This window comes from Oryzias latipes, chromosome 4 (genome assembly GCF_053564925.1).
Source record: "Oryzias latipes strain Hd-rR chromosome 4, Olatipes_Hd-rR_3.1".
In the NCBI taxonomy this organism is placed as follows: Eukaryota; Metazoa; Chordata; class Actinopteri; order Beloniformes; family Adrianichthyidae; genus Oryzias; species Oryzias latipes.
This window is the reverse complement of record NC_136240.1, coordinates 16733237-17021594: the sequence shown is the minus strand read 5'-3', so window position 1 is coordinate 17021594 and position 288358 is coordinate 16733237. Positions and strand designations below refer to the sequence as shown.

General features: G+C 39.6%; 7 protein-coding genes and 2 long non-coding RNA genes across 30 annotated transcripts; 4 read left to right on the top strand and 5 right to left on the bottom strand.

Annotated features, from left to right (window-relative positions):
- Positions 1 to 19240: 19240 nt before the first annotated feature.
- On the bottom strand, positions 19241 to 87082 carry nek7 (NIMA-related kinase 7). 2 transcript variants are annotated; one of them, XM_078945895.1, is made up of 10 exons: positions 86925 to 87082; positions 67979 to 68066; positions 58371 to 58511; positions 57692 to 57754; positions 54320 to 54430; positions 49525 to 49633; positions 48720 to 48827; positions 44091 to 44185; positions 25165 to 25278; positions 19241 to 22389 (listed from the first exon to the last, which is right to left on the bottom strand). In XM_078945895.1, the coding sequence occupies exons 2-10, from the start codon at positions 68036 to 68038 to the stop codon at positions 22279 to 22281; spliced, it is 912 nt and encodes a 303-aa protein (XP_078802021.1). In that variant the 5' UTR covers positions 68039 to 68066; positions 86925 to 87082; the 3' UTR covers positions 19241 to 22278. The 2 variants fall into 2 exon arrangements, with proteins under 2 accessions (XP_078802021.1, XP_023810033.1); XM_023954265.2 differs by lacking the exon at positions 86925 to 87082 and adding an exon at positions 86060 to 86368.
- LOC111947363 (uncharacterized) lies at positions 25681 to 39656 on the top strand. Its single transcript, XR_002873182.2, has 2 exons — positions 25681 to 36969; positions 37173 to 39656. It is a non-coding gene; the product is annotated as an uncharacterized LOC111947363 (long non-coding RNA).
- Positions 87083 to 95158: 8076 nt separating the features above from the next.
- On the bottom strand, positions 95159 to 107341 carry lhx9 (LIM homeobox 9). Of its 9 annotated transcripts, none has more exons than XM_078945892.1 (6): positions 107083 to 107231; positions 103753 to 103994; positions 102955 to 103157; positions 101951 to 102309; positions 99159 to 99361; positions 95159 to 96094 (listed from the first exon to the last, which is right to left on the bottom strand). In XM_078945892.1, the coding sequence occupies exons 2-6, from the start codon at positions 103930 to 103932 to the stop codon at positions 96038 to 96040; spliced, it is 1002 nt and encodes a 333-aa protein (XP_078802018.1). In that variant the 5' UTR covers positions 103933 to 103994; positions 107083 to 107231; the 3' UTR covers positions 95159 to 96037. The 9 variants fall into 9 exon arrangements, with proteins under 9 accessions (XP_078802018.1, XP_011472348.2, XP_078802019.1 ...); XM_004067928.5 differs by lacking the exon at positions 95159 to 96094 and adding an exon at positions 96504 to 98591 and having other exon boundaries at positions 107083 to 107341; XM_078945890.1 differs by lacking the exon at positions 95159 to 96094 and adding an exon at positions 96504 to 98591 and having other exon boundaries at positions 101951 to 102306.
- Positions 107342 to 116752: 9411 nt separating this feature from the next.
- On the bottom strand, positions 116753 to 121106 carry LOC144991874 (uncharacterized). Its single transcript, XR_013655535.1, has 3 exons — positions 120973 to 121106; positions 120737 to 120861; positions 116753 to 116764 (listed from the first exon to the last, which is right to left on the bottom strand). It is a non-coding gene; the product is annotated as an uncharacterized LOC144991874 (long non-coding RNA).
- A 4106-nt stretch (positions 121107 to 125212) lies between these two features.
- Positions 125213 to 231018, top strand: dennd1b (DENN/MADD domain containing 1B). Of its 5 annotated transcripts, none has more exons than XM_078945883.1 (23): positions 125213 to 125566; positions 126058 to 126122; positions 149028 to 149071; positions 169837 to 169886; positions 171600 to 171719; positions 176402 to 176471; positions 178127 to 178207; positions 179458 to 179517; positions 183075 to 183128; positions 183666 to 183776; positions 192344 to 192444; positions 194249 to 194294; positions 195575 to 195676; positions 205470 to 205595; positions 209734 to 209835; positions 214955 to 215045; positions 215998 to 216038; positions 217865 to 217900; positions 218301 to 218357; positions 219329 to 219418; positions 226138 to 226217; positions 227013 to 227217; positions 227351 to 231018. In XM_078945883.1, the coding sequence occupies exons 1-23, from the start codon at positions 125550 to 125552 to the stop codon at positions 228188 to 228190; spliced, it is 2589 nt and encodes an 862-aa protein (XP_078802009.1). In that variant the 5' UTR covers positions 125213 to 125549; the 3' UTR covers positions 228191 to 231018. The 5 variants fall into 5 exon arrangements, with proteins under 5 accessions (XP_078802009.1, XP_011472344.1, XP_011472345.1 ...); XM_011474042.4 differs by having other exon boundaries at positions 226995 to 227217; XM_078945884.1 differs by having other exon boundaries at positions 125469 to 125760; positions 226995 to 227217.
- A 5-nt stretch (positions 231019 to 231023) lies between these two features.
- Positions 231024 to 250369, bottom strand: crb1 (crumbs cell polarity complex component 1). Of its 4 annotated transcripts, XM_078945878.1 has the most exons (14): positions 250159 to 250369; positions 247100 to 247336; positions 246091 to 246286; positions 245735 to 245874; positions 245465 to 245647; positions 243100 to 244062; positions 241729 to 242279; positions 241415 to 241580; positions 239685 to 240636; positions 239068 to 239112; positions 238374 to 238496; positions 236415 to 236541; positions 233372 to 233606; positions 231024 to 233272 (listed from the first exon to the last, which is right to left on the bottom strand). In XM_078945878.1, the coding sequence occupies exons 1-13, from the start codon at positions 250232 to 250234 to the stop codon at positions 233391 to 233393; spliced, it is 3975 nt and encodes a 1324-aa protein (XP_078802004.1). In that variant the 5' UTR covers positions 250235 to 250369; the 3' UTR covers positions 231024 to 233272; positions 233372 to 233390. The 4 variants fall into 4 exon arrangements, with proteins under 4 accessions (XP_078802004.1, XP_011472343.1, XP_078802005.1 ...); XM_011474041.4 differs by lacking the exon at positions 233372 to 233606 and having other exon boundaries at positions 232867 to 233272; XM_078945879.1 differs by lacking the exons at positions 233372 to 233606; positions 245465 to 245647 and having other exon boundaries at positions 232867 to 233272.
- Positions 250370 to 250904: 535 nt separating this feature from the next.
- On the top strand, positions 250905 to 259588 carry axdnd1 (axonemal dynein light chain domain containing 1). Of its 3 annotated transcripts, XM_023953859.2 has the most exons (21): positions 250905 to 251029; positions 251501 to 251655; positions 252263 to 252366; positions 252598 to 252688; positions 253070 to 253155; positions 253252 to 253308; positions 253492 to 253600; positions 253957 to 254078; positions 254168 to 254308; positions 254451 to 254555; positions 254772 to 254892; positions 255021 to 255122; positions 255205 to 255371; positions 255455 to 255524; positions 256262 to 256493; positions 256685 to 256898; positions 257634 to 257727; positions 257819 to 258009; positions 258127 to 258202; positions 258711 to 258839; positions 259352 to 259588. In XM_023953859.2, the coding sequence occupies exons 1-21, from the start codon at positions 250960 to 250962 to the stop codon at positions 259457 to 259459; spliced, it is 2544 nt and encodes an 847-aa protein (XP_023809627.2). In that variant the 5' UTR covers positions 250905 to 250959; the 3' UTR covers positions 259460 to 259588. The 3 variants fall into 3 exon arrangements, with proteins under 3 accessions (XP_023809627.2, XP_078802013.1, XP_078802014.1); XM_078945887.1 differs by lacking the exon at positions 259352 to 259588 and having other exon boundaries at positions 258711 to 259138; XM_078945888.1 differs by lacking the exon at positions 259352 to 259588 and having other exon boundaries at positions 250907 to 251029; positions 251504 to 251655; positions 258711 to 259138.
- Positions 259589 to 260136: 548 nt separating this feature from the next.
- Positions 260137 to 264310, bottom strand: nphs2 (NPHS2 stomatin family member, podocin). The gene is made up of 7 exons (XM_004067991.5): positions 263972 to 264310; positions 263729 to 263832; positions 263321 to 263393; positions 263014 to 263096; positions 262646 to 262905; positions 262418 to 262496; positions 260137 to 260969 (listed from the first exon to the last, which is right to left on the bottom strand). The coding sequence occupies exons 1-7, from the start codon at positions 264228 to 264230 to the stop codon at positions 260757 to 260759; spliced, it is 1071 nt and encodes a 356-aa protein (XP_004068039.1). The 5' UTR covers positions 264231 to 264310; the 3' UTR covers positions 260137 to 260756.
- A 765-nt stretch (positions 264311 to 265075) lies between these two features.
- tdrd5 (tudor domain containing 5) lies at positions 265076 to 280582 on the top strand. Of its 4 annotated transcripts, none has more exons than XM_011474040.4 (19): positions 265076 to 265316; positions 265584 to 265821; positions 266302 to 266507; positions 266753 to 267056; positions 267471 to 267628; positions 268631 to 268714; positions 269031 to 269087; positions 269864 to 270026; positions 270286 to 270368; positions 270523 to 270546; positions 270704 to 270891; positions 270981 to 271190; positions 271263 to 271329; positions 272521 to 272709; positions 272879 to 273013; positions 274315 to 274377; positions 276807 to 276995; positions 277085 to 277247; positions 280085 to 280582. In XM_011474040.4, the coding sequence occupies exons 2-19, from the start codon at positions 265593 to 265595 to the stop codon at positions 280156 to 280158; spliced, it is 2586 nt and encodes an 861-aa protein (XP_011472342.1). In that variant the 5' UTR covers positions 265076 to 265316; positions 265584 to 265592; the 3' UTR covers positions 280159 to 280582. The 4 variants fall into 4 exon arrangements, with proteins under 4 accessions (XP_011472342.1, XP_011472341.1, XP_078802007.1 ...); XM_011474039.4 differs by having other exon boundaries at positions 270680 to 270891; XM_078945881.1 differs by having other exon boundaries at positions 270523 to 270547; positions 270675 to 270891.
- The last annotated feature ends 7776 nt before the right edge of the window (positions 280583 to 288358 follow it).

The window sequence follows — 288358 nt, the reverse complement described above, 5'->3', positions numbered from 1 at the left end:
ACCTTGGTGTTACCCGTCTCTGTGATTTCTATAGAAAAAGACCCTTTCTTGTCAGTTTATGCATGCTAACACACACACGCCTACACACATACACAGTGCTCACCTGGAGGTGGGTGGGTGGGTGTGGGAGGATGGGGTCTGTGTTTAGCTGTGGGCCCTGCAGACAGGGCGATCAAAGGCTCCTCAGTCTTTGTCTGCTAACGTTGAATAGACAATGGTAAAGAGGGCTCGCTTTGATTTCAGCTCACTTTTATTGATCACAGAAGAGCAGGGATTGAAATATGAGAGACAACCCTGGACTGGATTCTTCTTTAGCTATTGATTATATCCAGAACAGAAGGCATTTCACAAGGATCCAAGATTTTTTTTTTATCTGGCCTTTTTTTGAAATAAATCATCTCCTTGCTGTCTTTCAGGTGCAGTTCTTAGCACTCCATCTACCTTTACTTTATTAGACAGTGATTGTGTCCAAAGATTCATTTTCTGACTCTTTCTTAAAGTTAAAACCCCAGACTTACGCAGGATATGCTAACATAAACCCCTGTCCCCTTTTGCAATCCTCCTCTGCCTCCACTCCCATTTTAAGTCAAACTTTTAGAGGAGCGTTTTCGCCACTTCAGAGGTGGAACGGTCAGTGAGCCCGAGGAGATGGAGGAGTCTTGGTTTGGAGGCTGGAGGGGTTAGCAGCAGCGCAATGAAGGACCGTGGGAACCCAAAAGCAGCACAGCAGAAAACAGCAACACGGAGCTCTTCTCTCCTCCGTGTAACACCTTGAATCATCTGACAGCGGTGGAGTTTAAATCCCTTTTGAGATACAAACAGCGTGGCCTTAATTTAAGACCAGAAACCAGTTTACTGTCTCAGAGTTCCTCTGTTATGAGGTGAGATGCAGGAATTGCGTGAGCTCAAGTGTGTGACAGTTAAACTTTGCCTGACATAAAAAGCATAATGAGCTTTATTGCATGACAACAAAGAGAAAAAAACGCAGAATTACATAATGTTGCATAAGAATTTAGTAAAAAAAACTGTTGGAAATTCATCTTGCAAAGAACCCCTCAAACTCTTTTTATTTTGTGTTATAGAATTTGAAAGTAACCTCATTCTGGTGTTTCTGTTTTCTTTTCATTTGGAAATGTGTCAATAACATTTCCATGCTGGAGCATAAACATTTCGAAAGAAATCTTTATTTAATCGAAGGGGTTTTCTCAAAGTGCAGCAGATAAAATCTCTTCATCTTTAAGAGCGCCTCTTTAGGGTGCGTTTGGGCTTGAGCTGACAGATGTGCTTATTTGGGGACAGCTCACTGGCAAGTTTATGGCCGCAGTGCTTATTTTACTGCTGCCCACCACATGTGCTCGTGACAGTGAGGCAAATCCTGTTGGAAGTCTGGCATGCGCCTGAAGGACAGAAGACCTGAGAGGACCTACAATCTACCAGATGTTTATCTGTGATATTTTGCAAAAAGCTGCCAAAGGTGTTTTGCTCCAATCTTGGAAGTGGGTTTTAGGATAGTGAGTTTTTGTTGTTGAATAGAAAATTACAAAATAAAAAAATTCTTTTTTTTTTTTTAGGTTTTCTGGTTGAATGGTTTTGTACACATGTGGCTTCTATGACAACCAGGACAATTTACATAGTTTCACACTTAATGTTGCATCATTTGTTCTCTACTAAGTTGCCACGACTGAATGCCAAAAAAAGAAATATTTGTATTAATTTTAGGCAGGGGAAGATGTTTTTACATGGATTGTTTTTAAAATGTGAATTTTTTAACCAAATGACGCTGGGAAAGAATTAATTAACAACAAAAAAGCGTTTGAAAAACAATAATACAAATATTGGAGGTAAGGCCTGAACCCTCTTGTGATGGTTTCATGAAATGTCATGAACTTCAGAGATAGCTCAAGCACTTGTGAGAACGGGAAATATTTCGCATGAAGGCAAAGATTTGCTGGGTTTTAAAACATCACTTCTTTATTTCTATTTTCAAGTTCCGAAGAGAATGCTCATAGTGTCTAATAATTATTTTTACTTTGCAAAGCATTCACCTATGAAAGCTCAGTCTTTGAGGCTCCAAACCAGAACATAGAACAGACCACTTCTTTAAACTGCCACTCTTTTTCAATTTTAGCATCTACTCACTAAATGCTAGTTGTGAATGCGGAGATACATTTAATATTTCTGTTTCCTAATCCCTGGTCTACTTCTCTCTCTTTCAGCACTGGCCAAAGCTGATCTATGGATACTGGAGATCTCAGAGATCTCTCCCTGACTGAGTCCACATCAGGGGCCTGCAGAGATCAACTGTCTCTTACAGAAACGCAGATGATTTATTGATTATTCTGGTTGATTTGTTGACTGTCAGGCTACAGAGGGAATCTGGGAATGTTCAAATACCTTCAAGATTGTAGTCAAGTCGATAACTATGAAAAGTCAGGTAAACTTTAGTTTTGTACTTAAACTCTACTTTGTCCATCGAAATGTAAACTGTTTGACAAAAGTAGACACATCCCATGCTGATCCCATTTTCTTCTTTTAAAATGTGAAAATAAATGTATACTGTATTTTTAGCACTATAGAGAGCACCAGGTTTTGAGGCGCAACGTCAATGAATGGTCTATTTTTGAATTGATGTCATGTATAAGGTGAACCGAACGGTAAGGTGCATCAAGTGAGACAAAAGAGTCAAAGATAAATTTGTCAGGCAGTCAGACTTAATTAACTATGAAAGAGTAAACTCTAGAACGTCTTTGTAATCCGCCACACTTTAGCCACAATAGCCGCATAAACCACGAGTGTTCACAATACCAGTAACTCCAAACCATGTTTGTAACCCATAACAGGAGTCGCAAAGGGGGACTGCAGAGTGGAAGGCCAATACAAAACACAGGATCAAAAATACATATTTCAGACAATTTTATTATTCCTATTATTATTGATATAAAAACATCAGTTCTTCTAGCAGATGTGTTATTACTAATGCTTAAAAGAGATTGTATTGATGATTTTATTTCTATCTTTGTCTAGAATTAAACTAATATTGACTCAAAAAGGGGGGGGGGGGGGGGGGCTTTCTGCTTGTGGGAGGGAGCTGCCCCCATCTGCCCCATTGCAGCTCCGCCCCTGTTTGTAAAATGTAAAAAACAGACCGATGCCGCTGAAAGTAGAATTGTCTGACACCGCTACATTTTAGTCCTGTTAGCGTGTTCACACTAACACCCAAACTTGTTTGGAACCCTCAAAAAACACAGACTGACATTTTGACAGAACACAGTGTACCTATTAATATCACTTCAACATCAGTAAACACAACCAGCATAAATCCTGGGCTCTTCAGATTACAAGGAGCACTGTGAAGAGTGTGTCTCATAGTGAAGAAAATACGGTAAATGTCAAGGCTCTGAGTCCAGAGTCATTAAGTGCTTTGTTTTGTTCATAGGCTGGAGAAAAGATGGAGTCTGTGGTAGTTTGTGTGTCTGTGGAGTGGGTGTGTCGAGGCAACTCCAGCCACCTGTAAAGCTTCCCTGTGAAGATCGGGTTTCTTTTGAACGTGTTTAAGGCAACGTTTGCTCCCAGTAGTTTACAGTTTGTGAAATCTCCTGCTCCGGAAGGCCGAGCTGACGCTTCCGACATCACTTTTTGTGGGACAGAGTTTTATAAACCTCCTGTAGGTCTGCTGGACGGACATGAGGAGAGGAGGCGCATGCATTTAAGAGGCCCTGACAGTTTAGTGAGCCACTTGGCTTTTTATTTTGGCTCTGCTCACGGCAGGGTGCTTGTTTTTTACTGTGCCCCCTCTGCGCTGGTCTTGTGGATGCAGATTGAGGACACGCTAAGCAAGAGTCACCCACTACATCTGTGCTTTTATGTGTGTATGTTTGCTGGTTATATGTGGTGTTTAGTGTATGTGCCTGCCTTCACATGTGTTGGCGCGTCAGCAGCATTACTGATGAGTGATGCCGCTTGTAGCGTGCTGGCTGTAGCTTCCAGCTGATAAATGACTACAGGGACCAATCTTTCTTTACCTGAACCTCACAACATTCTCCCCGGAGAGCAGCCGCTGACAAATATTCTAACCTGAAAACCGAGCGGGCCTACATGACAACCGTTTCATTCTAAATATGAGTTTAACCTGTTTAAAGTTACTGAAGTTCAAACAATGGCAGGCTTGAAGTGATGAACTGGATCGTGCTGCTGTTTCCGCCTCTGTTTGGAGACCGTCCCTGGTGGATCTTATCTCCCAGCAAACTAATATGTTTGAAGCCTGAGGCTGTCATTCCCACCAGCTATTTTAGATGTGCAAAAGATATTGATATTCCATGTTTCTAAAAACGAAACTGAAGGAGGAGGGGAAGTCTGTAGACGTCCCTGGAACGGCCCCATTCCGAGCCCTCAGAGATCTCTGGTTCTCGCCTAACAAAACAGCAACTGTTTGTTCAACCACTTGAAAATACAAACTTTTTCTGCTCATACCCAGAAAAATGACTATAGGTTTTTGTTTGTTAGCCAAAGATTGACAACGATGCAGCTTTTATCTTTCTGCAGGTATCTTTGCAGCAATATAATCAACACAAACAACGTTTTATGGATGTTTTTTTCAGAATTATGGCATCATGTCAGCTTTTCCTCAACAATTATTCCAAAAAATCATTTTCCAACCAGTGCAACACAAAAGCATACACTTAAGATACTTCATATTTAGGTTAGGGGTGAAAAAACAAAGTCAACACTTGTCTCAATGAAGTGGTGTTAGATAGAAAATCCGGATGGGCTTCACCTAGAGAAGTTTAAAAACCAGACATGGGATTTTTATCCATTTTTCATGCAACCACTCTGTGATCTCCTGTGACTGAAGAATTTTAACTGCTTCAGACTTTCCCTGGCTGGATAAAAGTCTTATCGAAATATATAGTCGCCCAGAATAAAATTGTAGTTTTTTTTTTAAATATATTTTTCTATGAGAGATCCAAAGCTATTCAACAAAATACCACTTAAAGCCTAAAACACTCACTGAATTTGTACCTCAAAAGTTAAAAAAGGTACGATAGTGAGTTTATAAGCTTGTTTTTCTTCTCACTCCCTTTTGAATTTTTGTTGTTTATATAATTTTGTCTTATTTTGCTGTACTACATATGTTTTCACTTCTCTGAAAATGAGTCAACACAGTTTATATCCTGCACAATTGTCTTTCTTATCACACATCTTTCTGCATTTAAAAGTCCCACTCCAATTATTTTAAACCTACTGTAAAAGCAGTCTTTTAAGTATGATTATGACTTTTGTTGTTGTTGTTTTTTAAAACATCGTTTCTGCAGAGCAGCAGTAGTTCACCAGAAATGTGTCTCTTAATTGTGGGCATGGAAGTAAGCCTCTACTCATTTCCCATTGTCCCTTTGTTCACTCTCTCCTGCTAGTTTACAGCCCCTCACAACATTACTATCCTAATATTACGGGTGCAAGAAAAGTGGTGAGGAATTTCGAAACTATCCAGACAGATAATTTTGTGCCAGATGACCACTGAGACACAGAAAACAAAGATGTACATGGATCTAAGTGTCTGCAAATGGATGTATCAGAATGGCTAATTGTAGTTTGTACATCACACCTACAAGCTTTTTTAAGCTGCTTTTATTTTGTCTGCTCCTGATTCACTATGATTTGAATAAAAAATACCTAAAAATTTTCTGTGTCCTCCGAAATGAAAAAAATAAAAATAAAATGCAACACATACATTTTAAAAACACCAAAAATACAATTATCGTTGGAGTTGTTCTTAAAAGCCTTAAAGCTTGATCACCTAACTTGCTCATCTGCTATTGTCTGATGTTCAGGCATGAAAATGTCAAATCTGTGACACCATGGACCAGTAATGTTAATGATGAAAACTTAATGGTACACTGACTATGTAGAGCAAAACATTGTGCATAACATACGTTTGGCTGAAAAAACTTGTACTCTTTGCCCTAATAATAAAAAAAACTCAACTATTTCCTTTCATTTTTATAAGCAACACATTTTAACAAATACCATAAAACTCAAAAGTAAACACTAATGGATCCTTTGGATCATTTGTTGCACGATGAATCGAAGCCTCCCCAGTTATTCAAACTCCTTCATTACTGTAGAACCTGCTTGGTTCACTGGGGTTCACTGCGACTGCAATGAAGAGCTTTCACCACAAGATGGTCTTACGGAGGCATGGATAAACAAAGTATAAAAAATAGCAGGAAAAAACAACCCTCTCAAACCACACACACACACACACACACAAGTCACACAAACATACATCCTTTATCTGATTTTACTGCTTTTTTTGTGTACTGTGAGGGCGGGGCCTCGGATGCAGAGAAAGCCCAAACAACTTGTGTTTTAATTCTAGATATTTACTTATGTTTGTTTTTACTGTCTTCGGAGCTCCATGGGAGCAATTTTTGCTGTGATGAATCTGAAAACAAAGTCTCTGTGGATTTCATTACAGGGAGAAAGCCAGTGCCCATCCCCACCACTCGTCAGCCAAGAGGGATTTAGTAGACCCAAAGGGACGGGTTAGTTTGGTAGGTGGGGTGGAAGCAACCTGCAGGATGGGGAGGGGGTGTGGGGGTGTCGGGGGGGCTACCCAAGGGAAGCGAGGAGAATGGAGACCATAAACATGCAGCTAATGACCTCAAACACACTAACACAGATGTAATTAAGAGTATGACATAAATGAAGAAACTACCTGCTGTGGAAATGGGCTCAACACCTTTTTTTATTTAAACAATCAGCTGAGACAAACGGAACTAGGTTGGCAGCGCAGAAAGAAGCAGGAATATGAGCTTTAACAAGTGCATTACTTTCTCAAAATGAGTGATTACTGTCAAATACACAGAATAATAATATATGATAAGTATTTTGCAAAGATTTAATGTGCTTAAAAGTCAAGTAAAACTGCAACAATTGTTGGTAAACATACACAGGCATAGACTTTCGTGTTACTAGTGACAAATGGGACACAAAATATTTCTAAAGATTAAATGAAACCTACAAAAAGGACTGGAAAACTGACACTGAATTTGGTGATTTATTTTTTTATTCTTATTTTTTTAGAAAAGCTATAGTATGCTCTGATTAAAAAAGAAAAAAATCAAACAATAAAACTAGTCCACCTGCTCCTGTGTATGGAAGCAATACGATTTCATGTAGGACAATCCGTTGTACATGGTGTGCATGTACCATGCTCACATTGTAACCTCTTAAGACTCGGGCTAATATTTGAGCAAATCCTCTACACACACAGTCACAGAGCCCCAGTTAAGCAGAATTAATTACTGTGGTAATGCAACTCAAAACGTGATGCCCACGCATGTAGACACCAGGTATTAGCAGGTTATATGCACACATGAGAAGACAACTATGAAGTCAAAACCAACTGTAAGCCATGATTAACACAGCAATGGAAATGTGTGGGGAACAGAAGCCACATCTTCTCCTCTGGCAACATTCAGACAAAAAGAAAGATGAGTAAGACTCTTGTAAAGAAGAAGTTAGACCAATGTCACATTCAGGAATGAGACCAAGGAGCAAACACACTATTGTAAGAATTCCCAGTGGTCTTTTATTCTTGATTGTGTTGTTTTTAGCCCCAATCAAAAAATCTGTGTAGTGTGGCAGGCAGAGGGCCACTTGATTGAGATCACCTGGCACACCAGCTGCTTCATTAGCAGAGGGCTGATAAAAGCCTGTCAGTAGAGCTTCAGGCAGAGACCTGCTGCTTCCAGGTGGAAGGTGCAGCAGCCTTTGGCTGTGTGTAGGGCCCTAACCATAGCCGGGTAGGTTTGTGCGTTGTTCACCTCCAAGTTGCTGCTGCACCATTCTTATTGTTATCACTGTGTAGATCGCAGGCAGTGTTTGGCCGCTCATGCAACTCCTGTGCAGAGTCCTCTTGAGCTGCGGGAGCAGGTATGTGTGTGTGTGTGTTATGTTATACTTGGTTATTTGTGTTAATTCACACTTATTTTGTAGGTGCCGCTGTTTTGGTTTCCATTGTTTGTTTCATCCCTGCTCTACCCAACCTGGTGCACCGTGGTCCAAGAGCGGTGCCACGGCCAGCATTTTTGGGGATCGTGTGTGTGTGTGCTCCATACAGAGTGTCAGTGACTGCTGTCCATCCACGCACTGGCGAGCGGTGTGACACAGCAGGATTAACAGCTATTGGAGCGAGTCCCCCCTTCTGGCCTTCCATCGCCCCAGGCACAACCAGGCCCAGTGTCCCACCACCTAGGACTGGCGTCGGCTACTGCCACTGGATGCAAGGGGTGTGGCATTGAGCCGGGTGCACTGCAACAGAGCGCACAGCTGGGTGCAGCTGACTTGTGGGCTGGTTTAGTGACTCTTTTGGGTATCTTTTAGAATAGGAATTTTAACAATTTCAAATAAAGGTTGTCTTTTTCTTTAAAAGCACAGTATCGGTTTCCTGTGTCGGAGAGTCCTGCGTTTTTGGTTTTAGATTTCTGCTGGCGGCATTCACTGGGGAAACCATAATGCCACAGAAATCTTGGCGCTGTGAGCAGGATCTCCGACTTTAACAGGAGACTGAGACGTGTATTCAGTTTTGTGTGAACTTGTTTTTTTTCTCTTTTTCAAAACAGCGGCACCTGTGTTCTTGCAGCCATGGAGGGTGAAATGCAGGAGTTGCGAAAGCTGGTGGCTCAGCTTCGTGCTGACAATGAGGACCTCCGCAAACGGCAGGATCCCGGTCCTAGTTCCGCGACAGCTTCTGGGCAAGGGGGGCCTTGTCCTTTAACGGAGAGGCTTGTTTTGGTCCCACGAGACCGGAAATGCCCTATGTTTAGTGGTAGGTCTGGAATGGTGTTGGAAGAGTGGCTGGAGGAGGTCCAAGCGTGCATGAGAGCCCGTCATTTAGCGGTAGCTGACCAGGCCTTCTTTCTGTATGATCACCTGGAGGGCGAGGCGCGAGACGAAGTTAAATATCGGTCGAGCCAAGAGCGTTCCGACCCCTCGAAAATTATTGCTGTGCTCACAGAATTGTATGGCTGTAACGAGTCATACGTGGTAGCACAGGAAGCCTTTTTTTCCCGGAAGCAGCGTGAGGATGAGTCTCTCCAACAGTTTTCTTTGGCTCTTCTTAGTTTAATGGACAGAGTGCAACAAAGTGCCCCTCCTGGAGTGGTGGATGCTAAAGCGCTTCTCCGAGCTCAGTTTACCGAGCATGTCACGGATGGTGCCTTGAGGCGACATTTAAAACAATTTATTCGCCACAAGCCAGATGCCATCTTACTCGACGTGAGAGCAGAAGCACTTAGGTGGGAGCGTGAAGGTCTGCCTGCAGGGCAACAGCATCAGGCTCTTCCTTCACTGGGATTTCAATATTCTGTGCGGGGGCACGTTAAAGAGTCCCCAGAGCCTCCCCAGAATTTGGAGATGAAGGATTTGAGGGAGCTCCTGCAGCATCAGCAGGAGCAAATCAACAAGCTTTCGGAAACGATCGCTCAGTTACATAATCAACCACAGACTCAGAGTGGTCCTTCTCCCCAGCCTGTAATTTGTAGACGCTGCCGGCAACCTGGGCATTATGCACGTGAGTGTGATGGAGCCCGCGCACCCCGACCCCTTCCGTGGCAGTCCAAAAAGCCAGGCATGCCGGGAAACTAGCACCCCCTGGACTGCCGAGCCAAAGGCCAGGTGGGGTTGACTCTGGCTCACATTCCGTTTTTGATGAAGCTCCATCTAACCTAATCGCCACTTGTCCTCATGTTGTTGTAGGAATGAGTGGAGTCCAAGTCCCATGTTTGTTGGACACGGGGGTCAATGGTGTCAACACTGACAGAAAGCTTTTTTCGTAAGCACTTTGAGCCGTGGGGCCACAAAAGCCTTCAAATGTGCCACTGGTTGCAGCTTAAAGCTGCTAACGGTTTAGCCATTCCATATATTGGCTACCTTGAGTTGAGCGTTGAGCTCTGTGGGAAGGTGATACCCGGTTGTGGGGTACTTGTCATTAAAGACTCCCCTGGTGCAACTAACTTGGCACCAGGGATTGTGGGGATGAACATTCTCCGCAAGTGCCGCGCAGAGCTGTTTGGGGAGCATGGATCGGCCTGGTTCCACGTGGACCCAGTGTCTCAGGCCCCAGCACCCCTTCAGCAGGCACTTCAGTTATGCCATTCTGCCACTGAAACAGCCTCAACTGTGGTGTCAGGGCGTGCCAAGGTCCGTGGATCTCATGCATGTTTTATTCCAGGGGGGCACATGAAACTGGTCGCTGTAACGTGCCCCGACCAGTTTAGTCATAAAACTGTTCTATTTCAGCCTGTCGGCCAGGGACTGCCTGCAGGTTTGATTGCATCATCCGCCTTGGTTCAGGTGAGGCGAAGTACAGCGTATGTACCACTCTTGAATGTTGGCACTGTTGATGTTTGGCTCAACCCCCGTACAATTGTGGGTCTGTTGTGCGATGTTAGTATTGTGAGCCTGCCAGCAGGGATTACTGAGGTGCCCAGGCCAGCGGCTACAGTTAACATTCAGGCTGCCTCTGATGTCATCTTGGAGCAGATCGATGCACTGCCGTTGGAGACGCTACCTGCAGAGGATCGAGGGAAAGCTCGGGCCCTCCTCCAGAAATATGCCAACGTCTTTGCCGCACATGAGGGTGACCTTGGTTGCACCACCCTCATGACTCATGAAATCCCCTTGTTGGATGATGCCCCTGTTAGGCAAAGGCACCGACGGATCCCACCATCTGAGTACGAGGCGGTTAAAGACCATATCAATCAGCTGCTAGCATCCGGGGTGATCCGGGAGAGCAACAGTCCTTATGCTTCGCCTATTGTCCTGGCCCGCAAAAAGGATGGCAGCTTGAGGATGTGTGTGGATTACCGCCAACTCAACAGTAAGACCCGAAGGGATGCTTTTCCTCTCCCTCGCACTGATGAATCCCTGGATGCATTATCTGGGGCTCGGTGGTTCACTACATTAGATCTAGCCAGCGGGTACAATCAGGTCCCAGTGACGGAAGGTGACCGGGCTAAGACGGCCTTCTGTACACCGTTTGGGTTGTTTGAGTGGAACCGGATGCCATTCGGTCTCTGTAATGCCCCAGGCACTTTCCAGCGGTTGATGCAGAGAATTTTCGGAGACCAGCAGTGCCAGTCTGTTTTGCTGTATCTAGATGACATTGTGGTCTTTTCATCAACCATAGATGAACATCTGGAACGGTTGGAGTTGGTGTTGGGCCGGTTGCAGCAGGAGAAGCTCCGGGTGAAGCTTCCAAAGTGTGCCTTTTTCCAGCAGGAAGTCCGGTATTTGGGACATGTCATCTCTGATCAGGGTGTTTCAACTGATCCCCATAAGATTGAAGCTGTTGCTGGTTGGCAACCTCCCAGTACAGTCTCAGAGCTAAGAACATTTCTGGGGTTTGCCAGCTACTACCGCCGGTTCGTAGAGGGGTTTGCCCGGTTGGCAGCGCCATTACATCGGCTTGTGGGCGAACTGGATGGAACCAAATCCAGAAGGCGCAAAGCATCTAGCCTGCAGGGTCATTGGACCACTGAGTGCCAGCAGAATTTTGATGCTCTGAAGCAGAAATTGACATCAGCGCCAGTCTTGGCCTATGCTGATTTCACACTACCCTTTATTTTGGAAGTGGATGCCAGTCATAATGGCCTTGGTGCAGTTTTGTCCCAGGAGCAGGGTGGCAGTGTGCGGCCCATTGCCTATGCCAGTAGGGGACTAAAAGCTACAGAGCGTAACATGCAAAACTACAGCTCTATGAAGCTGGAGTTCTTGGCTCTTAAATGGGCCATGACAGAGAAGTTCCGTGAATACCTATTGGGACATCATTGCGTGGTATTCACCGATAACAACCCGCTGAGTTATTTGTCTACAGCAAAGCTGGGAGCGATGGAGCAGCGTTGGGTGGCACAGTTGGCGGCGTTCGATTATGAGATAAAGTATCGCTCCGGTAGAGTCAACCGGAATGCGGACGCCCTGTCACGGCATCCCAATTATAGCTTAGCAGAGGTTGGCAACATGGCGCCTGGTTCTTCACTACCTAGAGACCTACAGCAGGTTCAGGTACAGCCAGTACTTGCCCACTGTGAGATGGAACAGTTGATGCCTGTGTTCCCACAGCGGACTACTGCAGAGGTTCAGGACCTGCAGGTTTCCGATCCCGTGTTGGCAAGCGTTCTCCCTTTCTGGCGAGACAAACGGTATCCCAACTACTCAGAGCGTGAGGGTCTGTCTAAGGTGGCCCTTACCCTGCTGCGGCAATGGAAAAATCTTGCAGAGGTTGATGGTTTGGTCTACCGCAGGGTTCTCATGCCAGATAGTGGGCAGGAGGTTTTCCAGTTGTTGCTGCCAGAAATATTGATCCCGGAGGTTTTGGAACAGGTTCACCAGCATCATGGTCACCAGGGCATTGAACGGACATTAGCATTATTAAGAGCTCGGTGCTACTGGCCAGGTATGTCAAAAGATGTAGCTCATTGGTGTCAGGCCTGTGAGAGGTGTCAGTTGGCCAAGGATAACAGCCGTTCACATTCTGCTCCCTTGGGACACCTTATAGCATCTAGGCCGAATGAGTTGGTGGCCATGGACTTTACCATCCTGGAGCCTTCACGGACCGGAGTTGAGAATGTGCTGGTTTTAACTGATGTCTTCAGCAAGTACACGGTTGCCATCCCTACCAGAGACCAGCGAGCAGCCACGGTTGCCAAGGTTCTTGTCGCAGAGTGGTTCTCAAAGTTTGGTGTTCCAGCACGGCTTCATTCTGATCAGGGGCGCAGCTTTGAGAGCCAGCTGATTCAGCAACTCTGTGGGCTCTATGATATCGAAGTCGAGGACCACCCCGTATCACCCTGCCGGTAATGGGCAATGTGAGCGGTTTAACAGAACGTTGCACAATCTCCTTAGAGCCTTGCCGGTAACACGCAAGAGAGATTGGCACTCCTGTCTGCCACAGGTGACATTCTGTTATAATACCACGCCGCATCAAACAACTGGTGAGTCTCCATTCTTTTTGATGTTTGGTCAGCAACCCAGGCTCCCCATTGACTTTATGTTGGGACAGGTTAAGGAACCTGTCAACGGGACCATCCATGAGTGGGTGGAAGAACATCAAGCGCGCCTGCGTGTGGCATTTGATGTGGCCAAAGACCGGTTGGCTGAAGCAGCTGCTCGTAGGAAGCGGAACCATGACAAGCATGTTCAGGAGGCTCCTCTGGACGAGGGTCAGTTAGTTCTCCTACGTGATTACAGTGTACGTGGTCGTAGGAAAATCCAAGATCTTTGGAGCTCCACCATTTACAAGGTCTTGAAAACTCCGGGTGCTGGGCAAGTGGTGTATACTATCGCCCCACAGCATGATCCTTCAAAGATCAAGAGAGTTCACCGTACTCTCTTGAAAGCATTTTTGGGGGCTCAGAGGCAAATTTTTTTGCCTAGGTCTCCACCCCCCCCTCAAGTGCTTGTTGACTCTGATGACTCGGCAGATGAGGACTTGTTTTTGCAGCTTGAGGATCCTGGCAGACCTGTTGGATTTGGCAACGGGCCGTCAGTTAGCCGAGAAGGTGCCACCAAATCACAGGCAGGTCCGTCCCGGGTGGAGTCGGTTTCCCCATGTCCCTCTGGTGCAGATGGTGTTCAGCAGGTGGTACGGAGGACGACTCGGTCTACAGCAGGGTACCACTCTAACATCCACCGTTTGCCAAGAGCTGCAGGTGGGCGGAATGCTGGGGATATGAAGCAAAACGCCAACGTGTCAGCTTTATTTCGGCCTTGGTCGTAATCGTCGGGGCGCCGATACAAAACGGGGGGGCTGGTGTGGCAGGCAGAGGGCCACTTGATTGAGATCACCTGGCACACCAGCTGCTTCATTAGCAGAGGGCTGATAAAAGCCTGTCAGTAGAGCTTCAGGCAGAGACCTGCTGCTTCCAGGTGGAAGGTGCAGCAGCCTTTGGCTGTGTGTAGGGCCCTAACCATAGCCGGGTAGGTTTGTGCGTTGTTCACCTCCAAGTTGCTGCCGCACCATTCTTATTGTTATCACTGTGTAGATCGCAGGCAGTGTTTGGCCGCTCATGCAACTCCTGTGCAGAGTCCTCTTGAGCTGCGGGAGCAGGTATGTGTGTGTGTGTGTTATGTTATACTTGGTTATTTGTGTTAATTCACACTTATTTTGTAGGTGCCGCTGTTTTGGTTTCCATTGTTTGTTTCATCCCTGCTCTACCCAACCTGGTGCACCGTGGTCCAAGAGCGGTGCCACGGCCAGCATTTTTGGGGATCGTGTGTGTGAGTGTCAGTGACTGCTGTCCATCCACGCACTGGCGAGCGGTGTGACACAGCAGGATTAACAGCTATTGGAGCGAGTCCCCCCTTCTGGCCTTCCATCGCCCCAGGCCCAGTGTCCCACCACCTAGGACTGGCGTCGGCTACGGCCACTGGATGCAAGGGGTGTGGCATTGAGCCGGGTGCACTGCAACAGAGCGCACAGCTGGGTGCAGCTGACTTGTGGGCTGGTTTAGTGACTCTTTTGGGTATCTTTTAGAATAGGAATTTTAACAATTTCAAATAAAGGTTGTCTTTTTCTTTAAAAGCACAGTATCGGTTTCCTGTGTTGGAGAGTCCTGCGTTTTTGGTTTTAGATTTCTGCTGGCGGCATTCACTGGGGAAACCATAATGCCACAGTAGTTTTCTAGAACATAGTTTCTGCAGAGCAGCAATAGCTCATTAGAAATTCACCTCTGAGTTGTGGGTGGGACTATTTGTGCGAACTAAGCCTCCGCTGACATCCCATCCTCTCTTTGTTTATATTTTCTTCTGCTAGCTTATAACCAAACACTCCTTTAGTAGTGCAACAAAACTAGCAAGCAATATTGGAGCAATCCAGCCGTACAGGTTTGAGTCAGGTGCCACCTCAGACAAAAACAAAGACGTACACGGATCTATTTGTCTGCAAGCAGATGCATCACAATGGAGCACAGCAGGGAGTGTAGCTCGCAGTAGCAGTGTCTTCGTCCCTGCTACAAGCTTTTTCCAACAGAATCTTTTTGTCTGCTCCTGATTTACAATGATTTAACTAAAGAAATAAAAATGTTCTCTAAAAATATCTAAGGGGAAAAGCTGCTAAAGTATCACCAGACTGACTAAAGTTCATACGCATCTGTCTGCCTTTCTGCACTCTTTGATTTGATTCGATTTCATTTCACACACACGCTCATTGTAAACTCAGAGAACGATCCTTTCCACCAATGTTTGAATAGTTTGTCCAAAAACTAAAGCAGATATAAAAGTTGAATGAATGTTTGGCTGCTGGGCAGTGGGCACTGGACTGGACTGGAAATGAACAAGTTGCTGGTATGAAAGCAGATTCAGTCACGGCCCAGTTGCGTCACAAAACAGCACTGAGCGGGAAACCATCCTCTGAATCTCTGCACATCACTGAACAGGAAGCAGGCAGAAGACAAAAAAACTATAAACAAACTATAAAACACGAAAAAAAACGATGATAAATCTGGGTATATTACCCCTTTTTGTTATGTCCTAACTGAGCACCTCTTTATGCCAAGTAGTCCCGATGTAGACTAAGTGTTGAATAAATAGAACAATAGAGGGAAAAAAGTGTAGGCTTCACAGAACAAAGAGACTACCACTAGCACATTCCCACTGGCAGGTTTGAATCATTCTGGTGTTTCTGTTTTCTCTGTCAAGTAAATAAATAGAACAACAAAATTGAAAATGATTGCTAACAATCGAAACAGTTCCTTTGACATGTAGGGCAGGAAAAAGTACAGACACTTAAATGTGATAATTAGAGGATGATTAGCAGACTCAGCCAGTTTTCTTCTTTGTTTTTTTCGCCTCATCTTGGTCACTGGTTATTGCCCACAAGTGAACAGCGTTTGGAGGCCCAATCATCATTCCTGAAACCTTCATTCCTTTCATTCTTTGGTTTGCTTCTGAGTGCCTTGTGTGAAAGCAAACCAGACAAAAGTGTGACATTGATCGACATTTCCTGCCCATCTGAATCGCCTTCATGGCACTCTATCCATGTGAAACCAACCAAGCAACTAAAGTGTCACAAAGTCAAAGGAAATAGGGAAAAATGTTTGACTTCACTTGCCAACTCAGAAAAAAGTGCAACTCACACAAAATGTGTGTCCAACGCAGAGTGTAACATCATGTTTTAGAGCAGAGCTAAAAAACATAAAGACCTGCTCCAAATAAAATTGTGTTTTTGTTGTTTTTAACATGATCTTGTAGCATTTATCTCATGATGGAGGACATATTGTGTATAAGGAAAATCCAAATTAAGATTGTGTTTCTGAGTATGTTTTTATTCAAGTTGTTGTGAATCAGGAGCGGACAAGAAAATGCAGTTTGAAACAGTTTGTACTTGTAATTGTTGTGTACAAATTACAATCACCAAGCCACAAGGCCACAAACTCCATTCTGATGCAACCACTTGCAGACAAATAGACCTATGAACGTCTTCATTTTCCTCATCTGAGCTGGTTTCTGGGTCTAAACTGCACAACCGGACAGCTCCAACATTGCTCGCCATTTTTGTTGGACCCCTAATGTTAGGTTGGGGTTGTGAGGGGCTGTAAGCTAGCAGGAGAAAGTGTAAACAAATGGAGGATGGGAAGTGCGGGTAGGCTTACTCAACGGTCCCACTTATAATTCAATTGTCAAGTTGAAAGAATTGTTGTTGCATGTGTTTTTCCATCACCCCATCTTCTGGACATGGTGATAAATATGCAGCAGATGCAAAAGACAAAAAAGAAAAGCATCAGGAAAAGAGACCAGTCAACCTCGTCTTAGATTTAAAAAATAGTGAAATAAAAAACATTTTTCTCACGTGTCCTGCAGCTGCAGCTCTAAGCCTTCAACAATGTGGTAACAGTTTAACACCTGATCTTTAATTAGACTGCAGTGAGCCTACTGAAAAAGAAATCCTGGTTTCAGCTCTTTGAGCAAAGTGTAAGGATTACCACAGACAATTTGAATAAGTACAAATACATTTACTGAACATGTTAATCATTATTTGAGTCTGTATTCCACACAGACACCATTTTTTCATCATTTAAGATCATGCAAATCTGTTCCCAGTCCAGCCTGCAGAGTCCATGGTTTCAGTGTTGGCCACATTGCTGCCCCAATAAATTATTATCTGCCTGTAACTCTGCAGTCTTTATGGATTATTCCTACCAGACCAAGAATGGTTTTTGGATTACGCTCTTGGATTGTCCTGGTGGAAAATTTATTACAGATCCTTCATCCCATTTCTAGAAAAAACCCAAAGTGCAAGTAAAAAAAATTTATTTTAAGAATCTTCTCCATTTACCCTCAGGACGAGAGATTCTTCTTCTCTTATTGATTCAATTACTCACTCTCGCCCCCTCCTATAGAAGACGCTTACCACCAATAGGGGGCGTAACAATTCATTTAAACAAGGATTCGATTCATATTGTATTTTGTGGTTGAATCATAATCGATATTGGTTCATTTTGAGCGTTCTGATCCACTGACCTCAAATTGATTCAGGACATGTTTAGCCAAACATTCAACCAGTGTGATTTAGAGATAAATACCTGGGTACTGAACAGTGAGGGTGAAGTCAGTGTGTGCGGCGCAGGTGAGGCGCTGACTCCTTGTGCCTCACCTGCCACTTTCTCATGTATTTGAATAGGAAATTCGCTAGTTTTTTTTTTTTTAAACCAAAGAAACATTGAAACACCCCCCCCCCCCACACACACACACACACAAAAAGTAATCACATAATAGACATGTTTAAAAAATATTTTATTTTTAATAAAAACAAACTTTATTTGTTTTATTTAAATAATAGATTTTTAAAGCTATATTTTGCCTCCCTTGACTGCACATCACTGTGTGTTCCCATGTCTTTGCTGAATTCAACTCAAACTCTTGACACAACCTCAGACCTCTCCGCCTTCATCAAATCTTCACACCTGCCTGCAATGGGACTTTTTCCAATTCTTCTTTTCAGACAACTAATTCAACCACCATCTCTGTAAAGGTATTCGGGTGCTGACAGAAAACATTTGGTTTAATGTAAGAAAATTCTTCTTAAAGATGAGCTGACCAATGTCACATCACATGATGGAAAAGAATAAATCGGATGTTGGATCATCTGTCTGTATTAACACTTATCCTTTGTCATAGCCCTGAGTTTGAATGTAAAATAATGATCCAATGTCACAAGTCAATTGAGCTTTTAACCTTCTAATGAGTCTACCTTGGTTTCATTAGGTGTATTTTCCTGTCATGTGACCTTTCATATAACAAATTCTTATTGAGTGTAAAGATGATACAAGACGTTGAGAAGTTTGCTTAAAGATGCAGTTCTAGGATTTGTCTCAATTCCTGTTTTCTTTAAATAGCTGATTACTAAGTGTCCATCTCACCTCCACCCATTGAGACACCAACTCTTGACACAACCTCAAACTCCTCCCCCTTCTTCACATCTTTAGTCTTTTCAAATTCCTCTTTTCAGACATTTAGGGGTGTTCCCAGAACATTTGGTCATCAAATAAAAAGGTTTAAGAAATTTTGCATCTGCTCAGTCCACACTCCAAAACATTAGGAGTATGGAACATTCCGAATCAACAGACTCCAGAAATTTTAAACTAGACTTCAGGTAATGAGGATTCTGTGTCTTGGCACTCTTCTCTCAGACTTTGGGACCTTGATTTCCAAATAAACAGCAAACATCTGAAGAGAAGAGGAGACAGTGGAGAAGAACTAACGGTTGGCCTCAGAAAAATCCTGCTAAACCATTCAACGCCTCACGAGGAGGAGGAAGCAGTTCTCTGCCAACACTCTCCATAGTTCATGTGATGAACTGTTGACCTCAACTAAGGACATTGTAGAGAGGAGGAAGGAATATTTTCAGGATCTCCTTTTTCTCCTTCTGTGGAGGAAGCAGGGGGTGGAGTCTATCAGCAGGCTGAAGTCACAGAGGTGATCAAAAAGCTCCTCGGTGGCGAGGATGGTGGTCAAAAAGATTAAATTCTTAGTTTTTCAATTAAACTTATGGATAATATTGTGTCTCGGGGCTGTTTGGAGCACTGACATCAATCTTAGACACCTGTGCTAATTAGTTTACCAGGTGAGTTCAATTAAAGTTATTAGCAATTAAGCTTTTCTCATTGTTCTACAAACACTTCTTTGTTTTCTTATTGACGGTAGAAGGTGCTCGTACACAAAAGCTTCAAATACGCCCATCTGAAAGAAATTTAAAAGCTTTATTAGATTTAGTTTGCATACAGGGAGTGTAATATTTCTATTTGACAAAAAACAGAGAAAAAAACTGAAGACACCAAGACAATAAATATTAAGTACTAATGTTTTTACTTTTGAACACCAAACTCCAAGGGCATGCAGAGAAGTAAAACAGCAAAGTTAAATGTTGGTACACAGACACTGTCACATATAACATACAGACCCACAAAATCATCAAGAAAAAAGTGACCCAATACTTAAAGTGACACAGCTCTGCGAGTATTAAAACATCCCATTTGTAAAGATTCAAATAATAATACAAATGTCCACTTTTTCATGTAAACAAACGTTCTGTCTAGCTTTTATTTTCTAACTAAATATGGTGCTTTGGTTCTGGAAATGCATTTTACACTTTATAAATCAATTAGGTGCTTTCTTTTCCCCCAAAATGTGCCAAAATACGAATAATAAAATTTGGTTTTCAATCTACTTTACTACGTTTTCACTCGTGTACCAAATCAAAACTACTTATAACATTATTTCTAAAATCTAAAAAGTGCTTTAAAGCAACGGTTCCCAGACATGTTCAACATGACACTGAAATCTTTGTTTTCTGATGCTCTTAAACATGACAGCACTGAGAGAACAGCGTCAGAACCATGACCTATATGACAGAAAACCAAAGAAACACTGAAGAAACAATATGATTTCAGTGATGTGGGGAAAAAAAAACATCCAGGCAAAAGTCAAGCAAATAAAAATATCAAAGCATTTTATTTGCTGTAAATCTGCAGACATATATTAAACACAATATTGTCTTGCACCTTTAGGGTATAATTGCATTTATTATACATATTAGTAAGAAAAAAACATCATATAAAGAGGATCTTGAAGGTTTAATAAAGATTTGCCAAGGTTTTCTGTGTTAAAAGACTTCTGGGCCAAAATAAAAACAAAACTTCAAAAAAAAAAAAAAAAGTCATATTTTCGTTTGACATACATGTTACATCTAACATGTCTGATTGGTAATCTCTGGTCATTCAAGGCACCAACAGTGTAATCAACTCCTTTTCTTAGAAACAACAGGTCACCATAACATCCATAGATGTTTATTTTTACTTTTTGTACAATACGTTTTTCTCAAAAATGGCTTATTTTCCCCTTTTTTCTTTTGGTTGCCCATTTTCATCCAACATACTTCTACACCATTAAAAAAAAGACTACCTTCCATTAATTTTGGTTTTAGAGGGGGTCTTTGGTTAGGCCTTTTGTGGTGCAACACCAGGCACAAATGTCAAAACACACAAAAAAGAAAAAATCCATCATCTCCTGACATAATTTAAAGCAAGATGGACTCCAAATGTCATATTATAAAATATCTTCCTAAATTATTTTCTGTTCTCCCATTATTTTTTCCCCCAAACATCCCAAGAAACTTTGTGCTTTGTATCAACAGTTTATGAAGAGGAAACATTGGTGACAGAAGGTAAACACTAAACATATCCAACTCCCTTTTTGCTGCAGCTTCTCCGTCTACAGGCTGTCAGACGTACATGTTCTCTCTCAAACATGTCTGCTCCCTGTCCTCCAAAGGCCCTTTCTTCTCAAATACATTCATTAGACCCGATCACCCTCCCATCCCACCAAAACCAGAGTGAAAAGTGAAACACTTATTTTTGGCTAAAATACTGCTACCCCCGTTGCAGCTTAAAGTTTTGACGTTTTTTTTTTGGTAATTTCTCTTTTGTTTTACAACATTAGTAAACAAGGCCACATTTAGTAGTAAAACGTCTACAGACTATTGGTCGTATTTTAACATTTGTCTGGTTAAATTCATCGAAGCATTTCTATAGGAAAAAAAGCTGCTGAATAATGGACGGTTAAAAGGACAAAACAAGCTATTATAGTTCAGCGTTTTCTTAAAGAAAAGAAAAAGGAGGCCGTTTTAGTTTTCATTCCGATGGGAATAAAATACCAAGTTCATTTCAAGATAACTCTGATAGGACTAATTATTTAACAGAAAAAATTACATTAAACAGTTAATTTACCTTCAACTGTAAACAAAACAAAGTTCTAAATTCTGGACTTTCAAAACAGGCACAATTTCTGAGCTGTTGGCAAAGAGAGGAATAGATCAATCTGTCAGTAAATGTTTTAAAACCCACACAAAAAAGAAGAGTGCTGACTAATCTCTAAGTGTCAATAATGGACGTAGAATAAACGACTTCCTCAATGAAAGTTCTGCTCGAGTTACTAAGTGCTCGACCTCATGACCTGGTCCTTCTATCAGACAAGTTCCGATGGAGCAGCAACTTCTGTGCCACATTTCACCTTTGGATTTATAACTAATTCCTAATATAATGTGACACTGTAGTTTAGGTTTACAAAATTCAATTCAAGCATTTTAGCATTGGGGAAAGCTTCATTTCTGTGATGAAAGAACAAAAGTTACCTATCGGAACACTAAAAAAAGAATTTACTCTAAAACTGGTACTTTCATGGGCACAAAAAATTAAACTTGTGTTTTCAGGGCTTTCTGCCACACGAGTAAGTAAATCCTATATTCAAGCAATGAATAGAAGCAGAAGGGAGATGCAAGAAAATAGCTTCCTATTTACACTATAGTGTTGATTAAGTGAAAAACTGTTTCCAAACTAAATGTTCCAAAGTTGTTTAAAACCTTTCCAAATCTCCGGACAGGTAAACGGACATGACCTGAGTCACATCTGTGAATGAATGGACGCCAGGCTGCATGAGCTCAGACTGTTTACATTTGCAAGAAAAAAAGAGGGATATTTCTGTAAAACCGACGAATATCTCAACAGATAAATTTTGAGGTGCAGCCCTTGTGTCAGTCTTTCTTTTTTTTTTTTTTACAGTCTGTTGCTTGACAATGAAATTCTAATACATGTACCAACTGTCACAAAGAGCCAAAGTGTAAACACTTATATAAAAGCTGACAGCTGTGTTACAAGTCCAGCATAGAAAGCAAGAAGGAAAAGAGAAGGAGTTCTGCAAGGCATAGTGTGTGTAACTCTGGGCTTATCTTCCCTGCGTCATGTTCCGCATTTTTTTGGCAATGTCGTACACGTAGGTGATGTCCGGCCTCTTCTCGGGATCCGGGTTGATGCACATGTCTACCAAGTCTCTGAGCTGGAGGGAGAGATGGAGGAGTTGTGGTTATGGAGGCGCAGAGAGAACATATACAGTTGATGACAAATTATAAAAACACTTCAAACTTTGAAGATTTTTAATACCCACTGATAAAAAAAATGTATGTTTTGGGTGTATTTAATGTGTTGTTGTGGCTGTCTTTACATTATGGAGGACATATATAAAGAAATGTAACCTTAAATTTGCATTGGTGATTTAGAAAATAAGTTGGGCGGGGCACAAGCTCCCTGCCCCACTCCATTCTGATGCCTCCACTTGCAGACAAAGGAACAATTTTACAATAAATTAAAAGATAATCAGAGTGGGGTTTTAAACAGTAGCTCATTTCAGGTGAGCTTGCTTCATTATGTAAATTACAAAGCAACAGGTAAGCAGGACCTTTCCTCCTGCTCTGCTGAATCTGCCTCTAAGCCATCTGCTCTGAAGCTCTTCCTTTGCTGCCCCTCTACTGCCATCCAGAGACGCCATTCACACTTGAAGCCAAGTGAATCAGCTGACTTGAACAGATAGACAGCCTTGCAGGCTTAACTGCCACTGCCATCATTAGAAAAAGGATAATAAAAGATGCAGAGACCAAAAAAACAAAAACATCTCCACGAAGTCGCTATGGTAACTGTCTGCCAACTTCCTGTCCGCTGTTGCGTGGCACCGGCTTCTCATCAGCCATTGTGCATCTAGGCGAGTATGTGTGTGCGTGGCTGAAACTGGGAAAAAGATGCAAATTCAGACGGTCTGAGAATTAGTCGCACGCAGAATGGAGGTGGGGGGAGCTCGGCGATGCAGATATGTAAAATATTCATGCACGTCTTTGCATGGCAAGTGGAGTTTGGGGGGGGGTGTCAGGTGGAGGAGAGGGGGTTGGAGGGTGGAAGACAGCAAAATAAGATTGAGAGGGGGGGGGGCATAAACTGAGATTGTTAAATGACACAACAAAGATGAGCAGCTGACAGTTTGCTGCCGATCCTTCAGGAGCATTGTTTACATCCAGACAGGCGCTGCAGGCACCCCCCTCATCTCCATCTCTCCATTGCCCTGTCTCTCGCTCTATCATTCCTGCTCTTCTTCGCTTTGTCTTCCTTTCTCCTCGATGGGGGTGACATGTCGGGTAACGCTTAAACTCAGCATGGTGTGTGTAGAACGAGAGCTCTTCTTACAAATACACACTAGTGCAGTTTTGGTTGAAAGTGCTTGAAATGTCTGCAAAGTTTGCCTTTATCAACCTAATGAACTAAACAGCAGTGTAATAAAATTGACTTTTATTTTGCAAGGTTTTCTATGGCATTAGAGGATCTTGTAAGATTACCTTTCACAATAAACTTTTTCATTGGTAAGTGAAAGCGAGCACCCCTTTTTGCTGCAACTATGGCTTTGGTGGCTGCTCATTTTAGAATAGCATTAAAGAATTAGTCAGTAAAACATTTACTCAATAATTAGGTTGGGTTTATGGAAATGCTGAGATTATTTAACCTGAATTCACCTGCTGTCTGCGACTCGGAAACTGTTTAGGTGTAAACGTTTTGAATTTTTATCACAATTTAGCCACATTTTTTTGTGGCCTGGAAACGACGGACACAACGAATTTACAAAGATTAACAGACATAACCTTCACTTGAAGGCATAAAAGAAAAAATGTTTCATTGATCAAAAAAATTTAATTCAAAAGGAAAAAGTGTCAGTTCGTTAAATATTAAAAGGCTGATGTTGACAGAAGATATCTTTTGATTGCTTTTTTTAAGCACAATATAACAAATATCTATTATTTTGGAATTACGAAAGCACGAAATGCAGCTTTAGGAGAGCAAATATGGCAAAATTGGCTTTTTTAACTAAATTCTCTAGTTATTTAGTCAGTAATATTAGTCCAAATCAATAGAAGAAGAGGTTATGTCTTAAAAACCTTCCTCCTTTTTATCACTGTATTTAGAGATTAAAAAAAAAGGCTGTTGGAAAATAGATGAAACATCATCTTTTTTACTTACTACTGTGATTGTGTGGTAAACAATTATTTTAAAAAATATATATGTTTAAGAAATTAAGTAATAAAGCAAAAGAACAATGACTCAAAAAATAAAAGCTTGATGCATGTGTAACTAGGTAAAAGACCTTAGAAGACGTCCTTCTGCAGAACATCTGTTCATGTATTTAGTCATCATCAGAGCTTTTGCATCTAAGAGGCATTAGTGAAGTTCATTTAGGAGAAACAAGCAAACAAAAATGGGCATCCCATGCAAAAAGTGAGATGAAAAGAGAAATCTGAACAGACTGAAAGACACGTCATTAGTAATCAGCAACAGGGCTCTACTTTACCGCAGTCTCACTGTATTACTGTGACTGGAAAAGTCCTCATCCAATCGCATGATTTCATGTTGATTTGTGGAAACATGACACTAGTCATTTTGTGTTAGGCTACTTTAAATCATGACCACATGCTTTAGATTACGCATTTGAAAAGTTCAAACGCAAAACAAAATAAATCCTAGCTGGTCTTTTAATCACAACAATCACAATCGCATTGTTTCTCTAGCACAGAACAGATAGGCTGAGTTCATAAAGATATCTAAAAATAGAATAAAACAAATAGGCAACAGGATTGAAAAAGAAGAAACTTAAAATAGAACTTCACTTAAGGGATTGTCAAATGTTTACAGTCTACAGGAGTCAGAACTATTAAGGCTTCTGCTGAATTCATAAACAGGTCTATGTTTGAAGGCATTGAAATATAAGGTGAACTATAACATTGTTGTTAATACTTACCTCTTGTGAGTAATGATCTGAGGGAAGAGGGGGGTAGTCGCACTGTTGAATCTTCGTGCAAAGGGAGTACAAGTTCATCTTATCCCCGTAGAAGGGACTCTGTAAGGCAGCCATCTGAAGCACAGACATGAGAAGAAACATTGAAGAGACAAGAAAAGGAGAAGTGGGTGTGAGACGAAGAGCAGACATAAAAAACAAAACGAGTCAAACTACCAATCTAACTCTCAACAGGTGGTACACAGAGGACACAGCAGTGGTCTGTTAAAAGCAGCGTCTGCGCAGTTCATTGCTATTAAGGTCTTCAACAGGTTTTTCTTTCTTTGGGGGGTAAATAAAGATGAGAAATCAGTGTATGTAAAGTTCTGCGTTCATGTCAAATCCATACTTTGTGCTTTCAAGACAAGGAAGTATGATTAAATAACCATTCTGAAGGTTTTTGAAGCTTATGGCTACCCCTTACTGACAATTTTCCAAAGGTGACAGAAAAAAACTTCAACAAAAAAGGAGTTGTTTTTTTTTTTTGGTTAGCTTAAGCAGAACAAATATAGTTTTCCAGAAAACAAATGCAAGAAGAGATAAAAGGATGGATAAACTGAGTGATGAGTCAAAAATCCTCTTCTACCATTTAAAAATGAAAATTAAGAAAGATGACAGATTCTATCACTATGATCTGAAAATCCCCCCCCCCCCTGCTAAAACAACCTAACCACCATATTTTTTCTCTAAATTAGATTACTATAAAAATAATTTACTTAGAAATTCCCTGAAAAGTGGATTTAAAGATATTTTTGCTTAGTGCAGTTTTCAAAGGACAAAAGAAGTAAAACTTTTTTTTTTTTTAAACGGGGCTTCATATTACAAATTAGCTTTAATAACACGACTTTTAATTAAAAAAATTGAATACAGTCTTTAGCAGAAGAAATTAGAGCTGGATTTAATTAACTCTAACATTTCACCTGAAAATACCCCAATAAAAATTGATCCCATCAATGAACATCTTCCCTCTTTAGGCCATTTCATTATTTGTTTTTTTAATACTTGTTTTTAATGTAAAAAAATTCTGTTTATTCATAAAAGTTCAACACTAACATCTACTATAAGAAACTGTTTTTATGACATAAAAATTGGGTGGAAGTTTGAATTGATATTTAACCAAGTTTTGTTGAATTATGAATCTAATCATTAACATGTCAAATAAAATCATATCAAATTAGTATCCTGTGGGGGGGGGGGGGGGGGGGGGGGCCTTCATTGCTTACAACTGGTTTTGTTTTCTTTACAGGTCACAGCAGCCATGCCTGACTGGTTTTTAGGTCCCACATTTAGCGATAAATTTAACAAATAGACTGATCTTCATGTAATTTTCTGAACTTTTGATAAGACTGAATAATATGGAATAATTTTTCTGACTTTTCTAAAGATGCATCTGCTGGGTTTTAAGATTTTTATCAAATTTGCTTAGAGTCTGCTAATTAAAAAAGAAAAAAACATATGAAAGAAAATCTACATTTAACTTAACTGAAATCTTTTTATATAAAATCTTAATGCTTTGTTGTCTTTGTGATGTAGAAGTGATAGTAGTTGTATAAAGACAGGTTTTACAAAAAATGTACTTTACCAAAGGGAGATTTTTGGGATGAGACCAATTTTTACAACACAGGACAACAATAGGAGGACTCCCGTCAAAATGAACCTTATATTAGCTAAATGCAATGACTTTACTATAAATAATCAAAACAAAAAAAAATCAGATTGAAGTATTTCTTTTTAATGTGTGAAGGAATCATAAGAATGAATAGTGGGAAGTTAAATTAATGGCAGTAGAGTTTCAACGGGTCAATTCTCTTCTGGACATTATTTACCATCATGCACTTTTTGATATTCTTAATCAAACTGACACCTTATCGCACGCCCCACAACACTGCAGAGTTGCATTAGGAGATAATATCTCCATCTATCTTTCTCCCATCTTTTACAAGCATTGTTGTTGAGGCTGGCACAGCGGGTGGTTGACAGTGATGAGAGGTGTTTGGAAATGCTGTGTTCCTGTGTGTGTCAGCAGCAGTGATACACTTATCTCAGAAACAAAGCTTCATATCTTTGGTTTTAGATTTCAAATTCAATTCTAGAGTATTTGGAGAAAATAGCATGTGGTAATCTTTGAAGTAAAGCTGGAAAACAGTTTCATATTGAGACAAATGCACCCGGGCTGCTTTTTGAAGGTTGGATTACAGGTGTGTAAAATTAACCTTAATTTTGAATTTTAAAAGGCATTAAACCATAAAAAATATTAATAATTTCAAACTCATCCGTTCATATTTGTTTTGCTAAAATCAATGACAGGTCTTCATTTATTCCAGCCAGATTTGCAGTTGGTCTTTTATCAGAAACAGATTTTAGATTAAATGCACCTCTTCCAAATAAACCACTCACTAATTCAGCCATTTTTTATAACATATGACAACATAACTTGCAGAGAAAAAATGTAGGCTTCAGATGAATGTGTGTGTTTTTTTTACAGATTTGGAATCTTATCACCACCCATGGATGGATGGACAGGAAATAAATATTTTTCTTCTTGATATCAAAGACTATTAAAGCATTTTGGAGAAAACCAAGTGGAAAGACTCCTTTCTGCAACCAAACGCCCACAATTTAATAAGCAGGAGAAAAAAAGGACTGAGACACAAACACAGCAAAAAAGAAGAAACCAGGCAACTACAGACACCAGGAGGCAAAGGGTTAAACAAGACCCCCTCGTATTTTCATGCATCTTCTGCTTTTGACAGATGAAAAATGTCAACTGTCCTGTTTGTATTTGGGAGTTTTTGCACTATTCATCTGCTTCATTAGTGCCTGCTGCTCCTAGCCCCTGACAGCTGCCGGCCCCCTGCTCACAGTGTATACACACACACACACAAACACACACGAACAAAAGCATAAAGATGCATCCACACACACACACAGAAGATATCCACACTTGCACTATTTTTTTAGATTGTGTTGTCGCAGCTGTTTAGATGATTGACTCCTTCCCTGACCTCAGAGGCCCTAGTGTGTTACAGTGTGTGTGTGTCACTGTGTGTGTGTGTGTGTGTGTCACTGTGTGTGCAAGTATATGGTTCATTGATATTCGAGAGACATATAATGCACACGCATGCCTGCTGTCTGTCTGTGTGAGCTGCTGGTGGCAAGAGATGTGCACATTCTTAAAACTACGTGCTCACAGGTTTTCAGCCCTGTTTTTGTGAGGACCCTCACCCACATGATTTCTACCATGTTCCCAGCTTCGTCCCAACAGTCACAACTAAAAACATCAACTCCATTACTTGATCCTGAAACACTGAGTTTTTTTAACCTTGAATATCCAATTGAAACGGCTGAAACTGATAAATACCACAATGTATTGTGTGTGTTCAAAAGCTCACAATTGGGCTTTTCCTTTCCTAGTTTACACCTGATCCTGTTTTTTTTGCATTACTGCTATGAGCTGAACAGTTAGAACAAAAAGGCTTAAAAAACATCAGACATTCTGTCATAGTAATAAAAAAGACAGTCTTTCATCAAATTTAAGAAAAAGGTTCTATCGTACACCACTAGAAAGAGTCAGACTTAAGTGAAGGTTCAGATTTCAGCTCCAGGTTCATAACTCTTAAGCCAGTTTTCTGTATAGTTTAACAGGAACGTGATGGACTGGTGACCTGTCCACAGTGTACTCCAACTTCCCCAACCATAGCTGGTATAGGCTCCAGCAACCTAGTGATCCCAAAAGGGATTAAGTGGGCTTGGACTACAGATGGATGGCTTAATATGATTTTTGGTCAAAACAGAACCCAAATTCACTACCCCGTCGTGAATAGATCAAGCTGGCAGCGCAAAAAGTCCAACAACAAACCTTTGCGAGAATGAGGGAATCGAAGCAAAAAAAAGTTTCATATTATGAAAGTCAAGGTTTAATTAAAAGATTATTTTAAACATGTTATGCAGTGCGATAATTTCTTGTCCAGCTGTTAGCACACTGTACTGTGTAGCCCAGTCGAAAATTTGAAAGAAAGAAAAAAGAAATAAATTTTAGACTAGGCCACTGAAAGATTAAAATTTATTTTTTGAAAAAAAAAAAAAAGTTCAATGGCCACTTGTTTGGGTTTGTTTAACAAGTTTTCTTATTCCATTGGGAATGAAGTTATTTTGGTTTTGTATGTTGTAAAAATTGATTTTGCCCCACAGCCTAACCTGTATGTATTTTTTGTTAAGTCTGAAATTTGATTTGTTATGTTACCTGTCCGTATAATGAGCCATCCATTCAGAGATAAGTGGGTGTGTCTAAGAGGTGCAATCGAAAACAAACGTTTCACTAACGGGCAGAGACAGTCAGACCTTGGTGAGGAGCGGAGCTGACGCTGAAGGCTACGATTTTTTCAAGTTCGACGCAGAGTCAACTTTCTGTTAAAATTGTGGACACTGTTTGTCATGTAAGTAATGAGTTTTTTGATGTGTTTAAACTGCTCGTTTGGCACCATGGCTACATATTACAAAATGCAGCCGAATGCTAATTGCGACTAGCTTTAGCATATTAAGTGTAACGTGGTGGGATAGTTTCTCACTGTGCTAGGTAAAAGTAACCCAAAATGAATTCTCAAAGTTCTAAATGGGACTTTTATGCAATTGACCATAGACGAGTCTTTTTTGGACCCTGTGGAAGACTGAGCACCTGTGGAGGACCGAGCACCCGTGGAAGATCGAGCACACCCTGCCGGTCGTCTGAGCGATTCCAACCCCCAGGCCTCAGAGATTCCCGCCTCCGCTGTCCTGCTGTGCAGCTGGATGACGCTGAGTTTGCCTGCAGAGCATTTTCGCCCGCCAACAGTTGCCCTAACCATCCGATAAGTGAGTACGTGCACGTTTTTTTTTTCTGCTTGCTTAGCAAGTGAAAGGGCCCTCTTCAGTTTTTGGCCACAACGCACCCGAGCATCGATCAGGCCTGCAACAAAAAAAAAAAAAAAGTAAAAAGGGGACTATACCAATATTTTGTTGCTGTGTTTTCAGTGTAAGGAACTGATTTTTTTCTTTTTTTTTTCCCACCTCTTCTTAATTAACGTAAACTGTATTTTTTATTTATTTTAACTGTGTGTGGGGGTTAATTTAAAATAAAGGAAAAAAATAATAAAATAAGGTTGTAATGTTTAAATTCAAATTATTCTTAGTAGGAAAATTCTAATGTTAAATTCCTGTTAAGTGGAGGCACCGCCGATTTCCAGTATTGTTTTTTGTATTAAATTAAGTGTTTTTTGTATTTCCTGTTACCCCTAACTAAATCAAATTAGACGAATCCAGGACACCGCCCTTAGTAATACGACTTAATAACAGAGGGTTATTCGTCTAGTTACATGGGATAGGTGTTACACAATTGGAGGCACCGCTGGGATTCAAATAATAAAATTTATATGTCATTGGCTCTTTTGAAAACAAAACAATGGCCTTTAAACAAAATCACAGTGTTCCAAATGTAAGCAACTGGTGTAGAGGTGAAGGTGTGGATACGTCACATGCTCTAATGGCAATGGGTATTTCTGAAGAAACTCCGGTTGACACTGTTGAACTTGCACTCGAAACCATAAAAGCTATTGGCAAAGTGAGAGTACGAGGCAAAATGTTTGATCCAGATAGCAACACAGTAACTGTGCTTTGCGAATGCCGAGAAGAAATAGATTCAACTAAGGTTCCTACCGAACTGGTTGTCGATGAAGGTGTTAAGTGGACTTTAGTTACTGTTGAACGAGAACAGAGTTCTGGTTTATTCTCAGAAAAACTGGTCAAGTTTCTCCAAGATGAAGGAAAATCTCTTGATGATGTAACTCAGCTATGTAGTCCCGTTCTTTCTGCGAACCAAAATGCTGAATCTGTCATTCGTGCATTGAATGATTTAGCACAGTCACCCAAAAACAATGAACATAGTTCCTACAGGCGTCTAAGAACATTTTCTGGAGTCCATCCTACTCCACCTGGAGAAGATAACTTGGATAACTGGATGGAACAAGCTAAGTTCATGGTGGATGAATATGAGTACACAGACAGGGAGAAAAAACGAAGAATCGTTGAAAGTCTCAAAGGACCAGCTTTGGAGATCATCCAAGCTGTGCGCATGTCAAATCCTGACGCAACTCATATGGATTACATTGAAGTCCTCGAGAGTACTTTTGGAACTGTAGAGTCAGGTGAAGAACTGTATTTTACATTCAAAGCTCTTCACCAAAAGCCGAATGAGTGCCTGTCAGATTTCTTGCTCAGATTAGAACGAACATTGAATAAGGTTGTGAAAAGGGGAGGCCTAAACGTCCATGAAGTCAATAAAGCTAGACTAGAGCAACTCATTAAGGGTGCCACTGAGTCTGATATAATGCTACTTAATCTAAATCTTAGAGAGAGGCGAAGTGCCCCCCCATCATTTCTCAGTTTACTCAAAGAGATTCGTGAAGAAGAGGAGCATGAATTAGCCAGACAAAAGCTCAAAAAGCCATCAAAACAGTATGTTCGCAGTGTACAAACCACTGAGTCGGAGCATAAAAAAAATGAGTCAGCTGATCTTCAAACAGAAGTTCAAGAACTTAAGGAAAAATTAAAAGCACTAAATAAACAGTCAACAGCAAGCAAACAAGGGTCCAAAAAAGAAAAAAAATGCAAAGCAGAATCCGATGAAGTGCAAAAACTGAAAAGGGAAGTTAAAGCTCTCCAAAATCAGATAAATGTAATGTCAGTAAAGCCAAAAACATATACAACAGACACGGGTTACTACCCCAGATACAAGACTGAGTGCAGTGCTAAACCTGCTCAGTCAAAACCAAATAATACAAAAGAGTCTGATTATTTTTGTTATCATTGCGGAGAAAACGGACACATTGCTCCAAAATGTACGGCTCCGGAAAACTCGCAAAAAGTGATACAAAAACTCATAAGACAAGCCCGACGTGGTACTGATGCCCCTAGAGAAAGAAAGAAGGATCAAAAAGAGCATATTGCTCATGTCAATAAAACCAGCGTACCCATTCATAACTCAGACATCCCTCCGGGTCTGATTGGTCCATCTTCTATTGCCGAAATCAAAGTCAACAACATTTCCTGCAAAGGTCTTATGGATTCCGGGTCCACAGTGACCATTATCTTTGAGGATTGGTATAAGAGAAATATCTCACACATACCTCTCCAACCAATTTCCAGTCTCGCGATCTGGGGTTTATCTGCAGAGTCATATCCCTACTGTGGCTGCGTAGTCGTGGAAATGGAATTTCCTGAAGATGTGACTGGTGTTAAAGGGCCAGTTACTGTTTTAGCCCTCATCTGTCCTGAACCTCGTCAAGGTCATGAAACTCCAGTTGTTGTGGGTACAAATGCTTTTCTTTTCCGCAGGCTCTTTCAGATTTGCAAGGAAAATAACAGTGAATGTAAAATCAGCTCTATGAGAGTTAAAGCTGTTTACGATCAAATAAAAGTTCAGCCACCGCAGTCAAATACAGAAGAAAAACCAATCGGACAAGTTAAATGGCCGGGACCAGGTCCACTTACTCTAGCTCCCGGTGAAAAGTTTAAGGCTACGTGCACCATCGAGCATAGAGCTACAAACTCGCAAGATGTAGTACTGGTTGAAGCTCCCGTTGTTTCTCAACTTCCCTCTGGTGTGTTAGTACAACCAGGTGTTCTTCTGGAGAGTGATATTGATGAGAACAGTTTCACTGTGCTTTTGCAAAATGAGTCAGAGAAGCCCACCTGCATTCAGGTTGGGACTGTTGTTGCAGAAATGCACACTGTTGACATTGTCACAAATCCACAAGCCCTGGAGTCAAAGCATACTGCTTTAGACGCCAACCTTTTTGATTTTGGTGATTCTCCTGTCTCGGAAGAATGGAAAAACAGACTAAGACAAAAGTTAATGGCACGACGCAATGTTTTTTCCCTTGATGAATGGGATGTGGGACTAGCAAAAGATGTTGAACACAAAATCCGATTAAGTGACTCAACCCCTTTCCGAGAAAGGTCGCGACGTTTAGCTCCAGCTGACATTGACGATGTGAGAAAACACTTGCAGCAGTTGATAAAGGCAGGTGTTATCAAAGAGTCTCGCAGCCAATACGCATCACCAATAGTAGTTGTGCGTAAAAAGAACGGTTCGATCAGAATTTGCATTGACTACAGAACCCTAAACAGTCGGACTATACCTGATCAATACACCATTCCGCGTGTAGATGACGCCTTGGATTGCCTTACTGGTAGTAAATGGTTCTCCGTTTTGGATCTCCGAAGTGGTTATTATCAAATAGCCATGTCGGAAGAAGACAAGGAAAAAACTGCATTTATCTGCCCCCTCGGATTTTACCAGTTTGAGCGCATGCCTCAAGGAATTACCGGAGCTCCAGCTACTTTTCAGCGGCTGATGGAGAAAGCTGTTGGTGATATGCACCTGCTCCAAGTCATCGTGTATCTGGATGACATCATCGTGTTTGGCAAAACGCTCGAAGAACACGAGCAACGTCTCCTAAAAGTATTAGATCGACTCGAAGAGTATGGTCTCAAAGTGTCCATTGACAAATGTCAGTTTTGTCAGTCTCAAGTAAAATATGTCGGACACATAGTGTCAGAAAAAGGCATTGCGACTGATCCCGAAAAAGTTGCGGTAGTTACAAACTGGCCTGAACCAACAGATCTCAAGACCCTAAGATCTTTTCTTGGTTTCTGCGGGTACTACCGCAGATTTATAGCCAACTACTCAAGCATAGTCCGTCCCCTAACTGAACTCACCAAAGGCTATCCACCTACGCAAAAAAATAAGAAAAACAAACCAAAAGATTCCTCCAAGAGTTATTTCAAACCATCTGAGCCATTCAAAGAACGCTGGGATGAGGCTTGTCACAAAGCGTTCGAAACAATAATCCACCATTTGACAAATGCCCCGGTGTTGGCCTTCACGGATCCCACCAAACCTTATATTTTGCACGTAGACGCGAGCATGAATGGTTTAGGTGCTGTCCTTAACCAAGAGCACCCTGAAGGTCTTAAACCAGTCGCATTTGCTAGCAGAAAACTAAGCGACTCTGAGCGAAACTACCCGGTACATCAACTTGAATTTTTGGCTTTGAAATGGTCCGTTGTCGATAAATTTCATGATTACCTCTATGGTGCAAAATTCACCGTCAGAACAGACAACAATCCGCTGACTTACGTACTGACAACGGCCAAACTAAATGCAGTTGGACATCGCTGGCTTGCAGCATTAGCCACGTATGATTTTAACATCCAATATCGGCCCGGTCGTCACAACATCGACGCCGACCTCTTATCACGTCAGTATAGTGATACAAACCAATGGACAGATGTGCCTAAATCAGCAATAAAAGCTATTTGTAAAAAAGAAACCTCAGCCAACTCATCCAGATTTGCTGATCAATTGGGTGTCCCCCCAGCAGCGATCCCAGAAGCTTATGCTTTTCCAGTTAGTTTGAGCGCACAGTTTATTGATCAACTGTCACCCAAAGAGCTCCAAGTTGCTCAAGATCTTGACTTAGTCATTGGTCCTGTCAAACAAGCCATTCATTCAGGCAAACAGGCTGTCGTAACCAAGACGGATTCCCCTGACATAACATTATTATCGCGTGAAAGACCCCGCCTCAAGTTAAACGAAGGACTGCTGTACCGATTGAGAAAAATACCAAACGGTACAGAAAACAAACAGTTGCTTTTGCCAGAACGATATCGAACTAGTGTTATGAAATCACTACATGATGATTGTGGACATCTTGGAGTAGAAAAAACCTCAGAACTGCTCAAAGATCGATTTTATTGGCCACGCATGAATGCCGATGTGGATCAATACATTAAGACATGTGGACGCTGTATTTCACGAAAAACTCTTCCACAACGTTCCTCACCTCTTAATCAAATCACGAGCAATGGTCCATTAGATCTTGTTTGTATTGATTTTCTCCAAATTGAGCCAGACAACAAAGGTATTCAAAATGTGCTTGTAGTAACTGATCATTTCACTCGTTACGCACAGGCATTTCCAACTAAAGACCAGAAGTCAGTTACTGTCGCAAAAGTACTGTGGGAAAAGTATTTTGTCCACTATGGATTGCCCGCCAGAATACATTCAGATCAAGGTAGAGATTTTGAGAGCCGACTCAATAAAGAGCTACTCTCTATGCTCGGCATTCGAAAATCCCGCACATCTCCTTATCATCCCCAAGGCGATGCGCAACCTGAACGGTTCAACAGAACACTTCTTTCAATGCTGGGAACACTGGAAAACATAAAGAAACATAACTGGAGTCAACATATTGGTCAGTTAGTACATGCGTACAACTGTTCAAAAAATGAATCAACCGGATATTCGCCATACTTTTTAATGTTCGGTCGAAACGCCAGATTGCCCATCGACATCTGTTTTGATGCAGCGTTTGAGAAAAACACAGAAAACTCCCATTTACAATACGTTGAAAAAATGAAAAAAGAACTGAAACATGCCTATCATCTAGCAACAGAGAGTGCAACTAAAAACCATCTTAGAAACAAATCTAGATATGATCAACGTGTGATAGACCAACCACTACAAGAAGGTGACAGAGTTCTTATTAGAAATGTTGGCCTTACTGGAAAACACAAGCTGCAAGACAGATGGAAGCCAATCCCGTACGTTGTAGTAAGAAAACTACCAAATCTACCCGTCTATAAAGTCGAACCTGAACAAGGACCAGGAAGTGTCAAAACTTTGCATAGAGATCATCTACTTCCTATTGGTTACCTTGTCAGGATTCCAGAAATTTCAAAAGCAACCAAAAGTGTCAACCCTCCGATCACAAGACAGAGACAAAAATATCGTCAAAGTGAAAGTTACTCCCACTCTGGGATGAGCAACTCTTCTTCAGACTCAGAGTATGCGTGCGAGTACCCCAAAAAGGACCAAGTTCAAAGATTAGTCCAAAGATCTCTAGGATCAGTGTCCGACAAATCAAACTGTGACAAGTCCTCCTCTGGGGGTGAACCAGAACATGAAACAAATGAAAATAATCATAATGAAAGTGAACATTCAGACTTTGAACCTGAAACGAATGAAGAAGAAACAGACACAGACACAAATGTTGAGAGTTCAAAACACAGGAAATCAACTCGAGAAGTGAAGCCAGTCATTCGATTGAGTTATGACAAACCTGGAAAACAAACTGAGGAACCTGTAACCATAGTTCATCATGGTATGGTTATTCAGTTGAACCTTAGTTCGCATGACAATCTTCCCAAACCTAAGAAACACCTTAAATCTTTGTATAGATATTGACATTAGATGAGGACATCTAAACCTTTTAGAACGGGGAGAGTGTAGCCCAGTCGAAAATTTGAAAGAAAGAAAAAAGAAATAAATTTTAGACTAGGCCACTGAAAGATTAAAATTTATTTTTTGAAAAAAAAAAAAAGTTCAATGGCCACTTGTTTGGGTTTGTTTAACAAGTTTTCTTATTCCATTGGGAATGAAGTTATTTTGGTTTTGTATGTTGTAAAAATTGATTTTGCCCCACAGCCTAACCTGTATGTATTTTTTGTTAAGTCTGAAATTTGATTTGTTATGTTACCTGTCCGTATAATGAGCCATCCATTCAGAGATAAGTGGGTGTGTCTAAGAGGTGCAATCGAAAACAAACGTTTCACTAACGGGCAGAGATAGTCAGACCTTGGTGAGGAGCGGAGCTGACGCTGAAGGCTACGATTTTTTCAAGTTCGACGCAGAGTCAACTTTCTGTTAAAATTGTGGACACTGTTTGTCATGTAAGTAATGAGTTTTTTGATGTGTTTAAACTGCTCGTTTGGCACCATGGCTACATATTACAAAATGCAGCCGAATGCTAATTGCGACTAGCTTTAGAATATTAAGTGTAACGTGGTGGGATAGTTTTTCACTGTGCTAGGTAAAAGTAACCCAAAATGAATTCTCAAAGTTCTAAATGGGACTTTTATGCAATTGACCATAGACGAGTCTTTTTTGGACCCTGTGGAAGACTGAGCACCTGTGGAGGACCGAGCACCCGTGGAAGATCGAGCACACCCTGCCGGTCGTCTGAGCGATTCCAACCCCCAGGCCTCAGAGATTCCCGCCTCCGCTGTCCTGCTGTGCAGCTGGATGACGCTGAGTTTGCCTGCAGAGCATTTTCGCCCGCCAACAGTTGCCCTAACCATCCGATAAGTGAGTACGTGCACGTTTTTTTTTTCTGCTTGCTTAGCAAGTGAAAGGGCCCTCTTCAGTTTTTGGCCACAACGCACCCGAGCATCGATCAGGCCTGCAACAAAAAAAAAAAAAAAGTAAAAAGGGGACTATACCAATATTTTGTTGCTGTGTTTTCAGTGTAAGGAACTGATTTTTTTCTTTTTTTTTTTCCCACCTCTTCTTAATTAACGTAAACTGTATTTTTTATTTATTTTAACTGTGTGTGGGGGTTAATTTAAAATAAAGGAAAAAAATAATAAAATAAGGTTGTAATGTTTAAATTCAAATTATTCTTAGTAGGAAAATTCTAATGTTAAATTCCTGTTAAGTGGAGGCACCGCCGATTTCCAGTATTGTTTTTTGTATTAAATTAAGTGTTTTTTGTATTTCTTGTTACCCCTAACTAAATCAAATTAGACGAATCCAGGACACCGCCCTTAGTAATACGACTTAATAACAGAGGGTTATTCGTGTAGTTACATGGGATAGGTGTTACAACTGTAATACTAAACTTGGCCATTAAAACACTATTAAGATATCTTAGTAACCCATTGGAAAGAAAGAAAAAGATGGGAGTTTAAATTAAAATAACAGATAACAAGAGTATAACGCTAGTGAATGAAGTGCCATTGTTCCTTTTAATACTTCTATTAGAAGTAAAATGAACATTCAGAGCAAATGGTCTGATGATTAACAGCATGGATGACCCATGAATAGGAAAAAATTGGGGTTTTATATGTATTTAAGTTTTTAAGTATCTGGTCTGAATATCAGCGAAAGTTTCACACACTAAAGCTCTACTTTGCAGTCAGGTGCTCCTCTTTGCCAGGTAGTGCCCTCCCCAGCCATGTCATGTAGCTAACATCCCTGTGCATCTTAAATGTCTGGCTTAGGCCTTCTATTTTAATTAGCACCGATCTGAGTCTCACTTTTACTCCAGATTCTCTCCCTGTACACCAATTAAAAGAAGCAAGAAGAAACAACCATCATTTCCCCTCTACCCTCCTTCTCTCTAGAGTCTTAACATTCTGGGACCAAATGGCTTTTTTCCCACTTCGAAATGTTAACATGCAAAGTTTTGAAACAAATATGCATTTTCTATGGTTCTATTAAAGATATTTCCTCAAATATAGTTCTACAGCGTATGCACTCCAAACTATTCAAGAGTAAAAATGATTACTTTTTAATTTACTCATTGGTCCTTCATGGGGTTTTATGATGATATATTAATCAAGGCAATAAGTCACAATGTAGGGATAGTCATTAGACCTATACCTACCCCCAATGGAGTCATCACTGCTCGACTTCAACACAGTCAAAAGAGAAGTGGGCAGGAAGGGAAAAGAAGTCAGTAATGGATGGGTGACTTGAAAGCGTTAGATTACAGTGGATTTAAGCTTTGAAGAATTTGTTAAATATAATCTCATGGGCCAATCTCCCTGTAGCTGCACTGAGTGGTGACAGTTCAACTCTGCAAATTAGAGAACTAGTTTTACATTTTTTGAATGCACACTTATCTCTTAGAAGCGAGATTGAGAGTATACCTGAAACTGTATCAGTTGAAATAATAACATTCTAAATAATTATGAATATTGTTTGTTTCTGCTACAGAAGTAAGACAAAGTAGGCATGTCGTGGAGTGATCTATTCCACTAAACTTTACATTCATCATGTTGGATTTTTGTCTTTCGCTGATAAAATTGATTCGGTCAAACTGATTCTGAAGTGTAAAGGTGACCTTTTACCAACCGTCTCAAACGAGTGACTGGTATTGTTTGCTAAATATGTTAGTACTGTTATTGAAGACGTGGAAGTAAGTCTAATGCAATTATAATGGAATTTTTGTGTGTTTTTTTTTATTTTACAGCAAATTGTGTTCTGCATCCTGATAGGCTGTTGACCTTGCCAATCAATCTCATCTGTTTTGCGTTTCCTGTACAGGACACTTTCAGCTTGCCACATTTACACAAATCTATGATTGTGATCAGATTTTTGTTTTTTTTCTATAATACTGGACTACTTTCTCTATGAAGGTTTGAACTTTGAGAGTTTAAACAAGAGAGAAATGTGTGAAAATAGTCAAGTCTGTCTGACAAAAGTGCATAAAATGTGTAGTGAGGGGTTTTACAGCCTTAAACATCATCTATATCTATGATCTATAATGCTTTTATAGATCATGATTTTTATAGATTTATAGATCTTATGGGTTATTTTTAGAAACACTGTACTAATAAACGGTATATAAAGAATATACATATTTTTCAAAGAGTTTGCATCTGTGTTTCCAATAAGCAAGCTCTATAGCCAACCTTCTGTTGCATTTTTATGATGGGATTACTGAATACCGTTTGGGGGGGATGTGCTTTTTTCGCCAAGGGATGCAGACAATTTTATACTAATGTAAGAAAAATGAAAACAGTTTTAAAAGACCTTCCACAAATTGAGTTTCCTTTTATTTAAACAAAGTGGTATTATCAAGGACTTTTAATTGTTAATGCAGACAGGGGAAAGAAAATCTCCTTTAGAAATATAGAGAAAAAAGGCCTTCGGTGAAGATCATCACATGCAAACAACAGCTGCTGGGAACCCAGCTTTTTGGGGTCTCGTAAAACCAGCAGCAAAACAGGAGGGGAGGGAATGAGGCAGCAAGCATGAGACATGGGCACAGTCAGAGGTATGGATGGCTGGCCTCCATACAGGAAGGAGACACATTCCAGTAAAGCTTTTCAAGACATTATTCTCCACTGACTTTTAACCAAATGCACAAACCGCAACATATCTGTGCAAGCAGGGGACCAGCAATGGGTGTGTAAAATGCATTTCCTTTACAGGAAGCACATTCAGTTGGTGAGTTGGTAATCAATGTAAGGGGTGATTCTGACTTTGAGTAAAGAGGGAGAGCCCCATGTGTCTGCAGTATCACTCGCTGGCATTAGACGCTGAGAAGAAGCTGTGATCTCTGTTCCTGGTTTCCATGGGACACAACCGGGGTGAGCATTTCTGTTTACCATGACATGGTGGAATGGGGTGAAGGACGCAGGGCAGAGTGGGGTGATGTAATGAGACGGGACATGAGAAAAAAGGGATCAAACAGAATGGGAGATAAAGAAAGACGCAGACGCAATGTCCAGGTATTGACAGGCAGACCCTTCAGACCTTAGCCCAACCCTCGGGCATAAGAATGAAAAATGCAGGCTCCTTCAATGGGAGCCGTTTCACAGATAAGGAGCAGAACTCCCAGCGATACAAACACACAGATTCATGGAAGTGAAAACACATCAAAACACCAGCACATTCCTCATCCCTGACTGTATTTTCAGAGTGAAATCAATGAGAACCAAAGGGATCAGACATGAATCTTCTGTGTGAATTCCATATGCCTGAAGGTTAAGTTAGGAAAAAGAAAGCATATAAAGGGGAGTGTTAGAGAGGGGAGCAGAGCAGAGCAAAAAGGAATGAAGAAGAGAGTTCTGAGAAAGACATAAGTTTCCTGACACTTTATACACTGTGGAGCCCTCTCACCAAGAAAAGAGGAAGCAGACACCTCATTTTCAAAGAGAATATGCATGGGATGGTGAAAGCGAGTAACAATAAGGTTGTAAAATCTTTGTCTCTGCAGGCTTCTTGCATCGCTAACCCTGGCCTGATGGTCAGAGTTCTGTCTCTGCTCTTGTGCCTCTAACTCTCCATCTCCCAGAAAGCCCCCCATCTTTGTCTTTGCTCCACCAATCCATAACCCCTCTCTTGCTATTTGTTATTTTTCTTTTCCACTTCTTTTCTTACTCCTCTCCAGCCTCCTAACTCATATTAATCTTCCTCGACTTGTGCGATGTAGAACTTTGCTATATTTTTCAAGCCACCTTTATATATTGGTAAACTTTTTCAGCAATTGTCTTTGTTTTTTTTGACATCCTTGAAGAACCCTGACCGTTTTAAATGCTTTTGCATACTAGACATATATTTCATATTACATATATACAAATTATTATTATTATTAAATATATACATATATACATATATTACATTTCATAAATACTATGTCAACGAATTGCACAGACTGAAAGATTGAAAGGACCAAAAACACCCCTACATTAAGCCAACCACACATGCACTGGTGCAAGGCATTGCTTGCAACTAATTAGCATGAAATCCTGTGATCTCTGAGCGAGCACAGCCTCCAACCAGAGCAAGCCTTCCACTGTGAAGCTGCTCCATCTCCATCCTCAAACTGGAGGAAAAGGTGTAGTTAGTGACAGGGCTCTAGAGCGTGACCAATTTGGTCGCACGTGCGACTGGATTTTTCAATGCTTCGCCTAAAAAAAAAAATCCATGGTCGCACCGGTGCACCCAGCCGCTCTGTGGGGAAAGAAAGCCTAATCTCCGCAACTCTGAAAGTCTGGGCTTATTCCTGTATGTGTGTGCAGGTGTGACACACCTCAAACAGGAATGGTTGTTTTTGTTTATGAGAATGTCCAGCTGAGTCATTCAGTTTCCGGCAGTTGGAGCAGATGAAAACCAAAAGTCTGTTGAAATCCTTTAACATCGCAGCTTCTGCGCCAGTGTCAACATTCTGTCAACTACCGTAACTTTCCAGCCGCTTTGCACCGCAGCTTTCTACGTTAGTTAGTAACGTGTTGCATTTAAATGAAAAGCCAGAAAGAAAAGCCGCTTTTCTCCGCGTCAGAACCAGCCGATTAACGAGGATCGTGTGAATGGTTGAAGATTTACAGTATGTCAAAAGTCCTGTGTTATTTAATTGTTGCTACAACATTATTGGTGTTAAAGGATCAACTACGGTGGCCCTGAAGCTCAAACCACATCAACAAATCAATCAACGCAAAAACATCAGAAAGATCCTAACATTTAAAAAAGCAAAAAAAATAATAAAAAGGAAACATTAAGTCTTACAAATCAAAGCAAAATTCCTGGAACTATAACTATTCCAAAAAAAGAAAGAAAAAGAACAAATAAAGTGAAAAAATAACAAAATGAAACGTTTCAGAAAACAAAAGTAATTTGTTAAAATGACACAAAAACAAACTGGAAAAAGTAGGCATTATGGGACATCACTGATTGGATGATGACGTTTGTCCATCATTTTAACAGAAAGCTATCTGACATGAAGTGCCTTAAACGACATACATTAAAAGTCACTGCTAACCCAAACCAAACTGCTGCTGTCCTGAATATTTAAATTCAAGACATACCAATGAAGAGTTTCTGGATATGCTTTGTCGTAATCATAAACGTTTATAAGTTTGTTTTTTTTCCCCTTAAATTTCAGCTCAGTGAAGCAATCTAGTGAAGCAACAATTTTTTTATCCAATTTAAAAAAAAAATGCAACAAGAGCATTTTAAAAAGACTTTTTAAAAAAGATTTTAAAAAGCATGAAATTCATTGGAGTGGGTCTTTAAAAGTCCAACTTTTCATGTCATTTATCATTATTATAGAACTTTGTTTTAAATAAAGGGCTTTTTGTTTACCATTTTGTAAATGAATCATTTTCAAGTCTGATACCGACTGACCGCAAATAAAAAGGAAAGTACCAATGTAAAAGTGCTGAGTTAAAGGCAATGTGATCAAGAAGGTGGGTGCACCAAACTTTCATGCTGGTGCAAATAAGAAAAAAAGCTAGCCGCATTTTTGCAACTGGTGCAAAAATGTACTCCAGAGCCCTGTAGTGATGTGTGGAAACGAAGCCCAAAAGATCTGGAACTCAGGGACAGTCAAGATCAGAAAAGGTGAGTGCTACCTAATCTGAAAATTGGCTTCTGAATTCAGTCTCGTCTGCGTGTGGTCAAGATGTGTGGACCTAAGAGTGACCAACGTCAGGCAGCCTGCTGCCACCCATCCGCAGCATTGTTCGGCTCGCCTCTTACCATTTTTCTCTTGCTTTGTATGGGATTGCCTGACGGCTTAAATTTGAAAAACAAAAAAGGGTTTTTCTTTTTTTTCAAGGTCAAGCAATCATAGATTTGACAGATTCACAGATTTCTATATTATGCCATAATGAAAATAAACACTATTCTTTAGAAGAAAAAAAACATATTTCAGTAAAGGTTACAGAGTTTGATGACCAGTGTTTTTAGAAGAAAGCTAATTCCAAATGACTGAAATTAGAAAGGGGATATAAAATAGATTAAAATACTGACAATTAGGAATGCCAAGCTATTGAGGTACAACTTGAGCTGAACTGCCAGTAAAATAAGTCAGAGTGCAAAGGAAAGAAAATAAACTTGTATTTTCTCTGAAAAATGGGATTCCCATAAGAAAGAGGTGCAACTCTCTGAATAACGTGCATTTAAAACGCCTATGAATGATAAATCTTATACTAAAGATTAGATATCATTTCTTCATTTTAATTTTGTCGTCCGTTACATCTTGTGTTTTGAGTACAACTAACAGAAACTGTTTTTCCTGGTCAAAAAAAAGGCACAAAACTAGATTGTATTGCGAGCAGTTAAAACACATTTAACATGACATAATTCTTCTAAATGTCATTAATATTTAGAAAAGTTGCTCCCGTGGTAATAAAACATATGAAGGTATATTTCACATCATGATTTATCTGCTGGATTGAGGGTGGTTTGTTTGTTTATGTGTGTCACTGCACCTGTGTGTTTTCATGTCACTCCTGCCTGGGAGTGTGAGGTGACAGTTTGTGCACAGAGTGCTACAGCTTACCTCGTAGAGAAGGCATCCGAGCGACCAGATGTCAGATTTGAAGTTGTAGCCATTTTCACGTAACCTCTCAGGTGACATGTAGTATGGGGTACCCACTGCAGCACAGAGGGAATGAAGGATAAGGGAAAGAAAAGGTAAGAAAAACAAAGTCAAATAAAAATAAAAGGGAGAAACAAAGCAGAAAATGAGAATTAACAATTTGCATTGCAAACAAATGCTTCCAACTTTTGCCCACAAAAGGATGTAGAAGACCTAAAACTATGCCTACAGATATGGAACTATTCTCCATAATTCAGCAGGAACACCACAGATGAAACATCTTTACAGTATCTTGTTCCTGTTAATTTTCTATTAGCTAAAAAAAAAAAAAAAGACGAGGCAAAAAAAACATGGTTGGATATCATTCATACCATAACTGCCAGCAGAGTTGCACATATATGTACAGGAAACAATCGTGGACATAAAATATGCATAATGCAGTCATGATTAGTGGAACTCGGTGATAACAAGCGCCTGAGAAGAAGCTTTAAAACCTATATCTTGGTTCCTGCTTCAAACTGGTTTCTAAACTGCCATAGCTCTAGAAAAGTCCCCAAAAAGAGAAACTCATCTCCCTCCTCGCATCTATTAAACGCTGCAAGAAGTTAGGGACATGTGCTGGTTTCTTTGCTGCTCGACAAGCTGCTTTTTCATCTGCTTTCTGTTTACGTTGATTTCCCATGTAAAACTCTTTCATGCAAATCCAGCAGAGGCTCTTTATTGATCACACATGGTTAAGGAATGACATTTTCAACCACAGACTAACCTGTGCTGAGAAACTCTTGAGCCACAGTTATTTAACATCCTATTCTGCAATCATCTGAATAAGGAACTCTGAAGAAGTATCAACTATGTTGGGCCTGATTTCAAAACAAAGTGCTGCAAAATGAGATGCAAGTGTAAATTTTGGCCAAAGTCTGTTTTTAATAAGAGAAAAAAACAAATTCTGTTGTGTTTTTATAGTTAATTACTTTAAAGACAAAGTCTTTATTTTCTAAAGATGTACAATGATCAGTCATCTTGTATTTACTCTGATTAAATCCTTGACTAATAACATGCGTAAAGATTCTTCTGTAATTTGGTTAACCAGTTTTTCTCAGTTATTTAAATTGTCTATAATCATAGTGGTCAAGAAAGAAAAGGGGTTTTCTGCTTTACATTTAGTACTCATTAAATTCAGAATTTAGAAAAAAAAGAGGCCTCTGTTACAGAGAAAAATTCTCTTCTGGGAAGTACTGCCAGCTTGCACAAAAATTGTATGTGAAAAAAAAAAACATTTCAACGCTCTCACATTTCTAATGTGTGCACACGCACACACATGCTGAAGAAACTCTCCAGAGCTCTACAGCATATTAACAGGTTCGAAAATACTTAAATAATATAATTGTAATTAATAAAAACTATAACAGACGGGGCATTATGCTACAAGTCTCGGGAAACTGAAATTACAGCTAGCGCTTTCAATTTTAGTGCTATTTTAATTGCATCGAGGAAAGATCCTTTTATGTTAAATGTGTGATTTTGTATAATGAAGCGTTACCTGTCAAAAATAACCAGCATCTGCACTGCTAGAGAAAAAGCAGGAGAGCAAATAGAAGAATATGTGTATAAAGTGTAGCTATTTTAATTGGTCATCAGCTTGGTATTGTGGTTTAGATGCTGTGTGTGGATGAGTGTGTGTGGTTGTGTGTGAGAGCTGTGAGGTCTCATGGTAGACTCTGAACTTGCTCCCCTAACATTCATTATTAGTTCATTAAAAGAATCAGACTTTCTTATGCTAATGGTTACGCAAAAAAGGCAGCAGTCCTGGTCCTGGGCTCCTGCTCCTTCACTGAGCTGAATTAAGGGAACATGACTTATTCATGCAAATAAATCGAAAGCCATGTTGGGATTGATATCCATTAATATAAATAGCAATGACAGTATTGCTTTTTTTCTTTTGCACACTTAAATAAGCTTTGTTGAAAAGGAGAGAAGATGTTGTACCATTAACAGCAGTCAATAATCCCAGACCCCTGATCTTTATGTCTTTATCAGATTGTTTTAAATCCCACAATTATATGTCTTTTTTAATTTCGAATTTTTTTTCTTTTACATTAATTCACACTTGTACACAACTAGTCCTTTCAGGTTGCTTTAAAAAACCAAAACTTTTAAAGTGAAGCACAATTTTGATATAGTTTACTTCTCCTAAAAATCGCATTAGACTAAAGGTGGTGTGGTTTCATATCATCAGGATCTCCATCTGAGCCTGCTTAAAGTATAGAGCCAGGCGCTCCATTTCCCAGAGCACCTGTAGACTCCATCTTTCTCATTAGTAGTGTTATTGCAGTTATTACTTCCTAAAGTCAACTGGTTGTAATGACTAGTAAACTCAGTCCTCTAATGACTGTAGAACCTTTACTCATGTGTATTCCATTTTCCTTTATCTCCTAACAATGTGCATGCACTCTTAACACTGCAGCTGTGAAAACTGTGTCTATCTCCAGAGTCCTTTGGGTTCGACTTCCTTTTTTAAACCGTAGTTTATTTTTTGTAACTTCTATAGTGTCATGCCTGGGAGGTTTTACGATTTAAAGTAACATTTTTGAAGTATCTGCCCATGCATGTGTTTGTGTGCATCAATTCTTGTGTGTAGACTTTTATGAACAAGTACATGTAAATATAGGTTGTATATCTTATCCACTAAATGGATTTCAATTTTTCATTAACAATCACCTTCACTAATTTTTGATGTCCTTTCCAGAAAGTTAATTACCAGAAAACAAATTCCAAATCCAAAATAATGTAAATATAATTTAGACTAGCCCATAAAAATATAGTTACATGGGTTTTTGCATTTGGGGCCCTTCTTACATTTTTCTAATATCTCCTTTTTCTTCTCCTGTATTTTGGTCAAACCGTTGTTCTTGCTAGCCCAACTTATTCCATCTTTCTTCTCTCTAAAAGCCCATTTTTTTTATTTTTGTCACATCCTTTCTTGTGGCATTCCTTCTGTTCTATTTGTTTTCTTAAAGCCTTTCATCTCTTATGCTCCATTTTTACCAATACATTGCTTTCATTTCACTCTCAGCATTCATCATCTTCTGGTTTACTATTCAAGCTTTTTTTTAAACTACTCTTTCTGTTCCTCGTCTACATCCTCTTTCCCTAAACAGTTTAGCAAAGTAATGACAAGTAGAGGCTAAAAAAAAATCAGGAGAGAAGGGAAGGTGACAGAAAAATGTGCTATGAAAAGCACACAGCCAGAAATGTCATGGAGGAAAGCCAAAGGGAGTCATGGGTAAGGGGGAAGATCCCAGATTACTATAATCTACATACATTAGCTACCTCACAGAGCAGGGTCACTGGGTTTGATTTAAGAAAGATGCTAATTTGTTTTGTTTTTTTGGCCGCTCTGAGATAGTCTGAGTCAGCAAAAAATGTGACGTATTCTCCAAGGGGCATTTAACAGTCTTCTCATAAAGAAAATAAAGGGGGGAAAAAAGTATGTGCTTATGTATTCTTAAAATATTTGCTGCTGTTTTGAGGTTAAATGGTTGTTTCACAAATGTCAATTTTTTTTTAAGGCTTTTATACCCTCCTTGTTGTATTGAAAAGCTAAAATAAATAAACAAATTGAGTTATCTTCATGATTACATGTGCCTGGTACAGTGAGTTATCTTATTTGTTTAATGAATCTGAAGCCACTTATAGATGGAAATTATTAGCATCCAACTTGATACTTGATGGAGAGTCTGTTTTGCCTTCCTCAGCCTAAGGAGGGCGCTGTGCACTCAGCTTTTAATGAGCCGTCTCAGATGCATTTACCTTGCTTTGCTGTTACTGCACCATGTAAAGTTGATTGGGCTCCTGTTGAGCTGATCATGTGATTAACACTTTCTGAAGTCTGTGCTGCTGAAACAGCACAGCGTTTGTGGTAAAGAACAGTTTGACATGGAGAAGTGAGACGGTGTGAATGGTGTGCTTATTTTCGCCTATGGAATTAGCTGTGCAAAATTTTCCAACCTAAGAAGGAGCAGAAACGGCCATGAGAATAATATTATATTATGTGTCTCAGCAGGCCCAGCTAAAAGTGGTGTTTAGTGGTCAGCAAAGTGATCTCCAATGATCTATCATAGCTTACTGGACATTCAAGTACCTTAATAAACCGTTTAATACAAAAAACATTAAATCAATAAGAAATGTTACAAGAAACTAGTATAAAAAAATAAAAAAAAGGATCCCATATCTGAAAAAAAAGACCAAACACTCTTTATAACACCAAAAGATGAATTTCTTTTTACTAGGTGAGAGGTCCGTTTACTATTTAATGCATTTAAGCACTGTGCCTTATTTTCTATAATCCCAGGCCAATCAAAAGGATATTCATCTTGAATCCAGAGCAAAGCAGCTTGCTTACTTCCCATGAATGCATTAAAACTGCAGCTTCAGGGTTAATCTGTGTTAGGGGCAAAGGTGGAAGCAGCAAAGTGGCCTGTGAGGAGGCAATGCACAGCACCGAGGAGCCACAATGACTGCATGATGCATGTAAACAAACTCACCAGGCCTGGTTAAACATATCTGTTCTAACCAAGTTGAACAAGTTACCTAAAGAGTGAGCAGCAGTTGTTTTAGAGCTGAAGAATCTTCCCAGTCCCAGGTCTCCTAGTTTCACCACACCAGTGGCTGTGACAAATACATTGGCTGGTTTGATGTCTGCAAGAAGAGAAAAATGGAAAAACAATCCACAAATAATTCTTTTATTAACTGTTTTTTTTAGATACAACTCAAAACACATGACTAGATTAAAGCCATTATGATGTTGTTTTCGTTAATGTGGGCGTCTGCAATCTGTTTTCAGGAGAAAGTTAATGTGTCCTTTGAAATTGACTGTTCTCGTATAATTGTAAAGTGTCGCTGATTTGGCCGCCTCGTTAAGTGGTTGTTAAAGTTCAGAGCTCGGGGTTCATTAGTGTCCCTGTACCTTAATCAAAGACAGTCTAAACGGAAGTTTATCACCTAGAACTGGGAACGTGCAGCAGCCTGTGAACATGAATCCAGGACTTCAGCTTTAAGTGGCAGCTGAACTGATATGTGTTTAATAGAACTTGTTCACAGTAAAAAATCCTCAAGTTCTCCTAATGTTAGTTCTTTTCTTGTAATGTAATTTACTTTAATTTGGGAATGCCAAACAACATTTTACAAAAAAATAAAGAAAATAATTAAATTTGTTACAAATATTTAGTGCTATTATGATAAAACTATGATTCTGTCCTTTATGGGTGATATTACATCAATCTTCTGTCGTTGTTATGAAAAACACACATTTCAGACTTTTCTTGTTGCATCAGGATTGAGAAATCATCAAAACATAGTTTGCTTGTTTTTTGAATTAAAGTACATGATGATTTACCTCTGTGCATGACTCTCCGAGAGTGCATATGTTCAAGCGCCCTGCAGACCTGGACAAAGTACTTCCACACCGCTTTCTCTGGGATAAGTCTCCTCTGATTCTTGAAGTGCTGCAATAAGGAAGCACTCATGTTCACAAACACACAAAATTACCACAAACCATAGACATAACTAAATGAAACTTTTTTTTTTAATAAATGGTAGATAGCACATTGAGGGGCACATTATAAAAGGGTAAAAATAATATATATATGCATATAGGTTGAAGTGGTAACCTTGCCTATATTGTTTGACTTCAGTCCTAATGCAACCCAGAACAACTTCTCATTTGTCCCTTGCTTAACCAAGCTGAGACCTATTTTCTCTACAGCCTACAATGGAAAGCACATGTGTTCTTAGGAACAGGGAAAAGAAATTTGTGGTACCTTGCAAACCTCCCCCATCTGGCATACAGGACTTCAGTTACAGTGGTTTTGTGCTTCCACTTGTTCTTAAAGCTCAAATAATATCTAAATGGAGTACCAACTGACTTTTCCCCATAATCAGGATAGTGGCTCTGCTCCACAAAGAAACCATTGCAATGACAGAGTTTCATGGATCCGCAGTGACTTAAACCAGCAACAAATGACTGGAGCTTGGGCTTCAAGCAGCAGGGCAACAGCAGCGCAGACTATGAAACAGTATTAAGTATTGCCATAATAACAATTTTATGGGCTGCTCTTGAGGTTTTAGTTCCCGGAAAGAAGTGCCTGGACTAAAGCCAACTTGGATAAAAGTTCTGCTCGAGAATTAAGATTTACCCATTTAGCTAGGCCTTTTGCAAGGGAAAAAAAAGGGGCAAATGTGCTGAATTTTAGAGGAATATACAAGTAAGTAAACATAGAAACAGACAAAAAAGAAACAGCAAAGACTAATTGTCACAATTTTACTTTTTTAAGGCATCAGGCACTTTCCTTTGATGCACAACTTGAACCTGAGATTGTCCCTCTAATCATGTTATCATCATGAAGGATCTCTCTCCATCCAAAGACATTTGGTTATCATGCAGGAGGGGTTTGTAAAATTCAATGTTTTGGCTTCATCATTGCTCGGAATCTTCTTTTTGACCACATGATAACATGTTCTGTGGGCCCTTGGTTCAAAAAGGTGAGTTGAGTGTGAATGTAAGTACCGGTACACTAAACTGTATTAAATGAATATCCAATTAGACATCTCCAAAGGTAAATTTCTATCAACTCAGTATGTTGGTGGTGACGCCCAGCCCTAAACAATACTTTTTATTTATGTCTTGATTTTTTGCAAAAGTGGCTAATGTAGAATGTCTCAATTTAAAGAGAGGAAACACAATCTACACTCAAAGTTACCCTTTTAAAAAACATGTATTGGAAAAAATGTTATTTTGCTAATTATTTTCCCTCTGTGAAATCTGAGGTTTATCTCAGGTTAGGATACAACTAGACAAGAGAAAATTTTATTTTTAGTTAACATGTGAAAGAATGAAAAAGAAAGATGACAGAACAGTTACACAACATAAAAAATAGTAAAGATTAGTGCTGAGGTGACAGTGAAAGACACATAAAGGGAAGAAGAAAGGTGTGGGAGAAAAGAGAGGGATAGGAATAGATGGAGAGATGAAGAAAGGATGGGATAGACTTTGGCCTACATCCAAACAAAGCCTCAGTGAGGAGCCATTCTTTCCCTGTCCTCCTATTTCCATATCAGAGGGCCGTTTGATGTCAATGGGGGAGCACATAGACACCCACCAACACCCTCTTTTTTATGCCTTTAACAGCAAACACGGCACATGCAATATTCTGTAAGTGCATGCAAATCAAGAACCATTTGCTTTTGCTAGAATCCTGGGATGGTCAGAGTGAGTGAAAAGAGAAGTGGAAAAGAAAGAAAGGAGGATACATTATGGGGGGAAAAAAATTAAAATAATTAAAGGGTTGTGTGGGTAGTTGGTGGTGGTGGTGATGCTACATGTGGCACAAAAACCAAAAAATGCTTTTATTACTATAGACTGAGACTGTCTGGGCCCTGGCCTACTACTGTTACACTGAAAAAACATATGCAAAGCAGTGCAGGAGACAAATGGTGCACTGCAGATGAATGTATGTGTGATTGCATGTTCCCAGCAGACATAGTGATACGACAGAGCCTGGATGCTCACAGCATTCTCAGTCGCCAAACCGAGGTAACAGCGACACGCTGCTTTGTTTTCAAATCTCCTCAGCTGCCATGTAACATCTTTGTAAAAAGTAACTGAGAACATTTGAGGAAATGCGTTTCTTTGGCCGCATCTGCACCTTTCCTGCTTACAAAGTACCTTATATGTATGCTTAATTGTGCGTGTGCATGTGTGTATGAGCGTGTGCATGTGTGCGCCAAGCCTGTCATGTTCGCTCTCGTGTACCACTAATCTTCGCCTATCTTAATTTGCTGTGTTGAACTGTGCAGATGTGGAGCTGCTGAGTATGACTGCAAACAGCTTGTCGAGCTGCACGGATACAATGCTGAAGCATCACTTATGCATGGGGAAAGACCAGGCATTTCACATGCACATCCCTAATTTGAAACACTGTCAGATTTTTATAATGACTGGCGGTTTCGGCACAGCAGACTGTTGAATCTAAGTGTGAAGCAAAGACAAAACTAATTATAATAATGAAATTACTATCACTGTTGACCGATCAAGTACATTGCCTTTTGCACAAGTTTTAAGAAAACCTCTTTGTAATCATCAACTGGACAGTTAACCCTTGTGCTATCTTAGATGACCCCACCCTTGCTTTGACGTGTTCTCCCTACCATGAAAAAGGTGGAAAGATTTCATGAAATCCATGGACACCAGTGAAGATCACAAATCATTGAAGAGAAAAGGTTCAGAGCACTGTCTAGTGGGTCTAGATGACCCAACTCCCAACGTTAAAGTGCCTAGGATAGCACAAAGGTTACAGATAATCTAATTAACAATCCAATACATTAGACTTTGTTTAATTTCATTTACTTCTGCACTACTTGTTTTTAATATAATTTACAGTACTACTTCACAAAAAACAAGTAGAATGTGTGAGCATTAGTGGCTTTCTGGTATCAACCAAGGCTTGTTTTTATAGTTTGGCAGATGCCAACACAATACTGGGATCAAAGAAAAGTGCATGAGGCCTTATATTAGGTGGTTTTACTTTGAGTTCGGAATGGATGAATCAGAATGACTCACTGACCAAGGAGTCAAAATCCTGTAAAGAACAGAAACCACATGCCTCCCACAGACACGACTTCAGTTACAAAGCGTCTTGTCAGCAATTTATGTCTTCTATTCAAACAGTTGTTCAGCAGCTGCAATTCAATCCTGGACAGATAACCTTTTTATTTTAAAATGGAAAACTTTTCAGGGGATTCCTACATCACCTTCACATTCATGCAGCACAATAGGTGTTGACGAATACAAAACAATTTAGGAGATCAGAACATGTGCGCTTTACTTGGACTGGAAATGCACCAATTACAAATGAATTAACAGGGCAATAAGAATTATTGTTTAGTTGTTTAGAAATTATCTATAAATAAACCAAAAGGACTTGACGAACAATGTGATCTTGACCTTACCCCTTTTAATCCCCTATTATTCTTGGATTTCCTTTGCTATGCAGAGTGTAATTCTATTTCATCTAAAGAAGTAACTACAGCCTTCCCCCGCATATTCGCGTTTCAATATTTACGGTTTCATGTTTCATATATTCGCAGATTTTTTTCAGTCACATGACTCTTGTGGTTCACCACAAAAGCTCAGACAACTCAAGACACTTGTATGAGATTTTGTGTCCGAAGAAGGTGCAGAGCAAATTTCTGAGGAATCGGGGCGGAGATGAAGCTCATGCTGGTGTAGGTACCATAATCATTCGGCCTGCAACAACCGTTCGGGGTCCTTCGACTAGTGCTGACGTAGCGTCATGTGATTGGCTGTCCGTTGGTCCGATGAGGAATCAAAGTGATTGGTCTGGACAAATTACGATATTACCATAGAATAAGATATTATGCGGTCCGTTGTAAACAAAGATAGCAAGATTATCTTCTGAACGTGCTTTTATTGTTCTGATTATTATTAAGTGCTTTTGCAGCCGAATGGACTGCGGTCCGAACCCTTTTCCGGACCGCAAACTATAACAAAGCATCTTCCCTGCCTGCAAACATGAAGCTACGAGAATACTGTATTGATATGAATAAATATCTGTCATCAAATAGTTGTTCATTTAAAGTCAAAATTTTACAAAACCGATTACTATTTTTAGATGTTGCAAATTAAAACAAAGAAAGAACCTGTCTTTAAAACCTGGGACACCAACCTTCATTGAGCTGATGCATTTTATTTAGCATTCTGCTTCACTTTGTGTTTTTGTCAAACTAATTCATGTATTAAATGCAGAATTTAATTTAAAAAAAAATCTGTTTCAGCTTTTGCGTATAAAACTGGCAATCCATCAAAGCAGACACTTTCCAAAATGACTTTCCGTTGGTTCAACTCATAACTGGTATGTCTGCAGTCTCTTAATTTGAAAAATGTTTTATTTCCAAACACTTTTTAAAATAAAAGCAGAGTAATTAGGGAAAAAAATCTAAAACCAATGCATTAAGACAAAAGTGTTATAGATTTGAGTTTGCATAATGGAATAACTTTTCTTTTCTGCATGCTTTGAGGGTTCTGTTGCCTGTTCTGAGTACTTCTGCATCTATCGCCTGTTCTTAATGCAAAAATGTGAGCCAAAGCAATGCAGTTGTGTAGAATGCCTTACATTAATCATTCGAGAGAGGTCCCCAGCATCCGCCAACTCCAGGACTATGTTCAGTTCATTGTCCTCGATGAAGGATGCGTGATACTTAATCACATTAGGGTGGTTCAGTTGCTGTTGGATGGGAAAAAAGTGACACAGAGAAATGGATAAAACAAACAAAACGAATTTTGGTTACACTTGTCAAATTCTGGGCACCAGTTTTAACAGGTCTGTGCTTCTGGCAAGCTTTAAAGCATTTTTAAATAAAAAAATGTAATATAACATTTTTAAGCCATTTATATTTAAATCACCAATTAATATGAAGAGGTTGAAACCACACATGCAATACATATTTGTATGTGTAGACCTAATGAGACAATTTTGTCCTCATGTGTGACAAAGCTGGGTGATATGTCACAACAAAACCCTGTCTATGATGACAACCGGCCTTGTATAAGACACACACGTGCGCACACACACAAGCGCCTGACAGGCTGACATGGTTGGCAGTCAGAAAAACAAGCATTCCAGACTCATCTCTAGCTGAGATTCCTTCCTGCTGGTTGGTCAATAAGGCAGAAACAAAATTCCCTGTAGTAAACCTAAAGTTTCTTTCCATCCAGAGAGAAATACAGAGCAGTGAGAGAAGTGGGGACAATGAAGGGAAAGAAAGAAACAAATGACAGTGACACAGACAAAGAAAAGGAGCTGAGCCAGGGCAGGGTGAAAATGTAGGAAAGGGGAACAAAAGCAGAAAAGTCAGCTGAGTTAGAAAAAGGTGGCGATGATGGTGGGGGTGCAGAGATGGTGATGTGTGGAGAGTTGAAGCTGTGATGTGAGCAGAAGGAGCGCTGTGACACGCTTCCTCCGCTCGGCTCTGCTATGCCTTCTCTGCTGTGATTAAAGAAATGTTCATGCTCTGGATGATGCCGAGAAGAGGGGAAAGGAGAGCACAGTAGAGTACACTACGCTACACTACACTCGCAACTCCATCTCTGAATCTATCCGCAATCTTCCTCCCCATTCGTCCTCCCTGTCCCTTCCTAATGTCTCCATCTTTCCTTCTCCCTCCCTTGTCCTTTCCTGCCAGATGTATTTTTGGCTCAGACTGGCAGTTCAGCACAGCTCCACACGGTAGCATAGCCGAGGAGTGATGACAAGCCCCCCCCTCCGCCTGCCACAACTCACGCCTCTTCCACAACTTGGACCTCAGGCGAAAGATACAGAGGACCGGAGAAATATGTTGAACATGCAGATGTTTATGTAAATGATAGATGGAAAACAACAATCATTCACTGGGAAATATCCCATACAGTCTTGCATGATTATGTAATTACACATGCTGGCTGAGCCCCAACAGTGTGTGTAATTACTTAATCATGCAAGACTATGATACATTTGTTGAGCTGGTGATGTGTTTCAAAGAACACAGAGATACGGAGTAATGCTATCTGATAGCACAAAATAAGCACAAAAGTAAACGGTTATAGCTTCATCAGGCACAGAAATGTGTTGCAGTAGGAAAAAAAAAAGCAGCTGCACATGCAACAATGAATAAAATCCTTTTTTTCTGAGTTAGTATAAAATAATAACTGCAAAGTTTCATTTTTAAAGAATTTCTAGTTCAGATTCCAAATTTCTTGTGGGTTAATTATATTAGATTAGATGAATCTAAATAATGCCAGTGCTCTCATTTTATTTTAGGCCACTAATAAGAAGTCGAATCCATGCACGCATGCCGCACATGTGCCACATTTTTCCATATACACATAATACACAACAGACTGAAAAGCAAATGGATATCATTACAGCTTTCTACTACTGATTAGAGCAGATCATTTGTCATAAAACATGCCAAAGTTGATAATGACCACAAACTAGAGAAATAACTGTTGTGGATTTTTTTTAAGTAACTGGAAGAAAGCTGACATTTCTGCAAGCAATACCCCTATCAATGAGAGTAAAAAAAAAAGAAAGAAAGCGAGTTCTAAGTTAAAATCATCATGCCAAGGCGATAAAATGCAGATGAATGAGCAGGGAGAGATCCAGACAGACAGACAAACAAATAAATAAATAGGCATACTTTTGAAAGACCGCAAAAGAGTCCGTGTGCGAAAGTGTGTGCATGATCATCGGTGACTATGTGTGTCATTCCAGTTGGCCCATGCCAGCGCTTCTCATTATTCTGATTTTGCTTTGTCTCCTGTTGGCCTGTCTAGTGGAGGATAAGACAGAAGGACCGTCTCCCTCACATTCAGCTCCTTTATCATCTGGCTGGGTAGGAAGCACAGAAATTCCACGTTCACAAGCAATCGGACTGCAGGATATAAATGTGGGAATCAAGAGCAATGAGTGCAGGAAATCAGACAAGAGGGAAGACACAAGGGAGATCTGCACATAAAACATAATACCTCACCAAACAAGCCGTAAACAGAGGTGACAGGAACAACAAGGGGGGAAATGTGAACAACAAGGGTGTGTAAAGAGGATCAACTACTTAAGTTCAAAAAATGTGTGTATAAATTAGCAGAAAAGTCATCAACTGACATAATGTGATACTTAACCCTACTCTCAGACTTGTTTTGGGGTCAGAAACTGTTGTCTCATGCTGTCACATCAATGATGTGCTTCACAAATGACAGCTTAATATGAATCTTAAGATCTTGGGTCCTTGATCGGTAACACAAAACAAAGATATTTTATGAGGCATTCTTTTTGCTATTTTTCCTATTTGATCCATAATGTTTTAGCATTCCCTGAATGCAAGTGAAAACAATGCAAATAAAGTAATAACAAAGATGAGCACCAACAACTGACAAACTCACAGCTCTCACACATGTAAGACCTTTTAGAGAATGTCAAAATTACATTTGCAAAGTATGTAAAGGTAGTTTTAATAAATAAAACCATATCGCCAAAAAATAGTAATCAAAGCAATGATAAATAGGGGAGACACATTAGAGAACCTTCTAAAAATATCTTGTTGGTGGTTGTCTGGCTCTAAGCTTTTCCTAATGATCTAAATAAATAAATAAACCAAAAATACTTATGGGATTTAAAAATGAGCCAATGGGGGCCTGGAGGGATGTAACACTACTGTATTCATGCACACATCGATGCACAAACACATATACCCAAGAGAGACAATGAGAAAGTAACACACATGGATTGCCACACATGCATATTTTCACACATTTTGATGTGTGAGCACACGTGCTCAAACATCCCGCTGTATCCGTAACCATCGAAGGAAATTCACGCACGCACAACACACAAATCCATGCCGTCTGGCACAGATCAATTGTTCTCCTGTGATGGTGGGTCTCAGCTGAGGCACCTTAAGAGAACACAGCGGTGCGCATGCCGCCGTCTCACTTTTCTCTGGTTCTTTACCTTAAGGAGATCTATCTCTTTGATGCAATCTTGCCGAGCTTTGGCATCCATCAAGTTGAATATCTATCAAGAGATCAAAAGGGGAAGTGAGAGAGGGAGGACAGAGAAGGGTGTATTGACAAATTCAAAAAATTGTAAGACGGAGAAATGTACAAATGCTAGAAGGAAATAAAAAAATAAAACAGAAAAAAACGAACACGGATTTCTGCTTTCTAGAAGGTGGCATACAGTGACTACAGGTGTTTTATATCAGAGGAGCATTCACTCAACTCTCTGTCAAGTCAATCTGGGCAGCGGCCATTTGTAAAAATGTTAAATCAGAGTAACAATCCTACTTGTGAGGTAACACAATTTGTATGCAACTAAAAGTACTTTATGGTATCTACATGTTGTATATCAAACAGTGAGATTAGTGGTAGTAGTAGCAGTAATAAAAGCTAAAAGATAAAATTATACTACTTGAATTTAAGTAAGAACTCCACATTAAACATTGATGAGAAACTGTGATTTATCTTTTTTTAATTTTTTTTTTTTTTTACAAATGATCAAACATATTTTTTAAGCTTTTTTTTTTTTTTTTTGACAGACTGGGATAATGCATAGTGCCCACATATCAAGTATGCATCTGATATTACTTATATCACAACCTGCATCTGGAAATGATATTTTCAAGCCTTACCTGGATTTTCTTCAGGGCCACTGGTGTGTTGTCTAGTATGTACCGAGCTCGGTACACCTCGCTAAACTGTCCTTTGCCAATCTTCTTCTCAATCTGGAAGTTTGCCAATGAGCTGTAGTCCATGTCCAGTTGAAGTGGTTTCTGAGGAAAACAAATTACATCCCGTTCACACAATCCATGTACACAAACAAAAATAGCTTCCATGGCACTTTCCCACTTTCCGCAATTTGAGACGAAAGAAGATGATAGGAGTTTATTTTCTTTTTACCAAATACGAAGGCATGTTTCTAATATTACGCTAGATATTTAATATATAATATCAGAAGATTTGATTGTGAAAACTTCCTACTTTCTGGACTTTTTGGACAAAAATACTTTATAACCATACGGTCCTTCCCGTTCTAAACAATCTCCAGCTCACAGCTCACAAACATGCTGCATATGTCGCACTAAGTTCAGACGGCAACAGTGTTAAGATGACACCATTGGCTTCTCATCTGCTCAGGTTCGGTTTTACGTTGCTTTGATTAGCTTTTAAACGCCTCAAGCTTCTTCTTTTGCAAACCTTCAATTAAAATATGTGTCCAGAGGTTTTCAACTGTTTCAGCAGAAAACAACCATTCATGATACTTTCAGTTTTATGCCTCAAAGTAGCAGAGGAGCCGGCTGGAGGACATGAATTTAAAGAACCACCCATTTAAAAAAGTTTTAAAATAATTTTAAAATGAGTTTTTATAATTACTTTTGAATGTGTATAGTGTATACTATAACTCCTAAATTTAATAAATGATTATGATCAATTGTAGCTTACTGGTTTAGGATAGTTATATTCTATTATATTCTTACAGGGTCATTCTGGGTGCTCTGCCAGGGTTGGGAGCGCCCCCTGAATCAGGAAGCAGGGCATTCAGCTTGGTTGATTTTTTATTTGTGCTTCCACTTATGTTTGATTAATTTGTTTCATTTTCTTTGTACAATTAAATACAAAGCTCTTTGTGTTACTTTTTTGCGTGACAAAGGTATCAATCAATCAACAAATGTATGATTTGTTGATTGATTGCTGCTAGTAAGTAGTAGGATAAAAAATAATAATTTGGCAGACTGCTCTAAAAATATTGCATGTATACAAATGATTTCATATTGTCCTTTTAAATCTGAGTTTTTAGAAATGTACCAGCCCAACACTCCATTTTCTGTTCTTGCCAACTAATCTCACTTACGCTCTGGCATTGGGCCGATGACTTAAGGACTCCTTCGCTCTGCTTCACCACATGAATCAATGTGCTAAAAAGACTTTCAGCTTGCACCATTAAAAAACAAAAACAGTCCAAAAAAGAAAAAGGGCTCCTTGGATATAATGTGTGAAATCAGGAGAGAAAAGTGTGTGACCTTTCCAGCCTTTTGGTTAGCATATAAAAGGCATCAGCAGAAGCAAACAGAAGGTGACAGATATCAGAATGCCACATGTCACTAGCACTTCTGCCAGGGTGACCGTGGGAGCAGCTCTGGGGCAGGAGACTTAGAACAGAGGTAAGGAGGATGAAGGGCAAGAACTAATTTCATAAGCAATAAAATATGCAAAAAGAATGTCACCACATTAAGTAACTTCCCTCCCATTTTAAAAAGGCTTCCATAAATACAGAATGGGAGAGATTCAGAAATAAGAACTATTTTAACTGCCTTACAATTGAGATATGCAATTACAAGAACATTTGTAGTAACATGATTCAAAGTTACCGTAATTTATTTTGGACCAGGAAATAGTTTATAGTCATCCTTTAAAAATTAAATAATTTTAATATCTTTAAGTTAATATTTAACCACAGGATCACACGATTTTTAAAAAATGTCTAACTGAAGAAGCTTGTATTTTTGAAATGTGAGACGCTATAACAGAGCATTTGATCATCATGATAAAAGGACAAAATTATTAGTTCAACAGATAAATTACCAGTTGTTATTTTAAATAATGTTGAAGTAGAAATAATACACTATAGCTTTTTTTTTTACCTTTTAATCTAAAATGCTTAGGCATCTATTTCAGCAGTTTCTTGTTCTTAGACATTGACAGCCAAAGGGAGAGGTGTTAACCAATCAGATGCCCTGTCCAATTAACACCACTGAGGTGTGCATTTTTCAACATGACAATCATTTTTCCAAGTTGTCTGAGAATCAATGACCGCCAGAACGGTTTAGCAGCAACACTGTCAGATCTACAAACAACTCTAATGTCTGCCTAATAGTCAACACAAACAACTGAAACAATATCCACATGCAGTTCACCTAAAGTTAAAACTTAAGTTGAACTGCGCTTTTTGGAAGACAAGGAAAGGAATAATCTATGAGAATGAATGATAAAGGCCATGCTCCATCTGCACTACTATAAAGTAAGTTTCCGTGATACAAAGGAGGTATTTTTGAAGGGTTGGCAGTGTGATTCAAAGATTAAAAATTACAAAAAGCAAGATTGAGAGAGAGTACAAGGGGGCATTGCTTTCATTCACTGTGTGGTAGCTTGACAAATGTTAGCATGAGCCTCTAAAGCGCTTTGACAACCGCCTGCTGAGAGCACACTCTCGCTAATGTGTCTTGGCATGCCAGCTTCGTAATCACACATTTACATATGCAATGACCTACATTTGCATGTCAGATCGCACACTGTCCAGCATGATTAACAGTGGGCACCTCCCTGTGTGGAGTCGCCCTAGGTAGCAGCAGAGGCCATGCGAGGGCGGAATAGAGGGCTTGAGGGAGGGTGGCTTTTCTGGCAGCCAAGGGGCCGGGCTGCCAGGCAGGATTATGTCAGCCAGCGGCCCCGACATTAGACACTTCATTAGAGCTAATCTGTTTAGCAGTGGGCAGTGTATGTAAACTTCACAGGCCATTTGCGGCACCTTTTCGCCCTCTGGCTTGGCCTTCAAAGGGCAGCTAGGCCAAAGCTGACTGACAGGCCATCTTATCTGCTGCACATTGGTGTCACACAATCAAAATGTCTCAACAGAAAGTCAGACTTCAGGAGAAAAAATGTAAACACTTGAAACCAACAACATATAAAAAGAAGACCAAGAAGAGTGACCCTGAATGCAGTAATGCACGAGAATTTGGGTAAAGGTGCAAAAAAGGAGGGTACAAAACGGCCTTTCCAAGAATTTATTTTTGCTATCTATGTTGTCAAAAGTTGTGCAGCCTGTTAATCGATAATAGAAACAGATATCATAAACCTTCTACTAGTGTTTTTACCAAATGTTTCATTTGGTTAAAGAATACTCCATGTGTAAAACAGACAAAACTGAGAAAATGATTTGTCTGTAAAAGTACCATTTGAAAGAAGCATTATTTGTGTACATGTAATATCTGTTCAAAACTACTTTATCAATCCACAGTCCAATACCAGTCCTGCTTTAAGTGGTAATTTTGCTGTGCTGTGTTTCTTCCAGTCTGTATAGTGACTTGTTCATGTGTGTGTTGCAGTAAATTCCTGTGCCGGTAACATGTAGGTCTGAGTTTAAATTTGTGATGTTACTGTCTGTGCTGCTATGTGTCTGATACTGCACCTTGCTAAGTTTAGGTTGATGCCAACAAAACAAGTTAACACAAATACTATATTCAGTTAAGAACTGTGTCTGTCAAATGAAGCTCCTCTTTGTACAGGCTTTTTAAAACTTTTTTTTTTTTTTACTTTTCTGTCCTGTTCCAATGTGGTGGACTTACTCTGTTCACATCTTTTTGGTCTGAGATGGTGACAAGTGGCGGAGGATGAAGATTAAGTGGCTGTTGAGCAATGCATTGTGGGTAACATTTGTGAAGGACAGTATATCTTGGATATAAAGGTGACACAGAACCGCCATGGGCAAGTCACAAGGGGGATAAAAAGAGAGGGAGAAAAGTGGAGGGAAAGAGAGAGGGAGCAGACAGACAACTCATGGGAGGAAGTGTGATATGGTCTGCCCAGTAATGACACCATTGCCAAACACAACTGACAAGACACATGGAGACTTGAATAAGAGAAGCTGAAGACAGGGAGAAGGAGATATGGTGGGGGTGGTGAGGGACAAAAACAGAGGGAAGAAGGTGTGATGTGACAGCCCAGTAGTGCCAATGGCTGCCATACAAAGGCCACAGGCTGTAGAGAGATGCTGTCTGGTATGGAAGGAACAAGAAACATGTAAAGTTTGAAAGGAGGAAACTCAGGGCACAGCCATGTGAATGAGGCTCAATACAAGAATGAACAATCAACAGTTAGCCAGCATGTTTAGGTCAAAAGGCTCACCTTAAGAAAAGCATTTTCTCAATAACTGCAATTCAAAGACACTAAGAATCTTAGGGTCAAAGTAAGGTTTTGGAGCGGGGCTCTTTGGCTACAAAAGTCAATTCTTCTTAGCAAGTGTAAATGATCACCTGAACTCTGAACCAACGTGGCAACCTTGGTCCCCCTGAGAGGGAGGGTCTTTATTTCACTTCGGGGAAAACCAAAGTGTGAGATTAAAGTACAGGAAGTAAAAAAACTAAGCTATCAAATGTCTAACCAAATGTCTGTGGTATGGTAAGGATGTACAAGCACTTAATAGTACAATGAAATAAGCATATAAGAGAGAATAGCCACTGTTCTTTTTAACTTGTCTTGTTCATCCAATATCACCCAAAAGTAAGAAATGTTTGGAACTGCACGATTATTTCAAGCAGTTTGGTCCATTTCTGCCATAGGTTCCCCTTCTGAGAAAGCAAACCAAACCAGATGAAGGTTTGAAATATAAGTGTTCTCGATCCATTTGAACTCAGTCCACAGGACTATCCTAATGTGAAAACAGCCTGAAGGCTATAAAAAGAAATACTACTAAATGTCAAAGAAATGCCAAGAAAAATATGCTAAAAGGGAAGATAATATAAAACCAAAGCACACTGCAGACCAAAAGATGTTTATTTCTGGTTTTTAAAAAATCTCACTATAAAAAAGTAAACCACTGTTCTAAAAACTTGTTATTGCTTAAGATGGGAAAAATACTGTGAAATCCTGGTATTCATTATTTTAAGCTACAGACTAAGTTTTAATTTTTTGTTGTTGTTACATAAATGTACTTGTGATATTAGCAGTGAATCTTGGAATGTAGGTATGGGACTAAAATAAAATTTGCACAGAAGTTAACAAAGTGAACCAGAAATTCAAAGTTAATACTGTAACGTTGTTGGTGAAAGGGAGTTACTGGCAAGATGGTACAAAATATTCTGGTCATTTCAAGATCCAAGGCTTTTAAAACATTGATGTCAAACATGAATTGTCTAGCCTGTTTACTGATTAAAAATAAACATCTGTCATGTCTTAACTTCGTTGTAATGAAGTGTTATCGCCATTATAACTCATTGTTATGACCAGCAGCTGTACAATCTTTGTCAAGCTTATTGAAAAATTTAAATAAATCTGTGAAGGTTATCCAGTTAGTTTTTTTAGCGGTCTGTATCTGTCACACATTAGGTGTTAGGAATTGTTAGTTTAATTTCTGGGTGACCACCTAACAGTAAGAAGAAATATTTTCTTCAAGTTGAAGCTCCAAAGGAGGATGTATTTTTTCCATACATGAGTAGTGTTTAAAATCTGCCAATTCCATGAAGAAGACAAGCCAGAGGTACAAGACTGAGTGGTGGGGGTGTAGAAGCCGTATGGTGCCAAGCAAGACCACACAATATTAATCCGGTGAGCCAGGCACTCAAACTAGCAGGAATTAGCCCAAAGGTGCTTTTCAGGCTTCTCCTCGCATTTGATTCCACAAGCAGACTGCCTTGTGTCAATGCTTCACGACAATTCTGTGTGTTGGCAGACGTCTGAAGTGATATTTATGTCACCACATTGCAAACAAAACTTTCTAAGTAGCAGATAAAAATATTAAATATTTGATTTCCAAAACTATTTTTATAAATTAAACACTTTTGTTTGCTCTCAAAAAATATTTTTGCGTTTGCAACAAAAAAAAATTCACACGCGTTGTGTCTCATCTCGCTTTCTCTCCATCTTTGATTTGTGTTCATACGTTTCAGTTTAGCGTGACACAGCATATGCAGGCAGTGTGATGGCAGATGTGTCACGCTAAACTGAAACTCAACATTTGTGTTGCAAACTCAAAAACGTTTTTGAAAGCAAATGTTTAATATTTTCATTTGCTACTTAGAAGGTTTTGTTTGCAATGTAGTGGCATAAATTTCACATCATTGTGATGATGTTTAAGATTTGATCTTAGAAGGTGCTCTTCTCTCAAACGCTAGCAAATATGAGATTAAACATTTATACCATGGTCTGGGTGAATATTCGATTCTAATTGGCTGTTGGGTGTGCATTAAAAGTGATAATCCACAGTGATGTACCACGCCTAAAAAAGTAGTTCCGGTCACATAGCATTAATGTTCTACATTACTGCGCTGGCTTCTCTAAAACAAACTTTAGCTTCATCATCTGGACAAAAACAAGCAGTAAGAGGTGACATTTCTCTCTGAACTGATGCTTTATTTAACCCATTGGGACAATCGGCATATATATATCGCCAAATCTTGACTGCAGCGGTGGTGCGGCGCCTTGTCATGTTACCGTGACAACGCGCCGCACCACGTGACAAATAGTCCGCTTTTCATGAATCCAAATCGGGGGAAATTAAGGACTAAAATCTAGCAAATATTTATTTCTTTTGTACGTGGTATGGTAACATGATATAAGCGTGTTAATGGCCTTCAAAGTGTGCAGTATCACTTTTTAACGCACTTCACAGAAGCAACGTCCGAAACGTCGGGCTTCCACGGCGTGCGTTAAAAAGTGATAATGCACACTTTGAAGGCCATTAACAAAAAAAAAAAAAAAAAAGTGATAATGCACACTTCATCGGCCATTAATTCTAACGTGTATCATATCAACCAATTTCATCTAATCAGTACTCACGTTCTTTGGACAAACATAATTTTTTTTCTTAAAGGATATGGAGAACCCTTCATCCTATATACAATTCTGATTTCGTCAGTAAGAAAAGATTTTTTTGTTTGCCAAGCAGAATTTGTGAAAAAGAAAAAGGACTTGTTGAAAGGCAACCACCTGGATGCCACTTGTAAAGTTATCTACATTTTCCAACTTACTCCCTCTCCAAGTCTCCCCATTAAATGTGATTTCAGTTTAAACAGGCTCAGTATGAGGTGGGAAAAACATGATGCAATCTAGAAAGTTCATTGTGTTTCCTGTACCCCAAGTAAAAAGGAAAAAAAACAAGCCTGAAATTAACACTGATGTAAACTGCTAGAAATAGATTGAAAATCCGGAAGAGAAATCATTAAGCCTCAACAATAACATCAGCTATGGGGAGCTCTGTAAAAAGTCTACTTTTGTGCATATTTGTGGGCATGTGTGGAGGTGTTTGCCCAAGTCAAATTAATTATTAGAGCTTTTTTCTGACTTTCTTCTCCATGCAGCCCAATTATACTTAATTTTACAATTACAAATCTTGGAAATAAATTAACCCCCTTGGCAATTCTAGTGTTAATCTTGCCATGCCCTTGAATAAACACAAAAACAACAATGAGTGTTGGCCTATTTTTAGAAGAACTTTTTTCTCTCTCTCTCTCTCCTAAAGAATCCACATTTACTCCAGGGCATGTGGGTGATTGGCTTTGTTTAAACTCCACTGAATAGTTTCAGAGGCAACAAAACCTTTCTGTCAAGAAATCAATGTCCCTGATGTTGGAGGGTGGGATTAAAAACTGATGACCACATGTGCACAAGACAAACTTGAGTTGCATCAAACAAAAAAAAAAAAGACATGCAGGGCAACCAAGCTGCACTAGTCTCCTGAGCTCTGATCAATAAGAACAACTCAACATTTATCTGCTACAGCTAATCTTTAAACATAGAGCATGGTGGTCAGTGGAATGACTAGACCAAAGAACATTTTTACAGACACAAGATTCATTAATAATAAACCATTTACAATAGTTTTGGATTAAAATATGAACAAGTTGCTATATTTTGACTTAAGTGATAATGATAATGTTGACAAAAAGGCTTGTATTCTTCAAAAACTGAAACCACAGAACTTCTGCCTTAATTGCTTTTAGAAAAGGTGCACATTTTTATTCAGCTTTAGCCTTGTAAAGATGACCACATATCCTTCCAGCGGCAATCCGAGTCATTTTTCTCATGTAGGGTAGGTCTTGTAAAAGATTGTACATTAATGCAACTCAGGCACTTTAAAGACCCACTCAGATAAAAACGCTTTTTTGTTTTTTTTAACCCGTACTTGTGGCATTATTCTGAGAACATATGTTAAAAATCTTTAGCTCAAAATGGCATTTCTGATTATCCCTTTATTCATTATTTGCATTATGTTGTAAATCAGGAGCTTAGGGAACGATTTACAATAGATCAGAGGATGGATCGGGGTGGGACTGGGGGCAGCCGTGGTACAGTGGTAGGGTGGTAGACCTCTGATTGGATGCAGGTTCGATTCCCGCCTTGCCCGCCCATATGCTGAAGTGTCCTTGGGCAAGACACTGTACCCCACCTTGCCTGAGGTTTGCCCCGGTGTTCAACAGTGGACCCACCATCAGTGTGTGAATGTGTGTGAATTTGACTGTGACTGACTGAAATATATGCCATTTCCCATTTAAAGGGCCTATATCATGCTAAATCAGTGCATTATAATGTTCATTCCTCACAAAAAGAAACCCCAAAGTGTTATTTTGAGCCATTCAGGCTTTTCAGAGTATTCCTCTAAAAACCTACGCTCTGAGCACCAGCCCCTCCCAACCCAAGAAAATGACCTGGGTCCTGCCAGCACCGCCCCCAGGCTAAAATAAAACCCACTTTTTGAAGCTAGTTGTATTTGTCAAAAATGCTTTCATTTTATATGCACATCCATCTTTACAAAAGTTTGAATGTTGTTTATTTCGTGGGCAAGACGCAGACATGCTGCCGAGGCCAGATGTGGGACTCAGAAAAATAACTAATGTTTAATTTTAAAAAAATTGTTCTTTTGTGTGCCAAAGGTAAAATGTTGTGTGCATTGATGTGGCTTACTACAAGAGGCTTAAGAATAGCATGGTATAGGCCCTTTAATCAACAATGAGGATAGAAACTGATGGATTTCCTAAGAATTTTGCATGTAAAATGTTGTTCCTGATGTACAGTTCTACTATCAGTGTGTGTAAACCAGGGCTGCTCATTCCTGGTCCTTGAGAGCTACAACCCTGACCTTTTCCCAGATCTGCAAGCTATGCTACATGCTAGTTAGCTCAATCAAAAGTCAGATGAGAAAATCAGAAGTCTCCACATTCAGATTCAATGAACACACCTGATCCATGTAATCAGCAGCAAGCAACGCAAGGGAGAGCTGGAAAACAGGCAGGGTGGTATATCTCCAGAACCAGGAATAAGCATGCCTGATGTAAACAATGTTCTTGGTAACACTGAACATTATTTATGCAATTCGAAATATTGTTATCATTACCAGTAAGCAGAAAGTGGAAAATAGCCAAAATACTTAGGAAAACTAATAATTTAACTTGTAATGTTGTGAAGTTTCTCAACCTATTCAGCACTTAGCTTGCGTCTTTGTGTGTGTGTGGGTATGTGTGAACATTACCTGGGGTTGAAACGGTGGCGTTTCTGCTTGCTGTCCTTGCGGCTGCATGTCCATGGACATAGTGTTAGGAGACTGATCCTGTGCACCCCTAAAGATCAAAAACAATGACAGTCAGACACCAATTCTTAAAATAAAAGCCTTAAATCTACCTGTTTAAAACCCCTTTAAGACACCAACCACCATTGTTCCCACAGCCATCCACAGTATTCAGTTTCAACAGCGCTGGAGTCCACACAACACCTGACACTGTCTCACTCAGTTTTAAGTTACAAAGAGGTAGGGCTACAAAATCTTAACAAAATCAAGATTGTGTTCCTGAGTATTTGACTTGCCCTTTGCCAAGACAAATTCTTGAGAATTACAATTTAACTGGTTTCATAATTCCTCTAAATGTTCCTCTTTTAAAGCACTACAGACAGGTGAGTTGAAAATGGGTGCATGCTTCAATTCTGCTCAACTGTGTGCTTTGGCATTAAGCCCAGATGAAGCCAGTTTCACAAGACATACATTACAGCCGGTTGTTTAACTCTGGAAGAGATCTGCGGCATGAAGAAAAACTGTTACCCAAATAAATAATTCATGCCTTTTTGTTAAAGAAAAGGAATAACGCAAAACACGATTTTACAAATGAAATTAACATAATTCCAGTTTCTTACATGGTTGACTCTACATGGGGGATATCTTATGCCGTAAGATACTATACTGTTAAGAAAATAACTTTTTAGCTTGTATATTACACAACATATGGAGGAGCAAGCAGTGAATAATGTTTTGTGAAAGCTGCAAAACTGCAAAACTTGCTAAACCTAAAAGCTGCACCAGTAACCATGTGTAATCCAGATACAAAGATGTGTACTGCACATTTTTAACATATTTAATTAAAAGAAAGAAGTATGTACAACCTCTCGTAAATTGGATATAAGGTCCAGGATTTTAAAATAAAAGATCAATACATAAAAATAGTTTTTCTGTCAAAGTAATGACATTTGAGGATCTTTACATCAACCAGTCATCTCTTAATTATTAAATGGTCTATTCAATAGTACCAGCGAATGTAATGAAAGGAGATATCAGACAGGCATTATTCATGTGGTAAAAAACAAACAATATCAAGTGTTGTACAATGAAGGAACACAGGATTTTCCAACCACAGCAGCGTGACAGGCAGAGAGACAGACTCAAGTGAACTTTTAGTTGTCAAGCACAAGATTTATTGAGATGTATGCAAATTTTAATAGTTTACAGCCAACTAAAGATAGATATTTTCAATAATAATGCTAAAAATGATAACAAGGACTCTGCAGATTCCACTTTCACACCAATTTTATTCATGAACATAAAACTGAAAACTGAGGAATCCGTCATAAGTCAGTTTAAAGTTAGCACTTGGGCTGCATTTTAAAGTGACACTCGCTTCTCAATGTAAGCAAGAAAGGCACCAGAGGTGTAATACACCCATAACAAACCAATAAAGATGCCAGAACATTGCAAACAGCAGATGAAGAACAGCATAATACTTTGTCAACATTTTTGTGTTCTGCCAGGGAAAAATAGTGGCTACAGAGACCCTCATTTGTATTTGTATGCAACAGAGTGAGTTTGAAATTATGCACTGAAAAAAGCTACTAAGACTGTTTATTCTGCAGAACATGTTTGGACACCAAACACGATGAGCATTCACCCACTGTATCATAAATGAGGTTTATTTCTTATTTTTACTGGCTGTTATTTTCTATCGGTAATAAATTCACAATTTGTTGATTATAAAGTGTTAAATACATTTAACACTTTATAAGGGCATAATTATATCACTACTATATTGATTCTTTTTTTTTCCAAATAGATTAGATAACAACTGCGTTGCACACTTGCCCTCAATGTAGACATCTCATCGTTGAATGTTGAGTACTTTTTCCACATCAAACTTTTTTTTAGTCAAAACAGATTTTAAACTCTCTTTTCTAGAATTAAAAAAATAAAGTTTATTAGGGTGAAATGACAAAATTTCTGTTTAAAGGGTAATATTTTAATCAAGTATGCAAATATTAAAAATAAGTGAGGATTGCAAAGAGACCAACTCTTTTACAATGAGTATTATGGTTTTTACAATAAAAATATGCACTAATAAACTGACTCTGCACCCTTGCAAAGGTACTGGATGCAGAAACAAAAGTTCCAGATGACAAGAAGAAAAAAAGCTTTTCGAACCTGATGCTCCAGAGGGAAACTTTATACCGCTTCTTTAATCCTCACTTCCTGTGTTTTAAATAATTTATTTGAAGACAGATTTAAAAAAAAGAGTTATTAAAGAGAATGGAGGTAAATTTCCTTTTCTGCATTAAGATAATAAATGTAAGCACATTAATATCAGGTATAAAAGAGTAAAGAGATGCGATAAGCTATAGAAAATAAGGTAAATATGAATATTGACCCATCTGACCTGTGTGTATGGTATATAAGAATCAAAGACACCTTTCAGAAGGCACAAGATGACAGAGAAAGAACTGTAAGAGTGGTGTCCATGATTACAAGAAATGGAAAAGCTTTGAGCATGTGCTGATAAAAGTCAACCCCAGGCTTCCTCTCAAACCCCTTCCTAACTAGCGGTGAAACCCAAAAAAGGGGAAAGAGGAAAGTAACATCTAATGATGGAGAGTTTCAGATTCGACAGAAGTGGCAAACTTTTCAATTTATTCTAATCACTATTCAAAATCATTACCCCAAATGCAGAAGTCCTTTTACGAATTGGGCTGAGAGAAAGAGTAAAGGGAGAGGACCAATTACACTTCCGCGTGTGAGCTATTTTTTTAGGTCTACAAGTAAGCTTGTTCAAGAATTAACAGAATAGAAAATGAAGAAAAGAAATTTTTTTTAGGAGGAAAGCTGCAATTAGGAAACATCTTTAAAATTAACTGTGCAAAACAAGACAGGCAAGCAGTTCAGTTCAACTAATCAGGATTGTAAAAGACTGGGTTCTTAATCAGGAATCAACTCAATGTCAGGATCTCATAAACACAGGATCTCAAACACAAAAGGATCCATAGAAAAAGAGGAAATAAAATATGAATGAAAAAGTAAATAGAAAATTGAGAAAATACCAATAAAAATAAGAGTGACACTCATCTCATTTAGGTTAATTTCCTTACAAGATACTATTTGGCACTCAAAATAAAAGATTTAGAGAGTAAAAATGAGATATAAAGGTGATGAAAGTATCTGAAAATAATAATAGAAATGATGAAAGAATGTACGTCCAAAAGAGATTAAAACATAAATAGAAGTAATTCTTTAAAAACAAGCAGTTATAAACAGTTTCTAAACAAAAGAATTGCAACCTTATGTTGAGAATGATGGCTGAGGAGAAAACCATGCTCATTTAACTCCAAAGAACAGTTTGGCAAAAAGCTTCTAAACAACAGAGGCTTTATATTTGTTTTTCAAAATTACAGAAAAACAGGAATTCTTTTTCTTAAAGTGGAAAAACTATTTATGATGATTTTTCCACATTTTACCCTGAGATTTCAAGAGTTAATGATAACTTTTCTTTATGTTGAAATCTGAAATTAGCTTGCTTGATGAACTTAACCAGGTTTATCACCTGTACATCCAAAGAACTTCAGCATGACTCTATTTTACCCTCTACAATATGGATCCTCTGCATACGGCTCATCCCATAGACACCAAGATCTCCTCTGTTTTTCTGTACAAGCACACCTGCACATTTGTCTCGTCTTGCACCTTAATATTTACTCCATCTTCAATAAATGTGCAAAGCAATAGTGTCCACTACTGAGACGAAACCTGAAGTACAAACAGGTGCCAGCCCTTTCCTCGCTCTTGTCATTCAGGCTATTGTCCTTCCTCTGTCCTTCATGTCGTCCCCCTGTTGCTGTGTGTTTGACACAAATCGGCACGTGGCTAAAAGCCCAGGCCACCTCTCAGCTCTATATTGTCCAAACCACTCAACTGCGGCACTGACAGCTCTCGTGGGGAGGGATCTCTTTGTTGCCAGTTTGTCAGTTAAGCAGGTGTCTCACAGTAAAAAGCCGGAGCCGGCCAGCCCACAGTACTTCGTTAGCGTAAAATGTTGTTTGATGTGCTCATTTCGTCGAGCAGAGATGGCAGCCAAGGAGGATGCTAATAATCACTTGAAAAACAAAAACATACCACTCCAACTTGTAAAAGATAAACTCTAATTTCAATGACAAAAGGAGAGTGACAAACAACCAAGGTACCAGTCAAAAAGGACTGCGAGCAAAACATCTGTTTTCTTTTCTTTTCACTCGTTACTAGCTACAATCAATTTATACTGTCAATCATAGGTATTTAAAAGGAAAAGGTACACAGACAAATTGCTGACTGTGTAGGTAAAAAGAATCATGTGGGCAGAGGGCCTAAAAATACAGCTGCATTAAAGACAGCTGTGTGATCCGTAGAAAAACTATTCGAGTGTGTCAATGAGCAAGCTGTGTGAAGGAGTGTACGACCCTGGAGTTCAGTACAGTTCTACTCCAACAGTAGAAAAGCACAGCATCCAATTCTACTGAAAGATCTTCGTCCTACTTTACAGGCACAATAACGTTATAAAAATTATATATAAAAAAAAAGGTTCAACTAAGACTGGACTACAAGGGAGGACGATGTTAACTGATTTATGTTGATTGCAAAACATGGTACCGGTACTTTATTTTTTTGAGTTTCTAATCCATGAAGAAGAAAAAAGTCCTAAAACAGAAACATCTGCTGAATGCAGTTAGCTCTCCCAAAACACAAACCAAGGTTTCTTGTACAGCCTTAAGCAGGTTTTCCCACGCTCCTTAAATAACTTTGTACAGTTACCTTATGTTAACGTAGAAATGTTTCTAAGAGGAAATGACAAGCACAAGATGTCCAAATCATTAGTAATATGAGAGGAGCTGTTTCCAGGCATGTGTCATTACATAGCTAACTGCTAATGTAAGGTCCAAGAGCTCCTGTTGAAAGTCTCATCTAATCGAGTCTTTTTATATGAAATGCACTGTTTTATGCTTTGTTGGTTAGTAGACGTTTAGTGTGTCATGCGACCAAACTATAAAAAATGGAATTCATGTAAGAGAAAAACATTATACATTTAGCAAACAGATGACTGAATACAGATAAAGGAATTAAAAAAAGGCCAACTTTGGGTAAACAAAAAACATGGCTTCCATAAAGTCCAGTTCTGCTCTGGATCTGGTTGGAATCCAGCCTCTGTAAATGGGCTCCTATAGAGATTCTGCTAGGTGTTGTGCACTTAAAAAAATACAATTAAAAAAATACAATTCTCCAAACAGATCAAGAGCAATGCAGCTCAATCAGAGCATTACAGCCTCTAAAATGTTGTTTTCTACAAAATTAAGTCTAAAAAGCTAAATAATTTAATGGCATGCTGTGCTGTGCTTTGAAATGACCATTAAATAATAACAACAATATGTAAGTTTGTAGAGAACTGAAAAGTGAAAAAAGTGATGCAAGGGATGCAAGTGTAAGCAAAAATTTTCTCAAATTTAAAAAACACAAATTAAACAGGAAGAAAACAAATACTAACGGCACATTTATTTGAAGCACCTATATAGGTATGCACATATGAAGCTTTTAATGTTAATTTTTATCCTTCAGTCCTTCATCCTTTTCTGGATGAGTGCATTATCTGACACACTGAACGAGCCTCCCAGGTTTCAAGTCTGTGTGTTTGTGCCCGTGTGTAGCTGGCGATGAGAGAATAACGTCACCCCTAAGGGGTTACACCGCTCTGAATTTCCTTCCTTCACCTTTATTCAATCCCCTCAGCTCAACGCCTACAGGGATTTCCTTTTTCAGTTCAGGAGAGATGTCAGACCTGTTCCACCACCCCAGCACAAAAACCGGACTCTGCCTTTAATTTACAACATTTTTGTGAAATTTTTATTTTTATTTTCAAGCCATTACATTTGAGGAAATCAACATGTTATTCACAATGCATGTGTAACATGGAGCTTTGGAGGGCAAAACAAAAATGCAGTTAATGGTTTGTCCAAACAATGAAATGTTTAATGTTTGATCTGTTTAATAACATTGGGTGTTTAATTAAGCCTCACTAAAGATAAATTACTCAGAAAAGTATTCATCAAAAGCTATAATTTAAGCAAAAAAAGAATTCATACAGAGTAAAAAGGGGGATTTGGATCACTCAAGTTTTGCATAGTTCCTAAAAAAGAACAAGGGCTCTAAATATATTTTAGTACCAGCTGACGTGTTGGAACTTCCCACAAAAACTATGAATGCACTGTAAAGCTGTTTGCACATTGCTGTTTTGAATAAAGACACCTATTTGAAATTAAAGGCCAATATATAAAAAAATATATATAATTAAATTTCACATTTTGTCAACTTAAGAACTACAGCAAAGCGTTAAAACTTTACACTTCAGAACTATTTTTAAAAAAAAGATTAAAAAAAGGGAATCCAAAAGAAAATCTGTTAATTTTACTTTTAAGGTAAAACACAATCCTGAGGAGATTGGCTGCTGGTTTTTGCTGAAACAACTAAAAACTCGTGTGAGAAGTGAGGTGAAAACAGAGACAAGATGGGTCAGCATTTTTAAACTCCTTTTTTGGTTTCTAATAAATACAGTTTTCTATGCTCTCACATTGAAAGACATTATTTAAAAATTGATGCCTATAACCCAGAGTTAAGGAAATTATTGTAGTAAGTATTCAAACTATGCGAAACAAACTAAAAAATAATTTTATAGCCAGGCGCCTCACTTAAAAAAACTATTTAAACCATTCTCTTTCAATCTGTTTTTTAAGCATGTTCAGAGCTATGATGTTTTATATATTGTGGAATATTGGAAATGTAAAAAATGTTCAGGAGAAAAAATAAAGATTAAGCAAAAATCAAACTGGTATTCTGAAAATAATTGTCTATTGCCAAAATTAGCGAAAAACAGACACATAAAGCAATAAGGAAAAACAAAACAGAAAAAATGACAGAAATTGCCCCATATAGGTTGAAAGCAAAAACCAGAGAGGCCTTCCCTACCCTTTTTACACATTTTAATATTAATATTTATGAGGTCTGAATCCCCCTTCACAACACTCATACCATTTTTCTCCTCTGACGATCTGAACATGAAAAACTTGAAAAGCACAAATTCCAGGAGTTGCGTATCACAGTTTGACCTGGAGCCACATAGCAGACTCCAACCACGACAGACTTACGGTTCAAAGCAAGTGGGAGATGCTTTCATCAGGGAATTCTGGTGTTTCTCCTTTTTTTCCTCTCTCTCTTCAGTGTGACACCAACCAGCCCATGCCATCTGCCTTCTTCTAAAATCAGAACTTCAAGGTGTGCTTCCTGCTTTTCAGTTGGTTTTAGATGGGCTTCATAACCCAGTCCCAGCACATGCAAGCCTTTACTGCAGTGCTTCTTGCTGACTGCTGTTAACAGCCCAGCCTCGCAGTGTGGCGCAATGTTAAATATTCACCATTAAACTGACAAGCCAGAACTGGTTGGGAACCCAGCCAGGCTTTCACAGTATGGGAGCATTGGATTACTTTGCTGTAAACACAGCAAAGCACCAAATCAGTCACCTTACCAACCAATTCAATATCAGACCAGCCCACTTCTCTGCTCAACTCATAAGTCCAGTTCCTGCACCATAAGACAAATAGAACTACTTTTTAACTGTATTTCTTTTTTCATTTAGAGTTTAACCACTTTTTATGTACTTCGCGTTGTAAAACAATGTGGTCATTCAGGCTCCATGCAAGGAATGCATGTCCAATGTATCTTAGTGTGTATTATCATACACCAGTAAAATATTTTTATTTGGTGCCCCAGTACCACACTGGCTGAGATCTCTCGTCCTTGGCTTGGCAGCACTTCTAACAGAACAAGCCAGGAGCGCCATACAGGCCCAACCCCTGCTGCTAAAGCTTCCTGCAGCTGCGAGGGAATCAGGCTGCCTGCCCTCCTGATAGTGGGCCAGGCGAAGCAGGAGGGACAAAGCTACAGGGAAAACTCACAGTAGACAAGACCCCCCAAAAGAGAAGAGACAAGCGAGTTATGGTGCTGCACCAAATCAAGAGTGTATTCTACGTAATCACTGGATCCTGCTTACCACAAAGGATGATTTATTTCCTCAAGAATTACAACACAATATTTTAACAAACTCCTATTGGAGTGTTGTGACTACCCTTCTTTGCATTTTTGTCCCCCTGTTTGTATTTATAACTGAATCAATACTTCAGGGCAGATTGATTAATCAATTTCCCCGTTGTGGGATGAATAAAGTTCTATTCTATTCCAAGTCTACAAATAAAACCTTTTTAGTTGCTGAACATATGGAGACCAAGCATGCTGTTCTAACACTATCTAAAATTAACCTTGTATTTTTCAGACAGCATTCATGTTTGCAGCGACTCAAAAAATATTGTAATTCAGTAATACTGTAAGATTACTGTAAGGTAGAAAGTACTCCTGTAATTCAGGAGTACTTTCATAACAAACATAATTTCTCAAAAAAAGATGCATAATTTTGTCATTCCAGTAGACTTAAAACCACCTAAAGCAATCTACAGTCCAAGAAGTTGTTTCATGGCAATTGCAGCTTTCATACTAGCTAACTTTTACAAAACTGTGCCCTGTAAAGAACTGCGAAAAAACCAAATCTGTACAGCTTCATGTTTGCTTGGTAAAAACCAGTTGCACCCACTGCCTTTTGATATATTTTTGGGCATCCATCACAATCCTAAAGACACTTCTAGAGTTCCGCAATAAATGACTTAACCTTATACTTAACAGGTACAAAATAAAAATTTTGCAGAATTTGCATGTTGGAAAACAGTTTAAGCACAGGTTTAGCTCCCATGATCGCATTTTATATTTACAGGGGTGCCAGAAGAGCAGGCTCTTTGAATCTCCTTGTGACTTTGAGTTCCTCCCAATCAGCACATCCAGTGACATAATAAATGTTGGAACAACCAACACTGGCACTTGGATTTCCTGATATCAGAGGTTCAGAGTGTGTTTTTAAAGAATATGCACTAAATCAAAGTCGTGCAGAGGAAAGAAACTGCATCACACTAAGAAATACAGCAAATTGTTACTTGATCTGACTGTAAATATATATTTAGTTCTTTAGATGAACACAAAAAACATACCGGTAAGTCTTTTTTTTAAATGATTACCGTAGATGTGGTTTTTTCAAACCAAACAATATAAATGCTTGGCTTAGAGTTAGGATGCTCCATTAGAATCACTTATGACTATAACAAGAGCACTAACCACCATTTGGTACTTCACTGAGTGATGAAAGCACTAACACACACTCATAAATACGAACACCTTACAAAGAACTCTATGTAGGCTCAACACAAAACCTTAAATTCAGTCTAAAAAAGTAAAGATGTTCTTAAACAAGATGAAAAAGATGGGGAGTCCATAGGGAAAAGACATAGAAACATATGAAAGTCTGACACATGAAGGTGTTCTTGTTTCGGCAGAAAAATGTGGTAGATAGAAAAAGACAGGAAAAAAATAGTCCAACAATGTAGAAACAGAGTGCGACCAAGACAACGGGACTTGGGGGCAAGTTGGGCAGCAGGAATTGAGGTGAGCTCTTATTATGACTCCTTTATGCCCTCAAGCCCTGACTACAACCTCAAAGCCCTAGGCCAAGTTGAGAGACCAGGGACCTTGGAAAAATTGTGAGTCAGAAAACAAATGGGGGGGGTGGAGTTATAATGTGTCTTCCATGCAAAAATTATGGAATATGTCAGAAAACAACAAAAGGTCTAAAAAAGTATCAGAGAAAAGAGGGAAACTCCCAAAAAAATCCTTTATGTAAAGAAAAATATTAGTGTAGCGATGCAATTTGATGTTCTTGTGCAATAGAAAAAACATAGAATCTATTTTTTCTTTGAAGTGATGAAATAATGTGCCTTTATAAAATGTTATATTGGGGCACACCTAAAACTGGAACATGTTCTGTGTTTATATAAATCTTGTAAATTTTAAAACGGTCACAGTTGTGCATAAAACAAACTGAAAAACAGTGACATCCAAAAATATTTAACTAAATTACATTTGTCGCAGTCCCCTGAGGAACTTACTTTCATAAAACACTTTTAAAAATTCATAAAACAAAACAATCTACATTAAAACCAGGAACAGATGTACTATTTAAGCCTTCAACAGTCTTTTCAAATGCACACTAAATATTTAACCATTATCTGATTACTTGACTTATCTGATTTTTCAAGTGATGTGTAGACAGGAGAATCAGCAGTCCTTTAAACCATTGCAGAAATGATCTAATGTTGAGATTTCATGTAATCCAATATATTTCATAGTTTTACATGTGTGTATGTCTACATGAAACGCAGAAGACAGAGGTCACATGACACCCTAGAGCAATGTTGCACATCCAAGATAATCACCATTTCTTAATAGAGTAGAAAAGAAGCACAGCAGCAATCTTTTTTGTTTTGTTTTTTGCAAACATTAGTTATAACTCACAACAATATTTACTAAAAACAGATCAGAAGTAATTTTTAAATTACGGTAACAGAAATTTAGAAAAGTTTTTTCACTTTATGAATAGCTGTAGTTCTCAAAAGTAAATCAGAAAATTGATTTGTGTGTAGGTCAGGACAATTGAAATATTGCAAAAGAGATATGTAGCAAGGAAAAACCTGTTTTCTATCTTTTGCAAAAAGATAGAAATGTTCAGAAAACCTTTGAAAATGTAAACCATCAAGCACCCTCTATTTTTTCACTTAGCCTTAGCTACCACTAAACTAATGGGAACCATCATAATAAAGGGCAAAAAACGTCCCATTTGACTACTGTCAAGTACAACACAAAAATCTCAAAAGCAGTTTCTTTGATCCTTTAGAAAGTCAGACAAAACTACTAATTTCAGGACAGAGCCAAACACAGTGACTGCAATACAGTTGATGACAGCCACAAAAAACAACATACTAGCTTGATTACACTTGTCTAAACTAGTAGTCTTTAAGAAGTAAGATGTCCTATTGCAGGCATGGCCGTGAGACAAAAGCTGACTTTTTTTTTTTAATTCTCTCAGAGCTCCATGTTTGGTTCTTTAACAGCTCCTAACAGCTCAGGAGCTGAACTCTGCCTTGCACTCATATGAAGTAATTGATCAATAACATAGAAGGGTTGGGGCAGTTGTGGAAAAGACCAATCTACCACCATCATGGATGCAATATGAACAACTGTGCAATATGAAGAACAGATGACAGAGATGGCAAAGAGATCTCAAGAGATGACTTTGAACTTCACCCCCTTAACAAAAAAAGTACAGGAGACTGTTTGTCAAACGAAATGTTTTCAGGCAAATTTGCTCTATTCAGCAGCAAACCCCACACGAGATATTAAAGCTTATTAGTGAGGAGCTAGGAAAAAATGCCCATAGCACACTTGGTAACCAACTCAAAAACTCTCCTCCTTTTGAGCTCAAAAGTGAAAACTCGTTCTGCTTTTGTCACATGTCATGAAAAATGTGTACCGTGACTGATGTGATGTTTACAATGGCATACAACATATTTTAATTATTCTGTGAGAGTTTGTTTATCCTAAGGCATTTGCACTGTTTGCGTGTGATTATTCTAAAGAGAGAAGGAGAGCATTTTGCTCTCTTTCCACTATTATACATTTCCTATCCCGATGCCAGGATAATCTTGGTGGTTTTCTTTAAATGGCAATATCGAATTGGAGCTTCCTCTTAGGTTTCCTATATCAGGGGTAAATACATTTTCAAAAATCGCAAAAAAATCTTTTATGGCTCATTGAACTTAGTGTGCATGTTGTCAAGGGCCACGGTGTCTCACCAGTCTGGTAGAGCCAGGACCGCTAAAAATGAGTTTGCTATAGACATAAACAAACACAAAACACCACTTACACTTCAGACCACAGTCCGCTGTGTGTATGTGTTTTTTGTCAACGTAAAATATTTGTGAGTATTGTGATTGTAATACCTCTAACATTATTGAAAATTCACAGGAGCACTGACAATCACTTGCTTCCAAAATGTAATGAACATTGACTTGCAATCGACTAACAGGACATGATAATTAGTCATAAATATAAATACAACAGTACTGATGACAAGGCAGATCACATGGTTATTCCATTAGCTAAAATCCACTAAATACCCCACTAGCATGACTTAAATGTGCAAAAAAAATGTTTCTAAGTATAAGATTATTTCGTTTTTCCTTTCCAAAGGCAAATTAAAAGATTTTCTATATCGCGATATCCATTTCTTCATACTAGGCAATAACGATATATATCACGAGATAAACCAAATATCCATATTTATCAATTTTAACACTGTTGCTTATGAGAGATATGTGGAATCATCAGCAGGTTGTTAAGATTTCAATATTTTATTCCTATTGTATTTTAAACATACATGCAACCGTTTTTGTTTTTTTCAGATAACTAAGAAAAGTCATTCATATTTCAAACTAAATTGAAAATTAAAGCAAAAGCCTTCAAGTTTCAAAAGAGAGCATAAATAAAAAAGAACACTAAACTGCTTGATCAATTCCATTTGAAAAAATTCAAGTTTTAAAGAACAAACATAAAATTGGCAGACATTTTTGTCAACATGCAGTGAATTAGCTAGGAACTAAAAGCAAATTCTCATAATTTCTTCTTGTAGGTTAAACTGTTGTTGTTGTTTTTGCTTAAGAATCATAGTTTATTTACAATTTACAATCCACATTACTTTGTTTTTAGTCAGATTTTAAATAAATGAAATACCTCCCCACAAGGTCCAAAATTTAATTTTTGAGTCACTGACCAACTAGATTTTAAAAAAATCTACCGCCCAAACTTGTTTTTACCGGCCAAATTATAACAGTAAAGATTATTTTTTAAGAAAATAAAATTGCATAAAGTAATTTATAAATGGTATGAACATGTGTTTATTGTCATTTAACTGTAAACTTAAATTCAAACGTGCTGAGAAAACAAGAACAGGTTTAATAGAGATTTCCTAATTCTGCTTCCAGGTAATTACGTTTTATATTAAATCATAAAAAGCAGCCAGAAAACTCTATAATGTTTATGATTATTGTTATCATACATCAATGAGATTAAAGCTGCAGCTCTAACAAAGGAAGGGGACGGGAGGATTCAGCACAACATCTGACAGGTCACAGTTTTTGGTGCAACACCGGCTCTATGCTCATTCTGAAACACAGATCTACGTCTTGGTCATGGTGTTCGGGCTCATACACTCTCCAAGGTAAGACGAAGATTTTGGATAACAAATGCTAACTCTGCGGTGAGGCGAGTACTTTCAGAGCGTATATTTTGTCAAAGGTTCCATGGGAGACCAGAAAAACAAAAAATGGTTGATCTTCCAAAGAAACGTATCCTTCCTGATTTGCCTCCATTCACCAACACAGGTGTTGATTACTTTGGTCCAGTGGAAGTGAAAAGAGGAAGAAGAACCTGTAAACGAAATGGTGCTATCTTCACTTTTATGGCTAGCTGAGCTGTGGATTTGGAGGTTGCAGCGTCTCTGGAAACAGATGCATGAATCAATGCTTTACGTCGCTTCATTAGCAGAAGAGGACAAGTGAAACACCTAAGATCAGATAATGGCACAAATTTCATCAGTGCCAATAAAGAACTAAAAAGAGAGTTGTCTGCGTTAAACCAAGACAAAATTGCAAGAGTTATGACACAAGCTGGAATACAATGGAGTTTTAACCCATCAGCAGCTTTACACTAAATGATCTTCCACTCAAAATGTCTGATGATCCAAATGACTTGGAACCTCTAACACCAAACCATCTTCTTCTCATGAAAAAAAAAAACTGCTATTCCCCCTGGAATATTTGAACCGCAGGAGAAGTATGTCAAAAAATGGTGGTGGCAAGTAAAGGACCTCGCAGATCTTTTCTGAATATAGTTGTAATCATGGACTCTTTAGCTCCCCGAGGTTCCTGGCTGCTTGGCACAGTTTTAGAAGTTTGTTCTGACAAAAAGGGACTTGTACGATCTGTAAAACTACAAACTAAATCTAATGTTATCGAAAGCCTCATATTAAAAATTTGCTTGTTACAAGAAGTGTAACCTATGTTTAGCTCCTTTTGAAAGGTTTTTGTAAATTGTTATTCAATTGTATAACAATTTAGGGGCTGGTGTGTAGGAGCCCTATTGAATAATATGTCCTGTCGGTGTCGCTGTTGTCATTATTTGAGTCTATTATAAATTGAGATAGATTAGCTGACCGGTGACAGATGTGCATCAGCCAGATGGAGAAAAGGTTTTTGACCGCTAGTGCGGTAAATGAAACATATAGAAGTCAAATCTGCTTTCAATAATGTAAATAATAAAAGAAACAAATTAAATTGTAAAGTTAATCGGAGTGAAAGGCTTATTTTCTTCGTCGTACAAGGAAACGACAGCCCGCTTAACGCGTCAGCTGTCGTTTGCATCACACATCTCAGCAACTCAAAGTGCTAGAATTTGTTAAACGGTTTGAGGCTTTTAGCTCCAACAATACGAGGATAAAGCTCGTTGTTTTTGCTCTTTGTAGCCTCTCATCTTTGATTATCTACTTAAAGGGTATTTTATTTTAGATGGAATGTTTACTTTAATGATAATTGTTCAATTACTTTTATAAATTTATTTTGATTTCAATAAAAAAAACATTTTGTAGCAAGTATATGGAGCCAAAAAAGAAAAAAGACAATTTAATTTTCTTTGCTTTGAAATAAACTACACAATGTTATCGTGACATAACCCGACACTGGATACTGAGAGAACTTCATCATCTCTAAAGCAGGTCCGAGGTCAGCATTTTTGTTTTTGTGCATTTCCGTAATCTTTTCCCCCCATAAGACTGCTATTGTGCCCTTCAAAGAAAAGCATCAATGCACAGTCAAATTAACAACTCTCATATGACATAAGGAGCCACGAGGCATTATCCGAGGATATTTTACTGAAAGAAGCATCAGTGACCCTTCATATGATAGAGGGGAGGTGGATATGGAAAATATTGACAGGCTGGTTGCTAGAGAAGAGTGCAAAAAGCCATTTAGACAACCCACACTCATTGCTAGAGACCTTAGTCTAAACTCTAACCACCCTGAACCGGAGAAGAAAAGATTAAATTCATAACTCTGCCAGGGAATTAAGAATCTACTTGACTAATCCACATAATTTCCTCTGTTTTTTTTAAAACTTGTATTATAATGAACCAAGCAGCCTCAAAGCCTTTATACCAGACTGGCCTATGTAGTGATCTACTACCTTTGTCAGGATTGTTTCTGCACACTTGGGCAAGGGCTTTGACATCATGCAAAAGACAGTGTTAAATGTAGCTCAAAAAGCCTAGGGAAACATCTCCTTTCAAATATGCGTTGTAAAATAAAAAAAATGCGAAAAAAAGCAAACAATGTTTTGTTCTTTCTAGAAACCCAAAGGCAAGATGACTGTTAAAGTGGTCAGATGACAAATGTCTCATCTGATCTTTATTCCTTTAAGGGCCAGCTCCAGGGCTCAAATAAAAACTCGCAAGACTGACTGTTTTGCTGCTCTAAATGCAATATATTTCTTTGGCATATAAATGGCACTTTAGCCCTTATTGTCAATGCCTCAATAGAATAAAATCACTAACCCAGCAGAATTTAGCAAAAAAAAAATGAAAGAAAAAAAAAAGACTTTTTCAAAATTGAGTAAAATAATATTTGCATTGGTAAAGTGCACATTAAAAAAATATGGAAACATTGTATATATAAACAATAATAACTGTCTTTATTTTGTTTTTAAGGGTTACTGCTCTACCGGACCACTTTTCTGTTCATCCCACTTAGATCCAAGCAGCACAAAAAATACAAAAAAAAAAAAGAGTTAAATCATTTAGTATTTTCAAAGCCTGTCAAAAGTAATCCACCTCCCATCACTGAAACTCAAGGGGAGATGTACTGGCAGAAATCCTTCATCACAGAGGCTGACACAAACATTTGCCATCCGTTTCTGCTTATCCCGCTCATGACACATTCCTTGACTATCAACTTCACAGGGCCAGCCAGTGTTCATCTCAATCACCTGATGATGCTCACAGACTGAGGCCTGTTGTCTCTGATGATGATCAAATGTGGCAACACAGAAGTGAGTAATAATTGGGTCAACAAGGTATGTCAGCTCCCACTAACACTTGTCTGAATCATCCCTCTGTAGCATAGCCAAGTGCAAAAGTATGACGCCTGAAATATTTGGCTGAGAGGGGCAGTAACAGCACCATGGGAAACGGCTCCAAGTCTAAATATGACCCAACGTGAACTTTTTCTATGATGAGTAATTCTCTAGCTTTTTACCTAAAATATACAAATTGAATAATACAAAAGACATTTGAATATGGTTTAAAACAATTTATTTCTGCTGAAGATAACAAAAATCTAGAAATTAGTTACGGAGTTTTGTTAATGCTAAGAGTTTTTATACTAGAAGTGTAACAACCGGTACTCGTTTTAATGCTTCGATTCATATAATACAAATTAAATAAATCCATTCACAAAGAAAAAAAATTATATATATATATATATATATATATATATATATATATATATATAAAAACTGATTGGGCGGCGTTTCATAATACAGATGGACAACGACCCAAAACATGCAGCCAAAGCAACTCAGGAGTTCATTCAAGCAAAGAAGTGGAATATTCTTGAATGGCCAAGTCTGTCACCTGATCTTAACCCAATTGAGCAGCATTTCACTTGTTGAAGACTAAACTTCAGACAGAAAGGCCCACAAACAAACAGCAACTGAAAGCCGCTGCAGTAAAGGCCTGGCAGAGCATTCAGAAGGAGAAAACCCAGCATCTGGTGATGTCCAGGAGTTCAAGACTTCAGGCTGTCATTACCAACAAAGGGTTTTCAACCAAATATCAGTAATGACCATTTTGTTTTCAGTCATTTCATTTGTCCACTTACTTACGAGCCCATGAAATGAATGGATTGTGTTAAAAAAATGCTTTAGTTTATCACATTTTTATGCAATCTTGTTGTTCAACCCATGGAATAAAAGCTGAAAGTCTGCACTTCAATGACATCTGAGTTGTTTTATTTAAAATTCACTGTGGTAATGTACAGAAACTAAATTAGAATGTCTCTCTGTCCAAATATTTATGGTCCTGACTGTATATATTCTTACGATCTAAGATATCTTATCATCCAAACACATCTCAAAAGCTGCCAAAAAGCAACCTTTTTGTTTTCTTTTCTTTTCGCTTTATCTCCTTATCCAGAGATTTACAATTAACTAGTGCTTGTTCTCACTGCCAAAACACTGAATGAATGTGATTTCCAGTCACAAGTTCTGATTTAATTTGATAGGCAAATTGACACCAAGCATTCAAATTAATTTTCCTTATTATCTCATTAAAAATGAACATTGAAATTGCTTAGTAGGCAATTAGTTCCCAAAGATGAAGATAGTCAGACTGTACTGAGGTTTTGTTTATAGAATTAATCAGACATCTTCAATTGTTTTATTGTATGTGAGAGAGATAAAAGAGGGGTTGATCAATTATTTAACAAACCGTACGTCCAAATAAATCAAATAATGTTCTTCCTTCGAACGACTGAGAGTAAAGCTACATCAACACACATCTGTCGAAATAAGCGGACACTGTACTGTAATGGTTCCATTTCAGATTTGGCTCCGTTGTTTGTTGTAGGGTGCAATGAAATACATGTGTTAGACATATACTTGCATCAAAACACCAATCAATTTGTGGCGGAGACCGTGCAGAGTGTAAGCACTCACCGACAGAGGCAGTTGTTTATTTCAAAGTTAGCAAAGCGGTGTGCTAATCAGCTAACAAGCTAAGCTAGCTAGCAAACTTCAAGGAAACTTTTTTTAAGGACCCAATCCAGACTTTAATAAAAGACACACTGACACTTGTGGGTTTTATCAACAATATTGTTTTTTTACAAGTATAACAAAAGAATTAACAACTCTCAAACAAATGTTTACTAGTTTGGCCAAGTTTTATTACTGTCAGCTCTAGACTGTACTCACCAGGAAGTCGGACTCTCAGTTGCTAAGCTATCCCTCCTTCACGCTACGAGTTTTCTATGGTCACTCAGGACGCTACTACTGTTGGATGACTTTTTCTTTCTTCCCAAGGTCGGAACCAAAAGGTGGGTCTTGTGTGGCAAGTCGCACTTGGTTTTATGCTCCGTCTCCTCACATGGAGCGCGTGTGCTACGAAGTCAGTCGAGACGTGATTTCAGGCAGACACTTGTGTGGAAGGCCCCTCACCACCACACGGCTCATACTTGTGACCCGAGAGTCAGCAATGTAAACAACCCAGCATTCCCGAAGCCCAGAGGAGGGAAGATGTCAAATACCGCGAGATTTAAGAACTATGCTTAGTTTATTTATTTGTTGGTTTCTTCAATCAATCCTATAATTGCTATTGCTAATATGTAGGTGTTACGCTCTTTCCACATTTAAATAATACAACAATTTGGTTGTTTTTTTTTTACAAATCTGATGTTGCATCTTAAGACCTCCAAGTCTAGACCTCATGTACCATTTTGTTCTGATACTTGTGCTTTCATACGAATAACTTTTTTTTTAGCAATTTAATAGTAATCACATGTAATCATCATCTATTTTTAATCTAGCCTAAAAATTGCTGTAAAAAACTAATTTTTAGGTATATTCATTTAAATTCCTGACAATGTAGTGCAGTAAAAAATCAAAATACATTATAAAAACAGCTTCACTGGCTCCCCATCCCGGCCATTCCGCATTCAATACAAAATCCTGCTCTACGCATTAATCAAAGCCTTTCACAACCTTGCACCTCCATATCTCCATATGGCCTCCTTCATTATGAAGGAGGCCATATGGAGATTTGAACTTCATATCTCCATACCTGCTCGCTGCCTCCGCTCCTCTTCCTCTATCCAGTTTTCTGTCCCTTCTGCCCGTCTTGTCACCATGGGGAGCCGGGCATTCAGTTGCTCTGCTCCCCGGCTTTGGAACTCACTCCCCCCTGACCTCCGCAACACTGACACACTCCCACATTTCAAATCAAAGCTAAAAACTCATCTTTTCCAAATGGCCTATTCACTTTAACATTGACCTTTTCATGTTTTTATATATATTTTATTTAATTGTGTATTTATTTAAATTGTTGTTGTTGTTTTAACAGCTTATTGTATTTTATACTGTATACATGCTGTGCGACGACCTTGAGTGCCCAGAAAGGCGCCTTATAAATAAAATGTATTATTATTATTATTATTAAAAAGTGGCTTTATTAAGTTTTCTTATTATAAACAACGTCCAAGCTTAACTTTTAAACTACCGAGGGGTATTTTTTTAACCCTGAACAATAAAGAAAAAAATTAAATAAAAACAAAACACCAAGTCTAGAGTTCTCTAATTTAACACATAAAAAAGTAGGAACTCTTTTCTGAGCAATCCCAAAAATATTGACCACAGACTTCTTATTAATACCTATAACTGCCATTATTGTCACGTGTCACATGATCAGGGGTGGATTTAGTAGATATAGAAGATATAGTGCACCTGCAGGTTGTTTTTTTGTAGTTTTGTGTATGGAGGGGGTGGGCAGGTCCTAGTATTTTTTGTTGACCGCATAATTTAACATTAATCATTGTATGAGTTTCAAGCCTCAAAAATGAGTCTTTTTTGTTATATATATTTTTCACATGCTTACAAAAAAATAAACCTGCCTCTGCGTCTCCAGAGTCTGATCAAGGATTAAAGTCGTTACAATACCATAATACATAGGTTGACACACCTTATTATGCAGTTTATCACAACAGTAAGACAGTAGTACAGACATGAGTAATTTTATAGTTTCCTCTAACATGTTTGGTTAGTGTGATAAATTTGAAAACTGGGATGCAGCAGAAGAGAAAAAGAGAAGAGAAAATAACAAGACTGAAGTACTAATAATTGATTTAATATTTATTTCTTTCATAAGTGATCATGGTATAAGCGGTAGAATGCCCTTCCTTCGGAGAGTACTATCAGAGACTATCAGAAATGAATGGACTTTGTGGAAGCAACCATCTGACGCAATCAGACTTCCATGCCATTTTATCATTTTGATAACGGACACCTTATCGGAATCTGCCCCTTGCATAATAAATAATAGTTAAAGATTAAAAATAAGATTCTTGCATTTTTTTAAATAATACAATAAAACAAAAATAAAGAGGGGGCTCGGGCATCTAGTCCGGATGCCTCCTGGGCTCCTCCCTGGAGAGGTGTTCCGGGCATGTCCCACTGGGCAGAGGCCCCGGGGAAGACCCAGGCGGGCCTGGGAACGCCTCGGGGTACCCCCAGAGGAGCTGGAGAAAGTGGCCTGGGCGAAGGAAGTCTGGGCATCTCTGCTCAGCCTGCTGCCCCCGCGACCCGGTACCGGATAAACGGAGGAAGATGAATGGATGGATGGAAAAATAAAGCTATTTTAAATTTTCTTTTATTGGTGTTGTTATAAAAATGAATGCTCATTCAGAAACAGCCCAAGTTTTAAAATATGAAATACTTTATTTACTGTTCACATTCTTTGTCTAACAGTTACCAGGACAGGGTCCAGCAACCCTGTGACCCTAAAAGGGACATAGTGGATCAGAAAAGTGGATGGATGTTTGACTCATTATTTTTGTTGGTTAATTGTTTGTCATTCCTCTTTATCATAATTTTAGCTTCACAAAATTAATGTTTCTCTTTCCTGGAATGAAGTATTTGCCTCTTATTTCAGCGTAAGCTGTTTTCTATAGAGTTTTGTCTACAAAAAAGTTTTAGAAATAGAATTGCAATCTAAAATATTGAGGATTCTGCAGAAAATGTCATGCAGAGGGCAGAGCACTATGTTGCAATAAAACTTGCATGTATGACTCAATATTTATTCATTTATATTCACCTCCTATAGCATACTGTAAAATAGTTCATACTGTAACAGATGCAATTTGGATTAATATTTTCCACATTGACCTTTAAGTTTCCAACTCACAAAAAACATTTTTGTTTCATCATTTAAAAGTACAGTTTTTGCTCCTTTTTAGTCACTCTTAAATGATGTCAACTTCAGAGTACTTTAACCTTTACAGTATCTGTTGACATCTTTTCTTTTTCTTCTTCATCTAAAAGATGAAAGCATAAAAATGGTCCAGGAAGCTCTTGAAAAGTGTGAACTCCAAATCCTGCACCTATAAATAATATGGTATTAATCCTAAGGTCAATGATTTAAAAAGAAAAACAAACAGGCGATGATCCACACAAATCTGTGAATCTTCTAGAAAATGACTTAAAATGAAAAGTGCCAAGTTCTTGCAACAGTACTGTTAAAGTCCAGCTCAGGTTCTGCATTAATAAACACAAACCTCAACAATCTGAGGGTTTGAAGTTCTTCTCCAATGATGTAAGAACTCATTAACATTATAAAAAAAACATCATCTGCTAAATTTATATTTACTAATCACTGCTTCTCTGTGCTTGTCCATTGGAGCCAGTGTTGACCCACCATAAAGATCATTATTATCCTTATATGACCATTTGTGTCATAACTGATATACATTTCTGATACCCTTATCTCAATAGCATGATCCAAACCTTCATTTAAAATCCTATTATTAATATTACTTGGTCCATGTTTTTTGCCCTGTAGTACAGTAGATTACCATTCCACTAGAGGCAGTAGGAGGAATTTCCTGCTCATTTTAAAATGTCTGCTTCCATGAAATCTCAAAAACACTTTTAAATGGGAAAAGTTAAGCTAATTTTCAAAACTATATAGGGAGAGTAACTCTTCTATTGTTATTAACTTTTGTGACTGTATGAGAGTAAAGTAAGTTAATAAGTTGACTACTTTTTTACAATATAGTTACACATATTAAAAAATGTGTGTATCAAATTTGAGACCTTGGCTAAATAAGGTGCTTTTTTCCTTAACACACACTATTGTTACATCTTAAACGAACATCGTTTTGAGCAAAAACTTAACATGTCACCCAACATATCATAATTGATACTATCTATATCTCATTAAAAAATAATGTAGCAAATTTTTTGGGGATTTCATGAAAGGCTTTAAAAAACATCTTAATTAAAAAAAGCTAAATGTCTGTTAATTCTTTGATGTAGTTGGCTGTAGGGTTAACCCCCCCCCCCAATAAGTCATTTCTAAAAAATATTTTTTATGAATTAATATCTCAGTGCTTGATCTACCTTTACATATCTAAATTATTAAACAGGATGTTTAATTAGAAGCGAATATTTAAGTACTTGACTTTTCTTAATGTAATCTGCTGCGCACATACAACCATGCTTTCCATCCTCATTCCCAGTCTGTGAGTTGCATATTCTCTAATTGGTGATGTTTAGAGTTTCAGCAAAGTGAGCACTGGCTCACGTGGACAGCAAGGCCAATCAGAGCTGATCCGCTTCGCTTTGATGAGAGCTTTGGTGGAGATTTCAGACTGACAATTCAAACACAGGAAACACATCTGCCTTCTTCCCTTCCTCATTGTTAATAATCAACAAGTTACCTGGGGTTGTGTTTTTTTTTTTCCGTCTCCACACTTCAAGAGGTATTTTTGTTAACCTCACTGCAAATATGGAAAACGGAGAGATGCCTAGAGTGTGGGATCCCCCACCATCTCCACCCTCCAATCTTTTTTTCTCCTTCAACAACAGTTGAAGATTAAAAGAAACGTCTCACAGAAATCTGTCAATTCTGTATGTGAATAATGCTGTGTGGAATTTAATGGCATGAGTTATATTGAGTTTCTTTTACACCCACATTTCCTTTCAATAAGATCAATGCTGCTCAGTGACAGATAGGGACGGTCTTTTGTATCTTAAAATTTCAGGTTTCTGAGGGAATAATTAGATGGATGGATGAAAAGTAATGCATCACTCTGCAGGAGGAGCTGCACCCAGAAATTTTCTTTCTCAGGGCGCATGCCTCAGCGCCTTTTCTTTTTAAAAAGCTATTCAATAATCGTGTTGGATTTCTATTGTTCTTAAAGTAATATTCTTCTCTGATCTAGAACTTTAAGCCAATTGCAAACTTTTTGGTGTGTTCTTTGGTAGATAGTGTTTATTTAAAAGATGGGATCTCACTGAGATTTGGGAATGTTTTAGAATATGAATATGGTTGGCGTCTGTCTTTGTCCCACAGTGTTGCTTCCAAGAATCCAAGGTACTAAAGGTTGTTCCTCATGGGGGAACACAGGCATTTTAATGGCTGAGTTTATACAGACAAGAAATTGAGCTTTATTGATATTTATCTCTGATTCTGTAATTTAAGACCCCAGAAATGCATTAAGCAAAGGTTGCTGTAAATCATGCTTGGGACATTAAACAAAGCATGAATTGGCCATTTACTTTGCATAATTTTTAGACATATTACCTAACCTCCATTTCTGGAGGATTTGGTTCTTGTTCACATTGAATTCCAAAATCTAAGTAATTCCTTTTATAGCATTCTGTTGAAAATATATGGAATTTTTATTACAGCCTGAAGCTAAAGTCATATTTTAAACATTCTAAAAGCAAAAAAAGAGATTGGTGTTTTCACACATGTCATTTTATTTTCCTGTGTTGTTGATTTGGCTCAGGGGTTAGGTATGTCTGCAACGTGGTAAAGACAGAAGCTGCAGTCAAAGCCCCTGTGATCAGGCGCAGACATCATAGAGACCAGCAGATGGAGGGGAGAGGAGCTGCGTGCATCCTCAAGGTTTAGTAAGAACTGAGAGGTTACACTCCTCCAGTACAAAGATGACCTGTCACAACCTGAAACATGCCGTATCAATGCAGATGAGCTTCCTGTTTATGTTTCTCACAGAGTACAGCTATCACAGGAATTGAGAAGAGGATTACAGGTGGAAATATGTATGAAATGTCATCTTTCTCTCTTCCTCTTTCTGTTTCTGCTTAAACCCAGCCCAATACAGAGACAGCATTCATGTGATTCTGCACCATTCACTAATTAATGTTATTTGTCTTCAAAGTGCAATTGCAACCAGTAGTTATCAGCCTTGATCGCAGCCCTTTCAAGGTTGTCTAGATGTGAGCTGTCAAATAACAAATTGATGTAAATACAGAATAACAGCACAACAGAGAAATAAAGGATTTATGGCATGCAGAGAGCACCGCACAAATGAGGCACAGGAGAGATAGTTTGTGATAATGTGAAGGACAAAACTGGCATATTTTTTCTGTCTGGATCACTTTATGAAATCTGTTTCTCAGTGGTTGCTTCGTTTGTCGGCACACACACACACAAAATCCATTTGTTAGTGTGTTACTTCTCTTGGCACACACCCAAAGCAGAGGATCTCTCCACCTGCTGTGCATCATCCAGAGGGGCAGGCCTCAGTCTCACACACACAAGCAAGCACAGAGCATTGGAGCTGTGCCTCATTCACACTGTCACCTCTCTCACATCTGTCTGTCAGCATCGGTGTGCGTGTCCTTTTTGTCCTGTGAATGTATTTGAGTTAGCAGGGTGGATGGTGTGTGAGGTGAGGTTAAAGAGGCACCTGGCAACCAGAGGAGGGAACTGAGGCGGAACTGGCTGAATATCACACTCCCATAAACGCTCACACAAACAACACTGTCTGATCAGCATGTAAACTGCAGATGTGCTCTACGCCTCAGTGATCATTCCATACTTTGTTTGTAACCTTTCTCCTGTCACTCTGTGTGAATGTGTATATATATAATGTGTGATCATGTATGTGTGACCTTGCAAATTCATACAGTATACTTGAAGAATCACATTTTTCTTAGAATAGCCTAATTTTCCTTTTTTTGGTGACAGTGAGAATGACTTGTTGTATGCCCATCCACTTGTTGCATCTCTCCCAGATTTGCAGATAATTGCAAATGAATGTGGATGTAAACAAAAACAAAACTTGCCAATCTTGCAACTTTCCTGTGCAGTCAGTGAAAATGTGAAGGCAGGGGAAGAACCCAACCCAGGGAAACTAAAATCTGAAATAAACTGCAGCTACACTTTCTACCTATTTACATTTATGATATGCTGTAAATGATCCCCAAAGGGCTCCCAAAGACAGTCAAACCTCAATTTAATGTCTTAAATATCTTGAATGTCTCTATGTTGGTAAATTCCATAAGAGAAAAATGAAAGCTTGAAAACTTTTGGATTAGCTTTCGGCTTCTGTTCGAAATGCTTTTTCTGAAGCCTTGTTTTCTTTCCCCTGTCTCACATTTGTCAAAATCCCCCAAGTTTTATAAAGAAAGTTCCCACATGACAGAAAATATGTTGTGTTGTCAGCAATGTTTTGGTCAGATTGCACAGCTGTCGTTTTCTGCAACTGGAGGACGAGATAAAAGAAAAGGGAGAGATGTGAGCTGACAGAAAGGTCTCTTTTCTTACCTGTTGCTGCGCTGATGTCCTTTTGTGATATTCGGAAAGATTTGTTACATCCAACACCAGTCAGTACAACAGCATTTCTTTACATTAACAACATGTTTTTGCACATAAACACCAGAATGTTAGAAATTCAGTTGATTTATTTCACCTCTCGGACGACTTATATAAGAAATAGCTGGACTGGCTAAATCAACTTGCTGACAAGAAGGCTGATATCAGATTCAATTTGTATATATATTAAGTCAATTAATACTCATAAATATATATAGATGAATTGATATACATGTTATTTTATTGTATTCCTACAATCCAACTAGATAGATTTGTCTGAGGTAAGTTGTTATGTGAATCAACTTGTACCTTTATAATCTCAGTTCAGAATAAAATTAAATAAATTGATCAAAATCGATATTTGAAAATCTCATTTGGATTAAGACACAGTAAGTTTATTTTACTATAACGTAAAAAACAACCAAGTGCATCACAGTGGACAACACAGAAAATTATGATGTCATCAGTGCCATCATTACCGTCTAATGTGAATTTAGCAAAGACATGGGAATATACAGTGTGGAAGAATGTTCTAACAATATTTGGATATATTTGGATGTGGAAAAATAACAGTGGGTTGTACTTAAGGAAACAAAAATGTGAACGGATTTGCCGTTAATTCACATTTAGTTGTTTGTCCACATTTTTAATTTACACTTAATTATATTGCAAGAAATACAAGAATACTGGAAATCGTCACTTACACTGTTCAGAACTAAGGTATTTATCTCTGAGTCACACTGGTTAAAGTCTTGGCTAAAGATGTTCTGGATCAATATTAAGTCAGTGAACTGAATTGGATTGTTTTAAAATGAAATGATATCTACTATGAACAGTATCGTCAACAACAAATTTTTATATGAATCAAATAATTGTTCAAATGAATTGTTACACTCCTAATATATATCAATTCTGTATATGTGTGTGGATGTTTGTGTGTATGCATACACAATCCAATAGGTAAGTTGCATTTCAGTCAGAAACAGAGAAGCCCTGCATTTCTTGTCAACACAAGACCCGCGATGTCCAGAATTTTCATCCAGCAGCTCTGAAGGAATGCGTGGAAGGCTGTGTTTGTTTGTGTTTCCGCTGCAGCCGGGCTTCCCGTAGCTCTGTGGTGTCAACCTGCCCACTTTCCTCCCATCAGACGGTGGAACACAGCCCTGCTGCCACAGCGCACACAGGCACCCTGGCGACTGAGGTTTCCTCTTGGACTGACTGAAGTGTTTGCTGTTTCCCACATTTTTGGAATTCAACACCAGCCTGCTCACCAGTCTCCATGTGGCTTTGGTCTCTCTTTCTCTCTCCCTCATTTCCTTCTTTTTTTTCTGTTTCCTCCCCACACTCTTTCCAACTATTATGACACCCATAAATTTTTGTTACTCATATGGCAGCTGGTATACTCAAACTTGTACACCCAATTTTTAAAAAATAAAATAAAAGCAATTATGTGTGCATGACTTTTATTTTAAATAAATGGAGGTGTAGATCTGAATGAAAAATGGAGCTTAAAGTTATGCAGATGTTCAAATGAAAACTCTGTTTTTAATATTATCCACAGTAATAAATTTAGAAACCATGGATGTTTTACGTTTAGCTGGAAGTCAATAACAAACAGGGTTAAATCTTATATTTTTCCAGTGGTGTTTTTTTTTCTCATATGAGGTAATATGCGCATGACCGATAATCCATGTGCTTTATTTTGCAGCTGACAATAGACTGTACAATTCAATCAAAGACAATAATACACATCTCAAGGAAAATGTTAAATAGAGGATGAGGTGCATGCAAAATGAGAATCTCTTCTTTGTCTGCTTCATCTTTTTTTCCCCACTTCCTTCTCTCGTTACAGCCAGATGGCAAAGCTCCAGCTCTGCAGTCCTCTTCATGCACTCATCATCTTTGATGGGCATCCTGCTGCCGAGTTTCAAGGAGGCCATGTGTTTACGAAACGACACTCGTAACAAAAGAAAACTTCTACTTAGCAAGCTTACACAACAGTGGGTGTGGGGTGGAGGAGGTGTGGGGTGGTGGGGGGTTTGGGGGCAGCGATATATATATTTATATATATGTGTGTGTGTGTGTGTGTGTGTGTGTGTGGGTGTGTGTGGGTGTGTGTGTGTGTGTGTGTTGCATTGTAGGAGCAGTAATGAGGGGTGGTGTGCGTTTATGTGTGTTCATACCAAAAACATCCATATGATCTCAGTTTCACTCTGCTCATGCAGGAGGTCAGTCAACCCTCTTCCAATCATGTCCTGCCATTCTGTTGGGTTCCCATAAACTATGTTACATTTGACTGTATTTCAGCCCATTTATCGGTCCGGTACAGACTTCTGTTCACACAGCGTTGGCATGATTATCATGATTATCATACACTGTTGGGTTTCTTCACTTTGGACAAAATTTGTTTGAAAAAAAAAATCATCTGCTGAACATTTGCATCAGAAACAAGTTTTTAAGTTTATTTGTTCTCAATTTTTCTAACATCTTATCCTAATATTGTCTTTGTCTTCAATGGTGAGGAATTCCCATCAAAGTTTTCCCCTTCTCTTAATACTTTAGGGAATTTTCAAACGTCGGGATGTATGGCTGTAATGCCCCAAGAATTGTTCTCCCTGAAAGAAACGATAAAGTAAGAATATATTAACTACAGAGCAACCGGGCTTTATTCTTACTTTTTAGATTTACCAATATGTTAAGCATAAATATAAAAACTATAAATGTATAAATCAATGTGTGCTTTGCAGCATTCCTTTTATTTAAAATTTAAAGCCATGTTCATGCATTAAAAAGCAATTTCATGTTTTCGACTGCAGGGTTCAGATGCAAATCCATGGGGCATTACGTTAAAAACCATAAACATCATAAATTAGGAAATAGAAATCAAAAATGGAGGCAGAAATGAAGGCGTTTAACTGGTCATTAATAACTGAATGCTCCCTCAGTTGCTGATGTGATAAACAAAAAAACTGTATTCAAGAAAGAACACAAAAATGGCAAGTGTAATGAAAGTATAAAAACCCATTTAAAGCAAAGTAGTTTTATTCACACAAATTTAATAAGATATATAACAACCGTTTGGTCCATAAATATTTAAGGGGAAATAGTTTCTATACACCATCTTTATCAAGAAACAGGGAAACATGGACAATCTTGATAGAACACTTACTGTACTCAACTATTAACACGAAGATCAATATATAAGGTTCTTGGATTACCCAACTATATCTGAAAGAGTGCACAAATGCTTTCTATGACATCGCTGCCCCCTTTTTAACAGGATACACCATAAAAAGATCTTCGGAAATCAGATGCAAAACAGTACAAAACTAGTGAGGCGCCAAAAAGGATGTGACTCAGTTAACAAAGAACACATAGATCCTGAATTTCACAAACTCTCTCCCAAGTTATAGCATAAGGCACATAGTAGAACTGAGTTAGGTATCTACTTCATAAGAGTAGATCAAGAGTACCACTTTGTTCTACAAAAGAACAAACTGTGACGCTCACAATGGGATGTGTCAACTCCATTGAAGATTTGCCCGCTCTATCTCTATCTTTTAGCCAGAAGAAACATGTTGTTGTTTTTTCCCTTTTTTTTTTTTTGGTCTGTTCGGTGGCAAGTGTCAGTAAATAAAGTGTTAACATGGTTAAACAGGGGAACACATGGACAATGATTTTCCCACTGGCTTCCCTCTTGACTCCACCCATCTGAGGTCATTAGACTGCTCCTGTCAGCTCTGGTCTGCAACCACTAAAACTAACTCTAAGCCCCTTCTCTTTTTTTTTGTCCCTTTTTAAAATCACATCAATACCCTGAGCAACATGATAAGAACGATAATGCACTTTTCTCTGGGCAGTATATTGTCATTGTGCAACTGATTTCAGCTGTGGATCTAAGGATATGTTTGCTAAGCGTTGTCTGTTTGAGAGTGGTTGATCTACGAGGGCTACAAGTCCAAAGAAAAAAGTGCTCTCTCATGAAGACAATCAACTACAACAGTGCCCATAAACTGCTCACAAATCTGAATTTCTCTTCCCTAATTATAAAACAGTTTCTATCAATGTGACTGCATTACATTTTGAAGGGTTTCCACTGTACAGTTTGCAGGATTCCCTTTTTTCTGTAGATCACAGTTAGGGTGTAAACCAGGACAACATGGGCAAGTTTGTTTTTTTTTAGTTTTCATTTGTCATTTTTGCGGCAAGGATTTGTTGCTCTGCAATGTAATTTAGACCTTTTATATGTAGCTCCGTGAGATATGCATCAAACTCACTCTTCGGGGCTGAAACATTCGGAAATAATTAAAGCCTGTTTTCTGGAGTTACCCATGCACAGAACATTCTATACGTTTATTTCACAAATTATTCAAAAATAGAAAAGAAAATCTGAATGTTGAATAGTGCGAACACAGTGCATACATGTACAGGTTCCTCGTTAATTTGAATTTAACCAATTAAGCATGAATCAATAGAAATGTACAAATAAATTCAAATGCTTTAGGTAAAGGTTTTAGTTTTTTTTAAGGTGGAGTCCAATATAACTTTCTATTCTCTTCAAGTCCAAGAATGTCCGAAAATCCAGAATCAATCTCTGCACTCGCCGTGCAGTTTCAGATGCTACACATTGAGGTGCTTTCCTTGGGTTTTAAAGCGGTGGCTGTTGTCTTGTTGTTCCTGTTTGTGTACACAGTACAGCACTTTCTGTTCCATGGAGCTGTCTCTGGTTGATTTTAAAGGTGTCACTTAAAAAAATAAAATGTCAATTGAGGAAAAAGCTTCCCAAAAAAAAAAATCAAATAAAAAGAGGCAAATCAAATCAGATAAAATAACAATCAGTTTGCTAAAGATAGCTTGTTAGAAAAGGTTTGTCAAGGTAGTTTGTGAAGGGCTCCCCGAATCATGGCTGTCCAAACTAGAGGTGACGGAGGTCACTACAGTGATAGAGGGGTTTGTCAGGTCTGTTAGTGTGGCTGCGCTGGAAGGGGGGGTCAGGGCCCCACTGTCGGAGGAGGGCGGAGGGAGTGAGGTGCCATCAGCCTTATCAACACCTCCATTCTCCTGTCGCAAAACGTTCCTTCTGAATTTGGCTCTTGCGTTTTGGAACCAAACCTGCAAACCAATCCCAGTGTGGCTTTTACTCTTTATGCTTTAAGTAGATTAATTTAAAATAAATAAATAAAAGAAATCATTTGAACAGTAGATTACATGTAAACAGTTCCTATTGTTGTTGCCCTGATCTCAAAATATGCCATATATTCATTTTCAAACTCAGTTTTGGGGCAGGTAACAGATCTTTGTAGCTCCTGAACACTAAATACAATAATGTGGATTTTAAAAACAAATAAAAACAAATTGCTATTCTTAATTATTTCTATGTGAGAGTTGAACATCACAGTTTTCTGTCCCATATAGCTAAAAATAACATGTGCACTCTCTTTGCTGATAAGAATTTTAGCTCTTTTCTTCTTGGTAAGCTAAATTTCTTTTTTCTTTCCTATTAAAATAACATTTAATCAGTTTCATTTACCCCTGGATATACATCTAATGACTACATGGACCAACGAAACAAAGCAAAACTAAAAAGATGACAAAATGAGGGGGGCATGAAGGAGGAATGAGGTGCACACACACAGGTGGAGGGGGGTAAACACAATAGTAAAGAGGTCCTCAGCTTACCTGTAGAACTCTTTTAGTGAGGCCCGTTTTCTGAGCCAGCTGCTTTAAGTCCTTGGCATCTGGGTTGTGGTTGATGGCAAAGTAGGATTTCATTGTCCGCAGCTGATGGTGCTTAAAGGAGGTACGCATGCGCTTGGTTTTCTGCGTTGGAGGGTAGGCCTGCTGGTCCCGGTCCAAGTGGTCAGTGTCATTCTCGTTACACCCTGCGGAGAGAGACACTTGACTTAAACTTTGAAACCTGTTGAAAACTATTTATTTTTGTAAAAAGAATGAAATAAAGATATTTTTGGGCGAAAACAGCTATTATTGCTGCATTGATATTCAGCAAAACTCGTAAAAACAGTTTCGAAGTCTAAAATAACCAATAAAGTTATGTAGATTTTAAAGTAGATTTTTATATTGAAATATTGTTCATGATCAAAATTTCGGAGTTTAAATGCTTTGGATTGACTGATATGGAAGGTTTATCCTCTGATTAGCAGTGAACTGTTTTAAATGAATAGTTTGAGCCAAAACAATAAAGAATCTGATTAGCTGTAGTAGTAGTTTTCCAATATTTTTACTATACGTTAAATTAAATACTCAAAACATAAAGGATGCAGAGGAATTCTTTGCATTTTAGGACAAGGCTTAATCATATCTGCTTGTGTTGGCAAAGCCTAACAGAGTATAATGGGCCTCATTTGTCAGTAGCTTTCAGTGTAAAACACCTAAAGTGGATCCAGTAAATTAAATGAAACTGGGGCTAAACCACTGCAATGTCCAAACATTAATCACAGCAAGAGTGAATCGTATTACAATATTTTATGAGGGGATTATTATGGGGTACTTTTTGACCAGACAAACAGCCAGACAAGTTCATTGACAGACCATAGAATAATCTGATAACATGTTTAAAAACATGTTTAAATTTTGGTGTAACGCAGTTACAAAAATATACCTTTTTGCATCGTGAAGCAACACTCGTGTTTTTGTGTTTTTTTTTAATTGCAATTGCAATTTTCATTGACTTGTGTTTCTCTCCCAATTGCCCACTAGGGGTCTCTATATCCATGCAAGAACAGAGTTGAGTGAGTGGGGAAGAATACACAGTAGACCCACAGCTTTCCCTGGTGGAAACAAACACGAATGTTCTCACTAAAGCAGAAACAAAACCTCAAACAACACCTTTCTATTCGACAGAACTGCGAGTTTCCTGATCTGACAGAGCCATTAACATGAACAGTTTGAAAGTGCTATGATAGGGTGCGGGAAGAAGCCCCGCATGGCCTGGGAGAAACTAAAGCACTCTGACAAATAGAGAAAACGATTGAGCTTTCCTCCCAATTTTCAAGGCTTTGCAGACAATTTGTTCTTTGTTTTGTTACATGTCAAATATAGTTTAATAAGGTTAAAATTTACATTTAAAAAAAAAATCGATATTTTGCGTTTATTTAATTCCATTATTTAAAGAAAATTATAAATAATAGCAATAATAATTAAACTTTTAATGTGTATAAATGGTTATTAGTGACTTATAATTCACATTTGTTGTTTGTTTTTTTAACTGTTATGAATGGATGTTATATTATATTCCTCTTGTTGTTTCTTTTTTAAAAGCAATAAGATCGTGTTTTTGTATATTTTTTGTCTTTCCAGTTAAAGAAAACTTTAGGATTTGCAGAACTCCTGGCGTTTGTGTTCCCAAATAAGAGTGCTTCCAGCCAGGGCGCTGACTGTGCAGGGTTGTGTGTTCGGCCCCTGGCCTCTCTCCCCGCAGCAGGCCCCTCTGCGCGCAGCGGCTGTGGCCCTGAGAACCGCGCTGACCGCCGCACAGAGAGCCGGGGATTCCAACGTCACTTTCAATTAACACAGAACAATTAACGCGCAGATTACCCCTATTCCTCCCCATTCAGCAGGAACACAGAAAACTTGGCCCACAATGACAAAACTTCTCAAGCGCGCACTAATTCGGAGAAAGCGACAACAAAACGGGGACGCTGCAGGAAAGGTTGGGGGGAGTGGGGGTTATAACATGCATTTATTCATAGCAAGATTTTTTTTAAAAGTCCAATTCTCGCTGGGTGAGTGTTTCAATCGCGTTTGTTCTGCGACTAAAAGGATAAAGCGTGAAAATTGGGATTTTTTACGCAGGGACCCTCAAACGGAACAACTGCTCGCACCCAGTCGATCGATGCTCGGGGTTGACGGCGAGGTCGGATTTGGTGCACACGCCGTGGAATCCGTGCGTAAAAGACGCGTGGACGGAGAGCTGCAGATCAATTAGCCCGCGGCGGGAGCAACGCAGGCAATGTTCACCTACATCTCAAAGGGCCCCACGTTACAGATGTGTTCATTTCAAGCGTGTAAGATGGGGTGCTGTGGCGGGGGTCCACTGACGAAAGCGACTGGATAAAACAACAAAAAGGACCCTAACGCACAGCGGTGGATAAACACTCCCTTTAAAGCCAAAGTATTTCAATAGTTTATTGGTTTATTTATTTTAAAATAGTTTAATTTTTATTAATAGTTTTTTAATTTAAAATTACAATTTATGAACCATAAGCTGCAAACGAGTTTAAAACTAAAGCTTCAATGCGAGTTTCCAATCAGACTAAATGTAGGCCCCGTGCGTAAATTCTATTTGACCTGTAACTCTCTTGTCCTTCTGCTCTGCGCTTCTCAGGTCAACCGCTTAAGGACATTTAGAAGCAGAAAAAAACCGAAGCAGACTCGTCCCAAGTCATGCTTCTATCTGTTTGTGTCCTTGGTTCCACGGCAGATTGTGCTCCAAGAGCAGCATACCCTCTCACCTGTGTTGTAGCTGGGAATATCTATCCCCATGGCGGGGCTCTTCCTCTTGCGCGGCCTCCCTTTCTGAGTCGTGCCGGTACCGTTGAAGTAAGGGAGCGCGAGGCCGCCGCCCTTAGCTGCCAGCTCGGCGAAGTTGAGTTGAGGGTGGTAGTCCGGTCCCTGGACCAGCGTCTCGAAGTGGAGACGGCAGTAGACCAGGCTGTCCTTCATGCCGAAGTGGTCACCCGTGGTCAGGGTCTTGTTGCAGGTGGTGCAGGTGAAACAGCTCAGGTGATACACGGAGTCGCGCGCTCTCATCACCATCTCTGAAGCTGATATTCCGAGGTGGCAGCGCGCGCACCTCTGCACGGAGAACCTTCTGGAACAGACACATCGTCAAGACTCCTCCAAGGTATTTTCAGAAGACAAAACAAATGCAGCGCTGACATCCACAATAAAACATTTTAAAGGTCACACAAAATTGTGACAACAAATATAAAACACACGGAACTTTTAAATCAAAATGACGTGTTTTAATTAAAAATATATATAATGTGCCTCTTATAACAAAAAAAAAAAAAAACAATTACATGGACTCCTTCGTTTTCAATGAGAACTAACTGAACGAACTGATAGTGATGTCAAGTGGTTCAGAATGGCTTCCCTGCAAAAGCTGCCATTAGATAAATATAGAACCAAATCAGCATATAAAGAAAAAATGGGAAAAGATGACTCGTCTGTTCCACGTGGCTCACATTATAAAGCTGCAGAGCATGCCAGCTCACGGCAGTGAACAAAACCATATTTAATAGCAATAACACCATGCAGCCCCCCCTGGGTGACAGTTATATCATCCAGGCATCACTGAGGCCCGCTTTGGCTTTACTACCACAACGTAACTTTTAGAGTTTCTATTTATCCATCCTGAAATTACAAGACTTTGCGTAAAGAGGCTTTAAGGAGCTGCCCAAACTGTTGGTCAGTGAGTGAGGCGCACGTTTTGGATTTGAATAATGTCTGTTACCTGTAGTAATCCTCTTTGCAATAGATACTCCCATCCTTGGCAAAACATGTTAGCTCCGACTCCAGAGCGAGTTTACATTCACAGCATTTGAGACACCGCAGGTGCCACTGTTTGTCCACGGCGAGGAGGTAGTATCTGTCCGAAATCTTCCCACCGCAGCCGGCGCACAGGGCAGGCTTCTCCGGGCTCATCGAGGGCAGAGTCTGGGGGACGGGGGGAAAGTGTGAGGTTCAGGTCAACCGAGTCTTTTCACAGAGCATTCAAGCGAAAAAAACACTGTGGGAATGAATAAATGAGAAGTTTGACCAAACATTTCGTTTCATTTCCCAGTGGCACTCAGAATATCCTTCAAAATGGTTTGCTCGCGTCATAACTGTCGAAGAATTCCTGTTTAAAAAATACTTAATAAATAAATCAGCATATTTGCCCATCACCAAAAGTGCAATAATCTTCTTTTTTTTAGTTTTGCTAATTAACTTGTAGATTTGAAATTTAAAAAGGAATTATTTGTTTGCTAAAAATATTTAGAGACATTTTTTAATCTTCATTAATTATATATTCTGTCCAATTACCTCACAACAGAAAATATCTTAGAAATTTTCTAACGCATATTTTAAGGCAAAAATGCATATGTGAAAAATATCTATGTATTGGATAAAATTTAGGTTATGATTAAGTTAAAAAAAATCGGAACAGTATATCAAAAGATATCACAGCCTCTGGGCGTGCCACAGGAAAAAGATTTTGAAAAGGATTTTCAAAATAAAAAAAGACAAAGCATATGATAGGAGGACTCACCGAATCTCTCCCGTTGAGCTGCATGCCCTTCGCCAGGCGCGACTCCGATTTGGAGCGCCTCTCCATTTCCTCCATGATCCCCTGGATGTGATCCCCGGAGATCCCGTGGAAAAGCATGGCTCCCGGTCCTGGACGCAACGTGCAACTGCCTGGCTCTGTCTTGCAGCCCACAACTTCCATATACCGTACCGCGGCGCAGCGACCCCGCTCCCTCAGCACATCCGAGTGGGCTCAGCGGAGCTCTAAGACAGAGGCGCACCACAATCAACCACAAAAAAGCCCGCAGATCGAGAGCAGCTCCTCCGACAGACGGAAAACTGGGAGATGGGGGGGGGAGGGGGTAGAGGAGGACTACAGCATGGGTGGGACAGGAGTGATGGGGTTACATCAGTCCCTTTCCTGCTCCTCTCGTGAATGTCCAGCAGAATAAAAGAGGGAAAAAAAGTATATAGTCCAGATGATGCGACAAAACCAATGTGGAAGTGATGGTGCTGGGGAGGGAGGGAGAAGGGGAGGGGGGCGGCGGCTACCGCCTGAGAACTCGCATTAAAAAAATGGTGACAAAGTTTTTGCACCCCCTCCTCTTTTTCTTTTCTTTTTTTTGGGGGATTTCTCCTTCCCGAGTTCCCAGTCAGGAGGTTCCTCTGCGCGCGGAGGTCAGGTTGGGACTGCCTGCATTTGAGAGCCGTGTCCTATTTGAGAAGAGAGCAGAGCCGGCCCAGTCTGAATAATTTGGTAGGAGGAGTTCCTTCTCCTTCTCCTCTCCTCCTTTTCTCTCCCTCTCTCCTCTCGCTCCGCGCCTGTCTCTCAACCTCTCTCCTACCGATTTTCAACAAAGAGCTGTCACTCTACCCTAAAAAAATCTCCAGATTCTGGCCGCGTTCAGGACAATTGCTGTATGGAATTTACATTTCCACCGCTGCTATTATTTCATGAAAACCTACTATTGCACAAATAATCTTATATAGAAGATTGGCCTAATACTTTTTCATCGTGTAAGTGTTAAAACACAAACATAATAATGGTTTAAAACAGGAGAAGAAATGTGTTTTTTAATTTTTTTGTTTTGTTTTTTAAAACGTGTCTTCCTAATTGGTTTCATTTGGGTTTTGATGAACCAGAATTGACCCGAATCAGGTGTTTGGATGTCCCTAATTAGTGTAATGATGGGGTGAGAGTGTGTGTGGAGGAGGGGGGGGGGGGGGGGTCATAAATTCATTGTCTGGGGCGGGACAGTGATCAGTAACAAGCGGGGGCGGGGACTACTAAGATTAAATATGAAGGGAAAAAATTCCATTAAAAAATGTTTTTTGTAAGCTTCTACTTTGATGCTTTTATTTTTGAATTATTCTTATTTTATTTTTATAAACTCCAATTTCCCACCCTGAATAATAGTAATAATAATAATAATAGTAATAATAATAATAATATTACTAAATCCCGTCTTCCCTCTCTCTGTAAATGAGGCCAAAACCTTGTTTACCTGCAGGAGAGTTGAACTGACAACCCAAACTGGATTTAATTTGTCTTGCAGTCTTTGCTACAAACTGGGTTTTGGAGGGAGATGAGAGATAAAAGTAGACCTCCAGTTGGTGGTCGCCACAGGGGAACCATAAGCAGTTTTTTTGTGCATATTTCAAGAAATGTAAGCGTTAAGAAAATCCATTAACTATCCTCTATGTGAAACATGGAAGGATAAAGCCAAAGGAAATATCAGTGTTGCGTTTAAAGGGTGTGAACACTCTGTTACGCAAATAAAAAAGGGATTTTTTTTTTAGCGTCCAGTAAAGGCCAAGCATGGTGACAACTAACCATAATAACTAACCATAAGAGTGATTGTGACAATCACAAAGCAGGCCTTTAGCTGAAATCAGGGGGATAAACTCTAGACACATCAGTTTTCTGGATTTTGCCGAGACTTTCTGTCCAATAATAGACAGAGGCTCGGGGTGGGGGTGGGTTGCAGGTGTGGATGCTTCATCTTAGGACGCGTAACATTATCATGTGAACCCCTCCTCCTCCTGCATCCTCCACCTACCGCACACAAACACACATCATGGAGGTGTGCTGGCTCTAATTGGAAGCCCCTTGATAACAGCAGCAAAAGTCGAGGCTCCGGCCCTCCTGGACGGACTGGACCCGCAGCTGTTCGTCGGAGGGGCCAAATAAAAAATTAAGGAGGGGGTGGGGGGTTAGGTCACCTGGACAAAGACGCCCCAAGAGAAAAGATAAAACCGGCTCACTTATATTTATTCCAAAGCGGATTGTTTTGCATATTCTTTCCTATATTTTTATGCGAATGTGTGCGTAAAAACCCAAATCGCCTTAAAAATGGTTGCAAAAGTGCTGTTTGGACTCGTCGCCTCCAGCGGTGACATTTCTTTTTGACTGATGATGCTTTAACATTGTCTCAGTGAACATCAAAGGGACGTGCTGCTGTTTTGTTTGGGTTTTTCATTTCTCTGTCTAATTGAGATGTGAACGCTGCCACACATTACAGGATATATAGTTTACGCGTTTAATCTTTTCTTTAAAATATCCTATTACTGTACTATCAGAAAGCTGAGGGAAAAGGTGAACTTTGCCTTCAAAAACGTACACATTTAAAAAATAAACACAAAAATAAAAGACAATTAATTTGAACTTTTTTAATCTTCATGGTTGAAACTACGTTTTCTCCATGGTGGCATCATAAATAAACATTTAATGCTGGTTTTGAAACGTTGCGTGTCCTTTTTTGCTTTAGTTAGTGTTAATGATTTGACCTGATTTAGGATGTGGGCTGTGACCTTGTTTAACGAAATAAAACAGCGAAAAACATCAACGCAATGAGCGCAAATTAAACGGCATTTTAAACAAAAAATGGAAGAAGAAAAAACAACGAATAAATTAAATACACAAGTGTTAAAAATAAAAAAAAACAACCATAGATCATATTATTGTCAAATAAATTATTATGCAAAATTTACAAAATTACATAGCGTATTGTTATTTCTAAAGCGTCACTTTTTAATCTAAGAAATGCAAAAGAAAAAATTATGTTATGTACAAAGGAGGAAAAAAAACTAGGTAAAGACCTAAAAGGATTTCATATTTATATTTTTTAAAGAATGGAAAAAAATATGGAGATCTCGCTATACTTTCTTTGGCCTCACCTTCCAGCACATCCTCCTGCAGAATTCACTGTCGCTCTTTTTGTCACCAGATGTGTCGCGCGCTGCTTGACGCGCACCCATCGCTCGATTTCAGACGGCTTTTCGCTCAAAAACAACCCAATTTGGCATTTTTTAAATTGTCCCGAAGACCAAGAAGCCGAAGAGAAGGTCTTACCTGAGGCTGCGCAGCGTGTGTGAGTCCTCTGTGCTGCGTGCGTGCAGGCTGACAGGCGGGCGGGCTGCGGTCTGTGCGCACACAGCATAGGAGGCAGAGGAGAAGCTGCCGGTATGGGGGGCTGTTCCTCGTTACCGCACCTCCACTTCGAGCGTCAATTAAAACACAAGACATTTAAATATTCCTCTCTCGTATGCAACCCTAAACGCAACACACTGACAAAAGGCAAGCTCTTGGCCCACTATGTTTGTAATTTCTGATTTACCGCAAAATGCGGGAAGACCCTTAAGTTTTTAAGGCAAACGATTTATGAATACAAACATAAATGTAATTAGTGCCAAAACTTGACATCATTGATGTATTTTCTTTATTTTGGAATGACATTTTTCTTTCTGCATTAAAGCAGATCTTTATGCACTAAAAACAAAAGCGCACAGCTTATAGTCACCAAACTGTAACATGATATGTGCGTTTGCTGAATGCAACTCAAGTGAGAGCAGTTACAGCTCCAGTTTCACTGTCTGCACGTTTATGTGAATAAGCAGCCTAATTATATGGGTGTACAGTCAAACTGGATCAATCAGCCAGACAAAGATGTGGGGGCGCGGACACGCACGCCAGCACACAAACGCGTAAAATGACCAAATGCCAAATCTGAAGCCTCTTCGAAATAAAAGTGCTCATTAATTTTTTTTTTTTTTTTTTGGGGGGGGGGGGGGTCTGAGCGTAGTAATGACGTGGAAACAGCAAAACAGTAAAGGGTTCTTTAAAACGTTTATTTTGATTATTATTTACATTTAGAACGTTTATTTTGATTATTATTTACATTTAAAAATTGTGGAAAAGTTGAGGATTACATGGCTATGGATGCAAAAACAGAAAAAAACCTACACAATTTCTAAAGAAAAAAAAAGGTTCTGGAGAACACAAACAAGCATTTCTGATTTTTTAAAAACACTTAAAAAAGAAAAATATTTGTGGAATAATCAATACTCAACCTCTGAAGTGACTGTAGCCATCTTTCCTGCAGAACCAAGGTGACATTTTTCATACAAATTAATAGCAATAATTGGGGGACTATTCTGCACATATGTGACTTCCTTTTAAAGATAATTTTAAATAAATCACAAAAATGAACAATTTCAAGGATTAATTCATTTCAAATACTGTTTATGTTAGATTAAAAGTGCTAATTCTGTGTGATTTGTGTTTTTCAGAGCTGAATTATTATTATTACTTACATTTTTTCTGATTGTTTTATTCCAGATGATTAATCTGACAATTTGAACAAGAAAAAAATGTGTCTGTTGTCTCCACCTGCTGTATTTAGTGTTAACACAACAAAAGACAGGGTCACCATGAAAAGTGGGTGTCCCAAACCAACCATCAACCTCCTGGAGAACAACCCTCTCAGGCACAGATGGACAAATTTCAATTGACAACAAGTTAAGGGAATACAGTGTTAGTGAACGCTGCTGCTGGGAGCAAAGGGTGACAATTAATTACTCCGTTGCACTGCCTGCATAAATGATCATGTGCCACACTGCTAAGAGTCATTTTGCTTTGCTCCTTCAGCCTGGGTTGACATCACAGTGTGTCTCATCAATAATGCAGCAATGCAGGGATCCATTTCAGAGTGTACCACAACACGTAATGCTCATGTAGCGTTCTTCGACTGTGACACCCGGGCAGGTGCTGCAAGGTGCTTGGTTCCTCTCTGAAACCACGGCTACAGCACAAAGCGGGTTCCTCTCTGCTGTAGGGCATGGTGGCTGGATTACCACACATCCAGGGTTCATCTGGAGCTATCGTTTCTGGGTCACCTCAAGTGACACCAAAACTCGCCATGGGAGCTCTCCTGAAAGATTAAAAAAAAGAAGAGGAGGAGAGGCGGAGGAAGATGAGGCAGTAAGGCTTTTTCCAAGATCCACTGTGGAGCGGGGAACCACAGGCTAAACACTGACAGAATGAAGGAAAGGGGTGGGAGGGTAAGGGAGAGGAGGAGAAACAGAGGGAGGAGTGAGGCAGTGTGAAGTCACATGTATCCCAGTCACATGAGCCTGGATGGATGGATGGCTGGGTGAGACCTCCTGGAACATCTACAAACTGCAGACATGGCCCCGTAAGCATTAAAGAAAAAAAAATCAAAATCGGTGAGAAAGATGAAGAGATGAACAGTATATCAGTAATTTATGACAGAATATGCTCATGTATTTTTCAGACATATTATTCCAAATCCTAATGTATCCTGATTGTCATTTTCCTGCTCCATTCCTTTCCCCCTCAAACTCCCAGTTTCCTCCACTTTTTCCTCTCTGTCTCTCCTGTTCTCCCCCCCTCTCTCCACCACCTCCCCCCATCCAACCCACCACCTCTTCCCTCCACCCCTCCTTTCCTTCCATCTCCTCCCTGCTCTGCTCTGCTGGAGCTCAAATCACAACCGTGGTCCCTGGCAGATGGAGGATAGGAGAGAGAAGCTCTTAACTAGCCAGCCTGAGCCTGTGCTCTCTGCACACCAACTGCTGCCTGCCTCCCCTCCCTGCCTCCAGAGCAGCTCCAGCAACACACTGCCACCGTCTCACACACCCGCCCTCATCCACCTCCTCTGGGGACACAGTATCCTCCTGGGGAATGGTGCGTATATTAGTCCATATCTGGCCACACTAAAAAGGACACGGAAACATAATAGATGGATGTTCTCTATCATAATACAATCTTACAGGAGCCTGTCGGTGGAGATGTCGGCTGCTCAAACTGTTTTCTTCCTCTGACTTCAGCCAATCAGTGAATGCGGAAAAGTGAGCTGTATAATGTGAGTTTAGTTGTGGGTTAGATGCTGTAAAAGCTATAGAAAGCAGTGACATTGTCTGGCAGGAGCAAAAAAAAAAAAAAAAAAAACAGGCCAAAGGACTCCTCTGGCGCTTAGGTGCCTTTGACTGACTTTTATCTGGGCTCATCTGGCAACCACGACTTATCCTGGCATGAGTCTGACCACCAGTTGCGGTTGGAGAGAGAAACTGTCCCTCTGTGCTATTTGCAGCCATGTCTGTCCAAAGGAATCTAGTGCGCTGACTGTCACTCAATAGCCATGCATGTTTTTTATCACTAATTCTACCACAGGGATGTGGTTGTCCATATGACCACTGTGGAGGCTGTTGCCCTCAGGCGAGCTGACGTTGTCTGTGTAGAAGGACCAGACGTTGATGTAGGGGCTGCTCAAATGCTGCTTGAATATCAAGACACCCGTGCATGTAGCCAGACACGCACGCTCACACAAACACACAAGGCGGCGGCGCCTGGCCAATTGCTGAGACTGATGTTCCTTTCAGCAATCATATAACTGACACTCAAGTTTTTTTCCCCGCCAACCCCATGTCAGTTCCTGGCTGGTCTGGCCAACAGTGATGGAGATACTGTAACTGACTGTGGTTGGGGCCTTTGGCCGCGGGGCTGTGTGAGATAGTGGGGGCTGCCCGGCCTGTCAGCTGGTTGTGACTAGAGCCCGTCTGGTCACGGAACCAAACTGGACAGCTCCCTCTTTCTCTGCGGCTACAGAGCCATCGTCCTGCAGAAAGGCACGCGCTGCATTTTCTGCCACTCTGCTCCAGCACAGCATATGCTGCAGCTGAGGGTCAGAGATGTTCAGTCCAAAATGCCTGAAATAAACACCTCGCATGTCAAGCTGATAGTTTTAACTCTGTGAAAGGAAAACTATAGCCTAAACGTGCAAGTGTGCAGTCAGGGCCTGCTCTAAGATACAAACCTGCATAACAGATGCATTCAACTACAATTATTATTACAATAGGTGAAGAAATGATAATTAAAAAAAGTTCACTTCAAACCGTTGTTTAACAATATGATGTACGTTAGCATGCAGCCTCTCAGCTAGTGTCAAGTTTGTGATGAATGGTAGACTTATCATCTTTTTGATGGTACAAATAAAAGTACACGTGAACTCTATGAAAAACAATTAGAATAGACAGAAGGGTGCAAATATTAAATTGTCTCATGGATACTAGAAACATTTTTAGCGCACTGTCTAGTGGGTCTAGATGACCCAACTCCCAATGTTAAAGTGCCTAGGATAGCACAAGGGTTAAAGAGGTATGGAATTCAAATGTCTGCTACAATCAATAAAAAACATAAAGTAAATACAAGGTAAAATATTTCTTAAAGTCCCACTCCAGTCATCTCTTGATCTATTTTGAAAGGGTGAATTTTAATCATGATAATGCCATTATTATCCAAAATTTAAAAAAAAATGTCATTTTCTACAACATAGTTTCATTAGAAACTCACCTCTGACTAGTGGGAGAGACTGTGGGTGCGGTGTAAGCTCTCCCCCATTCCCCATCATCCATCTGTTTAAACGCTCTCCCTTTACCTTACAGCCCTTTACAACTCCAACCTATCATTACCTGTGCAACAAAAATGATGAGCAAGTTTGGAGCCAGATGCCAGCTCAGACGAGGAAAACAATGGATCTATTTGTCTACAATGGGGTGAAACAGGGAGCTTGTGGCTTGCCCTTGTAGTTCTATGTCACACCTGTAAACTTTTTCAAACAGCATTTTTTCTGATTCCCAACAACAGCTTGAATAAAAAATACTCAATTGCAATTTTAAGCTTAATTTATATAAATATATATATATGTCCTCCATCCGCTGAAAAATGGCACAAGAACATGTTAAAAACAGCAAAAACACATTTTCCAGCAGCGTGGGTCTTTAATTACTGTAAGAACAATTCATTTTGGGATTAGTTCCCTGTACTCATTTTTCACAATGAAATCTAAAAGCAATACAGCCAACCTGTTACATAAAAATTTAAAAAAAAAATCAAACAAAATCGTAGATTACCTTTACATTTGATTATGTTTCTCTTTCATGTCCAAAGAAAAGGTCTGCGTAAATCTCACATTTTTGCTAAAATACACAGAAAAACGAGGAAAATTTGTTTTATTTGAACATTACAGATTAGACTCATTCTTTGGAGTAAATATCTGCAAAAAAGGGGGGATTCCTACTGTTTGTGTCTTAGTGTCGGTTGTGGGGGGAGGGTGCGATTCGGAGTGTGCCATCAGTGGATGTGGAAGACATGAAAGTTGGCCTATTTCATGGTCAGGCTGCGGGACCGTCGAAGCCCTGAATGGCAATGCATCTACTTTAATGTGACAGACAAGTCCCTAGGCAAAAGCCGCCGAGCCGCTACAAGCAAGCAGGCCCAGGTACTTGATGAGAGTGACACCTTCCCTGTCCCGATGCAGAAATGTTGCTGCCGCACGCTCTGCTGCCTTGGTTTAGAACAACACCAAATAAATGCACCTCTCATCCCGCCTGACGAAGCATCCCCAGAACCTGTCCTCCTCAGCACTGTGGGGATCATGAATCTCCTTGTAGCCGCTCGCAGGGCTTTGCTCCGATCACTCAGCGCTTGCCTTTGGGACCCACCTGCCGAGGAAAAGTGTGGCCGTGCCGGTAGGCGGCTGCGACAGGATTCGGCGGCAGACACTTCCTCTCACTGAGACGCTGTTTGCCCAATCAGGCGGAGACAGGCGAGTGTGTGTGGCAGCTTCAGAGAGAGAGCCTAAAGGCATCTCGCTTCCATCCCACACGCACTCACAAATCAAGCAGCACATCTTTCCCCAACGCCGCTCGCACACACAGGTAGAGCTGCAGCCTTTGAGTGCTTGACCTTACCTAGAACTGTTACTGTGGGCTACAAAGAGTGATGTTAAGCGCAACCTTTCTTCTATATTGGCCTATTAGGAGCCACAAGGCGCTGAGATGGAGTAAGGCCGCTTATGCATGTGTGTGCCTAACCATGCTGGTGTACATGAGCTGATGTATTGCAGTCCTGGGAGAAGAAGGCCCAGAAGTTCATTAGGCTGCAGCTCAGGAGAGCAGCCACAGGGAGCTCCGCTGTATCCAAGTGTTGCCAGGAGGCTGAGCTGCAAGTCCGGTGGGGACGGCTGCTGTTGATGTCCATGGCATGTTTGCTAACAGCCTGATTCGATCAAGTGGTGTAAAAGCAGTGCAGCCAAGTGCGAGGGCTGACCCCTGGCCCTGGCCTATTTTTAACAACCCAGCATAACCAGACAAAGGTAGACAGTTTACTTCAGCACTTGTGGGGTGCAAATGCTGCTAATATTTATGCAGTTGTACATTTGGGAAAAAAAAAGACAAGACACGCAAAGCAAGAGAGCAGAAGACTCTATCTGACTATCTGCAGTTGCTTTCGCTTATATGCCCTTTATCTTGAGGGCGAAGATCTGAAATGCACTCTCAATTTTCATCTCCATACTCCCACAACCCTGGTAAATGCATCTGAGGAGCTGAATACCAAGAAATATTAAATACTCTTGAAGAGACATGAAAATTAAAGCTGGAGGCATTTCATTGGACATTGGAGAAAAATATGTGTAAATATGAGAAAATGAAAATGTGATAAGAGCATGCTGAACATGAGAGTGTAGTGAACAAATTCTTCCTGATTCTGTGTTTTCTGACAATGAAAACCATCCTAAAAAGCTGTGATTCATACGAGAAGGTATTGCACAGGAACTTTCCACATTTCATCACTTGTTACACAGCTGAACAATGAATCTAATCCAAATCAGAAAGACAAGCAAAGTGTGTGGAGCCCCATAACAAGTGTTATACCTTTGTCTGTCAGGTCTAAATATAGAAGAGAGAATTAAACCGCTTCTTCATTGCAGGGTCCTTCACGTTGACTTGGCCATATGGACACTGGAGGGGAAAAAAAAGAAATCAAACAAATTATTTTCAGATGCTCCACATGGAGCTGCTCTTAATTCCTACAGAGAAAGAAACATGAATGTGTTTAAAAAACAGCAGGCAACCAAAAAAGCAAAGCAGACCAGGAAGAAGAGGAGCCAAATCCAGCCCCAACCCCACAGAGCACGGAGGACAGAAGAGCAGAGAATGGGATGGGACGAGACAGGGCTGAGCATAAGACACGGCTGCGAGGGAGGGCATGGAGAGAGACATTACAGGATGGGAGTGAAGAAGCCAGAACCAGACTCAACTGGGACATGGTAAAGCAGAAGGGAAGAGAGCAGGGGGCCTTCTCCCAAAGTGTCTTAAGGGCATCTTTGAGATAAACTGACTCCAAAACACGGTTTTGGTTTTCATTACGGACAGCTGTGGCACAGAAGTAGAGCGGTCAACCTCTGGTTGGCAGATTATTTAGTAAGTTGCCGATTTTTTATCTATCAAAACCAGAACAACAATACAGATGACTGTTATAGCTTATATAAAAAAAAGAAAGAAAAAAAAGCTCCATGCAACAGAAAAAAAACAAAAAAATATTTTACTACTGCTCCACATTTCATGGAGAATTTTTCCATAAAATCAATGTTTTTCCATAAAAATCCATATAGGTAAGATATTACTTGACTATACTTCCTAAGGCATGGCCATTGTCACATTACTATCTGGAAATGGGGGAATTTTCTTAAAACTTATTTACTGATTTTGACCTATTTAAACATTGTCGTTGTAATTTGAGACACTTTGCAAAAACTGGATAAAAATTTAAGGAATGGCAGCTCTCTGATATTCTAAATGTTCAAACAAACGAATAAGTTCATAATACTATATTTATGCTTTAAGTTTGGATTGTTGTTTTTTCTGCCCTTAGCCTTGCTTTTGCACTTGAACTGTGGCGGGATGGGCTAAGATCAGGAACTGATGTGTGTATTACGAAAACATCTTAATCCACAAGTAAGTCTGAAAAGCTGTTGGTGTATGATTTCAGTGATAGAACACCATTTTTCCAAAGAAAATAAGCTGAATCCTTGTGCACCACATTTTTTAGTTAAAACGTTTCATTACACAGCACACCCAGTGCCTCTGATCACAAAAAAAACATAGTTAGAGAAAGACGCTGGCTTAAGGAAATGCTTTTGTTCGTATATATAAATTGATTTTACTATTAAAAAAAGGGGCTTTTCCTTTTTGGAACCTTTCAAATCATGTCTTCCATGGATGTCCAGGTCATTTTGTGGGAATAAACTCACTGGGACTGGACCAAAAGTGAGGTCTGTGTTGCTCCTCTGACAGATTTGCTCTGCAGCCGGTGGGCATGGTCTGTTTCACTTGAACTGAGAGCTGCTTTGACCACATGTTGAAGGTTCAGAGAAGAAGATTCGAAATGCTCCAGGCCTTTTACCCTGTTAGCTGATGAAACAACCACAGAGAAATAACCTCCATGTTTCCATGAAAGAGATTCGGATTTGGACAGCTTTTTGGTTATTTTCAAATGCAGCCAGAACAGAAAAATGGGACAGAGTTGAGTTGTTTTAGTTGATGGTCAATTTAAATCCAAATCTGAGCTTCCATGGATAAAAATGATGATGATTGTTTACTTTTGAATAATTGAAAAGGTTTTGAAAATCAAATTTCATTTAGAGATGAAATGTTTTTTCAGTGACAGGCAGCTAAAGAAACAAAAACTTCAAAGATTCCTGCCATCAGGTGGTCAACCTCAATCCCCACATTTGTACAATTTGTGAGAATTGGTGCCTTTTTAGTTTAGTTTTTTCATGCTTTAAGTTAAGTTTTCTTTTCAAGTCTTGTGTTTTTCGTCAATATTCATCTAAATTATTTGTTAGACTTTGTCAATTATTTTCGGCTTGCTTCAGTTGAATTGCCCCTTAGTGTAGTTAAGGGTTGATGGTTTTCATTGGGTTCTCTGTTTATTCCACTCCTGTTCACCTTTGTTTGTTTTGTGTTTAAATACAGATTTTTTTCTAGCTCACATGTCTAATGTTGTTTATCAATCAAAACATCTACACCTCTCTTACTTTTATTACTGTGGTTGACATTCATTTATTAAATTAGGTTTTTCACAAAAAAGGGAAGCATCAGCTTTTGTCTTTAGTATTTTAAAATTTTTCTGGATCGGCTAAAAAAAAAAAGCAGTAGAAAGCAGTTGAGGGGGACCAAAAGAGAGTGCATTTTTACAAAAAAAAGTTAAAGAACCAGTCTGAGGAAAATTTGGGTGTTTTTAACATGTTCTTGTGACATTTTTCTGATGATGTAGGACATATATAAAGTATATTAAGTTCAAATGTGCATTTCTGAGTACTTCTTTTTTCAAATCGTTGTGAATCAAGAGCAGACAAAAAAAAGCTTATAGTTATGACATAGGAGCAACAATCTGTAGGCCATTGCTCCGCTCCATTCCAATGCATCCACTTGCAAACAAATAGATCCACATACGTCTTTGTTTTCATCGTCTGACCTGGCATCTGCACTGTTGGTATTGTTAGGTTGGGGGTGTGAGGGGCTGTAAGCTAGTGGGAGAGCGTGCAAACAGAGAACTCTCAGCAACAAGGAGAAAAAGAGGGAGGGGTTGCTCTGTGCCAACAGTCTTGCCTACAACCTTAAATTTCTAATGAACTCCTGCCGCTCTGCAGAAACTATGTCCTAGAAAACGACACAGTTTTTTTTTTATTTAGGCTAAAAGCGCCATCATCATAATTAAAAGACCACTGAGAACGCATTGAAGGGACTTTGAAGTTTAAAGGACACATAAAGGACACAAAAGAACTTACATGTCTGCATGCGCTGCCACAGCACTTCCCTCTCTGAAGGTGGGCATACTCTGTTAAGACGTTAAACCCGCTGGAAGGGTCCAGATACATCTGCTGCTTTGCCTGAGCACAACAAAGATATTATTATTTAATTAGTATGACACACAAGCATTCATGCTGCTGTGACCCCGATATCCATAACCATACACACTCCAATTCATAAAAACAAAGTCCCAGTCTATGTAAGTTGCCTTTAAATATTGATATTAAACATAAAGATAAACATAGACAGATTGCTTTGGGTCAAGATAAAGGGGGACTGGATGACCTCCATGTATAAAACAGATGTAAGCCAGTCTATCATGATGTTGCTAATTAATTTCCTGTGCGCCTTAATTTGCAATCTAGGAAAGGAGAATCTGTAATAGTTAATCAGCCAGCAGTCCTGCATTAACCTAAAAAACCCCACATACTTTTAAAAACACCTATTTTTTGGATCAGTCATTCAGCTTGGATGGCCTCAGAGACACCTTCTGTGGGTGAAAAACACTGTAGGCCTATTCCATTCTTTAGTAAGTTAGAAAATGTCATCTCTCAGTCTGTTTCAAACTGAGAGCTTACTAGTTGGTGAGCTTTGACAGCTCACAAAGGGAAAAAGGCCCGAGGCCTTTTAGAGACTTGGCCTGTCATTTCACATGGCATTGCAAGGCCACATAGTGAAGCTGGCATAGCAGGGCCTCTTCTGTATTGTGCTTTTCCCACCCAGGAACCACCGCTCTGCTCAGGTGGCGGCCAACTTGCCTCAACTTCATCCTCACTCAGAAGCACAATATTTACAGCAGAGAAGCCTGGAGGCACGAAGACGACACCTTTTCAGGGCTGCCATCAGCACAGAGCTCCCTGGCTCTGTTTGATGGAGGAGCAGGGAAGAGGTGGTGAATGTGACGGATGTGGCAAAAGCAATTAGCATCACCTTTTGACATGGGTTCAATTTGCCATTTTGAAATCCCTAATAACAGGTTAATAGTTTGATGTAAAGATCTTTTATTATATATAAAACAGTGCTCTTCTAAATATATGCCATAAGGTGGACAATAGTTTAACATATTTTTTTATTTTCTGCCGTAAAGAAACCATATTAACCTGAAGTCCCTTTATTTTCACTTTATACCAAGTTGTTAAAAAGCTGGTTGAGAACAGTTACTTTGTCATTGTTGTTGAGCTGCAGCTTCTCCTAAATATTTGCACTAACAAACAGCAAAAGGCCTCCTTAGCAGGCCAGTTAACAGCATCTGAATCTTTATCTTAGATCGTTTCAACAACTTTATGATGAGGTTCTTTTCAGGTGAGGTCAGATTAGAGCGACACAGCCTGCAAAAAGGAATTACTATTGCATACGAGTGAATACTTTTTCTCCAGCCATGAATATGTTAATCAAAACATGTGCGTATGTAGAGCCTCTGATCAGAACATTCATGGATGATTTGGTTGACCTTAACAACAGTGTCAACACCAGGGTGCATGTGGATCATTCTGAGCCTGGAGAGGTTAATCATGTGGTCAGGAATCCAGTTCAGACCAGAAAAATCTAGATCCTTGGTACAGACGTGAGGACAGGTATCAGACTGGTTCCACTGTGGCCTGTGAAGACCACTCCCTAAAGGATGCAGATCCAGAAGAGTGACTAAGGAAATGTTGGAGGGTTGGCTGACTTTGACAGTGAAGTCTTCCAGGGAAATCTAAAGTCTGGTCATATCAGCGTGGCTTCTTACCTTAGAAATTGTGACCGTTGCTGGTGAATGAATTTCCATGAATGAACAGGAGGGGAAGGAAATACCTGTGACGTTAGCTGAACTTGCCAAGAAGGGTGAGTAGCATTGCCCTCAAAGGCAACATGAACAAGCAAACACCAGAGCAAGCCAGGTGCTTCAGTGCAGGGAATCCAAGAATCCAAAAATATTTAAATCAAGGTTAGGATTGGCAGAAAGTGGAAAGCCCATGAGATGGTGTCATAGGCAAAACCACGGCTGTTTTTTAAGGAGTTGATGGATTTTGTGGCTAAAGACACTGAACCCCACTTTGGCTCTGGTGGAAGTGTTTGACAGCAGAGCCGTCATCAGTGTGTGAATGTGTGTGTGAAAGGGTTTGTGACTGTAAAGCGCTTTGGGCCTTCAAGGAAAGTGAACAATTCTATACAAGTATAACCTATTTAGGCCATTTACAAGTAAGCCTTTCTGGTCCTGAGACCATGGACCCTAGGAACCAGGTTTAACTTAAAGACCCACTTCAATGAAAATCTTTTTTTTTCTGTGTTTGTTTTAAACACGTTCTTGTGACATTTTTCTAATGATATCAGACATAAAATAAGAAAATTAAGCTTAAAATTTTATTTCTGAGTATTACTTTATTCAAACTGTTTTGAATCAAAAGCAGATGAAAACTTCCATTTGAAAAAGATCTTATTTATGATGTAGAAAGAACACTGGGTGGGCCATAAGATCCCTGCTCTGCTCCATTCTGATGCATCCACTTGGAGACAAACAGATCCAAGTATTTTTTTTGTTTTCCTCGTCTGAGCTGGCATCCATCTGACTTAAAACTGTACAGGTGGATAGCTCCAATAATGTTTATCATTTTTGTTGCACTGTAAATGTTAGTTTGGGAGTGTGAGGGGCTGTAAGCTAGGGGGAGAGAGTATAAACAGAGAACTCTCAGCAACAGGGAGTGAAAGGGGGGGGGGGGGGGGGGGGTTGCTCTGCCTAAATGGTCCTGCCCACAACTCAGAGGCAAATTAACTAATGCAGCTCTGCAGATACTATATCCTAGAAAACGACACAAGTTTTTGGGTTTTGACTAAAAACAGCATTATCACAGTTAAAAGACCACTGGGAACACTTTTAAAATAGATTAAAAGACGATCGGAGTGGGTCTTGGTAGATTTAATAACAGTTTCATTAGCATATCTTTAAAAATTGAGGTGTATCTGCCTGTTTGGATTAGAACAATGAAGATTAGACAAAAGCTTTTATGTTCCTGGATTAAGATCAGACTGAGAACTGATGCACAGAGAAGGCACATTCTCTACCAAGTGAGCAGGATAAAAGCCACCTATAAACGGACTACTGCGAAAACTTTAATTGGAATGCCAGAAGCATTTTATTTCTATAACTTTTCCAAGAGGGAGTTTTGCAAGTGAGATTTTAGCTCCACAATTTTTAAACACTATAGTTCCACTGTACTTGGCATTCCCTTTAAGCTTTTACACCAGATTTAATAAAGTCCCACTCAGACATCTTTTGATTTATTTTGAAAGTGTTCCCAGTTGTCTTTTAATCATGATTATGCAGTTTTTAGCCAAAAAAACTTGCATTGTTTTCTAGGACATAGTTTCTGCAGAGCAGCAGGAGTTAATCAGAAAATTTCCTTTTAAGTTGTGGGCGGAACTGTGGGGGGGCAGAATAGTCCCGGAAACATTTCCCATTACCCCTTTAATTACACTCTTTACACCTAGCTTACAGCCCCTCACAAACCCCTAACCTAACATTGCTGGTGCAACATAAATGTCGAGCAATATCAAAGCTATCCATCTGTACAGCTCTGAGCCAGATTCCAGCTCAGATGATGAACACAAAGACGTACATGGATCTGTATGTGTGCAGGTAGATGCACCAGAATGGAGCAGAGCAGGAAGCTTGTGGCTTTCAGTTTTTTGTCACACCTACAAGCTTTTTGCAGCAACGTTTTTTCATCTGCTCCTGATTCACAGCAAGTTGAACAAAGAAATACACAGAAATTTTGTTTTAAGCTTATTTTTTTTTATTTATGTCCTCATTAATGAGAAAAATACTACAAGAACATGTTAAAAACACGATTTTCATCAAAGCGGGTCTGTTTATTGCTTTTTTACTCTTTTTTTTAGGGGGGTGTTATTAAATAAGTAGGGCCTTCATGTTGTTTTATTATTTTAATAATTTAAAAAATCATTTTATAAATATTAAATAACATGTTTTACCTTAATGTAAAAATAGCAAAGAAATAATTGGTGGGGATGTTTAATCCAAGGGGACATGAAGGGGAGTTTTGGGGGTCGGTTACCTCACACGCCTCTCTGTGGAGCGCGTGGATGGCCCTCTCCTCCTCTGAAGGCTCGCGCGCTGCGGCGGCCCCCCCGTCATTGATCTGCGCCGTGCAGCTGCTTCTCTGCCGGCTCCGGTTTCCCTCTGAACACGGAATCGACATTGGAACAAGCCGCGGATCAGCAAGGACATGGAAAAAAATCCATCTGCTTGTAAAAGCTTGAGTCATGCAATATTTGTGAAACATTCTACTACGTTTGTATTGAGGAAATATTGTCAATGCAGCAGTTTGACATTGCTGACAAAGATTGTCTATCCAAAAGATGGGCTCTTTGCTTCCTTTTCAGAGTTTCGCTTCCTCCTCCGCTCCTTGTCACTTTTGTGACATGTGATCGCCTTGTAACTCTGACCCGTCAGATTACACAGCGCCTCTGCTGTTCTAAAGCTGCTACTGCAGGGATGACGACTAAAGATCAGGTCAGTTTCATCAGAAAAAAACCCCAGAATACACAGAAATCAATGTGATCATACCTGGCTGTTGAAAAAAAAAGATCTAAAATAGTTAAAAAAAAATACATTTTAGTTATTTTATTAAATATAAGAATGATCAGTAAAATCTGCAGTTTACTAAACTCAAGGCTGTAATTTCGTTCAATCCATTGCTCATTTATCAATTATTTCAGTGCTCTTTTTTCTACAAAAAACAAACATCTTCCCTGGAATTAGGAGTGTTCTTTAAAAAGCATCTGCTACAAAAAATAGCTTAAAGCTTTGCACACTGACCACATTTTCAGTGTTTTTCCAACCCTGGAAGTGCAGGTTAACCTTCATTCCCAAGAATGCCTTGACTCTCCCGCCCCAATAGAAAATGTTTTCTTCTTAACACCAATTTGAACTAACGGTGACTTGGATTAGATAACGTAAGGTTGATGAGTGGATATCTGTGAGTTCTATTCAAGGTTATCCACTGCTGTAAGCCCCCACCGATGATGTGTCTACTCCCAAACTGCTGTTAATGAAATCTGACAAGTGTCTTTTGACTAACAATGCGAGGTCAACTCAGCTTCAGACAAATAATACATCCGCTGTATAAAAATAATGATATTAAATATATTCCCTTTACTGTATGTACAATAATAAGTTAACTCTTTATATATGCAGAAGTATTTGAAGAAAAGACCTGCAAACGGCAGTGTAACTATCAAATGCATATGTGGGAACACTGTTGCTGAACATATTTTTTTATGAAAGCTTCATTACTGTAGTCATGCATGCAGCATTCCTGTTTAGCAAATTAGAACATTAAAAAAAACTCCTAAAGTTTTACCCTGCAAATATTTTTACCGATTTAAACTCGTTTAATATATATATATTTTTTTTTTTTTGCAAAAACACTTGTAATTATGCCATTGTTGTTGTATCATTTTATTTCTACAGGCCATGAAAACATTGTAAATGTATGTGTACTGTAGAAGCAGCATGCCAGAGTCTGGTGCCACTTTACCCTTAGAGAGTCTGAAGAAGCCTGGCTCTGCTCCTGAAAGACCCTCTGGGGAGTGATTGGGAGCTAACCAATGGTTTTATTACCAAAAGGGACTAATACTGCTTTAGAATAAGGTTTGGTCCAAGCTCAGAATGGCTTGAAAAAACGGTCAAATGTTTAGCTACAGTTAGAATGGGAACAGCAGCACATTTTGTCACCTTTTTAATACAAATCATACAAAAGAATTTTTTTTTTCTTTTTTGCTGAAATAAAAAATACCTGTCAAATGTTTTCATACTCTTGTTGTTTCTTTTGTGGTGCTTTAGAAACACAAAATGTTTAAAGATGCGTCCCCACTGGTTGTTTTGAAGCACTATCATGATAATTTGGGATGGCAGATCAGTCATTTTAACCAGGAGTTTTCCAATTTGACTTGAAACTTGAAACTTGACCTCACACCAAAGCTAGATACATCCCTGGGACTTTCAGAAAGTGACTTGTGAACATATGTGGTGCGCCCACTCAAATAAGGTGTAAAGGCTACTTCAGAACCAGATTAAGTGTTCACAAACAATCTGTTAGATGCACAGTGGCAAACACTTGAAGGCTCAAGCAAATTTTTGAGCTAACCCTTCACACATTTAGTTACAGGGCCCCAGTTAAGCAGAAATAACTACTGTGGTACCTAAGATGTGATGTCCATGCATGTGGACGCCAGGTCTTAAGAGGTCAAATATGAAATACCGTCTTGGTCACAAACAGTTTGATGATTTCACCATTTGTCTTTGTGTTCAACTACTGGATGGGCATTTGTTTCTGCCATTTATAATTGAACAAAAAAATCTAAAGTTTCATATTGTTCATCACTTTAGGTGCAGTTAGAACAGATTCCAAAAATTGACAGACTATTTATTCTGGCATGTTTTCACATGAAATCGGCTACTTGGTTTTCTTCTACAACTTTTATTTGTGACAAACAAAATTAAAATATGCAGAAAAATGTGCTTTATAAGAGTACTTTCCTTATGTATGCCATGCAAAGACTTACACATGAAGATTGCAGTTTAGTTTCAATTCTCTTGCTGGCCTGTGTACATAGTCGTTAGAAAGCAACCTTTGGCCTCCAAGAGCATACAGCCCACTCTTAAAGTTCAGTCATTTGCAGGAAAACCAAAATGTTTGCAACAAATATTATAATTCAGCGTACATGTAGAAACAATAATGAAAAATGACAAGGCAAGAGTGCTATGGTGGAAAATATATATATATATATATTTTCTTATTAATCAGATTCTAGAGGATGGTGGTGTTTTTGTTTTTTGTGGCAAGTGTTGGATGTGTTGCATTTTGGTGTTTGTGGTTAAGACATATTCTTCCAGTGTGACATTTACTTTAAAATTAATGTGTTGACACTTTCCTGTTCAGTTCGTAAGGCCAGTCTGAATCTCCCCTACAACCCACCTTTTCCCCTCCTGAGAAAACCCCCGAACAAATGACTGAGAGGAACATTATCAGAATCAGAAAGAGTTAATTGCCAGTATGTGCATATATATAAAAAATTTTGATTGGAGTGCTCGGCCTGACAAATGAAATTAAGTGAAAATTGTAGCAGCAAGAGTAGTTAAATAGTGGCGCAATAAAATCACAACTGTGGCAAGCACCTCAGCTTTTGTGCAAAAGCATATTAGTCATACTTTAGAGCAGGGGTCCCACAATCATTGAGAGGCCTTGAGGGTTGGTGCCGTGTGTTTTCCAACCAACCTCCCATTTTAAAGCTCCTTTTTTGGCTAAACTCACCTGATCCACGTAATCATCACCAAATAAGGCAGTTGAAACAATTGGACATTTAGGCCATGTGCCAGTCCTGCACTTAACCAACTGAGCCATCCAGCTGGTGAACAACATTGATTAAGCAAACATTTTGAATGCAAATCACCATTTGTTACTTTGTAATCAGTAATGGTCAAACGCTTGGAAGTATGAGATCAGTGAAGTCTCACTCTGATCATATTTTTAGCCCAACTCGAAACTCCTTTTCTGGGAAGTAATTTCTGCAGCAGTAGTTCATCAAAAATTTGCCTATGAGTTGTGGGCGGAAATGTTGGCATGAGTAAGCACCCCCCCCCCCCCCCATTTCCCATCATCCATTGGTTTCCAGTCTCTCCGGCTACCTTACAGCCCCTCACACCCCCAACCTAACCTCATCGCGAGCAATATTGATGCTATCCAGCTGTCCAGTTTTCAGCCAGGTACCAGCTCAGACGAGGAAAACCAAGACGTACATTGATTTAGTCATCCACAGTGGATGGAGCTGGTGGCCTGCTCATTGTAGCTTCTACATCACAGCTATGATCTTTTTTTAAATGCATTTTTTTGTCTGCTCCTGATTCACAACAATTTGAATAAAGAAATACTCTGAACTGCAATTTTAATCTTTATTTTCTTAACATATGTCCTCCATCAAAAAAATATCACAAGTTGAAAACAGCAGAAACACAATCTTCTTGAGAGTGAGTCTTTAACCTGAAAGGACAATAGTGTCTAAACTTTGAGCAATTATGGAAACAGTCACTTTTGAAAAGTAATATATACAGCATATTGATATATGAAGCAGTGCAAAAATATATAAATATATGTGAATACATTCATATTATTATATTTAAAAATAATTAAATGCTGTAGAATTGAATACCCTTAGCAAAAACCAGTACTCTTGAAGTTGATAAATAGGAACATTTCCAATTTATAGATAGTTTATAAAAAGTAAGGTTCAAGTACGCTGCTTCACTTTTAGTAACTACTTAGATGAACAAAAAGAGCACCTCAAATGACCCAGTCGACCTTTGTCATGGTATACTAAATACATATGTAGTAGTTTGATTCAGCACGTGAGTAACGCGTTTGTGTTTAGGGACGTTCTTTGTAAAGTGAATGCTAAAAACTAAGTATGAAAATTATAAAAAATATAGGTTAAATAAAGCATTTCAAACAACCTTCCATTTGGACTCCTTTCATATTGAAGACTCGCGCCACCGTAAGAAGCTGTGCCCGCGCGACGCGCTGACGTCACCAAATCTTTGACAGAACTTCCTGGAGTGGGATTTGTTGTGGGAAATAGTCACGGTGGTGCTGAATTGTGGGTTTCACAGCAGGCCACATATACGATAGAAAAGACAGCCTACACTGCGACATTCCGCCACCTTCAAACATGAGGTCATTGCAGCTCTCTGTCGGGATCAGATGAGACGTCGGAGGACGTGACAGCTGAGACAGAGGAAGGACGGGGTGCTTACATTCACGCAGCAGAGCCGCCGACAGCACGGAGCTGTCGGGATGTTGTAACCAAACCATGGACTGCAGGATAAAGTAAGCCCTTCGAGTTTCGTGTGCGCCTGTCGTCCCTCCGCCGACAGCGGTCGTGCTAACGGCTAACGTGGGGGCGAAGACACGTAGCGTTAACCCGGAGCCGCATGCCATGTGCAGGAATGTTTAGCGTAATTCGTGCCATCTCCAGCAGTGGATTTAACTGCCAGGCCAGCTGGCTCGACAGCATTATTTGGGTCAGTCTGTTGTTGTTAACTACCTGAACGTCAATTAGCGGACCGACAGCTTTAGTAATTAGTCAACGTGGAAATGAAGCAAAACACCCAGTGACCCACTAGTTAGTCAGGTTAACGCTTTTATGGTTAGATAACGCAACTTAAATATTAGTACTTGTTGAATATCTGCCTAATTTATACAGTATATTGTTATTTGCACGTGCGCAGAATCGTTTTAAACGGATCTCTTTAGGCGTTATTATCACACCACCAGCACCTGCAGTCAGTCCTCTCATCAAACACCCTTTTGATTTTCAGGGAGAATCCAGAAAGAACATTTGATCTGGTGTTGCAAGTGGCATGTCCAACATCTGAGAATGAGGGTAGGTAGTTCACACAGCTCACTATCATGAGTTCAAACCATTAAAAAAAAAAAAAAAAAATGAATAAAGTTTTACATTTTATTTTGGAAACCGGAATTTTTTATTTGATGATATCCAATGTTTCCACTTACCATATTCCATTTTTGCTAAAAGATCATTATGTCCCATAAACTGTTTCTAACGCCAGCAGTTGTTAGCAAGCAGAACAACACAAAAATCCTAGTCTTTATTTATTTATTTATTTTTTATTTATTTATTTTCTTTAGGTTAGGGATCTGCAACCTTTATGCTAAAAGAGCCATTTTGGTCCAGTTTCTTATTGACCAAAACCTAAGTTCCCTTCAAAATAAAATAGCCGGTGTCAAAAGGGATTCTCCTGCTTCAGCAGATTTTATTTGAATTAAAAATTCAAGAAAACCAAATTAAACATGACCTTTCTACAATTGTGACTTTGATGCACCATCATCCTTTTTCTCATTTTACTATCCAATATAAACATGCCTCATTGATTTTTAAACAAATGTATATGTGCATTAAGCTTCTTCTAATTATAGAAACCACTCTTACCAATATTTTTCTCAGTTATGTTAAAGTTCTAAATATAAATGACAGAACCGAATTAGCTACAAGAAACTAACAAAACAGTCATTTTTCTTCTCATAAATGGTTAGCATTTTTCTCTAAAGCCAAAGAGTCACAATAGATGGATGGAGGAGCTCTTGAGCCTCAGGTTGCAGACCCCCTGATTTAGGTGAAAAATCGCTTTTTGTCCAAAAAGTAATTTATTAAATCATATTGTTGAAAAAAAGTTTACTTTAATATATGTTATCACACAAACGTGGTTGTGTCTACTTGAATGCTAAAATGATGGCTTTAGTGTAGTCTGTTATTTTAGTCATTGTTTGAGTGTGCACTGTTACATTAACGTGAGAAAGTAGGGTGACTGTGGATAATGAGAGTAGTGATTATGGCTGTTGTCATATAATTTTAGTCTGCTTCTTGAATCACTCTGTCAAGCACAAGACTCTGAAATCTGTATGAAACATAAGTTGGCTTATGATCTTATGATATCGGTTTACAGTGCGTGTCTTAGGATAAATACACTTTTATGTGTGCTTACTTTTGCAACTATTGCCCCACTTAGTTTTTTAAAATCTTATGGTGGATTGATTTGCCACTTGCAGTGGTTAAACATTCCAGCACCGATGGCCTGTATAATAAACCTTGAAATGAATGCGGTCAGTGAAGAATAACTCTTCTCTGCTTTTTATTAATATGGGAAATAAAGTAACGGGAATTTCACATCAATATCCAGTGGCATTTGTAAGTCAATTGTAATGTAAAAACATTTTCACTGCTTATTGCACCCACTCTCCTGTTTTGGCCTTTCAGTTCAGACTTTAAAGAGGTGTTATTGGATGCTTCACTTGTGCAGCTGCTGAGCTGACTTGAGCAGACGGACTGAAAGTTGTCCTTGGGTGTAGTTCTCATATTGGATTTTCAACCGAACTCATAAACCGCCGGCCTTTGCTGTAATAACTGACTTCCTTCATGTGTGATCTGGGGTCAGACTCATATCCGGACTCCTGTTCCCTGGAGCATAGCTGCAGAGCAACGTTTGCACGCCTCGGGTCAAGTTGAAAACACAGATTCGACTGGATCATTCCAGGTGCTCTCTCTGTTCAGACATCTGATTGAATCTTCCTGTTGAGGAAGCTGCTGTCATGTGGTGTAGCCATGGAGTCTTCTTACGATTGCAGCAGGCTGTTTTTCAAAGAAACGGTTTCATTTACTCTAATGAGGAATGCATCACTTCTCCCTGAATCTTATCAGGTTCCTGTTTATCTTGGTTTTGACTTAAACCTGTACGAGTTGAAATCCAAGTTAAAGGCTAGAACTGGTATGCAACATTGTTGCTAAATAAAAAGCAGATTTTGCACACATTTATATGTATAATTTTAAATATTTAGAAAACCAAACATATCTGCTGTAGCTGTTTTCATTTTTCTTGCTATCCCTGCATAGCTTTTCTTCTGATCTAAATTAATTAATGGAATGAGTCACAACTGACAGGCTCGAGAGTTATTCACACTAGAGCTTTAGTTTTACACCCTCTAACATTAGTTTATTTTTGCCAAAAAGTGCCATTTCTCTTATTCACTCATTATCTTCCCACCACGCCAGAGGCACAAAGAAGCGATAGGGCAACTGTGATGGGCTAAAATTAAATTGTCATAGCAACGTGATGTAGTACATCTGAGCATTTGGAGAAGTGATGAAACCTTGCTTCTTGGTCTCACATCTCCCCTTTTAAAGTTTAAGAAAGTTTAATTTTAGATGAATATTGGCCACATTTCCGTTTTTAAGAGAACCCATTTGCACCAGTCTGGTTAACCCTGAAAAGCTGAAGAGCTTGCTTTGTGCACAGCTTTGCTGATGCTGCAGCACCGTTCTGCTGCTCTCACCACATTTGAGTTGAAACTGGTGCCATTGTAGTTGTAGGAGTATAATATCACTTACAAATATTCTACAGGATATAAAAACTAGCACTGAAAAAAAAAAGAAGAAGCTTAGCTGCTCAGATATGGTCAGCGTCTGTACTTCCTGTCTTGGGTTTCACGCTTTTCATAGTCAGGATGCAGATAACGCCCACGTTCTCTTACAGACCTGCAGTAGACTGTGGCTTCACAGTCACTTCAGTCTGATCAAACCCGACTACGTTCCTTGCTCTCTGGTTATTAATACTTTTATCAACTGCTTGACATTTTCCAAATTTGTAATCTAAGTTTCACATTGTGGAGTAATTTCCAAAATTAACATCTAAATACTTAACATACCGTTTAAATGATGGTGAATCAGCCTCCTTTTTAGCAGCCAAAGACAGGCCCAACAGTCAATAAATCAATGTCTCTTTCCATTACAAGCATTGGACTCTTCTTGGACCAATGGCACATTTTCATGCGCTCTAAAAAGCTTCACTGCACAATCTTAATAGCAACCTGTCTTTCAGCTGTGACAGCAGGAATAGCTTTGCAGCTTACGGTTTGTGAATTTTCCTTATGCTCCACCACTGTTGCTTTATGTCCATTTTGATGTGTCAAAATGAGGAGAAAATACCAATCGTTTAGATTTTTGTAGAGCTTTTTAAAATAATTAACTGGTCACAGAGGTCAGAACTGGAGACTCGGACGTGAGTTGCATTAAAGTACACGCCGAGACTTGATAATTGGATCTTTTTGACGCAATAAACCTTTTTTATTCTTATTTTTTAGCTCCAGGGCATTGCTGTCAAGTTTAAGAAAATAAAAGCTTACTTTTCATACTTCTGCTTTGGGTTTGCAGCCTGGTATTGTGTCCCCACAGGTTGTTTTAAGTAGGTAGGTGACAGAAAACATTCATTTTAAATATACATTATAACAATTGAGACTGCTACTAATGACTCAAATGATTCCACGTCTAATCTGATTCAGAAGGACATTTTATTTTGAAACCCTTGAAATCTTACGACCACATCTGACTGATGCCATGTAAAGTTGCTCGGTCAAGTGTTTAAAAATACATCCACTACTTTCATAAAGCTGCTTCTAGGGTTGTGCCGATGGACGATATCATCGTCCATCGTGATGGGTGACTGACATCCCGATGGAGAGACCACCATCGTGATGCCACGCCCCCGCCACGTTGCGCCTCGACACCATAAGCCGCGGTTACATGTACAAAATATCTTGATGGGATCAATGGACGGATTAGAATCCAACCGTGTACATGGGCCCAGAAAAATGTTTTCAGAATATAAAAACGTTCACTAAGGTCACACTTTCCGTCGGAATAAATCATTCGCACATGCGCAGTAGGGTTTGAAAACCGGAAGGACATAAATTCCGCCGAGCGGCTTTTTTTTCAAACTTTATTGAATGTAACAATTCAATACAAAACAATGTTAAACAGCGCCGAGCGGCTATATACATTGACATGTCAGCTCGGTAAAATACGAGATGATCTTTTAAACGTGCTTTTAATAATGTTACGGTTATTATGAAACACCTGTTCGCTCATCATTTGAATTTTAATCCGTGTGGTCAGTGCTTTTTCTGAACGAAGCCAGGATTAGCAGTATGCTAACACGGGCTAACAACATTAGCTTTGGGTGGTGCTGCTTGCTGGCTGCACGTAAACATGTAAGAATAACATCAGCCTTTATTTAGTCGGGACACGACTGGAAACACAAATCCGCGTGATTGTTTGAATGTTTTCTAAGGACTGAGCGACATTTCTGCTTTGAAGCTCAAACCGCTGTGTGTGTGCTGACGATCCGAGCTGTGCTCAGACACACACTTTTAGACCCGGTTCTGAGTTCGGTTGCTTGTACCCCTAGAGCTGCGGGACGGATCGCAGTCTTAAATCTCCCACACATACCGCTCATGTACCCCCCCCCCCCCTTCCCATCAAACACAAAGCTGTAAATCCGCACTCCCCCGGAAGTGCGGGAGCGGACTACTTCTTTTCTATTTTGTTTTACTTTTTTTGTTAAAGTCACTTCCCTCAGTTTTATACTGGATCATCGCGGATTAGTCATTAGTTGGGAAATAAAATGAAAAAAGCAAAAAAACGAATAGCAGTTATATAAGAACGAAAAATGTAAAAATACCCCCCCCCCCGACGATGTCATCGTCCATCCCGATGGTTGACAGCAAACATCGTCAACGGCCAATTTAAGGGACATCGCCCAACCCTAGCTGCTTCGCCATCCGCAAAATGAAAACTCCCAAGCTAGAAAAGTTAACAAAAAACAAACCTATTTGGAGAGGTTCTTTTTTCAGATACTAATCAAAAAGCAAACAAAAGAAGAGCCTTCATTTTTAAAATGAAAGAAAACTGCATTTAATAGACAAAAACAGGAGTCTTTACTCCAGATATGGATTTATTGCGACAATTGTTCCCACACACCATAATAATATTGCTTAATATTCAGCAACCGAATGTCTTGTGTTACAAGGACACTGCTAATAAAGTTGTTTTTACTGTGTATTCAAGTTTATTACTATAATTTGAAACTACCAGTTTAGTGATTTTTTTTTTTGTTTGTTTTATTCAGTCTCTCTAAATAATGTGAATCTTTGTACCATTGATTATCATTGATGCATACCATCAAACCTTATATCACTTGGAGACATCTTAAAAAAAAACCTGTTTGTGTCAGAAATTGTGTTAAATTGTACTTTTAGTGCCTAAAGGGCCTTTTTTTTTTTAATATATATTATATATTAAAATTATAATATATATATATATATATATATATATATATATATATATATATATATATATATATATATATATATATATATATATTGTAATTGTGAAGAGCATCACTATTCCAAAGCACAAGTGTTTCTGGGGATCAATCCAACAACAGAGAAGTAGAAGTTGCATCACAATAGTGGCAGTGTTCATATCTGGCCTTGGCCTCACACTTCTAACCATGGCTGTGTGGGTAGATGACAGACACTGGCCCTTTTTCCTCCTGCAGGTCCATGGAGACCTGGCCTCCCGGTTCAGGCTGCAGTCCGTTCTGTGTAGTTGTGTTGGCTCAGCGCTCTGTGGATGCTCAGGCTGTGAGCAGGCGTTGCTCGAGAGCGTGACTGGCATTCTAGCTGCTAGCGGCTCTGGCTACATAAAGCCATATTGATGTTCTTCCAAGATGCTGCCAAAGCTAACAGATGACGCCAGCGCTGCCAAGGCAGTAGGTTGGGACAGATGCTACCTGTCCTCGCCTGCTCCCTCCCTCCTGCCACATTGTTCCCACTAACAAAGCAATAATCTCAATAAGCATGTCACTTTCACAGCAACATTCATACTATACTTAAAACTGCAATTTAATATTGAATGTCCAAAATTCCTTTTTTGTTGACATGATTTTATGACAAATTTTGTCTTTATTTTTATTAGAAATAAAGATTGATTTAATTAGCAGGTTTTTCATTTTTGTCATAAACTTTCCATCGAGTTACCATGACAGGGATGTGAATATTTTAGTTTGCTTCCTCCTAATCCCTTTCAAGCAATTGGTTAAACTCCTTTCAACAAACTTAATATTTTATGGTTTTAGTGCGTCATCTACTGTATAATGCTACGTTTACACCAGGCTTCGAAAACGTGCGTTCAACTTCTAAGGAAAAGTCTATGTAAAATTGCATATATCATATGCGTTTTCGGGCTTTTGCGTTCAAAACTCTCACGTTCTACTATGCAAGTTATGAAGTCTGTTACTGGGCTCTATATACAAAACGCTCATCATTTCAACGCGTGTCAAAAGTTAAACCAGTTGAACTTTGACCAATCGGGGACTCAGATTTGGTAGTGATGTGTGGATATCATCCTCTTTAACTCACAGAAGTACCAACTGAATGAGAAATTAATGATTGCGGTTTGTGCCCGTTGGAATTATATGACAGTCATATAGAGCTGTGAAAGAAAAAACCTTTGAGTACACGCACTAGTATGAGGTAGTGACAGTCCAGTGTGAAAACCATATGCTAAAAGCGTGTTCAAGAATACCTGCATCACATGCTGGGTGTGTACGTAGTATAGGAGCTAATAGGTCTATTTATGGATCAGAGGAATTATAATAGAATTATCAATGTGTATGTGGATGTATGTGTTTATGTATATTTCCAACTAATTGACAACTAATTATCCTAAGTTTGATATATCCCTGTGTGTGTGTGTGTGTGTGTGTATGTATATGTATATATATATCATTTCATGCTGTTTGTCTGCTTTAATTTTATTTTTGTTTTGATTGCTCAAAATAAACAATTTCCAATTTCAAATCCAGGTAAGATTTAAGGTCTTCCTTTTGCTAAACTTTCTGGAGACTTTTTTTTGTGCCACTCTGTTCACTTCTGAACACCTTGTCTTTCTTTCACCGGTGATTCATGCAGTGTTTTGTCTTGTTCATTATATTTATCGGCTTGGAATCCAACTTACAAGTGTACCAGGAAAATCAGAAAGCCAGAGTGGCGCTAAATACGTCACTGTTTGATTCATGTGGCAAAGCTTCACTTTGTCCAATTACAAAGAGTTATTTTTGCTTCATATCTGGAACGTTTTCACCTCGACCCACAGTGTCACTTTCTGTTCACCGGTTTGTTATTAGTCTGTTCCCTTCCCAGCTGTAGCCTCCCTCAAGCAGCGACGCAGTTGTATATTTTTTTCTTTTCTTCTGGCTTTCATTCACCGCCCCCAAACACACACACAGTCCACAGAGCGAAACTTGTTTTCTAACTATTGAAAAGGTTTTCAAAAGTGATGACATTCTGCAAAGTGTCCAAATTGCTCCTTGATCCAGCATCCCCTGTTCTGAAGTCTGATTGGATAGCAGCAGAGTGTTGAGATCACAGTGGGCTTGCACTCAGACGTGGAGGCTGCTGGAGTACTAGCAGATGCCATGGCAGTAAGGATGGTGTTGATTGGTCATTAGAGAGGCACCGCTCCTCCACTCGCACTTCTGAGAAGACCCCAGGGTCTCACACTTTTTTTTTCTTCTTCTTTTGTTTTTTTAAGTCTCAGAACCCCCTGCCTTCTTCTTTTGTTTTACTTCATCGATTAAGCCAGACTGGTCTTTGTTAAGATCTTCATGTGATTAATTCCTTTATTTGTAATTTGTTTCTTTTAATCAAAGATAAAGTCTGTTATCCTACTGGTACTTGTTATGAAATATTTCTACCCAAAAAAATGTTTCAAATAACTGTTCGTAGTGAGTTTTGTATTTTAGCATACCTGGATTTTTGTAGTTAACTTGCTGTTTTATTTATTAAATTTTTTAAAATGCATTTAAAGTGGAGTTTATATTTTACTCTAGTTTATTTCAAATCATGGAAATGCTTCAGTCTTTGGAGGGGTTTTCTTGTGAGAACGTGTCCTGAGTTTATGCTGAATAACAACAACAACTTTATTTGTGACATTAAAACCACCATTTTACTGTGAAAACGCCACCTTAATGTAATTGAATGATGCAGCCTAGTTCCTTTTTTTTATATCATATAATATTATGTGGAAGCAAATTAATATTGTCTAAATAGCACCTTATTTATTCATTTTGAAACAAAAGTTATGGTAGTTTAAATATTTTTTTAACAACCAATATGCAAGCAAATGTTCACAGTTGGCGCAGGGGTCAGGTGTGTTGAACCCAATACTGTTTGGGTTTGATGAGTCATAAACATCTTTTTTACCCCCTTTTTTTTCTGTGAAGATGTTGAAAAACACTTTTTTGAGAAATACATAGTAAATTCATTCATTCATCCATCTTCTAAGCCATTTTTTCCCTTTCGGGGTCACGGGGCTGCCAGAGCCTATCCCAGCTACTCATGGGTGAAGGCAGGGGACACCCTGGACAGGTCACCAGTCTGTCACAGGTCCACAAATCACTCACCCATGCACACTCACATTCACACCTATGGACAATTTAGAGTAACCAGTTAAACTATGAAGCATGTTTTTTGGACGGTGGGAGGAAGCCGGAGTCCCCGGAGAAAACCCACGCATGCACGGGGAGAACAAGCAGACTCCACACAGAAAGGTTCCCCAATGGTGTTCTGGTTCAGGTCCCCCAGTCGGGACTTGAACTGTGAAGCAGGAGCGCCACTGCATCACCGTGCACTGTGCAAAAACATATTCAATTTAACCTTATAAATTCATTTCTTCTTATTTTTTCAGCACTTTTTATCTTCTCTTTATTTTTTCTCTTTGGCTTCGTTATCATTTCAGCTTGTAAACAGGATCCTGGTCCTGACTTTGTTGACTTACAGGAGATAATTGTGGAATTTCTATTCCTTTTTTCTTGTATATGCTGTTTAATATTTCTCTTTTTTTTCATTTTGCTTTATGAACATGAATAGTGTATAGGAATAAACACTCATGAAAAGACATTGACATTATCATTGATATCGTTGAGGGTAAATGTGACTGCCTCACTTCACAATAATGGTATTCTGAGAAGCAGCATTTTTTTTCTTTTTTTTTTTTATCTCTTCCTCATTATCTCTGTCATCTCTCCTGCCTTAATCTGATGGTGCAGTAACAAACATCTTGCAGTCCTGCTCTCCTCCTTTCTGATTGTTGCGCTTCATTACTAAAGAAAGGGGCCTTTGGTAAGAGACAGAAAAGAGGAAACCTGAGCTTTTCAGACAGCGTCATTACTAGCTGGTAAATGTACAGCAACCACGAACTTGCTTTAACATGGCTGTTCTCAGATCTTACAGAACTGAAAGTGTTATTGGGCAAAGCAAAAAGAAGTGGGGCAGAACGAGAGGTTGGAGGAGAATGGAAGCAAAAGAAAATGCTGAACGTGGAACATCTTCTTAGAAGTTGCTGGCTGAGCTTTCCCACCCACTGACACAGCACATAAACTCTGTGGGCAAGCTCTCAGTAGTGTGTAACGGCACATGCGTGCTGGAGTGTAATGTTTGCATAGGCGTGTGCATGCAGAGGCTAAGTATGAGACAGTCACACAGGCTGAGAGAGCTGCATGAGGTTCATCTGAATTCACTAATGTTGCCAGAGTTGGGGAGCATGGAAGCACTTCTAGGCACCGTCTATTTTTAGACTTCCCCTTTCCATGGTGAAGAAGTGGGGGAAAAGTAGGGACCCGATCAATAATTTAAATTGAAAGATTTTGATGAATGCAGAAGAGTTTCATCAGATTATCCCCCCTTGGAGCCTCACAGCGTGTTGTTAGTGGCTTGTTTTCTGCTCGTGCTTGTCTGTCTGCATGTGAAATACATATTTACTGCTACCATAATGATGATGGATGAATGTATTCCCTTGTGACCAGTTTAAGTTGCATCTCAAAGTTGCCTCAGCTCTTGAAAAAAAACCATATTTTTTTTTAAATGGAAAAAAAAAGAAGGCATGGAAAAAGGGCACAGTAACGTCCAAGCTGTTTTCCAGAAAGTGTTAAATTAATGTGATGCGTTTACTCACATGGATGCTGTCAGATTATGACAAGTGATGGTTAGGAATACACTGAATGCTTGGCACAGCAGATGGTACAAGCATGCACAACCAAACAGCGCTGCACTCCCACAACTCCAGAAAACCTGTTATTCTGCCCTAAAGAACAATGATTGGCTGGTTCTTATGCATGTAATACCAGTGTGGCCTAGTTTGGCCCACAAATGAAGAGGATTAGCACAACGCGTTTTAGCATAGCTTTGGTTAAGTTAATCTTTGTTAGTCTGGTAAATTGGATTTGATAAAAAAAATATGTGCTTAAAAATATGTTGACTTTTTGGATTGTCATATGTCACATGTTGAGATAAGATTTTAGTCACATGGTTACAACAGCTAGCCCAGTTTTAAGCATTTGCAGGGGCAAATACCAGAAGTATTTTTAACTGATTCTTACCTCTTATAATCAAGATTTGACTTACTTATTGGAAGTCTAATAGGAATTATTTTCCTTATATGTCCCTGTTATGGACTTTTAATTATGAAAACTATGGCATTGCTCTTCCTTTAATAAATGCTTCTGATTTGTTACATCGTGGATTAGCTACCAAGAATCGTATAAATATGTCCTACGGAAATGGGGGAAAATGGTCATGAAATGTAATCTAGCCTCATTACGCCCTTTCCTGGTGGGCTGATTGAAAACACAGATAATGATCAATTTTGACGGAAAAATAGGAGAGCACTACTTTCCTTTTTTTCTCCAATTAGGAAAATCTGTCTACTTAGAAGTATGATATGAGGAACGGGATCCTGACATCTAGACTTTTCGTGTCCTTTAGACCTTAATTTTGGGACCACAGCCAAATCCCAGTCAAACAGACCTACATGTGGAAGCCTACTGTCAGTTCTGTCATTTCAGCTTCCATTCTCACTATTTACATGTCAACAGCTTTGCCCTGAGGCTACGTCTCCTCACTCGTGGCTTCTCCCAGGTTCCCTAACACCATACAATTACTGTAAAGACATTGGCCTTTATAGGGGTGTGTGGCCCTACTGGACCTTAATTTGGTTAGTGGCCTATTTTTAAGGACAGAAAATGTAGGTCAATCTTGCTGCCTCTGTGAGTGTCTGAGACATTTACTGTGACAAATCACAGCATCTTTTCTTTTTTTTTTTTTTTTTTTTGCGGGCTTAATCACACATTTATATATTCTCGACCCACTAGTGCCTTGACATTTTTTATAATATTTTAATGTTTTTACTCTTGATAAGTATAATATTTATCATCTACTTATGTGTAATATTTGGCTTGTAGGCATGTGGATGTTATGAACTCAGTTCAATGTTTAGATAAACCTTAGTTTGTGGTTAGTTGTGATGGATAAATGTCTGTTATCCAGCTGGTGCTCAGTGTCAAAGCCCTTTTCAGTGTCCAGAATTAAAATAACATGTGTTTTTTGGTCTGAGGAGCTGATTATGGATATCTGGAAGCATGATCTTGATTGTTGGAAACAGCTCAGAGTAAAAAAAAAGCCTTATGAGGGCAGATAAATGAAATACTGGTAGGTAAGGGCTGCAACAAAATACATGTGTTTACAATACAGCTCAAATGATCATGAAATTATACCCAATGATACCATTTGTTCCATTTAGCCATGTTTTGGCTAATGTGGGTCACCCATAAACACAAAAACAGGTTATTAACACAAAACGTATGCTGTTGTCAAGTCCAATCTGAGGTAAAAGATGCAAAATACTTTCAGTTCTCTTTTGAGAGAAAATGTTTATCAAATGTTAATGAATAAGGCTGATAGGAAAATTCTAATGACCGAGCATTCCACTGGTATTTAAACGCAACACTTACGGACGAATTTGTGAAACGTGAAAACAGTCTCACGGTAGATCCGTGCGTAACTTTGGCTTCGTGTGTGCGTAACAAGGGATTCGTGCGTGTTTTTTAAAGATGTGTGTGTGTAAGTAGTTTCAAGCTGTTGTAATCTTAATTTGTGCATACGTAAATTGCACATTGGAAGAAGTAGATGTGAGGTGTGAGGACATTATCTCCCAGGTTTCTGTCGTTGTCTTTACACGCACTTTAGTTGTGTTAAAAATTGAACCCTAACTGTCAAGTGTTTAAGGACCAAATCTGTCAGTCATTTCTATTTGAGTAGCTGATGTAAAATGTATATTTTACTTTAAAATGGATAGTTCTTATTAAGCCTAAGTATCAATGCTAAACTCTTGAGCTGGTCTTTAACCAGACACGGTTTAGTTAAAAATCAAACTCTTTTGTTAAATTTCTATTGTAAAATCATTTTAGCTAAATAGTGGTAGCAATTCTTTGAGGGGATATTTGTCTCCCCTGCAGTGGGTTCAAAAGGTCTTTGGCAGTCACTTATTCAGCTCAGAAATACACGAGGAAACTGGTCAATGACCTGAAGAGAGCTGGGACCACAGTAACAAAGGTTACTGTTGGTAACACACTACCTAGTCATGGACTCAAACACTTTAGTACTCCAAAGGTCCCACTGCTTAAACCAGCACAAGTCCAGACCTGTCTAAAATATGTTCTGTCTAAAACCGCCATACCCTCTGTGAAGCATGGGGGGGTATATCATGCTTGGAGACGGCTTTTCTGCAAAGGGAACAGAATGATTGATTCATATTGAGGAGAAGATGAATGGGGCCGTGTATGGTGCAGTTTTGGGCAAAAATCTCCTCCTGTCAGTGAGAGCATTGAGGATGGAACATGGCTGGATTTATTTTTTCATCATGGAAACTGCAAAATACAACAATTTTCTTCCCCAGGCCTTTTTAATAACTGTGCAGAAGTACTTGCACACAATATGTAAAATCACATGGCTACTTTGGGGAATTACCTGCTGCTTTTTCTGCTAATATTGAACAATTTCCAATGAGTTCAAAAATGATTTAGGCTCTTTCGTTTTGTTATTTATAACATTTACCAACCAATTCCTGTGAAACTGTCACAAATGAGAGTTTAAGTGGTCACAAATAAGTGGAAGCTAAACAAAGGTTAATACATAGATATGTCCTAATAGGGGTAAAAAGGTTCAAAATACATGATAAAAAAGATTTGAATACAAGTGAAAAGTGGATATTACTTGGTAGTGGAAGTATTGACGTTTCAAGTGATAGGTTGGTGTAAACGATTGGGGCATTTATAGCATGTGTTGTTTTTCTACAGAAAAAGAAACCTCAGTGCAACACCTTCACAGTCTAACAAAGAAAAACATCCCTTTCTTTATAAGTTGTTATTCTTTTACCTGGCCTGTTTTTTTAGGTAGTCTAAAGCTCAGTTTGTTGTGAAGTTGTCCTTAAATGTCTGTGTTGAGTAGAAACTGGTTTTGGTGGAACGGCAAGGTAACCTACAAGAATATCCTTGGAAATTTTTGTAAACACAAGGTGTTCTTTGCAGTTTTCATCTTCACATCTAGCATAAAGAATATGTCTCACCAGTGTCCCTTCAGCTATATTTATGGCACACACAATTATTTTAGAAATGACAGAATGTTGTCTCATTTAGGTGAGCTGTGCACCACTCCTTAGTTTCTTACCGACTTTTGTTTCGATTAAAAACCTAGAAGCTTGTTTATCAAACCACAACAAGAGACACTCTGTTGTCCTGTGCTGTGTGCTTGGTCAGACCATCTGCTAAACCTATCCTAACTTTATAGGTTGGCGCATATTTTTGATTGTTTCGAGAAAATAAGCAACAAAAGAAAGTACAGTAACACTGTTGTTTAAGTCTCTGAAAAGTATATTTTATGTGTGCCGTTATTTAACTTTTAGATTAAGAGTTCTCTTATTGTAATTAATACATTGAAGAGAAATGAAATGAAGTCACTGTTTCTATTAAATAAAAACAAACATGCTTTTAAGTTAATTGATGAATCCTCTAAATTGTTTCTAAGACGTGGGTGTGTGTGTTTGTGTGGCCTGTTGATGGACTGGCAACCTGTTCTGGGATCACCCTACAGTAAATCCATGACAAATTCAATGTCAAATTTCCCAGGTTGGATTCAATAAAGTATCATTATCTCATGACCCTCACAGGACTAAGTGCGTATAGAAGATGGATGGAATAATTTGATAGTAGGGCTGCTGTTCAGCATTTTTCCCCCCTTGAAACGTGTAAGTCTCCAAAACATGACACTTCCTGGCACAAACACGTCGGAAAAGATGGTTTTTGATTGTAGCCAACCGTCTGAGTTTTGGTATTTTGCTGTCAGTATTTTGTCCATCAGTTTTGCAGTGCACTAAGACCCCCTGTGAATATCTTTGAGATTAGGCATTATTGTAAGCTTTTAACAGCTACTGATATCTAGCCATCCCTGTGGAAAGATTGGCTGAGTGACTCACTGCCTGCCTGACTGAGAGCTGTCTGTCTGTCAGCCTTTGCATGTGAACTTCAAATCACAGCTCAGCAGCACTGAGCATGTAGCCGCCAAAGGCAAGGCTTTACACTGTCATCAGCACCACACGGCTGCCTCTGGGTGCTGTGCCATATGACATTAACCAAGATCGATCCCTTCCACACCTCAGAGAACTGCTGTGCGGCACACAATGTTTTCTCTGATATTGTTGCCACAACTTCAAAGAAAAAGAGCTGTTTCCTAAGCATCTGTAGCTGTCTGACAATGACCTGAACTGTACATTTCGGCAACTTCATATAATTTATGCTGAGAAACTGCAATCCCCCCCCCCCCATGTCTGTGCTGAAGTTGTTGCACCACACTACACCAGGATCTACCGTTGCAGCTATGTAACATATTTCTACTTTTGTAACCATGTATATATTTATTATGCATTATAATGGAGCCTTTGCTTCCATAGATGTTTTGACTGAGGCAGATGGTTGGACCATATGGAGAAAAATGGCCAATTATATGAAGATTTGTTTTAGCCAACAAGCCTGTCCTCAGAGATGGAATCATCAGTTTACGAGAGCTGTCACAGTCAAAACCATTGAGTTTACCACCATGTAATCAAAGTTTAGAAAATCACATCTAGATTATTTCTTGGATTTCTTGTTATTTATAGATTACTGTGTCCATCGAGGCACGTTATTCCACAATTCTGCTTTAGTCACTTGTGCGTAAATGGGAGGAAAGTTATGAAGGAGACTGTGTGGAGGCACTGCTTGAGTTTTCTTTTTTTCCCCCCTGCTTTCAACAACCATGCTACATGTGTTGTGCTGAAGATGCAGTCATGCGAAGCTGGTGTTTGACATAATGTTGGACCAGTATGGAATGTGACTGGGAATATCAGCGTTGATATGTGGTGATACACAGAGGCTGTCACAAAGGTTGCATCCATATGCTGTGCCACTCATTCGTGAAGCTGTGAAATTGGGTTGCATCCCAACTAGCCCGGAGACAGTATCACTTTCCCTTCTCCCTTTCTGTCTTTCTCGCTCTCTCTCTCCACCTCTTTTCTCCCCCTCCCTTTCCAGCTCATCCCACCGCATCATTTTTTCTCACATAGCTTGGAAGACGGAACAACTAATGTGGCATTAATAGGGTCACATCATCTCCATGCAGCACTCTCTTTCTTCTCCTTCCAGCTGAGACTGTTGTTTATCTTCTTCAGATGTAGCTGTAGGAATGGTTTAGAAATCCCTTCAGGGCAGCATCTCTCACATGTGAAGCCTGCCAGTTGGGTTTTTTGGCTGGTGATGCAGGCTCTACCTTAGAGGTTGTTTTCTCTTTGTTTATCCGAAATTAAAGCTTTGGAAATAATTTTTTATCATTCCCTTGTAAATCTAGACCTATTTATAGGCCTAATCTAGATCAGGTTTGATTGTGTTTGTTTAAAAAAAATGTATACAATTTTCTTGTTGTATGTTGTCTTGTTTACCTGTATTTTATTAAAAGGAAATTACCTTTTATTGATTGATTTGATTGGATCCAGCTATTTCCAAATAATTTCAGCCAATTTTAATTATGATTATGCATTTCTCGTCTTTCCTTTATCTTCTCTCCTGCTAGCTTACAGACCCTCACACCCCCAACCTAACATTACTGGTCCACAGAAATGTAGCACAACATCGCAGCTTTTCATTTGTACAGTTTTGAGCCAGATGCTAGTTTGGACGAGGAAAACAAAGACGTACATGGATCTGTTTGTCTGCAAGTGGATACATCAGAATGGAGCGGAGCAGAGAGCTTGTGGCCCACCAATTGTAGCACCTACGTCACTGCTAGCGGCTTTTTCAAACATGTTTTCATCTTCTCCTGATTCACAACGATTTGAATAAAGAAATACCCCGAAATTATATTTTTTATCTACATTTTCTTTATATATGTCCTCCATCATGAGAAAAAAGTTACAAGAACATGTTAATAACCCCCAAAAACAGGATTTTCATCGAAGTGGGTCTTTAACAGTGTGACCAATCAAGATTAGTAAATTTAAGGACCATATCATGGTTTTTAAAGAGTTTTTTTTTTCTTCAAAACCCAACTAAATCAGCATGAAATGTAATGCCATTTGCCATGTGCAATGCGAGACATGGGAGCGTGAACGAAGAACTGTCTGAGTGTGTTTTTCTTCCTGCTGGCTTTTGAAAGATGCCAGTTAATCTGCTTATTCCTTTAATTGTGAGTGGAGGGTTTGGGCCTCCTTCTGGCCAGAATAAGACTACTGATCCAGAAGTAAAGCGATGACCACTGCAGTTATGCCTTGCTTTAGGTTGTGCAACCCTCTTAAGATTTCTTTATCCACCCCTCATCTCCCCCTCCTTTAGCATAGCCTCCCTCAGAGCAAAGAAAGCTTCTTGTTCTGACAATAGACATTTTTTGCCATATGTTGGCTTGACATCTTCATCAGGTTCACAGCAGGTTACCTTAGTTAACTTTCACTCCACTGCCTGATGGGATTTTCTCCCCCTGTTTCTGTAGTCGGCCCCGGCTCAAAGTCTAGACGGCCTCTGAGGCGGAGTCCTCCAAGCCCCGTGTCCACAATGGCCATATTGTGGACCTTTAGTAGCGGTAGCTTCCTCTAGTTATTGCAAACAGGATAGTGGTAAAACAATGCTTTTGTCCAGGGGCATGTGAAGGAGCCTAATCCACTAGATACTGTGAAATAAATCTTTCCACGATGTGAGCGAGCCAGAGAAACTGAGTGAATGAAATCATTGCCAAGGAGGTTAGAGTGCAGCAGTTTAACCCCTGGCCAAGAAAGAGAGAGGAAAGAAGGCATAGGGAGAGAGAAGAGAGGAACAAGGAGAGGCAGGCACTGCATCCCTTCATCTCTGGAAGACGGATGGAGAAGAGGGGCCGCCGGTGGCTCTCACAGCATCTCTTCTCACCAGAGGAGCTGCTGTTCCCCATATGGGATTTGGCCTCCTTTAACAAACAGGCCTCCTATTCACTCACAACACGCATTCAGTCGTTGATGGAATAAGGTGAAAAAAGTGCATTTTTATGCCTTTAGAACAGTGGATGGCCACGAGGGCTTCAAGTCTGTTTGATTCACATAGTATAGAGAATTATAAACCAGAAGCTTTCATCTAAATGTGTATTCACACTGGATTTAGGGTTAGGTCTTTTTGTGCTTCAGTGAAGCCTATGTGAAAACCACCACAATGCATGTAGGCCAGTAATGTTGAGCAGCTAATGTGGACCTATAGAAACGATGTGCACAAAAATGTCAGTCTTCGTGGGCGGATTTCATATTCATCCCAATGTTTTTTCAGTGGCTCAAATGGCTATTTTGGTTCAGCAGTGTCATTCAAAGTCAGTTGGGTTTTTCTGTTTTAGCTAAGCGACAAAATGACTTCAATTTGAACAACTCACTGTGCGGCACTGGGCAGTGTGTGCTTTCTGACACATTAGTAGAAATGTGCCAACTTTTTTCCCCGCAGCCAGCAGCATTAGGAACTCCATCCCTTGCCAACAGTTTCTTTTTAGCCTACTTGAAAATCCCAAGAAGCAAAGATTTTTGCCAGGACGAACTTGCCAGCATTTTTCCTTTTTAGCCTACTTTGGTATGCCAGTAGACACAGACTTTTGTTGTAAATTAAAGAAAGGCTAGGTAAAGTGGTTGGCTTGGTTCTTCTTATCTCACTTCATGTATATGTGAGGCTATGTTATTCTGTTTATATACAGCATGTTAGATCCAGAAAAGGTGTAGGTTGGAAACTTTTGAGCTGCTCTCCTCATTTTGGATTCATCTCTTCCTACTTTTTGTTCTTTTGCTCTGCTTCCTGTTCATTTACCCATTAACCCCTTTTTTTTTTTTTTTACTTTCAGAGCACAGGTGTCCTACAAATTCCTAAAATCTTTTCATTCTGAACACATCAACCCACCAGTGCCTGCCTGCATCTCACCAGTGTCTGTGTCACTGTTCAGGGGCTGACAGCATGTTGCCCTCCCAGTGACTGTGGGAGGTCAGCCGAGCTTGAAGCCCCTGGGAATCGATGGACATGTTACTGTATAATAAATGTTCTCTCCTGAGCTGTAAACATATCTCCATTCATGCGGTACACATTTGCACACAAACACTCATGCACGCAGACAGGAACCAATGATTACTGCTTGAACTAGTCATCAAAGTTGCCCACCTCCATTTTCTTGGGTGTGAATGGAGGAATCTAACTCTCAATAGGTGATTTCAATTCAATTCTCACCCACTGGATCTGTTTACACTCCAACAGGGTGAAATGTGCCTTCGGTTGTTTTCACCCTGTCAGCTTGGGAACCATGGGTCTCACATAAAACAGGCTGTTTTTATGCTGCTTCCACCAGCTTTTTTACAGATTTAGCAAACTTTAATAAATGTAATTGACACACCTTCAGTCCATGTGCTTTTGGCCTTGAAGCGGGTTGCTGAATAAGAGGCAGATTTGAACAAGTCAATGAGGCTAAGAATCTTTAGGTAAATAAATCAATTTCACTTCATTTTGTGGTTCAACTCATAATCTATGTTTGACAGTTATTTAAAGAAATGTGATTTCAGACAAAGTTACACAATAGAACCCCTTTCAAGTTAGATCTAATGTTGTTTTACAGTTCTTGTTCAAAACAAAATTTCAAATGCGCATCACTGCAGTTTAGGCAGAAGCAAGATCTTTCAGGTGTTTGGACATAACTTTAGTGTTTATGTCCAGCTGGTCTTTGAATGCAACGAGGTTCTTTGAATAAAAGTCTTCATCTAGCTTTGTGTGCGCTGCTGAGTAGAGCTTTCTCTTCACGAGTGATGCAATTGGGTGACATACTTTGGGCGAGCTGTTTGAATAAAAAATCTAAACCTTTGTCAACTCTGCCGTGTGGGTGCATTTCTTCAGATAAAACTGGTGGTTTATTATTATTTTCTTCACCCTGTTTGGAATTTCTTATGCTGGAACAGTTGCACAGTCGGTGTTGGCCAGCAGATGATGTTTGACTTGTTTAGCTTTGTATCTTTTGGTCACAGATTAGTGCTGAAGTTATAATAATGTCCGAAATGTATATGACTTTTAGTTTGCAAACCTTGCAGAGATAAATAAGTTTCATCTAGACCTGTCTAATACAAATCAGTGAAGAATTTAAAATGTGCCCAAACACATACCGTCTTTTTAGATAGACAGCAACTTATGGGAATTCCTGCTTATTTTCTTCGTGCTCCCTCCAAATCCCTAACTTTATGTGGAAACTCAATGATTCAGCTACACCTACAGCCTCAGAAAAAAGCAGTTCCTGGACAATCTTTGGATAACTGTAGCTTTTCTGACATCCTGAACTAAAAAAAAAAGAGGATAAAGATGAAGGGGGAAAAAATGGATTTGCAATAACACCAAAAAAGCTTTTCAGAAAATCTGATTTGCCCAATGGAAACAATCGGTTGGAAATTTTTATTTTTCCAATTTGATTTGTGAATCAATTCTTGAATCCCTATTTGCAACACCGGGCATGCATTATTCAAGAATGTAAAACAAAATACAGTTTCTAAAAAATGTGCTGCTTTTTTATTCTCATGCTTATTCTCTCTACAAGAACGATTGCATCTCTGATTCCAATCCTCCATTGTCGATGTTTCTGTAGAAAACTGAGTTTAGCATTTTTATAGTGAGTCATAAGATCTTGTTATCTACAAAAAGAGAATTGGGAGCTGTTGTTTTTTTTTAATTTTTTTTATACATTTTATTTGACATATCTTTGTTTATTACAAAATCCAAAGTAAACTATTGCAAAACTAAATCAGATGACTTGTGTTTTGTTTTAGTTATTTTATAAAAAGTGGTTTCAATAACTGATTTAGGATCTCTCACCATGACATTTGTGTCCCTGAGTGAAGCAGCAGGGATTCTCTTCAGCTCTGTAACCTTCAACTTTCTGCCTTCACCTTCCCCCGGGGGCTGCCCCCCACCACCAAACACGCACACATGACCAGCATGAACATGGATGTAGGTGAGGATAGTGTAGGTTTGGGTGCAGCATCTGAACAGGATAAAAGCTCAAAGATTGAAACGATTTGTTTGATTAAAAAGGGTTGGGAGCATGACAAAAGTGGACAGGAAGATGGAGATGAGAAAAATATGTGAAAAAAGAAGGGATTTATAAGTGTCTGTGTTTGGAAAAGTTCATGCTGTATGCTTTCTCCAGCAAGAGAAAGGGCTGGTAATGCATATAATTGGCTTCTTTGCAAGCGTTTTGTGTCCTGCTTGTGTGGTTCAACACTACTCTCAAGGTGTGTCACTCAATAATAAACAGAATGTGTCAGCACAAAATAAATACGGTAAAGAGGTAGTTAAGTTTACAGGTAATATGACCTCCTTTAGCCCTAATTTTTTTTAATCTATACCCAAAAAAGATTTATACAGCCAATTGCCTGTTTTGTTTTTTACAAACTTGTTGATGAGCCGTGGGACACTCCTCTGCAGAGATCTTGATGTCGCATTGTGTCGAGTGTACTGGAACGTGTCCAGTGTGGATAAAATGGGGTTTTCAAAGTTAGAATCCCTTCCTGTTTTAATAGCCACCAGTTACTGCAGGGAGGTGCATCCATCCTCTTATTCCTCTTCATCCCCCTCTGTCATCCTGCAGGTGGGGCTTTGCATTTCTGACACAGTAAATTAGCATTAAATATACTAAACTTATGAATGTTCATGGGGTTAGAAGAAAAGGGGTGATGTCTCTGTGCAGCTTTGTCTCATCTGTGCCGAGCTTCTTCAGGACGAGCCCAAAAAACGGCTCTAATAGGATTACATAAGACATTATGGTTCATCCCATTCACACACAGTCTTGTTTGTTAACTACAAATAAAGTCTTCACATTGTGTGTGTGCATCACACTAAGAAATACTTTTTTTCCCCTCAAGCTTCGGAATAGGATCAAACGTTGTGATTAGATAATTGTTTACTCCATTTGTTTAACTGATTAACTTATTCTGGTGTGGGATTTTCAGATATTACAATAATGTGTTTGTGGAAAGATTTTGGGGTGAAGGGGGGTGAGCTTTTCTACCTTGTCATGTAAAAGCCAGTCTCTTCAAACCCTCGCTGTTCCCACCAGGGTCGCATGCTAAACCTGGAGCTGTGGAAGCCATGTTTACTAGAGACCCCTGTGTTCAGGCTATGGCTGAGTGACTGCCTGTTTTCAGCATGTGTCACATGCATGTGTCAAGTTCAGTTCTGTCTAGAGTTTGTAAGCTTTCTTTGGAAGAAAGGTGCAAGGATTCTGCAAACCACAAAGCTTCCTTCTAAGCCAGATAACATGTTATTTTGCACTCGTCTGTCAGCTTTTTTGTCATCTGCGAGTCAGTCATCTGTTGTAGATGTTCCATTCATACACTAAAATTCTGCAGATTAAACTAAAAACAGAATTTACCACTATTGATTGTTTTACATTGTTTGTTCTGTTTGGTTGATCTTCCAGATGTTTTAATCAATTTCTTTAGTTTTCATATGTATTTGTTTTTGTGGTAGATCCGTTAAAGACCAACTGTAATGAAAATTGTGTTTTTGGTGTTTTCAAAAGTTCTTGGAGCATTTTTCTTATGAAGGAGGGCATGTATGAAGAAAATGAAGATTATAACTGTGTTTCTGAGTATTTCTTTATATAAAAAATTGTGAATCAGGAGAAGATGAAAAAATGCCATTTGAAAAAGCTTGTAGTTGTTACATAAAATTTACAAGCTCCCTGCTCCGCCTGATTCTGATGCCTCCACTTGCAGACAATAAGATCCATGTACGTCTGCAGAAACTTCGTCCAAGAAACCACTTTTTTTGGGGCTAAAAACTGCATAATACTTAAAAGACCACTCAGAACAGTTTCTCAATAGATCAAAAGATGATCGGAGTGAGTCATTAAACTCAGAATTCTGCTTCTTCATTGTTTAAATTAAAAACGCACAGCTGAGGACAACACAGTTCTTTGACCCTTTATTTCAAATTCATTTTTATTTCATGTCATCTACATTCCAACAACACATTATTTCTATAAAACCTGTCAAAAAGCTCCAGCTAACATAGTTTATTAGCCAAAAAATGACTTCCTCACATCTGCACGGGTGTTTCTTTGTACAACAAAGAAAATGAGCGTACAAATCTCTGATATAGTAATAAGCTCTTTGCTTTCCGATTTGCATCTTTTCAGCAAAACTGTAAGGTTTGTATTAATGTAGGAATAATTAAGCAAATAAACCCGAGAGTTTTTCTGCAACTTTCTCAAATGTCAGTGATTTGGTGTATAATATAAGCCATCATATCTACACTGAGAATATAGATTTGCATATTTACAGCATATACAGCCTAGACGTGGTCTCTTGTCTTTTTTTTTATGTGCAAGTGTGTGTTTGTGTTGGGATGAATGTGTGTGTGCGTGCACAGACTTGCAGCAGCCACCCTTGCCCCCACCCCTCTCATTAATATGTATGTGTTCTGAGGCAGCTAGCGAAGACGGTGTGTTTCTCACCCGCTGATTAATGCTGTCTGTCAATTACCTCTAGATCCAACCGTGCTGTGGAGCTTCCCCCAGGACCACACAGACCAGGTTGGAACACACTCTGCTTTTTCTTTCCACTCTCTCCAAATCTCTTGCTCGTTCACTGTTAAAGACAACCTCCACCACCTCTTCTTCTCCCTTCTCCTTCCTTTCCTCACGCCCTTACTCACCCTGCCTTCCTGTGGTAACCTCCCCCAGCACCTATCACCACCACCACCACCACTGCTCTCCTGGAGTGCTTCCTCAGTGCTTCCTCTCTTTTTCTCCTCCTCCCCATTCCCCCTTTCCGTCTCACCCGTTCTGACTGTTACTGTTGTTGGTAATGAAAAGCAGTGAGCAGGTCTTCAATAACCGACGGATCAGTAATTATCATGCAACCGTGATAGGAATGCACATTTCTGTTTTCCACCTTTTTCCTCCTCATGTCTGCCTTTTGCTCCCTCTATTGTCCCACTCTGCCTCCTGGCTTTTGTCTAACACTTGTAGTCTTTTTGTATTCACTTTCAGTATCAAAAACACCTTTTTGCAACATGGCACGGCGTATCAAATATTCAGAGGTGAAGCCCCATCGTGTTTTCCAAACTACCTCAATCTTGATTCAGTAATGTTATAATGTTGTGATCTAAACTGAACTATCTGAAAAATAAATGAAATGAATTGGTAAATGAATGTTAATCCATTTGTCCACCAGCAGGTTCCCAAGGTTCCTCGCTCTTAACAGTCATTCAGAGGGAGAGACAGATGGGGACTAAATGAATAATATTTTAATTATCTGCATTTAAGTTCTAAAAGAGAATGAATTTGCTTAACAAAAAGGTATTCTAAAGCTACGGACACACCGAGCCTGTGAAGTGTGTTCAAGAACGCTTATTTAGGCTATGGTGTTCACACTGGATAAGCAGGGAGGGGCTTCTTCTTTTACTACCGTTTATTTCTGCATTTCTGCCACCCACAGTTGGAGGTTTCTGTGCAAAGTGTCAAAGCGGAGCAAATCTTGCAAATCTCACTCCAGGCTTTTTCTTTTTACAGCTCTATTCCAATATATGAAAGACCTGGGCTCTGTCCGAATTCCTTCACTACTCACTATATAGTGCACTGTACAGTGCATTCACCACTTTGTAGTGCTGTCCCAATCTACAATTCCAAATCTAAGCGCTCTAAAAACTTCCCAAAAGTCTCTGAAAAAAATCAGTGTGCTTCGATGCTCACTAGATTGGTGAATGTAGACCACAATGCATTGGGTTTGAACAATTATTGAGAAAAAAAAAGTATTTAAATGTATTTTTTTTATCAAACCATCAACATTTTCATCTTCAGAACTCAGTGGGTTCATAAATAGCTGTCGCGAAACGTTCATATCAATAAGATTTTCACTTTATGAAACCGGTCACTCCATATTCGCCGATTTAAAAAAAAAAAAAAAAGTACTGGGCATGCTGTCCGAATTACTTTTAAATTCCAACGCACTAGATAGTCCCGCACTATATAGCTTTTAATAGTTAGGTAGTAGGGAGGGAATTCAGACCTAGACATAGTTTAATATAATTCGGTTGGCACTTCCGTGAAGTGAGAGGGACACCATCCAAATGTCGCTACCAAATCGGAGTCCCTGATTAGTCAGAGTTCAACCTGGTTTAACTGTGATTGCGCGTTCAATATCTGTACATTTTGTTCATGGAGCCCAAAAACTGTTAAAGAAACATGGGTAGCGACGCCTGACCGCGAGAATTTTGAAGGGGGAAGTCTGAGACGCGCATTTAAAGGTGTTTACATAGACTTTTCATTGGAAGTAGGTGCTTGAACGTGGGTTGCCCAGGGTGTTGTGAACGTAGCTTAAATGGTCTGACTTTACTTTGGGTAGTAAAAAAATAAAATAAATGAGTAACACTACCTTGTATCACCTACAACTGGAGACACAAAAAGTTCCTTAATTGTAATCGAAAGCTCAATTTAAGGTCATTAGCAGTGTTTACAAAAACCAGTTTAATTAAAAAATGAATCTGACTAATTTAAAAAGTTCAATATGTATGACAAATATAATGAAATGGTATTTGAAAGAAACCAGGAAGTGTGTTCACAACCTGCAGGGATTCTGGGTTATTTAGAATAAATTCTCCAGTCCTCAAACACTAAAACACTAAAACGTTTCTTTTACTGCAGTTTACCTGATGAAAAGGAAGTCATGATCACTAATAAAAATGACGGCCTGAACTTCTAAATAAATTCTAAACACTAAATTATCCTTTATGCCAGTCATAGACTCCGTCAGCTGTCTCCAGGGGACACTGTGCACACTTGGCTGGGTGTGATTTTATTTAAAAGACCGCAGCATGGCGTCTTTATTTCATTCTGTTGACTTCATTTTCAAAACAAGATCAAAAATGGGATCAAATGATCTAAGATCCTTTAATAATATTGCATGTGTACACCTCGCCCAGAGGAGCAGTTTATGCTCGTTATGCAGCTTCTCGTCATCAAGTGCATATCTGAGAACTTTGCTCCAGCAGTTGTGCCAAGTGAAAATGTAAGAGCCAAATATGATCTTTGTTTATATGTCAAAATCGGCCACAAAATACAGGAGGTACAGCAACTGTTTAATAGATAGATGGATCCACATGCTCATCAACTAAAATAAAGCAATGCATTGACAAATAGCAATAATGTGACCGTTGGTTCACCACATTTTGAGTTTAGAGCTTTAGTTCTGATTTTCAACAGTTCTCCCTCGTCTCTGATGGACTTTGAGAAGTAAACAGACACAGAGAGCGATGCTCCAGGCAAAGTGTGCCTGCCCTGTAAGTACCAAAGCCAAAACTACCAAAGTAAGACATAAAGGGAGTAAGGAAACCAGAAAGGAATAGGGGGCAGACAATTGTAGCAAAGACGTCATGACTGAAACACAAACAAACCCAAACAGTTAAATCTTAAAACTAGATTACAAACCCAAACAGTTAAATCTTAAAACTAGATTAAAATATAAAAGCGTTTGAGTTCATTTGGACATCATCTGTCCTTTTTAACATGTCTCTTTAGCCCGCCCCCCCAAATCTATTTTCCTTTTATTCTGTTGTTGACCAGATCGTTTGTGTGGATAAGATGGCCCTTAATATGGCTAGTTAGCGTGCTGTGTACAGAAGGATTGGCCCTTTCCCCCCATATACATAAAGACTGAATTCACAGGCCTCATTACAAGGATTAAGGCTCCTTTCGGTCTTTGTGGGTAGATGGCTGGAGTCTTCTGTAGCCACAGTCTCGGTGTTCTGCGGCCTGAGCTGGCCAGCATATGGCAGCAGCAGCCAACAGTTTCTGCAGAGAGGCTCAGGGCTCAGAGCAAGGCCTCCTTTTGTTTCGCCTGTTATTGTTGCTCAGCGTAATGACATTTGTAGGCCGTAGGATCAGGGTGGAGGGGTTAGTCTTCCCCAGGGGAGAGAGCTGGAGAGAGGGAGAGAAATGGAAACAGAACGAGGGGAGAAAGACGGATCAGGATGGAGGGAGTGGGAGAGACAAAGACAAGCAGACAGGAGTGTGGATTATGGAAATATGAATTGATTTTTTTCTGTTCAGTGCTAGAACTGAAAGCTCAAAGGAGAACAGACTGCAGGCTGGCTGGCACGCCGGGATGGTGCTGGGGAAATAAGAAGTGAGAGGCGCCTGCTCCCTCTTTCTCCTCATCTCTTCCTCTAGCCTCCTCTTTTCCCCTCCTGCTTCCTCTATTCTTCCCTCAGCCCCCGAGACTCTCGACGCGCTGGTCATCCGCAGATGCCACTTAGATAGAGATTGAGAGAGGGAGGGAAAGGGAGAGGTGGCTAAAGCATATATTTGAATCCTAAGAAGTTTTTTTTTGCCTTTTTTTTTTGCAAATGAAGCAGACAGATGGAAATCTGTCCGTTTCCTCTCAGATCTCCTCCCAAAGCTGTTGAAAAAGCACAGCAGCAGACAGAACACACACATACACACACTTGCAGCTAAGTCCATCTAACCGCAGCATGGTGTATGGATGGCTCACTTCGCCTGTGAAGAACTGAAGACGGGATGGGGAATACTGGGCAAGCTCCTCAAACATCGGGCCATTTAAAAACTTTTGTGCTGTCAGCAACTTCACAGCACACAAAAATATCCTGATGCTCACACAAATGCAAGCTTTTGCATGCTGCTGCACTTACTTTTTGCAAAATGTGGTAACTTTTTCAAATTCCACTAATATCACTTCATCTGTTTATTTTCATTTTGAGTACTTATTTGAGTACTTATAGTTTATAGACCCATCATGAAGGACAGTATTGGAAAAGGACATATTATTGGAGTTATCCCATAATTTAGGAAGATGGTGCCAAATCTTTCACCAAATGTTTGTACTTTTGCACCAGGGTGACATTTTTTTTTTGTTTTTTTCCCAATGGATTTAGGGTTATTGTTTAAAGATTTGTTTTATTCGTGATGAATATGTATATGAGTAAAGTTCACTTTGTCATCAAACTATACATTTTCATTCATTCGAAGTCCTTTTTTTTAACAGAAATATAGTTTTACATTTTTAATCAAAACATGTTTTTTTTTTTGTTTTTCCAATAGATGTCCCCCTTCTCTGTTTATTCTCCACGATGCTGCATGCTGTTTTTCATTGGTCGTTGTAGTTTCACTAACCTTCTTTTTTTTCCCCACCAAAAATATCAGCTATGTTATATTTCCCCTCACAAACTACTGTTGCATGGAGTTGCAAATGATCCACAAACTTTGTATTTTTTTTTTTTTTTGCCTGTCTGCTAGTGTTATAAGAGTAATAAAGAAAATGTTGAATTATAAATAGCTTATACAGTAAGGCCCTCTGTAAACTGTAAACCAAATGTGATGTTAACTCTGCATGGCTACTTCACACATTTTACTGTTAGACTGAACCTTTGATCTCTCTGCTGCACACTGCCCAGACTTGACTGCATGACATGATGTTTTTCTTTTTATTCCAAGGTTGCAGAGTGTGCGAGATTTGATCTCAAGGAAATCTCCTTCCTTTGATACGGACGCTCGCTGCTATGTATAATCAATTTAGAAAATGTACTGATTCCAAGACTCTCAAATTCTGTTTATGGACCATTTTAAAATATTTCCTAGAACCTCTTTCTCTGAGCGTGTTGCCGTTTTATTATGTATATGCTGAACACAGCAGTCACTTTTAGTGGAGAGAAATTATGGATCCTTTCATTTAAGCCACATTGTGACTTAATGCTGCTATAATTTATTTATTATTTTTCTTCCAAAGAGCACTGGCTACCAGTACCTCTTAAACCTTTGCGGTGACAGCTTAATGCACAAGAAGTCACTGCAATAGTTCCTTTAAAAACTCCGTAAGAATTTTTGTACCAGCTTTACGTTACCTGTTTATACTTATGTTAAGGGTAAATTGACTGAGGTATAATAAGTCTTGGGTTATCCCAATAATGATGTAGCTCAAGCAGTTTATAGTGGTACACCCGTTTTCTAGCAAATATGTAAAACGTTTGTTGAAAGAAGTGGTTAAACAATTGAAAATCTGAATTTTATGGAAAAAAAATTACATCTTGTTTTTAGAATTTATCTAGCGTACATAGTAGCAATAAAAAAGTTTTCTCTGAAAACCTTCACCTGTGGACTCAGATTTTACAGTGTCTGCTGCATGTAAGACGGAGGAAAACTGCTCCATGCTGCTGAAGTGAAAGTTCTTTTTTTTACGACTGCATATCACGCTGTCACGAGTATTACTGTCAAGTCGAATGTAGTTAAACAAAACAATGCTGGATTGGAGCATTTAAAGGTAGATAATGAGAGAAAGAGGAGCATTTTTTCTTTTAAGTTTGATGTCCATGACAAGAGACTTGATGCTTCCACTAATTAGTATTGGTAAAGGGACAGAGGGAGAAGCTTTCTATCAGTTTTTTTATTTTTAAATATAATCTTCTAAGTTCCTCTGAACACCTGATTCTGACAGGAGACAGCTCTCGCTTTTCTTTATATGATAGTAATTTAAACTCTGTCAAGACTGTTATTACAAGATACAAAAGGATGGTTAAACATTACTTGGAGCCTTTAAAGAATTCAATTTAAATTGATAATACGGAGCCCGTGTCCTGACATTAAGATATAAAAATATATCTTGTTCCCACAGATTAATATCTTGTTCCCACATATTATTATCTCGTTCGCACGAAATACTATTGCGTTCACACAATATACTATTGCGTTCCCTCTAAATACTATTCCGTTCCCTCGAAATGATTAACTCGTGCGAACGCAATAATTATGTTGTTCGAACGCAATAATTAATTCGTTCGAACGCAATAATTATTCACGCGGATATGCTCTCTGTACGCCGGCAAAAGCCGCTTTCAGCTGTAACTTCCGTGTCTCTGTGACCCATATTCGTTCAAAAAAGGAACATGAAAAACAAAAATGATCACTTTATTACCGTCTCAATGAATATAAGAAGAAATATCAAAAGATTTATGATAACTAGGCTGCTTTGTCATACGATAGCTCCTGCTAGGCTACTACTAGCGCCGCCGCAGAGCTCTTTGATGTATGCCGCCATTTGGGCAACTGGCTGGTCGGTTGACAGACAGACAGCTGATATTGTAGTTTAGGGTCGAATAGGAATAATAATATTCAGGACTTGTCTTTTATTAACTTTAGCAGTCAGTCGCTTTACATTCGAAGGCTATTAGGCTACATGCTAACTGACTAGCCGATAATATCCTGTTATTAATTTACGTCATAGATTTACAGCAGATACCTTCACATTTCTGTCTGTGTGTGTCTCATTACATTGCATTGAAGACACGGAGGATGTTTAGAGAACAGATTTATTTATTTCAAAAAGCACAAAGCATCCATCGTATTCACGTTCATTCACATGATGATGATCTGGTACGCCCTCAGTCATCTTGCTGCAAAAGCCGCTTCCTGCCGCTACTTCCGTGTCTCTGTGAGCATTCAATAGGGGCAAAAATAAAAGCAAGAATGGTTGATCTGTTATTTTCTCCATGAAAATCTGAAAAATATCATATTAAGCTGGCTGCTTCGCCTGATGCACTTACCTTTAGCTCGTAGCATAACAACAATAGCACTACGTCACGTTTCCCAGCATGCTTTGCAGCCAATCATTGGCCAATCACCGTGTCCTTGTGACCAAGGTGTAACAACAAGACCAATGATTGGTAGTATAGTAACTTGTGGGAACGGAATAGTATTTCGTGCGAACGAGATAATAATCTGTGGGAACAAGATATTAATCTGTGGGAACAAGATATATTTTTATATCTTAATGTTAGGACATGGGCTCCGTATGATAATTCTACTAAAAGAATAATTTGTGTATCAATGGACATAAAACTTAATATCAATCTTCAAAATTTTGTGAATATTTTAGCTCTTGTTTTGGTCTAACGTCATACAGTATAGACCAAAAGTTTGGACACACCTTTCCCATTCATTTGAATGAGAAGGTGTGTCCAAACTTTTCGTCTGTGCTGTACATGATTAACATCTTTATTTTATGTTTTTTTTTAATGTAAAACAATGTCATCAAAACTTATTGCCTCTTCACTCACTTCCATCTCAGAAACTTCCTGTGTCGCCATTCGGACAGAACTGGGCGACAAAGGGAAAGGGAAGGAGAGAGGCGGCAGGTCTCCAGAGGCCTCATCCTCAGCAGCTCTGAGTGCTTCTCTGACACCATGCTTCATCAGGACTGGATGGCTGACATGCTGTGATTGGTGGCCACAGTGGAGGGGGGAGGCAGGGGAGACGGGTCGATTTGGATGGTGAAGTCGCAGTGGTCTGAGAGAAAGGGGTAAAGAAGAGAAACTGATGGACATGATTGGTGGGCTCATCCCTGAGGGAGGCGAGGGTTGACCCTGCGGAAGGAAGAAGATGGAGAGTGCAATGTTGGTGGAACAGTCTCTGTGCGTGTGCAGAGGTTGGCTAGCGGGGTGCCGGAGAGGCTGACCTAAGCAATGATATGTGGGGCTCAGAGGAGACTCTATGGCACCCCAAGGATGGAGTGATTCAGAAAAGCAGCAGTGCTTGGAAGAGAACAGGTGAATTGAGGTAAAGAAGTGGAAATTGTTTATTGTGGAAAACGATGACAAAAAGATGAGCAAAGGGAAACAGTCATGAAATTGAACATAAATTAAGTAAAAGTAGTAATAGAAAGAATCTACAATTATCGAGGACAACAAAAACCATGAAAGCCAAATATGAAGGTTGGTTGCATTAGCTGTGGTGCAGCGGTAGGGTGGTCTGATCTGATGTTTGTTGGTACAATTCCCACTTTCCCTGCCGATATGTTCAAGTGTTCTTAGGCAAGACACTGAACCCCACCTTGCCTCTGGTGGACGGTTGGCGCCAGTTTTCGGCCGCAGTGTGTGCATGTGTGTGTGAATGGGACTGTGACTGTACAGCGCTATGGGCCTTTAAAGTTAGAAAAGCACTATGCAAGTATACGTCATTTTAGCGTCTTAAATGCATTACTGACCCAGAGACATTGCCGACAATTTCCTGTGCGGGACAAAGCCCCAATGTGTGCTACGCAAAAAATGTATTTCTGCAGAGGCAAATTCACACAAAAACAACCATATCCTCCAAAAAGATTGAAAATTATTTATTTTATGAAGTCTTAAATGTGTTCTGCTGCAGTCGGTGATGTGGACCCATAATAGGAAAATAACAAAACAAACCTCACCTCTCACTGTATTTTTTTCTTTTAATTTATGGAGATGTCTAAATGTGCATGCTTTTTTGTGTGTGCATAGGATGTCTGTGGATGTCACAGGGTCTTGTCTTTCCTCTTCACTGCCTCCTGACAGCGGTGTCAAACAAGGCCTCAGATGATCTGTGTATGTCTTTGAGAATGTGTCTGTGTATGCATCTGGGTTGATACTGTTTTTATTCTCCATTCTAACCCTTTTCACCTCGCGCCTCTGGGGTTTTCCGGGGTCTTGCCTAATGGACAGTCTCGCCCTGCTAAGCTGGCCTTTGGCTCAGGCACTGAGGTGGATGCCTAACTAGGGCCTTTTGTTGCTCATAGGTTCTGATTGTGCTGACCTCTGGGCTGGCTTTCTGGGAGAAGTATGGTAGAGGGAAACTGGAAGTGTTTTTACGCCCCGCTGCTCACATCTCTCTAGCATCAGCTTGTGACTGGAGAAAGAAACGCAGGCAGTGCTTAAGTACTTTTGGCTGCTTTCATTTCCCAGGCTCCAGGGAAAGTGTAGACTTAAATACATTTTACATTTAAGATGTAATGATGGCTTGGTTATTTTTTCCGCCACGGTGTTAATACTTGTTGTTTTTACATCATAGTAATTAAGAAAAACCTACCGTGCCTCAATCCATATGGTATTTTCTAATATCAATAAAATCGATTGATTTAGTTTTGAAACAATTTTATAACGGTTTGGGTTGGCTTGATTTACAACTTAGATTGATCTGGTTGGATTTTAGGAATAAAAATCGGTTAATTGTTACACTTTAATGTCTGGATGGTTACCTCCTGGTAGTGTTAGACCTACAGTGGTGGACAAAATTGTTGGTATCCCTCAGTTAAAGAAAGAAAAAAAGTCCACAATGCTCACTGAAATGACTTGAAACGTTCAAAAGTGACAATAAATAAAAATGTATTGAAAATTAAATAATCAATATCAGCCATTACTTTTGAGTTGTTGATTAACAGAATTATTTAAAAAACTAATGAACTAGGGCTGGACAAAAATGATGGTACCTACATAAAAGACTGAGAACTAATTGCCCAGGGGGTCATGATGAACTCAGGTATGTCCTTTAATTGACATCACAGCTGTTTTCAAACCCATAATCAGTCAGTCTGCCTATTTAAAGGGAGACAAATAGTCCCGTTGCTGTTTGGTGAAAAGCTGTGTACCACACTGAACATGGACAACAGAAAGCGAAGGAGAGAATTGTCCCAGGACATTAGAAACAAAATTATAGACAAACATGGTAAAGGTAAAGGCTATAAAACCATCTCTAAGCAGCTTGAAGTTCCTGTGAGGACAGTGGCACATATTATTCAGAAGTTTAAGACCCAGGGGACAGTAGCCAACATCTCTGGACATGGCCGGAAGACGGAAATTGATGACAAATTGAGGAGACGGATAGTTGGAACTGTATCCAAAGAGCCCAGAAGAACCTCCAGAGACATTAAAGGTGAACTAGATCAAGGTACATCAGTGTCAGATCGCACCATTCGTCGTTGTTTGAGCCAGAGTGGACTTCATGGGAGACGACCAAGGAGGACACCACTGTTGAAAGGAAATCATAAAAAAGCCAGACTGGAAATTTTAAAAATGCATGTTGACAAGCCACAAAGCTTCTGGGAAAATGTCCTTTGGACAGATGAGACAAAACTGGAGCTTTTTGGTAAGGCACATCAGCTCTGTGTTCGTAGACTCAAAAATGAAGCATACAACGAAAAGAACACTGTCCCCACTGTGAAACATGGAGGAGGCTCAGTTCTGTTTGGGGGCTAATTTGCTGCATCTGGAACAGGGTGTCTTGAAGTTGTGCAAGGTAAAATGAAATCTCCAGATTATCAAGGCATTCTAGATAGAAATGTGCTGCCTAGTGTCAGAAAGCTTGGTCTCAGTCGCAGGTCATGGGTCTTCCAACAGGACAACGATCCAAAACACACAGCCAAAAACCCCCAAGAATGGCTCAGAGAAAAGCGTTGGACTATTCTAAAGTGGCCTTCTATGAGCCCAGATCTGAATCCCATTGAACATCTGTGGAAGGAGCTGAAACATGCCATTTGGAGAAGACACCCGTCAAACCTGAGACAACTGGAGCAGTTTGAGGAGGAGTGGGCCAAAATACCTGTGGACAGGTGCAGAAGGCTCATTGACAAATACAGAAACCGTTTCATTGCAGAGATTGCCTCAAAAGGTTGAGCAACAAAATATTAAGTTATGGGTACCATCATTTTTGTCCAGCCTTATTTCATTAGTTTGTTTTTAAAAAATAATTCTGTTAATCAACAACTCAAAAGTAATTGCTGATTTTGATTCTTTAATTTTCAATAAATTTTAATTTGTTACTTTTGAAGGTTTCAAGTCATTTCATTGAGCATTGTGGACTTTCTTTAACTGAGGGGTACCAACAATTTTGTCCACCACTGTATGTCCCTTGCATTTCCAGTGCTCAAGAGTTCAACTGACTGATGTCACTGTCATGCTCTTAAGGTCTCCTTTAAACCGTTTGTGGTCAAAGTAACGGAACAGAGATTTAAGAATGAGGAAGAGGACGTTTTCTGTGGATGGGACAAAACTTTACTTATGTGGCGCCTTGTCATTTATTTTTTGCATCCCTGTGCTTTTTTTATTTTTTTTTTAGATTTTTATTAACGAAGAACAAAGTTTTATCTTGAGTACAAAATGCTGTTTTGAAAGGATCTGTCTCCCAGAGAGCATTGTGGCTTAATTAGCAAGCAGCCCTACATATAGCACACCCACTGCCACCAGTCACTGACAGAAGCAAAACAAATGGCAAACAAAAACTGTGATGGAGAGAGAGGAACGATAAAAAGGGGAGGAAGAGGAGGGTGCAGCAATGACCTGACCCTCTCTGCTAGATTCCATGTACATCTGTCAATGAGACGTCCGTGGCCAAATGTTTGGAAGGCGCTGTTGCAGTACGGCTCCCCCGCTGAGCTTCAGTGTATACATTCTTTTTGTGCACGAGTGTGTGTGTGTTTGTGAGGGTGTGTGACGCCATGTGTTGGAGGCAGGCACACATCAGGGTTCATACAGTCGAGCTCAGCCCGCTGGGAGTTGAAAGCTTAAAGAAGGAAATCCCCCCTGGCTGCTTGGTGCACGCACATACACACACACTTATACCCCTACATGCACACACACACACACACACACACACACTTGCTGGTGCTACATCCCTGTCCCTCCCCTTCTGGCACTTCATTAATGAAACCAATGCTTGTATGTTTGAGGCATATGCAGTTCTCTTGGCTCAACACCACAAGTGTGTTTGTGTGTGTGTTAGAAAAAGAGACATCTCCCCCTATCACATGGTAATGTATTCAGTTGAAGATCTCAGCGCAGGGATAATACTGCCGCTCTCCCCAGTCTGAGTCCATCTGTGAGATGTAGGAAGGACATCAGCAGGACGGGGTATTAGCCCCAGAATAATGCTCAGTCCAGTCGTTGATGTTCCATACTTGGTCTCTAAGCAACGTACCAGCTTACCAGAAAATACAAAACATCAATCAGACATGTTGGATGCTCACTTGTTTCAAGTTACGCAATGGAAAACTTCAGGAAAAATAAAACTGGAAAGATGTTGTCATAGAGACAGAAGTGATTTCCCTCTGTGATGCTAGTTTCCCGGGAATGCCTTGGTCAAAATGTGAATAGAAGGTGTTGAGGCCAATGGAAATGTGCTATTGAGTGGTTCACAGGGGCCCAAACAAAGGCAACTGTTTTGTCCATGTTGGCTTAGTGAAGTCCTTAAGGATAACCTGAACAACAGATTATAAACAGATTGTTTTTCCTGTCAGGCAAAACAAATAGCAAAAAACGCAAGAGTGTGTAAATGGGCTGTATTGGCAAGTGCATGAAAAAACCCAACATCAATCTGGCACCTTCAACACTTGCAAAGAAAGCCATGGATGGCGTGGGACTGCTGCCAATCACAGTAACCCCTCTCACCAGAGACGATCTGCAGCAGCGGGGTCATTGGGATCAGAAACCTGGAGAGAGACTTGGAAAGGAAAAAAAAAACCCTCAAGAAGGACTAAAACATCCTCTTCTCCTCCATCTCTCTTTCCAATCAGTGGAAACAAAAATCTGAAATGCAATGTCCTCGTGTCAGTTTGAAAGTGCACCTCATCGGCTCATGCAAGCCCTCCCCCCCCGTATCTCGCCTTCCCCCTGCTGAACCAGCTGTGTTGCTTTGGTCCAGCACTGAAGGCCGTTCTTATTACCTGCACAGAGCGCAGGTCAGAATGGTAACCCGGCAGCATACTATTAAATCCTAATGAAAGGAATCTCTGCAGGGTCTGAAGTCTGCAGCGGCCTGAGGAGGCTCTCTCTGCCCGTTGTTCTTCTGCTTCTATTCTTGCCATTTGCAGGTTATTATTCCACCTTCACATCTGTGACATCTGCTCTGTTTCTGTCACATGTGGCTCATTCTGATACTAGATATCCGCTTTACCCAAATTTGGTGATTTTCTTTCAGTTCAAATGGTTTAGCACATTCGTGGCTAATGATTGATTTATGTATGTTCTTGTGACTTTGAATGGAAAACTGAACTTTTACACACATGAAATATTGACATTGATTAAGGAAAAGCTTGGAAAAATCACCCAGCAGTGTTTTTGGTTTTTCTCTTTACAGTTCCAAACATTCTTTAATGCAAAGTTACTTGTAAAAGCCTGTTTACTAGCAATACTTGTTGAAATAGTTGTTTTCAGTGTGTTGCAGTCAGTCTAACAGAATTTACCTAGCTCTTCTTTACACTGCAGTTCAGTTAAGGTGGGCAATCATCTAGGTACAGATCTGACAGTTTTGCAAGTACCTTTAACTTTGGATGACAAATCTCCTGATTTGTTAAAAATATTTGTGAATCACTTTTCTCAGTCACTTTAAATGATTAGTTTGCTCTATTCTCCATTTGTATGAGCTGATTTTTTAATTTTTATTTTGCTTTGCTTTAGCTGGAATGTCCCAGTATATGCAAGCCGAAACAGAAACCAAGTTGTTCTATTTCCTGTCTTTCAGATGTGGTATTTATCTCAATTTGTCACTGATTATCGATACGTTTTTAAGACGTGTTTATCTGTGAATTTTTCCTTCTGAGATTTTACAATCATGGCCTTGTTAAAAGACGGTGATCGTTGAGTCTCTGTTTCCTACTTTTGGAGCGAAAATGTTTTTGTACAAGATTGTATGATAAACAACGAGAAAGAGGTTCTATCAAACAGTTGTTTAAATCTGATTTAAGTTTTGAAGAAATCCCTATTTGTGTATTTGGTTATAATTGTTAATTACAGATATTTCCCTCTTATTTTAGATATGGCACAATATTCATCTTAACTAGTCTTTGTTGTTTGTTCCGTTTCTTTTCTGATGTTTTCTTCAAGAAACTAAATGATGAATGTGCGTCCCTTATTGTCTCTTGATTTTATTCTATGTAATTGCCGCTGTGCCACCATCTCAGTATGTGGTGCATTTTGCAGATAACGACATCAGGAAATCCTGGTGAAATCAAACAGGAAGTTTGGTGTTTATTGTAAATTAGATTGCTCGCTTCAAAAACCAAGTTGCAGTTAATTTACTGTCAGTTGGTAGGAGCTCAACAGTTGTTCAGGATCTTAGCCATTTGTGTGTAACAGTGCAGATTTAAAAATGATAAAAATCGTAGTTTCAACGCACCATGCTAACCTAATAAAGATTTTATGCCATCATACGGTTTTAACTATGCATTATTTTTTTTCTCCTCCTGCTCAGAAACCAAGGCTCAGCTGTCCTTGTGCCTTTACACATTGCAAATGAATGCATATCCATGCAAATTCTTAAAAAAGAGAAGCTGAGAATTTGAATATTTTGCTTAAAGCTGCACCCAGGTCGACCCTGCCATTCGGCATTTGAAAGCAGTGAGTCTGTTTGAATACTGAGGATCTCTCTTTGTCATGTTCGCCAGAGGGGCTGGGTGAGCGAACCAGCACTGGCAGGATGGGCAGAGATCGGCTGGGTAGCTGCACACAGACTGACTAATTGGGAAAAGGGGGGCAAAAGAGGGGACGAGGGGTGTTGGTAAGGGTGAGGAAAAGGTGGGGTATGCAGGAAGGGGGATCTAGAAGACGACAGGGGGTTTGGGAGGGAGGTGAAAGAGGATGGAGGTTGGGGGTTGGAAGGAATGGGAGAGTATGCAAGGAAAGGAGGAGGTGATAAAGAGGGCAGAGAAGTGTGCTGGAAGAGGAGGTGAAGGAAGGGTGAGTTTAGACTGTTTCCAGTGCTGATTTGTCGTTATGCTGTCCATGGCTGGATGGGTTTCCATAGCCCCTGCTTTCCTCAAGCTAGCTCGGCCTGACTGTGTTTGCATTCAAGGAAGCTATATTCGAACTCGTTTTGGCCATTATAGTACAGACAAGAAGGGCCTTTATTCCCTTTTAACAATGTTGTTCGAAGGTGTTTCCAGATTTGACCTGTAATTTAAGATCAGTCTACAATTTTGAATAAAGACACTTGGAAAAGCCTCCCAAATTTCTTTCTTTTTTTCCAGTTTTGATGAGGCCTTTGGCCCGAAGAACATTAGACACTGGCCTTGACATGAGCACTGCAAGTTTTAATAGGTCTGATCAAACCCTGGTTGCGTCAGGAATGGTGTTTAACACATATTTAACTGCAGACCTTGAGCACCAGAGTCCTGTTTCCCTCCATGTCTTTGTGTCTTCTTACTCTCCAAAAACACCTGATCCAGGTTGAGCAGCAGGTTTAGCAGAGATGTATCTTGAGAACCAGCATAAAAGTTTTTCTTGACAACTTTAATTGCGCTCTACTACAATTAAGCCTCAAATTTTTACCAAAGTTTTTGTTAATTTTTAAAGTAACCGTAGGAATGTGGACCATTGGAAGAACAAATGCTTGCTTTCATGTTGATGAAGATCGTCATGCATCCCGGCAAAGTTGTTTTGAAGTTGAATTTTGGCATTTGGACGCATTGTCTTCTCTTCTTGAAATGTTTCACCACTCATCCAGGTAGCCAAGTTGCACCTTGTTTGCTTTAATATAAGATGTTTGTGATTTGGTGCAACATGCAGCTGTCTGGCTAAAACAGAAGTAGCTTTTGGAGCTTTGAGAAAAGTATGACTGCTTCTTCTGGAAACAAACCAGTCATCTTTTAGAAATATTTTAGTCCCAAATGAAGCATCATGTTTGTAGAAATGCTGTTATTCTTTCAGAAAATGTTTCTGAAGATCTTTCGTTGAACTAAACTTAAAATGAATAAACAAGTACTTTGACATAACTCGTGATATAAATTGTACAAAGGTGAAATATTCATGGATAAAATGATAATTCCTTACAATAAAAACTAACTGAAAAATACAAGAATTACTTTAAAGGTAAATTAATTTAACATCTACTTGTAACCCAGCTCTACAGTGGAACCTAACTCTAAAATGCCCTTCAGTTGTAAAAGTTACTTCTGCAAATAATTGTCTACTAAATTCTATGTGTGATTATTTCATAGGTTGCAAAATAACTGAACATTTACAATGCACCGCGAATCAGAAATCTAAATGATCTGTACTGGACGTACAACCTGCTTAGGGTATACTATGATTTTGTCCAGACACAGCAATACACTGTATATATATATAAATAAATAAAGTATAGAAAATTATTTTTTGAAATCTGAAATACAGAATGATTTGAAAATGGCTCAGATAGTTTAAGTTTGTATTATCTAGATGAGCTAACTGGCTAATTGATATAGGCCTAGAAAGATTGTGTAGAATATACCAGCAATACTTTTCACAAATGTGTCTGCCACCACCCTCTATCTTTCAAACCTGCTCCCTAACATGGGCTCTGGAGTCCTAACTGAAGTTTAAGTTACAGTTGGTAGCTAGCTGCATTGATCTGACTGCAGTAGCCAAGGGAATATAAAGCAGGGCAGGGGCTTAAAGTCTTGAGCCCCCCTTGGGAGGAGTCCTAGGTGCAAAGGGAGAGGTGCATGAACTGAGCTGTTTCTCATTCCTCCCCCTCTTGCTCCTGTGTCCATCATCCTCCATCTCTCCCTTCCCTGTGACATTCACTTTTGTCAGTCAGTCTATCTGCCTGTCTTTCTCCCTGCGATGTTTTTTCCATTCACATCATACTCTGTCCCTGTTTTTCCCCCCTCCTTTTTGGTCACATTTCTGTCCAGCAGTTCTCTGCATTTATTTGTGAGGAGCATGGAAAATTGACTTTTTCTCCTGAAGTTCACACCCAAATACATGAGACACTGGGATTGATGCATTTACATTTGTTTAAAAATACTTGTTCTACTTGCTTCATGTAATTTTGAAACCTCACATTCCCTTTTTTAATAATGCTGACCATTTAGGAGGGAAGTGCAGGCATAAGTGTGTTAGACAGAGAAGCACAGCCCACACAGTCTGAGACGTCACGTGGCAGATCTCCCCAGAACCCGGAGCGACGCTAAAACTATATATAGCCTATCCCAGCGCAATTTCTTCTGAAGCAATTGGAGGAAAGCAGGATTAAAAGCAAAGTTTAGGCCTATTTTTAAGAGTAGAAAGCTGGAGCGCCACCCTTTGCTGCAAAGTTAGTTGATGTTCGCAGCTTCTCTGCGGGGGCATGGTGCTGCTGTGAGCCGCTGTAGTTTTGCGGTGCCGTGATAGCAGGAGTGTCCGCTGGGGGAACCCAGAGCATTCTGTCTCACTGAGTGATACCCCTGTCTCCACTCACGATAAACAGCACACGCACACACATCAGTCTGCCAAGCCCAGCCTAGCAGCACATTCACCCTCCCACCCCCTCACAAAGCGGCAAATATATTAGCTGCTTCTTTTTCTTTTGTCTTGGGAAAATGGCAAGTGGGGGAGTGTTTGTGTTTATGTGTGTGTTTGTGTCTGTGTTTACTATACTGAGAAACTGTAGAGGAACACCCCTTTGTGCCAGTTGGGTTGATATCCCAATGGTAAGGAGCCCAGTGATGGGAAGAAAGCCGCAGATGCCTAAGAGTTACCAGTCATACATGTGGAACAGAAAACAGGTAAACAGATGAGGAAAAGGGTTTTGAGTTTTGCACTCACTGTTTATGTCACGGCTTAAACAGTTCCATTGTGAAATCAACATTACAGGGTTAAGTCATAACCCTGGCAAGTTTATTAAAATGGTTTTCAATTAGTGCTTTCAAATATACAAATTCAACTGGAAAAGAAGTGTTGAGTGTTGACTTTAATCTTTGCCGTAGAATGTTTTAGTTCTTTTTTATTTATTAGCATCAGTGTTTTTTTGTGGATAAAAATCAAAATGCATGGAGAAATGAATCAGGCTGTATGCAGTATCATAAAGAATTTCATTTCACAAAAAAATGTAAGTCAGTGAAGACTCTTATTCATCCAAGTGACACTCAATTTAGTTTTATGTTATACAAACTGGACAGAATGTGATTAAAAAAAAGTTTTTGTTTAAAGAAGTGTGTAGACCAAAAAATTAAATATTAAATACTATTGAAGAAAACTTGTTCATCAATCAAAAATTATTATTCATCTATTAAGCAAGTGGGACAAAAAAAATTCTAATGTATGAGATGGAGGTGTTTGATTATTCAACTGAATTGAGGATTTAATTTTTTATAGCTACAATCCAACCAGATCAATCTGTCTGAGGGTATTTTCCAATATCGATATTGGAAAATACATTTTTGGTTTGAGGTATGGTAGGTTTAATTTACTATAATGGAAAAACGACCAAGTACCTTCCCAGCAGACGACACACGTGATTAACAGTCCAATGTGTGAAGACACATTGAAAGACCATATAGTGTGGTAGAATGTTCGAATAATGTTCAAGCAACATGGGCCTGAACTTTAAATGTGAATAGATTTGTCATTTATGCTTGTGTACTTGTTTGTACACATTTTTAATTTGCATTTGATTATCTTGCAAGGAATGTGGAAAACTTTACCTGCACTGTTTAGTATCCAGGTATTTATCTTGGTCACACTGGTTGAAGTTTTGGCTAAAGATGTCCTGCATCGATTTTAGGTCAGTAAATCAGATCAAAATGAAACCAATATGGACTATGAATCGGATCATCAACCACAAATGAAGAAAAAATGTCATCTACTCACATTGTGTTTGTTAAAAAGTGGCAAAGATTAAATGAGCTACATATAATTTACTCATAGCACATCAATGCTTTTCTGGTCCTGTATGAGGGCTGTCAGTCAAAAGTGGATACCTTGGATACCTGATGTGGGCGGAGTCCTGACAACTGAAATCTGGCAAGTCGAATGTTTTTATTTGGAGGGAAAACAAGTGCCTGTGTGTGTGTGACTGTGTGTGTGCGTGTGTGGTGGATGGGGAGGGGGTGTGGTGTGCCATATGCAGTGTGCCAGGGAGGGCTCTCTGGAACATATTGGTGTGCTTACATGGTGGTTAATAATAGTAACAAACGCGTACAGCGACGGCAGTTCTGATATCTGTGACAGTTTTGCAGCCGCACACGCCAAGACTTAGTCGCACATGTTCATGCACACCGTCTCACAACACAGAGACCTCCTCTGCCATTGAGCCCTCCGTCTTTGTTGAGTTCTCAACTTCATCACAGATCCAGATAAGAAAAAAAAAAAACCAACAACCATTTTCTCCCATCTTGCCTCCCCTCCATCCCCTCCTTCCTTCTCCATATGTAGGCACATACAAACAAGCAGTAAAGCCCAGTTAAACTTAGCCACCCACACACACATATATGTACGTGCACAGGCCTCACCACCCTCAGTCTGAATGAAGTCCTTGAAGCAGACAGACACTTGCATACTTCATGGATTCAAATGTTCATTTCCCACACACACACTTGTCAAAGTTTTTTGTTGGTTGCTTGTCTGTTGTTGTGTTTTTTTTGTGCTTGGGTGGCTGATTTAAGTTTCATTGGGGTGGGGGTTGTGAAGGAATCGGTGACTGCACCCTGTGGTGAGGTTTTAGTGACCGTAGACAGCAGGAGCAGCAGACACCCAACCTGTCGTCCAGATCAGTCTCCGGGGAGGCAGATAGATGTAGAAGCAGTGGCAGCATCACTCACAGCTTGGACATGTCCTGTCAGGAAGAAGACACCAACCTCGGGCTCTGAGGCTGAGTTTGGCAAGCAAGTAGTAGGGGAAGAGAGAGATGGCAAGGAAGGCCAGGTCTTAGTAGAAAGCCAGTCAGTACCCAGGATTAGTCTCTGTAGTTGGCGTTGTCTGGCCTGAGCTGAGAGAGAGGTAGCAGAAAGACAGGCGGCCAAAAGAGGACCTGGCGTCCAGATCGGACCAGGTTAGTAGCCAAGAAGATGAGGAGATGGAGCAACAGAGCCGAGGAGACCTAGTGCTCTGTGGCTGCGTGGCTGGTCTGGAGTGGCTCACCCATATGGTGCTCTGCTCTGTTCATGCTCCCTGTCTAAATCCATATGCCACTGGTGGATAGGTGCCCCCACCCCCAGCTCCGAGACCATGCAGACTGTCACTATCCCCACAGTCTTGCAACTCGCAGGGGAGGTTTTGGGAGGTAAAGCCCCGAAGGCTTGTACCCCCCTCTTCCTACCTCTTAACCCCACGAAGCTGCTTAGCCCATTGTCACTACAATCTGCCACCATAGCCTTGGTGTTGCAACCCCCCCCCCCCAACCTTGCCTGCTTCCTTTCTTTCTTTTTCTCTCTCTGTCTTCCTTCATCCTTTCATCTCCGTTTGGCATCTCATAATCGATGAACTTATTAACTGCTAATTATTCAAGCTGTGGATCGGAGGTCACTCCCTTCACGTTTAAAGAAGGGAGCGTTTCCACGCTGTTCTGCCAAATGAAGTGGTTTACATGGCCCATTCATTAGGACTAAGTGCATTTAGGCTACAGTGTTTGGGTTGTGAAGAGTATGTCAGATTGCTATCAGTAGCATTTAGCATTAATCCCCATTTTGTTCAGTCAGTTTGATAGCCTAACCCTAGGCCTCTTTGTTAAAACCCAAGAGGGTTTCATACTGAAGTACACAATCTTGTTGGTTTAATCTCTGATGTGTATGTGTGTTTAAAAGTGTGTGTGTTCTGGTTTCTCAGGAGGTCCTTCAGACGTTACCAAAGTTCTGCTTTCCCTTTGACGTTGAAAGGTACGATACCCATCCCTCTCTTGTTTTATGAAGTGCTGCTCACTTTAAAAACATTCAAAAGAATGTATAGTTGCTGGTACTTTTTTTTCATAATTGAATTAAATTTAATTAAAAAAAGCCTATTTCATGGATGATTAAAAATGCTCTTATAAACTCTAGTTTAACAGATTTGTAATGCTGTTGTCACTTGCTACTGCGTAAAGATGTTTGTCAGTTCCTCATGTGACGAACCATAATGCAGCTCCTTTACAATAATTCAAACTGTCAAAACAGAAAACTACAACTCTACATGAATGTTAATGCTGATTATAATATTGATGATTTTATTACAACAAATGAGGTAAGCAGGTCATCTGAGACAGCTGTAAATTTAACATGTTTTTATAGTTTCACCAATAAGCAGGATTTTCTCTAAGCGTACTGTAGTTCAGATTCAACGCCGTCTGAATGTAGTTGGCTCTTTCTTAAATCTGGAAAATTACATTCAGGTGTCAAGACTAAGGCCCGGGGGGTTCTAATGGCAGCCTGTTGGCCAAATGTGGCCGAGGAGCAACTTTGAGTAGCTCAAAGCACAATCTCTAGAAACTAGAATAAGGAAATGTTCTGTGCAAATGTCCTACATGTCCATGAATGCAGCACACTGGGTGTAGCTGAGGATTTTTTTTCACCTTGAACAAACACTCTCAAGGGGTTTTCTTTCTTTTTTTTAATTGTCAAGTGAACCAATAAGAAGAAAAAACAAACTTCCTGTTACAACCCTTCAAAATAAATGTGGCACACCTGTCGGCCTAAAAGCAGGATTTTCAACTACACAAACTAGCAACACTTTCCCAGAATCCCATGCGGTATTTATTTTTACTTGTGTTTATTGTGCTAGACGTACTTGATAAGCATCATATTTTATTATCAAGAATCACCTAATACAGTAGTGATGTTCTGAAAAGACATGGATCATGACCATTTTTTTTACATCACTCAGTTATGAATATAATGATGTAATAATGTAGGTCTGTAATTATAACTTTGACTCTTATCTGAGTGATTTGAGTCGCATTCAAATTTTTTGTAATTGTTGGTTCCAAAATAGATTTTTGTATGCAGCATCATATGATCATAAAAATTCCTGCAGAGGGGAGGGGAAGGACAATTCTCCACATGGATCATTTTGACTTTGTCAAGATTTGAATCCCTGATTTTTGAGGCACCTTTTTTGCACACAACAAAAACAAATGAATTATTCTGTCCCTTTAACTTTTGTGTTTGTAAAAAAAAAAAAAAACAAGTTGGTATTACCTTGTCTTATCAGCAAACAATATTGTGTGGCCCAGCAAAAGCTGGATATTCAAATAACCTGGCCCCGCTAAATGAGTTCCAGAAAAGCTGTGACTGTGGAAGTCAGAGACACAGTGGAGTTGCTGTTTCACTGAAGCTGAACTGCTGCCATCTAGTGGTGGACTTGTGAGCTGAGCTACATGCTTATTTTTTAGTCTTCCCTGCACTCAAACTTAAAATGTTTGATATCACTTTCAACCATTTGTCAGTCACTTTGATTGTAGAGTTTGTATGATTAAGCTGATCAAAATTTGGATTTTTACACAATTAAAAAATCTTGGATTTATACTACGTACTATATTTTATTGATGTGCTTCTGGTTATTTCGGCTTGAGGTGCTTGTGTGCCTAAACTATATATATTTTTTCCCTTCTGGGATAGGGTTTCCCAGAATCAAGTGGGACAGAATTTTACCTTTGTGCTCACGGATATTGACAGCAAGCAGAGGTTTGGTTTCTGTCGACTCACTCAAGGCTGCCGGGTCTGCATATGTCTTCTCAGGTAATATACTTTTTCAACTTTGTCTGCAAAATATGGCTTAAACATTCAAAGTATTTTAAAAATTATTTTAGCTATTATTAATATAGATTTTACACCATCATCAATTCCAAATGTCAAAACAGAGTTTGATTTTTCTAAAATACAAACACAACACTACATTTAACTTTTCACTTTAAGTCTTTTAATTAATAAAAAAATATATTAAAAAATACTTTTTTCCCAACCTACTTTATTAAGAAAGCCCGAAATGGTTTTTATTTTTTTTAAATACTCTAAAATAAAAGTAAGCTACATTTTTATTATTATAAATATGTATTTTTTAGCCGCTGTATTTAATTCTTATGAGGGAAAACTTTTTTTGAAAATAGCTGATCTTAAAAGAGGACACACATTTCTGACCCAGCCTCTTCAATTATTTTTTGCTCTTTACACACATCTTCACGAAGCCAAAATTACAAATTCATATTTCTCATCTGCCCACACAAATATGTAACTAAGGTATATCTCCTAATATCTAAATGTTTAGCAGCTTGTTCTTCTTTATAAAAGGATATATTTTAATACTGGTTATATTATCAGCGCATGTTTAAATGTTAAATAAGTTTTTCTTCACATATTTAAGCTCCAACAAAATTTATAAACAGTTGACTCCTCCATTATGGCAAGTGTTTATATGTAATTACTCTGTGTTTAAAAAGAAGCATTCTTGTGAAACTCTCATGGGACAAACTCACACACTTTAATAAAAACTGGAAAAAAAAGTCCAAAATGAATGAATTTTTAATTAATGTAGTGAGCAGTTTAACAAACAACAAGCTGGAAAAAGAGCACAAAGCCTTTCCTTGTTCTCTGTTAGTGAACCAGCGCTCCTGTCAGGGCTGTTCGCCTGTGTGTGTGTGTTTGTGCGAGTGTGTGGCTGTTGATGGACAGTCGTGGGTTTGTCGCTGCCTGCATGAGCTGCTGTGAAGCTCGGTGCCCCACACACACACACACAGACGCACACACCACCCACCCTTCCCGGCCAGCTTCCATGGCCTTTGTTTTTCTTTTCTCTCCCTCTTCGTCTCATGCTCTCTGTCTCTCCCTCCGTCTCTTCCTCTCTTTTCTCCTCGTTATTCGGCTACTGCCACAGAGCGACAGCAAAGACGCTTGGCCCATAATTATGCATGAAGCTTCACTGCCAATTAGTAGAGGCTCCCCTGTCCCTCTCGCTGAGTTAGACATGCTAATTCATTTGACATATGATGTATAAAATTCATTATGCATTCTGAGTAGTTTGCATGACTTGCTTCATTTAAAATAATAAAATGTATAGATTTTTTTTTTGGTTAATTGAAATTTGTTTTGTGCTCCCCAGTTATGTTTTCCTCTCCTGATTTCTTCCCCCTGTTTATTCTATAATTGCTCCTCTGTGTTGGCAAAATACAAATGAAAACAGTCCAAAGCATAAAAAGTATCTTATTTTAGAAATGTAAGAAATGCATACTTTTATGCAAGTTTTTAAATTAAATCTTTGGGGGGAAAAAATAATGAAAAAAGAACAAAAAAGCTATTTTATTTCGTTGGCACCAAAGAGAAATCAATAAAAATGTCATGTTAAAAGTCTAAAGTAAATTTTCACGACTGTCCAGTTAAAATGTAAAATAAAATTGCCAGGCTGCCCTGTTACTGTTTATTTAAGTGTTTCCTCTGAATATAAAATAAAAGTCATTACAACAGTTTGCGTCTGTGATTGCTGAAGTGCTTGGATCATAAAATTGTCACCTCTGCTCACAGGAGGAAGTGCCTTAATGAGTAGGACAGCTTTATGTGGACAGGTCTTTGTGGTCTCATTGCTTATGTCGTGGTCATGAGGAAAAGGCCTCTCTCTTCCAGGCACACACACCAAAAAATAATTAAAATAAAAAATAAATAAATACAAAAAAAAAACTACTTTTTCTCCCCCTTCCCACATCAATTCATAATTTTCTTTAAAAAAAAAAACATATTTTTTTGTGTTTGGACCTTTTCTAATTATTTGTAGCTAAAAAGAAAACAAAATTCCATTTGGGGCTCCAGCTGACAATTTCAGGAATTATGCTGCTGCTCGTGGCCACTTCTTCAGGTGTTCGAAGACACTTCCTTCCCTGTACTTAACCCCAGACCTGAGAAAGTAAATGTGTCACGCAATTTTCCACAAAGTGTACACTGACTTACGATTACAAATGCCTATACATTAAGAAAGATTTAAGACTCATTGGAGGAGCATCAATAAAAGTGCCTAGACTTCCATAGTTTGTGGCAGCTTAAGAGAGCTACAACATAAACTTTCAGTCTTTAGTTTTCTGAAAACGCTCAAGTTTTATTTTACTGTGGTTATTTACAGTGCTTGTAAAACCGAAATGTAGAAATCCGGCCATGACAGTACTGGTCCGGTTGGATGGGCTCGACTTTTAGGTGGTCTGCGGCAGAGATGGGGAGCGCATTGGGCTGTGAGTGGATCGCAGATTAGCTGCTTGATTCTTTGAGTGCTAGGCACTTTGAGAAGACGTGTGTTTAAAATGGTTGGAGAGACTGCGGGGCCCCCACGCACTGAGCACACCAGTGATAGATGCCGTTCTCTTGTATCGGAGGATTTGCGAAGCACAAACAGATCTGAGCAATGAACTGTGACGAGTAGGAGTATCTAACTAAGCTTTCCAAACTTTAGTTTTGCATGAACAGAGATCAGAGCAGGAGTGGGGAGAGGAAGTACAAAACCTAGGGTTAGTTCATGGGATTGCATTAGAAAAAGACAAAGAGCAGTGGATGTTACTTACAGTTGTCTGGCTTTAGCCAGTTATCATGGGTTTTCCTCTAAAACAGGATTTACAGCACCTCACTGGAGGAACGTAAATGACTGTGGGATCTGTAAGGCTTGACGGCTGCTTTGACAGCAAAAGCCTTATATACATCCCCTTAACGGTGGAAAATGAAGGATTAAAGTCCAGAAGTCTTTTCCTTTAAACACAAGGCATAGAGGAGGCAGATAATAAGTGTTTTGGGTTTTTTGTACCCGTGATTATCAGCATAAAGCTCAAACGTAAACTGACCTTATATGCAGATGTGGTATTTTGTTTGACGTAGCAGAAATAGGTCTTCAGGTTGAGATCCGGTCAGCGTGGAAATTAACATAAGCGTGTTTGATTTAGCCTCTCCTGCAAGTGTGACCTGATTGTGGTAAGTCTTCATGCAGATGTCAAAATATTGGCATGTTAAGAGCCTGATTGTTTCAGACTAATGGTCACTCAGCTCCTCTGATTGGCGCGCATGGCTGCACTTTTCTGGGAGCCCGGTCTGTCATTGGCCCCTTGCGGATTTAGTGATATGAAAATTTGCATTAGGTTCCCTTCATTGTTTTTCCTGTTGTCTGTTAATTCCAGTCTGCAGAGCAGCCAGTGACCCATGTTCTTGGAACACCTCTGTCTCAAGCCAACTGTCCGGGCAGGAGTACGAGCTCTCGGACTCAAAACTTTACTCTTAAATTTAATGTGAAGTAGATAAAAAATAATTAGTGTTTCCCCATGATTTTTGGTAGAAAGGTTGTCCTTTTGATTTACTTCATTCTCCTTACTGACACGAAGAAGCACAAGAGAATTTTATTATCAGTGAGAAAAAAAACCACTTTTGATTGACTGTCTCATTTGGACAGTAATGTAAATTTTAATCCCTTACATCAAGGCGAGTTAATGAAGCATTAATGGGGGTCTCTTGTTTATTTAATCTCTCTGCTAAGACATGCAGAATCATTACACATACACTGTTCAAAACTGCATGTTAAAACCCCAAACTAAATAAAAATTCAATAGGATGATAGGATACCATGTTTTTATTATTTGATTGCATAACATTACATGAACTGAGGCCTTCCAGCTTTAATGCCAAAGAAAATGTTGGCCATCTTCCACCTCCAAAGCGAGCCGTCTTGGCCAAGAAAATGTCAACTTTGTAAAGAAAGCCATGCTGCAGATGCTTTTAGCTTATGGTGGGTGTATTCACTGATTAGCTTTAACAGAAACGCTACGGTATAAATTATTGCTAAGCTTCTTAATGAATTTATTTATTTTACTTTAATTACACGAGGCAAGGATTTCTTAAAAATATGTGAAGGCCATGCAAAGCAGCAGAGAGAGGGGCAGAAGAAAGAGTTTGAGCTGCTTTTTTTGTGTGTGTTTAATCTGTGCATCTGGGAGCAGCATGCTTGTAAAACCATATTAGACCTTAGCATCACATAAAAGCAATGTTATTTTCTTTTGTTTAATGAATCTAAAATCTTTTATTTTCTTCTACCATCATTTATTTTGGGCTTGAAGGACACAAACATGAGAATGAAAGAGGGTCAGAATAAGGACAAGATAGCAGAGTCATTATACAATGACTCTGAGCTTTGGAAAAGGTGTAGTGCGGAACACAAACCATCATCGATGCCCTTTATGTATTTGATCTTTAAGAAAGAGGTGAAATTATTTATAGATGTTTGGCGGCAGAGATGCTAACACACAATCACATTTTCTGGAGACCAAATCCCTTCACACTTGTATTTTAAATAAATAACACACTCATCTGCTTTGATTCAGTACAGCCAGTTTATTATGGATGATGATGAAATGAATGAAAGCTTCTCCATGTATAACCAATGAATACATCTTCTCTGACTCTTGCAGTTATCTACCGTGGTTTGAAATCTACTACAAGCTGCTAAATACCCTGGCAGACTATTTAACGAAACACCAGGTAATTGAATGCATCTTATTTTACCATTGCATGTGTCTAGAGATGAGTGTCTTTTCTGTACCTCGAAAGAGAGAGAGAAAAAAAAAAAAGCCAAACCCCAGCCCGTTTATTTTCTTTGCGTCTGTTTTGTGGTGGGATATTTCCTTCCACTGTGTTCTGCTTGTTGCCTTTTTTGTGCGAGTTTTGTTCAGCGTCTTGGGCTCGACTTGGTTCCTCTTGTTAGCTGCAACAATGTTGACATTTCACAGACCAAATGCTGATCTGACACTGGAAGTTATTCCTGATGATTTAGTGGAAAACAAATCGTTAAGAGAAAACCCACACTCTATACACAGCATGCACACAAATGCTTGTTCTCCCCTGACTATTCCCTGCATTGTACTAGCAAAGGGAGGGGAACTGTAAAATATGCAACAAACTGGGGAGATGTGCAGCGTCTAGTGCATAGGGTGTAGGTGATGTTCCACTGTTTAGATTGAAGGGAAGGGAAGAAGGAGGGGAAGCAGACAGAGCCAGGGAGAGATGCAGAGAGCTCTGGGACCACTTTTCAATTGTCATGTAGTCCCTGCTTCTCCCAGCATCCTCGGGGAACAGTGATCAGGACAAAGTGTCGGACTAAAATAGACGGTCCTATTACATAAACAATCAGCACACATGCACGCAGTTCTGCAACACAGAGAGGAAGTCAGTGGAATAATCCGATGAGGGATTAAAAAGGAAAAAGACAAATGGAGGAGTTTGTGAGTCGGGAGAAGAGAGGCTGCTCCACATTCTGGGTAACTGAAATGTTTGTGTGCATGATTTGGTTTCTATTTACCCCACTGTCCGTTCCAGGCGAGAGGGAGATGTTGACAGACGAGGAAAGACAGAAGAGCGATGAGGGTTTAAGGAGAAGGGTAAATGAACTGTTTCCCCAGGCCGTGTTGCTGACCATGCGTGTGAGCATTGAGCCTCTCATGACAGGAGGCTGTTCGATTGCACACACCCTAACACCCCTCCCTCTTAGCCTTCCTCCCCTTAACTGTGTATTGCCGCCCATTGCCTCCATTTCCCTGAAGCTGGCGCACACGCATTTACTTCCTTGCAGAAGCATCGGCTTTTGGCCAGAACAAAAACAAACTTCCTTGAGAGGACAGTTGGAAAGGACAGAAGCATCGAACTTCCATGTTTCCAGTTGTTGGAACACATTGTCGTCACATCACTGTTTTCCAGTTTTTTAGCCATGCAACCGGCGATGTAAACAGCAGACATGTCAAAGATCTCATAAACACTGGGAGAATTATCTGAAGGCCTGTTTTGTGGTGGAACTAGCTTTCCGACGGCTTCTGAAGACCCCTGTCTTTGGAGTGGGGGGACCCCCTGTTAATTAAAGACAGCCCGCTCCCGGCCGTAAATCAGCGCTGTTGGATAATAAGCGTCTGCAGCGCTACACTCAGCCATCTCTTAACCTCTCCATTTCTCGTTAAACATATGTCAGTCGGATGTTGTGGAGCCCTCCAGGCCTCGCTGCAGGATTGCCCTCTGGTCTGCTGCAGCGCCCGTCCCCACACAGTGCTTGAGATTGACGTATTACTTGTGCCATCAGCAAAAACAAGTAAAAAATCTTAACTTGTGCTTTTCTTCTCCCCCTCTTTTTGTTTGTTTTTGTCCCTTAGGAAAATGACTTGAATGACATGCTGAATTCTCTGTATGAGCTGCCTGTGCCAAAGCCTTTCACGCCCGTCAACCTGAGTGTGGTAGGTACACGTCTGATTTTACTCCATGGAAGACACACGACAGCTAAAATGGAGATTAAAAAGTGGAAAGGGGGACAGGTACTGCAGCAGAGTGTTGCATCAGAGTAGGTGGTAACTGTTGGCTGAAGTAGTTAAAAGTAAGATGAGAGACACCGAAGAGATAATGTATAATAGAAAGAGCGGAGACAAAAAGGGGAAGTATAATGAGAACTCAAATGAAGTTGACACAAGGAAAATGAGACGAGACGAAGATGGCATTAAAATGAAGGGAAACTGAGCAGACAGGCAGAAAGAGGAAGACGCCGACAAAGTGCAGAGGAGGAGAGAATAAATGAGGCAATGGCAGTGGAGATGCCGAGTGCAGATCAGGAGGGGGTTAAGATACACCAGGTGGGAACAAAAGGACTCACGTGGCTCAGGACTCGTACTGTGTTTGGAAACAAGGAGTGGTGCTAACAGGTTTTTTATGCGATAAACTCAACTGGTCACGCTAGAACTTGAAGGGTCCCCTCACAGCTCGTCGTGTCTCCTGCTTATCAAAAGCCGAAATGGCCTAACGAGCCCCGGTCCCTCAGAGCGAGCTTGCGTTTGAGTTAACTCTGACACAATCCCCCCTGAACGCTTCCAACTCCGACATTAAACAATTGCCTCCATAAGCCTGGCCTGTTTAAGCTGAGAGTAAAGGTTTTCAGGAAGTCTGCTAAGCTCATAATCAGTTTTTAACCCACTAAGACTCCACACTGTATGCAGTTCAACAGTATTTCAGTGTTGGCCTTCATCATGGAGGATCATCACTCTTTTCTTTTGAACAATTAGCTGTTGGTCGTCTTTGCAGCAACTGTCTCAGAAGAATTCCCATCTAATTACAGGAATGAATTTAGAGGGGGGGGGGGGGGGGGGGGATGAGTAGAAAACAGTAAAATCAATAAATGCGTTGTAAAGGTCTGCAAGGTTAATTCCTTGTGATTTATTTTTCCTTGTGCCAGTTTTTACATCTGTTGTGTACTGTGTGTGAATAAAGTTTTCATCTTAATCTCAACACTTTATTGAAAAAAGCAGCCCCAGAGAACAGAGGTGATCGCTTCATCTTGTATCCAGAGAAGCCACTAGTTTGATATTTAATTGATGAAGCCGAATTATTCCGTTAAAGTGTTTTTTTTCCCTTTACCATGGCTGCCAAGAAGAAGGATCATTGTCCCCTTTCATGTGTGAACCCTGTTTTGCTCTTTCTCCCTGTCTTATTGTGCAAGAATGAGCAGTTGTATATTGCCACTGGGCAAGTACTGAGAGATCAGCCAAGCAAGGAGCCGGTGAGTGGAGGGGAATGAGTGAACGGCAGAGACGGGTGGAGGGAATGAGGCTACTGTGAAAAATGAAGCCGCTTCTCTACTAATCGCATGGGAGACGCAGATTTCCAATTTGGCCAAATAATCTTCACCATCTTCTTAAATATAACACAAACAAACTATCCTGGGCCTTGGTGTATGTTTCTTCTCCTCTGGAAAACAATCAAACTTTGTAAATGATTAATGCCCTTCCACTCTGCTATATTCTCTCTTTGAATATCAAAAGTTTTTTTTTTTCTTCCTTTCTCTTTATGTTTAAAGCAAAGGCAATTGTGCTCAAAAAATCTCCTTGAAGCTTTTCCAGTTAACCCACTTTTGGTGTTTTTGTATAAACAAGTCTTCGAAAGAACAAGAAAAAAAAAAATTCAGATAAGCAAGCAAACAGCCAATGAAAGCCCAAGTTGTCTCGAGAAGCATGGTTTGTGATTATCACAATGATAGGAGTTTGTAGACCAACTGGGGAACATTATTTAGCTCACATAGCACATGAAAACAGCAGAACAAAGCATGCGCTATTCGGCAGCTGCTTTGTGTTGGTTTGAATGGTTGTCCTGATTCTCAGAGGTATTGCCCAAATCCCTGATCTTTTAGTACAGTTTATTTATCCAAAACTACACTTGTTAGATAAATTATTCTATAGCAAGCCTTTGTTTTTGTCACCTGTGTTTGGCTTTCTTTTTAGCAAACAGTGTTGCCTTAGAAGGCTTAAATATCAGATGAATTTCCAGTAATAGCACCTAGGTTTGATCGGAAAATTGAAGTAAAACAAAATGATACTATTGAGTTTAAATGGAACATTTGAATACTTTTACCTCGTAGTGTTCATACTTGAATTTATTAGCTATCGTTTTTTACCCTCATGGTGTGCAGGGTACGATGGCCCTGAAACATTGATCACAACCAAAAGCAAAACAATAAAAAAGCATTACATTTTAAAAATCAAAACAAAAGACACCAAAAACGTAAAAAAAAAAAAAAAAGGTAATTTCTAGAAATCAATATAAAATGTTTCAAAATTAAACAAAATGATAAACCGGAAAAGGTAGGAACTACGGGGCATCCCTGATTGGATGATGGCGTTTGAATTATCATGAAGAGGGAAAGCAGAAGGATGTTTTACCCAAACGGTGGTAAAGAACTGATAGAGCAGTCACTGTACTTTTGCAGTGGCTGTGGTCAGAACATGTTCTGTTGGAAGATTTGTTGTGCCAAAGAACTTCTGCTTGAATAGAAGAACAAACGTCATCATTCAATCAGCGATGTTCCATAAAACTACCGTTTCCAGTTTCGTACTTTGTTTCCTTTAACTTTTTATTTGATTTCTAAAAAAAACTCTTTTTTTTTTCTCTCCAGATTTTTAAAAATATTTTGGTTTCTGGAATTTTGTTTTGATTTCTAAAATGTAATGTTTTTTTTTTAATTATTTGTTTTGCTTCTTAAATGGCATTATGATCTTTAATACGTTTTTGTGCTGAGTGATTTATTGATGTGATTTGCACTTCAGGGCCACCGAAGAAAAGTATGCAAGGATTCACTTAGCATAATTTAAAGAAAACTGACCTTACAGAAGGCCAAGAAGAGGTTCAAGCATCAAAATGTTGTCTATGTTTTAGTAAAAAAAAAAAAACTACCCAAGGCACTGGATGTTAGAGCATGTTAATAAGTTTTCCCCCCAAAAAAATCCTACCAATGCTTTGTCTTAAACCATGACACCCCCTTTACCCTTTGGGAATAAAGCAAAATGTTTAATCAACGTAACAGTTTTTTTTATTTATCACCCAACATGAACTCAACCCAAATTACGTTTGTTTTACTGTAATCTAAATGTTTCATTATCACAAAGGAGACAAACATGTCTGTCTTTTATTGCTTTTTCATTATTATTGAACTGAATTCCAGATCCTCAAAAGTGATATTTTAGGATTATGTGAATAAACTTTTAGCCTGAGTATGAAGTTCTAGTCATTTAAAATCCTTTTCCAAGTGATAAACATTTTTAAAACCCAGAGGTTTATTTATTTAGGAGATAAAAAGGTTTTGACTTCAACAGCACAGTTGTATCTGTGCAGTCCCATGAGGGTTGCTTGAATTCACATGTGCATGCTGTTTTCTTATTAGCTGTAGGTTTCAAATGGTGCTCAACTCTCATAACTCTCTAACTATCTAGTGACGTTTGTGTCGCCTGCAACTCAATAAATAATTAATAAATCAATTCATAGCATTTAAAGGAAATACAGATGGTGTTAAAGACCCACTTCAATGAAAATTGTGTGTTTGGTGGATTTTTTTTAAAATATATTTTTGTAGCATTTCTCTCATGATGGACCACGTGTATATAAAGAAAATTAATTTTAAATTTGTGTTTCTGAGTATTTCTTTATTTAAATTATTGTAAATCAGGAGCAGATGAAAAAGTACAATTTGAAGCAGTGATGTAGAAGCTACAGTTGGCAGACTCCATTCTGATCCATCCACTTGTAGATGACTAGATCCATGAACGTATTTGTTTTCAAAACTGTTGCTCGCATTTTAGTTGCACCGGTAATGTTAGGTCAGGGGTGTGAGGGGCTGTAAGCTAGAGGGAGAGAGTGTAAACACAGGGATAATGGGGAAAAGGGTCAGGCTCACTCTGTGCCACCAGTCCCGTCCACTACTTAAAGGTGAATTTCTGATAAATTCCTGCCGTTCTGCAGAATCTATGTCCTGGAAAACGACACAGAATTTAGCTAAAAATGGCTTTGTCATAATTAAAATAAGTTTTTGAAATAGATCAAAGTTGATTGGAGTGGGACTTTAAAGGAAACACAAATGGTGTGCTACACTAACATTTTGCTAGATGATTTTGGCTTTTTGTCCTAATCTGAGTTCTGAAGTTTTTGCAAAATTTGTGTTCATGTGAACCTTTCTTTTGTCTTCTCAATACATTTAAACTGCAAACCGCAACATTTGGTTAAGTGAACAACTAAGCAAATGCAGGGGTTCCAAGGATGTGGTGTGCATTTGTGTGTTGCAGACACAATAGTTTGTTCCTCATGGTGGTTTGTCTACCTCCAAACAGCACCTCTCTCAGGCCCCTTTGATCTGAACACTGAACCTGCCCTGCTTTCCCAAAGTGAGACAGGCAGCTCTATGATCCTCTAAACAACTTGTGTGTGAGCGCCGATCTGAGTGGATGCGCACACGTGCACGCATACTTTAGTCTGTGTGCTGGTACTCCGCAAATCTTTTTAATGCTTAAATAAAGACTCAGTTTTTCACCGGAGACATCACCCCAGTGTGTGTCTACGGGGAGCTGAACTGCTATTGAGCTTTCTCTATTCTGCAGGCCTGATAAAAGCATTGCCACAGTTCAGACACCAGCTCAGCAATTCATATAGACAGAGCTGAAGATGAGCCATAAATCATAGAACAAAGTGAACAGCCTCTTTCTCCCCCTCTTTCCCTCATACTCTTCTGTGTGAGTGCTATGCCTCACTTGTGACCTTCCCTCTTCTTTCTCCTCCATGTTTGTATTGTTGCAGCACTCCTACTTCATCGCCCCGGATATCAATGGACTGCCAACTATCCCTGAGAGTGTAAGTGTTCATGGAAAGGCAAAGAATTGGAGACTGAGGAAGATAAAGAATGATCCCTCCCTTATAGAGTGTACAACTGTGCCTCTAATCGTTTTTAATCTTCCACACATGTCACCGTTTGAAATTATTACATCATCCTCTTGTTTCTGGTTTATCTCCTGCAGTGCTGCTGCTTTTAATGTTGAAGTTCAATGATTAGCTTAGAGGATTTAAACTAAGCGCTCGTTCTTTGTTGAATTCTGTAGCTAAATGTGAGTGAAGTAAATGACATTTATTAATCTTAGAAATCAAATTTGCTTTATAGATGACACTGTCTGATTAATGAAATGAAATAATACGTCGATTGCTTTTTTTCCCTTAAAAAAAAAGTATGATGGTTTCTGTAGAAATAGAAGTCTACTTGAACCAGAACTCTGTGTCTCTCTTTGGAACACTCTGGCACTCATACTGTCTGTATCATTGACATTTTGCTGTAAGCAAGCTGTGCTTGGACAGTTTGTTATATACCTGAATATCTCTGTTCCTGTCTGTCTGCAGAGGAATCTGACAGAGTACTTTGTGGCTGTGGACATCAACAACATGCTCCAACTCTATGCCAGCATGCTCCATGAGCGGCGCATCATCATTACCTCAAGCAAGCTCAGCACTGTGAGTCCATTTCCTTCAAGTCCTCCTCCCAGCTGCAGACGCTTTCTGCAGTAGATCTGCCAGCACACAGCTAAAAATCTTTGTTTTAATTCTGACTCCAAATCACGCTCGTCAAAGGCAATTAGTATTCCCGACTTTTTATTTTATCCTTACATCTTTTTAAAATTGTTTTCTGTTTGTTGATATTAATCTTAACGATATAAAAAAGTGTAACAACTCTTAATCCCCCCCGACTTGATATTGCGAAATGACCTTTTTACCACCTTTTTAAAACTGCTGTAACTTCTGTGTCAAAGTATTTTTCTCTGTAAAACCTCAAAAAAGGTGTGGAGTGTGAGGCAGATGCTGATTCACTGTCAACAAATAAATCATGCTAGTCTGTGTCCTGGAGAAAGTTCAGGGACTTTGGCTTTAGTGCTACAAGAAAATACCAATTATTATTTTGGTCTAATTTTTATAACCCTTTTAATTTTAGAATACATAATAGATTTTTGTGATAACATTTTTTAACCTAGTCTTTTCTCATGTTCTGGTAATTCTCATTTTTATCAGAGTGATGTAGAAAAGATTTTCTACATAAAGCTTTTCCTGTAGTCTCACTTCTTTTGATCTATTTTAAAGGGTTTCAAGTGGTGTTTTAGTTATGATTATGCAGTCTTTAGCCAAAATTTTAAAAAGCTGAGTCATATTTTAGAACATAGTTTCTGCAGAACGGCAGTAGTTGATCAGAAATTCGTCTTCAAGTTGTGAGTGGAATTGAAAGTGTGGAGTAAGCAGGCCCCCATTTCCCAGCCATCCATGTGTTTACACTTTCCCCCGCTAACAAAGATGTCCATGGATCTATTTGTCTGCAAATGGATGCATCTGAATGGAGCGGCGCAGGGAGCTTGTGGCTCACCGATTGTCACATCTCCGCCACTGCTACAAGCTTTTGCCAATGGCCTTTATTCATCTGGTCCTAATTTACAACGATTTAAACAAAGAAATACTCAGAAATGCATTTTTAATTGGAACTTTCTTTATAAATGCCCTCCATAGTGAGAAAAAAAGCCCCAAGAACATGTTAAAAACACTAAAAACACAATGTTAGTTGGAGTGGGTCCATGCTCAGCATAAAAAGTATGCATTTCTTACAAATAGATAATTTGTAGTTGATAGTTCCTTCAGTGTGATGGGTTTTAACAATCTGTGAAATTCAATTTATAGATGTATCACATAGCTCTGTGTTTATGTAACTGCAATGTATTGATGTCCAAAATGCTCTCAATTATCACTTATAACATGCCCAAGCTGTCCCAACTGATTCAAATCCGCTTTTTCCTGTCTGCTCATATGAAGGAGGAAATCTTTGTGTGTCTTTCTCCCCCTTTACCTCCCTCTGCTCCTCATTCCATCTCCTTTTCCGTTATCTTTGCGGCGGATGAGGCAGAGCTGAATGTTTATGACAGATGAGATGGGAGAGGGAAGTGATGTCATCCAAGTTCTTTCTGTATCTGCGGTGTAGCTGCTCCTGCCGTCCTATCAACAAGTTTGCTGAACACTTAACAGCCAGGGGGTTGTTGTGGTGTTGGCTGCAGGAGGGAGCAGTTCCCAAGGTCTCCCACAGGAGCTATAATCAGGAGGAGCTGAAAAGATTACTCATCCCTCTGAGAATTGCACCTGTCTCCCCTCAGCTCCTCAGACGGGCAGCTCTGAGGGTTTTCACAGCATCCTGTGACATAAACAGTACATGATGTAAATGATCAGACTCTGAGGTCAGGGTGTTTTTCTTTTTAGCTGGTAGAGGTGGATGGAGGTGATTTTTGACTGTGATTTACAGTTTTCTGGCGCGCCAAGACAAATCGTGCCTTGTTTTTACAACAAATATATGCCGACAGGATATTTTAGGAGCCTCTCTTCCAGACCTTTACCTTTGTGAGCCTTTTATCCTGTGCAATTCTTCAGTCAGTCATCTATCCATCTATCTTCCTCATGGAGACCTGTTTTGTTTTGGTTCCTGTGCGATATATGCCAGGCACTGGAGTACAAAGGTATTTTCACATCCCCACAGGGATTACTTGCAGACCCAGTGTTATTACAGCTCCTCTGATGTGTTATTTTTGCTGTTGAGGCAGATTGACCTCTTAAGTTCGAGTGAAAATGGCTGCCATAATTCTTGCGTATAAATACGGACTCATTAGCCACACCACTGTCATGTGATCAAACACCTTAAAGAATTAAAGTTGTGTAATTGATGTCAAAGTTTGCATGAGTGTTTGCAAAAGTGGGTGTGAGCAGTTTCTGGATGGACAGGTAGTATTTCTGTAATTCTCGGTCTTGTTAGTATCACACAGCTATTTTTTGCCTTCCCTGCGTGTGCAAATTTATGTAGTCTGTCTGCACTGAGCGGCACCTGCGATGGAGGCTCCAGTGAAGCCAGCACGGTGGCTGCCTCTCACAAGCGGTCGAAAGCAAAGAAATAAATCATGACCTCACAACAATGCGTCGGTTGACTTATGGCTGTTTTGTGACCGAAGTGAACGATACCACTGTTTCTTAAAAAGCTGCTTTGCGGTGGTGCGGGGGCGGGAGCCACTCAAGCGTGCAGCCTTGTCATAGGCCCGTATAATGGGGTTGTATCGGCCCTTCTTCTAACTAGTCAGTTGGGAGGACCCTCGCCACCCCCTGTGTCTTTTATCTGCCGAGGCCCCCCAGCTTTTAAGACCAGCCTCAGCCCAGCCTATAGCCCAAGCTCTCACAGTCTGGCCCCAGCGCTGGCTGACAGCAGCCCTCTCATCAGGCTGTCAGGGCCTATGCTAACAAGGAGCTATCCATCCACCGTGCCCTAGAGTGCCAGCTGTCTCTCTGTTTCCAGCTTTTTCGTCTGTTGTTCCTCTCCTCTCTTTCCTCTGCTTCTCTCTGCCTGTCTCATTTCTCTCCATCTTAGTTATTCTTTCTCTATGACATGTTATTTTCCAACCATCAATCTCTCACTCGCTAGTTACACCACTTTTTCTTTCTGAGTTTGCCTCCCTCTTCCTGGGATTCTTAATGCATCTCTCTGTTGTTGGGCATCTGCAGTACATCAGGACATCATCCTTCTCCCCCTCCTCCCTCAACACATCCTCCTGCTTGTCCTCAGCAGACTTAACTCTTCCTCGTGCCATGTTTCTTGAGGTGCCAGTTGTGTTGCCGAAGCCGTGTATGTGCGAGTGTTCACACAGAGGGTGTTTGTGAGTTTTTTTCTTTACAGGGAATCAGGCTGCATGTACCGCCTGCAACTACAGGTGTTTGTACCTTATGCTTTCTGCCGGAGACTGAATTGTTGTTTTGCTGCGTAGGAGGCCAGGTGTTAGTTGTTACCTGAACTGTCCTGCGTGGCCTCTGCTGGTGCCACCTACCTGTTTGTGGCACAACTGCATGTAATCAGGCCTGACACCAACGTTTGTCAACAGAGAAAGCAGCAGAGCGTGGGTAATTGGTGACTTAGACAGCATGTGGAAGAGAGGAGACCGACGACAACACAGCATTAAAGTAACAGGATAAATGAGGATGATGTAGCAGTGGACAGCAGGAGGAGAGCAGGAAAACAAAGAAATGAAAACTTTTGGGGGGGGGGGGAATCCATCTGAAAGAAGAATTTGGAGAATATGTGTCGAGAACAAAAGTCAACTTGTAAGCCAAAAAGTGTTCAATAAGAACACTTGTTAGGGTCACATATCATTGTAGATGTACATATTGTAGATTGTAGATATTTGCAAAAAAACGATTGTTTTGAATGTTATAATAAGCCATGAAAGACTGGCTAGACACAACTTCCATTTTAATTCCTTATAAAACACTGACAATGGAGATTTTAGGATTTAACATTTTTCGTTGTCGATGCAAAGTTTTATTTATTTATTTCTTTTTTGTCTGAATGGAAAAGCTCTTTTTTCCAATATGAGCTGTTCATCGTAAACAGATTGGAATGAGCCGCCATGGATGGGAACCAGTTTCATGCTGGTTGATGCAAAGACTCCTGAGGCTGCTGCCTTAAGTCCCAATCATTTACTTGTGGTGCCATTGTGGCTCAGTATGACCATGGCTAACATGGTCGAAAGTTCATCGGGAATGGATTGTTGTTCACCTTTCGGCACATTCCTTCAAGGGTCGCCACAGCAAAATCAGTTTTTCACCAATTTGCACCGATGGTTTGGCAGATTTTTACTTTAGATGCCCTTTCTGGCACAACCCTGTATTTTATCCGGGCTGTGGACCAGCACAGGGAGACACAGACTTGGTCCCCCCCTAGTGGCTAAATTGTTAGGCAGTAGTGCAAAGGCTCTTGACCAAGGACCCACTCTGGATGAAGCTCATCTCTGCCCCCTGAGATTCAACCCCTGGTTTTCCAGGTTCGAGTCCTGCGCTTAACAAACTGAGCTGTTCGACCACTCATGAAACATCATTGGGTTTAACATGTAAAAACTGGAAGTCCTGTTAACAGGATTCAGTCAGTGTTTGTTGTCTAAAATCAATGAAATCACCCTGTCAGTGTCCCTTCAGATTTTTACCTCAACCCTTCTATCAGTCCGTGTGGATTATGAAATGTAATTGGTATTATAACATGAAACGTGTTAAATTATACACCGTGTCTCCTGGCAACACTATAAAGTTAAAGTTGAAAATTTAGAGGTTTTCTGTTGTATTAGGTGTGAATTTCTTTTTTTTTTCTTTTTTTTTTTAAAAGGTCATTGTTCTCCTGTGGGGTTAGGGTTAACCCTTCCTGCAGGAATAGACGGAACTAAATTTTTAAAAAACATGGAATTATCTTAGAAGATTTAGAAATGTTTAAAAAAAAAACTAAATATGCTTTTTACAAATTAGTTTTTGAGAAAATATGAATAAAATTAGAGCCAGTTTACAAAGTTTTTCATGGAAAAAAAAAATTGTTATGTAGTTTGTTTTTATATAAACTGAGTTTTGTTGGCAGTTTTCTGTGTGCTACTTGTTTGTTTGCTTATTTATTTATTAATTTATTTAAAGTTACATAGCCATTATTATTTGTACATGGGGGGGCCGTGGGTGGGTCATATGTTTTAACGGAGGGGAGTGGGAACGGTGAAGGGTGGGTTGGGTTTTTACTGTAATATTGTGTGTTTTTAATGTTAAAGCGCTTCGAGCTGCACAAAATGCATGAGAAGCGCTATTTTATAAATAAAGTTTGATTTGATTTGCTGTCCCAAGCCAGATTTACTTTTGAAAAGTACACCAAACACAATGTCTTTTCAGTTCTAATAAAATTGCCCTTATTTTAAAACAAACGATACATATTTTAAATGTCGAGCATTAAAGGAGAATATCTGTTTGCATGTAATTACTAAGTCGTTCTGCCAGACTCAGACCTCCGGCTTGTGCGAGATGCTTTGGCTGTTTTAATCCTCTGCAAAAGTCCTGCTGTAGAAGTTTTTGTTGCTATTCTGGTGGTTGTGAAATTGAATATGAAAGAAGAAGTTTGATAACCCTTAGGCTGCCTGAGATGCTGTAGGTTTGATGAACCCCTTTGTTAGTTCTGCATATTAGTGTGATACATGTACAGATGCTGTTTTCAATAAACAAAAAGAAGAAAATAAGAGTTGGAAAAAAAGAAAAGTGTCGCTTACACAAATATAGAGAAAAATTCAGAATTTGCCTTTAAAAGTTATTCAGACTACTGGATAATAACTGTCCAAGAGTAAAAAGGCTAAGGAAAAACTTTTGACTTATTTATGTTACATTCATTTGATGTTTAAACAACTATGTAAGCCAACTGATATTCAAATTTCTTTTCTTAGAAGTGCATGGTCTGCAACATTAGTGTAAATTATGTACACAACAAACAGCAAGGCTCGTCTTGTTAAAAGGGTTGTTTGAGCTCAGCTTAATTTTAGTTCTACCTCTCTAAATTGTTTAGTTCCAGTTGTTTCTCCTCATTCGTCTTTCCTCTCCAACTTTTGTCTTTTTGTCTGTCTCGTTCCTCCCTGTCCTTCCTTTGGTCTCGCTGAATGTGTCTGGAAGAAACCGTGTTAGTGTGGGCACTTTGTATCTGAGCCGCAGCACACTAAAAAGCTCTCAGGGCAGAACCAAAGACCTTGACTGCTTTTTGAAGCAGGCTGTCGCTGTATAATCGGTTAGCTGCTCTCAGAGGAGGAAGGGCGGGGGGGGGGGGGCGACACACACACATGGTGTAAGAGTCAGGCAGCCCCTCATTACCGGGCAGAGCCTCGGTCCCTGAGGACTGGACCCAGCACCTAATCCTGTATTTGTTCTTGGGGACTGTATCTGTGATTCTCCATTGAATGGAATATTAAGCACCTAGGTCTTTTGTGGAGCGTGTAAGCCATTTGGCTCCACTCATCTATTATTTATCAGCCTGGCAAATATTTTATCAGCCTTAGCCTCTCATGACCCACTCACATGTGACCCCCCCCCCCCCCCCCATGAAGAAAAAAATAGTGGTATGATTTTTTTTTTCTTTTCATTTAATTTCGTTTGTGTTCCGTCTACTTTTTGCCTCGTTTGTTCTTAAACCCGCACAGAGGATTTGTATTAATCTAAATTGTAGAAGCAAATATGCGAGGCATTCCTGTGTAGTTCCCTTCACATTACCTTATCTGCGGCCCACTGCTGTTTCATCTCTGTGGAGATAACAAATGAAAGAAAAGTGAAATCTAGATTTACATTATAAATCATAATCTTAGTTTCGGACTCCCTTCTTTGGCAACTCCCCCGAGCTCAGTCACACAGCCTGAGAAAAAGAGAGCAGAGTATCCTGTTTTCACTTTCAACCTGGGAGTAAATCATGCCAGTTGGGGGGCTCACCTTGAGCCCTAGTGGAGATAATTGGAGTTGGTTAGCGAAGTGTTCTGTGCCATTACCTCCTGGTACCAGCAAATGGCTGGGGCTTGTCTCACACTCTCACAGGAGGAACACACCAGCCTGTTGGCTCTTCATTGTGTGTGTATGCGCACACACATGTGCACATGCATCTACATATTAGTGATCTCTCTTCATCAGGATTTAATGGCCCCACACCATCATTGCTTCACAGGAGGAAGGATGATATGATAGTTCTGATAGTCACTTTTCCACCAAGTGCCTCACTTTTATTTCTTTCATTAATATTCATTGCATTGATTTATTTTCCGAATTAGCGAAAAACAATTGTTTGCCAGAGAAATTAATCCTGACAGGAGCGTGGCACTGTTGTTTTATTTCAAGACAGCAGGAAACGGAAATATGCATATGCAGATACACAGAGCAAGACACCAATTAAATGTTGATTAAGTCTTAAGTATTGTGGGAGTGTTTGTATGAGAGACAATAAGAAAAAAAAACCACATTGTTTTTTTTCCTGCTGATTTGAAAAATGAATGCAGTTAAAAAAGCAGGCAGGGAGGTAGCGGCATGCACGCCAGAACACACGTGAAGTGAGTTTTACAGACATCCAGGCTTGAATTGAGGATGGATGAAGAGGGGTGTGGTCCTCTTCCTCCTCCCCTGGCAGCGATTGTTTTCAGTGACCATGCTCTCCCGCTTTTGGCCGGTCAGTTGTGACACAGTATGTGTCAGCGAGCGGGAGGTCTCCCAGTAGTTGTTGGTGTGTGATAGTGTGTGTCCGCTTCACACATCGACTGTGAAGCTGCAGCGGTATAACAGTGGCTGCTGCTCCGGGGTCCCGGCGGTATTGGCCTAGCCCGCAGTCTCTCTTGGCTAACTCATGTTTCATTCTTTGGCAATTTGCCCTAATGAAGTCCCGCAGGAGCCCCTCAGACCTCTGTTCTCTTTCCATATTTAATCATGTTATTTTAATCTGGGGGATGAGCTAACGCCTCTGTCTCCTGCTCTGTCTGTGTGTCTGTGTGTGTGTGCTGCAGGTCATTACTACAGCAGGCTTTTTATGTGATTTGATGTCAATAGGGGGATGCTGGTTTTAAGACAATGGGAGACAATAGCTTTAATTCACTGTGTAATATTAGTTTAACAATGTCAAAAGCATCTTTGAAAAACCGTGTCATCCACACATGATTGCTTCTCATTATTTGTTGAAAAAGAGGTTAATTATTCCTTTTTTTCTCCATTAATTTTAGTGTGGTAGGAGTTGGGGTAATTCAAATTTCTATGGTTACTGTCGGGCCTTTTTTGGCCCTCTGTTGTCTTGTTGCAGGTCAAGGCAGAAAAGTTCATTTTTTAAGTTCAAGTAATTGTGTATAAAGCAGTCTTGAAGTAATTCTTTGGATGTCTTTCTTTAATGATGTAAGTTTTTGATGCTTAAAGATGAATTTCCACTTTTTCCCTATAATTTTTGTGTTCTTTTCAATAAACTGTATTTAATAGTTTTAATAAAAGCATTTAACTTTTTGAAATAAAATCCATTTCTTTACTTATGTATATTAGATACACTTTTTATATTAAAACATTTTTTTTACAGTTGTAATTATTTTCTTTCCAGTTGTGAAAAGGCAAAACCTAGTTTGAGCATACATGGAGTTTTTTTCCTTGCACTTTTTCCTTGTTTGCACAGTCCTGGTAAGTTTAGCTGACTTTGTGCTCTCTTGATCTCCCTGTAGTTAACGGCGTGTGTCCATGGTGCGGCTGCATTACTCTTTCCTATGTACTGGCAGCACATCTTCATCCCTGTGCTGCCTCCGCATCTTCTGGACTACTGCTGGTAAGGCCGAGCACCTCAAACAGACACGTACACAAAAATGTTTTATTTCTGCGACTCTGTCATTACATTTCTGCACAAACATATATATCAGACATTTAAACAAATACCAGGACGCTATGCAACAGTTACGCATCAAACTCTGCCACTAAAAGGCTCGGCGTAAAGCTGCAGCCACACTTGTTCACACATTCTCCCACTCGTTCTGCATGTTCTTGCGCATACTCCTGTGGTGCGCTTTCTCGACATAATGAAAGGCCTGGATTACCTTGCTCTATATTTCATTCCAGTATTAGCAGCGCTCTCTCATCATGGTAGCTCTCTCAGGGGTTCATTACAACCCATCCAGCGCAAATCCAACAAATCTGAACGGACTTGATTGAGACTGAACGGAGGGCAGAAGTAAGAGCTCATCTACAATCTGCTTACATTCAGGTCAGATCAGTACATGTTTAATGTACATGTGGGGAAGCCGGTGCATATAAAAGGAACTTTTTTTTTTTTTTTTCTCAAACAGTTCATACAGTATGGCGCTTACCACGAGGGACATATCAGCTTAAAGATACTATTCATCACTGGCACTGAAATGTGATTTCCAACCAAGACTCATCATTATCTTATTCAATAAGAGCCGTGTTCTCCATACACCAGTTGCAAAGCTAAATCCTATTAGAAGCTCCACGTGTGTTTGCCAATGCGTGTACAGTTTTTGAAAGTCGCTGCTCTACTAAACTAAAATGAAATTTATAAAAAGATCGCAGCAGCTACAGTACAGAGCCCCGGGCCTGCTGTTTGTTTTTCTGTTACTTTAAGTTGATTACCAGCCTGTGGGTTCTGATTCAGTCTGTCTGGGAATAAATACGCTGAACCCCAAACTACCTGATTATTCCAGCCTTTGTCAACATTATAGACACGGTCCCTGTCAGCACTGTTTTTGATGATGTTATAAAGGAGCCTGGTTGAGGAAATATTAGAATCCAAGATTTCTAAAGCTGCCAATTAAGGAAGGAAGAAAAAATGAATCTTTGATAAAGTCAATCTCTGAATACATCTTTCCCACTTTTGACCTCTAGAGTCAGGAGGTGATTGAGTTTTAACATTTTCCCCTTGTTTCTCCTGAAAGAATTTCTTTTGATGTAGGGAAAGAACTCTTCAAATCTACAACAAACACCTATATCATAGCTGTTACAAATATTCCATTGAATAGATATTTTCTTGAAGTGCACTGTAAGAAAAATACCTTTTTTTTTTTTTTTTTTTTGAGATGGTTTGTGTAGCATGCCCTGTTCCCACTTATAGACGTCCACATTTGTACCTTGGAGCAACCACAGATCCACCTTTGGTATTCAAAATTACCCACTTGGCTTCAACCACAAGCAACAAGCTGTTCTCTTCAGACTGGAGCTCAGTTAACAACCGTCTTGTGTTGTTTAAAATCACATGTTCTGCCCAGAATGTTCCTGCTGAAACACAAAAGCTTACGATTTTTTTGTGAATAAAAACAAACTTTTTCTGGACAAAAAAGGGTGTTTGATGAGTATAAAATTGTACAATGTCAATTTGTTCTTTCACTATGGTTTCTGTGAAATTCCCACCTGTCCAGTGTTTTGATGAGCTTCATGTTTCAGACTTTGTTTTTAACTTTCTCTTAACATATATAAATGCCTGTTATATAAAAGAGAAAAACAAAGCAACACAACAAAAAGGGATAAAATGCACAGAATACATGCATTGATATGTTGTTATGACTACGCTATTATTATTATTCTGCCAGTATTTACGGACTTGTTATACGCTCTGTCCACAGTGCCCCCATGCCGTACTTTGTGGGAGTTCATCTCAGTCTGTTAGAGGTATGTTTTGTGTATTATAAATATATGATCACATATATATAAATACATGTTTTGTTATACTTTTTGTAAATAAATGGAAACAGTTTGAAAAATTAATGTGGTTTCCTTTAACTTAAATCTGATTACTATAGATTAAAGTACTTTCCCCCCCCCAAACATTTATTTACTTTAAATATTTTCTTAAAGGAGCTAAAGTTGTTCCTTTTACATTTCTCTTTCTTTGTGGATTTAAAAGAAGTATAAATACAATTGATCTGCTTTTTCTATTTGCCCCTTTATTTACTTGAGTTGTGTGCATTCTCTTCTAGACATACAAAAGACAAAAGACAAGCTAGAAAGAAAGCCAAAAAAAGAAAACGGCAAACAAAGAGCTTTTTTTTCTTCTTCATTTTTGAACCCGGTGCTGGATAGGAGGCATCAGTACTGCTATTGTTAACGTGTGACGCAATAATGCAAGCATTTGCACATGTGTGTAACTTTTAGTATGTTTGTGTGTGTGTGCCTGTGTAGCTAAGCACACACTTTTAATGCAATGCATACGTGTTCGTTTGCACGCATGTGTGTGTGATATTCGGCTGACAGTTGTGGCAGTGGCAGTATTTATCACACTCTGCATCCGTGACAGACCTTCTTTCCGCCACTACATAATTAGTCCAGATCAGCATGTGAGCCTCCGCTGCACAGGCTGTCACAAAAGTGACAAACTAGAAATTCACACAGGGCGCACCCCCCCACACACACACACGCACACACCTGCCTGCATCCTCCCGCACCATTCTGAAATAATTGTTGAATTTGTTGCCATCAGGATGCTCACAACACAGAAAAGCATCAGTGTGTTGTTGATGCATGGGATTTTGGCAACAGGAAAGTGTCCAAATGTGCCATTTTTCATTTTGTTTTCTTGTTTTTGTATATGTTGAAGTGAAGATGCTTAGATTTTTTTATTTATTTTTTGGTAAATTTAACTTTTCTACATGAAGTTTCTCGTCTTTATACTTAAAGAACTCGAAGATTTGAAAATATCTCCTGAGTTTTTATCTTTCTTTTTTTATTGTTAGTCTTTGTTGTGTAGACAAAATGTGTTTTGACAGCTAAATATGGTCTGCCTTGAAAAGAAAATGCAGAGAATAAAAGAAGCAATCAAGTAATTTGTGACAAATTTTCCCCCCAAAAAATAAATAAATAAATCCTAAAAAATGTAAGATGTTTGTTATTGGGAAAAAAAACGTCTACTCATATTTTGAATATTGTACATTACATTACATTTCTTGTTGCAGAGAGTACGCAGTAGATCACTGGAGGATGTGATCATTCTGAATGTGGACACAAACACCCTTGAGACTCCATTTGATGACCTGCACAACCTGCCGAGTGATGTGGTGAGACACACATGCACAGAAAAAACTTACGTGAAAGTAGTTTTCCTACTCAATCCGCTTTTATTGTCTCCGTACAAATGAAACGAGAAATTAAATTAAATCAAGCAATATTTTCCCCCCTTTATTTTTTTCAAATGGAGCTTCTGTTGCACCAGACACACTCTTTGGTTTTCCAGTCTGATTTCTGCCCACATGCATGCACGCAGAAACACACGCACATCCAGAAACTTGTCAAAGTATGGCTGTGTCCCCTCCCCACATCATTAATGACTGCAGTTCTGGCTCCTCAGATTGTGGCTGTCTAAAGTAAACTCCCGTTGCGTCGTATGACGCTTGAAGGCAAACAGCATTCCCCAACCATCAGAGGCTTGTGGGAAAATGTGAAACTCCCTTCCCTTCATCTCCATCCATTCTAATCATTATTTCACAAAGTCTTGCGTTTCTGCCTGCCCACTGGCACGTTTCTGAGAACGGGAGATGGGAGGAGGGAACAAGGCAGGGAAAAGAAAAGAAAAGACAGAGATGGGGGATTTTGTGGGGGGAGAGAGTGGGAAGAAAGGGGCCAATTACCAGTGTGGGCAGTGTAGCCACCTGCCAGCGCATCATCTCTTTAATTAATGGAGCACCGGCGTTGGTCAGTGCTGCAGGAAGCATCGCCACGGCGTCAGGGTCACTCACACGTGTACACACATTCACACACTTCCACAGCCAAAAAGGAAGAAAAAAGAAAAAAAAACAACAACCAGACGTGTTTGTCTCTTGTCTTTGTCAAAGCAGGAATCTGTTTGTTTATTTAGTCTTCACAGTGTGTGCATTAAAGCTCCTCAGTGAGGCACTGAGATCCCAGCTGAGGCTGTGGATGCTCCATTACCCACGCTGCTCACACTGTGTACTCAGGTTCCACCAACTACTGGACGCCTGCCTCGCCAGCAGTACATAATTCAATCCACTGCCCAGCAGACCCCAGGCCTGCTCACACTCCCACACTTCTCTGGTTCTCCTGATGTTCTTTCTGCACCGACTGCAAGCACGTCTGAATGCCTCGGTCTTTTCCACACTTTGCTATATACTTTTTTTGCCGACTTTCAGTTCTGCCCGCCTGCCTTATTGCTTCCCTGACTGCTCGGGTTTCGTGGCACCTGTCTGCCTCCTTGTCTTTCTCTCACTGCACTTCCCGCCAGCCCGGACGTTTCCTGCGCCCGCTGTTTGCACTCCTTGCTGCTTCGCCTGCGTGTCTGTCTGGATACAATACCTTCTTCTCACCTCCTACCTGCGAGTTTTCTGCACCCAGGGACTGAAAGCCTAAATTAAATTGCAAACTGAGTTTGTCATAAAAAGAGTCTGAGCTTTTGAAAGGCGACAGAGAGAAAAAGTCTTTGTCTTTGCTGTGTGATAAATTAAGTGGCAGGCTCAGTGCCTTTTCTCTTTGATCCCCCACTCACCAATTTTTCCTGACTAATGACAGAACATAGCCCACATATCATGTCAAATTATACCACCTGAAACTTCCCTTGCATTAATATATTTATCAGAACAAATTGTTATTATTGTTGATTTTTATTCCTATTCAGATTTTTTCTCCTCCTGTCGTCTTTTATCTTTTCACTGGAGCTGGTAGATTAATAACAAAGCGAGCAGGTACTAATTGAGAGGAATTCCAGGTCTCTTGTTAGTTTGCTTGTTAGTGAAGAGGACACGCCACATGGCATTTGATGTTGCTGTTTACACACAATAAGATGTTTGAGGCTTTGTGCATCATGTCGAGCTGGAGCCTAAAATCATGATTAAATGCTGAGCGACTCTCTGTTGGGGCTGAGCTGCTGCATGTCGTTTCTGAGCTGCTAAAACCAGCCGTCTGATTCTCGCCGGCTACACTCTGGTGTTCACACTCAAGACCCGAAACAAAATGATTTTTCTTCCTTTAACATTTTACAATCCGTTTGAATGGATATATAAACATTAGATGGATTGAAAGGGGAAGGCCGCTGGCTGTGAGGGGAAAAACAAAGCCCTCCGATGTTGATTTAAACAAACCTTTTAGAGATCCTTCTAATTATGGCGGTGCTGACTGTGAGTGCATGTGGACTTCATTACGTGGCTTGGCTTGACCAATGGTCGTGCTTTTAGCAGGTTCAGAGTTCACAGTTGTCCTGAATTAGTCGGCCTCTTTTAGACGGGACCCCTGCTTCAGCTCCACAAGTGCCCGCCCCTTAACGGCCTTTTCCCTCTATTTCACACATAATATTTCACATTTATTGACTATTACAAATCCTACCAAGCCAGTAGCGGTTCCGTTCAGCAAAACTGAGACAGATCTAAATAAGGGGGTAATTGTTAACTGATCAAACAGGATACAGAAATCTTCTCAGGGCAGGATTTGACATTTTTAATGGGAAATGTCACAGGATCAAAGGTCCCATGTTAAGTGTGATTTGCTCTGGATTTCTGTTTTAAATACTTCAGGCAGGTTTTGACATTGAAAATAAATTAATTATACCGAACTCTTTAAATAGCTGTTTTTACAATTCTCTCCTAATTACTGTTTATAACTTACAGAATACTAATTGTATTTCATGTTTAAAGAAAATCCTTTCTTTTCCCTCTTTTTGTGTGGATCAAGGACATCCCTTATTTTTGTTTTGTTTGATTTTAATCTATTTTTAATCTTTTTCATGTTCTCGGAAAACACAAGGTATTTTTAACTTTGGCAATACATTTCTCCTACCTGAAAGGGTAAAAGTTTCGTTAGTTTTGTTCATTGATGTTAATCTAACGGAGAATGTGCTTTTCTCAGTGCAACCGATGTGTTGACAAGCACACAGAAGAAATGTGTAAAAAAAAAAAAAACTAAACAAAACTATAGTTTTTCCCCAGTAGATCACAGTATTTGTTCCTTTTTTGTGCAAACTGTATTTCTTCTCCTGCACGTTGTGCAGATAAAGTTATAATTGACTTTTGCTTGGAGAAGTTGTTTACCCTGCTAGTCATTAAAGGTAACCCAAGAATAGCAAATTAGGAGTCTGTTAATTCAGAAAACAAACAATGCGGTCCTGAATCAGTTTTTTTTTTTTTCTTCTTCTTATTTGATCCTGACAATTGATCCAAACCAATGACGGGATTTTTTTCATGTATTATTCCTTCTTTGCCGCATATTCAAGGTAAGGTGCTCCAGTGCAGCTTACATCTTTATTTTCAGATACTGTCTCCCTCACATCACAGCCTAATTCCTTCTATTCTCCTCCTCTCCGCGTCTCACTACTTTGCTGACACCGTGTACCTATACATTCTTAGCCTTCGCACATTTGATCATTTGTATTCCCAATCAAGGGGGGAATTTACAGCATACACTCCTACTTCCTGTATTTCAAGCCTGCATTTGGAGGTTTACAAATGAATGAGGGGGTTGAGGTTGTGTCTGTGTGCCTCTCCTGAGATCACCTGGCACACTTAATCAAACATTGCAGCTTTAATTTGGAGCTCAGTTCCCAGAGAACAACATCTACAGTAGGGAACAGCAGGCAAAACTCACTCTCTCTCTCACACACACACACACACACCTACGCCCCGGCGGCCAGGAATTTTCTTCACATTTAGTTCAGCTGGAAACTTTTCCTACTCTGAGATTTTTAGTTTGTCCACCAGTTCCTCTTTCAGTTCAGATGAGGCCAATGCATTTTAGTGGGGCCTTTACGGTGAAGCAGAGCCACTTCCACAAAAGCAGCTGACTAAAACTGAGCGTGCTCGGTCCCGGAAGTGATATTGCTCCACCTCACTTACATTACCAGAGAGCATTCAGTCTGTGTAAAGACCGGCTCATCGGGAAAACCACTGCTTTAATATTTGTGTACTGCGTACCAATGTCATAATCTACTCTTGTGCAGGGATGTTTGAAACGGAGCTGCGTAGTGAGAAGCCTTTCATTTTACTCCGGAGTTTAAAAGCTGCACTTGATTTTTGCTACCAGTTGCAGTTCTGCCATCGGTTCAGGCTGGATAAGAAAAAAAAAAAAAAAAAGGAAAGCAGCAACACCCACCGCGATAGTTATTGAAGCAAGAGATGACATTTAGCTATAGTTAATTATGTATGCAAAACTCAGCTGCTCAGAAGCTATAAGAGGTCAGCTTGACAAAGTTAACCCCACATCGGGGAGATTCTCATATTATAACACACACACAAGAACTTCTCCGTAGTTTTTTTTAATTCCTCTTCATTTCAACAATGCACTATCTTTAATGCACCCAAAGAGCTTAACAATTGTATTTTTAGCTCCCTAATTTTTTTGTAATTTATAATAATTATACCTCATAAGAGTATTAAATGACTCCTCCCCACCAGTTAAAACAATAGTCTCTGCTATTGTGCAATTTTACTAAAAGAAAAAAGGTTAATTGAAAGAAAAAAATATGTCTGGCATTTATTTTTAATTCAATGAATGGTTCTATAAATTGCAACCCGTATGATATTTGTGTGTCAGTACATTTGTGGTTGTTAGGAGTGTACTGTTTTTCTGTTCTTTGTTCAGATGTTTGTGTCTGTGTCTGTGTTGGTGCGCCTGCCATGTGTGTAGACTGCAGCACATCAAAAGAAAGTGGGAGATTTTCATAACTATTTTTTTCTTTGTAGTTCTTTAATTGCGTCCCCATGGCTTTCTTTCCCTGGACAGAATCTTAAACAAAACACTCTTTTTGTGAGGAGAGAACTCAACTTTTTATTCATTTTTTTATAACAACAGACAAGTGTCGGGGTCATTATGTGGGTGAGGCTTGCCAGGCTGAATTTCATACATATATATATATATATATATATTCTTTTTTTTTTTTTTACACAGAAATTCTAAATATATAGTTAGCATTTCTGTGTAGATTATTTTTTCTTTGAGATACTTAAAGTTTTTTTTGTGCTTTATTTATATTTTATCAGCCCATTTTATTTTAATATCTATCATTTTAACACCACTAAAGTAGGCCGAATGCAGTTTTCTTGGATGACTCCAAAGTGTTTTAAATTTTAAAAATACACAGAAAAAATGTTTTTAAATTTCAGTGAATTTCTAATTAAATGTCTGTATGTTTATAAAACAGACTTTTTACTTAAAATTCTACAGAACTTTTATCCTAAATCTTTTATTTAATCTTTTAATTTTACATAACCTCCCCATAAACATTTAGGCACAGTCATGTTTTGCATTCACTGGTCATATTTAAGAGTTAATTTGCTGTTAACTTGTGACGGTCCACTTTCTTTATTAAATTTAAACCACATTTCCCTGCTGGAGGGACATTTTATACAGTGAGGGTTCTGCACATGCTTTTGTGTTTTCCTCTTTTCACTGTTTAGTTTGGCATCTTATGTTTTCAAATATGCTAAACTCAATGATGGAAAATATTTTCCACCTATGTAAAGGTGTTGATTTATTTAATGTAAATCATAATTTTTCTGATACAATTTTAGATGTCACAAAAATGAGCCTATGATCACATCCAATTTGGGATGAAATTAGTCAAATAAATCATAATCATATTTTAAAAAATACATCTAAATCTTGTATGTATTATTTAAAAAAGGCAATTTTATCATGTTAACTTACAAAGTGCAAATAAAGCAAGAATTTACTGCAGTTTGTAGTATTGTTAATTGAATTACACAATATGTATGGCCAAAAAAAAAGAAGAAAACTTTTTTTTTTAAATATTAGCAGCAACTTAAAAAAAATCCATATTGCAGCAGGTTTGTAGAAAGTGTCTTTTTTTTTCTCTTTTTCTCTTTTTTTTTCTTTGCAGTGCTGTTTTTCATTTGGATTATTCACTTATTATCTAAAAACAACAAATTTTATTATCACACGTTTGTTCACTGGTTGGAATAAGGGTGGAATAAGGATGTGTGAACAACATTTAACAGTAACTTTAGTATTATCACCTTTATAATCCCTTCAAGAGAACCTGCCTGAACAGTTACTTTCTATTTATTTATTTATTTCTTTGTTTGTTTATTTAACAGGGACAGGGCAGATTAAAAGTATTATTGCAATCCGCCAGAATTAGCCCAGAGGACTATTTTTCATCTTTAGTCCCCAGACAGGTTTAAAATTGTCAACCTAAAAACCTCAATGACAATATTAACAATGTTGCGTATATAACATATTGCATTTTTTAACAATTGTGAGTGCAAAAGAAAGAAGCTGTACAGTTTATTTCTAAAGTTCTAAAGTTTTTTGCTCCATTCAAACTAAATTTAAAATTAGAGATTAAAAGATGTCTTAAAGCTGAACCTCAATATTTGGATCTTTATGGAGAGAAAAATCCTTTCTCAGTTATTCTTAAGCATCTTTTTCTAAAGTTTAACCTCAGTATTTATACACCAATCTTTGCATGATAAGCTCTTTCAGAACTATCATTTTATCATGTTTCCAAGATCTCTAAGGTGATTGATTGATTTTACTTTTATTTTCAAACACTAAATAAAATAGTTCAATTGCAGTATTAACATGATTAACAAAATGGGATGAAGTGGGTAGAGGAAAAGTCGTATTCATTCCTACCCCTTCAAGTGGTTCAATGATATGGATCTAGAAACTACATTTTTCCACTTGCATTTTTACGTTTGCATTAGAGCCATTAATAAGTGTGTGAGTGCAGTGAGGCCCGGTACGTCCATTCACACACAGACGCCCAACGTCACCTACAATAGGATGATCCCTTACAGTCAGACAGGGATCATCATTGCACCTGCTAATTACCATTTCCAGCTGGAGAGTTAAATGGAGATCTGTTCTATGTGCGACCTTTGACCCCATGCTCTTTATGTGACACACTTCAAGCCCTGTTTGGGCTGTCTGGGCCGGGCCTTAATGAGGCCCCATGTCTGCCCTCTGTGGGCTGTGCGCCTTGGATGCCCCGCTTTCATCCTCGACCATCTTCCCTTGATGTAAATTGAAAAGATCACAGCTATGGGGAGAAGACCTGTACTGGAAAGGCCTCTCTGCATAGATTATGAATATCATAACTCAACTGTTTTTTTTTTTTTCTCCATCTCCCTCAGCCACCCACTCCCCTCTCTCCTTCCGCCACCCCTTCCCTGCACAATGCTATAGTTCTAATTGGACCCAATGGGGGAGTCTCTGGCTTTGATCTCATCACCGCCACTGTGACTTTACACTAAAAAATGTCACCGCCAAATAGGGTTATCACCTGTAGAGCCTGGCCTTCCTCTGATGCCTGTACGCATCTCGTTAGCTTCACTCAAACTGTAGAAGTTAATTAGTTTGACAGAGCCATTATCGTGGAGGCATACCTGATGATTGTAGCGTAGGCGCCATATTCAAACTCCAATTACTTGGTACACATTTATTTTTTGCGTCGGGGAATGTGAATGAGCGCACCTTGAAGTGTGCTTTGATTTCTATTAGCTCAGATGATGTTTGTTCCAATCCACTACCACTATTTGACTTGCTATACGTGGCAGTTTAATTAATCATTAAGCACGACTAAAGTAGTGTATTTTTTCGTAGTGCTTCTCATGCATACACTTTAAAATCATCACTCTATTGCCCATTTTTGGTGAGACTGGGAAGCAGGAGCAGTGATTGTGTCCCAGCCTCATTAAAAAGCGTTTGCCACTGGAGTGCTCTCACACGTTCAAAGCTGCTGTATAGAAGTTGACTGTGTGCAGAGTAAACTCTGCTATCCCGTCTGCTCTGACAGTCTTTAGGGTATGCCTCCCCCTCTTAGACTGACATTGTGTTCGCTTTGATTCCCCCCCCCCCCCCCCCCCCCCACACACACACACCAAAAGAAGAAAAAAAAGAGTTTAATGATTGCAAGGATAAAAAAAAAAATCACTGGAAATGCACATAAACATGAAATATTAATTCCAGAAAGGGCTTTACATAAACATAAAAGCATTTAGCGCAATGAGTGAATATGGAGATGACACTTGTTAATTTAACAGTGATAAACTTTTTGTTTGATGCCTGGAACATTTACAATGGCAGAACAGGGACGTAGTGGAGAGTGAAGAAAGCCCAGGGGAGCAGAATCAACACAGTTCATTTTGTGTTTGTCCCAGTTTAACACTGCCAATCTTTTCCTCTCACTTTCCTCCTTTGTCTCTTAGCCTGCCCTCTAAGAGCTGTGCTCACACTTTGCTTCTCCTCCCCAAAGTCTTGCAGACAGACTAATTGCTGATACCAGACTGTGATATCAGTCTAACGTTTGCAGCTTCACAGCGTGTTGCATCTGGCCACCTCTGATTGAAACAGACCTGGTTTGGAGTTTCACTACGCTGCACAGGATCTGCGGTCAATTATATTTAGGAAGGCTCATATTTTCGGTTGCTCTCTTTCCTCTTGTCCTCCATCTGTTTTGATAAAAGTTAATAAATTATAATAAAAGTTGATAGATGTTGGTCACGATGCTTTCCAAAATTTTACAAGCCAGACGATCATAGGAACAAATAATAATCATTATGTTGCGACTGAGATTCGAATGGACTGGTGACAATTTTTAATTCAGTGTCAACTTGAAAAAACGGGCTGCTAACTGGAACTGTTGTATTCCTGTCATCTGGTTGTTATAAACTGTTTCTATTTTATTTTATCGGTGTTTAAATGAATATTGTGATTGCGTGAACTTTATAATTTAGTTTTTATTTTAGTGCGTTTCACTGTGCAGCACGAAAAGCCGAGGAGTTTCAAGTGTGGATCGTTCAGGGTTCACTCTGCTGAAGTGCTTGTGGGCAAATCATTAAATTCTCATCGGGTACATGCACAATTCTGCTCTTTCATGTGCACAAATATCGAGCTTTTTCTGTTGATACTTGTTCCCTCTCTTTTTAAAGAAGAGTTGAGATGCACAAAATGAAAAAGTTGTTTTATTGTTTAACGTTTACAATTTTAACAGTAAAATCTTAGTTCCTGCTCAGATACAGCCAGTCCTCTGCTGCTGCATCTCAGAAATCCAGGCCCTGTGTACAAGCCAATCAAGTGCGATGCTTGTGTGCAAAGCTGGCACAGATCATATGGAGGGGAGCAGCAGCCCCTCGCTCCATGACATCACTACTGTATGTCTGCCTCCTCCTCGCACTGCCACAACACAGTCAGACCACTGCTGAGCAGGTGAGGAGAGCCTCTTGACAACTTCCTTCCCAGACTCCCCAGGGCCGGGTGGCCTGGGTGAATCTTTTGTCATCCTGAAACGAGCCTGGGCCTGCTGCTCCTCCACTCTCGCCTGGAGATGGAGCCAGGAGTGGGGGAAATAATTAAAGACGTTTTATGTCGAGAATCCCTTTCTAGAGGGAGCCCGGGAGAGCCAAGAGGGGAGGGAAAAGCAGCAGGACTGGATAGAAGGAAAAGGAGAGTAAGACATGGAGGCAAAAATGAGAAAAGAAAGATTGGGGGGGGGGGGGGGGAGGGGGGGTTGCATGAGGACGAGCAAAGATTCCATTTATTTCCATTTATCCTCTTTTGTCCCCTCCCTCCTGTCGCCTCTTGTACCGCTCAATTAGCAAAGCAGCAGGTGCTCCCAGCAGCATAACAGATAAGCTTGAAGGAAAGGCTGAAGCTTTTCTTATTTTTTTCTTACTTTTTTTAAGATGACCTGCAAATGTGATACTTCACACCCTGAACGGGCTAGCTGTTTCTTCCACCAATTTCAGAGGTGATAATTTAACTTTTACCCCTTCGTCTCTCCATCCGTCCTTCTATCTCACCTTCCTTCCAACCTCTATCTCTGCTCTCCACCTCCCATCCCTCCCTCTTTCCCTCTCCTCCACATTTTCTTTCCATATTTTCCACCAGATGTCCTCCCTGAAGAGCAAGCTGAAGAAGCAATCGACGGCGACAGGAAGCGGCGTGGCAAGGGCCTTCCTGAGAGCGCAGGCCGCTCTATTTGGATCGTACCGCGATGCCCTCAGATATAAACCCGTAAGGATCTCCTCACCCCTCTCCTTACCTGTACACAAACACTTTAGTTTTACAAATTCTAGTTTCTTAAATTAAACCTTTTTTTTCATAAAAATGCTGATTTTTTCTGTCATTCAAACAATTTGAATGACTTGATGCTTTTACTGTTGTGATTTACTTTAAAGTCCTACTCCAATTATCTTTTGATCTACTTTAAAAATGTTCACAGTGTTCTTTTAATAACTATGATTCTGTTTTTAGCCAAAATAAAAAAAAAATTGTGTCATTTTCTAGGACTTAGTTTCTGCAGAGTGGCAGTAGTTCATTTGAAATTCACCTCTGAGTTTTGGGGCAAGGAGTAAGCCTGCGCTCATTTTTTATTTTTTTTTACACTGTATCCCGCTATCCTACAGCCCCTCACAACACCAACATAACATTACAATTGCAACAAAAATGGTGAGCAGTATTGGAGCTATCCAGCCGTACAGTTTTGGGCCAGATGGCAGCACAGACACAGAAAATCTTTCATGAGAAAAATGCTACAAGAACATGTTAAAACACCAAACAGAGGATTTTTGCTGGAGTGGCTCTTTGATTCTCTTCTGTTTTTGCTTTAATTGAAACTAAATCAATGCCTAAATGCAGTGAATCCTAATAATTCATCTTTAATTATGCATACCCAATTTTTAGCTTTTTTTTCTGACAGTGTGCTAATATTTTACAAACATTGCACTTAACTGCATTACCAATTGCCAAATCTGATGTCTTTAATATTTTTAAGTTACAGCTCGTTTATGTAAAAATCAATTTTAAAATGTACAGTTATTAGAGGATAAAATAGGAAGGAGATGATTATGGACATAAACTATGTTGGCCATGAAGATGGGCTCAAGTGTTGTGAAAAATGGGATCTAAATTTGTAGTCGTTTTCATGCTAATTGGATTTTAGAGCTTCCTGAAGAAAACTTGTCAAAATAATCCGGATTTAAGTTTTGATTTTTGTTTTTTCCTCCTTGTATCAGATTTGTTGATTACAAGCGAGTATGACAGCAATTAAAAAGGATATTCAAGAAGTTCTGACACACGTTCAGAGGCTGTTTTTATCCTTGTTTAGACAGCCTCAAAATGACAAGGACACATTTCACGAAGCATGCTGGGTCACAGCATCAACCATGAATATAACATGTTTTTTTCCTGAATTTGCAGATCATAGTTGTGATCTCATTTGAGGGGAAGAAAGTCAAACTTTCCTTGTGTCTGTTTGGAGTGAAGCAGCTTGGATTCAGAGGAAATGGTGTTTCTTTCAGTCAGAGCGCAGAGCTAAGGTGGGCCTGTCTGAGGCGCTGAAATGTCAGAGGAGCTGAAACGAGTCAGGACGTTCCCTTTGAAGATCCCTTTTAGCCACCTTCGGTGTTTAACTCTCCTTCACTAAGCCCCCTGAACATTTCTTTTCTGGATCTTCTCTGCTTATCAAATCTAAGTCAGAACAGAGCAAACTACACCATGTCCTGTTTGTCAAATAGCAAAGCCTTTGTTCCTTTGGCTTTGAGATTAATTGGACTGTGTGGACTCCTGGAGTCAAGATGCTACATTATTGATGCTGTCTCTCTTTTCTCTGTATACTGGCAGTATACGAACAAACTGCTTCCCTTCTGACACATGCGCTCAGACTCCCGTGTTTGTGTGGGAAGATAACATACAGCTATTTTTTTCAGCTGAGTTTTTTTTTTTTTCTTTTTTCTTGGCCCAGCTTTAACATACATATTAAAACTGCAATAGCAAATCTAATTTAATGAAGATGTTTGAGATATTCTTACATTCGAATGTTGCTTTTCCTCGTTGAGATGAGCTGTGTTGCGTGGTTCACAGACCCATATGCCTCAACAGAAGGGTAGGTGTGGATGCCTAGTGGGAGCTTCCATTAGTTGTAAATAAAACAAAACTGGGAAGTGTTTCTCACTGGCTCAGAGTTACAAACATGTCTGATAAAAGACCCTGAAATACCGTAGAACTCAAATGGTGATGAGGAACACTTGCTAAGTGGAGAGATATTAAGACATGTTTTAGCAAAAGTTTCTGCTGGTTTGGCAAGCAGCCATTCAATAATATTGTGTAAGACAACACATCATTTAAGTCCCACTCATTCCATTTTTGATCTATTGTAAAAGTGTTCCCATTGGTCTTTTAATTAGGATTATACAGTTTTCAGTTATAATCCAAAAAATCTGAGTTGTTTTCTAGAACATAGTTTCTGCAGAGCAGCTGGAGTTCTTTAGAAATTTGCCTTGGAGTTGTGGGAGAGTCCGTCGCTTAGCAACCTGTCTTCCCTCCTTTCTCCGATGCTGAGAGCTCTCTTTTTACCCCCTCTCCCCCTAGCTTACAGCAAAGCAGGGAGCTTGTGGCCCACCCTCCCACACAAATAAGCTCTTTTTCAAAATGTTATTTTTTTGTCTGCTCTTTACTAACAACAATTTGAATAGAGAAACACACAGATATGCATTTTTATGCTTCATTTTCTTTATACATGTTCTCTTTCATCAGAAAAATGCAATTAGAACAAGATAAAAACACCAAAAACATCACTGTGGGTCTTCAAGTGTCATTATAAAGTTATCATCTGTGAAAGATGGTGAGCAGAAAATATGAAAAAAGCTGGTTGGTTTATGGAAATAATGTTTAAAGGAAACAAAGACGAGATATTCAGTATTTTGTGTTGCTGAATTTAGCAACTTTGATGGAGCTTAATGAGCATTATTACTTTAACACTGTATTTTATTTAAAATATGAAAATCCAGACCTTTTAGGTCAAGTCAACCATGGAAAGAGATATCTAAATGGCATTAAAGCTTTAAAACATATAGCTCTTTTGGTAAAGATTTCAATTACAAAAAAATGTTTTAGTTTATTTGTGCTTAAATTCACCCTCTGTCATTTTGAAATATTGAACACTACTTGTGTTTCTGATTGAGTTTATAAGTGCTTTAAAATGTGTTCAACTTGATGGAGTTTTTCTTTTAATCATTTAATGTCATAAAAAAGGAAAGTGAGTTTTCTAGTTTGAAGTCGAACTCCTGTTCTAAAAGCAGATCAATTCACTAATTCTGTCCCACTTTTGCTACTCAAGTCACTTTGAGAGCATCCCTGCACAGTGGTGTCTCCACTCACTCCAGTGCAAGTCTGTGGGAGCCCAAATATTTTTTAAACACTCATCTGTGATTTGAAAGCTTTTTAAGCAGCATTTGCCATGTACGTATTATTCCCACTCTCTTTTTTTAGCCTCAGATTGGTCCTGCAATGTTGGAGGCTGAATGATCAGCCAAACCTGAATGCAGACGACTTTCAGCTCAAGTTTTATGAGAATGTGGCTTCAAAACTAGTGATGAAAGTGGATCTGTGCTGCTGTGATGTAATTTGGGTTTTCATTTTTGTGCTATGAACTGCCTGTCGTAGAAAATGAGGTTAGTCTCTGGTGTTGGCTTGTTTTTATGTTCCATGCTGTGCTTGTAGCCCAGAAGAGACAAAGCACATTGTTTTACTTCAGAGGAATTTAGAACATCACTGAAATGTGAGAATTATGTTAATTACGAGCAAAATGTGAATTGAAAATGACTGGAGGGCGGCGTGTGATTGTCCTGGAGTGGTTCTGTTGTCATCCTCCGTGTGTTTAGCTCACAGGCCTTACACAGATGATGTAAGAAATAGCAATAAAGTGATAATGTGCTCTTAGGAGAATGGAAAGTTTACTGGGATGCTGTCGTCTGGTCCAGGCTAGAACATGTTTGAGCTACTTAGAGGAGACTTTATTTTTTCATCTTGACATGCTTTTCTTCTTCTTTTACCTCTTAACTTTTAGTAATAGTTTTGGGCGGTTTTCAGTTTCTTTACTAATGAAGAAATTAACTCAGTTCTGCAGAAATGTTTACATTGTTTGAGGAATAAATACAGTTCAAAGTTATTAGCCACAGACAGTTGTTTGTGGGAAAATAACTAATAGATGAGCTTATTTATGTTTATAAAAAATCACATAAGTCGCTTTTGAATATAAGTCACACCTCTGGCCAAACTGTGCAAACAAAAGTGACTTACACAGTACTGAAAATTTGGTGCAAGAATAAGAAAGAAAGTAATAATTAACAATCTTTTTTTGTCCTTATCACAGGGAGAGCCAATTACATTCTGTGAAGAGAGCTTTGTGAACCATCGCTCCACCACCATGAAGAACTTCCTGTCCATGGCTGTCAACTTACAGCTCTTTAAGCAGGTACAAACTGACATTTTAAACAGAAAACCTTGTTTTCCTTTTACATTTTCCCTTTAGAAAAGTAAATGTCGGTCTTTCCCACATCATAAACGTGTTCATATGAGTGGATTCCCTTCCGCTGTATGTTTCAAGCAAAAAGAAAGCAAACAACCTTTCCTATCAGCATCACTTTGTTTTGAGATCTCCTATTTTGAGGAGATGTCATTCTCGGAGGAGAGCCACTGCTATTGACTGATGCTCTCTCAGAGTTTGTGTTGTGCTCGGCAAACCTTTAGTATCTTGACAGTTTAGTGGGCTGGAGTGTGGAGGAATGTGGAAGAGTGAAGCCAGGGGTTTTAGGCGGTTACTGACCCTTACAAACTGTTTATGGTGGTTATCTCTGAGTACTCGGCTTAATGTTTCTCTGTTTGCTCAGTTTTATCCACAGCACAAACAAAGCTGCGATAAATTGCCTAACGTGGACGAACTGTACTTATCATGCAAGGAGTTTCTAAATGAGGAAATACCTCCATGCCAAAACTGAACTTCCTCGTTAGAGAACCTGATAGATATTGTCAACTCTACGTGGTATCCTTTATTCCTCCCTGGTTTCCCTTAGAAACCAAAAAAAAACATTACTTGTGTAAACTTATTATGTTTCCCCCTAAATCCCCTCAGTACAGCTAAACTTAGAAGTGCCGGAACCGTGAGAAACAACACCTCTGACTCTGAAGAAAGGTTCTTCTCACCCTTTTCTAATGCTCTCCCTAACCCTTTGTGCTCGCTGACCCATGATAGTAATGTGATTTACCCCTGAGAGTACAGCACAGTGGCCCTCAATCAGCCTTTTGTTACTTTGGACATGTGGTACATAATTTTCCCAGCCAGAGCAGATAGTGAGCAACAGTTCAAAGCCTCCTCCCGGATGGCTCCTGCCTCGGCAGTAGCATTGGGAAACAGGCCCTTATCATCTACTCCTCTTCAGCACGAGGGATGGAGTGAGCTTATCTGGTCCACTCCTCTTTTGACTAAAGTGAGTGGGGCCAGTGGTTCGCTCGAGCACTGCTCTGACCATGACCCACATCCACTCACCAATATGCAAGCAACACTCCACATGTGTGGCCACATTTATTTTCTCATGGATTGAAACAAATTGCACACGTGGAAATGAAGTCATTAATCAGAAACCGTTTGGGCTCACTTTTCTTTAGTTTAAAAAATGAATCCACATTCTTGGATTGATGGAACTTGACGCACATTACAAACAGTTTGAAGCACTTGGATGATTCTAAAGCAAAACTTGCGACGTAGCCGTTGCAATACCACAGCAGGAAATTGCTTTTCTCCAAGTTCTTTACTGATAGATTCTGCTTTCACTTCCCTTAAATCACCTATTTTCTTCCATTATCAGCTCCAAGTCTCATGATTTGAGCAACTTTGAACTGTAAATGTAATGCAGCAGCACGTTATAAATTCTTGCAGTGCTAAATTGTCTGACGGACTTGAAAACTGTTGTGCTGTACCATGAAACTTAAAACCACAAGGTTACTAATCATGACAAATTAAGTTGACGTTTTTTCTATACCTAAATGAAATGTTCGGAAATGTAGGGGTGAAATTTGTTAGAAATATACTTTGTACTCATTTCAGTAACATTCACCACTCCTCTTGTCTCATTCCTTTTTGACTCGTATACAACAACAAAAACACTACATGCCTCCCAAAAATGTGGCATTTTCTTTTCATAACTCACCCACATTTGTTTTCATTCACTTGGTCCAGCAGCTCGTGTCTGTTCCAAACAAGAGCAAGTGGGAGAAATCTTCCTAAAGAATGCGGGGGATAATCTGTCAACATTAACCTGCTTCCTATCAACCATCCTCTGCTCCTACACTTGCTCAGACTATCAGGCACTCTCACATTGTCATGTGTATATTAAGCAAGCAGAGACACAATAAATGAACTCTTTCTCTTGCTGGAAAAGCCTGGAGGGGTCTTATACAAAGATGATTTACTGCCTCATGCCTTCCATATGTATATTTATTCAGATTTGGTGTAGGGGAGAATTGCAGTCTTGAAAAGGACTGCTTATATCAGCAAAATCAAATATATAAATTACCTTTAAAATCTTTGTTCCTCAAAATGGTTGAGCAGGTTGTTAGCAGTTGCATCTGCAGTTTAATATCAGGAAAAATGTGCGGCCCCAACGATGGCTGTTAGATATCGGCTTTAGAACCGCAGCGGTTGATTCTTTTGGCAGCCTGTTTTACATCTTCCGAAACATATTTGGTGGCAGCCTAAGAACATTTTTCTGGCCGACACGTTTCCAAACATAGCAAGTGGTGAAAATGTTTTTTACTTGCTCATTAGGTTTCGCTAAAATGCACAAAATTTTGGACCTGAGTCCAAATCTAATCGCGCCGCCTGTCTATGTGTCTGTAAATGAACCCCACAGACTCCACTGCCCAGTTTTTGGCTCAGTGGTTTCACCTTTTAAATAGATGTACTGCAGACCATAGTGACTGACTTTGGAATAAATAAGTGAGCTTGTAGCTACATTCTGGTTCATTTTATTGGCTGAAACAAAAAAGGAAATACGCATGTTGATTTAAAATGTTATGATAATATTCAAAGTTTGTAACAGAAAATGTAGCTTTAAAACAGGAGGGAAAAAAAACAAAATACTTTTTAAAAATATTTATTTCAGTCGCTGCTTTTAGGAGACTTTTGTTTGGTTTTAACAGTTTAATTTTTATTGGTTTTGATCTAGAAAGAATAAAAATTCGATTTGTTCTTTTGTTCCTGTACTTGGGCCATTGTGTCTGTGCATGGACTTGAGTGAGTGTTGTTTTTCTTTTTCAAGTGTTGCTTGTGTGATCACTCTGCCATTGTTAAGAGCAGTCTAATTAAGGCCTACAGCAAGGCAGGTAATCTGACTGGGGTTTAGTGAGTGTGTGTGTTTGTGTGTGTGTTGGAGGGGTGTCATGGGTGGGTTAGAAGTGAAGGCTTGGGCTAGGTGGTGATTTGGGTTGATTATCTCCACTAATTGGGCCAGCCATGAAGCAGAGTGGTGGATGGAATCTGCAGCCTCACCTCTCATTAAAATGATCTAATGATGAGTTTCCAGCTCTCCTGACCAGAGGAGCGGGTGGCCGTGTCGGTCGCTAGTTAGCAGGCTGTCCCTGAGGACACGCACCCGAGAACAGCCTGTACTGCTGTTACACTGTGGACACACTTCCAGGGCCAGGAGGATTGTTGTAGTTACAGGGGAAAAAAAATCTTGACAATATGTTGCTGTCGAGTTTTTGTATTTCCAAGGATAAAACTGTTGCTGTTCAAAGGCTAAACAAATGTTTGAAGTTGAGTATTGATTTAGTACTAAAGTAATACTTCTAAAATAAAACAACTGTTAAAGCAAAAATACAAACTGTTTATGTCTCTCTTTTTTTTTACTATTTTATTTTCTCCTTGTGAGAGTGATTTCTTTCTGGATATTAGTTAAATATTAGCAACGAAGACAAATACTCACAGATGATTTGAATTAGTTTTCTTTTAATCAGTTTGGGGAAAACAAATGAAAAGCTAAAACTTTTGATTTACTAGTCTGTACTTAGTCTGATGGTGTTCTTTAACCCTAAACCCCCTCGGGGCGGCAGTGGCTCAGGCGGTTGAGCGGGTTGTCCAATGATCGAAGGGTCGGCGGCTCGATCCCCACTCCCCCCAGCCAACCGCCGTTGTGCCCTTGGGCAAGACACTTCACCCTCCTTGCCTCCAGTGCGGCTCCACTGTTGTGTGCATGTGTATGAATGATCCCGGTGATGCTCAGAGGGGCCGTAGGCGCGAACTGGCAGCCACGCCTCTGTCAGTCTGCCCCAGGGCAGCTGTGGCTACAACCATTGCTACCATCACCAAGTATGAATGAGGAGTGAATGAATAATGGACACAATGTAAGCGCTTTGAGCATCTGGAAAAGCGCAGATAAATCTAATCCATTATTATTATTATTATTATTATTATTATTATTATTATTATTATTATTATTATTATTATTATTATTATTATTATTATTATTATTATTATTATTATTATTAAATAAAAAATCTTATCATACTGTATTCACACACCTCTGACACCTTGTCTCATTATCATGATCCAAAGTTTCTTTAAAAAACCCATTGTATATTATCTGTCCATGTTTAAAGCCCTGTAGTGCATCATCCTTCCAATAGAGGCAGTAGAATGACATTTTCTGCTCATTTTAAAAATGGCTGCTTCAATAAAATCTCAAAAACACTTTTGGCAGGAATTCTTTCTTCTAATTTTTCTAAACTCTATGGTGACAAAAACTCATATATTGTTATTCAATGACTACTTATTGAAGGGATGCAAATTTAATGACAATTAAAATACAGCAACACTATGTTTGAAATGTGTGGATCAAATTTGAAAAGACTGAATAGGGTGCTTTTTCCATGAGTGTCGTTATTTTTGCACCTTAAACTAATATTGTTGAGGGCAAAAACTTACCAAATCACCCATTGTATCATAATTTAATTATGCAGAGTTAATTTAATTATGATACTGGTATAACAATCTTTAGTGGGTTTCAACAAAGGGTTTAAAAAACATCTTGATTCCAAAAAATAGACTTTTCTGTGAATTCTTTGCGGGGTTAAACACTTTAAAAACCAACTCTCATCCTTTTATCTGAAGAATGTCGGTAATTTATTCTATTAATGTCAGTAGTTGAGTCATGTGTTTGGCACTATTCACCAGTGGTTGTATAACATATTTACATGTTCTTGTGACTCTGCTCATAAAATGTGTTGCTGTCATGGCTGTTAAGTCTGTATTTATGAGATGTAGTTTTATGTGCTCCATATTACAAAGGGAGGAAATGAAACTTCCTCATGTCTCAGACAGTTTGCAGCATGTAGTCTGCTGCTCTAATCCCTCACCTGCTCCGCATTACTAAATCCCTATTACCTGCAGCCTACCTAATCTTGGGATGTAGTTTCCGTCAGGTAGGATTAATAACACCCCTCTGCGACTGGAGTGTTTGAATTTGTGCAAATGTATGTTCATCTCCCCCCACCTCTCCTCAAGGTTTTAATAAGCTCGCTGTAATTTATGGTTGTAGTTCATCGACGGACGGTTGGCCAAATTGAACGCAGGCCGCGGCTTCACCGACGTGTTTGAAGAAGAGATCACCGAGGGGGGTTTCTGCGGAAGTGAGTAGTTCTAGACTTACACCTAATGTATTATATTTGCCTTCCTTTATAATTTACCACTTTGGTGTTTTTGTGCTGTGATAAATGCTGCTAATATGAACAAAAATGGACTAAACCTTTTTTTAAACCTTTTTAGCAAAAAATGCCGTCTTTTTTTTTTTAGTTAATTGGGAATCAAAGTTTTTTTTTTTTTTTGTAAATCCAGCAAATATTAGCATTTTTGTTTTATACCTTTCTATATTCGTGAAGATCTTTGATCCATTTCCTGAAATTATGGTTGACTATTGGCCAGTAATCAGTTTTAATTCTGATAATACTTAATCAATTAAGTTAATTAATTAAAAATTGTCTCAATCAAGGGAATACAATTGTCAAATTATAAGGCAATTTAGTTCAAAACACTTCTAAAATCTAATCTAATACCAACTAATCCAGACTGCAAAAAATGAAATTAACTATAATTCACATTAAAACTGCAAAGTATGGCCTCCATTTTTTCTGCTCTTCTGTTAGTTCCAGAATCCAATTTTACTACAGTCCTGATGAGCAAGAATCCATAAGACATCCGCTCTCATCTTGCAGCTTAGGGGTTATTAATGCCACTTTCTATTACTTCTAGACAGACTCAAATAAAAGCAAACAACAGCAGATGACAACTGAAGCAGAAGCTGTCACAGATTCACCAATCTGTTCATTTGTCACAGCAGCAAAGTCATGACTTCTACTCTGACAGTGATTTTAAAAATAGCCATTTTATTTAGGATTGAGTAATGTTGCCCGCTTTATATTTGATCATCTGAAATTGATGATAATTCATCCAGTTTTTTGTAAAACTGTAGTTTTGAGTGTAATTCTTTGACTGACAAGAAAGAAAAATGTTTTCTTATTACTTCTATAGTAACACAAAAGTGTTGAAACATTTTTTTCTTTTGCCTTTTTAATTATTTTTCAGGTAATTCAAGGTCCTACCAGCAATGGATGCACACTGTGAAGGTATTTACAGAAGCTCTTGTTTCATACCTGAAAGCTTTCATCAGTGACCTTTTCATGGTTTGCTCATTTTATTTTTGAGGTGGATTTAATCGATGCGTTTTTAATTGAACATTGTGACTGACAGCAGTCGGTGTTTGAAGTGTTCCCATTTGAAGGAAGGGGCTTGGCTGAATGTACAGATCCAGCTGAGAGCAGGATGGTTTGTGTAGCGGCGCGTGCAGCAGGACAGTGGAAACAGACAGGAAGGAAGACAGAAGTGATTTGACGTGACAAGACGTCCTCTGACATGACATGTTGATCTGGCAGCAAACACCGGCGTTACTTCACCCAACCAACCCAAGAACATACATCTTCCTCTCCTTCATCTCTTTCTGGCTCTTTCCTCCTATCCTTTCCTTCCTTATCTATCTGTCTTTATCTCTCTCCCTCTTTTCATCTCTGTCACACCCCCTTCCCCCCCTCTCTAACTGACTATCTCTTCCTCGCCCTCCCTATCTCCCCACGCCGTCAGCTAAGGCTGAATTAGTTCTCTAGAGTGCTCTTCAAAGGTTTGTTAAAGTTCACATTTCCTGACTGACAGGGATCTATAAGAGAGGCCTTCACCTCAGCCCCTCTCCTCCTCTCCTTCTGCCAACTTCTGAAACACTGCCTGCCATTTGCTCTGTTTAGCCGCTTAGCCACGCTTTGTGCTTACACTAAAGACCAACCGAGACGGCAAGAATGAGAAACAGCAGCTCTGAAAAGGAAAAGACCAAAGGATTGTGTAATCTAATATCTGTCTATAAAACTCAAAGTATAAATCAATCACAAACGGTCCCCTCTGTCTTTGTTTTTGGCTTCCTGTGAGGCACACAGTTTACCATGGCAGCTCTATCCCGTGTCCCCACTGTTCTCTGCAGTTTTTCTTTTTTTACACTATCTATTTCATTCTGTTGACTTATTAGAGCTGGAAGGTTAAAGTAGTGCTCACAAACTGGACACTGATGATGGCATTGGCTGGTAGCAGTGTATTCACCGTTGAAGAGACAAAAATGACAAAGTCAGAAAAAGAAATAATTTTAAAAATTGATACGATGGCACCTGTAGATCAATCCACAGAATTACATGGTTGGAAAATGTATTTTTTAACATTAACTCATTTAAACTTCAAATACCCCCCCAAAAAAATCATCAGTGTTAGTCATAATGTTTATTTAGAGGGTATTAAGCGTGAAGCCATTGAAAGGTTTGGGATAACACAGGAACAACAGGTTCCATATAGGTTCCTGTCATAAAGTCAATAATATGTGGCCCCAGAACTTTCTATGAATTACAATTTCTTGATTGTGATTGGCTGAATTATTTTATGAGCTCTGTGATCAACCTGAGGGAACAACCTGTGGCTTTAACATTTCATATAACTCAGGTTTAATGTTAATTTAAAAAAAAAAAATCACTTTTAATATATGGTTCAAATTTAATGTTATAGAAAGGCATCAAACAATGCAGGGCCTCACACATTTTCACCAAATCTGGCCCCTCTGCAAAAAGTTTGAACCCCCCTGTCTATCTATGTAAAGTACATTTTAAAAGTTCCAGTTTAGTCAGAAGAAGTATTCAATTTAGTATACTTCCTACACTACGCATACCTGGTCTATAGTATACTCGCTGTACTTCAAGTATACTTGATAAAATAAACTTCAAGTGTGCTAGTTTTTGCTAAGGGAATGCTTCAAAGCCTTTACCAGCATCAATATATATCTTTAAAGAAATTACGTATTTTTTCCTCATTTCTAAAAATGTAATATCTCCTGAGTGAATGACAAGTTTCTTTCTCTGTGTTACAGAAAGGAGGAGCGCTGTTCAACACTGCTGTGTCAAAGGTATTTCTTTTGTCACTTTCCGTGTGAAGAACCCTGACGCTGGTCGAAACAAGCCCTAAATGACATCAAACCGCTTATGAGTTGCCGCTGTGCTCAAATCTATGAAAGTTTCTTTTAAAAATGGTAGTTGCTTTTGGCTGTGAAGCTAACGGTAGCCCTGTGAGTGTTTGAGAAGCAGTGCCGTGTCGTTATGTGGCGTTCTGAAGGTGGTCAGGGTGCCCTTGCATGTTATCGCCTCCTGTTACTGTGCGAGGCTCTCTTATCCAGCCTTTTGTCTGCCTGTTTTTTAGCCGCGGGATCAAAGCGATTCCTGATGTTACACAAAACCAGAGCGGAATGTTAATGCAGCATGTTTGGATTAGTAATCTCTGCATGTATGTGTTGTTTTTCTTCCTCCTAGGCCAAGGTTCATGCCAAGAGAGGCATTCGGGACATTAAGGGCAGACTCAGAGCAAGGGTGAGCCGCATGGTCCTTCACACCTTTTAGACATGTGTACACCTGCGCGCACACACATCCACACGTACACAACTGTCATCTGAGGCGTGCAGACAGACACATGCCTCTCTCATAGAAACAGACAGGAAGGCTGCTTTACATGGAGTGTGTGATTCTGACTTAGAGGCCTTTTAATGACTGTTGAAGCCTGCTTAGCGCTTTGTTCGGGGCTGTACATTTTTAACTAGCGCCCCCCTGGCTACAGCCTGTCATGTCATCCGAGCCCCAGCCCTTCTTTCTCTTTTATTTTCTGCATATTTCATCAGTGAGCCTGTGATTTCTTCAAAGCTAATGTAACGAGGTGTATGTTTCCATAAGCCTGATGGATTTGATAAGGCAATAGCAGTTTGATCTGTCAGTGGGAAAGAGGCGAGAGGGCACTGATGATGAACAAGAGGCACATGTGTCGTTTTCACACACAAACATATTCGGCTGAGGCAAACAGAGGTGTAGAAATCTATTTGATTTTGAAGTTAAACAGGTTTCCTTTTGTTCAGAGGGGAAATTCATTTTGGATGCTCTCCTTTTGCTTCCGTCCGCTTTCTCCTCTGCCAGCTGCACAACCAAAAAATACAGTTTGGGTGGCTGATTGTAGGCGTTGCTTTTGTCTCATCAAAACCTTGTGAAAAGGTCACCAGATGTAACCAAACTAGATTTTTATCTCTTTTTTTATTCTAAGATTATCCACTTTTATTTAAAAAGAAGATTCAGAAAGGATTGTAGATATTGTTTTTAATGCTGCTAAAATGACAAACTTTCTTTTTTTCTTTTCAAATAAACAGATGGGGCTTTTAAGTGTAAGTCAAATATTATTGGCAGAAAAGAAACAGACAGGACAAAAGGCTGAAGTGCTTCAGCTCTGAAACCCACAAATTCCGGTCGGGAAAAGCCATTTTTCACAAAGCAACTCTTCCATTCATTTACTCTCGCAGGATGAAGAAGAAGAGGGGATGACAGCCTGCGAAGGGTCTCCCACCAGCACCAAGAGCCTGTCTCCAAGGAGACTGCAGAAGATGAGACGGGTACGTTGCACACACACAGATGCACATCAGTAAATGAGTTGACCACATTTACACCCACTGATCATACCAAAGCTCACTTTTCACTTGACCAACATGGATTCAGTCTTCCACTTTTGTACGTTTCTTTCTTATTTCCTCTTCTTTTATGCGTCTTTTTGAGTCTTTATCCCCCCATTTCCTTTACCCCCCTCTTCCTCTTCTTGGCTCACCTCTCCCACCCTTTCTGTCTTGTAATAGCTCTCGGACATACAGTAGTTTGTCAGGATTCCAAATGTAATCATAAGCATTTTTTCTTTCTTTTAACATACTCATGTTGTACGTTCAGTATTTCGCTCTGAACAGCACGGACAGCCAAAGCGGCTCATCTGCTGGTCAGCATTTCCTCTGAAGAATCTGCACCATAAGCGGATGGCACGATTCTTTTTTTTTTTTTTTTTGTCTTTGTTGTTTGCAAAGCTCAAGTGTGATGTGCAAGCACAAGCACACCCACAAAACACACATTCATCAATAAAAAAACACCAGAAAAGTGCTTTCTTGTGTCGTTTCAGGAGACCACGGTGCAGTTAGAATGAAGATGTGCGCATACATTTCTCAGTGTGTAAGGTTTTGTTTCATGCTATTAGAATTGCACACTCTTGTACTAAACACATGCACACAGCCTCAGGGATACTAGCTTTATCATCTCCCACCTCATATCTACACCTCTGTAGTCCCAGCTGGAGTTTTTCCAGCTCTTATTGCTAAATGAATATATAGCAAGTGAGATCCAAGTGGTGTTTAAAAATAACAGGCACAAAAAAAGCATGCCCACATGCACATTCTGACATTTTGGTTACAGTCATGGAGGAGTGTGATTAGGAGAGGTTGTGCTGTGTCTAATTAGTGTTGTGCTTCCTGTGTGTATGTGTGTGTGTGAGATGAGGCTGGAAAGTCGGTGCAGGGAAAGTGTGACGGCCTGGGGAAGAGGGGAAGAACGCAATTAGGGCTTTTCTAAAGGCCTCCTCGGACACCCTCCTCCTCCTCCTCAGCCGGAGCACGCACAAAGACGGGCCGGCTCACACCCAGATTAACACTTAACATGCTGTTGATGCGTGCGCACACAGGCACGCCGGGTCCAGGACACACTCACACACACCCCTGTTCGTGCCACTGAGCCCTGCTCATTGCCACAGTAACCGGTCCCTGGAGACCGCTGAAGAGGGGACACCAGGACGCAGCATGGCATGTCCCACCGCACAGCTTTTGTGTTTGTGTTTACACTCAGTCAATCACTTTCTCTTTAATCACACTCCGGGCTCCTCCCATTCATTGATGCCTTTCTAGCATTGTTTATAGTTGGTAGCTTTATCAGTTCATTACACATTAGAAATGAGTTCCTCAAACCTGCACAGCTGTGTTTCTGTAGTTTGATCATTTTTATTTATGGTTGATATACAAGAGTAACTAGCTAAGTCCGAGAAGGTTCCAACTTTTTTTTTTTGGTAGATCTAAACAGATTCGGATGCATTACTCATACAAAAAGAAAATATTTTTCTTTTGTTGCCAAAAATACATTTTGTTTGCTTTTACTAAAACCTAAATCATCAGTGAAAGAGCCACTTAGTGTCTTTGTGGGTTTTATTTTCACATCTTTGTTTATTGTGTAACATTTTCACATATCACTTAGTCAAAACCAGTTCCTTGTTAGCCTCCTTCTTCCTCCATAACCTGCCTCTTTATCAAATGCTGATGCTTGACCAGGTGTTCTCTGCAGGAGAACCAGATCTCAGTGGGATTAACACGGTTAAATAAAGGTTAAGTGAAATTATCCACTTCTCCTCATGCCCACATCCACACGCTTGAGCTGCCGTTATATTTAGCACACCTTACAAAAATCTTCTGCTGAGCATAACTCATCAGTCTGTGTCGTCTGCCGAACCCAGCCTTAAGATAAAAAAAATTTTTTTTCAGATGCTGTCATGGGTCTGTTGAAGTGGACTGTGTTTTTGTCTATGTGGTGAAAACGCGATTTATCCACAAAGAAAACATTTTTTTCCAATCTGACAGCTTCATCTTGAAATAAATAATGCACATTTTACATAGATTTTTAAGCTCATACTTCTAATGTTGTGTTTCATGTATTTCTGTAAGTCAGCACTTTATCAGACTATATCTTTTTTTTTTCCCACGTAAAGGAATTTAAAATGACTTGCATCCTGATTTTGCTCTGTTTTGTTGTTCAAATACATCTGAATTTATGGTTTTCTGTGTACATTTTAAACCAAGTTCATTGAGAAACATTCAGTCGTCGGAAGATCCAGAAACCTCCTTTGATGAGAGACAGTCCGGCCTCCCCCCAGAGAGAAAAATTCCTGTTTCATTTTCATCGTTCACCCTCTTTTTTTTAGCAAACATCCCTGTTTGTCCTTGAAATGAAGTAAATGACCCAGCTGAGGTGAAAAATTCATTTTCTTCTTGTTCAGCTATCACGTGGCGGTGTGGAAGCGTTGGTGGCGTTCATCTTCTAAACACAGTCGAGTGTGAGTGTTTTGTAGTGTTTGGCGTTGATGAAGAATGCTGGATTACTCCTCTTCCTCTGACAAAAACGAGGCTGAACTGGGCGGCGGACGTCCTGTCTGATGGAACAAACGCAAACTTGTGTGGCTATTTTCTGGTTCAAAACACGAAGCTATTAGCATATGACATGTGTGTGTGTTTTATGTCCTTCTGTGCTGTTGTGGTGCGTCTTTACCACAGCCCTTTAATACATAAAGATATATTGAGCATGTGTGTTCGTCGTGCACAAAGAGGTGTGCGTTCTGCCGTTTGCCTCAGGTTGGAAACTACAGAATGACAGCTGTTAAGAGCACAGAGGAGGGCAGAGGCTGAGGCAGTGTTATGGACAATGACAGCCAGCAGGCTTGTGCCCGGGCTCAGCCGCAGGCTCTGGACTCTTCACCTGCTGAGGTGCGAAAGATGCCAGCCCTGAGAGCAACTCAGGGTTGAGGGGAATCGGGGCTCACACAGATGTAAAACAGGAGCAAAGTCACAATGATACAAGTGTGTGTGTGTGTGTGCATATTTTTGTACTTAACATATTTCTGGAGAAAACACAACTTCTAGGGTTTTCTGTATTACAGAAAGGTGCAATTCAGAACTGTCACTAGTTAATTCAAACAAAAACCATTATTTTATTGCTGGTCAGGGACAAAAGTGTTGTGGCTGAAAGTGAATAGCTTATGAGCAACTGGCATTATATTTCTGAAGTGTAGATAATAAGCATGTTTGAGTGTCTGCTTTAATTTAATGAAAAAATGCATTCTGAATGTGGAATTGCTCGCTTATAATTTAATGCTCATCATCTTTAATGAATGTTGGAGGAAGAGTTAAAGATGCATCACAGGATACTCGAGGTGCAGCCGCTCTCTCCATAGTTGTTGGTCATTTGTATGTATTGTGGTCTCCACTTCACTTTAGCTCCTTCATTATCTGGAACTGAACTGCCCTCTTCCTGAAGCTAAAGTGCCACCTCCTGGCAGTTCTTGAGTACTGCACCTCACCCACCCTCACAGACACCTGGTGATTTCTACTGGAGGAGTTTGGTCTGACAGAATGAGCATAATGCACAGTTTTATATGGCTCCTTTTTTTGAGAAGAAGGGAAGCAGCCTTTCAGAAACAGCCAGTTGGACTCCGCAACACTAGATCTATCCCCCTTTTCCTTTTTTTTTCCCTTTTTTCTCCCCCATTTTCCTCCTTTCGAGTGTGCAGCTCTTAAATGGAGACTTGGCTGTTCTTACGTAAAGGCTTTGGTTCTCCCCAAGGTTTGTTTGCATTTTACTGGCATCCCTTTGCACACGCTGCCAAACTGTTAGATCAGTCGAAGCCCACTCAGAAATAACCCATGAAATCTATGTTAGAGCGGCCATTAAAGCCCACCAGAGTTTGGCCCTGTCACAGAGAGGCGTTGCTGTTCCGCTCAACTGCTCATGCAAGGAAGGAAGGTGAGAAGAGGGGAAAGTTGGTTTCTCCTTATGTAACTACATAATGTAACTACATTTTCCTCGCTAAGCCGCAGAAATGTTTATCATTTGCTGTATAAATAAGCGATTTACTGGTGAACCTTCAAAACAAGTCTGGATTCTTGAAACTCTCTTGTCGCCAGATTAAAATGACCACACAGAGTCTGTGGTGTTTAGTCTTCAGGTCTGTCGCAGAAGCTGAGACGTCAATTCTTCTATCTTTAACAAACACGAAACCCCTGTACATCTTCAGAAATACTGACGCAAAGACCGTCTCACTGAAATAACCGTAGCATTTTTATGACCCCCCCTCCCCCCTTCGCCTCGACTTTCACTCTGCACAGTCTTAAAGTGGCAAAGCTGCAGCGAGGAAGGAAGCGAGCGACAGAAACGTTGGCATCTGTCAGCGACAGCAGAGTGACGGAGGGAGAAAATGAGAGATAGCGAGGCATGGAGCGGGAATCACTTTTTCATTTTCACCTTTCAGCTTCCCATTAGCCGACAGCGAGAGACTAATGAAGGAGCAGTATGATATTCTGTTGTTCCCCTATTTCATGCTCTCCACTGTCCTGTCAGGCCTGCCGAGATGTGGGATGCTGACAGAGCTGTCACAGCTTTAACTCGGGGAGAATCTCTCATTTGTGAATGTCTCAGGATTTTTGTAGTTGTTTACACCGACACATAGTGCATCAGCTGCTCTTCTTCGTCTTTACAGCTCTGGAGAGCCATCAAACGCGTAATAAAGAAAATGACAAAAGGTTTTATGCTGAAAGCTATAAGAATGCTGTGCTAAATTTGGCATTTCTATCATAAAATGCTTGCTTGTCGCGAATGGTTTAATCTCGAATGTTGTGCGGAGGGGTCACAGTGAAGAGAGGGGAATGACAAATTGATAAAGCCATGAAGCGAGGTCCCATCCATTTACTGCTCCCTGTGGAACTTCCTCTCAGGGAGACGGCACCAGAGTTGCAACTGAGATCAGAGAGCCCGGCTTCATGACCTGTGTCTGCTTGTGTTTGGGTTCACCTTGCTTTAATAAACACCTAGACGCAAAGAGGGGCCCTGCCCTCGCAAACACAGACCTGAAGCACAAAGCAACACATCTGAGTGAGATCACACGTCACATGTGTTTGTGTGGAAGTGTGTCCTGTCTCACAGGTGCATCTCTGCTATTCCGGACCGCGTCGGGCGGCCAGCGTGTCGGCCCGGCCCCAGATTTACAGCCCTGACACAGGAATCCATTAAAGGCTGTTTAGGGATCCCAGGCCTGAGCCCCTCTGAAATCTTTTTCATTATAGCTTCAAGCTACCATGGAAGGGTAGCTGCCTGGCCAATCAGCAGTGCAACCACATGTGTTCATGTTTAGCCCCGATGGCTGAGAGCCTTAAGTGGCTACTGCACACATCTCTTTTGCTGACTTTTATGGAGAAAATGGCGCTTTAATTCTTTCAGGTCTTTTCCTTTTCTTTTTTTCTTTTTTTTTGTAGTCGTGTGCGTGAGAGGATGTGTGTGTGCGCGCTTCGTGGTTGAACAAGGCCCCTAAATGAGGCCAGGCCAGCCACACGTTACATTCCCACTGTCTGGCTGGCACTATGTCGACTAATCAGAACCAGCTTGCAATATCAACTCCTCCACACACACTCACACACTCCATTCCCATCATTCCTAGGAGCTCTGAGGAATCTTTCCTCACCTCTTTACATTTCCTTCCTGTCATCCATCCCTTACTTTCCTCTTTGGGCCCATGTTCACCTTCAGGTCTCAGATTTTTATCATCTTCTCAAAAATGCAGCCTCACTATTCTCTGCACTCTGAAGGCGGCGTGGTGCCGGGCTGTAAAAAGTCCTTTTATTCTCTGTGATGCGTTTTGTTATTGTAGATTTACAGCTCTCGCGGTAACGTACAGGGTAATCCGAGCTCAACCTTGCAGAAATGCAGGGAAAACGTGGTGGTGACCATCGCAGAAAGTTCACATCATGTCCAGCAGGTCCCTGACACTCAAACGGGCGTAGAAGGAAAAACTGACACAGGAGGTAAATGACAAAAAGCAAAGATTGTAAATTAGAAAATGAGAGATAGTGTTAACATCAGTGAACATGAACACATAGTGAGAGGAACATGTGCGTCGTGGTGGAAGGCATGTTAATAAGTGGCCTCGGGCAGATTCGGGCTCCCATGGGGAGAGTCCTGCCCTGCTCTGTAAAGCTCCCGTCTCTTCCTTAACCCGCCCATTAAACACAGTACACAGGTGGCTTATTAAACCCACTATGTCGCACAACAACGTGCCGATCAGTCGGCTCTGTGAGGTGACAAATACAATCACATGTAATCACATACCGCAATGCAAATGATCAGTGAAGCCATCTTGGCACTCAAGTGACTTTTCATTTAAACCTGATATTGAGTTTGACAGATAACTTTGAGGGTCCTTAAAGGTTTTTATCCCTATAAATCCAAATTTGACAAATTTAGTCTCAACCCTTCATGGTCTGCTCTCATTAGAACAAGCAGCTGCTTCTCTCTTTTGGGGACCTACCAGACACAGACCTTCATTTTTGTTCCTGGGAAAACCTGGATTTCTAGAAAATCTGCGCTTGAGCAGAGCTGTATGTTTATCTACAATTTATGGTTTTCAGAATATGGTTCTACTGAGAAACTGTTTTTCATGACGTTTTCTGTACGTAACAGTCTGCGTTTATTCTGTCGTTCTTAATAACAGCATAACCTCAGCAAGTTTCCAAAGAGTCCTCAGGAGCTTGGCTTTGCATTTGATGACGAGGAACTGGACACAGCAAGCAAGTAAGAGATGAGTTTGTATGTGTTCAAATGTCTGCATGCTGATAGGTGATGTATGGGAAAAGCTGGGATAACACTTCCCCCAAGTGGACTTGTTTTGGAACTGCATGAGTTGATTTTATTTCTGAAATACTTTGTGAGAATGGAATTAAAGACCCACTCCAATGAAAATGGTGATTTTTACATGTTCTTGTAGCATTTTTACGACTATGAAGAACATTTATAAAGAAAATTGAGATAAACACTGCATTTCCGAGTGTTTCTTTATATAAATCATTGTGAATCAGGAGCAGACAAAAAAAATGCAGTTTGAAAAACCTTGCAGTAGTGATGTAGGTGCTACAAGTGGGCCACAAGGTCCCTGCTGTGCTCCATTCCAGTGCATCCACTTGGAGACAACTAGATCCATGTACGTCTTTGTTTTCCTCGTTTGAGCTGGCATCTGGGTCAAAACTGTACGGCTGGATAGCTCCAACATTGTTCGCCATTTTTGTTGTATCGGTTATGCGAGCTTGGGGTTGTAAGGAGCCGTAAGCTACTAGCAGGAGAGCTTGTAAACAAAGGGCTGATGGGAAGTCAGGGCAGGCTTACTCCATGTCAACTGTCCCACCCACAACTCAAATTTCTGATGAACCCATGTCCCAGAAAAATGACATAATCATAAATAAAAGGCCACTGGGAACAATTTTAAAATGGATCAAAAGATGATCGGAGTGGGACTTTAAGTTTATCATTCAGTCTATATTACAGCTAACTGATATTATTGTCTGTCAAATGCAGGCTTTCATCTGAGGACAGTGGAGATGTCCCTTCATGCGCTGATGACAGCGATGATTCCTACTCCTTGGAGCTGGACATGGATTCTTCTCAGTCAGGCCAGATGAACCTGCTGGAGGAAATTCTGGATTCTCTGAATACTACAACACTGGATAACGGGAAGCTCAGTGCAGCCAAGAGCCTGGATTTCTTTAGGTCCATGGATGACTTGGACTACAAGGCCCCTGTAAGAAACAAACAGCGACTTTATCTAGATAATAATTGTTCTTGTAAACGTCATGGTATTAATTTCAGAAGAGTTTGGATGGTTGCATGATGTGTGCATTCAGTCACTCGTGTGAATCCTTCTTCTTTCCTAGACAAAGCCCAAACCTTGCAGTGAGTCCAGCCCCGCAGGAGAAAGTGATGCTGGAGAGGATCCAGGAGGGTGGAACATGGGCCAGGATGACAGCGCTGTCCATGGTAAACACCTTCCACCATCCCCGAGGAGGCAACCCAACAAGAGCAGCTTGAAGGTGCCTAGGAACATCCCAGCAGCTCCTGCAGCCCCCAGCATCACAGCTACAACCATGGCTCAGCACGCTGATGTCCCCCGTCAGGCCTCGTCCCCCAAAACCCGCAAGGGTACTCACCTTCCACTTACAGGGCGAAAGCCCGGGGACCGCTTCTCCTACTCGCCTTCACTATCCCACAGAGTTACACCCATGTCAACGTCACCTGCTGTTTCTCACAATTACAGTTTTGCAGCACCTAAGTCTCCCAAAAGCGGTTCCCAGTCACCAGAAGGGAGGTTGCGGACTACCTCTGAACCTCAGAACACCACAGAGACCTCTCAGAACCAGGCTGGACCCACAGGCATCCTGAGGAGGAGAGTTCTGTCCAAAGGGACGGTAAAGAACTACCAAGAGAAGTCCCTGCAGAGACAGGGGAGCACGGGTCAGTACGACAGAAACGTGAGCCCCTCGATAAACAGCAGAGCAGGCATGCCGGTTCCCTGGGAGAAAGAGGCGTCCAAGGAGGGGCTTCTGGGGCTGGGGATGTGTTTGGGTCAGAACAAAGGCACTGGGATGGATATGGGGCAGGATGCGGGCCTCCTGGAGGAGATTGAGTCCATGTGTTGCCTCGGCTCAGTCCAGCTCTCACAAGTCCACAGCAGCAGCAGCCAGCAGGTCCAGAGCAAAGCCACCAATGAGTCCTGAGGAGCATCCAGGAGTTCATCTAACAGTCCTGTTCCAGAGAAAACTCTGACTCCAAATGGTTCATCTGGACTTTCAAAAAGGAGGAAAAATTCAAAGCAGATTTTAGTAAAAAAGAAAAAAAATCTAGATGGGGAACAGAAGGAGGTGAAGCGGTACACTGCAGGATTCTCCATTGATGATCCCTCGAAGTTTTCTGAAAATTTAGATAATTTTGTATATTTTTCAAGAACTTTTCTCTTGTGTTTGTAATATTACATAAACCTTTCCAGCACATTTGTAGTGAGTTGGAGCACAGAAACGAGTGCAGATCGAAATATTTCTGCACTCACTAAAGGCTCTGTTGCTCATTTGTGCAGTTATGATGCTCCAAACCCCCATTAAAAAAAACATCTTAAAGCCACAACCCAACAACTTCAATTACAAAATAATTCTTTATAAAATGGTGACTTTTGCAGTGTGCTTTCACTTCAGGAATGTCCTCTCTTTGAGTATCTGTAATCATGTGAACACTGCAGCCTAAAGGAAGATGGAAAAGGAAACTTTGTGAGGATCAATAAGGGAAAACGGTTCTTTTTGTTCTTTTACTTGCGCTGTTTTGACTATTTTGCATTAGAACTTTGCACTTAAGGATTTGGTGAAGGTACTCGTCTATTAATACCTGGTACTAAACGCATAGGATCAAAAAGCAACAGAGGATTTTTTTTTATGCAAAAAGTGCACACAAGCCTTTGGAAATAATTGCCCTCAATACAGTAACACCTTCAATCACTAAGCCTTACACGGACATGTGATTGGTTTCGGTACTCCGGTATCTTAATCCATAGATGCAGCAGGTACATTTGAATCACATCGATCCAATTAAAGCAGTGAGTACTTTTCTGCTTCCTGTGTTTGATTTTTCTGCTGTTTTCATAGGGATTCTTATCTTTGGAGCTGCTGTTTTCTCTACTTTAAAATCCCAGATATCTCAGGATGCTCTCACTTCTTTTGTCTTACCCATGCAACTTCAGAGCTTAAGAAATTAGTGGTTTTAAAAAAGTTTCTGAAGTTTAGCATAAAGAAGAAGAAAGGATTTATGTGAAATATGAATAGGTACATTGAACAGGAAGAACTGAGTTTATTGCATACATTCTTTCTGCTTGCTTCTGTCTCAATTTTTATTTTTTTCCACCTTTTTGCCTTTCTGTTTCTTTTGGAAAAGCAGAGTCTGTCCTCCCAGGTTGGAGCAACACTGTAATGCAGTGGAGTTGTTGATGATTGTACTGTAACAAAGCAATATACTGTTTTTTTCCTCAGCTAGATGGCTGTGGTGCGTTGAGGGTCCGAGGGTCTCACACGGCAGATTCTCCCGTGGGGAAAAGGCTTCCAAAGATTGTAACTTCTCGTGTTTTTTTTCCCCGCGTCACCCAAAAGGACGGTGGTGGGGCCTGTGTCGAGGTTACTGCGTTTATGGTTGGCTCTTCTTAATGATTTATGCCAGACGCCCGTCAGTGCAGCATTTTAATTGCAGCCATTTCTCCACTTTTTAGTGCTGCTCTGCATTAATGATTGCGGTGTGCTTCTTCAGATGAGAATCGGCCCTTAGTGAGTCCAAAAAAATAAAAAAAAATGTAGCAAGGCCTCCTTCACTGTAAACACTTTACCTAACCTGTGTACTATGCAAAGATTTCCCATTCGAAAAGAGTTAAATGATTGAAATATAGTTCACAGTTCTACTAGTAAAACGTATTTTTGTGTTAAATTAAAAATGTGTGAGCCAAAGTCTGTCTATAAGTGTGGTGTGCCTTAAAGAGTCGACAACAAGGTAGAGAAGTTCTCAGACATCACAGCGGGAGGCGCTGAACGGGACAGGCGTGAACTTCAACCACAGAATCTCACCTCAGAACAACCTTTCTTTTTGTTTTCAGCAAACCTTGAGTTTTTCTTTAGCTGGAGATTTAGTTTTCCAGTCCTGCTGGAATGAAGAGAAGACCTTCAGCCGTCTCTGGGTTCTTGATGTAAATGACCTACTTTCTTTAATTATACTCTGATTGGTGTTTTTTGTTCTTTATTTGCTCACTCTGACCTAAATGTATACAACAAAAAAATCTCAGAGGAGTTTTGCTTCTTTTTGTTATTGATGAAAATTTATTTTCAACTGATTTTGATGTGTATTTTTTTCTGGAGTCTATTTTACATATATATAATTATGAAATGATGTATGTTGCTGACACATGGACACAAAATTTGGCGCTTAAAATAAAAATGTTCAAGATTTTATTTTTGGAAAGAGAACATTAATAAATGTCTAATGTAGCCATTCTTGAGTGCAGCGAGTTCAGTCCTTTCTGCATGTTTTACTGTACTCTATGCTTTTGCTGTTTTACTTGTGACGATATTCGTTCCAGTATTTAACATGGACTGGTGGAATTTGACGTGTAGTCATGTGCAATTCTCTTTCTGCCTGGCATTTCTGCTGTTTTTGTTACCACTGTACATGTGTGTGTGTGTGTGAGGGGGGGGGGCTGTTTGTCTGTAAGGTTTTTAACTGAAGTTCTAATTTTAAGTGACGTGATAGATGACCATCACTGCAGGGAGGCCGAGCTCATGGTACTGTCTAAAGCTTGTTCTACCCCAATACCTCTTTAATTCGGGTGTTTTAATCATAATGTACCATTTCTTTGCCTTTTTTTCTGATTGAGCGCAAACTTGCATGTTCTTTTTTATATAATGGAACACAAGTCTCAGCTGCAGAGGTCAATCTAGACGTGTCATTTCCATGAGTAACCTGCTACAACTGCACAAATGTACGCACTGTGAACTGAAAATAAATGATACTGTTTCATGCACCCTGGACTTTTTGTTGGTTTTTATTTCGCCACAATATATTTTTAGTATACCGGTAAACTAAAAAGTTCAAAATGTTATTTTTCAACAGCAATGCTTTCACAAGAATATAACATTTATACTTTTGTAAATTCAACATATATTTTTAGATTGTTTTTAAAAGAACATTTTTTTACAAAACCAGTTTAGGGTATTTTGTTGCAAGGTCTTGTGCCAGTTTGTTTTTTACGATTTGTCATGTCGCTGTTAACAGGCGACGCAAATCCAAGACGCCGCCACCATCCCCGCCACCAGCGTGTTTCACCAAAAAGCAGGATCTGTGTCGTTTCTCAGTATGGAGTCCATCCCTCGCAGAGTTTCACAGATAGCAGAAAACTTTAACATTTATTTTGTACAAAATAAAAATGTCCCCACTTAGTACAACTACATCCCAACTATATACATACAAATTAAATAACATGCAATACCTTTTATTTGGCTTGAAATTTTCTAATCCGTCTTAAATATGAAAAAAAACAACTCAAAACCAGCAACTATTCCTGGCAGCAGCCACGTGGAGAAATTAGGACACCCTGCTTAAATAATCAGCTCTGTCTTTAAAAAAAAACGTTCATACATCAATGTCCAATCATATTTTACAAAGTTTCTAAAAAAAAAAAAAGAAACTGATTTAATGAAATTGAACTAAAACATTACTATTATTCTACTCAGAAAAAACAGATCTGAACACAAATTTTAATATAACTATTAACTATTTAACTATTTTAATGGAGGTCAAAGTTTGGACCTCCTGCCTCATATTAGCTATTTTTGCCCCTTTGGCTAAAATTGCGTTATTGAGACACTTTTTTTGTGTGGCATCTATCAATCCCTTAACCCTTGTGCTATCCTAGGCACTTTAACATTGGGAGTTGGGTCATCTAGACCCACTAGACAGTGGTCTGAACCTTTTTTCTTCAATGATTTGTGATCTTCACTGGTGTCCATGGATTACATGAAGTCTTTCCACCTTTATCCACCTTTGTCATGGTAGGGAGAACACGTCATTGTAAGGGTGGGGTCATTTAAGATAGCATTAAGGTTAAATGTGCCATAAGTGTCTAAACTTAAACAGAAAATACAATCTTTTGAAACTACATTTCGTAGAAAGCTTAAAAATTGTTCTGTCGACTTATCTCACTCAGTGATGTTCCAAGTAATATTAAATGTGTATGTATCCAAACATGTGGGAAAATATACAGGCTTTCAATGGGTGTCCTAATTTTTCCCCATGACTGTATGCACTTAAAATAATATCCGTCTCTTCTGCAAACACATTTTGATTTGCTAAACTCCACTTCTAAATTAAATTATTTTTTAACCTTGGAACTTGCTGGCTGGAGAATGGCACCATAATTAGGGAAATGCAGTATATTGAAGAAGAAAAAAACTTAAATTTACAGACATCCATCAAAATCTATATGTTCTTTATGTTAAAATCCTATAAGATAATCTAGGTTAAAAAGATATTTTTTATAATGAATTGGTGTTCATTTAAGAGCTGCTTGGTTGAGGTTAAAGGCTCATTTGCACTCGAACAAGCTAAGAAAGAAGAGGTCAAAATCCTTGATTCAAAACTCAATTAGTTGTTTTTATGGGTTCTTATCTGCAGTAAAAATCAATTTCAGGGTTGATCATTTCGATTATTATCAGTTTTCTAAACCTTCTTTTTGATTTTTTTGGTCTCTGACATGAATTAAAAAGCGATGTCAATTATTTCACCTGTATTACTGTGTATTGGTTTAAGTAAAAAAAATAAATAAAAGAACAGATTTTTACTTGAAACTTCATGAAAATGTGTCTGTGTTTTTATCCCTTCAGCACCCTCTGGTTCCTACATCTAACAGCTGCAACACGAAACCAGAATATCACAGGGAGACATTCACATTTGCACAAAACGATGAGTCTGAGGGAAAACAGACGTAGTTCTGCCCCAAGTGAGCCATCTACTTTCACCTTCATGTTCTTTCTTTTCCCCAGATTGTTATCCAGAGTGTTTTAAATCAGTCTCTCCATGGGTGGAGGCTGGCTGATGCTCCACATCTCCAGCCGGGACCCGTCTTTCTCTTGCCTGCTGGGACTGTAGGTGCCGTGGGTGGCGCGCCGATTTAGCGCCATCATTAAGCCGACGGAGGTCACGCCGAGAACCAACAGCAGGATAACAGACACCAAACTGATGGGCAGCAAGAGGTCAGAGGTCAAACCCTCTAAGGACAGCTGGAAGGAAAAAGCCAGAGGGATCACATGTGATTCATGGAAAATTACAAAGAAAGCTGAAGTCAAAAAAGATCACAGCTTTTCTTCTCACACACACACTTCTCCTGACTGCTTAAAGTTACACCAGGCGCTCCACGCGCTCTGCCAAAGTGCTGATGGATGTGTTTCCCAGCTCAGCCTGGAGCTGCCGTGGCCTGAAAGCTCCCTCCGTATGCTGCCTCTCTCGCAGTTTGGCCGCAGTCAGTGCCAGCCCCAGAATCGCCACTATCGCCAAGCCAACCAAACACGGTGCCAGCACCGCAGCCACCCGCGAGCTGTCTGGAGCACGCTCCATCTGTGAAGGATCACACACAAACACACACACAGCCAAGATGCCGCCGGATGATCCCATCAGAACGCGCTCAACAAACACATTCTCACTATCAAAACCCCCACAAACACAAGCACTGCTCCTCTAAGGCATGAAACGGAGCAGCTTTTTACGTCAAGTGTCTGATTCGTACCCAGCATTCATAGTTTACTTACAGCCTTTTGATCCACACACACATACAAGCACCTCCACCGCCACAGCATCCTGCGCAGAACCACCCACAACCCCGTCACCAATCAATCAGTCAAGCAGAATCAAAGCTTCCAACAGTGGCAGCTGAGTGATTGCTAACTTTCGTTAACCAGCAGCAGAAAACAGGGCAGCACTTACGTTTGTGGTTACCGTTGGTGTGATAGGTGTGACTCCCTGAGCAGCTGCTACAACAACACAACACATCAGCTCACAGCAGAACAGCCTCTTTGTGACTGAAGCTTTGTGCACTTGTCAGCTTACACAAAAATAATCTCAAAAGTCAGCAAACTTCACACTGAGCAATCAACATAATTCTAATTTAAAACACAACCATCCGTATCCTGGGGCGGAAAAGAACTCACGCGTGATGCTGTAGACATTAGAGTTTCTCTCCCTCGCTACAACTTCTTTGTTGACTCTTGGAAAGTGCTTACCTGTCAGAGCAGCACAGGCTGTCAGAGGGAGTGTGACACAAGCGAGCCGGAGCAGCCTGCAGCCAGGACCTGCCATCAGTCACTGACTGCCACACACAGACACAGAGATGTCTAACTAACCAGTCTCTGAGGTACACAGCCAGGCCGCCCTGAAGCCTCTGCAGAGCAGCGACACGCAGAGACTGCAGCGATGCTTCCCTGCTGTCAGCACTATCAACCTGCTCTGTGTGTGTGCCTGCCAGATAAGCTGCCCTCATACGTTTCTGTGAAGCAGTCTGAACTTCTGTGAATGCCACCAGCTCTCTGCTGAAACTGCATTTCAGTACCAGATGCTGTTTTTTTTTCCTTTTTTTTGCTGGCAAAGCACAAGTCTTCCTCGCTTCTCGCTTCTCCCACTCTCAAAGGATGGCCACATCAGTGCCAGCACAGAGAAACTGCTTCCCATTTCCATCCCCGGTTTCCTCGTCGCTAAGGCTACCTTTGCCTGGAAATGTGCAGGACACACACAGAAAAATGGGATCCAACTTTAAAAAATGTAGAATAGAAGCTAACCTAAAAACTCAAAAGTAAAGGAACAACACTCAGATTTTCAAAATCGGATTTCATCTGAGAGATGTGTGTGCATGCTTGTGTTTGTGAACCTGGGCTATTCTGGGATTTCCGTCTTATTAAAGCAGATTAGGCGTTTAAGTGCGCTGTCATAGGATTCACCTGACTCTGGTTTAGAAGAGCCGTGCCCAATCTGGAACCATATTTGAAATAAATGCTGACAGGACATAAGTTAAAGAGTAATTAGGGCAGAAAAGAGTGAAGTGAGAGACATTCAATGAGGACAGACAACAAATCAAGGCTGATTCGTTTTTATTTGACAGAGACAAAGAGACAGAACACACTTGACTCAAAGATATGACGAAGAAAATCAAACAGGAGGTTACACTCAGAATGAAAGACAAACAAAAACAAACATGGAGCCTGTCAATATAGCCATACTGTTGAAGTGCAGGGGTTCAGTGTTGACCAGAGGAGAACCACGAGCGGTACTGTTCAAGCAGAGCCTGTTAGAGTTTAGGCTAAAAATATCTTTGGCTCAGGCAGGAGGATTTAGAGAGAACTTTCTTCTTTGGTACAAAACAACACAGAAGTCAGTCTCTGCACTGCTCTGAACGCACTTCAAAAAAGAGTAAGACATCTAGGTGCCTCTAGGTGCTTTTGTGGCTACACTCTGTTTCAAAATTCACATTTCATCCATATGCAGTCAGTGGATCACTTTATAAATAAACCTGATTTCATAACTTTCCCCAGCTCCAAAAAACATCTCCCTGAGGAGGTATAAACCTCAAATACTTTAATATTATTTAACTAACAGATTTAAAAGTGTTAAACTTTCAGTTTAATTGTGTAAATGTTCCTCTACCAATATTTAAGGAAGCCCTTACGGGTTCGTAATTTTGGAATGTTGCAGGTGTAAAAAAATTAATAAAAGGTTGTCCCTTTTTTTGGGGGGGGGGGGGGGGGGGGGGGGGGGGGGGTTGGTTGTTTTTTTATAGTTAAATGCAGGATGAAAAGCAGAAGTGCCATGATACACAAAATAAATAATGCCTAAACAAAAAGTAATGAAAAACTCAAAAAAATGAATGCAACACTTTTGATTTCCAGACTACTGCGTGGACAGATTGAGATTGTGAAATTAAATGTTGGTTTATACAATCTTCAACAGTAACTGGCTTTTCTCTAGTGCAATGTGTGCAACACCTGTCTTTTTACTTGTTAATATAATACCTCTTAGATAAAGTGCTTCCGATTAGAAAAAGGTTTCATTTAAGGCACAGACTGCTCTCTAACTGGACCTATAACCACAGAAATCCCCAATTTCTTGTGTTTTTGTTGCAAACAGCTGTTCTTGTACTTTTTTAAGGGAAATGCAGGCTGCTGACATGAGAGATTGACCAAACCTGAAGTAAAATGAGCAGTTAAACCTCCAATTCCTGCTCTAAATCCAAAATCCCAAACACACACAAACACACAGTCAGTCATTTGCTCCCCAGTCCACCTCAGGCTCATCGTCCAGCCTGAGGATGAGGTACGACAGCAGCTGGAAGAGGTTCTGCCACAGTAGCACAGCTACATAAAAGTAAATGTCGCTTACATCCGTCTGGCACATGTCTCCAGCGAAGCTCATGTCGCACACACACACAAACTTGTTGATGAGGTTGCGGCAGTAGCCTCCGTTCATGCAGGGGTTAGAATTGCACTCATCCACCTCCTGCTCGCACCTGCAGACACAAAAGCACAAAGCCGTCACAGGGAGATAGAAGTGACCGCTCCATTGCTTCACAATTCACACAACATTTGTGAGCTATTTTTCCCTGAAAAAGTGTTTCCATTTCAATAACTTGTCAAAGTCAAGAAACACAAAAAGGAGGCAAAGATTTATAGGACAAATGAGACGAGCATTCAAGAAATTTAAACGAAAGGAAAGTCAAGTGTTTTGTAACATCCCAGTTAAAAAATGCATTTTTGCCCACCAATAATAAAAATAGATAAACTTGGAAAAGGTTGATAAAACTGATGCAGAATCACTGATTTTTTTTCTTTTATTTGCACTTTTGGGTTGGAAGTCGATGGTTATTTTAGTCAGGTCTAATTTAGCACACCTGAAGACAGCATGTCTTCTCCCTCACAGAGATGTTAGATGCTTGCCTACCAGAAAATGTTCACTGTGAGGAGCAAAATTGGCTACCAAACCCACAAACCGCTTAGCTGCAAGAATTTGTGAGTAGAACTTCATTCCTAAAGGATTATAGGCAGAGTTGGTTTTAAGGATGATGTTTCATACTCCTAATTTTAAAAAAAATAATAAGACTGTTAAGCAGATTTCCTTTGCAAAGATTCCTCTAAAATAAAGAGTTTATGTAATCAACAGGTTCATTTTGCACACAGACACGTGATCTTGCAAGCTGAGCCGAGTCGCGCAGGATTGTTTTTGAATGGGAAACCCTGGGTGCTGTGATTGTTGCAACCAATCACAGGCGAGGCGCTCGCAAGTCCAGGTAGGTGCAAAGGTTTGGTTAAGACCATTGACCGTAAATGAAAACTGGTCTGAGTGACCCCTACTCCCTAGCGTTCCAAGTAGAAAGTACCCACCGGTTCTAAAAAGCCAAAATTCCATAGACTTCTATTGAGAAATAAACAGCTAATACTCAGTCATTGTATTGTTTTGTCAGAATAACCATTCTTGCTCTGCTAACTTTTTTAACATGTTCTGATCTTAACTCTTTTATATATTGTTTTCTGTAATGCAAGTTATTAATGTGTTAAACTGGCCAATCAGATGCTTCAGTAAAAATATGTGGTCCCACATTTGACCGTCCAAACGTTTGACAGATTCTCCTGAGCCCGCTCAGTTGGTGGCGTTGGTGGGCTCTCTCCTGATTTTCCAGTGTAGTTGCCATAGCAACGATGACTTAGATCGACTTGGACCAATCATTGGCATTTGTAGCGCAAAAAAATGGCAACTGAATTGACTTAATTTGGTTGGAGCTGGTAGGTAAGGTGAAGGACTGACATGCAGGAAACCAGGGTTTGATTCCCTGGCGGAATGAACAAGCAATTGATTGAGCAGTTAACACCACCCAGTCCTTGCCCTTGGGCAAGACCCTTAACGCTACTGCCTACCAGCATGAATGTACATGACTGATCCCGGTGATAGGCGCGAACTGGCAGCCACACCTCTACCATTATCACGTGTCGCAACTCTCACATACAGTTAATGGTCAATGCCAACCGCTGAGAAACTCTAGTTAAAGAACACGTGTGAATTGTGAGGTGATTTGCTGTGGCAACCCCCAGAAAAAGGCAGCAGCCAAAAGGGAAAAACGTGTTTGTACTGCAGTTTAGATAACGTTTGTGGAAATGGGCTTTGAAAGTGATACATTTTCCCCCCTATAACAAGCTAAAAATATTTCCATGTCTAGAAGTCAAATTCATTTGTGCCTTTGTCTGTTAAAACTTTCTTCACAAGTGTGCTTTTTGAGTGTGATTTTATTTCTTTCACATTGTTTTGCTCATTTTTATTAAACAACAGTGATGTTCATTTTCTTTTTACCGATGGCCGATGAAGCCCGGTAGACAGTCGCAGGAGAGCTCCCGGTCAGTACAGTTGCCTCCGTTGAAGCAAGTGTAATTTCTGGTGTCATCGCCACACACAGACACGGGCAGCTTGGGCCGTCTGTTGGAGAACCATCACATGGATAAGAGCACAAAAACATCCTTTTTCAACTGAATTAGGTATTTCTTCATGGCTAACTTTTTTTTCTTCCGGAAGCAGGAGAATTAACTAAACGGGGACTACTTTGTTCAATCTCCTGCTGCAGGGACGAAGAGGCTTAGGAGGCGACCACGATAATATGATTAATGACCTCTGACCAACAACAGCAGGATGTTAAGTCATGTGCAAGAATAAGGAGGCAAGCTGATAGTCTTTAGTTGCACAGGGAATGGCAGCTTTGTTTGTTAGAAACTTTCTATGTTAGTTTTTGTAAAAATACACTCTTATTTTTAAAAGTGCACAATTTTAGTGGATGGAAGTCATTCCGAACCACAGCTGTCACTCATCTGAAAAGGTGCTATGCTGGTTTCACAACAAACATCGTCAAAAGACGTGTTAATATTTGCTTTTCTTGGCATTTTGTTGCACTCGGTTGTACAAAAGAACGGGAGGATTCCTACATGACAATTGAGAGACGAATATCTAACAGGAAGCAAACACCTGGGAACACTTGGGAAACCAAAAAACTCACACATTTTTGACAACGATGTACCATGGAACTTCTTCAACGCGTTCACTGCAAAGGCAACAGAGAGAAAAAGATGGTGAGAGCGAGAAGAAAGACACAGAAAACAAGAGAGGGAGACAAAGACAAGTCAGCTTGATGGAAGTTCCCGGTAAAAGGAGATCGCTTGACTCGTGCCTTGTTTGTGTGAGACGCTTGCAAAAGGTTTACCATGTGCAAAAGAGGCAAAATGCAAGAGGCTGTGTGTTTACAGGATAAATGGTTGGAGGCGTTCCCCTGCTGGTTCTCAGAGGCAAACAGCAGATGACAGGGAGAAACCAGCGCTGAGGCAGAGAGCCTCAGTAGTGAGACGCCACAGCAGACTGAGGCCTTTTCTGGCTGACACTAGAATAGCAACAGCTTCTAAAACCCTCCATGCAACAGAGGTTGAAACGCTGAACAGAGGCAGAGATGTGGAGACATTTACAATGAAGGCCGTGTGTTGCAGCCACTTTTATTTGTGTTTGCTCTTTCTGCTCATTCCATAGAAAAAATAGAGACATTTTTGTAGCATTAAAAACACTTGTGATTTCTGTGATTATTTAAACGTTCTCATGCTTTCATTCAAAAGGCTGATCACTTACTTGCAGAAGGAACCGGTGTAGTTCTCAGGGCAGAGGCAGGCGTATCTTTCTGGGCCGTGCAGACAGGTACCTCCGTGGGCACACAGGTGGTTTTCGCACATGTCAGTCTCCACTTCACAGTTCACACCTGTGTAACCGAGCTCGCAGGTGCACTCATAGGTCATGCCGTTGACGCTGCAGTTGCCATGGATGCAGGGATTTGAAGCACAAGTGTCAATAAAGACGTCACAGCGTCTTCCAACCCATCCTCCTGCGCAGCTGCAGTTGTAAGTGTTGAAGAGGTCCTGACACTCGCCGTTGTTCAGGCATGGGTTGGGTTCGCACACGGAGGCTCCACGGCAACCCACCAAGGGACGGTGCGCCGACGTTTGGATAAACTGTTCCTCCTGCAGGCGCGGCAGGTTAACATTGTAGGAGCTGAAATAAGGCAAGGCGATGCCGCCCACCTCCACGGTGTTCAGACAACCAGCTAGGGACCAGCCGGTATCAGGGGCCAAGCCCCCCAGGAAGATGTCCACTTCCTGTCTGATGAAGTTCAAGTTGCCGCCACGGCTCCTGGAGAAACTAGCCTCATCTATTTCTTCATCCAGCACCAATGTCCAGCGGGACGACTGCTCCCACGGTGCCGTCATAAACAAATGGACGGTGTGCCACTCCCCATCACTTACACTCCTCCTGCTGCTCAAACTGACAACCGACAGACTCTCCTCCCCCTCGTGCTCCTTCTCTACCTCGCCGTCACCTGCATAGGTGCTTTGAAGCTCCATGACGAGGATGCTATCCTGGATAGAGACCATGATGAAGGACGAGTTCTTCTCTGCGTGCAGGATGGCAGCATTACGCTTCCGCGTGCGCAGGTTGAAGGACAGGCTGGTCAGGTTGCGGGAGATGTGGCCATTTCCCCGGTATGACAACACAGTGCTGTTATTCAGGAAGGTTGCATTGGTGTAACCTATAAAACCATAAAAACATTATGAATCACCAACATCTGCACTTTTTTGCCTGGAAAATACAATTCAGAATATACACAATTGAATACATTTCTTAAAAGCAATAAAAAATAAATAAACAATGGAAATTAAAAAATGTATGAATATCCCAAATATTTACATACATGTATTTAATTGTTCAACTAATTTGTTGATTTGGAAAATGCACTATTGAATATATTTTTATTGTAAAACTTTTGTGAAAGTTGGTCAGACACCATCTAACATGTTTTGAGCTGCAAACAATAAACTTCTGAATTTCCTCCACATTTATGGCTCACTTCACAATAAAAAACAGCTTTAATTTGAAAAAAAAACTGTTCAGTTGCATGGGGTTGAATAGGTTGGCAGAAATGGAAACCGTAGTTAGGCTAAATAGTTCTAATAGAACAAATGAGAGATTCAGGATTTTAAAAATAGACTAAACTGACCTCATCCTAACCTTACTTTCCAGATCAGATAGTCTGAGGGAAGCTTGAGGGGGTTATGTAAACAAAAATCTGGTACCATACAAGCAGGAGCCAATCAGGGACATAATGGGTTTATTACATGAAAGGTTAGGTAAGATATATTTACTGTAAGATTAGGGACTGAAGTCTTAACTAAAATCACTAAGAAGAAATCTTTTTCTTACTTCACAACTAACTGGTTTTGTAACTGGCTTAAATAGCTTTCCTTTCATTTGAAATTTGACCTGAAAACATCTCAGCGTGCGACTGCCTCAATCTGGGGGTGACCTACATTCATATCCCTTTTGGAGCATCCTGCACTCTGCATCTGCGGGGCAAGGTGACAGCTCGCACCACTTCACGATCTCGCAGTGCCGCCCTGTTGTGCCGGGCGGGCAGGTGCAGGTGAAGTCGTCCCACATGGAGAAGCACATCCCACCATTAAGACATGGATTTCTCTGAGAAGTCAAACAAAACAAGGCTTAACTTAAAAGTGCACAGAATTGATGTAAATGTTTCTGATTCATTTTCATTTTAAAAATGTTTCTTTTGACTGGATATTTCGCACTTCCATACATTATTCATATCAGCAGCGTCTTGACTCACACTGCAGGTGTTGTCTCCAGAGCAACCAGCAGTCACGTTCTCCATGAGCTCCAGAGGATAGGATCTCACTGAGGCGCTGAGTCCAAAGAACTGCAGCCTCCTGTCATTGATTCTTAAATCCTGCACACAGCCTTTAAAATATCCACCAAACAGTGGAGTGGTTGTCCTCTCCGGCAAGCCTCCCACATATGCAGCATCTCCGGCCTTGGCACTGACAGTGCTTACTTCCACCTCTCCCTGTTTCTCACCCGCTACAAACAACGTCATCCGATTCTCCTCCACCTCCACATTCACAAAGTGAACTTCTCCGTCGTGAAGAGCAGCCTCTGCCTTTAGGCCCTTGGAGTTATGGAGCTTCACTGTGACCCTGCCGTCCTCAAGCCACAGATGCAGGTACTGGATGCTGCTGTTGGTCAACGCCAGCAAGAGTCCATTGTGCTTCCTTGTGCGCACGAACAGCGAGAGGGAGAAGTTCTGACCCAGATCATCAGTGATGGTGAACGCTGCGTAACTGTGAGAGTCCTCGTTCCCAAAGCGAGCGGGCACATGCTCTGCAAAAACAAGAAGCAACGTTTTATTTTTCTTCACTTGTCGCAAGTAAAAGACGGATTCAGACATAAAAATATAGTCAAGCTTAGATTTGTAAACTCTAATAAGGTTTTTCAAAAGGCACAAAACATCACCTTCATATATTATCCTTTTTTTGTGCTGTCAGTAGAATATTTCTTTCCTGTAGAATTTCATGTGTGCCACATATGCTGATCTGTTCTAAAGACCAGGAACAGGAAACTGCAGGAGCCTCCAGCCCTCATGAACTGAATTCTCTCTGTCTGCTGTCAGCATTTTCCGCTGAGGGCTGGTCGTCTTTACTAGACAGGGAAACCACACAGCAAAAACAAACTTGAGCAAAGGTGCTAATGTCGTATAATACCTTTTCTAAATTGCATTCATTATGGTGTTGGAATTGTGTTTCATTTGAATGTTCATGCATAGAAAATAATTGCAAATACTGGTCCTGATTAAAACCTTAGGACTAGAAGTGACTTGTTGCAGCTGCTGTTTGTCAGTGAAAGATTTCTTCACATGATCTGATTATTTCAAAAATAGAATCCCTCACATCCTTAATCCAGAACGTCAGATAAGAGGATCTCTGCGGCTGAGTCTTCACTGTGGCTTTTGACTGACTTAATCTTTGCCTTTTTGTACATACAGATTAGCAGCTGAAAATGTTATCTAATTACTCATTTGAAATGTCTGCAGGGCCCCTTTTATACCTGGCTTGGCTTGAAGCTTTGATCAAGTTTAATGAATTATCAAATGTAATGCGAAACTGTACGGATTTCGTTGGATCCTCTGCGTTTATAGACATACCCTCCTCGCAGTCGTGCCCCTCGTGAGGCCTTGGACACTGACATTGGTAGCTCTGCCACAGGTTCACACACTTCCCTCTGTTTTGGCACGGCACTTCCTGGCAGCGGTCCCTGTGGCTGCATCCTGGAAACACATTAACTGCGGAGTCACTCAACCATTCCTCGGGAACAACGAGCTGCCAGTCCACAAACACATCCCGCATGCATCCAATAAATGCGGGAGATGTGGAAGGCCCACTGGGGCCATTCGGGTCCTCAGCTGTTCCTCCAATAAAAGTGTTCTGAGGAGATGCCACAAGCCCCACCAGGGTGCTTTCAACTGTGACCACTTTGTAGCACAACTGGCTCCCACAGATCCCAGCATCATCGAGCTCAAGGCTGAGTACCCAGTTCATGAGCACAGCCTTAACAGTGTGCCATTCTCCATCTGTGACGTTTTGCGGGAGCTCCAAAACTTGGCTTTGGTTTTCTGCTTCAGCCCCCGCCGAAGCTTCCTTCCTCAGAGTAAGCTGCAGCAGTCCTGCGTCCAGCTCCAAGCTCAACAGCAGCCCCCCAGTGTTTCTCTGGAACAACAGCGCTCGCAGCAAAACAGTCTTGAAGCTCAGGGTGATGTTGCAGGCAACTTCTGCATCCACCAGGGGATTTTGCAAGAGCAAGTAACCACTGCGCTCAAAGGAAAAGGTGGTGGGGGTCTTACAAAGAGGCCCGGTGAACCCAGGTGCACAGGAGCATGTGTACCCGTGAGTCCCACCCAGCAGGAAAGGCGAGCAGGAGCCTTGGTTCTGGCATTCGTGGCCCTCACATCCCACTAACTGCACGTTGCAGTCCACACCTCCATACAGGCTGCCTCCGTCACTTTGATGGAGGCAGTGACATATGTAGCTTTCTTCATGGGTCTCACATCTCCCCCCATTCTGGCAGGGGTTGGGCTCACAGCGGTTTATCTCCTCCTGGCAGAAGGAACCTGTCAGCACAAGAAAATGTATATTTTCAGCAGAAATTCCAAAACATTAAAGCTCTCAAACACCTTTTTAGTATTAGTTTTGTCTTATTTTGCTTTTCAAAATAGTCATTCTAGTAAATATAAGTAACTACAAATATATTTTAACTCTTTTATTTATTTTTAACAGAGATCATTATATCAGAACGTCAAATTATGTAACATTGTTTTTAATGTTCATTCACATTTCACACCATTCATAATCTTTGAGTTGTAAAATCTAACTAGCGAAAATATTTCAACTTTAAAATCTGATTTAAAGAATTGGTGTTTCTGTTGTCAGAGAGTAGAGTTAACAGAAAATAAAGAAGGCCTGTTATGTAACAACGTGACTAAATCTGTTTACACAAAACAAAATGTGTTACCTGTTCCAAGCAACAAAATCCACAAAGTCCATGGTGCAGGTGTCCACATCATGCTGCTGTTTGTGCCCCCAGAATCACCCCAAACATCTCTGACTGCACCATATTAGTTTGTTTGTCGTGGCCGTCCAAGCCAGGGCGCTCTCATTGTGTACTTCTACAGAGGACATAAGGCTGAACAGCTCCAGTCAGGAGACCAGCAAAGCCAGATCCCAGGGATTAAGCTAATGCTATTTAGCCACCTTACTGAGTCAGTGCCACTGCAAACGGCGGAGAGTCGATTTTTAGAACACAATTCTCAGCAGGTGACAGCTCACACCCGCCTAAACGGCTGGAATATGTGTTTGGGTAAATAGAATTTAAACATTTTACAAATGAGGAGAGGTTTGATGTTTCTACAACATCTATTTCCCTAGAAAATCAGAAATATTTGTATATGTTTGCATTGTATTGGTTGCAAAATCCTTTAAGTAAAGGAATTTATGTAGAAAAAACCCACAGAAGCTGATTTACATTGTTTTGACTAATAAATGGAAAGGTCATTGTGTTCTATGAACTGATAAAAGCCATAATGACTTAATTCATAATAAACCATACAACTTTATTACAAAAAAGGATAAAGGTTAAATATTTCCACATTATATCTCTAGGTTGCTCATAGTTTTTCTTCTGCACATTATCCTTATTTTCATTTAAAGTTACCTTGCTCTCAGCTCTCATTTAAATTGTAGTGAGTTTTCCAATTAAGTTAAAAATTCCCTTTTAAGGAACAACTTATGACCACTGTCCAAGGTGCTGATTTAAGCTCTTGCTTGTTAGACATACATAGCCAGTTGATAGCACTGCTATATTTATTATGATCAAATGTTACAACTGACCACATGCTTGCTTTTTTCTATATTACAAAAGCACCTTTATTTAGATTAACACTCTGAAATGCTATTGTTTTGCTGTTCTGTAAGAGATGTTCTGTATCAATGTGTCCTTTTTTTTTAATGAGTTACCTGTCATTCCAGGAGGGCAGCTACAGATATACCCTGCAGCTTGACGCTGGTCAAAGTGTTGCGGTAACAGAGGCTCGCTGCCGTATAGTGCCTGCCATGACCTCTCAATGCATCTGCCACCGTGCATGCAAGGACTGCTGCTGCACTCTGGGATGTCTATCTCACAGTGCTGCCCTTCAAATCCTCAAATGAAAAATTTGATTCTAAATATGACTGAAAGGTCTAAAGTTTGTTATGATATTTTGCTTTGAAAAAAATCACATCACTTACCAGGCAGGCATTCACAGGTGTAGTTACCCTGGTTGTCCTTACAGGTGGCGCTGTTAAAGCAGGGTTGAAGGGAGCAGGGCAGTCGTGGTATCTCACAGTGTGGACCAGTAAAGGCTGTGTATGAGCAGTCACACCTGTACCTGAAAGAGCAAGGTTTTTGATCTTAAATAGCACTTTTCTAAATTCTTTAATCCAAAACCAAACTGCTGTTATTTCTCCTCAAAAAGATTTTTTTAGGGTTACATTTGTAAATAAATTCAGTTTTTGGGGAGAAAATATACACAGTGCAATTTAACTATTTTTCTTTTCCTTTTCCCCTGTGCTTTATTTTGTAGAGACTGGGCCGGGCTACTCACTCATTCACCCCGTCTAAACACTGAGCCCCATTTTGGCACGGCTGCTCCTGGCACTCATCTATGTTGATTTCACACTGGCGTCCTTGGAAACCAGGAAGACAGGTGCACATGAAGCCCCCAGCACTGTTGTGGCAACGGCCACCATGGCGACATGGCAATGAATGACAACCGTCAATCTGAACCTCACAAGTGGTGCCTGTAAGGATCAAAGCAGTACAGATGTCAAAAGCCCATGAGGGCATAAGGTGGAAAAGGAAAAAGCTTTTTTGTGCACTAGCTGTGATCATGATCAGGATTGATCTTTTTCAACACTGAAGCTTTTCTCTGCAGCTGTTTGTCCTTCAAAATGTTGTGTTGTGATAGATACTCTGCACTCTCCAAAAACGTAAGAGGAACATTGTTTAAAATTTTTTTTATTCCTGCTCTGATCTTTTTTTGATCGATTTTAAAACGTTCTCAGTTGACTTTTAATTATGATTATGCTGTATTTGGCCAAAATAAAAATAAAAAAACTGTCATTTTCTAGGACATAGCTTCTGCAGAGCAGCAGTAGAGAATTCTTTAGAAATTTACCTCTGAGTTGTGGGTGGGACTGTTGGTGTGAGGTAAGCCCGACCCTAATTCCCATAGTCCCTTTGTTTACATGCTCTCCTGCTAGCTAACAGCCCCTCACAACCCCAACCTGTCATTACCACTGCAACAAAAATGGCGAGCAATATTTAAGCTATCCAGCCGCAGAGTTTTGAGGCAGATGACAGCTCAGATGAGGGAAAAAGAAGACGTACATGGATCTACTTTTCAAGGGGATGCATCAGGGTAGAGTAGAACAGAGTTTGTGTCTTGCAATAGTAACTTTGAATTCACTCCTACAAGCTTTTTCCAAGTGAATTTTCGTCTAGTCCTGATTCACGATTTGAATAAAGAAATATTCAAAAATCATTTTACAATGACTCCTTAAATTTGAACATGAGTTTTTTTAAACACTGTTTCTTCATAAAACCTCACTCACCAGTAAATCCAGGAGGACACAGACACGAAAATCTTCCAACTTTGTCCACGCAGGTTCCTGCGTTCCTGCAGGGCTGCGAAACACACTCGTTGACATCTATCTGGCAGTTTGCACCCTGGAAACCTGGCACACAATAACAAGAGTGGCCATCTGCACGGCTTCTGCATATGGCCTGGTTTTGACATGGGTTTGGAGAGCAATGGTCCACAACTGGAGGTAATGTCTCTGGAGATGCACCTGGGCACACATAAAAACACATTTTGATTAATTTATCTCATATTTGTAGATGTGATATAATCTGGAGGGGGTCAGATCGTGAGGTTGGAATGAGCCCTCAGGCTGGAACTGCCCTCAGGCTCACTCCTAGATGACAGTCTCTGAGCATTTGCCCTGCTGTCATGCCAAATACTTCCTTTGAGATTTTTACATTGACAAATATGAAAAAGACATTTCCGTTGTTTTTTTTTTTAAACCCACTTTAAAAAGGCCAGTTTCCATAGGAAATTATTACAATTTAATCCTTTTTATTTTTTTAAGGATTTGAGAGACCCATAATAAAATGTGATGGTTTTTGCTAAGTTTCAATAGTTGGTATCTAACCACACCATCTTCTTAACAACCCTGTCATAAAGCACTGCCTCTGTGCATGTCAACAAATTGCATTTCTCCTTTCAACTACAGCAGAAGTTGTCAGGATGTATTGACCAATGCTGTGAATGAGTTGAATTTCTTTGTACCAGATCCTTAGTGGGGAAAAATTAGGAGACAGTGGTTTGATGACATTACTTAAGACTAAAATTAGAGTCACATTTATATGGGTGAAAATGGCTTGCAGCAGATGCTTAACAGCTGACCAGCCCTTATCTTTACTGATGATGAGCTTTAAGGTTCAAGCGGAGGAGAAGTTCCATAAAACACAAAGACTGGAGCAATTACTGGGAGAAGAAGAAGAATAAAGAAAAATGGAGCGACTTCATTTTGAGCGCGCTGTCAAGTTTGCACACATTTTGAACATACAAGCGTTTAGTAAGTCGAGCTCGTGGTGTTTTATAACAGTGTGTGCATCCTCCACATTGTTTTAGTAACCATGCTTGGCCCTTTGACATTGAGGGCACCTGGGCAGGGGGCATATTGCCTTGAAGTCCCACTTTGATCATCTTTTTATTTACTGCAATCCCCGTAGTCTTTTGATTATAATTAAGCTGTTTTTAGCTAAAATCAAAAAGACCTGTGTTGTTTTCTAGGACATAGTTTCTGCAGAGTGGCAGGAGTTCATTGGAAATTCACCTCTGAGTTGCTGGTGGGACTACTTGCATGGAGTAAGCCTACCCTGACTTCCTATAATCCCTTTGTTTACTAATGCTAGCTTACTGTCCCTCACAAGCCCAACCTAACATTACCAGCGCAACAAAAAGGGCAAGCAATTGCTATCCAGCTGTACAGTTTTGAGCCAGATGCCAGCTCAGACAACAACATGCATGAATCTATTTGTCTGCAAGTGGATGTATCGGAATGGAGCCTAGCAGGAATCTTGTGACCTGCCGACTGTAGCACATACATTACAGTTAGAGGCTTTTTCAAATGGCTTTTCTGCATCCGTTCCTGAATCACAACAATTTGAATGAAGAAATACTTAGAAAACGCATTTTTAAGCATATCTTCTTCACATATGTCCTCCATCATGAGAAAAATGTAAAACAAAATCATGAACAATCTGGGCCTGTTTCAGAATTTGTTTGCATTATTTTGTCATTTGTTATACATGAAAGTTGGATGACCTGTTGGGATTTATTAAACAAAATAGTAATTAAAAACGCCGCCATTCAATTGATTTTGTATTCCAGGCAGATGGAAAGAAATCAGCTTGGAGACATTGATCCTCAAAATGCCTGAAATAAGGAAGAACAAGGAGGCTTGATGACAGGAGGAGGCTTCAAATCAGTTAGAGTGTTGCTTCGGTTAGATGACATTTAGACTGCTCCACACTTCTAAGAGGCTTGGAAGGCGTACATGAATATTGAATTCAAGAATGAAAGTGTGTTTTCCATAGTAAGTACAAAAAGGTTAAAAACCAAGAGTCTGATTTTGCAATAAACAATCATTCTCTAAGGGTGCAATCAGGTTGAGAGGCTATGGAGGCATAGTCAGCATAATTACACTCCATCTTCTGCATCTCAGGCCCCAATTATCTGTCGTTGGAGGAGGTCAGTCAAATTTCCCATCAGGCTGCATGAAAATAACAAAGATCTAGGGGTTTAGGGGAGGTGTTCATGACAGGGATTATTAATCACAAACTGGATGAAAACTCACACTGCAGGATCCAACAATATGTATTTTGAATCACCCTTCTTTGCTACTTTAGTATTTCCCTGTCAGGATTAAAGCTCCCATCCCCTCCTGCATCAGGCTCCTTCATGTGCAAATGATTCTCCAGGTCTTTGTTTGGTCCTATCTAAAGCGGCTCCAATGGCTCATGCAGAGCACCTGACTTCTTCTATGCTCTGGTGCAGGATCCTGGTCAGACATGTCTGTTTGCTTGTTTCAGCTGAGATAAGAAGGCCTGTTGTTGTGCTCTTTATGACCCCTTCTTTTACAAACCCCAGCAGTTTTCTCAGCCTTTTCATGGTTCACTATACTGCCCCCCCCCCCCCCCCCCCATTGACAGTTTCCTTTTCAGTCATCATTAGTTTCACTCCTTGAAGAATGTGTATAAATTAATAGAAGCTATGATGACACCACTTAGTAATGTATTTAAAATTCCAAGCATGAACTGGTCAAAATGCAAGTCAAGTGGGTACAACAAAAGCAAAAGGATGGTATCACATTGGGACATTTTTCATTTCATCAAAGGTAAAAACACTATTAGTTTAAAAAATCAATAAACATTGTGTTATTAAAGGTTTAAGGAGACATTTGCACATTTTACATGGAAGTTTTTCTGTACCTAAACTAACTGAAGTTTCTATTCACAAGATTGAAAAAACACTAAAATATAGTATTAAATCTAAAAACAAAAAAGCTCAACTTGGAGGGCAGTAATAAAGGGTTCAATTACTTACCATCTTTCACCAGCAATGACAAAATTAGAGTTGTGCTCGTAAAAATCTGAAAATTACGGCAACAAATGAAATCCATAATCAAGAACAGAGAACATCCTGCTTGCTGTTCTGTGCTCCGCTCATCTCTCCTGCTTCTGTCGGCTCAGCTGCTCTCAAGTCCAGACGCACTTGACGCGCTCTTGTCTTCAGCCTGGAGCGCCATCAGGACCAATGCGGCACCACGCGCCAGATAATTAAGGATGAAGCGTGACTTGGAGCGAATTACGCACGCGCGTTTCAGTACGTACACATTTTTACAGCTAAAAAAAGACAAAACAAAAAATAAACTGGCCCTTTCCTAAACACATTTCAGCACAAAGAGCAAAACATCAATCTTGTACTTTAGAAAATCCTGCGAAGAACGTTTTTTAATCGTGTTTTAATCATAGTATAAACATAAAAACACCCAATACTTTTTGTTGAAAGAAAACATATGTGCACACATGACGTATATTTCCTGTGCCATTTAAAAGGCGCCAGAACCAAATACATAAGTAGAAGACATTTGTCTTTATACTTAGGAAGTATTAACGAGAAGTATCTGCATTATTATGTAATTTATATTCTCGCATTGCGTTGCCAGGTTTGCAACAAAAGTCTACAATAACCCATAAATTAATGAAATAGTGTTTACTGTACTGTCAGCCGCACGAGGACAAACGTTACTATAGTAACGACACCAGATAGTTGCTGCTCCCCCTCTGGACCTTTAAAGGTTTTGCCGACACACAAGGACTTCCACACCGGTGCCGTGGATCCAGCATGTCTACGTTTTCTAGATCCAGCTCCACTCACAGGTCATCGAAGCCAAAACGAGCCCAGGACAGCACCGGTGAGTTTATGAACATCTCTGAGACAGAGGATGCAAAAAATAAAAAAAAAATAATACTAATAATTATAAATAAACTAAAATATTTTTTTAACTATTTACTTGATGTTTTTATATTTGATATTTTCTTTTGATTTCTGGGGAAGATTATGGTCATCCATCCTTTTTCAGCGGAAATAATTCTTTCTATGGAATTAATTCTTAGTTATCCTAATACGTTCATAGTTTTTCCGTTGTAGGCTATTGTACACAGCAATTCATAGTAAAACTGCTTTGCTTAAAAGCAAATTTGTCTCTTTTACATGAATATTTCTGTTAAAGAATCCTTGAGCACCACTATGTCTTTTCAGTATTAAAAGAAGCAATAGTCCTTTCCTTTTGATCCAATTTATATTGTGTGTGCATTATACAGAGAAACGAATGCTAAAAAGTCATAAAGTGGAAATGATCGTCAGGTACTTTTTTCTTTTGTAGCAGATATGGCGGTCAAAATGGCAGCACAGTCCAGGAAAAACAATCCTCCACTCGTGAAACCCCCCACCATCCCAGATGAACTCCTAGTTGGCCTCTCCTCCACTGTCTGCAACGGGAACAAAGAAGGGCACACTGTGCACCATCAGCACTGCGAGGTAATGGACCCCAGTCCAGGTGACAGTATATTATGTTACAACAAATACATGGAGTTCTGATGTGACATGCCCCCAATGATGCAAGTCAAGCATGTAAACAGAGGTATCTACTAACTCCTATTTACATCACATTAGGTTTGTAAATGTTTATTTTATTAAAAAAGAAATCATTAGCTAAGCAGCAAACAAAACATTGATAAGGTCACAAAAAAAAACACCTTTTTAACATTTGTTTTATAAGTAACTGATGTGTTTTTGGCTTTAAAAATGATGTGCTCGATGACCACAATCTTTTTTATGTCATCTGCATAATAACAGAAAAAAGTCAACTTTAAAGCACAGACACAAAAAGCTTGAAATGATTCATACTTTATTCTATGCTAAAGAATAAGTTTCACTGAGAATTTTTTGTTGTTGTTAAAAACTATGAAACATTTTAACTCAAATATATATATATATATATATTCCACTATAAGACATCTGGCGCAGTTGTTTGTACAGATGATAGTGCATGTTGATTAACAGCAGTTAGGCAGAAAATACTGCAGCACTAACAGCTCAAGACATCTTAAAGTGTGACTTATTGTGAAGCTGCTTCTGTGTACAGAACCGTGCAGTCAGACGGCCGGATGCTGTGTGGCATCACCCGCTCGGACGCAACAAATACAAATTCTTCCTGGAGCAGCCAACATCTCTGACAGGAGCTGGCAGGTCAGCAAGATTTTAATGACTAATACTACCACAATTACCCAGCTCAGAATTAAACATAGGCCAGTGTTGTTTTCTGTTTTTATCCCTATTGTTTCTGGTAATGCATGGTTGGATTACTGTGATAGTTTACCAAGTAGATTAAAATTAGGAATATATATTTTCCTGTGGAATTAGCACAGCCTATAGTTGAATTAAAGGATATTTATTTGTATTCAACATGTTCCATGTTAGGGACATCTCATTTCTGTGTGATGCGGTGAGTCAGAGGAAGACCACACCACTGCCATCACTCACGGGCAAAAGGGATATTTGTGACACAGAGGTGAGCAATCCCAGTTTGAACAGTTTTTTTAATCCCTGAAATTTAACATGTTGAGACATTTTCTCCTATGCAATGGGAAAAAGTTTAATGTTGGCCTTACTTCATTGACTGCCCATATAAGCATTTGAGTTTTGCCTTTTTACTGATCTTCTGACTTTTGCTGTCATATTTAGAATTTAATTGCATGTGAAAGAAAGCGTCCTCTCTTTAACTTTTTATTTGTTTAAAACATAATATATCATTATGAAGTGATCATTTGGGAATGAGAACAGCTTTTAGTCAAAAACTTTAACCAGAATTATATTTCAAATTGGGCATGTTTTGTTTTTATCTTAATGATAACCATGAAGTGATAACCACTTACTTCTTCTTTTTTTTCAGAACTTGAATATATCTGACCAATTAATCCCAGAAGAATTTAATTTTGTGAAAAACAAAGGGATAGGGTGTCTGAAGTTCTATGAGGAGTGAGTCTGTCTTAAAAGTCATATTTTATCCACCAGCATTCATAATGCAGCCAAACAATATATATGCTAAAAGTGAAACAAGCTTGTTTTTCCCAGTGCGTTCACAGTGCAGCTGATGGATGAAGAGCAGAAGCTCCGGGTCTTTCCGTCACTGTGAGTCCAAATCATAGTCATCGCAGATCCAAGCATCTTTGTTTGATAATTTACCTACTTTGTTCTGCAGAGAAATAGAAATCAAATATTTCAATCTGGAGGAAGAAAAGAAGGCTGTTTAAAAAAGAAGCTTGAATGTTGGTGGGGCCTTAATAGAAATGCATGTGCATATTCTGTGTTCAGGAAGCCTAGCAGTAGAAAAGAAGCTGTCGAGTTGATGAAAAACATGGATGACATGCTGGAGAAGGCGGGAGTGGATCGACAGAATGAAGAGTTATCCCAGCTCTCCCAAGTAGGTCCTGCGCCTCTTTGGCTGACAGGAGCGCACAGCTGCATTTGCGGAAAGTAAAATCTTCCGTTGTGACAGTAAAGAAATTCAAAAATGTTTTAAGTTTACCAAAACAGATCGCTGTAAAATAGGTGTTTCTGAGCTGTTCAAACTGTTATTTTCTGGTTTATATTATACCTATTTCTGTTCGCTTCACCAATGAACCTCAATAACAACTACATGTTTATTAAAGGTTTTTGCACCTTTAAAGCAAAGCAGCCCTCTTTAACCTTACTGTCATCTCTCTGCTGATCAGGTTGCTTGATCAGAAAATACCTGCACATGTAGTTTTCATAGCTGTGTTATGGTTTGCTTTATAGATGGAAGGCTTGCTTGAGCTGGTAAAGGTTGAGCAGAACATCTACAACACTGTTTTCCATGAACTGATCAGGCAGGTTACTGTCGGCTGTGCAGAGAAAGGGCAAGTGCTCGCCAAACTCAGGTTAGCGGCGTGTGCGGTTCGCTTTTTATTCTAAATTATATTTTAAATAAAAGATGAATCCTATTTGTTTTGGGGTTTTTTTGCCCCAGACAACGCTACCAGGCATTGCTGGATCGAATCCCACGGCGTCTAAAAGCTTTACACACCGAGACAGTCGCCCAGAAGAGTTTGGGCCGCCGACTCACAGAGGAAATCCACCGCATCAAGTCATCCCTGCAGCAGCTGAGCATGTATGTGGGTCAGGATCAAATTGAAACATTGTGATCATTAATACATATAGCCGAATGATGCAGCAAATCTAAATAAAGTTTCTTTAATTGACGCTCAAATAGAAAAGGTTTCTGTGCTTCTATTTTTGTGTCAACTTTACAGGGAAGCATCCAAAATCAAGGACCATGAAGCCTTGGTTTGTGAGCAAGCAGAGCATGCTCACCAGCAGCTGGCTGAAGCCCTCATACAGACCAAAACAGACTCAGAGTGAGTTTGCTATGCAGTCAGGGCTTACTTTCACAAAGTTTTTACTATATAATGCAGTTTTTTACACGGACTCTATAAAAAGTGTTTAATTTCTAGTTTTGAGTCAAGATGTTTTTTATTTTAATGTTTTGTCCTGAGACAAAGCAGAAGATCTGCAGAGATTCTCTATAAAAACAGTAATTGTGAGCTCTTGAATGATTGGGATCCTTTTCTCAGCGTGCTTCAGCGTTACCATGAGCTTTATGAGCTGCTTCGAACTCGCCTTGAGGCTCAGCTGCTACAAATGACAGAGGAGAGGAACAACTGGAGCAAACTCACATTCAGCCTTGCCCTAAAGGTAGGAAATACTCTGCACTTTTTGTGTGCGGATTTCATTTCCTACTGTGTGATGCTGTGGCCTACTTCTGCTAAACTAAAGCAAAACAACTTTTTGGACTAAGGAAAAATTGGTTTGTATTCTGTCAGTTGATCAGTGTAAAGAAGCTGCATCTTGTTGGTCAGCTGCATGTCAGCGAACGAGGATGGTTCCAGACAGCAGAGAGCTGCCTGCTTCATCTCTCCTCAAAGGTGTTAGTATCAATTCCTGTTCTCTACAGATGTGGATCATGTTTTTGTGGCACCTCAGCAAGACTGTGGTTTTGGTTTGCAGGATACAGAAGACCTCAAAGAAATCATGGAGCTCACAGACCACTGGAAAGATGAGCTGACCCATGTGGTTTCCCAGCTGAAGACAACTGAGCGTGCTCACTGTGCGCAGATCAGTGTAGTCCAACATGGCATCGCTAAATGGCTCTCACTTATCACTGCTCAAAATAAGTAAGAGAATTTAAAAATGCAATAATGCTTAAAAAAAAAGATATTTGGTGATACTTGATACTGATTTCTCATGAATGCATTAGGTGCCCTGATCTCAATCATAAAGAAAACTCTGTGGAAGAGATTCACACAGATTTGAAGCGGTGGTCACAAGTAAGTCAGTACGTTTTTTGTACTTTAGTGTCCCATTTTTGTCGGTGTTTTTGTTAAACTCCTGATGCCTGAATTCATTTTCAGCTATGAAAATTGTCATATATGTTTTTGCTTTCAAGTAGAATCTAAATTAAGGTAATTTTGGAACTGAAGTTGTTTGATGCACATTTACATCAATAGGGGTCAAGTAATTAGTAATTTATTTATTCAGACATAATTCTTTTTTTCCTTTTAACATTGTATTTTTAGCCATGAGCTCAAAAATCAATGCTTTCAGCTCATTGGCATGTTTTATCTACTTTGTTTCTTTCATACATTTTTCAGCCATAATGAAACCAATCTATACACCACTTTACTATTTTTGTTATTTTCTCTAAAAGGTGTTCAAATTAAGAATGTCTTAAAATCTCTAAAACAATTAAAAGGGGATATTCTTAAGAAGCAACTTTTTCGTATCAGAAGAAAACTTAACCTAAAAAGTTAAAATATATTGTTTTGACTTTGAATGTTGAATGTTAGATTTTGAGAATCTGGATTTTTACTCTTCCATTTACAAAACTAATGCTTCTGTCTTTGCAATCATACACCTATTGCAATAAGAGGGTTAGGGGATCAATTCTTTAATGGTAGAGACAAAACTTTTTTCTGTCCAAATGATTCTAAAAAATGTATTGTTTGCAAGAAAATAAAGTCCTTCTTTTGTTTTACTCTAAAACAATATTGTCTTGGTTCCACAGATTCTGGCTCTTTTGTCGGAGTACTACCAAGGCGAGAAACCAGTTTCGTGTCAACAGACACTGGGAAATCTTGGAGTTGTCCAGGAAAAATGGCTGAATTTGTGCCTTCAGTTGTTTGAAAGGCATCCTCGTCTCTATGAAGCTCCTGAAGGTCAAGAGGCTGTAAGGAAGCTGGAGTGGGTTCTGCCTGAAATCATCAAGCAGCTGGGGTTAAAGATCAGCGGGGACAGTGGTGAGAGCTTATAGAGTCATGGCACCAGAACAAACATCCACACAGATCATCTTACTTTGTTCCACCACATGGTGACAGTTTGATTGACAAATGTTTATCACATTTTCTTTTCTTTTTTGCTTGATTGAGTCTCATTGTGACAGATCATTTTGTATATATGTGTAAAACGTGTCCATTCTCTCTCACTTCAGGAATCCTCAGACTGATTCTGTCGCTGCTTGGTTTGATTGAATCCTGGGTTTTCAGAACTTCTGCGTGTATCACGTGGTCAAAAACGGCGTTCACCTTTGACTGGCAGAAACTCAAAGACGTTTTATTTGACTGTCAGGGTTTGGTTGAAGAAGCACTGTGGCATTTCTCCATGTCGCAGACAGACAACAAGGACAAAAAAGGGCCAGACGTGTTGTAAGTGTCCTTTTTTTGTAGCAGTATTTTTTATTTCAGTCTTTAGTTCCCTCTAAAGTAGATTTTACACACATTTTGATTTGATTTGATATAAAAATGTATTAATTCCCACGCCAATCCTGCTACATCTTACACATACATTATTACACCCCAAAATATCATAATTTACATAAATATAAACAAATTCAAGAACAGAAATTTACTCAACCATAAGAAAAAGCATTTTGGTACCAAAACAACTTCCCAGTTCATGACTGTCAGTACCTTGTCCTATTAGGCTTCTCAAATTTATAATCTATGCAATTCCAAAATGTTCAATTTGTATTTTCTTTATAACTGTGCAACAATTTTTACTCATTTTGATATTTCCCTTCATACCAAGTTGTTCAGCTGCATTAATTAAACATGTATATAGATAAAAAGCAAGTTACACAGCTGGTGGTTTGTATCTGTCTATAAACTGAAAAATGTGTTGATTAATAACCAATGCAAAATGTATCAATTTTTAAAGATAAGGTAACAAATATCATCTCATAGTTTCTTAAGCTTAAAAGTTTATATGTGTTAAAACCTTTACTTATTTCTGAAGAGTTTTCCTTCACATGCAGAACATCTAACAATACTGCATATAAAGGAGACAGTTCTTTGTTTAAAAACCTTTTCTTGTGCTTTATTTTAAATACATTTTGAGTATTTTTACTGGCTTACATGTTCCTTATTGCTGTCCTCAAACAGCCAAGAGACAGAAAAGGTCTTACTTGATATTCAAGTGTTCACCGCCTGCTTGTCCAGCTTTGTTGATGATGAGATCTATAAACTTAAAGAGGAGGTGAGTACAAATCCTTTTTGGCTAAATATATCGTTCTAATAGAAAGATTCAGCTTCACTGGCACAGACCCCCTAATGTATAATGTTTATAGGTCATTTCAGTTCACATGGCTCAGACTAGCTGGATGTTTGATCTGCTGCTCATCTTGACACCTGACTGTGTTGAAGAAGCCGATCTTGGACAGGAACACCTCCATATTAAGAAAATCTCACTGCAATCTCTAGACTCAGATGCTCAGGTGCTGATGGGGAAACTGGACTTCCTCTCCACCTACATTAACAAGTATCAGAAGTTTATTCTATTTTGAGTTACACATTTTTTGTCACACTGGCTTAAAGTTTCGATTTTCTGAATTTACTAAGGTTTCTTTTCTTTTCTTTTCTTTTTTTTTAAATCTAGATCATGTAGCCTGATTCTGGAGGAAAACGATCCATCGGAAGCGGGGTCTGAAAGTGACAAATGCAAAAAGCTCCAGGTAAATCTTCTGATTCAGAATGTTTACTCAGAAACAGTGAAGGCCGGCTACTTATGCAGATGTTTTGATAGTAAGCAAAAATCAGTGAAAAAAAAGCATGACATAGATCTTCTCGACACCTGTTTCTTATCCAGACCGTGTACCACAAGGGTTAAGTCAGTTAGCAGGCGTGTTTGCTGGGTTGCTGTCATATTGATTATTGCTGAATTGAATGTTGTATTTAATGAGCTTAATGGATCTGTGGGTACAGTCAGCTTTTTGTGGGACGCAGAACTTTAAAACTGGTGTCAAAGAATGTCTATGTTTTACAAAAATATTGATGTTTGATTAGACAGATGCTCAACCACTCATGAGAAAAACTTATTTCAGATTCACTTTGTGAATACATTTCACCAAGTGAGATCACTTTGTGAAATTTATTTTAATATTAAATACAATGTTGTTTTGCTCATTTGTCCACTTATTTGTAATGGGAGTGACTGGACTTTATCTGAAATCCTGTGATCAGAGGGATTGTGAGGACTGGGTGGAGACGTGTAAAATAATCCTCTCAGGACTGCGTGACGATCCAGAGGAGCTTCTTGTCCATTCAAGGCTCATGGATGGTAAAGAGCCTGCAGACAGTCTGGAGACTCAGGTGATCAGGCATATTCTTAAGATCAAAAAAAACCAAATCAGTGGTCTTATACTGACATCAATCACAAGATACAAGTTTATTTTATATGTTTTTGCTTTTTCTGATGTTGGAGGAGATAACAGGAGAGTCTGCAGCAGAAAATGTCAAGAAGATTAAAGATGAGACTAAAGTTACGCCTCAGAATGTTTGCTGTTGGAATTTGGATTGAAATTTACTTATCTAAATGAATTTTATACAATTAAAATAGGAACAGTAGATGGGAAAAGGAAAGTTTTCAGTTAATATTCAAATTTGATTAAAGTTGGGCCCTCGCTGGTCTGAAGGAATCTGGTTTGCATCCATTCCAGGTCTTCTGTAAATCTCTTTTATCAGCAATATTTTTTATAATTCACCATATTAAAAAAATAATTGTTTTAACAATAAGTTGATGGTTATTATGGTTTTCTTGCGTCATTCAAGCTGCATCAGATAGTTAAATCTTGACTGTTGCTGTTCTCACTTATGTCCTGCAGATGGAGCTAAGGATTTGTGAAAGTCCAGTGATAAATCTGATCAACAATGACAGAAACATCTCTCAAATAAAGCTTGGAAGGAACAGAGTGCATGTGATTGAGGCATGACCTTTAAACCACAATCTTTTTACTGTCTGTAGCCTTTTGGGAAACTACATCATTTTTCCGTTCCTCCCTATCATCAGACTGATGAGCTGGTTGTGTCTCCGACAACTAAAGAAGCCCAGAGAGCATTTAGTGATCTGACCTCTTTGGGAATACTGCAGAGAGAACTACAGTAGGTTTAGTCCTACAGCAGAATTTCTACCTTAATGTACACATTTTCTGCATGTTTTACTATTTCTATTATTTCCTGTGAGCATCAGAGTTAAATTGTTAAAACACTGTATTAATGTAATTAGCTGGCATTTTTAAAGCATTTCTCTGGAATGGAAAGTGTTCTCAATGTGCACAGGGTGAATTTCTCCCTTATTCACAGTGATTCAGAGATGCGAGTGAGGAAAGCTGAACAGAGAGCATTGAGTGCTGAAGAGGCTCTCCAGGCAGCACTGGAGAAGATACAAGACCTGGAGAGACAACTGGAGGGTCAGTCTGGAACCTTAACCCTCAGAAGACAAATTCTAAGAACTCAGAAAACACTGCTATTTACAGAAAAATGACAAAGAAAACACTGACAAGCTGCCTTTATGTGTGTTTCAGAGAAAAGTAAGATGGCACCTCCTCCATCACCTTCAGCAGCCAAGCAGGATAGCTCCAAAAAAGAACAAAAGAAACAGTGATCTGCCTTTTCTTGACTAAAATGTTTTTCTTTTTTACTTTATTGCATTTAACCAGAATGGAAATCATGTCTAACACTGTCTTTCATCAAATTGCGTGTGATATACACAGTATTACATATAAATTGACTTGCTTGTGTCAGTTCTGGATTCTGTTTACATCCAATGTAAATAAAGTTTTTGCAAATCTTCTGTTATTTTTTTTAGTATAAATATGAAAAATATGGAACCTTATAGATATATCTATATATAGATAATAGAAAAAGTGGTCCAACAGACTAAAATGATTGTGCATGTGGCCTGTCTGTCACATAAAATAAAACATAATATTGAATGTGTAGGAGCTACATTAAATGTCTTTTGCACTTTTCTGCTTCTTTTTTAAGGAAAAGAAAATGTCCAGTTCAAATAAAATACTAAGAAAGAGGTTCAATTGCCATTCTGTCTGAACAATAGAATCAATGTCAAACACGTGAGGGAAAATATGCTGCAAGAGTTAAAATGTCTGGATCTGGTTTTAAAAATATGAAATGTATAATTTGTTGAACTATTTTGATGTTTTAAACTCTTTAGATCTGCAATATTTGAGATTGTTCCCAAAGGTTCTCTTGTCAAGACAAACGAGTTGATCACATCATTGGTGAGTCTGTTGCTGGCTCCTCTGCTGTTGTGTCTCCCTCTTCTGACACAGTTGGAGGAGGAGGAGGTGGTGGGAGAGACGAAAGGTCAGAGTTGAGATTGAAAAGATCAGGAGAGAGCGGAAGTACAAACGCCGGGTGGAGGAGACGAAGGGAGGCTCTGAAACCATCCCAGGCAGCTGCGTCTCCCTCTGCTGCTTTGGTCTGTGGAACAGAAAGAGTATCAAAACATCTGACCTCCACAAACCCTGGGGAAAAATGCAAAATGAAAATAAAATGATCGTGACTTTAATGAAAGACATGTTAATGAAATTAACAAATAAATTTGGATTCTAAAGTTGAGTACTGAAAAAAAAAACATATGTTCCAGGTTAAGCTTCCTACCTTAGCAAAATAATGCGCAATTTCAGGTGTGAGTCAATATATTGGTGATTATTTTATTTTGGAAATGTAATGTACTTTAAAAGGTAAAATTGGACAAAATAAAGAAAATACAATAAATATCCAAAAGGAAGTGAGAATAAGTAAAAGCCTTATCCGGTCCCTTCCCTAGATCCAATTTATTAGAACACCCACTGTTACAGTCCTGTTCCCTCTCTAATGAGTACACATTCAATTTCAGATTCACACATACCAGTACACACAATTTACTACACATAGAAACATACACACATGGAAACATGTGACACTCATTTGTCATTTTGAAACATGAATTTGGCTCAATTTAAATCTTATTCCCCAACACAAGTGCATCCTCACACCATTCAAATTTGGATCCATAAATATTTACAGATACATCACAGTTTATGTTTTGCATGCATATTGAATACATACAAATACATATCTGAATTTCTTTTATACTTCTATTTCAATATTTCTATAGTTCTATATCTTTGTAGACAATGAATGTGTTAACACGGTCTCAGGTTACCAGGTGACAAGCCACTTTTAAAGTGATCTGATTTCTCAAACGCCATGTAAACTGGAAGTCTGGTTTTCATAACTAGGATTAGAATGAGAGATCTGGTTTCCAAAGTATATTTCTTCTAAGAAAGCCAGCTTTCTTCAGCACTGCATTAGCATGACACACTGCAAAAACAGGCCCCCTAGAAAGAAGTCTAAAATTCTTAATTGGGAAAGAAAATTGTCTAATTTTGAGAGAAAAAAAAGATGCTGTCACTAAAATATGTTTTCTCAAACAATTCTGCACTTTAAAAAATTACTTTTCTTCCAAAACAGAAGATAAGACATTTATTTTCCTTGTAAATGTTTAAAACTTCTGCAGTCTGTTATGAACAATGCAAGTAACACTAACACATTGACTTGGAAATGAGGTAGAAACTAAGCAGCAACACAAGCCAAAAATTGGATTTACTGTTTGTTTTCAGCTTAGAAAAGTGTTTTTCAGACCCATTTTGACAAATACAAGCACATATCTGATAGGATTGCACTTAAATTTAAAGTACAAAGTGGTTCAGTATCGTTCAGGAACTGAGCTGCATTCCCCTGGACGGTTCTTTAACAGCTGGGAGAGAACTTAGTCAGTTTCACACTCTGTTCTTCCTTTTTTGTTAGAACAAATAAAACAGTTGGCAGCACTGTTTGCATCTATATAACAGCTGTAACTGTGTTGTACTGTTGCAGGAACTCACTCTGACTTGCTGTTGTCTTTTTGCTTCTGCCTCTGCAGCCAGAGTTTGCTGTAACTCCACAGGAAGAAAAAGTTCCTCTCTGTAGCAAAAGCAGACATCACCGGATTAGACCAGACATAAGAAGACCAACACTAATATCTATCACAATTTTTTTCTTTAATTTTGTTTAAGGAGATCTACAGCTAAAGGGAAAATGTTTCAAGCAGTGACTGTTGATTTTGGTCTTACATGTCCGCTCTTTCCATCCTGATGCCCCAACGACAGGCAACAGAGTCTACGCCTGCTTTTATTTTCTCCCCGATCCTCCGCCTGTGCAGCAGGATGTGGCTGAAAGAGTGTTGGGCCAGAACGTCTCTGACTGCTGCCTGAACTATACTCTGCAGCATAGAGGTCAAACTTGACAGAGCCGTGCTGCAAAGAGCCACATTCTCTATTTGGTAGTAACAGACCACACTTAGCTCTGGCCTGGCCAAATCCTTTGTCACCACCTTAATTTAAAAAAATAAATAAAATAAAAAAACAAGATTACACTGCTTTTTTAATGAGATCTATGTCTCCAGAGACTTAATTTAATATGATACTTGTTAATACTGCACCGTATGAAGAGGAACCTTCAACATTCTCAGTCGGATGTCAACTTTGTGACACACATCAAGAAATGGGAGGTAAAACAGCAGCCCTGGAAAGACAATGACGAAATGACTTCATGACTTAATTTTCAAAAAAATGTTTGTGCATCACTCTTCTAAAAAAGTACTGGAAATTTTCCTCTTCACTCAAAATTTGGAAAATAAACCACTCATAGTTGCCTCTTGCTGGTCAGAGAATTCAAATAAACATTTTCAGAGGAGTTTAGGTTTGGGTTTTTGGCCAAAATGAAAAAATGTAGTCACTTTTGCAGACCTGGGCCTTTAGGTTTCCCCTGTAGAAGGTGACCGAGCCTGAAGATCACAGCTCTCTCATGCTCCCTCACGACCTGCGAAACAAAAGACAGCCAACTAAAGGCTATCAGAAGTCTTCTGATAGATCATAGCTGATTTTAATCAGATTTGACCAAATCCTCTGGTATAGCATCTGCCAGTGTTCTCATTATGTATTGGGACACATGTTCTCAGTGTCTGTCTTTAAACCGTTGATGTGACACTAGTTTTGGTATTTACATCATATCCACTTAACATGGGCTGAAAATATCAAAAACTCATCTGATTATAAATGTTCTCCCTCGAATATTGTTTGACATATTCTGAATGCGTCAAGCTTTTGTTGGTCAGTCGTCTGAGCAGTGTTTCATTACTGAAGTGTGGTTCATACTTTGACACAGAACCAGATGGAAAAAGGGAAGAAGAGGAGAACCATTGCCAAGACAAAGACCATCAGCAGCCACTCAAACACTCCAAGGTTTTTGCGCTTCAAACCTGCAGAGAGTCACAGCACTCAGAGTGAAACAAATCCACCAAGACGTTCATTCACCATCCTTAATCTTCAATAATCACTACATGTTTAAATCTGCGATTTTTTTTATTTTTATAATTCCCTTAAAAAGCTTAAACTCACCATCTTCCTGCTCTGCTGCTTCCAGAAGTGCCAGGGTCTCCTCCCTAACTCTCTCATCTCGGACACTATCAATGTCCACCACCGTGGATTTCAGCTTAACCTCTTTCTCCTTCTCAGCTTTCATCTGGTCAGCCTCTGGTTTATCCTCCGGCAGCCTCTCTGTGCCCTCGGATGGGGCTTTTCTCTGCTTTCGTCCTTTAGGCTCCCTTTGATTTCTCGGAGGCACAGGGGCTCCCCTTTCCCTTTCCTTTCTGGGCATCACTCTTGGATGGGGATTTTCCTGGACATGTGAGGCGTTTCCCACACTGACTGCAGGCAGCTCATAAATGGAAGCTAACTTTATGGGATGGAGTTACCTTTTGGAAGGAGGGAGGAGAGTTTAGGACCTGCATCAAAGGCTGTTTTTTTGTTGTTGTTTTTTTTGCAGGACAGTGGTGTTTCTGTTCAGGTTTCTTTCTCCTGTCATTTCTGTGTCCCGAAATAATAAATTGAAATACAAAGTGAAAAATAAGAGAAAATACGGAAAGTCTAGGAATGTGTAAAAAACTGGTTTTGTTAAGTTTTATTAACATTTTTGAAAAATACAAACACGCTCCTTATAATAAACTTTGCATCCAAAATACTACAAGACAAATACATATTCACTGCATTTATGGATCATAAACGTTTTCATTTTTTTATAGTAAGCCTCATGAGAGCAATCCTTAAGTCAATGTGATGTACTTAATTTTATTATCATGTTGTGTAAACATAAAATAACACACACATAAAAGTAATGCTAGTAAGTATTTAAGTTATTTAACTCAATTTTGGTGAATTTAGTATTTTACTTTTTTATTTTACTTTATTTTACCACTCTTAGGTGGTCTTTGAGATGTTGGGAATACTTGACTTGTTCAGGGAGTCTTCCACTGTCCTGAAAAGGAATGTGCAGAGTCAGACTTTAGTTTTGACAGGAGATACATTCAACACCCTCCCTATTGAACCTTTAATTAAACCTAATATTTATGTTGTTGTTTTTTATTTCCATGAACACCAGTGAGCGATTTTATGTTTTATTTTTCCATTACTTGTTACAAAAGAGGAAGAAAATGCGAAACTTCCATAATGACCAGAGTGATCATCTTTATACAATAGACGAGCTGTGTTGGTCAACGTCAAGGTAGCTTCCAGAAAGCTGACGCTAGTTGCTTCAACTTGAGCGCCGCTCCCGTATTTTTCTGCGTGTTATAGTTTAGATGCAGTTAATGTCTCTTTAACAAACAATTTTGTTCTAAGGAGTTTTACACGACAGCAGTATCTCTGGCCTGCAGCACCTACAGCTACGCGGAAATTGTTCGGCTAGGTAATCTGAGTGTCATGCTTGCGAAAAATGTCGCAATTAGAGGGCGTTACATTTAAATGTGTGTATTTGTGTTACGGTTTTTATTTTATTATTATTTTAGAAAATACGGCCGTTTTGAAACAGATAAATGTCATTGGTTTACTTTCGAGTTTGCTATCTTAAGATTAGCTTAGCTCCACTAATGGTTTAAAAAAAACAACCTGTGATTCAGTTGCGTAACTTTGTGGTGCTGTTATTTTGCTCGTTATTTTGTGTTTCTGCATTTAGGCTGGAAAGATGAGCACAGAGGACGCTTTAGCTAAACTGAAGAGTATCGTCCGCTCGTTGCTGATTTCGTCCAAGCTGGGGTTGAACCCTGAGCAGCTCAGGCGGGACTACGAGAGCGTGTTGGGCCACCCCATGCCGCTGAAAGAGCTGGGCTTCAGGAGCGTGATGGACATGGCCAGGGAGATGCCCGACGTGGTTTCTCTGCACTACAGACCCGATGGAACCCTATACTTTACGGGTACTTTGATTTTTATCTGGACTCTTCAGAAAACCTATGACTTTCACAAGCCTAACCTAGTAAATGAAAAATTACTCATCTAAAATTATCCGAATTAAAGTGGATAAACCCTGCTTTATGTATGAAGTTTGACACGGTTAGGATTTTTGGCTTTGTGTTGAAGGATGAAATATTATGTAGTTAAAAAACCAAGTGGATGCATCAGAATAGAGTGGAGCAGGGAGCTTGTGGCCTGCTGATCTTAGCACCAACTTCACACTTGCAGGCTTTTTCCAAAAGCATTTTTTCATTTGCTCCTGATTCACAACGATTTGAATGAAGAAATATCCATAAACGCATTTGTAGCTTTATTTTCTTTATATATGTCTTCCATCATGAGAAAAATGCCACAAGAACATGATGAAAACATTAAAAAGACAATTTTGGTTGGAGTGGGTCTTAAAGCGCTGTGTTTAATTTGATTCTGATTTGTTTTTTCAGCTGTGTGTGACGAATCCACTCAAGGGATTGGAGATCTGGTGGCCAAGCAGCGGTTGACTAAGTCGAACAAGAAATTCAAGAATGCTGCTCAGCATTTCTCCCACTCTTACCGGAAAGTCCTCCCTCCAGCCCCACCTAGAAGAGGACGTACTCCTCCAGCGCTCCCAGCCCAGCTCAGGGCACAGCTGCGGGTTCTTCTATCCCAGGTTTGACTTCCTCATGAAACCATTTTAAATCTTGTTCCTTGCCAACACAGAATGTGGGTTTCTATATATTAACATGGAATCCTGTTGAGATTTTCAGCTTTCAGATAACATGTACAAGCCTTTATTCATTGAGTGCTATTGGAATGTCATTATTACCACAGATTTTTTAAGCATATATGTATGAAAAGATATATATGTAACCGTTGAAAAAAAATGTCAATTTATAAATGTGGATGCCTTTGCAGGGTCCAATTAGGCCATCGGATTTACATTCATGTTATTATCGCTGTTTTGGCCGTCCACTGAACATCAACGACTATGGTTTCTATTCCATTGGAGAAATGCTGGAGGCAGTGGCAGACCTGGTTAGCATTCAACAAAGCAGGTTTGGCTCGGTTCTGATCCTGAAGGAGCATTTGTTACACCGTCCAAACCCCAAGCTGTCTGACAAACCAAGTACTGAACCAGAAAAGTCAAGATTAACTTCCACTTTCAAGCCTTTGTCCGCCGTGTCAGACAACCAAGTTGTTGTGCCAACAAAACCTACAGGTGCGTTACAGCAGTGGTCCCCAACCCCCAGGCCGCGGACTGGTACCGATCCATGGGATAGTTGGTATCGGGCCGCAAAAAAAAATCAAAACGAGGCCTACATTCTGAAGGGCGTTTTATTTTGGAAAACAACTGGATGCTCCCCGCCACATCTGACTCAGTCTTGACGAATCTTATGCCTCTTGGTCACCAGTTGAAAATACATCCGCTACTTTCTTAAAGCTGCTTTACAAAGGATAAAAAAATATATATATTTTAAAGTTAATGGAAACTGAAAGCTTAGTTGGACGTTAACCGGTGCGTGGCCTGAAAAGGTTTGTGGACCGCTGCGTTACGGGATACCAAACTTGTGTTACTTATTAAATCCATTTTTTTGGAAGAATTTTGGTTGTTCTGAAAGTCTCCATTTTCCAGCTGCAGCTTCGGTTCGACAGAGTCCTCCCCCATCTGAGACCCCAGCTCAGCTGGTCCATAACAGCACAGTTGTCGGTGACAAGCCCAAGGTGGTCGGGACAGTCCACGAAGCACAAACAGTCCCAAGCTCGAAGACCTATGAAAAACGTGTACTAAAGGTTTGGTTCCAATTTCAAAGATTCATAAAAAAAGCTTTAACCCTGACAAAAATCCCGCGGCACACCAGCATCCAAAAAAAAAATTTAAAAAAAGAGCTACTCATAGTCTGTATTGATGTACAGCCCCTCCACAATCTCACATGCATTTTTGTGATAATTGTGGCAGAAAAAGCTGGAAGTTGCAGCTGTTTTTTCTAAAAGATGTAATAAAAGTTAAGTTAAAAGATTTAAAAACAGTGCGTGTTCATTGTGGTTTCAAGACCGTTAACAAGACGACTCATTGTGCGCTGAGATGCTGTCACTATAACCCAATGCATCATGAGAGATGTAGTGCAAACAGCTGCCGAACGCAAACAGATTAGCGTCTCTGAGCTTCATGGTTTTGTTCACTTGTTCCACAGTCTGATACCGGATTCTGTGAAAAGCTACACCGCTAAATATGAGCTTTAGCGGGTATTTTTGTTAGAATTGAGAGACTTTATGAGCAGAATCGCAACAAGGAAGTGAAGACTTTAACCACTTCTGATTGGACAGACTGATGACATGTGATTAAGCCTCCAAGAATAATTGGTGAAGGCAGTTAAAGGGGCGGGACTTTTCCAAAAACAGAGCTGAAGCTGCAGCTAAATCACTGTACCGTCATTCTTATCAAAATGTCTTTAATAGAATCAAGTAAACACAAAGAAAAAAGTATTTTATGATCTTTCATATTCCTAACTACTCAGTGTTTTATCAGGGCCTGTTTGGATGAACACAGAGCTGATATCCTGGAGATGGAAAATGTTTTTAGATCAGTTAATGAGGACAATTTCCCACGGCACACCTGACCATCTCTCCCACACTGGTTGAAAAACACTGCTCTAAAAGACCTGTCAACAGATTACCACTATTAGATCTGGGAGTTTATCATTTTAAATTTTATTGCCATTGCTTTATTTGAAAGCACGCATGATAATGTGTGTTTTTTAACACTGTTTTTCTGCTCTTCCTTTTGCGTTTTAGCTGGAGCAGGAGCTGCGTCAGCAGATCATTGAGAACAGTGTTTCTGGTGTTGTTAGTCAGGATCTGAAGGACAAGCTGCTGAAGGTGAAGTTCTTCATCGGGGCCCTGAAGTTTTTGATTTGTTCTTAATATGAAAGTGTAGCAGCAAACAGAAACTTTTTGTTTTGTTTTGTTCAAGAACCAGGAACCCCAACGAATGCATCAGACACACATTGCTGACTGCTTGATCTCACCGTTTGGTTGCAGTGCTATTGTTGCTTTTTGATAAAAAGGATGATAGCTTATTTGGAAAAATATATAATTTTCACCGCCATTTAAACAGACAAAATTGTTTTTTTTGTTTGTTTTTGTAAGTACACACCTCTGACCAGCTGTTGTGTGTTTTTGTCCCTTTCAACAGGTTGTAAGTCAGTCAAATGGAGGACTGTCTGTTCATGACCTGCCAGCTCATTACAAGGTAAACTTCACGCCTCGGTTATGTCACGTGAGCTTGACTTTACAAATAGGCTGGGAAAATTCTATGTTGGCTTATTACTAACAGGGTTTGTACGGTCATGAAAAACCTGGAAAGGTTTTGGAAATTGAAAATGCAATTTCTAGCTCCTTGAAAAGTCTGTGAAAAATGACATCTTCTGTAAAGTTTTGAAAAAGTCATGAAATTGTATTATTTTAGATGCAAAAAACATGAAAAAATAAAACAGTTTAACTTAACTTGAGATTCAAATTTAAACTGTGGCAGAAGTTCAGCCTCACGCTATCGAGGATGGGATTTTACATTTCTGTAAAGCAGATCAAGTTTTCATCAGTTCAGCGCTTGATGCTTTCAACTTGCAATCAAATATGGATTATGAAATGATATGAAATGAAGCTTTCACAAGTGGCTTTTTAAGGAGACTTATCAACTGTGGCTACTGGAAGACCCTGAGCGTGCAAAATGCAGACTTTGCTCGACATCAGCAGCATGAGCGAAGCGGGGCTGGTGAGCCACGCGAAAGGGAAGAAACTGTCAGAGAAATGTTCAAAACGAGTAATGATGGCGTTACTTTGGAAGCTTATTGCAACCTTCTGATGGATGTCCGTTTTAAACTCTTTCAATTCCTATAACATGTTGTCGAAGGTTTTGTGTGTTTCTGTGTGTAACGCACACACTTTTATCTAACCCTGAAGAGCTATTGTTGCTGAAAAGCAAATATTAATAATAATGTTAATTGTCAGCTTGTTCTCTTTTCTCAGAGGCTTTTTGACGAAGAGCTGCCGTTGTTGGAGAGTGGCTTTGTCAGTGTCACAGAGCTGGTTGGCGCTCTGACTGACATCGTCCTCGTGAAACCAGCAAATGATGACAATGAGAACCACTTGATAGTCATGGATGTAAACAACGTTGACAACAAGCAACCGGGTGCGTACAAACAATTTTATTCATTGAAAGATTTAAATCCTGATTGTGACTAAAAATCACGCATGTTTTGTTAGGAAGCAGTGTTGTTTTGAATTATATTCAGTACTATTTAGGAATTTCCCGATCAGTTTGTTTTGGCCCCGATCTGATTCAGAGTCATTTGATTTTGAGGATCTGCCGATACAGGGTCCTGATCCGATACTTTTGTAACACACTTTAAAAATTAATAAATGTGATTCCTAAATCTGCAATCATGTAGATTTGTCACTGAAAAACGTCTCTGGGAAATCCCTCTGGAAAGAGGAAACGAAAAGCAGCGACTCCTTTAAGACCCAAGAAATGGTAAGACAGGACACTGTTTTATCCAAACAAGCTTCATAAAAGTCCTTTTTAGGAAAAAGTTCTGTAATATTTGGTAAGATTTTACATCATGGAAGTAAATCCCTAGTTGCTTGACTCAAATATTGTATTTGTTTTTTGTTTTCTTTTATAATAGCAAAGATCTGCCATAAAACTTGAGGTTTGTCACTTTCCATATATTAAAATGAATGACAATTATTTAAATCCTTACAACAGTAGATCCTTAGTGGATTCATAATTAAGCATCATGATGAGTTGTTCCTTTTCTTTGTCGTCCTGTACTCCGGGCGAAGTGTGAGATGTACCCTCCCATTCAGGTACATTGTAGCCCTGCCATTCCCCTGGACGCCCTGCAGGAGCAGCGGCTCAAACCTCCAACGCGCTGCGCTCTGCGGCAGCTGGTACAAGTTTTGGTGGAGTCGGTGGAGTCACCTGGACTTTTCTACATACGTTTCATTGAGAGTAAAGAGACCAGAGCTTTGGAGGACATGATGATCGAGATGAGGTAATGTAGTTACGATTCAGATGCTCAATATTAGCTGTGGGATTGTTGGTTTCTAAGCCTAAATCTTCTCGTTTACTTGTCTTTCTCAGGCGATATTACATGTGTCCTGATGTGTCAAAACGATACCGGCTTCTTGCACCGTTTATCCGACAGGGTCAAGCCTGTTGCGCGTTGACCAAATCATCCTGGTTCTACCGAGTGGTAATCAACCGGGTTATCAACCCAACCCAGGTTGAGGTCTACTTTGTTGATTTTGGAAATACAATGGTGGTGCAGAACACTAGTCTCAAGTTTCTTAAGTAAGAGCCTGGAAACATCTAAATGCAAAAGCTGTTCCAAAGCTGAAGTGGCTCTTCCTCTTTTTTTCTCAGATCAATATACTCTGTTCTTCCGGCTCAAGCTGTTCCTGCCTCCCTCAGTGGAATCAAACCCATCTCTGTGAGTTTCCTGGTGGAGTTGACTGTTCCTGAGATTTACAGTCTTGCATTTGGGTTCATTCTTATGCTCAAATTTGATGAAAAGGCTTGAAATTTGATCTTTCTTCTTTTTTATTAAAAAAAAAAAAAAAAAAAGCATTTTTGATGAACTGCTTTCAAAGTTTTGGAATCACAGCTTTCTGAGCACATCAAAGTAGAACAGAACAGTATTTTTAGTCTTATATTTTAGTCTAATATTTGTAATCATGTGTCAATTAATATATTAAAAATATTGTTAAAAATAATTAATACAAGTAGTGTTAAACGTTATAAATACTCAAACCTTCACTGTTGCAGCTTCAAATTTATTAATCACCTCCGATCATCTTTTGAGTTATTCTCAAAGCATTCCCAATGATCTTTTAATTATGACTGTTGTTTTTAGCCAAGATAATAAATGCCTGTCATTTTCTAGGACATCATTTCTGCAGGGGGGAAGTAGTTCATTAGAAATTCCCCCTTCCCCTCTCCATTGCTGAGAGCTCGGAACAGGAAGCCTGTGGCCCACTCAACGCATTTTTACAACACAAATGGTTATGTTTCCATTGTCATCTGCTCCTCATTCACAATGGTTTGAATGAAGGAATACTGCATAATTATGCAGTTTTTAGCTTAATTTTCTTTTATATGTCCTCCAACATCTAAAAAATGCCACCATAGCATTTAAAAAACACCATTTTCATCAGAGTGGTCGTTAAACATGCACAAAATTCTAGTTTCAAATTATCAATTTAATTCTCCTCAAGGCCCAAAGTTCAACTTTAAGTTCCTAAATCAAAGAAAAGAGAAAAATCAACCAAATAATTCTAATTTCTTTGGTTCCTAATCTTTTTCTTTTGCATTCAGCATTTTTCTCTCTTTCATGTCCTTATTAGACTTTTTAGATATCATTATTATCACGCACTTCAACACAAAAATGCTTAATTTAAAATTATTTGACCTTCCTGCCACATTTAACATGCTCCACCCAACACTTTGTCATGAATTTAACCTAAAACAAATCTTTGAATTCTCAATTACGTGTAATTTTTTGAGTCTTCTTCATTTTCACAGAGGCAGTGGTTTAAAAAAGTTTTTTGTTTTTCCCAACTTTTTAAAAAAAAATCTTATTTGTGGAAACATCCAGATGGAAGTTAACTTTCTTTGCTCAAAGGGCACGTGGACATGTAAAGCCATTGATTCCTTCAAGGCATTGTGCTTTGAGCGCATCCTGGTGGGTGCTGTGGATAGCTACGCTGACGATGTTCTGCAGTTGTTTCTGTGTGACACAAGCACAGACGAGAACATCTATCTACATGAAGTTCTGCTGAGCCAAGGTCATGGGACCGCCTGCCGCTCTGCAGTGAGTCACGCGCACATGAAGTTTGCTTTTTAAAGGGTTTTTACTGCTTGATCACTACTAAATCTGTTTATTCTTTTTTGTGTATATATATATATATATATATGTGTATATATATATATGTGTAAGTTAAATTTAAAGTTAATTCCTTAGCATTGTTTTTTTTTTTCAGTTGTGCATCAAAGTTACACCAGTAAGTCTATACCTGGGGAAAGGAGCGGTGGACTTACCAGAGATAAAGTCTGAGGAGATTTCATCTCTTGAGTCAGCAGAAGAACCTCTTGATTCCACAGAAGATGCTCAGAAGGTAACAAAGAACCATGATACACAGGAAATGTTTGTTGATTCCACCGGTGATTTTCTGCCCTCATAGCAGGACAAAAAAGCAAAATATTAATAGGGCTCGTATATCTACTAGGGCTGCAACGGATCACAAACCTCACGGTTCGGGTCATGTCAGGGTTTTAGAGTCACGGTTTGGATCATTTTTCTGATCAGTAAAATGGAAAAAAACAGCAAAAGAAAAGTCTACAATTATTATTTTTTAAAGCCTTAAAACTTTTAATAAATAATAATAATAATACATTTTATTCATTAGACGCCTTTCTGAGCACTGAGTCGTCGTACAACAGTTAAAACAACAACAATTTAAATACATACACTTTAAATATTATTTATATGAATACCTGAACTAGAGATATCCCTTTATGTAAAAGATGAACAATATAAACAAACGTGCTTTGAGTCATTGCATTTTTTCACCGTGTTTCCTGCTGCCGTAAAGCCCCTCCCACTGGGTCCAGAGGAGCAGCGGCGTTCTCCTGCCACAGTGTGGGACGCTGCTGCTCCTCACTGGGAGAGTCTCTGACTGAATTCTGAAGGGTGTCATAGAGATGTGCAGTGATGCTTTTGGACAGTTCTTCAAAAATAAGCAAACTGGATCTCTCATCATCCACGTCCTCCCTGATGAGGCCAAGAAAAGCTTTTGACAGAAGCTCCTCCCACACGCGGCAGGAGCTGCAGGTGAACACACTTTTGGACAAACGTCAAGCAGCAACTTTGACGCAGTGTAATTGAATTTGACGCACAAATTGGGTTCGGTGTGAACGGGAAATTTAAATGATGCGCGCAACTGACTGCTCTTGCCAGGAATGTTAACTTTTAAAAAAAAAAAAACCAACAACCAACTTCTGCTCTCTGGGTTTTTTTTCTCTCACAGACTGAACGTATCACCCGTCTCCTTGGCAATAATCACTTTTGACGGCTCAACATTTCTAAGACCGTTATGGGAATTTCCGCATTCATAGACTGGCACCCATAAGACGGCTGTAGTTTCTACAGAGAACGTGAAGCCATGTGAAAGCAGAAAACAAATCTTGCAGCTTACTGTTGTGTGGATGCTACTAAATTCTCCATCTTTTGGGGTTTTTTGTGTGTTTTACGTTCACTCATATCCTCTGGTTCAGTCTGTACTTATTCTATCAGTGCTGCTTATCTAATGCATCACATGTACAACAAAGTTGACCAAAAAAGGCACATGTTATGTTTGTAAAAAGCACCAACTTCAGTGTTAATAATGAGAATAAAAACTTTTTTTAATGATTTTAGGCAGAAGAGGATGAACTACCCGATCTTGAGGTTATTGAGTCAAATGACATAATCCAAGTTCAGGTAAGATGACGTCCTTTTTAATAGTTTTACCTATAAATTTGGTTATTTTTCATATAAACATGTTCATAGAGCTGCTGGAAATGTTTACCCTGTAGGACCTGCCTTCCACATTTGAGTACATTTTGGGTTGTGTATTGTAGAGTATTAAACATTTTACTCTACAAAGGCTTAAAGTCCACATAGAACAGAATTTTTTTGAAAATATTAAAGATTAACACGTTTTTTGTTTTGTTTTTTGCACTTTGTGACACCATCATCCTATACAAGAGAACTTGGGTCTCAGAGGTTATAAAAGGTTCAGTTGTATAGTTTTTTTCAGTGTTTGAATAAAGACTTTAAATCTTAATTAATGACAAAAGGCATTTTTAGACTAAAATGTTTCCTGATTTTCCTAGTTTTTATTTTATAGTATCTACCAATCATTTGTAATTAATTCAATATTATAGGTTTTTGTTGATTTTGTTGTTTCTAGGTTAATAACATTTCTTGTATTTGGGCTTGGAGCAATTAATTGGGACTTGCATTAAAATGCATTATCCTTTTTTAAAAACCCAACAGTAATGAACTCATTGATGTTTAGCATAAGGAAAGTACACAAAGGACAAACAGTTTGTAAAGGAGACCTTACTACAAAAAAGATGAAGCCCAGTCATGTGTAGATAAAAATTCACAGAAGTCTCATATTTCCTTTGGTAAATAAAGCTTCTATCTTCCAGTTTGAAATATATACTGATGCTGAATGTTGCAGTACCACCAGAAACCACTGGAGGCAGGTTGCAGAAGAGAGCAATTTCCCAATGTTTTCCAAAGCCGGTTTCATGTGTTTACAGTCAGATTTTCTGCCAAATTAACAGATTTACAGTCTTTTTTTGTGCTATTGTTTTTATGGATATCACTTTATTTTTAATCCACAACAGCCAAAGGTATTGGGAGATGTACATGATGCACTCATAGTTGGCCTTTTTGCAACATTGTTGAGTATAGCAGAGTAAACTTCAGTTAACAAGTCCTTTCCACATTAGGTTTCATTTTTGATATGCATAATCTAATGGTTGAAGTTGGAAATGATCAAATCAACCTTTGAGGCTTTAGTTTAATTAAACTGTGACATCTAGTGGTCATCTAAAGCAGTGTTTTTCAACCTTTTTTGAGCCACGGCACACTTTAACCTTGACAAAAATCCCGCGGCACACCAGCATCCCAAAAAAAAAAAAAAAGCAGAAACTCATAGTCTGTTTTGATCTACAGCCCCCCCCCCCCCCCCCCCCCCCGGCAATCTGACGTGCATTTTTGTGATAATTGTGGCAGAAAAAGCAGGAAGTTGCAGATGTTTTTCTAAAAGATGTAATAAAAGTTAAGTTACATACAAACTGTATGTTCGTTGTGTTTTCAAGACGCTGTCCCTTTAAGCCAATGCATCATGGGAGATGTAGTGTGAAAACTGCGACAAAACGGCAGAAAGACTCGCGTCTCTGAGCTTCATGGTTTTGTTCACTTGTTCCATGGTCTGATACCGGATTCTGTGGAAAGTTACACCGCTAAAGACGACCTTTAGCTGGTGTTTTTGTCGGAACTGACTGAGTTATGAGCTAAATTGGAACAAGGAAGTGGAGACTTTAACCACTTCTGATTGGTCAGACTGATGACATGTGATTAAGCCTTCAAGAATGATTGGTGGAGACAGTAAAAGCTGCGGGACTTTTCCTTACACAGTTATAGCTGCAGCTATTTCGCGTTACCGTCATTCTTATCAAAATGTCTTTAATAGAATCAAATAAACACAACGAAAAAAGTATTTTATGATCGTTTATATTCCTAACTACTCAGTGTTTTATCAGGACCTGTTTGGATGAACAAAGAGCTGATTTCCTGGAGATGGTTAATGTTTTTAGATCAGTTAATGAGGGCAATTTTCCACGGCACACTTGACCATCTCCCACGGCACACTAGTGTGCCGCGGCACACTGGTTGAAAAACACTGATCTAAAGACACGGCAGCCTGTAGAGTTTAACAAAAACATGAAAATTTTAGTCCTAGATCAGCAAAATAAGTTTACAAAGAAAGGTTACTACAATCTGCTGATGCTTACATTTCTTATGCCAATTAATAATGATGTAATGTGTATATGTTGTTGGAAAATGTTAAAATCTAAAAGTTAAATACCATTTTCTTCTGTTAAAAACAGTGTGTAGACACAATACAAATATAAAAAGAAGAAAAAAAACAACCACTGTCATTTATTTCTATTACCATTTTAATGTACATCCCCTGTTGTAAGACAGTGGAAAGTTGAGCTTTTAAGCATTTTAGAAGTATTGAACCTAATATAGATAAATCAACAGCTATTTTTCTCTTTAAATAAAAAGAAAAAAAGAAAAAAAATATGCTATAAGATAACTGGCATCCGTGTTTATTTGTTGTCTTTCAGGATATGGATTCCAACCCAAGCGGTGCTCATTTATCTGAGGACACGCTTAGCCATAATGGACGCAGTGAGGCCTCAAACCATGAATCCCCCTCTGCCAGTCCTGAAAGTCCATCCTCCACCCCTCTCCTCACATTTTCACATTCAAACCAGACTCTGACAACTCCAGCTCACGTAGACGCTGACTCAAACGTGAGATGTTGTTTCCTACGCTCTTCTCTGTGTCGACATCTCCTCCTGATTGTTTCCCTTCTAAATTCAACTTTTTTTCTCTGGCACAGGTCATGTCTTTTCTAGAAACTCCACCCAGCAGCGATTCCAAGCCTCCTGATCCAGCTCCTCAGGATGTGCTGCAGTCAAAGGCCGCTGACTCATCCTCAGACCAACCCTCTCTTTTTTGGAGGATGCTTGGACTCCACACCACTATCCTCAACAGGAGTCCAGGTAGCTGCTACACATTTCATCACAGTTCTGCACGTCTAAACCACAGATCTGCTTTTCACCAAACACAACGTTTGGTTTTTCCATTACTGCCTGACACCATAGAATTGGTAGCAGTGCGTGTTTGGAGTAACCTGATATGCCCCAGAGTTTCCCTGAGTGATTTAAATTCTCTGAATATTTTATTTCTTAAATTTGACAAACTAGCATCACGATTCCTCTGGAAACGTCTCACCGATGGAGGGTTGTCCTTTGTCTGATGGCCTCCTCGTTTACATGTCCTGTTTTTTGTAGACCAGAAGCTGACATGCAGATCCAAACCTTATCTTACACACACTCGGATTGTAACAGGGTTTAGCAGTGACCTTAGTGAACCTTCACATGTGCACTCAGGCAGTCTGTCTCCCTCGCCGTCCAGCATCCACGCAGGGAAATGCCTTCAATCAGATTAGAGGCTGTTCACAGGCGCAGAGAGGACATATCGATTTCTGTCCTGTTCCTCGCGGTGGTGGATGTACCTGCAGCGAGAAGCTGACACAGATCCAATTAGACCTTTTACCAGAGCTATTTGACCCAACAAGCTGCTTTCATCGCTTTTGTTCTGATATTGATACACTGCTGCTCCACTATCATTATGTTTAAAAGAGAGAAAAAAACTGCAAAGTGACAGATCTGCACGTATATTTAACTGACAGCAGCTGCAAGAATAGAGACTGAAAACTCATTAGACACTTTAGTCATTGTCACATGTACAACAGAATTGAAAGTGCTCTTAGTTCAGTGCATCATTCATAAAAAAAAAAAAAAAAAAAAATTATCGCTAGTACATTTTCCCCTAATACGCAGTGTGTTATTCAGCCATTTCAAAAAAATCTGAATCATTTGCAACTAATAGAAATAAAGTGCATCATTTGGTCATTTTCATTAGTAAAATCTAGAATTTACAAACAAAAAGTGTTTAACCTGTTGAAACAAACATAATATGAATATACTAAAAAAAATCTCATTACCACAATGCAGCAGGTTTCTAAAAACCTCTTAACATTTTAAAGTTTTGAATTTACCCTTTTTTTATGCCAATCTTCAAAAATGTGACGGTGATATAGTTATTTAAAAAAATGACTGTATTATGTCAATTTACAGGAAAATTCATTTCCTCTTCAGTTTTTTTGAAACTCCACAGGTTTATCACTAGTGTAAGGCATGTCTTCCCAGCAGAAGACCTTTACAGAAGTGATTTTAAAAAATATTAAATATAGAAAACCAAATAAAAAAAAAACAACCTAAATATTCTGCTCAATGTTGTTCTGATTATCTTTATTTTTGTTACTAAAGGAATACAGATGAGTGGTTTAGGTGCTGCGCCCACCAGGGTTTAGGTGCTGCGCCCACCGGGGTTTAGGTGCTGCGCCCACCGGGGTTTAGGTGCTGCGCCCACCAGGGGTTAGGTGCTGCGCCCACCAGGGGTTAGGTGCTGCGCCCACCGGGGTTTAGGTGCTGCGCCCACCGGGGTTTAGGTGCTGCGCCCACCAGGGGTTAGGTGCTGCGCTCACCGGGGTTTAGGTGCTGCGCCCACCAGGGTTTAGGTGCTGCGCCCACCGGGGTTTAGGTGCTGCGCCCACCGGGGTTTAGGTGCTGCGCCCACCAGGGTTTAGGTGCTGCGCCCACCAGGGGTTAGGTGCTGCGCCCACCGGGGTTTAGGTGCTGCGCCCACCGGGGTTTAGGTGCTGCGCCCACCAGGGGTTAGGTGCTGCGCTCACCGGGGTTTAGGTGCTGCGCCCACCAGGGGTTAGGTGCTGCGCCCACCAGGGTTTAGGTGCTGCGCCCACCAGGGTTTAGGTGCTGCGCCCACCAGGGGTTAGGTGCTGCGCCCACCGGGGTTTAGGTGCTGCGCCCACCAGGGGTTAGGTGCTGCGCCCACCAAGGGTTAGGTGCTGCGCCCACCGGGGTTTGGGTGCTGCGCCCACCGGGGTTTAGGTGCTGCGCCCACCGGGGTTTAGGTGCTGCGCCCACCGGGGTTTAGGTGCTGCGCCCACCAGGGGTTAGGTGCTGCGCCCACCGGGGTTTAGGTGCTGCGCCCACCAGGGGTTAGGTGCTGCGCCCACCAAGGGTTAGGTGCTGCGCCCACCGGGGTTTGGGTGCTGCGCCCACCGGGGTTTAGGTGCTGCGCCCACCGGGGTTAGGTGCTGCGCCCACCGGGGTTTAGGTGCTGCGCCCACCGGGGTTTAGGTGCTGCGCCCACCAGGGGTTAGGTGCTGCGCCCACCAAGGGTTAGGTGCTGCGCCCACCGGGGTTTGGGTGCTGCGCCCACCGGGGTTTAGGTGCTGCGCCCACCGGGGTTAGGTGCTGCGCCCACCGGGGTTTAGGTGCTGCGCCCACCAGGGTTTAGGTGCTGCGCCCACCGGGGTTTAGGTGCTGCGCCCACCAGGGGTTAGGTGCTGCGCCCACCGGGGTTTAGGTGCTGCGCCCACCAGGGGTTAGGTGCTGCGCCCACCAAGGGTTAGGTGCTGCGCCCACCGGGGTTTGGGTGCTGCGCCCACCGGGGTTTAGGTGCTGCGCCCACCGGGGTTAGGTGCTGCGCCCACCGGGGTTTAGGTGCTGCGCCCACCAGGGGTTAGGTGCTGCACCCACCACAAATCACTGAACCTTTTGAAAAACATCAACACCAAACCTTTAGGAACAACGTCCAAAGAAAAGCTTGGAGTAAAGTTTCCATCCAAAGGTCAACAAACAAAAAGTTGATTTGCAAAACAAAATAACTTAGATATTTACTGCTAAGCTGTGGCAAACAAGAAGCTCTGTGAGGGAAAAGTAACCTCCTTTGAATCTGTGTATTTCAGAAGCATCTGGGCCCACTCTGAACCTCCGGCGTTCTGGTTCCTGCTTTCCTCTGTTCGGTGGAGGAGGCCTGTGACGACACCTTCTCAGATAACCACTTTGGAAAACAAGTCATTTTGTTACATTGTTTTGCTCTTTAAATTGTTTCAATTCCTGTCCTTAAAAATGTTTATATAATAAGAATGTTAGTATCAGGAAGATTTTGTTTACAAAAAAAAGTTAGTATTTGTTTAACTTATTGTACATTTATGTCATTTGAAGCAATGTTCAACAGATGAAAGCTAGAAAATACAATGAAAGTATGTTTTCTGTTCTTTTTAGAAGGATTTTCTATTTTAATTTAATTTAAACCCTTAAAGATAAATATGGGATACGTTTTTTAAGAACGGATTTTGAAAAAAATGAAAGGTTACGGTTCATTCTGTTAATATTGGAAAACTTTATTGGGACAGCTTTTACCATACATTCACAATAAACAATATTAATGATATTACCTTAAAGATGGATTTCTGATTGAACACAACCACATATATGCAGACAGTCCATCGCTGCAATGGACAAACGCTAGCAGCACCAGAAGCTTTTTTATTCTGTTTGCATGGCTGCAAGAGGGTGACGCTTGCAAAGGCAGACTCTGGGTAAACCTTATTAAGATGGGAGAGTAATGTGGTTGCTGCTGAATTAGCAGCTGACAGCAGCAGAGGATCTGTGCACTCAGATCTTACAGCTTTCAAACCAGCCTTCACTAAACAATGGATTTTTTTTTTTGTCTGCTGTTCAGTACCAATGTGATAATCTTGACTGTTTTTCCTCACTATTTCCATCATAAGAAAATTTTTAACTCCTAGTAAAGCTCCTATGTTTTAGTATATATATAAAACATCCTGTTAGTCTGTTTTTGATGTACTTTAGAACCCAAATGAGGCTATGGCTGAGGAAAATGACCATCTCCATGAAGGTGAAAGAAGCTGAGTGGGCTGTGGCAACCCTCTGACCCTGACCAGGACAAAGCGGGTTTGATGGATGAGAGTGAAAGTAAAGCAATTGGAGCCATTTGGTTTCAGAAAATCTGATCAGACTTCTGTTTATTTTGCAGCTAAATGCATTTTTTTAGCTGCTGCTCATATTGCAATGCAAAGAAACCTCCAGTAATGTGAGAAGTCTTCATTTTTAAATCTCTTATTTTTTATTACAATTAATTTTCTTACAGATGAATTTTAATTTTTTTTGCATTTGCTATTTAGGTTTTATTAAACTTTGCAGATTAGAGTTTAGTATTTGTGGTTTAAAAACTAACAAAGTCCTGTATGGACCTACATTTTCATAATGATAAGTTGTTTTTAGAACATAAATTTGAGAAGAACGTTGACTCTTTGACCGACTTCACTGTTGTAGAGTCCAGTGGTTTGGTTTGGGTCAGCGTCCGGTCTGGTTCTGGTTAAGGGAACTTTTACTGAAAGGCTTTTTGAGTATTAACTGCTTTTTGAGGTCTTCTTTTTTTTTAAAAGACTTACAATCCCAAACAGGCTGGAGAACTCTACCCTTTAAGATTGATGCATTTATACTCCCCCACCCTCCTATGTGTTGAAGACCCACTCCAATGAAAATTGTGTTTTTGGTGTGTTTAACATGTTCTTGTGGCATTTGTGTGATGATGGAGGACATATAGAAGGAAAATTAAGCTTAAAATGGCATTTCTGAGTTTTTCTTTGTTCAAATCGTTTAGAATCAGGAGCAGACGAAAAGAACATCAAAAATGTGCCGGGCAGGCCACAAACTCCCTCCTGTTTTCACCGCATTTCTGCCAAAGACGTTCGATACGCTCTCAGATAAGTTTTTGCTGGTTGACCTAATGAACATTTCTTTCCACATTGCTGGTCATTTGTAAAAGCAGCCCTTTTTTCATTGAACCATCAGTCTTGACCTCTGCCTGACGTTTACTGTCAGAATTTATGGCTCTGTGAAAAAAATATTTGGGGGTCTTAAAGAGACCCTGGGGGGGAGATGAGAGGATAAAAGGACAGAGAGGAGATGTGGATGAAGGCTAAAAGGTGCTTTGTGTTTCATTTGCTTAGTGTTTATGCCAGATTTAGACAGCACTGTATTTGGAATGTAGATGGGAGCTAAGAGTTTGTAGGAAAAAAAATGTTACACCTATTTTTTTCCTGTTTAAAATACGACATACCGTACATCCACTAAAACCTCGCTAATAACTGACAGGCTTGATTGAGTTGACCAGCCTTTTAGTTATTGACCTAACAATATTTATTTTTTAATTAAACTACCGGTACTTCTCCAATTATTTTTTGATCTATTTTCAAAGTGCTCCCAGTGGTCTTTTAATTATGATTATGTTGTTTTAGCCAAAAATCAAAACCTTTGTGTCATTCTCCAGGACATTTCTACAGAGCGGCACCAGTTCACTAGAAATGTACCTCTGAGTTGTGGATAGGACCTTTGGATATTAGCTCTTTTTCAACCTGCATTTTTTATGTTTGCCCCTGATTCACAACAAAAAAATACTCAGAAATGCCATTTTAAACTTAATGTTCTTTATCTATATCCTCCATGATGAGAAAAATGTTGGAAGGACATGGTAGAAACACCAAAAACACACATTTTCGTTGGAGTGGGTCTGTAGGGAAACACTAAACGGGGCTGCAAAGATTTTCTGCAGCTGACGTTCATGTCATGGTTATGCACACATGACAACCGTTGGCACAGAAGTTAGGTTTCACACATTTTTTTACTGAAAATATTTTACTGCGCAACTTCATTAAAAACAAGTAAGGCATTCCTAGAAATCATAATTGCATGAAGAAGTAGAGGATTCTCCATGGTTACATCGTGGTGTCTCACTGTCAGCTATTGCTTTAATTCATCCCGTTGCCGGGTTCCCAAACCCCTTTATGTGACCTTCAAGTGTCAACCGTTGAGGTGTGGGAAACGGGGTTGATTACCTGTCAGCAATCACAGCCACTTTCATTCGCTTTGAAAGTTTAGCTTCAATTGAGCATTTAATTGAATTGAACATTCAAATGAATATTTAATTCTTTCTTGTACATATTTTGATTAGATTTACAGTATTTTTACCACTTCAAGGCCACTACAATTTCATTGTATTATTATGTACAATGACAATAAAGGATACTGAGTACTTAAATTATGTTTCCATCACACACTGGTTCGTTTTTGTACCAACATACCACACGTACCAACATGTTTCGGTACCGAAACATGTTGGTACGTTTAACAAAAACAAACCAGTGTCTGATAGAAACATAATTTAAGTACTCAGTATATATTTATAGACACAATGAACTTTATTGAATCATGACAATAAAGGATTCTGATTCTGAACATGAAATGAAAAAAATGTCATCCAGTAAATCTGTCCTCATGAATGCAAACGTGTTTGTTTTTCAAGCAAATGAAAGTTTTTACTATTAAATAAAAAAAACTCATTGTGTTGCATGAAACGATTAAACTCCACCCTGCATGTTCATTAATTGACTGAAAATTCTGGATGAAGCGGAATTGTTTGTGCACACTCCAGGTCTGTAATCTGTTGTTTCTCCACCTGGATGCAGATGTGATCAGTCTTGTTTACCAGCTGATAGCAGCTGCAGCTGAGCTCCACGCTCCTAATAGGCTGTGGCCGACTCTGACAGTTCCATTAAGCCATATTTATGGCCACCACAAATAATTGATATGCAGATACAGGAGACCTCATGCATGAGCCGAATTGTTGTTGTGCAGTCAGTCCAGTGCATTCAGATTCATTGCTGGTTGACCACAGAGACAGTAGTCACCATTAGCAGCTGTAGATCATGTTCTTCTTCCATCATTGTTCTGTCCGGTCTTCTTCCTCTTTTTCGCGACCTTTCCTTATATCAAAAGATATTCTAGATTTTAGAAAAATGTTTTATTTTCACGTTTTACAATTTCACTTGTTTTGCTTTAATTTTATGTTCTAAATTACTTAAAATTTGCAAATAGAAAAATGCAAACATTGTATGTCGACGTTTCTGCAGGGAGTGTTTGTCCTTTATTAAGTCTGCAGGTCTCTGTCCTGCAGTTAAGACCCTCTTTGCTCATTCGAGGCTGTCCCGCTGGTACAATACACAGGATTTAGCCAACAAAAGACAGTCAGCTATATGGCATATCTGCCATGAACAGGCCTAAATCCCTTCATATAGACATTTGGAACAAACGTGCGGTTCACGGCATTAAACAGCTGCAGAGCTCGAACTCTTGGCAGCAGTACTCAGAGTTTACTTAAGAATTTACCACCGAAAAGTCTAATGTTAGGGTTCCCATTTACACCAAAAAACAGTTTAATGCAGAAAGATTAACAAGTGCAAAATGAGGCTAATTTAGTGAGTCAAAAGTAACTTTTAAACATACCTCTAACTACGATAAAGCTAGACTTTATATACTGTCTAATATTCCCTCATTCTCTCCAACCTCATGCACCGTGATGGAACCTGTCCCAGCAGTCATCTAAAAAAAAAAAAACACTGTGAGCAAGTTATCAGTTTATTAAAAGACTTAAAACTGCAAATTGATAAAACTGATTTCTGCTCTAAATGGTTTTCCAGCTTGGATGTAAATATTAGATGTAAAGCCTCACCAGTTGCTTGGCTTGGGAAAATGTATGCATGACGATTTTACAATTTTTGGGGGCAATGAAAAACACAGAAGGAGAAAGAGATTAATTTCACACAAAAGAATAGAAATCCAAATTTAATGGACATTTGAATTAAGAGTAAATAAGCTGTAGTAAATTACAATGTCGGGTTAAGTGGTAAGGAGGAGATTAGATGGATTTTTATTCAACTTTAGTGACATTGTTTGAGTTTTAAACGGCTAAAAAACATGTTCATAATTAAAAGGGGAAAATATATTTAAGATAGAGAAGAAAGCAACACGGTACATATATTAATAAATATAATGTTTAAGGTCATAAAACATTTATTAGTCATGAAAATGGATATTCCATGCAAAGTAATGCCATGTATGATCAATTTCTAGAGTTGTGACGTCCAACATTTCTGGCTGTGTTTTTTTTTTTAAGAAAATGTTCACAGAAAATCCTCCATATTACACATTTCCTCTAACTTTGCCTCCTTCAAAGTCTTTTATAATGTTCTGTGTTTAATTATTGTTTATTTGTGTAAATATGCATCAGAGATGTTCTGACGTGCTTTCTCTTTTGTGGGATCAAGTGTTCAGAGAAACAGAGCTCCAGCTGATGGATAGTTTCACCCCACAGCCACAGCCAGAGGTGTGATGCTTAGTCATGATGTGTTTTGGTCACATGGCCAGTCTTTAGTTTTTCCACCTTTGTTTTTTCTCTTCCTTTTCTTTTCCACATCTTTTTTTTCACCCAATCCTGTTTTTTGATTGACTGTTTGTACGTTACCTGTTTTTTTACTTTTTATCAACCTAATGCAAAAAATGAACTTTATTTATTTTCCATTTGAATGGTCCAAAGTGTTCAAGAAATTTGCATTTTAAAAGAAAAGTTGCAAAATCCTCTAGCTTATGTGAGACAAAGCTGGGTTCCTTATGACCAAGGAAGAACATAAGGAGGGCCCTTAAGAATAAGGTAGATGTTACTCCTTAACTCTGTACTGAATGAAAACTCATTCATCAGAATTGTGGTTCTACAAAAACTAATAGATCAATTTTGGGAGTAAACCAGAAAAAACAATTCTGCGTCAAGAACAAGAACGGATTTGCTTCCCTTTGTTCCCTTATTTTTAAAGGATTGCAGGAAACATGATGGAAAATAATAAATTACAGAGAGACAATAGATAGAAATTGTGAGCACTAAAATCTTTAATCAAGCTGCAGTAAAAGTTAAGAGACATTTAGAGAACTAAAATACCTCAAAGTCCCAACTGGGGGACCTAAAACAAAACATCAGTGGGGGACCTTCCTGTGTGGAGTTTGCATGTTCTCCTCATGCCTGCGTGGGTTTTTTCCTGGGACTCCGGCTTCCACCTACCATCCAAAAACGTGCTTTATAGGTTAATTGGTTACTCTAAATTGTTGGTGTGAATGTAAATGTGTGTGATTGTAGCCCTGCGACAGACTGGCGACCTGTCCAGGATGTCCCCTTCCTTTCACCTACAATTGTCCGGGATAGGCTCCGGCTGCCCCGTGACCCTAAAATGGACAAAAACGGGTTTAGAAAATGAATGAATGAAAATTTCTCAAACCAAAATTATAACTCATCTGATTTCTTCTCTAACAAAACCACCAGACCTTTTTTCTTACTTTTCTCCATCAGTGTTCCTGGGCATGGCCAAAGATTGGTCCTGGCTTCTTTATCATCCATAAACCTGCATAAACTGTCAGTCTCAATAAAGTTAACAAGTTAAGAAGGAGTTGGTCCTAAAGATTATTTGACTCCAATTTTTTTTCTTTTTTTTTTTAGCTTTAAGCTGCAGATTTAAACCACATGACCGAACCTGAAAATTCCAACACAACAAAAATGAAAACAGCTGCAGGCCATGCAAACATACAGGTTTTCACCTCTAAGTGCTTGTGTGTTATTTTGCACATTCATTTCCTAAACACAGTCATTTAAGTGCCCCGTGTGATTTGTAAATAAATCCCTGGAGTGCAAAAGGTCCGGAATAACTGTCAGACTCTTATAACACGCGACTGAAAACCTTTTACTTAGGAACTCAGTTCTGCTGCTTGAATGTCTTGGGGCTGAGAGGCTGCAGCGTCACACAAAAGCATCAAGAAGCAATGGCTAATAAGCAACCACCTCTGAGCACATATATGCAAACAGTGTCATTACACTTTCAGGTTGTGTGTATTGTGTTATATGGTCACTGCTGCCCTACTGTTTCCTTTTTAAACTTTCTTTCCCCAAAAAAACAGTGAACGCAAACCCAAGATGGAACTGACTGTTCCCCTTTCCTTCATTATGATAAATTGGTTCTGACAGGAGGAAAAAAAAGCATCTCTGTGCCCCTCCCCTGTTTAAAAACCATCCTCTAACCTCTGGCTTCAGCTAATTAATTAAATGGATTTCTTGTCTGGCTGACTAATCAAACAGCAGGTAATTTTGTTGTCATCTGTTAGTTATTTCATTGTGATAAATGATCCTACATAAGCATGGGTTATCCTGCGTTCTGGATTCATGTAAATTATGAGGAAAAGCCACAGAGTTTTAAAGTGGCACGCTTCTGAGGGTTTCAGTTTGTTCTACTGTAATAGTGAGAACGCTTCAGGATGTAGAGAGGGAAGGTCACTGCTGACTGTTCCAGCAATCTGAGGCTCAGGTCCAATGTCAGCATCGCCGCCAGAGTCAGGTGAGTCAAACGCATTCTCAAATGAATGCTCTGTTGCTCTTCATCTGGGTAAAAATGTTTGCCTGCCAGGCTCATGACTTCATCAAACAATATGTTTCCATTACATACATAGACTGGATGGGGAAACTTGGATTATTTTTTCTTGAAATTGGGGGTTGAAGGTTCAAAACGGAGAGTTCCCTGCCGTATGTTTTAGTGGAGATTAAATACGGTAACTTCCAGGGAATTCAATTTGATGCTTAACCCCATTACATTGGACATCCCATTTTTGGTTACATTACCACACCCTGTATGTAGAGAGTTAGCTCAAATATTAGCTCAATTCTTGAGAGGAGTACGGTAAAGGAGGTTAACCCTCTCTATTATGTACTACTGCAGTTTGCTGCTAAAGTTGCATGACTCTGGCTGCCTGGCAATTTTTTTAATCCTAGCAAACTGAATTTTACCAGCATTTTAGAACATTTTTAATGGACATAACTCTTTTTGCTCTTTGACTGGCTGCTAAATGGTTTGTTAAAACCTGTGAGATTAGTTTGCTTTTTACAGGGATCTTTCTTGGTTTTCAGTCATGTTCTACTTTGATTTGGCACTCCCCTTACAAAAGTACATTGCTCTACTTATGCTCAAGTACAACTTAATAAAATAAACTTCAATTATGCAACTTTTTATTAAGAAATCTGTCAGTCACAGCAGGTTCCTAATCATCCACAGCTGTCTAAGTGTCAGTTTTTCATCTATTTCTTAGTCAGGTTGTCTGTTTTGTCACTTTTTGTTGCTTCCTTTGTTCATGGGTTTTGTCATGTCAAGTTTAGTTATTAAGTGTTAACGTTTGTCCAGCCAAACTTAGTCTTCTGCATTTTGAGTCCTTCATCTACCTAATTTTCAACATTACATAATACAAAAATAATCAGATTCATCCCTGCTGGAAAAGACTAAGTAATA

Bases quoted from the DNA above. Each gene is read 5' to 3' on its own strand.
- nek7 (XM_078945895.1), bottom strand. From the start codon at position 68,038: ATGTCCATGGACATGCAGCCGCAAGGACAGCAAGCAGAAACGCCACCG. The intron at 54,431-57,691 runs GTAAAGAACCAG...CCCATCCAACAG, and splicing joins AAGAGATAGATCTCCTTAAG to CAACTGAACCACCCTAATGT. The intron at 48,828-49,524 runs GTAAATCATCAT...CTCTTCTTGCAG, and splicing joins TCGGAGAGTCATGCACAGAG to ACATCAAACCAGCCAATGTA.
- lhx9 (XM_004067928.5), bottom strand. From the start codon at position 103,932: ATGGAAGTTGTGGGCTGCAAGACAGAGCCAGGCAGTTGCACGTTGCGT. The intron at 99,362-101,950 runs GTGAGAGGGTAT...CTCTCTCCGCAG, and splicing joins TATTCCCAGCTACAACACAG to GGTGTAACGAGAATGACACT. The intron at 98,592-99,158 runs GTAAGCTGAGGA...ATTGGTTTGCAG, and splicing joins TCACTAAAAGAGTTCTACAG to GTTTGGTTCCAAAACGCAAG.
- dennd1b (XM_011474042.4), top strand. The intron at 192,445-194,248 runs GTAAGGCCGAGC...CTCTGTCCACAG, and splicing joins CATCTTCTGGACTACTGCTG to TGCCCCCATGCCGTACTTTG. The intron at 218,358-219,328 runs GTGAGCCGCATG...TTACTCTCGCAG, and splicing joins AGGGCAGACTCAGAGCAAGG to GATGAAGAAGAAGAGGGGAT.
- crb1 (XM_011474041.4), bottom strand. From the start codon at position 250,234: ATGGATTTCATTTGTTGCCGTAATTTTCAGATTTTTACGAGCACAACT. The intron at 242,280-243,099 runs GTATGTCTATAA...TTGTTTTTGCAG, and splicing joins GGGGCACGACTGCGAGGAGG to AGCATGTGCCCGCTCGCTTT. The intron at 240,637-241,414 runs GTAGGTCACCCC...ATGGTTTTATAG, and splicing joins GCTCCAAAAGGGATATGAAT to GTTACACCAATGCAACCTTC.
- axdnd1 (XM_078945887.1), top strand. From the start codon at position 250,960: ATGTCTACGTTTTCTAGATCCAGCTCCACTCACAGGTCATCGAAGCCA. The intron at 253,309-253,491 runs GTGAGTCCAAAT...TTCTGTGTTCAG, and splicing joins CTCCGGGTCTTTCCGTCACT to GAAGCCTAGCAGTAGAAAAG. The intron at 256,494-256,684 runs GTGAGAGCTTAT...CTCTCACTTCAG, and splicing joins AAAGATCAGCGGGGACAGTG to GAATCCTCAGACTGATTCTG.
- nphs2 (XM_004067991.5), bottom strand. From the start codon at position 264,230: ATGCCCAGAAAGGAAAGGGAAAGGGGAGCCCCTGTGCCTCCGAGAAAT. The intron at 263,833-263,971 runs GTGAGTTTAAGC...GACTCTCTGCAG, and splicing joins AGCAGCAGAGCAGGAAGATG to GTTTGAAGCGCAAAAACCTT. The intron at 263,394-263,728 runs GTATGAACCACA...TTTGTTTCGCAG, and splicing joins CCATCTGGTTCTGTGTCAAA to GTCGTGAGGGAGCATGAGAG.
- tdrd5 (XM_078945881.1), top strand. From the start codon at position 265,593: ATGAGCACAGAGGACGCTTTAGCTAAACTGAAGAGTATCGTCCGCTCG. The intron at 267,057-267,470 runs GTGCGTTACAGC...TCCATTTTCCAG, and splicing joins TGTGCCAACAAAACCTACAG to CTGCAGCTTCGGTTCGACAG. The intron at 274,378-276,806 runs GTAAGATGACGT...GTTGTCTTTCAG, and splicing joins ATGACATAATCCAAGTTCAG to GATATGGATTCCAACCCAAG.